General features: G+C 31.8%; 5 protein-coding genes, 1 long non-coding RNA gene and 1 pseudogene across 8 annotated transcripts; 3 read left to right on the forward strand and 4 right to left on the reverse strand.

The window, feature by feature from the left end:
• Nucleotides 1-1,856: 1,856 nt before the first annotated feature.
• Nucleotides 1,857-41,624, reverse strand: LOC139481342 (collagen alpha-1(IX) chain-like). 2 transcript variants are annotated; one of them, XM_071264600.1, is made up of 40 exons: nucleotides 41,374-41,624; nucleotides 41,061-41,218; nucleotides 40,668-40,727; nucleotides 35,942-36,004; nucleotides 34,954-35,095; nucleotides 34,316-34,544; nucleotides 33,227-33,397; nucleotides 32,589-32,666; nucleotides 31,502-31,531; nucleotides 30,468-30,536; nucleotides 29,335-29,433; nucleotides 28,719-28,826; nucleotides 28,252-28,305; nucleotides 27,876-27,947; nucleotides 27,678-27,737; nucleotides 27,456-27,500; nucleotides 25,035-25,088; nucleotides 24,774-24,827; nucleotides 23,688-23,735; nucleotides 23,260-23,313; nucleotides 22,704-22,748; nucleotides 22,217-22,270; nucleotides 21,968-22,012; nucleotides 21,650-21,703; nucleotides 18,885-18,938; nucleotides 18,432-18,491; nucleotides 18,183-18,236; nucleotides 17,907-18,005; nucleotides 15,663-15,716; nucleotides 12,378-12,431; nucleotides 9,027-9,089; nucleotides 7,636-7,707; nucleotides 7,241-7,276; nucleotides 6,622-6,681; nucleotides 6,360-6,392; nucleotides 5,823-5,969; nucleotides 5,376-5,430; nucleotides 4,966-5,067; nucleotides 4,014-4,181; nucleotides 1,857-3,504 (listed from the first exon to the last, which is right to left on the reverse strand). In XM_071264600.1, exons 3-40 carry the CDS (start codon nucleotides 40,720-40,722, stop codon nucleotides 3,296-3,298), a joined length of 3,003 nt encoding a protein of 1,000 aa, XP_071120701.1. In that variant the 5' UTR covers nucleotides 40,723-40,727; nucleotides 41,061-41,218; nucleotides 41,374-41,624; the 3' UTR covers nucleotides 1,857-3,295. The 2 variants fall into 2 exon arrangements, with proteins under 2 accessions (XP_071120701.1, XP_071120690.1); XM_071264589.1 differs by lacking the exon at nucleotides 41,374-41,624 and having other exon boundaries at nucleotides 41,061-41,312.
• A 22,535-nt stretch (nucleotides 41,625-64,159) lies between these two features.
• Nucleotides 64,160-73,416, forward strand: LOC139480964 (uncharacterized). The gene is made up of 2 exons (XR_011654542.1): nucleotides 64,160-64,257; nucleotides 71,930-73,416. It is a non-coding gene; the product is annotated as an uncharacterized lncRNA (long non-coding RNA).
• Nucleotides 73,417-80,553: 7,137 nt separating this feature from the next.
• On the forward strand, nucleotides 80,554-91,328 carry LOC139481349 (multiple epidermal growth factor-like domains protein 11). The gene is made up of 11 exons (XM_071264614.1): nucleotides 80,554-80,704; nucleotides 80,865-81,005; nucleotides 81,346-81,522; nucleotides 82,159-82,353; nucleotides 83,374-83,511; nucleotides 84,004-84,141; nucleotides 85,357-85,494; nucleotides 87,168-87,302; nucleotides 87,916-88,050; nucleotides 89,588-89,734; nucleotides 91,087-91,328. Exons 1-11 carry the CDS (start codon nucleotides 80,614-80,616, stop codon nucleotides 91,305-91,307), a joined length of 1,656 nt encoding a protein of 551 aa, XP_071120715.1. The 5' UTR covers nucleotides 80,554-80,613; the 3' UTR covers nucleotides 91,308-91,328.
• A 7,597-nt stretch (nucleotides 91,329-98,925) lies between these two features.
• LOC139481356 (epidermal growth factor receptor substrate 15-like 1) lies at nucleotides 98,926-146,438 on the reverse strand. 2 transcript variants are annotated; one of them, XM_071264661.1, is made up of 21 exons: nucleotides 146,376-146,436; nucleotides 144,847-144,891; nucleotides 144,105-144,194; nucleotides 143,189-143,332; nucleotides 142,627-142,698; nucleotides 139,399-139,482; nucleotides 138,968-139,069; nucleotides 137,102-137,317; nucleotides 136,577-136,734; nucleotides 135,737-135,908; nucleotides 135,120-135,214; nucleotides 111,754-111,925; nucleotides 110,897-111,007; nucleotides 110,042-110,191; nucleotides 108,347-108,478; nucleotides 107,097-107,247; nucleotides 106,150-106,244; nucleotides 105,318-105,434; nucleotides 102,694-102,972; nucleotides 102,324-102,367; nucleotides 101,343-101,474 (listed from the first exon to the last, which is right to left on the reverse strand). In XM_071264661.1, the coding sequence occupies exons 1-20, from the start codon at nucleotides 146,400-146,402 to the stop codon at nucleotides 102,356-102,358; spliced, it is 2,424 nt and encodes an 807-aa protein (XP_071120762.1). In that variant the 5' UTR covers nucleotides 146,403-146,436; the 3' UTR covers nucleotides 101,343-101,474; nucleotides 102,324-102,355. The 2 variants fall into 2 exon arrangements, with proteins under 2 accessions (XP_071120753.1, XP_071120762.1); XM_071264652.1 differs by lacking the exon at nucleotides 102,324-102,367 and having other exon boundaries at nucleotides 98,926-101,474; nucleotides 146,376-146,438.
• An 11,548-nt stretch (nucleotides 146,439-157,986) lies between these two features.
• On the reverse strand, nucleotides 157,987-232,500 carry LOC139511793 (apolipoprotein(a)-like). The gene is made up of 11 exons (XM_071298904.1): nucleotides 232,491-232,500; nucleotides 231,633-231,866; nucleotides 229,446-229,640; nucleotides 211,084-211,128; nucleotides 210,421-210,660; nucleotides 206,270-206,464; nucleotides 175,907-175,951; nucleotides 175,250-175,483; nucleotides 162,849-162,893; nucleotides 158,689-158,883; nucleotides 157,987-158,225 (listed from the first exon to the last, which is right to left on the reverse strand). The coding sequence occupies exons 1-11, from the start codon at nucleotides 232,498-232,500 to the stop codon at nucleotides 157,987-157,989; spliced, it is 1,677 nt and encodes a 558-aa protein (XP_071155005.1).
• Nucleotides 232,501-233,324: 824 nt separating this feature from the next.
• On the reverse strand, nucleotides 233,325-235,327 carry LOC139511859 (cuticle protein 16.5-like). The gene is made up of 2 exons (XM_071299030.1): nucleotides 235,231-235,327; nucleotides 233,325-233,794 (listed from the first exon to the last, which is right to left on the reverse strand). The coding sequence occupies exons 1-2, from the start codon at nucleotides 235,325-235,327 to the stop codon at nucleotides 233,325-233,327; spliced, it is 567 nt and encodes a 188-aa protein (XP_071155131.1).
• Nucleotides 235,328-259,276: 23,949 nt separating this feature from the next.
• On the forward strand, nucleotides 259,277-263,866 carry LOC139480970 (uncharacterized; annotated as a pseudogene).
• Nucleotides 263,867-274,185: the final 10,319 nt, after the last annotated feature.

Here is a 274,185-nt window from a genome sequence, read left to right on the forward strand (position 1 = left end):
TTAGATTCTTGATTATTGGCCCAGTTTTCAAGTTGGTCCAAATCGGGGTCCAAAATTAAACTTTGTTTGATTTCATCAAAAATTGAATAAATGGGGTTCTTTGATATACCAAATCTAACTGTGTATGTAGATTCTTCATTTTTGGTCCTGTTTTCAAATTGGTCTACACTAAAGTCCAAAGGGTCCAAAATTAAACTTAGTCTGATTTTAACAAAAATTGAAATCTTGAAGTTCTTTGATATGCTGAATTCAAAAATGTACTTAGATTTTTTATTATGGGCCCAGTTTTCAAGTTGGTCCAAATCAGGATCTAAAATTATTATATTAAGTATTGTGCAATAGCAAGTCTTTTCAATTGCACAGTATTGCGCAATGGCAAGAAATATCTAATTGCACAATAATGTGAAATATCAAAAAGAAATTTAATTAGAGTTATCTTTCTTTGTCCAGAATAGTAAGCAAGAAATATCTAATTGCAAAATATTGTGCAATAGCAAGATTTTTTTTTAATTGGAGTTATCTTTCTTTGTCCAGAATCAACTTAAATCTTTGTTATATACAATATACAATGTATATTCACTTTTTACTACCAACTGATAAATTAAAATAATCTTTACCATTCAGTGATAACAAGCAGTTTTTTTACATCTTAATATTTTATGATGTATTTAAATGAGTAGTTATTGTTGCAAACTCCATTAGAAATTTTAATTGAGATTAGTTTTGGAATAAGGGAAAGGGGGATGTGATTAAAAAAATTGGGTTCAATTTTTCTCATTTGAAATTTCATAAATAAAAAAGAAAATTTCTTCAAACATTTTTTTGAGAGGATTAATATTCAACAGCATAGTGAATTGCTCTAAGAGAAACAAAAATTTTAAGTTCATTAGAACACATTCATTCTGTGTCAGAAACCTATGCTGTGTCAACTATTTAATCACAATCCAAATTTAGAGCTGAATCCAGCTTGAATGTTGTGTCCATACTTGCCCTAACCGTTCAGGGTTCAACCTCTGCGGTCGTATAAAGCTACGCCCTGCGGAGCATCTGGTTATTTTTTATGAAAAAAACAGGTTCAACCCAGCATTTTTTTTCTGAAAATGTCCTTTACAATGACAGGAATATGGCAGTATCCATAGTCCGTTTCTATGTATGTTGGTGTTTGCTTTTATTGTTAGTTCAGTGTTTCCGTTGTTCCGTTGTTTTTCTTCTTATACTTGATGTGTTTTCTTGGTTTTAATTTGTTTCTCGGATTTGATTTTGATTACTCGAATTATGACTACTAAACAGCGATATACCTCGGTTTCCCTTTTCTTATTTGCTTAAAATAAATAAGAGAATAATCTTCACAAAAAGATCACCTCAAAATCGATGAAAGAAACATATTGTATTAAATTATTTGTTTTTCCTGGTTCGAAAAGATATGTCGCATCAACTCATGAACAAATCGTGTATGTCTAAATATGACTGAAAAGAAAGGAATATATTGCAGTTAATTTTATGGAAAAAAGTAAAATAACAAAAAAAAAACGAACTCCGATGAAAATTTCTTAATTAAATTGAAAAAATCGAAAGCTCACAGGTACATCAAACAATTGGATACAATCTGTCATATTCCTGACTTGGCAAGACACCATTTTGTTATTTTTTATAGTTCCAGTTAATGATATGGAAAAAGACACCATTTTGTTTGTTTTCTGTAGTTAATTTTTCTAAATGAAAGCCGATTTTCCATTTTGAGAGGGTTACGAATTGTCTTCTCTGTTTCATGGACTGCTTTTGAATTTTGTATTTTTTAAAAGGCTCAGCTGTGGAAAAAAAACATCTATTGCAATATTCATTTAAAAATCAACAACTGTATTTGTAAGCATTTTATTGATAAAAGTTGCTAAGATCAATTTCGTATAAAACAAATAAAAAATAACCGAAACTCGTTGTTAATTATTCACTGGCCTTGAATCATATAGACTAATTCAACAGACATAATTTAATTGCAAGCAATACATGTTATAAGTTTCAATTTTGGAATAATCAGTGTAATACTAGTATATCGTATTCGATTCTACAAACTTTAGGTTTAAAATAAGCCAACTACAGTAGAAATTGCATTATTGTTAGTAGAAAATAAGTACAAAACATCTAACAAATATATTAGAAAAATACGTAAAAAGCAATATTTTTATCTATATATACAATACAAAAATATAACAATTATAACAAGTATAACTATAGAAAAATGTCCATCTCTTTAATTAAATGACCATGGTTTATCATATGCAAAATGAAATTAATTTCTTATCTGGTAGTTTAAGTATGAGTTTTCCCCCCAAATCTTATCAATTTTTTTATTCAATAGTTTTGAACCCTTTACATACATACAAGTATTTATTTTTCTGCTCTTTTTTAAAACCTTGATTGAAACTGATAACGTTCACTTTCATTAGATAAACAACAAAACAATAGAAAGTAATAAATATAAAAAAAACATAATTCATATATTCTTAAATAATCAAACATATAAGAACATTTTACAACCACATGAATACATCACACATATAAGACATGCGCAAACAATTTGTGATGAATATGAATATTTTCATTTAGAGTCAATGCTTTTAATTTGTAAAGACGTGTGTGCCGGTGATACCCATAGGTTCCTTAAGAACATGAGAACTAATTCCTGTAGCATGTCTTTTTTAATACTAACATAGGCTTGCATCGAGAATACTGAAAATCTAGTATATGACATTTATAATTGACCTATATATTGACACTAACAGTATCAATCATAGGTTGGCCTTGTTTTCAGTATTCTGCTTTCTTTTATCCCTGAGATTTGTATGGTGAAAGCATGCATGCTGGTTTGCTGGGTATACTGGCCTGATAATGATTATAATGATATCAATCTTTTCTAGCTGTTATAATGTTCAACATGCATGCAATGAACTAATAGCTTGGGAAAACATACAAAACTGTCAAATATAAAATGAAAAAAATCATATGATAGGAAGCTACATGCAAGAGAGGTAAAATAAATATCCGATACACATATTATATTGAATAATATATATTATGTAAAAATGTAACATAACAAACTGATCTAATGCAAAACATTCAACACACAGGTTTTCTAACCATACTATATATTTCAAACATAACTACAATTTGACATTTTAGTACAGGCACTTAATAAATAGAATTCTCATGCTTCAATGGAAAAGCAGGAAAAGGGATAGTTAGTTTTGACAATGCTACAGGAGATATCACAATAATTGATCAAAATGTTCTAATGTTTTTAAGGTCTCTTGATATCATTTCTTCCAAGTTGTATATATTCTGGCGCTGGTCCTCCTGTTTGCCCCGGTGCAAAGTTACAAAATTCACAGTATCCTGGAGGACCTGATGGTCCAATTGGACCTCTTCTACCTGGAACGCCATGCACACCTGGTGCTCCCCGTTCACCTGGTCTACCCTGGATGCCTTCACCAGGCGGTCCAGCTGGACCTGCAATGCACAGAGGAAATATAAAGGTTATGTCGAATTATGCAGCGATTTAAATGGGTGTAACCAAAGGAAAGTTATCGGTCACAATTATATGAAAATAAATTAATATCTTAAAATAAAAAGTAGGTTCACTACTCAGTTTCAAAATAACAAGCTTTTCATAACACTAGTATATATTGATAGTGGAATATTAAAGGAACCAAAAGAGCAAAAATAATATAGGCCAATGTGGTTGTTTTCGAGATATTAGCCATTGATTTTTCATAGCGTTCTCATTGACAGCTTTAAGTGCTCAAAAACTATTAAAAAATAACAAGTTTTGATAAGGCTTTAACAGATGGCATATACTTATACATGTAAAAGATTTATAAAAAGAAAAATAGGGGTAAATGGGCCAATTTTTTAAGGCATTCAAATGGATAAAACCAGAGGATTCTGAAAATATGAGTAAAATTTCAAAACATGACAAGCGAACATCCTTAACATTAAACAAAATCGTGAAGGCTTACCAGGTGCACCGGATTCACCCATTCTTCCGTCTCTTCCAGCGCCTGTCTCACCCCGTTCTCCCATAGGACCCTGTTGTCCCGGAGGTCCTGCTGGTCCTGATGATCCTGGAACACCAGGTACTCCCATTGGTCCACGTTCACCAGTCATACCAGGGGGTCCTTTTTCTCCTAGAAAGAAATGAGTGTTATATTTTAACATAAGCTTAAACAACCTCATCAAACATATCGGGTTGATGATATAGTTCGTCAGACACGCTTTTCGCCATTACAAGGCACAACAGCGGCACTCAAATACAATTATTTCTGCTATAACAGGAAGTTAAAGGATTGAGATAGAAGTTCACATTTTTAAAGCGTATTTTTTGTTTTTGCTGTTACTGGATGTAAAATAAAAAGCAAAGATAGGTAATGAATACCAAAAATTATCACAGAAAAAAGCATATTTACAGTATTTGAGTTATAAATAAAATGTTGATCAAAATACAATTATATTTTTCTTCTGTGATGCACCCTTTTTATCTCGATGACTTTGTTTCATGTCAAAGAATGACCAATGTAGATTGACATTCTTTTTGACTCGATGAATAATACTTTATTAGAAAAACCCACTCATATCTTGACTCACATCTAGGAATTGACATCGAAAGTCTGTTGTGGTCACAATATGCTTACCCTTTCTGAGATCTGAGATTACCCCTTGTTTTCGGTGGGATTAATGATGTTGAATCTTTAATTTCTATGTAGTTTTTTTTTTAATTGTAATTTACTTGTGTTTTTTTTTTTGCGATTGCTTCTCTGTCTCTCCTCGATATATGTATGTTGATTGTTCTGTTGATTTCCTCCGTATCTTTTTTCATAGTCAACAACAGATGTAGACACATTGATAGGAAATGATCTTAATCTATGTTTTAATGCATCTCCTATTAGTTCTTTATGCAGTCTATTTACTAACCTGGTTCTCCAAATCTGCCTGGTGGACCTTGTTTTCCTGTCACACCAATTCCAGGAGGACCTGGTGGACCTTTTAGACCTGCAACCAACTCTTCATAGTTTTCTACAAACAAATATACAGTACCAATTGAAGAATATGTTAAACACAATTTTATTACAAAATATTGTGTGAAGTTTCAAAAATTTCATAACATGTGTACATTCTGAGACTGCTGTCGCAGTAATTAAGAACAGTATATTCGACGACAGCTTCATTCAATTCTAATTTACATAAAAATCTAACATTACCACCTATTATTATATTTAGAAAATCACTGTTTTTATCATAGCTTTCGAAACTTTTAATAAATGTTCTTTTTAATACCTTTCATGAATATCAACCGTAAATTATTAAATTGATGTGCATATTACCTCTTAATAGTTGGAAGCATAGCTCCTTTATTTCGCTTTCTGGAATGCTTTTTCCCTAAAACAGACATAGAAAAAATCACTTAAGATATGTATTGAATACATTAAGACATGTCTAGCATACTTTTTTCTTACTGCATCAAATCATTCAGGGCTATTCTTTCTTATTTCATGTTGCCAAGCATTTTATTTCCTTATTAATTTTATATCTGCATTTCATATCTTGATTTTTTTTAATAATTTAATGACTTTGCTCCACAATTAGTAAATGCATTAAATGTCTTTCACTACAGAAATATGAATACCAAACGATCGAATTTGATTACTTAAAGGACAGATGACAATACTAACACAATGACCACATGCAAAGCTAATCATGCAAACTGAGGAAATCATAAATACGACCGTGTCAGTATTGGTTTCTTCTTTTCTTTTTTATGTTCAACTTACTGGTAATCCTGGCATGCCTGGCATACCATTTTGACCCCTCAATCCTGTAGGTCCATTTTGACCGGGTGGTCCAGAAAGACCAGGTACCCCTGGAGCCCCCTGTCCTCCTGCTGGTCCACGACTTCCTGCTGGACCTCTCACACCTGGCTGCAAAAATATAAAGCGTTGAATATACAGTTGAACACAAAATAAATACTTAAATATCTTAGATTATCCGATCCAAAATATGTTTATATCCTAGTTTCATGGACGATTGTATAATCCGTAGATTGAGTTGTTTTGTAATGCTATATGATGTAGTAGTATTTACATTGATTACCAAATGTGAGATGCATTAATCACTCAATGAATGTGGATTATTGAGTGACATTACATCATCAGTACATCTGAAAGTGAAATTGAAGAACTTTGCAAGATTTTTCATTTGTCTCTGAAAAAGCTATCTCTGTATAAAAAAACCTGAATATTCAAACCATATAACCATATAACCGAGAGCCAAAACATATTGAACCTCATAAGAAATTAAAAAAAACTTACCACACCTGGAGCTCCGGCTTGACCAGATGGACCCTGTAAAATATAATGGTATGTTACTACATGGTTCAGGAGTTAAAAGGAAACACAAGATATCGTACTTTACTATATATTATTCATAAGATCACAACATGTTTATAATAAGCTGCTGCAGTTACTATTGAAATAAATTTCACAAACATATAGAGGTATTAAATTTATTGAAATGACCTCCTCTTTTTAAAAAATAATCAAAAAGGTGTTCTTGAAATCGAATACAACTTACAGGAGGTCCTAGTGGTCCACGGAACCCGACATCTTTATCCGCATGACTAATAAAAGCAGTCTGAAAAATAACAATAATGACTATAGTATTCCGTAAGGATCATCCTTTAATAAAGGAGTAGGTATCAATGAATAACATACATAAAATGTTATAAACTCATTCTTAAGATTATCAGATGACCTTAGAAATAATATATTTTCAACGATATAACATTATAAGCATCAGGCTAACCTAATAACCTATAATATATATTTTTTTAGAAAAATATTATTTGTAATGATATATGTATGACATTACTTTGACATCGTTATTGAAATTCTTGACAACATCAGATTGCAATTGAAATCCTTGACAAAGTCATACACTCTTCCTCAACGTCTCATAGATAATTTTTAGCAAGCATTCACTCTTTCAGTTGGTAATTTTCAAATACTAAAATTATATACACATAACCAGGATATAAGTTGTTTAAAGATTGTGTACACCATATCATTTTCTTATCTTCAATAATGATAATTATCACACAAAACATTCGTTCACGACTCATTTCCGAAATAGTTATATTGTAACACACTAATTTCGCACTATAATCATATAAATATTCTTAGATACTACTTACCCAATCAACCTTATCTCCAGGTGGTCCAGGAGGACCCTAAAAGTAAAAATGTGTGAAATAGGTGAAAATATGATCCGAAAAGAAAAATAAGAAAAGTACCGAATTCCGAGGAAACTTTAAAGTCCCTAGTCAAGAGGCAAAATCAAAAGCACAGACACATCCAACAAATGGATAACAACAGTCAAATCACTGACTTGGTACAGGTATTTTCTAATGTAGAAAATAATAAATTAAGTCAAGTTTTATAGCTGGCTCAACCTCTCATTTTTATGATAGTCGTAAAGCAGCAAATAAACATTTAGAACAGAAAATAGCATTGAATGTGGTACACATATATTTCTTATAAGTGATATAAAAATAACAATAAGTAGCCTATGTTGATAAGATATACATACCGGTGGACCTGAACCACCAGGCTGTCCAACAGGTCCCATAGGCCCACTCGGTCCCATTGGTCCCATTGATCCCTACAATAAAAACAGATGTAAACAATAAAAACTTTATAAATAATACATTTTAGTTGTAGAACTGGTCGTTATTATACATTTTGGTTGTGGAACAAACTTTTTTATATTGGGAGGGACTAAGTAGTCAAGCGGTTTTAGTATTTCAACTACTGTATCACTAGCATTTCATCATAGGAGTTGTGAGTTCGAACCATGCACATGGTAAGTGCGTTTGATTTCAATATTCATTGAATGAAATTGTTAATTTTCTGTGGTTCAGTCCTCGTCATGGGCACTCCGGTAAGAAAACTAGCTAGCTATCTAATAAATTACAAACTTATTAAAAAGTCAATATTTTGGCCCCTCTTATATTTTATCCCAAACTGAGAAAATCAGAATTCTTAATGAAAAAAAAAAAATAGAGAAGAATATCGTTTATAAATACCATAAAACTATTCTGTTAGCTTGTACACAATTAAAGTTATTCATTATTGACTTGAACTTTATCGGTTTCGTAAGACTTGTATAATGAGGGTAATATCATTTTTTTGTCCTTGTATTATTCGTTAATACTTCATTTACAGTTTAATATTAAACCACGGATTCTCGTTTTTTAGATAAATGATTACTGGTAACTAAAACTGTATAACCGTTCACAAAAGTATTTACAGATAAGCAAGCTGATGATATAGCCAATTGCAATTCTCAAAGAAAAAACTTTCATTTTCCTGTAAGTTTAAACATTGCTCTTTGCGAGTAATTTATTTAATTTGAAAGCAGATTTATATGATATTCATGACATATACACAGTTATCACGTCATTTCACAGTAACCATTTTGATTTTCGGTCTTTGGCATTTCGGTAATTCACGGTACCATGCAAATAAGCAGTATCAACGCAAGAAGTCAATGACGTCATTTTTGTCCAATGATAAAACCGAATGAAAAATCCCGGGAAATACGATTGCAAAATATTAACTAGAATGACAGTTCATGGTATTTTCAACTGACAATTTTTATGATAAAACAATTGCTACGATGAAAAAACCATATATATTACATCCAAACATTAATTTTAGAATAAAAGACTGGATGAGATGAACGTAACATACATATATCTATTTTAATACACAACCACTATTTATCGGCTGACCCAATGCTGTCAGAATATTGTAGAAAAATAAACTCATCATAGATACCAGGATTAAAATTTCATATTAACGCCAGACGCGCATTTCGTCTACAAAAGACTCATCAGTGACGCTCGAATCATTCAGAATATTATAGAACTTATAATTTGCAATAAGATAAGATTTATCTTTGTAGATATAATGACTTACCGGCCTTCCATCTGGTCCTGATGGTCCTCGAATCCCTGGAAGTCCTGGAGTTCCTTGATCACCCTGCATTGATAAAGACAATTCACTATCTTTCAAGTATTTTTCTAAACTTTTTTCTTTTAAAACTAATTTTTCTTCTAATTTTCCTACAGTCTGATTTAATTGCTGTTCTAACTCCTTATGCTTTTTAGCCTTTAATTCTAGTCTTTGTAGTTTCGACTTTTGTTTCCTTTCTAATCTCATCTTTTGCTTTCTTGCAATACGTTCCTCTCGTTTATGAAAACATTCACAATAGTTAAAACAGAAAATTGCTATAACAAAAACTAACGATTGTCCTCTTATACTGAACTTCATTTTCAAATTTTATAAGTCAACAAATAAAAAAAAATGGAATGCGATGTTTGTCTTAAAGATGTTATGTAAAAATGACAGTTAAGTTCCATGGTCTTTCATTATGTAAGGTCTATTTTAGCTATACGCATGTGCACCAACATTAGCAAATAATATTCGAAGACTGAAATAAATCAAAGGATTTCCTAATTGTTAGAATTACAAAGATACACCCAGACCTAGAAAAGACAAATCTTTTTAATTAGCCTTTCTCTTCACGTGTCAGATATCAACCATAAAATACTCCCCTAGTTTATATCGTGAGAAATGCTTGATACGAAACAGATATAACAGTTTTAGGCTAATTTAATTGTAATGTCTGTCCAGAACCGTCTTTGCGTTAATTTTACACTCTTTTCAAATTAATGAAATTCTTTAAAAGAAGTAGAAATAAATAATTTCAAGGAATAAACTTTATCTGTTTCGGAAGACATGCATTTTGAATTTAAGGCTTTGTATGACTACAATGACCATTTTTAAAACTTTGGCTTAATAAACAGTATTTGATAACAAAGCCTGTATAATATCAAGTTTATCACTGCGAATTTATATATTAGAAAACATAACTTCTATACCAACAAAAGAAGAACCTTATAACAACCATAAGACATCATTCAGGACCAACGAAAGATGTTGCATACCCCCAGACAAATGAGAGTGTGCATTCATATACGAGGAACTCCGAGTTGTTTCCATTTGAAATTTAGGGTTTATGAAACAGGTCATTATCAATCAAGTATGTTAAAATTTAAAAACTAAAGACAAATGTGCAAGATAAATGAAACGTGAAAACAGAAGTTTCGGACATTTTACACTTCCAACTTAGAATTGAAGGCAAATATTAACACTTGATACACTTTCCTTTTACAAACTACTTTATTGGTTAAAGAATAAAAGAACATAATATGTAAAGTCCACAGCACAAAAGAAACTGATTGATATATATATCTATATTCTATATCAAGCTAAAATTCAATCAATTATGAATTTTCAATAGTCAATAAATACAGGATGCAAATGACTTATGCAAATCAAAAAGTTGCACATATTCGTGTACATGTAGCTCAATAATTTTGGATATTTAAGAGAAAAAAAAATAACACTCTGCAATAGTACAAAACTATTTTAAAAATATCAAACTTCAAGGTGATTAAAAAAAGGGGAAGTCCATCAAACGTGAAAAAATCAAACGCTTCACTTTATCATGTACCATGGGGGGAAGGACCTTTATCGGGACTCCGGGATCGGGTGTTTTTAAGCTCGGTATTTCGGGATTGATCCTTTCGGGATCTGGGAATTCTATTTTTCGAATTTCGGGACGACGGGATTTAATTTTTTTAAATTCGGGACCTCGGGATTTCATATTTTTAAATCCGGGATTTCGGGATCAGGACCCCTTCTACCCCCTCCCCCCTAAATCATGTGTATCAACCAATGGAACGATTTTAAAATAATTGTCATACTCCAGACTTGTTACAGGTATTTCTGAAAAAAGCCGGGTTAACTAAACCTCACTTCTGTATGACAGTTGTTTACAACTCCGTTATATTGACAACATTAGGTATCATGCATTACAATTGTGGAAAAGTCCGTCCACCTTGTTGAGTTCAAAATTTTAGTGCAATGATAATATTCATTAGAAAACAAAAGATAATCGCAAAAAATTTCAATATTTCACAGTTTTTTTTATACTCCTATGGTTCCATGAAAAGATACACTTATCGGAACATCATTGCGAATAGAAAAGAAGAAAAAAACAGACAAACAAACAAAAGTTCATAAAAACCAAAAGAAAAAGATAAAGATGGAACACACAAACTCGACTTACATTTATAGGGATGGTAAGGTAAACATTTAAAAAAGTAGTGAAAACACAAATAGTACCTAATAACAAATCATGAACTGAATTAAAGTTCTGTGAAATCTTATCTTTATACATCACATACATTTTAAACTTGATTAACAATATGCATAATTAACCGTCAAATGGTACCTACATATTTCTTATTTTGTTAAAAGGGAAGTTAATTTGTAGTTATCCTATTTATTTCAAATAATCTTACTTTCAAACAGTTACATTTCAAAGGACCTCTTCACAGAGGCAAAGAAAAGATTTTTTTTCGTTGGCTTTCAAATTACAGGATGGAAAACATGATTGAATAATGCATTTCTTTTAATAGTATTATAGAAATAGTCCCTTTAAGACCAGACACAGCGTAATGTTGCACATCCTAAACTCTCCTAACAATTAACATAAAACCTAATAAAACAATTATATCTTTGTTATGTTTTCTTTTCATACAAAAGATTTCGAAACTTGTTAGAATCTGTTTTCCGGAGGAAACATATGTACTGTTTGAATTATGATCACACCTGTTAAATAAGCTCTCATTCAATTGAAGTAGAGAGAACATATCCTTTTTAATTAAGACTATAATGCAATAAATGATAACGTGGAGAAAATCTGCATTTTTTTGCAAGTTAAAAAAAATGAGCAAATGGCAAATTAGCATTGTACAGTTTCCTGCGATCAATCCGTTTTCCTATTTTGAACATCGATAAAGTTATGTTGCCACTAATTTTTATAATTACCTTTAAATGGAATCCCAAGTATACAAAACTTCACTTTAGCAAATTTAAAATGAAAATCACATGTCATAAATTTGGTGGGCCTGAAGAGATTTTTTAGAATGAACTCGACTGCTTGAGGAGATATGTGAGTAAATATACCGTGAAAAAATACTAAGATCACGGTGGTTTTTTCCTTAAGGAGCTTAGTCTTATGGGAATGCAGCGACACAGCGAAATTCATCTGGTCTGGTAAAAAGGTCCACGAGAAGGATTGATATCTGACTATGGAAACCGCATCTTCCTTTAAGATTTGTAATCAGAGCATGAACGGTGACATATTAATATCAATAGACAACATTGTTAATATCTACATTTGGTCACGTGACTAACCTTTTCTCCTTCCATTCCTGGGACACCTGGTTCACCAATATTTCCTATAGCTCCCTATAAATTATTAAAGGATACAACATTACTTAATAGTGTATTTGTTTAAAAACAATTATTTAGTATTAAATGTAACCGGCTGGATATGTGCCGGTAATTAAAATATATTGTAAGAACGTAACAATTGTATAAAGGTATAAACGTTTGTTTTGAATCTGAATAACTTTATTCATTATTTCATTCTGTTCAGACTCTCTTCTCTTTCTTTTTTAACGCAACTGCAATTCAATGATCTCGAAAGAAACGTTGTTTTTACTGATTCAATATTATACCACACACATCATATCGCATTACTTTTTTATTAATAGAACAGCAATGGATTTGTTTTTAATAAAAGACATGTAACACATTTCAATTATCAGGTTTAGATTATTTTCAACTGTATATGCAATAATTTTGCTTTAAAGAAAATAGCATTTGAAGAATAATAATAATCTGTACATTTTACTTTGATTTCAACAGTGGAATGACCTGGGTATAATTCAATAAAAACTCAAAGAATCAGACATATATATACAATATCATTGACAATAAGTTTCCGTTTACTTGAAAGAAATATGTACTTTTGTTTAGTTTAATAGTGTCCAAGTGAAACCGTGCATATATAGCTGAGAAATATGAGGCTAATGAATAATTGAGAATGGAAAAGGGAAATATGTCAAACAGACAACAACCCTTGATCAAATATCACGACGCGTATCATATGTATTTAGTTACGTTTAATCTTTACAATTTTATTTCTTCAATGTTTTGTTTTCATCGTAGACTTCTTTATGTAAAAGTACAATCTATCACTCGTATACATGTCTACTGAGTCTTTAAACTGAAGACGCTGCTCATAATTCCAAGACGTGAAATGCACTTCGCATACCGACAAAATGATTGCTGTGAGTTCTATAATCTGCGAAAGCATGTTCGCGTTACAAAACTTCTTGTTATTTTTTATCTTGTAAACTTATCGATGGTGCAGAATTTTATGCTTAATTTATTGTAAGAAATCTATTCCAGCAATGCAGCGATCTTCGAATGGTTTGCATTTAACTTTGAAGATTTGCAAGGTGAAAGTAACAGGTTCTTAAGTTCATGTTTATATGCAACCAGCAAAGGCTTTTTATCAATTTACATGAGTTTGTTTCTATAAAGGCAATCAAGTGGAATCTCGAATCGTCTGTTAATTTTAATTTAATTATCGAAAATAAGAGTAAATTAAATAGGTATTCTGTCTGGACGAATTATTCAAGGTTGATTATATGGGTAATGCTTAAAATAAATCATTAATTCTGAATTCACATGTAGGAAAATTATATTGACTGAACTAGAATGAATTTGTGAATTCCATAACCTCTGAAATTGTTGTATGTATATATAATTATTACATTGGTTGCAATGAGTTACATTGATTTCCCAGTTAAATAAAAACCGATAATTTCACCATGTGAAATAAACGTGGTTATTTCACTCTCTGACGTCATACAACAATAGGCGTTGTCAAGACGTTCATAACGGCGGATCAAAACAAATTGTGAAAGCGTAGAAAACATGTTTTACATTAATTTCTTTAAAAAAGCCAATTTGCCAATGTAATAAAAAGAATAACTAATTAAAGAATTCAAATATAGAAAAATATTCAACTCGTGACCGAACATCACTGATAATTAAATCATGCGATACGCGCATTAGTGAATTAATGTGTTGTTCGCTCACTCGTTGAATATTTTTCTCTATTTGAATTCTTCGATTAGTTATTCTATAAGTACTAATACATTTTTTTTATTCAGAACTTAATGATATTTTCTCTTAAGATTTTACTTAAAGAACAATAAGGATACCTGTAGATAAAGATTTATGGTTTATTATGTCAGTAAAATAAAAGTAATTGATACCCATTCTTATATAAGCATTTGTATGTAAAACGGAATTAGGTAAATATGAGTTTATTGATGACTTTTTACTAAAAAATGGGAATGCAGTTGAGAATCAAATAAAGGCAACAGTAGTATACCGCTGTTCGAAATTCATAAATCGATTGAGAAAAAAAACCAAATCCGGGTTACATGCCTAAACTGAGGAAAAAACATTAAATTTTCCTGACTTGGTACAGGACATTTTAAGAGAAAAATGGTGGTCAAAAAGTCATTATTCGTGGAAATTTTAGTCGACCAACTGGACAAACAATCATTTAAAAAATGAAAGCTTTTGAGTACTATGTCTTAAAGGAGTAGTGTTCAAAATTTTTAAAACGGACAGCCGAAAGATTTTTTTTTATACCTTTCTTTCTACTTCGCAGTAAAGTTGGGAACATCAACTAAATATTGTGCTACACTATTTGGAAATGAACTCATTATAGATATCAGGATTAAAAATGTGTACGCTAGTCTATAATAAATTAATCAGTGACGCTTGAATACAATATCAGTTAGATGGACAAACATGCACGAACATTGAGGACCCAAAATTCAAATACAAATTTGCCAAATACAGCTATTGTATTCTATTCCTGAGGTAGAAAATCCTATGCATTTCAAAAATTGAAAGTTTTATAAACAGTTTATGTATAAGTATGACTACATAAATGATAATACATGTCAACACAGTAGGACTGACTACTGGGTTGTGATCATGTATTTTGGCGAGATAAATATAATTGTTTATTCTGATTTTATTTCGCAATCTACTTTTCATAGATTTGTTTGACCTTTACCAGCATTTCAATTAAATTAGAAAATTTGTATAAGAAAATAAACACGAACACTAAACTATATCTTTCACTCTATCGTGTCTAAATAACCTTAAGAAAATATTTAAAAATATTATCATTAAGTATGGTCTTACATAATTACAGTTTCAATGTTACAATTTAGTATTTGTACTTTGCGTTGAGCCTTAGTTAGAACCATAACATAGACCAGGAATTCAAGCAATTATCCTCATGAGCAATTATCATTCCGATAAAGGTTAGTAGAATTGATGTCGGTAAATGATATGGTATAAGGTCAAATTAACGGCATCTTGAATCAAAATATAGCTTCGTTGGAATTTAGAAAGAAAGGTGTATCTAGGTCAGGAAACCAAACAACATCAAAGGAACATTTAAGTAACATTAATTGTTATCTTTTCTAACTATACAATTAGTACATCCCAAACATTGTTTGGATGTACAACCTTCAATACAGATAAAACATATTACTTACAGTAAAACCTTCAACACAAGATAAAAATTATTTAACTTACAGGTAAACCGCGTTCTCCTGGATCACCCATTGGTCCTCGCTCTCCTTCAAGTCCCTATTGTACAAGATAAATATCAAGATCAGTTACACAATATTCGAGAAAAATAATTATAAATTTTAAAAATATCGCAAACAATTTCGAATACACAATTAATTTCTAAAAATGATCGCAAACAATTTTTTCGATTTATATGTTTTAAGTTGTCTTAAAATGATGGCTGTAACAGTTCTGTTTAATTCGTTTGACATTAATGCTTTCAAAACGCTTTCTTTTGCTTTTCATAACCATGTGAAGCCATCCTTTTTATACCCGCAAATTTTTAAACTATCAACAAACAAAAATAGTTCTGATTGTTTACTAGAAAGGTAAATAAATCATTTATGGAAAATCAGAATCCGGATGAAAGAGAATAACAGTATGGGTATTTGAAAACGATCGATGAATTATACTGCAATGCAATAGTTTCAGATGCACTCTGTATGTTAGAGCTGATAGTCTCAATTGATACAAGTATGATTATGCATTTCATTTAATAGCCAAATCTGCATTGAATGCATTATTCATATTATTTTCAATTTATGATGTGTTATAACAGATCATAAGTAATCATTTTATAATATTGGAAATGAAATATGTATAGCTCTGTTCACTAATGCATTTACTCAGTGCTGTACGAAATATTTTAGTGAATGTTTCTTTGTAATAAGTAATTTATCAATCATTGTGTACGTACGGATCTAGAACACACAATATACGTAATAAAAACGAAAAACACGTAAATATATAATGTAGATAATGTATATGAAAGCCTTAGTCAATTTATATTTAACTCTCGCTCTGTACTTTGGCTGACGGAGAAGTTTTTTTTTACCTGAAACAATGTGAACTATTAGAGAGATTAAAATATTTTAGAATTAACTATATCGCGGTACGTATCATTATGTACCATTTTTATCCTCTATATAAAGATCATATGTTTGCAAATTAACATGCTGTAAATGTCACGCGGAAACCCAACTTTGAATTTTAAGGTAATTTGAGTATAATTGGAAATATGTTTTATACTCAACCCAAATAATCAGGAATCCAAACATTTTTTGTTACGTTGCAATTTATTATTGGCAAATTGTCAAATCGTTAAAGTGACATTTTAATAATCGGGAAAATCAAGAATATCTAATTTTGAAAGTGGAGATTTAAACAATTACATTGTCTGATGCTCAAGTATTTCTGTAAATTTAGGAGTGTGATCCAATTTTCCTTTAAGATATTGTTACTTATTTTCTTAGAACATAAAAAAAGAAGAAAAGTCTGATGTTTCCATCCCGTTCAAAATCCGTCGACTGATTCTTCTAAATAAGATTACTTACAAACCCTGTTCATAACGTCAAGAAATATTTCTATTTTGGTTATGATCATGCATTACAAGTGTGTGTACATTTACAAAAAGGTATATAAAGGATTAATGATTTGTTTAATCAAAGGAGTAGGTCCGGTAAGGCCCCTTTTTGGCCCAAAAATATAACAGTTTTACAAAATTGTTAAAATGTAAACTTTTAGTTATTTATTGGACAGATGAATGCTTCAGCTACATAAATATGGGCTGTTTTTGACAATACAATGAACTTATATCGGGTTGTAGCACCATTAAGTCATGCTAAATTACTGAAATCTTCAAAATTCTATCCTTTTAGTTAAATTTTAGACGGTTTCCGTGTAAAACGAAAGTGGCCACATTCGTGTTCATCCTTAATATTGCAATGTAAGTTGTATTTTATGATAATACATAACATATATAAAGGTTGTGGATGAACACGGATGCGGCCACTTTCATTTTTGACAAAAACAATCTGATAAGTGACGTTTTTTGGCATATTTGAGAGATTTTTCACATTTGAGCTTCAATCGGATCGTTTTTAACGACTTAATCAGTTAAAATCTTTCACATAAACTAATTGAATCAAGTGAAATAGACACTTAAGTGTTTAAAAAGTGGTCAAAATCTTTCGTCAGATGAAACTGAAATTTGAGGCCAAAATGAGTCCTTACCGGACCTACTCCTTTCTTTCACCAACAAAGGGAAAGACACAGCACTCTTTGTTCCTTCTTAAATTTGACACAGATTATACATTTTGTTTTTATTAGTTAAATGCACATTATTGCAATTTCTATTTTTAACAGTTTATTTATCTCTTTGGGTGTTGTACAACAGGCTTGTTTCTACTACTGGACATATTGACTTACAGGTGGTCCTTCTCTACCAGCTTCACCATTGGCACCTGGATGGCCTGGTTCCCCGGGTCTCCCATCTGCTCCTGCGGGTCCAGATTGACCTGGTGATCCCTGCAATTATTGTGTGTCTCATTCAATTTGTACATTATAGATTTTTCGTTCGTTTGCATTATTCATACTTAAAAATCCAATTTGATAGAACAGATTCCATGATAGGAAAAAAATTACTTCAATTGCAATATTATTAAAAGCCCTTTTATAACAATCATAAGATATGAAGACACTTACAGATTCTCCTTTAGTTCCCGGTTCTCCAGAAGGTCCTGATGGCCCTGGTGATCCCTGAAAAAAGTATTTCAAAATGGTGGTCAGTACTCAAATACATTCGGTAATTTTTTCATTTATTCATTATTACTGATTGATAATAAATCAAAATATTCTTAGTGAAGAAATTTTTGAATTTAAGATAAAAGTATTCTGTTAATGTATGTTACAGTTATGTATAAATGTTGTCTGACTAATATTTAGCATACTCACTCGTGAATCTCTTTGTGTTCTATAGAATGAGGTGGCTGGGCCAGGTGGACCTGCAGGGCCCTACAAATACAGCAGATATAAGTATGAAAAATACAAATTTACCGACATTATAATATTCTGTTGGTTTTTTTTCCTACCATTAGTTTCCGTGTAAATAATTGAGCAGCAAATACATTTTCTTTGCATCTTCCTACTTTTCTTTTTGAATGTAATCAAATGATGAACAATTGTAAAATAAAATATAATATTGAAATTAATCATCTCTCCTACAAGTTAAAGAGAGGATACACGATTGCTTGATAGACTTAGGAATAGTAACACTGAGAAAATAACTTCCAAATGAATGAAACGCGTGGAATTATTTCATATCTGTTATAAATCATGCTTCTTTTTATCTTTTATGAAATTGCCTTTCAATTAAAATGTTCATGACTACGCAATAATCATGCATACCATTGGACCAGAATCTCCTTTTTGACCTGGCTGTCCATCTCTACCTGGAAGGCCCTAAAATGATCATTTGATTTTAACGTATTAGTTATGATGTCAAAAAATGCCTGTACAATATACACTTAAATAGCACATATAAAACAAAACAAATAACAAATAATCAGGTTATAAAAAGGAAAAGTTGCGTAATATAGGAAGAGGAAAAGCTCATGAAAGCTATTTTGTAATAATTTTGCACACCAGACGTGCGGTGCGTTTCGTCTAAAAAAACATTCATCAGTGACGCTCAAAAGTTAAACGGCAAAATAATTATGCAAATTTTGTAATCAGTTAACTTATAGATATGACAATATCAATGATAATTCATGTCTACGCAGAAGTACTGACAACTGGGGTGATGATACCCTCGGGGTAGACACCTCAACCAGTAGTGATAACTCATTAAGGGTACCAAACTTTTAGTTTTGTACGCTAGTCTAGTGTTTGTCTTCGAAAGACTTATCAGTGACGCCGAATAATTTTTTTTAGTAAAAGATCAATAAAGTTGAAGAGCATTGGCGGTCTAAAATTCCAACAAGCTTTGCCAAAAACAGCTCAGGTTATATTTTCCTTCTGAAGAAGCTCAATATATCGAACAATAAAAAGTTTTGTAAACAATTATTTTTTATATGACAATATCAATTATAATTCATGTCGTGGAAGTGCTGATTAATGGGCTGGTGATACCCTCAGGGAGAGAATTTCCCGAGCAGCAGCTTCGATACAGTGAATGTTAAAATTCTCATCAAAGATACCAGGTTCATGATGTATACACTCCTTACAATAAATATTCAAATTCAAAAAGCATGTGACAAAATAATCCCGATTTGTAAAATACTTTCAATAATTTGGTTTTCAATAACAACAAATAAAAGATACAACTGATCTCAATTTGTAACGTGTATATACTTGATCTTCTTTCGTTCTACAATGAGATATTTAGCAGATACTGTTCTATAAATTAGTAAGCTAGACGCGCGTTTATTTACACGATACTCATCAGTGGCGCTCGAATAGAATTTGTCAGAATTTAAAACATTTCTTAACGTGGTGCCAAATCTGACTAAGAAAGTTTTACATAAAGGGTAAAACGCATTTGTGATTCAATGGTTAGTCTTTCACTAAATAATTCAAAATTTGGTGACTATGTCGAATGCATCTATCCCATTGAAGTAGAGATAAAGGATACAACAGATATAGTTAAGTCGGCCTCATATCTTGACTTACATCTAGAAATTGACAATGAGGGTCGATTGAAAACAAAACTTTACGACAAAAGAGATGATTTCAGCTTTCCAATTGTAACTTTCCATTTCTAAGGTGCAACAGTCCAGCAGCACCTGCATACGGTGTGTATATCTCCCAATTGATACGATATTCCCGTGCTTGCAATTCCTATCATGATTTTCTTGATAGAGGGTTGTTGCTCACAAGGAAGCTATTAAATCAAGAGTTCCAAATGGTGAAGTTGAAATCATCTCTTCGTAAATTTTAAGGACGCCATCACGAGTTGGTTGACCGTTATGGAATAACCGTCTACAAATGATATCGGATATGTTCCTTTCGTCGTAACTACAGTCTCTTTTCCTTTCATAAATGTGACCTATCGAATTAGACTATTTACCGGATTTGTTATCTCAATAGTAACACGACGGGTGACACATGTGGAGCAAAATCTGCTTATCCTTCCGGAGCACCTGAGATCAATCCTAGTTTTTGGTGGGGTTCGTGTTGTTTATCCTTTAGTTTTTTATGTTGTGTTATGTGTACTATTGTGTGTCTGTTTGTCCTTTTCATTTTTAGCCATGTTTTGTCAGTTTATTGTCGATTTTGACTGTCCCTCTGGTATTTTTCGTCCCTCTTGTATAAACTTACTTGTAAAAGATGTCAAAATATAAATTAGAAGAAAAGTGAAACTATATATTCGAAATGAAAAGCAAGAAAGAAAAACCTCAGAAAGTCTTCTACGTTAGAAGTGCAATATATAATGCACATTTACAAACTGAGATGTTACATATGACTTACATGAGATCTAACCATAAGATTAAGTTTCATACGTAATTTTATACTATGAAGTTGAAAGTAAACTTCCAAGAGATATTTACACTTTCATTGTTAAAACTTCAAAGTGAGCCTTCTATCGCTTTTAACAAATAATTGACATTAATTTATATTTGCATATAACAGGTACCGATTTAAGGTTTTAATAAATAACTTCGTATGATTAAACTTGAAACCAAAGAAGACATTAAAGAAAAGCTACATCAATGGAACTGCCTATAAAACATTCATAACCAATAATTGCAGTAGGAATGGTAGCATAAAAGTCAAACACACCTAATTTCAGCATTAATTAGTGAAGAAGTTCGGCTGACAATACGCTATAGTATACTCTTATCAACTTACAATATGTTCCTTTAGATATTTAAGATAAGTTTTTATATTTAGAAGGTAAAAATGTATGTTAATTTTCAACAAACTAGAAATAACACAATGGTTGATTGGGGAATAACACCTTGGGTAATGTGAAGTTACAACGGTGCCTCTTGTAGGTAATTTGACGTCACAATGGTGTCACGTATAATTAATGTGAAACGCTCTGTTTAACAACTCTAAAATGTTTCTTAAGTGAATTGGTTTCAGGTCAAATAATGTAACCAAAGGTTACATCATCATTAAAATTATGTACAAAACGTAAGTATGATTTTTTTTATTTTATGTTTCCTTACCGATTCACCAGGTTCTCCTGCAAGTCCATCAAACCCTGGAATGCCTTCTGGGCCCTATAAATATAAAAATTCATCATTAAATTAGTAACTTAAAAATGGATTCCAACAGTGAATCTGTTGTTAATGTTTTATGAAATTCAAAGAGATTCGAAAGATCAGTTCTATATGAATGCAATATATTTATTTAGACTCGGACAAAAATAAGTAAAATAATAAAATATTTTAGAATAAACAGCAAAAGAAAACTTCGTTGTTATTAAAAGAAAGATTTTTTTCTTATTTATAATAACAAAGTAATCGATAAATAAAGATACGTACTTGCTCTCCGTCCTTTCCAGGTAGACCATTCGCTCCAGGGCCACCCTGTTTTAATTGAAAAACAGACATAGTTTAATTATAAAACAGACATAGTTTTAATTATCAAACAATCTCATTATGTTTCATTTTAATAATAATAAATTCAAGATATTATCATTTTCCGTTTGATTTGTCAAGTTTAAAAAATTATTAAATCAATTTGTTACGATATTTAACATATCTGAGTTATTCCCCTTTCATCAATCTTACCGGTGAACCATTATTTCCTGGTATGCCGGCAATCCCTTGGTCCCCTTTATCGCCCTGCAATAAAAAAGAATAACAATGATTAAATATTTCATTTTGTTTTAAGAGAGTTTTTTTGTGATGAAACATAATTTTGCCAAAACTACTATAACCGCTGCCATTCAAACAAATTTCCCAGTGCCAACAATTTGAAAAAACCATAGAAAAAGGTAAGATGGAGCAACAAAAACAAGATCAATATACACAAAAATTCGCTCGTGATAATAGATAACTTTATATAATGCGTCTGAATCTTCGTTTAAACAAAAATGGATAAAGTGATAAACGTTTCTCCAGATGTATTATCGATACAGTTACAGTGTTCATGAACGTAAGAAATGTAAAGAGAACAAAAAAAGAAGATTGAATTAGTAATGAATTATAATACAACCATTTATTTCTAATTAAACTGTCTTATTGGAATGTAAATCTTCAACATCTAGATACATACTTTAGGTCCATATTCTCCTGGAAAGCCTTGTTCACCTTGCGGTCCCTGTTAGAAATATACAAAAGATACTGATAAACTTTTATACCACAAGCAAATGATTTTTTTTTATCCTTTATGTAGTTTTTCAAATCCGTCCCATACAGTTTTTAATAAATGTGTTATATGTTCAATCGTTTTACATAGGCTAATTTTTTTTAAATTAATGTCTTTGAATACAGATTATATAGCTTATAAATCCGTATACAATACCTGATATTATTGCAAGTTATTTTTACCTGTTCGAATTCTATGAAAGGTTAGAAGGTCACAGTATCTAAAGGAATTTGACCAAATATAAAGTTATAAAGGTTTAAGTTGATGAAGACTTTCCCGTCAGTTTTTCTAACTTTGGGTCTTTACCTTGAATAATTTTTATATTGTCTTATATTCGAATGTCTACCTTTGTCTTTTTTATTCTTTTCTTTCCTTTTTACTTCTACTTCAAATTGCAACACCCTTTCGCTACATGAGAAAAATGTTTAAGGACACATGGTCTAAATTAAAGTTGTGATCATACCTGTTTGCCTTGTTGTCCTTGGGGTCCATTCAAGCCTGGTGGACCAGCTGGGCCCTACATTAAAAGAACAATATATATTAAATTGTATATGTATTTTGTTTTTGTTTTGTATGTCTCTTTATGGAAGCGTCGGATTTTGTTGTTCGGTGGTGATATGTTATACTGCAGGGTATTTTTGTTATCCCTGTTGATGATTTACATCAATATTATAAACTCATTAGACTTAAGTTTGGTAATATTCTCAAAAAAGTAGTGAAGTACATACATAAAGTTTGTGGTACATTGCATCGTTCAACTGCATATTTAGAATAGTATAAAGAAGTTGTAAAATCTCTTTGTGTCTTGTTCAAGTAGATTCTTTTGCATTCAATTAATTTGCTTATGAATATTATTTGTTTATTCTAAGAAAAACGCTAAATAGAAGATACCTGAGCATGTTGAATTGCGTTGGACAGTTCACCCTGAACAACTGGTACCTAAAATATTCATATATAACTGTATGAAAAAGTATAGCAAAAAACTGGACTCTAAGGTAAATTAAAAAAGTTGACGTCCAAGACTGACAAAATCACACGATATACACCGACGGTACAAAAGGGAAACACTGTCATATCCCTGACTGAATGAGAACAGACACTTTCCAATAAATAAAACCATCGAATATTTATGGGTAAGTCATTACGTAATTACAACAATCATTATTTGGCATATACTTTTTTTAATATACTGTCAGATTGGTACCATGTATTGGATATCAATGACAAAAATTTCATAAATATCCAGAAAAATCTGCAGGTGCGGCTCACATAAAGATATCATTGAATGATAATCTACAAATCTTCAAATATGTCACAAAATAATAAAAGGTCTGCCGGGTGGATCCTTCAATTGTCATTCAGTGTGCACATAAACATATAATTTTGACAGATGTTAAAAGGAATCATTCAAACTTGACATAAAGGTCTAAAAGACATATTAATAATAAACGTGTGTCATGTGATAATTGTATGGTAGATATAATCAATATGAGGCATTTACACTTTATTATAATTTGACTAATAATATGCAATGTATTGCAATTGTCATGTACCCCTAAAGAGCTTATGTGATGTTAAGGGTTATCTTATCTCGTTTCATGTTGCAATCATGACAGTAATAAAATTAGAGTAACCAAATGTAGGTGGTCTAGTTCCTAATTCTTAAACATTTTTTTCATCTCATAGATTATTAACGATGAACGTAATCTTTCCAATTTTTTAAAAGTTCTATGCAGACGGTCCACGCTATATATGTGTGCATGTGTTCGAAGTCAAAATATTGGCGAACACTTCTTGTTTACCCAGAAACAGGTAGATAAAAATATATAGTTGGTAGTCAAAATGTTCTTGTTGAATATTATTGCACATGAAGAAAAAAAACAGTTACCGCATTTCTACTCGAAAATTGAATTTTCTTAAACTATATTAGGTAAATTCAGTTGTTAGTCTGAAGCAATTTTCAATATATAAACTTACCGATGGACCAGGTGGTCCTGGAGCCCCCTGTAATCCTTGTGGTCCTTCTGGTCCCTAAAGTTAAAAAAATGGTTCAATGACATTTATGAAAAAAAAGTGTTCTTTGTTTCAAACCTTGCACATCCAACCTATATATAGTCACTTAAATGGATTTATAATTGTCTCATTGACTATTACAATATATCACATCCTTTTTATTCAAACATAAATTTAAAACTAAAACTTCTTGAAACCATTTAATTTAGTGAAATAAACACATACCTCAAGTCCTCTTGGTCCTGGAGATCCATGATCTCCTTTATCACCAGTGTCGCCCTACAAAGAGGTATGATGATAAAAATTATTAAAAAAACTAGGCTTTATCAAACATGCCATGTCTGTTTAAAAATAAATAGACTTATTAGTGACAATTTGAAAACAGAAATCAACAGTTCAGATTTATTATTCGGACATTAGACCAACATGAAGACGTTGATCAATAACGTAAGTCTTTGGTTTAAACTTGATACTTGGTAATAGTTTATTTTGTGGTAGTATAAAGTCTTTAAGTTGGTCGAAAAAGAATAAGATGATTTTTTTTTCTCTCATTCCATGACTCTGCAAGTTGAAATGTAATACTTATTTAAATAAACGTTGTACCCGTTGTTAAAGTTGAAACCCGAAGACACCAATGAAAGGTATATTTAATTAGACATGAAAACAAATGGCCGATAATACGAAGAGAAATTCAATAGCAGAAAATTGGTACAAAAAATTACAGGTATGGTGTCCCCATCGACAATCAAGTCTGTAGTATGAGTTTCCAAAATTCATCAATTACAATGAAGGTGAAAAGAAAAAGAAATAGATATGTGAAAATGAAATGAAATGTTTTTATTTTCACATTATCAGGAACGTAAAATGGTAAATGTCATGTGATTTGGATCAGCAATATTATTTGTCAATTAGTATTTTTGAAATAGCTTTAAATTTAATGTTTTATTTCAATTCCAAAATACTTAACCTCTTAGATTGTAACACTCTGTAATGTTTGATTTCGAATCAATACATCGATAGCAATCACTTTCTCTTAATTCGAAATGTTATCGTTTTACAAATTAGTCTTTTATAGATAAAATCTGTGTGCAACACGAAAGTATAGTAAACTTGATGGTTTAATGGAATACATACACGAGTTTAAACACTTATTCATATATTTTATTACTGATTTGGATCTTGTAAAACTGTTAGGTTATTGTATACCCTTGGCTGTAGAATTTTGATAATAGACTCAATTTAGTATTAGTCATCCTTTGTTTTAGAAGCGAAAAAAGAACATTGGTTTTGAAGATTAAAGTGCAAGTCTTTTAAAATTTTGACAACTTACATTTTTTATTTTTAATCGTTGGTGACTTCACGATACAATAATGTAATCAAATACCAAACTTTGCTGTTAAATGCATTTGCGTGCTGCATTATATAGTTTTCAATGCAATCACCAGAGTGCGATCAAAGAATCAACTCGCTGACAGAACCAATCAACCATATTTATATTTGATTATTATGTCTGTTGATGTTATTTGATAATCACTAAACCATATACGTGTTTTATATACAATATTTTGACAGGCTAAAATTATCTATCGGTTCATCTCGACGCATAGAACTGTATAGTTAAATGGCTAACAATTCTTTGTTATGAGTGTAAAAGCTTTATACCAGCAAATCTGCAAAAACTATATTGATAAAATGATTGCTGCTAAAATTTGTGAAAAAAAATGTTATCAATATATATAATTTGCTATGGTATGTCAGAAATGAACAAAACTTCAACTAAATTATGTCTGAAATTAATTGTAAACTTTGGTAATTAGCATGACCTAAAACAAATCTGATCGTACCACGAATGTACTGGTTGGTAATTATTGAATTCACATACAAAATCATTTACATATCTCTGCTTAGTTGGAGGTCCTGGTTCTATTTCAGAAAATATATTAATGAAATGAAATTATCAAATTTAATATAAACTTCAAAGGTATACAAGTAAGTACCAGCCAGGTGTTAAAACTTTTTAAATGTCTTTCATTTATAAATTATGATCATTAACAAATTATTTCATTTTCTAAAACAGATTGGTGTATGCACATCTGTTAGAAATTGCACAAAATATCAAATGAAGTTCAGGGAACAGGAAGGGGTCTGTGTAATTATAACATCCGTTGACAAGCTGAAGGGCCATACAAAGTATTAACAAGCGTTAAACACGCGATCGTTATCAACACTCAATTGTCAAACTTTCAGTGAGCACAACTTTGGCACAGAACATGATAAATGATTAGGTTGATAAGATAGAATACAACGTTACAGGTGTGTTGATTGTATGAAAACTTAACATATCTCAAGCTTAAAGTGTGGATTTCACACTATTGAATTTGATATTGCACACATCTGTAAATTTCTTGAACGATCATCGCACTAAAGAGTTCCCCGGATGATAAATGGGTATTTGAAATGAACAAAGTTATGTAAAGGCAATATATTAGATGAAATTGACAGCCATATCCTCCATATATTCTCTTATTCCCTATCGCAATATAAAATTGTCCTATGATAATGTGTCAAAAGTGGATACATGGGTGGATCTTAAATTACCAGATAAGGATGGACAAAAAAAGTTTACACCGTTTCAATTATTATTACCTTTTCGCCTTGGTCACCTTTCATACCAGGTATACCATGTGGGCCCTGTCAAAAGAAAAGCAAAATAGCTATAATCATTATTTCGAAATGATCACAACACAAAAGTCTGAGGAAGTTTTACTTTTTCTATTTTTTTTTCTATATCTTGTATATCAATATCAGTTTTTGCTGCAATATATTTCATTAGTCAAATTTGAAAGTTGCAGAACAAATAATACATACATCTAGGCCAGAAGCTCCAGTATTACCAGCGGGTCCCTGTGGTCCTTGTGGTCCAGTAATCTAAAAATAGAATAAAAAACATTGGTCTACCTGGATACTTGATTTAACTATGTCTTGTATTCATCAATTGTTTTCTCAGACATTCAAAGTGAAAATTGAAATAAATCATTAATGCATGCCATAAAAAAATCAACATACACTTTTTCCTGGTTGACCTTGTTTTCCCGGTTTTCCTGGAATACCATTTGATCCTGTCAAACCATGTGGTCCCTACAATATAAAAACTAAAATCATAAAAATACTTAAATCCGAGGAAAATTCAAAACGGAAATTATTTAATTAACTCAATTGTTTTAAAAGTATCAATCAATGAAATATACGTTTTGTAAACAGAAAAGATTTCCGACATTTTCTGACATTTAACAGGAATCTTCAGTTTCATTCAAAATGTGTGAACAATTATTTCAAGTCGGAGATGAGCTGAGTGTTATTCGTATTGTTCTATGATAACAATACATCAGACAACTTAAAATTATAATGAGAAAAGATGTCAAGATAGAAAAGATGTTATTACCCGTTCGCCTGTAACTCCTTTAGGCCCGGCTGGTCCGGTTCTGCCATCCATTCCCTACAATAGAATAGTAATGATATATAGGATTGGTAGTCACATGAAATGTCTAGAGCAAGTAAAATAACAAAAATACCTAACTCAAGGAAAATTCTAAACGGAAAGTTCTTTAGGAAATGTTAAAATCAAACGCTTAAACACATCAAACGAATGGATTCCAACTGTCGCATTCCTGACTTGGTACAGGTATTTTCTTATGAAGAAAATGGTTGACTAAACCTGGTTTTATAGCTAGCTAAGCCTAGATCATTGTTTCTGAAAAATGTTTTCAAGCAAACCAATTAATTCTGAAAGTCATTTAAGATTAATGTGTCCTGACAAGATATGATATATGTGCAATAAGGAAGATATTAATGTTTTATCAATATGAACATATGGATACCATAAATCATTATAAATACTACGCCACTTACATCTGCACCCGGTAATCCATTCTTTCCAGCTAAGCCATCTTTTCCAGGTTCGCCTTGTGCTCCTCTTAGACCATCAATACCTGGGAGTCCCTGTGCTCCTGGCTTTCCCTAATATGTAAAATAATTTATCTTAATTTAAATATCCAAATTTCTAGATAATGAATGCAAACTAACATTTGTACATCAGTACGCAATTTTTTTTGGAAAATGTTCAGAATCTCTAAATTCACAAATATCCTTTTATTTTGTAAATTTATACATTTTAACCTTGTAACATTGCTAACTTTTTAAAATTTTTCATTTGTATTGAAAGCTTCTAGAAGATGGTCTTTATAATTTCACATCGTTTTCTCTATTCTTTAACTAATTTGACCCTTATTCTCTATTATTGATATTTTAGAACCCCCCGTTATTTTTCTTTCTTTATTTTCTTTTGCTTATTTTGGTCTTTTTCTTACTTTTTGCTCATTTATCTGCGGTATTGACCCATTATTTCCTATTCTGTAAACCCTGATCAGACATTCATATTTAGTATGGTACACTATACCATTATGATATTTTTAATGAGAAAATTTTGATTATTGGGTTATAGCAGATGAGTATTCCGTTAACTTACATCTGAGCCATCCTGTCCACGAGGTCCGCGTTGTCCATCAAGGCCTGCATCTCCTGGCAAACCTTGAATACCTGGGTGGCCTCTTGTTCCTTGAAGTCCCTACAAATTAACATATTTTTTTATTAAGCTAATAAAGATTAAAAAAATCATATTGTGCATTTAATTTCAAGTGATCTTCATTTCAATGGTCGCATAAAATACTTTATTAAACACTCAAACATTTGTTACATGATAAAAGGACGCTGAGGATACCCGAGGGTAAGGAATACAGATTAGTCAAAAACGAACTGACAATGCCATGGAAAAACTAGAAAAAAGACATGCAAAAATTCTTCATGTCAAAACATAACCTATATAAAACTAAAGACTACGCAAAACGAATACAATCAATACCGGGGATGATTTCACGTTTGTTTTCTCGAAGGGTAACAAATCCTGCACCACATAGTTTGCACCCATCATGTGTCTCATGTAAGTACAAATCCGGCTATAAGTCCTATTCAGTTGGTCCCGTTCAAGGAAAAGAGAAAGGATTGTGATTACGACATATGATAACAAAATGCCATACTCCTAGGAAAATTTAAATTTAAAACTGAAAGTCATTAATCAAATTGCAAAATCAAACGCCCTAACACATCCAAAGTATGGAAAACAAGTGTCATACTCCTGACTTGGTACAGGCATTTTCATATGTAGAAAATGGTAGATTAAGCCTGGTATTTAGCTAACTAAATCTTTCATGTATGACAATCGCATAGAATGTCATTATATTGTAAATAGTGTGTATTTCCAATGATAATTCTAATGGTGTTTAATATTCATTATCTCATTATCAAAAATGTAAAAAAAAGATTTAGATAGTAAAAAGATCGAGCATCGACAGGAAAATACTACAGTTCAGAATCAGTTTGATTCATTCAAACATCAATATGTCGAACGTTCTGATTAATTATTTTCGAGGACATTGAAACTACGATGACAAAATTGAAATTTCTCCATTGAAAATAAAAGTCAAGCGACCTCATATCATCCAAGTGCATGTGTTTAACGAAAAAAAATTAAGCTTTTTAAAATAACAAATTAACAGAATAACTTTCTCAGTACCAATACAATTTTTTTTTTTGCAAACTTACATCCATTCCGTTTTTGCCTGGTGGACCTTCAGGGCAAACTGTGTCACATCCTGGATCTGTATCCCCTCTCTGGATAAAAGGAACTGGATGTTAAAAAGAAATACAGCATAGTGTTAAAGTGGGTTAGTTGCTAGTACCGTCACCCTCGTGAGTAAATCTAGCCGCCGTGTAGTTAGTAAAGTGAATCACACATCTATAATCCGATTACATGAAGAAAAGCTTTATATACACATTTTAATTTTCACAAACTGAAGGTATGTATGAGAATTGTTATTGTATATAATGATTACATTGGAACCATTTGTTTTGGTTTTTTATAAATATTTTTTGGAATTATCCAATTCAATGAAATTTTAAAATAAAGCATTATTGAAGATCTGGATGATGTTTAAAGAAAGATGGCAAAACAAGAGAATAGATAATAAGCGTTATAAAGAATAAAGTAATACCGTATACTGATTACAGAATTGAGCGATGTACATATTAACAAAAAATTCAACAAATTACATGAAATATCAACAGTGCAATTATTTTCTATTTTTATTAAAATCGTTATTTTCGAAAGATAAAGTTAAATGTCCTAAATATTTACAGAATGCAGAAAATTCCACCATCCAGACCCTCGAATTTTTTTCCTATTATATCTTTGACTGTTAATGTCATCAATTAACATTGGATACTGAACTTAATTGCTAAATTTAAAGTTTTGTATTTTTGTGAGTAGCTATATTTGTAAGAATGAGAAGCTATATGGAACACAAAATGAACAAGAGTAGTTGTCCTTTAATAAACTTTATTTCAAAATACTGGTATAAAAAAAAATTATAAATAAAAAAAAAAAAAAAATTAAATAAAAAAAAAAATACTATAAGAATCAAAACAATTATGATTTAAGTTTACTGATTAACAGATCGACTACTCCTGTTTATTTGGTTCGGTACCTGCCAGTAGCTTGTGTAGCTTGGCTTTGCAGTGGTAGTTTCCGGTGCATTATAGAAAAAGACAAAATAAATATTAGTGCATCATTACTGTACCTTATCTGCCTGATATCCATCCCAAAAGTTCTACAGGAATAAATATAATACATGTATATATAACAATATGTATACAAAATAAAAACACAGGTACTGGAACTGATATATCAATCAATGAATATCTAAAAAGTAAAATCACAAAAGTACTGAACTCCTAGGAAAATTTATAAACAGAGAGTCCCTAATCAAATGGCAAAATCAAAAGCGCAAACACATCAAATCAATGGATAACAACTGTCATATTCCTGACTTGGCACAGGCATTTTCTTATGTAGCAAGTGATGGATTGAACCTTGTTTTATAGCTAGCTAAACCTCTCACTTGTATGAACTGATTTATCAACCAATGATTATTTACATGTTTATCATCTCACATAAGCAATATCAAACATACTCCGGAACGTAGTCCGCAAATTGTAAAAAAAATCATAAGGACATAAGAGCTACGGTTCCGCAGCTAATAGCAAACATGCTCAATTTCAAAGAGATTTAAAACTCGGAACATCTAGATTCTTGGGTATAAACAAAAATAAAAAAATACTTGTGAAACAAATGTCACTGCATAATAACTTTCACATTCAAAAGTTTTGTACATGTACTTTCAAAGGAAACAATTATGTACCCACTTGTCTTATAACTGTCTTTCACTATTTTAGCCATATAAAACATTAAAGGCAAACATTATTTAGCATGACAAATAATCAGAACACTTAAATTATGAAAAAGCTGTACAAGAACTATATCGAACCACATGCATAATTACATCTTTACTGCTTAAAAAGTTGTATATAACCTTTGTAGTGTATCCGATGAAAAGTTCACTCTCTATTGATTTTTGTACATACTCAAATTTTTTTTATCTATAAATACCAAGCAAATGTCTTTTATTTCTTTATCAGAAAAAAAATGTAATTGTTAGTCAAACAAGCTGAGTATTGAAGTAGTTTATTAAAAGTCCATGGTCTTTTTCGGCAGCAGTTTAAAAGAGAGAACAATAACTAAATAATCATTTGAACAAGACAAAATGCATTTTTGAATATATAAATTCAAAATAGTAAATGTATTTCTTCATTACTCTTCAATCTTACCACTGGATTAAGTTCATCACATGAGGCTCTGGATGGTTTAGAATAGTCACAGTGCATTACCATCCATTGTAAATCAAACTGGAAAAAACAACAGCAATTGTAATATTGTTTGGTAAACAATGAGACTATAATATATATACTCGTTTTAAAAACTATTGAATATACATGAAACCGGATAAATTTATGGAACTCAAAAGTATAGCACAGAATATGTAACTAAGCAAATTCTGTTCAAAAAGAATTATGATGGTCGGTGTATATGTAGTTTTTTTCTCTAGTAGCATATCACAACTCTATTAAGTCTATGCTTCGCTTCACGGACAGTTGGACAAACTTAATTTCATTCCAACCCTGTTTTTTTTCTTCTTTTTTTTTTATATTATTTATCTCCGAATTCAACTTTTCACTAAATTCTGAACTTGTCATGAGCAATACAACTTGTTGTCCAAGAGAAACAGAAAGAGCTTTAATTGTTATTCTGTTGCATTTTCGTTTTTATTATCTGTTTTATGTAATGTTTTGTCGACTAATTGTCAACTTGACTGTCTTGCTTTTGGCCAGTATGAGTCTGTTCTCCAATTTGTGTTTACGGATTGGCCCTTCCCTGTCATAAAAAAGTTAAATCATTATATCATTACCATAACAGTTCTTGATTTCTGTGCTTGTCCGATGACTATATTTCCTGTGATATCTATGCTTCCCATTGTACTGTCTGTAGCAAACACAAATGTATGTTCACAATCAAGAACTAAGGTTATTTTCTTCTCTGTAAAACCAATGATTAATTTGTGCCACTTTTTCTGGAAAGCCTACAAATGAAATAAAAATGTTGTACGCCTTTTACAATAAAATTCAATTGAGAATAGAAACGGAGAATGTGTCGAACTGACAACAACCTGACCAACAGAAAACAGAAAAAGGCAAACTATGGGTCTTCAACACAGCGAGACAATCCCACAACCGGAGGCGGGCTTCAGCTAAAATAAACTTCATACTTAACTATGAAAGATTTATAAATGAACCAAAAAAACAAAAAAACATACAAGACTCACAAAGGTCAAAGGTTCCTGACTTTGGAGAGGCTCTAAATTGCGACAGGGTTAAACAGTTTGGTTAACAGATTCAAAAACAAATCACAATCTTCAAAGTCTTGTATTTACAGTTATAAAAGATTGCTTATTCTGTTAAATCTATGTACAATATTCTTATCTATAGTTTATGTAATTTGTTTATTCTAATGCTGGAAGTAAGAAGCTTGCATAATATGTAACTATATCAAACATCTCTAAATGTAATCAAACCATATGGGAAAAAAGTAAGATCACAAAAATACTTAACTCCGAAGAAAACTTAAAACGAAAAGTCCCTAATCAAATGGCAAAATCAAAAGCTCAAACACATCAAACGAATGGACAAAAACTGTCATATTCCTGACTTGGTACAGGCATTTACTGTCCCCGTATACATCGTATTACGTCACCTGCACACTGTGAAACGAATTTAGTTTACTGAAGCATAATCTGAATTCTGTTATGGTTATGGCCTGTTTATATCTATTCTGAGTGAAGATTGCGAAATAGAAAATACATTATAATAATGGCAGTAAGAAGATTGCATAATTTGTACCTATAAAACAGCATGTTCATCGCTATGCAATCCTTTACACTTATAAAAAAATCTGCGTTTTTGTAATCTGTCAACATCTTATTCAAATTGTCTATACTCACGTTTCTAACATCTTTCTTGTTAAATTTGGCAATGGAAATCTTTCCATAGTTGTTTAAATAAATCACTTGAATTTCTCTCCCTTTTCCATATAAACGAACAGCAAATTGAGTTTCGCCTCTGTTATCCTGAACATCAACAAGGTCCCAAGTTTCACTTCGAGTTTTACTCGCCATTTTATAAGTCGAGATAAAAGAAAATTGCGTTGGGAATCCATCAGGAAAAACATCACTGAAATATGACAAAGGAACTGATATCTAATAAATTATTTAAGCAACAATACAAGTCTTCACAATTCCCTTTTATTATCTAAATTCAACAAGTGTGGACGCATATCAATGTGGATAAGTCATTATTTATTTGCATTAGAATGTTTGACAGTGTTTTCTCAAACAGAGTTTACACGTTCTGCGCCACCAAATTGTTTCCGGAGTTCTTTCTGGCTAAGTCTCGCTTATAGTGTTCTATATGTTAAACTGTGTTCAACTGTGACAATCATCTTCAGTAACAAAAGCTCAACATTACCATTACATTGTGCATGGTTAGACCTTATCTTTTTTAACACTTGACCTTTTGGAAAAGACCATAATTATCTAAATGCAACAAATGCAACTATAATAACTTGTAATACGATTTATACCTCGTAGAGACGGTCAGAAGATCGGCATCGGTACGACGTGATATCCGGTATGCTTTTTGTCGAGGTGAAGACCCTCTTTCTTCTCGGATACCTCGTTTTGAACTATGGTCATCGAAGTTTAAAGCAGAAATGAAATCGTAAGCTGGAATAAATGTCATATTATCAGAGCATATATACATGTATGTGAGTTGTTTACAAATAAAACATAAAGTTCGATTTGGTACAATTACTATTAGCATAACAGTAGTTTTAGACACATTTTGTGTGAAGCACGAAAATAAATTTTGTATCTAATGAGACAAGAAGCAACTTACAAATTTAAGAGAACAAACTATATGCAACATATTTTGTACATTTACTTTGAATCTAGCCTACATGTAATTTTATTTGCAACAATATAAATAAGTTATGCAACCGATTCAATTGTGAAAACATCAATGAAAAAGCCTAAACTACAAATGTAGACCGAAACATGACCCGCACAAAACTTAGTCATAGAATAAAAAAAAACATAATAAGAGTATTTGTTGTTCCAATTAAGAAACATTGATAGGCAGAGTGCAATTCACATTCAAAAACTGTGCAATATGATTTCTCAAAAACACTTTCACATTTAATGAGATATTCAAGTTAATACAATTTTAAAGTTCAAAAAGTTAATTTGCATTTTTTTTATTTACTATCTCTGTAATATAAATATCGTGTATTGTTGAATTGAAAAGTTTCGTAGTGTATTTATCTTTACGTAATACTTACCAGGGGCGAACATCAAGAAAAATTAAAAAGTTATATCTTCAAAAATGTAAGAAGTCTGACACGAAAAAGTATGTACCTTTATGTTGTGGAAATCTGGCAACTACTGTGTAAGGATAAGAGAAAACTGATATGTCCAGGACTTATTGTCAAGGGAAGAGGGCTAAACAAAGTTTAAAATCAGCATGTATTTGAGAATCATATAACTGAGAGAAAAATCCCAGATAATGCTTACCAGGAGCATCTTCATCGCCTTCGACGTTGTTAGGACATGTTCTTGCTGATATCGAAATAAAACCTAAATGAAATAATAGAACAATACAATATCTCAAAATCTAAATGGTATATATGGCATATATGCAAATGTGTAAAAAACATTTATAATTTTTCATATTGAATATCGAGCAGATTTACATTGATTACCTTAACATGCATGCAGACTTTCTGCAAGGAGATCGTTACTTTTTCACATCAATTTTTCACAACACAGAACCATCATATTACCAATATAGAATTCCAGTTGTATCGACTTGTAATATATTACTCAGCATAAAACCCATATTATGTTTCATACTAACACACTTATTTCAGTAAATCCAGAAAATCGCTAACTTAGGAATAAGGAGCTCTCAGATGCTTCAAGGACAAGTGTATCGAGATAACTTGAAATCAGTTTTACAACTCAGTGTAGCATAGGTTTATTTATTTGGAAACATTATACTGCATTTATTTTCTTTTAATTTCCCAATGGTGATTGCAAAATAAACAATAATTCTTCGTTTTCAGAATTATCTTAGTTTTGTTGTTGATACATGTATAAGTCATGGACGAAGATATTTGCACGTAAGCACCAGTGGCGGATCCCGTGGGAGGGTTCCGGGGGTTGGATCCCCCCCTTTTTTTTTGGACGATCAATGCATTTGAATAGGGACATATAGTTGGAACCCCTCCTTGGTCCTGGGTTGGGACCCCCCCTCTTTTTTTTTAAATGGCTGGATCCGCCCGTGAGCACCCACGATTTTGCTGTTCATATATTAGTCTAAAACCTAAATAATCTAATTCAAATATTTAAGTGATAATATTCATTAATCAGTGTTCAAGGTTTATATGAAAAAAGCATGCTCGCTGATGCTTGATGGCAGATAAAGCTCGTGCTAAATATACCTGCAGTTAAACACATGCATTAAAATAAAATAACTCTGTTTTGGTTGTTGCGTTGCACAACGATATTCTTTAATCTTGAATAATAGTAAAGTTTTTTAATGCTATAAATTAGAATAAATGTTATAAATAAGAATTTGATTTCTTTTAAGTTTTAAACATTTACGATAGATTTAACAGCTGCATATCTATGATTGCACAGCTCTATAAAAGATTTGCTACTATTATGTGGTTATAATAATGATCTTACTACTTAACCGCAGACAGTATTTCAAAAATAAAACTGATTTTGGAAAGGGTTCAAAAAATTCTTATCAGTGCACTTGTGTGTTTTCCATTAAATAAAATTGTCAAATCAGCAAAACTAGTAACAATGATTTGCGAAAAACTTATTTTGACTATTTAAGGAACGACTCACAAAACTGCGCACTTTAATGGCAGAGAACTTAGGGAATAAAATACCAGTTTATGAATTATTGAGGCATCGTTCTCCTTCCCCCAATCCAACTACCCACTACATTGTTGTCTGACATCGACCCAGGCATTTCATCCCCTTTTCAACGGGCGACAACACGCTGAACATGCGTAAATATTAACAAGGATGTGGAAGTCCAAGAATTTATAAACTATTACCTCATAAATTTCTTATACTATGACATTCATGTGATCGATAATTTATCATTAATATGAAATAATTTGCATGTTTGTCAAATCGTATATTAGACCTTTTCTACATTGTTAGAATAAAACCTTAAGTTAATTCCAGAAGGTTATCATATCGGTTTTTATACAACTCGAAACTTGGAAAAAGAGGTATGGGCTGACCATTTGATTTAGGGAGGGAGTTAATATTGAACAATGTGAGAGACTCAGTCAGTTTAGGTACATAATAAAGTCATTGTCCGACGTATTGATATGATGCGTAAGGTTCAATGATAGTGTCGTCCAATTTTAGTCACAATTATCACTAGTACCTTTCGTCAATTATTATTTTAATAAAACCAACTGAACCATTTTTACTTTTGGTCTTATTTTGCAGATTATCTCAAGATTTATTGGCAGAGCTATCATTCTGTTTCTGAAAACCTAAAATATTTCGGTCTTCCAGTTTTTGTCTTAATATTTGTTGTGAATTAATATACACTGATCTAATGTTCTCTAATCGAAATGCTTTGATAGTACCCAGAGAGACGGAACCCTTAATTTAGAAAGGAGGGCGTAGTTCCAGTAAAGTGTGAAGTGGACCGAGGTGAACAAAAACTTGGACGATTTAATGATAAAAATCATTCAAATCGTGAAAAACATGAGATTTTGGGGTTGGTTTTTTTTTGGGGGGGGGAGGGTGAGGACCAAATGAGGGTGGACGCCCTCTACGGCCTATCATGGTATCATACTGCACATGAAGCAGCTTTTTAATTATACTTAAACTTTGATTTAAAGGATAGGAAAACTTGCTAATACGTGTTAACACAGTGGTAATTATAATATTCACAGATAATTGAGATGTAAGGTGATCCATTTGGCCTGTTGTCTTTCAAATGATTATTGATCATAAATCGTTCTAGTATTTTCGATTAAAGACAATGAGCTTTATTAGAGTCAATGAAAGCCAATAAATTAATTTAAACACAGTAAATTCATACTTTTCAGTAGTTAAGCACCAAAAGTTTCATTATAAAGAATAGACATGTCGTCACAAGGGTATAGTGTAACATTGCTTGTCAGTCTAAATTAACCTAGGAAGACTAATAGTGTGGAAAAGTATTGTTTAACATTAATAATCAATTAACTCTTTGTTACTATCTAAATGATAGTTGTGAAATTGGGCCAAATTTTTTTTCTGAAATAAAATATAAGTATCAAACCGCGTTAATGCAAAACTTCATTATTCACTTGAAATTTTTAAAACTGTAATAATTTTGCGGTTTTTTGTTGTTGTTTTTTTTAAATATCCAAAATGTAAATGGGTGCTCAGTCAACTGCTTTGGTATAGACATCTTTTGCTAAATATAATGTACATATGCAGTCAAAAATATAAAAGAATCTTGTATGCCTTATACACATCGGCTTTAATTTGTGTCCGATTTGCTATACTTTATGTTGTTGGTTTGCTGTATTTTATCGAATTTCACCGCGCACCTCATTATCTTCATATTTCACGTTGTTTTGTCTTCACAGTTGTTTATATAGATTTTTATCTGATATAATGTCTGTATTTACACACTGAATGTGTTACACCGTATCATTATAATTGATGAAACCGAGAAGTTAGAGCCAACAGGGGAAAAAATAACGATTCATTCAAAATATTTCTGATTCTCAGACGATAATACAACAGTTATCAATTATAAGATAGAGATGGATACAAAATCATTGTGGAAAAAGTAGTGCAAACCAAAAGCAAGAGAAAAACAATTCTGCACTCTTGTGTAAAGAATTAAAACAATTGCAGCTCTCCGCTCCGAATGAGATAGAGATGGATACAAAATCATTGTTCCAAAAAGTAGTGCAAACCAAAATCGCGAAAAAAACCAATTATACACTCTTTAGTATAGCAAAAATATAAACAATTATTACAGTCCACGCCGATGTAGGTAGAGATGGATACAAAATCATTGTTCCAAAAAGAAGTGCAAATCGATAGCGCGAAAAAATAAAATTCTGCACTCTTTGATGTACATGTAGTAAAGAATTAAAACAATTGCAGCTGTCCGCGCCGAATGAGATAGAGATGAATATACAATCATATCGTTCCAAAATGTAGTGCAAACCAAAATCGCGAAAAAAAAACAATTCTGCACGCTTTATTATAGTAAAAATTTAAACTATTACAACAGTCCACGCCGATTTAGGTAGAGATGGATACAAAATCATTGTTCCAAAATGAAGTGCAAATCGAAAGTGCGGAAAAATTAAATTCTGCACTCTTTGGTATAGTAAAGAATTTAAACAATTGCAGCTGTCCACGCCGAATGAGATAGAGATGGATACACAATCATATTGTTCCAAAGAGTGCTGCAAACCAAAATCGCGAAAAAAACAACAAATTCTGCACTCTTTAGTATAGTGAAGAATTAAAACAATTGCAGCTGTCCACGCAGATTGCAGGCACACTTATCACTCTCATAAAACTAATTCCTATGTCTATTGAAAGTTCATACTGGGAGCGAGCGTATCAAATCATTCTAACAATCATATTAGACAGCGTGCATCTATGTTATCAATGTAAGCCGTCAAGCTCTAGACAAAACTCTTTGAGATTTCAATCTGTTCTACCCATCTTATTCGTGGAACATGTGTTTTTCTTGTGAATGTTATCACTCCTATGTCGAATGTTATTAAAAGAAAATATAAAAGTTTGAACTTGTATGCAAAGTTACAAATTATATCTTTTTGAAATATTAACCGAAAGAATAAAAATACTAATTTCAACACTGCGTCTAGACTGATATCAGAGGTAACAAATATTTAAGTAAAGTTTCCAACGGCAAATCATATTAAGTGACAGCGATACAATTTAACGAGAAGTAACAAGCTGTCGTTTCACATATAATGGACTATAAAATTGAAAGCTATTGACAACCTAAACGTTTTTACAAATATAATATCATTTTAACTATTATGTTTTTCGTTTCAACAGTTAAATATTTCAACAAGTGTGAAAAATCAAACTCATTGAGAAAACTAAACACCGAACAATCGGATAAAATAGATATCTTTCATGTTAAATTTTCCGCTTTTCTTAACAAGATTTTTGCTATAGTTAATTGAAATGAACACGACAAGTTAATTCTACTTACCTATACAAAGGACTAGGACTAGGAGGTGACTTCCCCTACACAGGTGGGTATCCATTTGGTCTGTAAGTGAAATAAAAACCCTTTTAACTTCTACTTGATCTCACGCAAACAATTTCCCAATTCAAAGTTACAGTTTACAAACATATAATTAGCAATGTGTTTAAAATACAAAAAAATATATATATTAATAAAGGAAACCCGTAATTAAAAACTATCAAAGTAATGTTAGAATTTATATGGATAATGTACACACTCTGATATTAAAAAGAGAAATATAAGCTTATCAAATAATTTTAACAATATTAGAGAATTCCGAATAAGAAAATGTGTCTTTTCTTCAGAAATATTTTTTCAATATATTTCTGTGTATATTTGCAATCAATTTCTTCTTACCTTTTTATTTGAATATTTAAGATTTCCCCTCAAAATAGCATGTGATTTAATCCTATGAATCAAAGTTTGATAATACCACTTTAAGCACAAGCAAACTATCTCTCCACAGTAGATCCACAACGCTCACAATTCCATGTCACAAACCCTTGTCACCTATTCTGCAAAAGAGGTAGCATTTAATTCTAATTGTACTATTTATAACTATGGGTAACATAACTTTGTACGCTGATTGGACAATATTAAATCAAAGTCAAGAAAAATCAAGCTTCAATAATTATGAAAAAAGTAACTCGAAGCAGCATGGATGACTTACTCGAAATTGAGAAGTTCAAACATTGATCCTTGTTGAAGATATTACAGATGACACAGACAACCTTTGAAATTTAAGCTTTGGCTACGTTCTATTAAAATCCATTGACTAATCGTAACATAATGTCCCCGTTTAGTATTAATATATATCGGCAGACAATGTTACAAGGATTGTATGGTAAAATACCCATCAATCTAATAAGTTTACAAGCCAAAGTTGTACACTCTTTTGAAGTTGCAGACAGTTTTATTTTTGCGTTAGATGTGTTTTTCAGTATAAATACGTAGAATAGCGTAATAACATAAACATACTTTTAGTTAGGTCAACATCTTAAGCATGTTGACTGCAGAGCTAGCCGGAAATTTTCTGTTTGATGAATGATTATTTAATTGACAAGCACTGAAACATACACTTATGTCTACGTTGTCATCAAAATGTGCACAAACCTCTTCGTATCATCTTCCTATAAACCTCAGATACATCTTAATTAACGCTTATTATCTCTAAAAACTTATTTTCCTACTCCTCCTTGTCCCAATACTATTAAGATGTTCTCGTGTTTTTATGGAATCAAAGCAATTTGCACATTTACAACAAACTATTCTTCATACATTAGGAATCAGTGAAGCAATACTCGCAGATTTAGAACCGTTATATATAGAGAAGAATGTTCGTTATTTATATGCAGTTAAGTATGCACTTAAAGCAAACATCTTTCAAACATTTTCGAGAAAGATAAGGTTTTTATGATTATATGCTTGAAACTTAATAGTAATCTTTCTTCCTTAGATATACACAAAAAGGATAACAGTGATTACAAAAAAAATCTGATCTACTGACCACCAACGCCTCCGAGAAAATTAAATAGACGTCAAACAAAGACAAATCTTGTTATACTTAAATTGTTTCGCCAAGACGTGGTAGAGATTCGTCACATTTTTAGCAAAATAAATCTCATTGCAACAACTCTGAGGGGAACAATTGTGACCTTTCACGACAGCATTTCTGGGTTTTAATAGAAAATAATCCGATTTAAGTAGTCGTCTACACGGGGTTGGGAAGAAAGCTATAGTTGTGCATGAAATTGAACCTTTGCAATACCTATTTGAGTGTCTTTTGACGACAATATTAAGGTTATTTTTTTCTGCGAGTCCCCTCAAATATGCCACTTTTCAATGAAAATCCAAAATCCGTGCCTTCCATCCCGGTCGAATTACTTTGCAGAACCCATGCACTTAATTTGTCGGTTAGACACAACCGTCAAACAATTATTAACTGTACATGAAACTATAAAACAAAATACTCGTATAAAATTTTAATTTTTCAAAACTTTACAGGCCTTAAAAACTAGACTAAAGGAAAATCAATTAATCCTCATTTTATAATAACTTTAAATCCTTTCAACATGCTTTTAAATAGTGTCGTTCTCTCCATCCTGTTCTTACTTTTTGCAGAGAGCTTGTGGGTAAATTTCCAGTCATAAAGAAAAGATGTGACTCAAAGATAATTCTTAATCAATAATGGCTCAATAATCAAAACAACAGAAAAAAATAATGACCTGGTGTCAGCAATTGATATTGAACAAAAAACACTGTAACAACGACTGCAACCAACAACAATCACTGGCCTATGCAGGTACATACAGACTGTGCAACGGCACAACATAAGAACAAATTGTAAAAATCAATAAAAAGCCATAAGACATAACTTATCAAATCGATCCTGAGCACAAATACAGCTCAAAAGAAAAAAAATGCAAAGTACCAATTTTAGAGTATTTATAAGTACCAAAAAATATTGTTCAAAGTGCAATTTTAATTATAGATATAAATTATGCTTTTTTTATAATTAAATATCAACCAGTAAGATTCGTTTGGATTAACTTAAGACATAATACCACTAAATTTTAGTACGTCACGAAAAAAGATCGAAAAAACATATTCCCTTGAATTTGACAGTTGTACGAAATTAATCCTAAATTATTTCGTTTATTATTTTTTTTTATCTGGTGCTTCTATTTTAAAGGAATATTTTGAATCTTGAGGTCACATGGTTACTAAATATAAAAAAGGAGATGTGGTATGATTGCCAATGAGACAACTCTCCACAAAAGACCAAATAACACAAATAACACAACTATAGTTTACCGTACAGCCTTTAACAATGAGCAGAACCTATACCGCATAGTCAGCTATAAAAGGCCTATTAAACACTATATATAAACATTGTACACTGTACACAGGAAAAACAAATGTGAAATGTGATTGGTTAACTTCCAGTGATGGTAATTTCTTATATGCAACGAAATGTTATGTAAAATGTTGTCTGTAGTACTGGGCATGATAAAACTTTACTCATGTCAAGTATTTCTTTATTTGAAACAAAGAATAATTCTGAACAATTTTTTGAAAAGTGCAAATTTAACAAAGACTAATAGGGGAAAATCAATGGTGGTATTACAACTTAGGAGTAAAGACAAGTATATGTATTCGTTCTCGTCTAAATGGATGGTTGCAATTTGTCAGCTTGCTCAGTCTCGTCTTATTGTTAGAATGTCGCAAGATAAAATAAAAAAAGAAATGAATTGATAATGTCAATAAAACACCAACGAGACTGAAATAACAAAACTATACCAAACGGACAGCATACATTTTACGTGAAAACAGGTGCATGTACAATACATAAAGCTCTAAAGTGTTCACAGCCTTTAAAAGTTGAGAGAATAGGCATAATATATTATATATAGTTATGCAAAATCATTGCTTTGTTTAATAGACAGTTATTTCAAAATATCGGTTATCTTGAATCTTTGATTGTCTAATTGTTCTATTCTAATTAATATTGACATACTTTTCTATTCAATTTCTTATTATCTTAGTCTATATAATTTCTTGTAGACATTGTGTCAATCAAGATAGGGGCAATGTTCGATTGTTGGTCGGTAAGACCCTTTCTAACATTAACAAAAAAATACTATCTGATGGTTTTATTTTGTTAGCTTGCTTAGTCTCTTTTGGTCGTTAGAATGGTGCAAAGAAAAATTGATAAATTGACTTACGTGCAACTTACTTCGTTGAAAATGTGCTCGCAATCTATAAACATATATAAATATATAGTAATGCAATACGGCTACCATTGCTTTGTTTTATATACAGTTATTTCGAAATATTCGTTATCTTGAATCTTTGATTTTCTAATTGTTCTATTCTAATTAATATTGACACACTTTTCTATTTCTTATTAAATAAGTCTATATAATTACGTGTAGACATTGTGTCAATCCAGATAGGGGCAATGTTTGATTGTTGGGGGGTAAGACCCTTTCTAACATTAACAAAAAAATACTATCTGATGGTTTTATTTTGTTAGCTTGCTTAGTCTCGTTTGGCCGTTAGAATGGTGCAAAGAAAAATTGATAAATTGACTTACGTGCAACTTACTTCGTTGAAAATGTGCTCGCAATCTATAAACATATATAAATATATAGTAATGCAATACGGCTACCATTGCTTTGTTTTATATACAGTTATTTTGAAATATTCGTTATCTTGAATCTTTGATTGTCTAATTGTTCTATTCTAATTAATGGTGACATACTTTTCTATTTCTTATTAAATTAGTCTATATAATTTCGTGTAGACATTGTGTCAATCAAGATAGGGGGCAATGTTTGATTGTTGGGGGGTAAGACCCTTTCTAACATTAACAAAAAATCACTATCTGATGGGTTAACTGATTTGAACATTTCTTTTTGTAACGGCCTCAAACTTGTTTGACCTATGTTATCTACATTGCTTTAAAAATGACATGTATTTTTAATCATCCGTTCCATCAAAACCCTTTTCTACAAATTTACACATTGTTAGGTTTTTGACAAGATCTGTCATATAGCACAAATAAAAATATTTTTAGATCAAGATATTGTTAAAAATTCGATTGACTGGAAATTGTCTTTTCATATCTTCATGGTCGCCCATGTTGAAATCAAATAATTTTGTATAAGCGCATAGTGCAATTCAGATTATGATTATGCTTATTTGTTTTATTATTTCCAAATTCTCATTGTTTTATATATGATAGAGTTTATGATAATTTGTGGTCGTCTCGTTTGTCTGCTAGCTATGTAAATTTACAGACATTAAAATGAAAGCAATATTTGGCCAATGACATAGATAGAATAGAAAATGGAAACGGTAAATGTTTCAAGAAGACAACAACCCGACACAAGGCTACGAAGAGGTCTTCAACACAGATAAAAAAAATCCGCTTCCGGAGCACGTGGCATTGAGGCGGGCTTCAACTATGTATATAACCATCTACAAGTATCTAAATAGTTCTTCTATCTTAAGTTCGTTTTCGTCTGACCGCTTTTTCTCTATGAGATAAAATATTATAAATATATATAACGATAAAACTGATGTTCAAAAACATGTACTAGTATTAAAATTGAAAATGGAAATGGGGAATATATCAAAGAGACAAACAACCCGACCACAGAGCAGAAACAGCCGAAGCTCACCAATGGGCCTTACCTATCTTATTGTTTGAGTGTTACCATTAAAAGACTATAAACTTTCGGAACAGTTGACACATTTATCTTAATACTACCCATCACAGGGTAACTACTTCTTTCCACAAATTAAAATGAGATGGTATTTTCCAAAAACGGTTTGAATCAGCATGATCTAAAGTCACCGAACTAACCATATAGAACAATCAAATGAAAAACAAAATAATTTAATTGTCTGATTCTAACGGTACACATTTTGGTTGTTGATAATTGTCAGTTTGTATTATAGTATCATTTAACTGAACCTCTACTTAAAATCAGGTTGTAAATGCGTCAGTAAACATGTGTTTTGAAGCGCCAAATTTTATCTGTATTCGGTTTACAAAAATTTGCCGACCTCAAGAATATCAGTCTGATAAAACATATCTTAGAAACACATGTCAGATTTAAGAACTACCAAGGATCGGTACCACCGCCGGTGAGGCATAGTTCGGTACGTGCATGATTTTAAACGATTTAATTGTGAATTGTCAGTTCATAAAATTATGTAACCGGACTCAGGTTGCAACTCTTTATGGAAAAGCTGCATTAAGTAGATCTATCATTGTTGGTATTTGGTACTATCCTAGAAGTGCGTACCTACGGTTATGTGGTAAAATGTTTCTTGCAGTTCAGTACATTTATTATAGCAATTCTCAATTTCAAATATATTAAATTACCAAAATCCACCCCTAAACAGGATTCTTTAATGTCGGCAATTTGAATTACTGTCATATTACACCGTCGCTTTGACTGCTATGCTTGAATATTCAATGCAATATATCGGTGTTCAACTGTAAATATTTTGTTCAACCAGAGAGGCTTTCTGATAGAAAATAAGAATTTTAATGATTTCATTCATCGAGATCATCATTTACTGTAAAACCATAACTCTAGCTACATTGCTGATGTGTAAAAGTCAACAACCTTCATGAACATGTATGCTTACACGTGAAGACTAGGGCAGGAATCGTAGAAAAGGATCACGGTCAGGATTACAGATCGCACATCGTTTGCCTCAATTTGCTTATTTGGTTTATTACCATTGCAATGATTTCTTGAGAACAATATTACCTACGAGGTATACCAAAACATTTTATATTGATGAAATCACAGAAAAAGTCGACATAAATGTTTAAAAATTGTTCATGTCTGTTTAATCTATTTTCTAAGAAAATAGCAATTAAATTCATAAGAAAACAGGACTTCCAAATATTTTCTATGAATTGACGCATTACTCACATAAATTATATCAGTTAAGTTATATCACTACGATCATGCTTAAACTTTTGATTTCAATTTTCTTTCAGCCAAGGCCAATTGATTCACAAGGTCCTTCCAATCACTGAACAGCAAATTACAATAAGTAAAAGTATCTAAGAATGAGAAATTATAGTTTAGTCTTCGTTTTTACAATCAGACCAATGTCTGGTGAGGAAAATGATAGAAGCATCATATTCTGGTCTTCCAGTATCAAGTTTATGTTTTTTTCCGAGATTCTCATTTTAGTTCCTATATAGACATTTGATTTAAGAGAAATACTGTCTGAGTATCACATTAAAACGATAAGTATTTATTAGCAAAAGGTGACATATATTACCCGCGAAACATGCTGCTTAGCGTGCAAAATTGCACTTTGCCTCAGAAGAAATACTTAAAATGTAACTATTTATTTATATCATTTACCAATTAATCCAGATGACTAAATATAAAAGAGTAAAGCTGAAAGTAGATGTCTAACATGAAGCCGTTCAGCCAAAATAAATGTATAATGTTTCACAAACTTTTACATGGTATCAGTATATTGTTCTTACAAATTTGGTTAAGGGTATATAGTCTTACGTTAAATGGGTTGTGCAATAGTAACAGCGAATTAAAGGGGCGGTGTAGTTACGTCTATGAACAAGGCCGTCGATAATACTATAGTACTTCAGAAGAATCCGATGTACGTTTTGTCTGGTCCAAGGTACTGTCTAATAGTTCGTCCGCAAGGGTGGAGTGGGGCTATGGTGACTAGTTATCAGTAATTCATACCATTTAGTCCTGCCATTAGATTGTTTTAAACATTAAACGATTGTAATGATATCTTCAAACGGTTTATGTTTATACTGAATACGAGACAGGACAGACTGGTATGAGTAGGTCATTAGGGTAGTATTTCATGTATTGATAACTCGACTAATTTGTTGGCCAATTTCTTATATTTCACGCTATTTGTTATGATCAATTTGACAAATTATCGCCTTTTTAAATTGATTTGTTCATTGCGTTATTTTATGTCTTGGTGACAATACTGAAGCATCTATGACCGTGTTTAAGTGTATCAAATAGACGTAATTATAGCGCGATAACATCTGATTTACCTCCTAATTATTTTATACATCCGCTAGATACATAAACCCCTATATTATAGCAATTTAGGGACATAATTCTTGTCTAACTATACAACCACTTAGTGTAAAAGTACAGTCAATTTTGATAAATTTGAATTGCAAGCCTGTATGACAAATGCATTATAGATTTCAAAATATAAATAAAGAGATGTTAGAATTACATCAGTTATCCAGCAACCGAGAGATTAAAAAAAGGTAAAAGACATCTATTTATCCATATTATGTTTTTACAGATAATGAAATTGAAAATGGAAATGGGGAATATGACAGCAACTCGACCATAGACGGCAGAAAACAGCCGAAGTTCACCAACGGGATTTCAACACAGCGAGAAAATCACAAACTTGTTAACTTAACCTTAATGCTAGTTATTTTAATCTTCGTGTATTGTACAGATTCGTTACTCGCTGTCAACAACACCAATCCAATAAAGAATTTATACTGTATGATTCTCAACAATGGCAACATAAAACAATGGAGAATTCCCGGCTACATTAATGTGCATACACCATTTTTAAAATGCAGCTTTATGCTCAATTAACCTTTTGTTCTTCGATTACTATTTTATTGAATGCATCTAATATGCCAATTTAACCAATTCGAATACTGCACCGAAGCTTGCATATTGTATCTTGTTGATAGGAACTATGACTTGTGTTTTAAGCAGACTGTTATCATATCAGCAAGTTACATATCTTCTTCTGATAAGAGTTATTTATGCTTTACTGTAATCAAAGTTTGATCTATGGACTGTAGTGGTAATGAAAAATTACATAAGAAAAATGTTTACAATCCCGGCAATTACACTAATATCACAAAGATAGAACATACTGCAAAATAAACGGAAAATTCGAGGAAAATGTGTATGTTAATGAATTACTGAACCACAATACAGTTGATTTCTCTGACGCTTTGTGACTAATGCTTCAGGCGTATGAAAACGAAAAATCATATTATCAAACTCAGATTGACCAGTACGTCAATAAAGTGTTAAAAAAAGAAAAAAGATATGAATATAATATAAATTCACCTATATTGCTCCAAACGTTGCTACGTATTTATACATTCATGGCTTTGAAATGTTTGTGTTTCTGGTGAAGGTATACCCACAAAAAAAAAGAGCGCGGCAAACGTACAAAGTTTCTTAAGTGATATTTCATTGAAAGGACTATAAGCTTGGAAGTTTTACCTCAAGATGCTGAAATCCAAATAAGCGGAATTTTGGAGAGATTTATGTGTTAGCATGCTATTTTTCTGATTAAGGTATATAAAAAAGCGCGACAAACACATGGAATTTCAAAAGTGTTATTTTCATTGAAATAGCTTAAATAAGCTATGAAGATTCGCCCTTACATGCTGAAATCCAAATAAGCGGAAGTTTGGAGAGATTTATGTGTTAGCATGAAATGTCATATGAAATTTAAGTTTGCTTCATTGATGTTTATCAGTAGATGTCTGGTCTAGAGTGAAATCGTGCTACTCGTATGGGATGATCCATTTTCAAACTTCTATCAATTTGGTAACAGATATAAAAATATCACAAATTCAAAATGTAAAACTAGATATAGGTCATTCCATGTTTTTGTCTTCTAGATATTATCATATATTGTATAGACAAAGATGTTTTGTTACAAGTTTTATGTTGACTTATTCAATTTGATGTATTTTACTTTATTATATTATATCATTGTATATCATACGAGGGATTTATTTTCTGTCTGATTATATTTTTTAAAAGATTATCTTCTTCAAATGTATGATAATTTATATTTTCTTCTCACGCAAGTAAAATTCTTGCCAATAGAGATTAAACTTTGATATATATATCACATTCGAAAGACAGGAAATATCTTATGTGCATATTTCATATTTCTCTTTAAATACTGTTAATATCTTTGCATTTATTTGAAAACAATATGTGCATATTTAGATATCAGACTATTTGGGTCTATAATTTACAAAAGGTGTGTTGATCACATGCAACACCTATTGTAACAAATATTTTATATATTGGTGACCGCAGTTTTACGGGTTGTAGGTTCTTAAGGTACGTGGTCTCCTTATGATAACATACATCTGTGAAAAAGATTTAAAATTGCGATTCCTTTTACGCCTTGTCACTTCGCATAAGAGTGAACGAATAAAAACAGATATTTTGTGACTTTTTAAACATTGAATTCAGTGATTGCCAACAATATCGATTAAGAAAGTACGTGAATTCCCAGGGACGATCTAGAAATCAAATATGGACATATCTTTATATGAAATTTAAGGTTTGTGTGCGGGAATAAAATAGTATACGAGTCAACGATATCTGGTTGGTCTGGGTTACACACGTCTGAGACCAAACTATCACGCCTGATTAATCACGTTTATCTTTTAATTATGATATGAGATAATTGAATCTAATTAACCGTTATTGAGTACCTGTAATTAATGAGCTTCTGTCTGTAATAATTAATTATTGTCGTACGGTGTTGAAATGGTTAGTTTTGCAGACATCAAAGGTTTGAGCAGAAGACATCTTCGATTTAACAAAGCAGGGTGTTTAGTTCTCTGACCTGTATTTCATTTTGGCATTTCTTATGAATTGAACATTTTAATTATTTGTCATTATCAAATGATCCACATTACATATCTAATTATGAATTTAAATTAGCATATGGATTCAATCTTTTTTAAATAGATATTAACTGAAATGATAACTATTCAATTTCTGTCAGTACATCTGTTTCAGGTTGGTCCCTTAGTTTTGGTTATGACGTCATTTGACCAAAGTCCAGTTCACTGTATTGTCAGCATCACACAGCCATTCAATGTCATTGCACTATCATGTGTAAAAAGTGTTTGGCCAAATCATCTATTACGACATTGTTCTAATACAGACCAATATTTTCAGTTTGTTAAACTATAAAAATGACAGAAGATAAGATGCCCTTCTTTGAATTGTGTTTATTTATTCTAATTATAAAAACAGATTTTGCCCAAGTTTAACGAAAGTTAGGAACTCTTAGAATAGGAGAAGACGTTTATAAATTGGAAAACTTGTATCTAATCCGTTTGTCCTTATTGAACAATAAACAAAGAAACTCTTTACTACAAAATGGTGTCGAGATGGAATAAAACTGGCAAAAAGTTTGCTTCTTTTCTATATTTTTAATTCTTTTCATCCTTTTACAGAACAAGGGACAAAAAAGATGCACAATATACCAAGGGGACAATAAAAAGTCAAATCTCCAAATGAAACTGACAACGCTATTGCAAAAAGAAAAAAACGAAGAATATGTGTATTTTTTAGAGACCTTTATATAAGGCTATAATAATATCACTCCACCCAAACCTTATCCATACCTATAACGGCTAAAGTGAGCACAAGGTCCTAAATCCTAACCAAAAACTAAAAGAAACAGACCTTTATTAGAAGATTAAAATGACTATATGTCTATATTTTACAGACAATCTTGAGAAAAACTAAAAGAAACAGACGTTATTAGACAACCAAAAAGGACTATATTTTTATATTCCACAGTCACTCTTGGGAAAAATAAAAGTTGTGCATAAGAGTACTGATGTATTGAAGTATATATTTTTAAAGTTGTATTGTCCAGAGTAGATGTGCATGTTGCCGGATTTATAATAAGTAACATTTCTTTTAGAAGCACACATGCAAAACGTGAACTTTAGATCATATTTGCAAGATAAAAGGATAATTTTTATCAGAACCAACGACCATGCACGCTTGTTATCGAACAAAACTCATTTTTATTTATAAAAAAAAAGATTTGAAAGGAAATATGAACTTAAATAACTTTCTGTATCAGATTGATTCATGTTACTAGTCAAATGCAAATTATTAAAAGAACTTGACAAAACATATAGGTTTAAAAAAAATAATGACACGCTGACATGTTTTAAAATCTTGCCAATATAAAAATAGTGTATATGACTGGCAGTTAGGTCTGCATTCTCTCTGGGTCAAATGTTTTCGAGACACAAACTCCATCACAAAAACCGGTATGCAACAGTCCCAGGTTTCATAGCTCACAGGGTACTGTCTCTTTTAAGAAATTTCCACATTAACAAAATGTTTGTGCATACTCTGTAGTATTACTACAGTATGTAAAAATGTTTTTTAAGTATACATTAGAGTGAATATTGCCAACATATATCAATTTGAAATTAAAGTTAGGAATGGCTGTGTTAATATGATTGTGTTAATCCGATGTCTCGTGTATAGGGAGAGCCTCACGCTCATTTTGTGTGGACAAACTATTGCTTTAACTCTCTGAGAGGTTTGCATTTGGCGAAATGCAATACAAAAACTCCTCTCCCGATTTAACATCCTCTATCACAGATCCCTCATGCGACCTTAGATGTGTTTGCCTATTAACGTTCGATTGTATAGCTCATTATGTTGCTGCGAATTTATAGCAAAATAGCTTTTAAAAATGTGCTATACTTATTAAAAATTGCACTGGGTCCATACAACTTCTTGTTATGATTGTTAGTCCCAGAAGGTATAATCAAATTAGTAAAGTCGCAACTGACTACATCTTTAACATGTTTTCTGAAATTTCCAGTTGGTAAATTAAAAAATATGAAACATCTAGCGTTCTAACTCCCTCAGGCAGAGTTGATCTTACGGAAATTTGGCTATTCTCTCCATGTCCCGTTTGATCACGAAGCTCATAACTTTGCTAATTTTTTTTATACACCACCAGCTTTCACATGTTTAAACATGGGCGGTCCTGTTTAAGGTGGTACCCAACACTTTAACTAAAATTAGTTTGGCTCGTTTAGTTTTCTTAAAATTTTGACAAAGTATTTACTTTGACCCTTTGACAAAAATATAAAAAATTTAAAAATTTTGAACCAACCGTTTTATCAGAAAAATTACACTGGTTATATAGCAGTTTAACAAACACTCATTTTGATCATTGAGAAGCTTAATAACCCTTTAACAACAAAACGTAATTAAAACGTTTAGCTGATTTTACAGAGTTATCTCCCTGTAGTGTTAGGTACCACCTTAATGGATATCAAAAAGAGAGCTTCGGATGCTCAAAATTTATAAAGTGTTATTTTGATTTATTTGCACCGAGCCGATACTATTGCTGCTGGACTGTAATTATTAGTCGGTGCTTCCGTAATGACATAATTTTTAAACTATTTTCTAAAATAACCCGTCGATAAATTATTTAGAAACTGGACTGGGTTGCTCAAAACGTTGGATAGTGTTAACCAGTGGTTAAATGTCTTATCCACTGGCTAACTTTTAACCAATGGATAATTTCTATTGATTTCAAACCAGACTCCCATTTTGCCATAGAGCAATGGAAAAATAGACAACGGATAGTAAGCCAGTGGATAACATAATTAGCCATTGGATATTAAGCTAACCAATTGCTAAATTTAGCCATAGTTTTGAGCAACCCAGTCAAGGGTTCTAACTCCCTCAGGCAAACTTCACCTTAAATGAAGTTAGCTATTTTTTAAGTCCCTTTTCATTCGGTTATATAATAACGTCGCTACGTGTTTGCACATCATAGCTTTCAGATGTTAAGATTGTATTTAGAAATCAATGTTCCAACTCTGTAAGGCAAACTAATCCTCAAATGAAGGTCGGTATTATTTGAAGTCGCTTTTCGGTTATATAGCTAATAACGTGGCTACGTATTTATACATCCTAGCTTTCAAGTGTTTCGTCTGGTGCACAACAGCAAAATGTTTCCGACGCACGAATTGTTTCAAAAGTGTTATTTTCATTATATATGTATCTTCCTTCTGACTAACAAACAATTGTATTTACACATAATGGCAGCTGACAGATGACGATATAGTTTTGGCGGATGTGACTATGCGACCCACCAGAAAAAATATTTCTTTCAATATACTATAATTCAGTATAGTAAATGTATGATAAATGTAGGTTGAGTATTACATGAATTCATATTTTTTCAGAAAATTAGTTCGTTATTTTCACATCTTTTGTGTTACATCTGCTGTGATGGTTAAGCTTCTGTTAATTTCTTATCTTTTATCAGAAGAAATTGAAGGTTTTTCAGATATGTTAACCGAGGTGTATCAAAACAAGAAAAATGCTGTAGGTATCTGCAATTCTGACAGCTTATATGTTGTTTTTGAAATAGGTGATCCTGAAAAACCTAGGGGGAGTTTAATAAGTCTGTCAAAATAATTTATTAATAAACTAGTACTGTCAACGTATATGTGTTCCGTTTGATAAAATTGAGAATGGAAATAAGTTCACCAAGAAACCTAGATATAAACAATGCCATACTATCTGTTCCTGTTGGGGGAAAACAGTATATCCCTTATTCAGTTAGGAACAAATATTGTACATTTCTTCCATTTGGAACTTATATCATGTAGGAACTTAAAGTGGATGTACCATTGCATTATCTAATTTGCAGGAGAGTTGTCTCATCGGCAATCATACCACATTTTCTTTTTTTGTGTATAATAAGATTTTTTTTAAATTTAAATAAGAATAAAGGTATTAAAAAGACCTGAACTTTTGTAGAACATCAGAGATTTAATATGTGTTAACTAGTTTAAGATATACAAAATGTGTTATGAATGAAACAACTGTCAATCAGAGACCAAATGACACAGATTTAAGCAACTATATAGTTCATTACAAATTAAAACAGGTTGTGTTTTCATAGCGACAAAAAATATTTGGCAATTGAAAAACATTTCGTATTGTTCTCACGGTGTCAATATGACAAGACAAATGTTACCAATTATTGTAAATCTTACTCAAATATTTATATTGTCGAAATCTATTGTCTTAAAAATGGGCCGACATAACCTAAATGCATATTGCTGCACTTGCTTCAAATTTTTATTTAGAAAAAGGTGCATTTGAAATTTATTAAAAAGTATAACAATATACACTTGCATGCATATGGCGTAATTTATATCAGGTAATTTGAAAAAAATAAAATTACAAAAATACTGAACTCCGAGGAAAATTCAATCGCAAAGTCCCTAATCACATGGCAAAATCAAACGACAAAACACATCAAAAACGAATGGACAACAACTGTCATATTCCTTACTTAGTACAGACATTTTCAAGTGTAGAAAATGGCGGATTGAACCTGGTTTTATAGCGCTAAACCTCTCAATTTTACAACAGTCTCATCAAATTCCGTTATGTTTACAACAATGTGTGAACAAAACAGACATAATAAATAAAATAGTCAAAATATGGGTACAGCAGTCATCACTGTGTTACAATCTTAAAACAAACAATTTTACAAAAAAGCACACAAGCATCTATCAATTAAAAGATTGCAATTGGTACGTATTTAAACCTGCATGCTTGCTAAATGTTTTGCATCCTCCAGTATTCTATGAAGGAACCTCGACAGTTACTGTATTATATCCATTAAAGTTGGTATCTGGAGGCATATCTTTTTCTTTTGCGTTCATGGCTATATTTGTATGGGCATTGCTGTTATTGTTGACCTCTCCCTACTTAAAACTCTTATCTGTTGAAGGTGTCTACTTTAAAAAGGAATGTGTTGACTTTTAAAATGCTGAGTTAATCGAGACGCTCTGTGGTATAAAATCAGTCTGACGTATAAACAGATACATGCTCGATTAAAAGGTATTGAATTGTTAAAAAGAATTAAGTTTAATTTATTTGCTTTGATCACTTATAAATTTTAATTTGACAATACATCCCGGTTGCTCTGACATAGCCGATATTATGGTGTACCTAATGAGGCGGATGATTAGTGTGGTGCGTTGCACTACTGTTTTTCAAAATGGTGGTCTCACATCACAGTATTGTTGTCTAGTCTTTGAAGTCTCGTTGCTAGAGGTATTTTGATTTATAAGATTACCGGGTACCAGAAACAATGAAAAACATGGACATTGAATAGGACTTGCTTGTTCATATGAAAAAGTCAAAGACTTGATCAGAATTGGTTTGTGTTTGAACGTCTGTTTGATTGTGTCCGCAACAGGGTTATCTAATGTCCATCGACTTAAACCATATAATATAATATGTTTTTGATACGATTGTTTTTAAGAAAAGCGATTATACCAAATTTACATTTAGCAATTAGAATAGATTTCAATCTTTGCACGCTTGCTCAATCGTACAGACATGTTACAAATTCTTCCTTCACTGGGTAAAGATTTCATCAATATTTATGACCATGTATGACAAGCATTGCGATATTTAAGGGTAATGTACAAAGTTTCCCACCAACAAAAGCTCTAATTATATATCTGTTTTCACAGTTAACTGCTCGACAAATATCTTTTGTGTGAAAATGGCAAATATAATGTATTGTTCTGAAACACTATTTTGACTCATTAAGTTTCACAATTACATCTAAATAATCAAAATTATTGCATTGAAGCATTCAATTTTTCAAATATCGGTTTCACATATCCGCCAAATTCATTCATAAAAGAATGCTTTAAGAAAAGGAGAATTGTTAAATGTATTTATTGAATATGAAAATTTCTGCATCAGTGAGACATGAAGATTATGTCGCCTTAAACCAGACACAAGAACATTTGATTCACGAGACAACTGAACCCATAAATAATAATTTACAATGTATTTAATGGTGTAACAGAAAAATGTTTAAAACGAATTATGGACTGGAAAAGTGCAATATTGTTGATTGAGGGTGTTACGAGAGAAATAAATATGTTTGTATCGTACTTATATGCAAACAACATCATTTTCACTGTTTTCAGAAAATTAAATCAAACATGAGTATACAGAATTGGAATAACCAATTATAGATGTGCAAAAATAATATTATCTAGTTGAATTAGGTAGTATTAAGTAACAAATTGCAAAGCTCAGGAGTGAATAATTTAATGCTTTGTATAACAAGGGTTAAGTGGAGTTTTATTTTTATTTTGAAGCTTTTTTTCGGTCTTGTTTTTTTTGTATTTTTATCCTGTTGCGTTTAAACTCAAATTTTCTTCAGGTTATTTTTCACATGAAAAACGATAGAAAATTGTCAAATGAAGCAAAATTTTATTGAAAGTCATTATAATTTTGATTCTTTACAATGAATAAATTTGTATTTATGTATTAACAGTATGAAAAAATTACATATATTTTCTAAGTAGTGATATTTCGGGGTCACGATTTCGCGTTTGTATACATAAAAACTATTGTAATATTATTTCAATGTCAGCATGGCAAGAAGACAGTATATCAACATTATTTTTCTGTCTTCACTCAGTGTTTACTCGTGAAATATAGTATAATTACTATTTGTAGTCATGTTTAAATTCAGCTCCTATCTTGAGTAAAGCCAGTTTGACATCTACTTGTGAAATTTAATTTCTAAAAGAATAATATTACTTGAAACATGCTTTTTCAAAGAGTAGCATTAAAAGATAAAATCAATTACACATTAATTGCCTTATTATGAACGTTTAGTGGTATTTATTTCTGGAGTATCATTTACTGCATTTTTTACAATAATTTTTAAATAATAATGAATAATGATATGCAATTTGTGAATTGGCACTTGATATGAGAAATGCGTAATCAAGGAATGACTGACGGTTTTTTTTCTTTCAAAAAATGTCAAGGGTAAATTACAAATACTTAAAAGAGTTCGAAAACAATTATACATCTGTTAAAGTAATTTCTTAATTTTCGATGCTGATTCACGTTTGAATGTCATATAAGACAACATTCTTAGAATAGTCCACTTTCGAGTTCATCCGTCACCGGAGAAAACTCGTCAATTATACGCGCCTTTGTGATGTCATTTACCAGACAGAGGGGCTCGCCTGTATCCATGCACTATAAACGTTCATCAAGTGTCTTAGTGATCGTCGTTGTGCAGGATAAACTAGAAATAAAGTTTGTTCAGTAGGTACTTAATCACAATTCCCTAATGACAGTGGTGCAGATTGTCAATTATGATAATTTAATTTGCCGAATAATTCGTGCAATATAGCTTTATAGTTTTTCAACCACTCGCTCAACATTGAAACAAAGTCACGACAAGTTTTTGACGGATATGCATCGAACTCGAAAGTTGTCTATTATATCTATCATTTACAGCATTATACTTAACTTAATTTTGAGCACGTATCTTTAAAATAAGCATGATCGAACGTCCAGTAAACAATTGTATATATATATAGTCATATTTGAAGCGTTTATCGTGAATTGATCATTATTAAAACTTTTCGTTAAGGAGAACATTGTTAAGAGTAAAATAAAAATTAAAAACAAGTGACTAAGGCTTGTCCCCATTCAATTGTCAAAATAAGGTTTAAAAAAAATTGAATTATTTTTTATAATTCCATATATACAGGAACATACATAGTAACGAACGAGAAGACGGCTTTCGCAAACAAACACAAAATTGTAACATAAAAATATATTATTTAAGAATCTTACCCCTTAAACCAATTACAAAGGGATGATAAATTAAATCAAACGACAGCATGACAGAATAAAAATAAACAATGCATTATTCTTGATCTTTCCATACAAGAGCAACTGATCTGTGAATTATTGTAAGTTCCATCTAGAATATACCACTATAAAATGTCAAACATAACACTATAAAATGTCAAATATAACATTGTGTTAAAAATGATATTTAAATATTTTGCAAAATTGTATACAATTTAAGAATTCAATTGCGCGAAGACACCGGTCCTCTCTATAAGGCAACTGCCCTTCATTGCTAAATGATCAAAAGAAATTAATTAAATACTTACAATATTTATCTGGAAGACAATATATAATTTCCGTCTGTTGTCTTTTATTGTTCGAAGGTCTTGCAATGTAACAAATTTGTAACATATTTTAAGCAAAAGATATGAATATAATATTGCCCTGTCCCTTTGACTTAAGCTATCTCATCTAAATGTCGAAGTTGATATCTTTGAAATGTTCAAAAACATAAGATGTCCGTTCTGATCATCTGATATGGCTTCTGAAGAACCAATGGACTAAAAAATAACGACTAAAGGAAGGCGTTAAAATTCTTATCATTCGGTGAAAGGTCAGCAGTAAATTATCAATCAATTATAACAGGACAGCTGTTCAATTATGAACTCACATACAGGCTTTTTATATTTCCGCAGCTTTAATTGCAATTTTTAATAATTCTTGTGGCGGTGGTCATTGCGTTTTGCATTTACCATCATATTCAATAAAAATCCAATGTTGATTATAAAAGGGATTTTTTACAAAAGTTATTAAAAGAAGCTTAAGTCAACTGTTTCATGTCTGTAACAGTTACTACCTAAAAAAAAAGACATTGGACTTAAAACAATTAAATTATGCAACTAGCTTGACGGCAAAGTTTCACTTTAGGAGCAACTTATAAGTAAAATTGAGAATGGAAATGGGAAATGTGTCAAAGAGACAAAAACCCAACCATAGAGCAGACAACAACCGAAGGCCAGCAGTGGGTTTTCAATGCAGCAAGAAATTCCCGCACCCCTAAACAAATATGTATACTAGTTCAGTGATAATAGACGTCCTACTAAACTCCTAATTATGTCTATATATGCTGTGAGTTAATGCTTATGCTTAATGCTTGGTATGTTACTACTAAAAAGAATTGGAGGATGACAACATCATCTAAAGTAAAATCATTGCAGTTATCATATATCCTTTATCTAAGACTTGTCTTTTTAGTATCCATTTTTCAAATGTTCATTGGAATCGGAATTTGTAAGAAATGTAACGAGTGTAGCTTTGACTAATTGATGTTCATGATTTCATATGATTTAAAAACAACCACCGTTTCACCACACGAAGCATATTTTTTCATCAGAAATCGTTTGAATGATAAAACACGTAATCGGAAACTTGACAGAGATACATATGTTTACATAAAATCTTGCTGGAAAATGATTTCTAATGTCTTACACATAAGTAAATCGTATCCACCATATAAACAGTTATTTGGTACATGAACAATTTAGACGAAATATTTTATTGTAATTGATTTGCCGTTTGAACGAAGAACATTCATTGGTATGGTATCATATATATTATATTTATTGTTTGAATGTTTATTTTTTCTTCGATTCAGCATCACTTTTCACAACAACAAAACATTGAGAAAAAAATGTAACTTATACTGAAAAGCTCGCATAATTTCTATAGTGATCAGTCTGTCCATCTGTACGTAACAAATTGTGTTCCCTCTATATCTAGAGAATGATGAATAGATTTTACGAGAAGAGCTCATGTCTTCCGCAATACTGATGAACTGAACCTTAAATAATTTATTAAGTGCGTTTTTAACTGTACTTTGTGTTCTTCCAATCATTGGGACGGAGAATAGATAAATAGTGTTGAATATTCTCACAACATTATCCCTTTCATTCATGTTTATTCATTAATCGATTGTACTTAATTTTGTGCAAAGTTCTAACTCGAGTGGCTTTAAGTGCTGTCTATTGATCTTTTTTGAAATGCTTAGTCTAGAGCGTATACTTGATGAAAGGTTGTTGAAACACTTGTGAAGTTCCCTATTATTGGTAAATTATGTCTATGTTTCTATTAAAACGTCAATGCCATGCAATGGACTTGGAAGTCACCGGGTAACCTGTGCTTTTGCTTGAATGTGTAACTTTCTGTTAAATTTCGAGAAAAAAAGTAAAGTTTACTCGTGACCGTTACTGTGTGTTTAAGTTCCTTTTCGGTACTGATGTACCAACATGTTTTGGTGTTTGATTTCCAAAACTCGCAAAACACAATAACATAGAACAGGCTTTCATAAGATAAAAAAAGGATCCTGACGTAAAATAGCCAGTGTCTAGTCTAATTAGTTTCATTAATTAAGATTTAACATTGTTTTATTCTGGTAACAATTAAAACCCTTTTTACCCTTTAATTTGTGTTGAGATTTTATGTGGTCGATGTTTGATTGAAGAACAGAAAAAACTTAAGTAGACCATTTTTAAACGAAAATAAAATGTAACAGACAAACAAAAACCAATAGAGAAAATCAATGTATTATGTGAGCCTGAAATTTTGAATACTAGCTTCATCCTCAAGTTCTATTTTCTTAAAATGAAGTTCTACGTAGATTTTTTTGCATGTGTTTTTCTCATTAATCGGGTTGTCTTACTGACATGAATATATTTTAGTCTGTTCAATTTGACTTTTCACAAGTTAAATAAATATCTCCTTTGCCAATGTAAATCATTGAGTATTTATGTATCTCTCAATCAATTTTTCTAATAAAAACAAATAACAGTAACATATGACCTTGGTGTTGTGATTTTTTTTAACAAGTGTCTGAGAGAGAACAGGATGACCGCTGTCGTATACGCGAGGATATATCAGACTTTTATCTTATCTACATCATTAAAGAGTCAGATGTTTGTGACTAAGTCGGCGGAGTTTACTCACTAATCAACACATTCATAACATATTTCTGGCTAAAATCTTATTTAACATGTACATTTTCCGTTTCCAGAGTAAAACCCTTTTTTTTTTTTGGAAAACAACAAATTTAAACACTTTATACAGTTCTACGTGAACAGTACAGACTATAACATATCCAGATATATATGAGAAGACAGATCGAAATGCACAAGCACTACATAGTCTGATGTCTATATGTTGTTCATCTCATGTTTACATATTACAGCATTTAATTCGCATGTTGGTCAAAATGGTGCAGATTATATTCTATATTTTGTATGATTTTAATGCCTAGTTCACAAGTACATTTAATTCGAATTTGGTTCGAATCGAATTCGCTAATCGCGTTCACACACTCTTCTTTTTAATTAAATTTGATTCGAATTGGCTAATTCGAATTATCCAATTCGCATTAGAAAAACGCTTTTGCTAATACGAATTAAAAGTTAATGTCGTTTGGACAGTAAAGCAAATTTGACACCATTGCAATTCGAATTAGAATTGACGTTAGTACGTACACGTTTCGAATGCAAATTAAACTAATTCGAATTAGTTAATGAGAATCGAATTCAAATTACGTGTGAACTCAGCATCACAAAAAGAGGTAGACTGCAAACTATCGTTGTTAACTGCCGATACATCATATTTTAATGATTCTATTACATTGCAATTATGAAATCTGTAAATAGATTACGTAATGATTATGAAGAAATTAAATTTATCACAAGTCATGAAACGCAAATGTTTTGCCTTTCACATTTTCAAAATTACCTAAATGAAAAAAGCAGATGTGTCATAAAACGCTTTCCGATTACAATCCAAGCTATGTAATTTGGTTCGGAATAACAAATCATTATATTTTCAGCAAAAATCGTAAATATAAAACATACATTTTATATATAAAATTTGAAAAAAAGTGGTCTAGACGGAGGATCTTTACCGGTAAGACTGAAACTCCAGTGCAAACTTTATCAACATAAACAGACGTGTTGCACTCGTAATGTTGCCTCGTGTATTATATTCGTTTGTGAATCATCTACACATGCGCCTAATATGGATTTAATCAACACACACTATTAGTCTATTAATTTATGACAATATCAACATTTTATAACAGTTTCTTTATATATAGTCAATATACCAGTACTCCTCTTTGATCCGAGCCAACTGTCCTAGAGTATAATATACAATTATGGCCCGTTGAAAAGGTGAATATCCAAAATTGTCAACACGAGAAGGTTATTTCATTGAGGGCGCAGCCCGAAGTGAAATAACTTTTAAGGGTTGACAATTTTGGATATTCATCGATTCTAAGGGTTATTCACTGCTGGTGTAAATTTCAAGGGTTATTTGTCCTTTCTTGCAATTGAATGAAAGTTAACTGAATTATTCCATGTCACGTGATAACGTTTCACCCAATAGAATTGTTTGAAATATATGTAAGGTATAATAATATGTTTTAAGTGCTCCATCTGCATCGTCTTGCATACCACACTTGCCCTAGAAAAAAAGCCGTCAAGAAACAAGGGGAGAACGTTTTTTGGTATTTATTAGGAGCAAAGAAAAATGCGACGATGGTTTCTGGAACTTAGTATGATACATCGCCTTAGTGAAGTTTCTGTAAAGTGCTCTGTCTTAAACACTATTCAGATCCCTTTCGGCCAAGCAAAAAATTGCTTCAAACGGTTCCGTATTTAGAAATGGCTAACGATGTAGATACTAGATGCAAATATTAGGGGTTGAGCGTTCCCGATTAAGGTAAATCCAGAAAAGCGCTTACAACGCATGCAATTCATTGGGTGGTTCTTTTTTGTAAAGTTCATTTCTATATTTCGATACCTCTACTGTAGGACTATCAGTCAACAAAAAAGCACCCTGTAACTACAAACGCCTGGGCCATTGGCCTGTTTCTTTTCATTTTGGGGGGGTGGGGTCAATTTTTTTTTAAAGTATATATTCTGTATTATTTTCACTTTTATTAGCGTGTTCTTGCTTTTATCGATACGATATAACAAAAACAGTTGTGTATATACATGTTACTTATCCTGTGGAAGATCGAGAAGCAGCAGATATAAAATAAGTGTATTGTACTATCGTATAAAATAGAATAAGAGCACATTGAGTAATTGAAAATAAGTTAAGACAATAAAGATGTATGCACACAAATAAATTAACACAAAATAATGGAAAAGAAAAGGGGGGTCCATGCATCAAACATGTGCTTGCAACCCTATTGTTTCCTTTCAAATGAAAGAAAGCTTTTAAACGACACCGCAATAAGACTACTGAACTTTTTGTCTTAGTGTCCTGAAAAGTGAATTGCAAAAATCACACCCCCGTAAAAAAAATAATGAGAATTTATACATAATAAATCCATAAATAGTATTATAGATAACTAACATTATAAACATTGATTGAATTTATAATGTCACCATCTGTTACGTTGTTGTGTATAACTCATATTAGTATACTTGCTTTATACAACACGTTAAAAATATTTCGAATTCAATGGCTATTAGATAGTGGTAAGTACTAATTCTGATATTATTTTTATATAAAATTTGGCTAATATGTTCTCGGTCAAAGTGCGTAAGTTCACTGACTTTGTGAGTAGACCTCCACTTGTAAAATGTCAATAGTTAAAAACAACCTTCTCAGTTATTACAATCAATGAAAGTTAAAAAGATTTTTTGGGTTTATTTGCATATGTTAAATCATGTTAGACAGATAAATGTATTGATGGTCAAAAATCATAATTCCTATTGAACATTTTAACCTTATGATCATATGTCAAAGGGTTAACATGGTCGTCATCAATGTCAACAATGGTAACATATACAGTTTATCACTAGTTCAAAAAGAAAGGTACAAGTTCAGTTTAAAAAAAAATCATGTATATTTCTTCCTGTATGTCAATTTTTAGACTACATAAGCAATCTAATACTTTAGACTTTTGAAAGTAGAATACATTTCACATTAAACAAGTGGAAGTTTAAATTATGTATGCTTAAACTAGAGGCTCGCATAAGTCAGTATGGATCAGCTGGCAACCATTTCGTACGTGGTATGGAATCTCCGTTTTCACATTTATGTACTTATTTAGTACCGTACAAGATAGACTATCAATTCAGGAGTTTGACAATACCTAGACTGGTACCGGCCGTTATGTTACTAGCATTGGTTGTAGTCTTGTAATTGACTGATCCATAGGCTTACATGCAAAACAGCTGATCTTTGAAAATAAAAAAATAAAAAATGCTACATAGGAAAAAAAAATCATGTTCATATCATGTATGTACTAATATGAAATTTTTATAAATGAACTTTATCATATACTTAATAGAAAAATGAAATTAAAGAAAATGGGGTCACCGTTCATTTAAGCTCACAATCTGCCTCCTAAAGAAGCATACATTTTTGTAATGCCCTTTTTTCTGTTGAACTAATAGGAGAAATAGAGGTAATATCGAAATAAAAAAATAACCTAATTACAGAAATCGCTTAAATTTTACAATTATTTAGTTCATGTACAGCTTGTTTGAAAACAATAATAAAAAATATAGGTCACCGATGTGTTTAAAAAGATACTCAATTTTAATGCCAAAAAAAAATGGCATTTTTGCACCAAAGGGATATAATTTGGAGCTTTTTCAATGATATAAACATTTCAAAAGTCATCTTGGGCCAAACCGAATCGATTTTTTTGGTTGATTTTTGTACCAAATCATAAAGTAATTGTTCTCCTGGTATAAACCACCCATCAATGTAGACATAAAACCAATACTTGCACCAAATAACCAAGTATAATCAATACTTGTACCAAATATCCAAGTATAACCAATACTTGTACCAAATATCCAAGTATACATATATACACTCTGAATATACACGCCATAAAAGGCTATAATAAATACCAAAGACTTTGTAAAGTGGATAGTCGCACGACAACGCCGATGCTCTATATTTAATAAGAAATAAACGCAATTCATACATATATATCTACACATATAATATATAATTCAAACATCAGTATCAAACAAAAACTCTCCAAATAAAAAGCTTAATAAACTTTAACCAGAATTAAAATTTACCAAGAAAATTCGACTGCTCAGATTGACGATGTCGTGCTGAATGATTACATAGGCAATAAAATACCGCGAAAATAATTTTGAAGCGGGAAAACATTACGCCCTCTATGCTACATATGATGAAACACCCAGGAGAAATTAATTTCATTCTAATGCACTGCCCGTTTAAACGAATGAAATTATAATTCTCCTGGTATAAACCACCCATCAATGTAGACATAAAACCAATACTTGCACCAAATAACCAAGTATAATCAATACTTGTACCAAATATCCAAGTATAACCAATACTTGTACCAAATATCCAAGTATAACCAATACTTGTACCAAATATCCAAGTATACATATATACACTCTGAATATACACGCCATAAAAGGCTATAATAAATACCAAAGACTTTGTAAAGTGGATAGTCGCACGACAACGCCGATGCTGAACCCAAAGAACGGGAAGCTATTTATTACTATGTATGGAAAATTATATAGTTCAAAATTTAAATAAACAAAAAAGATATTCATTTCCCAAATTCTGAGAAACAATCCTACGTTCTGATAAATCGTCTTTCACATAGCCATCCTTTGAAGTGTCACACTTCCAACGTCCATGACGTTTAAAAAGTCTATCTGAAAAACCAAACCTTGCAGCGGTAATAGCACCACAAGATACTATATAATCCCTATGCTTTTATATCGGGAACAAATGGAGAAATTGCATCAAAGAAAGTTCCCTCATCCTTGTATAGCTTAAAGGCTAATTTGTAGAACGAAAAACAAAAATTTCTTTCACTTGTGACAAATTCCTGAATGAATACAAATTTTAATCAGATTGAATGACACTGCATGCATATATAATTCCAAATTAGGACTGGACGCAAAGTTGTGACGTTCTTCACAATAATAAACCAGTTTCCATCTCTGTAAATATCCGGGTTTTTTTTCGATAAAAATTGAAATGTGTGTTGACTTGCAACTAATTTAATAATAACGCAAATTCAACAATTCTGATACACGCATAAAACCTAGATATCACAATATACACGAACAAATGGTACGTTGTGTAAAACGATTATATGCACAAAATAACTTGTTTATTTTACGCATCCTGTAATAACTCATCGGCTCTTCCTTCCAGATTTGTGAGCCTAATTTCTTTTTAACATCCTCAAACACATAATTCTCTAATTGAGAATCTGTTAGATAATCTTCACCAATAATCGAGTGCGCCCCTTTGTACTATAGTATGCATCACATACAGGACTAGACAAAGCAATATCGTTTCTGAACACCTGGAAAAAACATACATGTATTTAATAACATAATTTTTAATTGATATGTGGTTCCTTCCAAGTTTTGACATAGTTCATCAGTACAATACATAATATACCAATAAAATGAAAAAGAAAAAAATACAATATAGCACATGCAATAAAAATGACCCCAATACATGAAAACTATCACCAAGTTAATACTAGTTAATTTCAACATGAAAACTATCACCAAGTTAATACTAGTTAATTTAATGTCACCCTAAACTCCATTCTAATAGCCAACACCCTAAATGGTAAATCAATATACCAAAGGCCGATTTATTCCCTCTACCAGGTAAAAAAATAGCTTTGTTAGTAGGTAGGTAATGTAACCCAACACCTGATCAATAAATATAACTCCTTTGAGACATAAAAACGGCTGGTAAAACGCCGATCTCCACAAAGGTAAAATAATAGTACCATATGCCTTGTACATGTATACATAAGGACTTTCAATAATAGGCAAACTGGGGAAAATACCACCCATTTATACCTTCTGATCAATTAATCTATCTCCTTTGGTATATAAAAACGGCTAGTAATACGCCGATCTCCACAAAGGTAAAATAATAGTAAAATATGCCTTACACTGCTGCATGTATACATAAGGACTTCCAATAATAGGCAAACTGGGGGAACATACCACCCATTTAAACCTTGCCAATAGACAGTGAACGCATCACTACACATTGAATGTACATAATACCTGGAGTAAAATACAGATAATCGATGGTTACGATCACTAACAAACCAATTAATTTCATGAGGACCCAAACAGGGAATCCAAATATTCAAAAATATGTACTGCATAACGGCAGCCATCAGTATTTATGATAAGACTTATATAGTCTGCAATTTCATTATTTGCCCTAGGTATCCATTCAACCTCTAAGAACAAGTGTGCTTCAAACAAGTCACAAAAATGGCATATGCAATATCTTGCCAATAGGGCTTCATACTGCCCTTATACATGTATGAACAATGGAAACAAAGTTTTGGTTATCCGTAAACCATTAATGCGTTTATCTCTCATAAAATCTGTCAAAGAAGCCATATACATTTAACAGCCGTAAGTTCTTTCCAAGTAGAACTATGGTGTACATCGTATTCATGACACATACCATGAGTAATATTCTTAGGATTTTCTACTGAACATCCACCATATCTAGTTCCACTGGTATCACTAAAAACATAGTGTGACACGAAAAATTGGATACAAAATGTTAGAATTAACACATTTAAGATTTACCAGCCAGAGTATAAGCTGCTCTTTACTTTGAACTGAAAGTCCAATATTAGATTCGAAGAATAGGCTGATTTAACATCAATGCTAATGATTCAATCATAATATAAGCCACGTGCACATTCCTATGACATATATACGAAATGGATATAATCTGACCAAAGGAAGCTACAGTTCTCCCATAAAATAACCTAAATATCCTGAAGATACTTTGACTTGTTTGTTATGATTGACAGTCTCTCAACTAGTATGCTTAGGAGAGCTTTGTCTGTATCAATAAAGTAACCAAATATATCAATGTATAACTGGGAGACCATATGGACACAACCACTTTGATCAATAAGGTCTTGTTTGAACTCATGTGGCAATATCTGTACACACGCTAATATCAGAATTGGTGCCAAATCCATAATCTATATGTATACATGAAAATTTCTTTTCATTCACCTCAATTTAATTAGAGGTCAAGTAACTTTAGTAAATATATAATAAGCAGAACTTTATCCAAAAAGGGGGAACGAGAATAAAAATATATGAACTTTCATCCAAGGATGTGTAGTCTCAATTAACCTTGTCATATGTCCAGTAAAAACCAAGATAATCAGAATGCAGATCGTATATGCCTATATATGGTGATAATCTGAATGTCAAACTTAAAACAATAAAATTCTGTTTAATTAGATTGCATAGCTACCAAGATATCTTCAAATTATACAAAGGTGTTTACCATAGATGTCAATTGACATGACCTATATCTAAAATTAAAACTTTCATTGCCATTGTTTAGAACAGAGGTAGCAAGTGAATTAGCAAACCAATGGTTTGCCATCAGTACATTCAATAATAATGTCCCCTAAACAAAACATCTTCAATAGCTTCTAAAACAAAATCACTGTATGTTGTTTTGTAAACAAAACGCACAGCTGTGTAGTATAAAATGTATTATATAAGCGTGTAAAATGGTATCGGTAATGAAATCATGACAACCAATGTTATACCAAAAATCAATATGTCTCTATAATCTATCTCTGACGATAATTTTAGACTGACCTTGTTCACATTCAAAATAGTCGTGTGTGAGAGAGTGTGCACTCGATTGACTACCAATAGAAATATTTAAATACTCATCTTTATAAATAATTCCGTATTTGGCCTATCGACTGCTTTCCGGTTGAATATCTATTCCTCAAATATTGGTTATCCATAACCATAGCAGGCTCCTTCCTGAAACTTAGACTGACTTCGTTCCGCTCGTGTTGGACATGTTGCAATAAAACGATAAAAGGCATATACAACCGGGATGAGGTTCTCGAAAGGGCTGCTGTTGAAATTTTAATTGTTGTTAACTTGTGCTGAAAATTTCCTGTTGTGAAACACCATGCAGGAGATTCCTCAAGTAATGGAGAATTTGGGTCCATTATCAAATTCAAGATAGGCAGCGTACCAAGAAAATTCGACTGCTCAGATTGACGATGTCGTGCTGAATGATTACATAGGCATTAAAATACCGCGAAAATAATTTTGAAGCGGGAAAACATTACGCCCTCTATGCTACATATGATGAAACACCCAGGAGAAATTAATTTCATTCTAATGCACTGCCCGTTTAAACGAATGAAATTATAAATAGTGTAATAAATAAAATTTGTAATGAAAAAACAAATGTTTAATATTTTGCTGAAATTTTTGTACTTTCTGTTTGCTGTTTTTACTAGGCCGCACCTCTTCCAGTAAACATCATATCCTTCCACTTTCCTGGATTGATATCCCCAAAAAGATGCAAGATTTGTTTTCAATCTATATATATGTTTCAATTCAGCATAAACCTATAATCAAACAGAAAAAAATGAATCCAGAAAAAAAAATGAGAAAAAATGGACTATTTTGTTTCCCTCCATGTACCGGAAACTGGAGTTGTAATACAAGACTGGTACCTAAAAATATTTGTATATTCCGAAGGCAGACTGGATACTTTACCGGGTAACCAAACATCTACAATATAAATATAAGTAGATGTGGTATGGTTGCTAATGAACCAACAATCCATCGGCATCCTCCATCCATTTGGTTATCATCGGGTTCTGTTGTTAGATAATTTATCTCCTGGCGGCCGGATTTGCTGGCCGATCTTCCTATAACAGTATTTAGCTATAGTGAACCCTCATGATCCTTGATTACCTTATACATAAATATGATATTTGTATATGTTTTCGCTAAGTTATAGTGTAAAGCCAAATCGATTGTCAAACTTGCATATTCGGTGCATTATGACTACGACAGTAGAACATATATCCGCGGTCATATGTGACACAGATATTCCATAACAGTCACCCAAATCATGTTGGCGTCCATGAAAACTTTCGAAAGAATATCATCAAGTTAACTTTAACAACAATTTTATCAATAGCTTGTGTGTCTGCAGAAACGTACACGAAAGAAGAATTTATGATAGAAACGATATTTGTTGGTAATAATTTCAAATGCCGTGAAAATTATTCACTATCTTAAAGTTTAGAATAAGGATTCTTGGGTAGATGGAAGAGTAGTCATATATTTTAATGTTATTTGACGAGAGGGCTTAGCACTAGTGTTCTCAAAGATACCTTTTATCCACTTCTAATATACCCCACCCCGAAAGTAGGTTATTCATAAAATACACTGAAAGTTTTTGTTGCTTTATATTAGATACAAGTTCTTAGTTCGTAGCATGCAGTAGACCCATTTGAAAACTTTCTTAAACGTCCCAAGGAAGTTCGGTCAAATTTTGTCTCATTTGTTTTGCAGTTTTTGAGAAAAGTGTAAAAAAATCATAAGAACTCTTGCTATGTGATTTAAGGGGATTAATTGGTTGACAAATATTCCATGCATAATCTGGACAAGAACAATTTAAACAATTCATTCATAAACAGGTACCGCTTAATAGTTAGAGAGCGGGACATTTCTATTGGCGCTGTCAAACAAGAAAATATACGATAGGGACAGAAAAGGGCATGTTTGAGCTTTATATGTTTTAAGCAAGATCACACGAAATATCAGACGGAAACATCAGTCATTTGTGTGGGTACTTCATGTTGAAAGAAACACCATCATGCTGGCTCAGCAATCTCAAATAGAGGATTTGACATCATTTACAGTAGCAATACTTTCGTTTGTTGTGGCAAATGTCAGAAATAAAAATGTCTTAATCTGTATTACTTTTAGCATATATTGTTTGATATATTATAAAGAAAAATATTTTCTTAAATCATAGTGAAATATTATTCTGTAAAGATGCTATTATGATTAAGACAATTTCCTTATGATTAGAAAATTGCATAATCTTAAAAGAAAATAAACCATTAGAAACTGGATCAAAGTATAAATAAATGAAGTTACATAAAGACTGGAAGGATACCAAAGCCCCTGCTACTAAACTAACATTAGGTGTAAGATTTTATCATTTTTGATTTACTATTACAAAACACGAATGAAATATGGTTTGACATTGAAAGTACAATAAACATGAGTAGATAAATTATGTATATCATTTCAGATTATCTAAATTACATAATAATTGTAGATATTATGTTTTGTGTCGATGTTACCGCAGCAAATAGATGAAACACCAGACGAAACATCGATCGTCTGCTGCTATACTGCACGTGATGAACGTTGTACACTCGTACCGATGCTGATAATGATTGTTGGTTTGGTTTTCATGGTTGTGGGATTTGCAGTACCACGTGGCTATGACTTCGATCCAAATAAACCAGCCCGTGAAATGGAAGCAACTGAGAATTTTTACATAACATTAGGATATCATTTAGACATTTGTATTACGGTGGGTATGGGGTTCATCGCATTAGGAGGAATGATTGTTTCAACTTTGATGTTACAAGAAGCGTTCTGCAACAACGAAGATGACGAATCGTACACTGAATATTTAAATATGGCGAACTATTCTAGTTATGGTACCTCTGTGACAAATGACCACGCACCGAATACACGGTGAATTAGGACACAACACTGAATAAATTAAGACATCCCTTGAGCAGTAACTTCATTTTGCTTTATAAACGGTACAAACAACTTTGAAGTATTTAAAGAAATCTGAATTGTGAACATCTATCTGCATTATCGGACTATTACATAAACCTGTACAGTGTAGAGGAATGCAGAATTGCAACATATTTACCGTTAACAAATTAAACAGCTACACCCTTCAAAAGTACCAGACATACAGATGTTCTTCTTACGTTTTTCTGCTCATCACTTCACAATACTCTAACGTCAATATTTAGTTTAGAATTACTGCAAAAAGTGATATGGAAGCTCTTATATAAATCGTATCGATTCAAAACGAAGTAAAAACATTAAAGATAATCTTCCAAATCTCATGAGCTGTATGCAATTTGCATTATTGTCAAAAATTAAACTAAAACAAAAACAAAACATAAAAAACAATATTTTAAAAACGTTGAGTTGACCCTAAAAAAGCAAGTATTTCAGTTTCTGAAGTAAAACATAAAAGAGAATCTTGGCAAATCTATATGCACTTTGTTTTATTGTCAAAAATTGAAAAAAAAAAGAAAAAAAAAACAGATAAAAAAAACCCAATATTTTAAGAAGACGAAAAGATTTATTTCTAAAGGTGCAAGAAGTTTCGTATCTGTAACGTTGAAATTAAGTTTCTCCATATCTATAACCTTGACATTAAGTATTTCCGTATCTATAACCTTGACATTAAGTATTTCCATATCTGTAACCTTGACATTAAGTATTTCCGTATATGTAACCCTGACATTAAGTATTTCCGTATCTATAACCTTGACATTAAGTATTTCCGTATCTGTAACCTTGATATTACATTAGTTTTAGTTACGTCAGCTTCAACATTTTTTTCTCTTGAATAATCTAATTTGACTTTAAGTAGGAAGCATAATCATGAAAATTACACAACCTAATAACAATTACATAACTTTAGTATAAATCTTAATGTATCATTTATTTTTAGAGATGTTCAATTTGCTTTTAATGAAAGTAAACCAAAATAAACTATGAACTATGTGCTTTCTTATTACTAATTAATCATTTCCCTAGTGCAGCCGAGTCAAGGATAAACGTATCATTATTTTATATTCTAGTATGCTCATATGATTCTGGTCGTAGTTAGGTCCTCATTGATAATCATATGACATTTCTTTATCTTTATTTTGATATTTATTTCGAGAAATAAGTTGTGCTTCATTTTGTTCAAAACATTACTATGCCTACCATCTAAATTTCAAATATTGATAATTTATTTTAAAAAATTGTTACAGGAACAATGCACACAGTAAGACCTGTCGTATACCGATATTATCCCATAAATCCTGTAACGTTTTTCTTTTTTGACAAGTAACCATATTTCAACAGAAGAACAGGTTAGGTCTTTATTTACTGAGACGATGCAGAGACAAACAAAAATATAGATCTGCTTGAATTGGTGATTATAGGCGATACAAAACGGGTATAATATGACATTTTTTTTTTATTTCTGAATATCATCTTCTCATTTTTAGTAGCAATAGTGAACAAAGGTACCAGGATTATAATTTAATAGGCCAGACGCGCGTTTCGTCTGCTTAAGACTCATCAGTGACGCTCAGATCAAAATAGTTATAAAGCCAAACAAGTACAAAGTTGAAGAGCATTGAAGACCCAAAATTCCAAAACGTTGTGCCAAGTACGACTAAGGTAATCTATGCCGGGGATAAGAAAATCCTTAGTTTTTCGAAAAATTCGTAGTTTTGTAAACTAGAAATTTATAAAAACATATCATCTGCCTGTGCTTTTGTTGTTTACATATCTAAGCTGATACCATATTGTGTATGCAAGAACATGTTTACATAACGACAATTTCACTAACAGAGGTATAACTACAAACATGCATTCATAGAATGAGATACTTATCCTTGGGATATGATCATCTGCATTATTAGCAGGAAATACCTATCCATATAACGGGTGATACATTCTTAGCAGGATTGTCCATGTTACGGGGAAACATTATGTATTTATCCTATACATTTCGTATATCATAGAAAACAATTTTTTTTCGGTATTATTTTTGGCAGTGTAGTTGCAAAGCTTTCAGACAAGTCGGATAATCCATGGTCATAAACCCCTTGAATTAAATAGCATTTCGGGGCGACATGGGTGAAAATGATAAATAAAATAATCATTTAAAAAAAAGACATTCAGAAGTACTACATTGTTTTATCCATCAACAAATGAAACCAAACAGTCAAACGGATATTGTCACTTTTGCCTTGGTCTAACAGAGTTTCAAAAGGAACAATTTTTTTTAGAAATCACGTTTAGACTAAATAGCTATCTTAGAATCATCTTATTATCATTTTTGTATTCATACTTAAACCAACAGTATTCAAAATAGTATTTAATAATATTAGACATTTATTAATTCATTTTACTTTTTTGAAAAGTTTGCAAGCAAACATTTTCTTACTATTGCAATTTCTAATCTGTATATAAAAGTGGATTTAAACAAGATAATTAGATGTAGAAATACAATTGCAAGTTTAAAAGAAGGATTCAAACTTTAACCTTTTAAATGGGTCTAAGCTCCGCTTGAGTATCATTAAAGCACATCAAAAGACTTTTAAGGGTAGATTTTTCTATGTGAATTTATAAACAAAGAAATACTTGATAGTTTTCTTTTACCTTGTTGATACAGTTTATATTGAATAATTTTATATCAAAGTAAATAAGATACAAAAGTCAAGATGATGTTCACGTCACTCAAATTATTTAAAAATTACTTTTACCGGCGGACTTCAAAAGAATTTTATAGGACACTCCTACAAATTTCTTAATCAGAATAAAATCAATCTGTTAATTTGTTTAAATATGCTGATTGATAAAATATATGCAAGTCATTTTATTTTTAACTTCAGACGCTTTTGTTTATATTACATTGATCTGTCTTGCAGCTCTAAAATTATTTTGAAGCATAACAATGATTTGTGCAGACAGTACAGAGGTATCGTGTTTATCTTATTGTTTCAGAAATAGATTTAAGACAATTAGCTTTTAATAAACGTTACTAAAATTACTGGATAATAGTGTGCTTCATGAATAAATGATATATGCTCAATTCTTAAAGACTTTCTTGCACAAAAACATCACACTCTTATCCCAGGAATAGATTACCTTAGCCGTATTTGGCACAACTTTTTTTGAAATTTTGGGTCCTCAATACTCTTCAACTTTGTACTTGTTTGGCATTATAACTATTTTGATCTGAGCGTCACTGATGAGTTTCATGTAGACGAAACGCGTGTCTGGTGTATTAAAGTATAACCCTGGTACCTTTGATAACTATTTACACCACTGGGTCGATGTTTACTGCTGGTGGTACCTTTGATAACTTTTTTTACATTTTTCAAATCATCTCTCATACGATTTGAAAAATAGTTGTTTTCTTTATTCTCGCAAAAATGAAAGGGACTAACCATGAAGAACTCCTAAAGATCTTTCTTAAAAGTGAAATAGTATCGAAATATTCTTTTCTTTAATATGCGACAACGAACCATATTTATATCGAATTAGAAGCATTAACAGTAGACAGATCTTATAGCTAAATAGCTTCGAAATATGAACAACAGGCAAATGCTGTTAATCCAGTCTTCAACATTTCCAGGGGCACTCGTCTTGACCGGGAGTGGACATTTATGAGATATGTATAAAGATAATTTGCAAACTCTTGTATGAATAATACTATATAGATTTATCTTTGAAGAAAACCAGACACATTGTACATGTATCATTCTATTCTTGTATTCCGTCTTGGGCTTTAATATAATGACAAAAGCCACCCGGGTACATATTTATATGCACTTTTAGTGCACTGTAGGTATTGCATGGTCGTAAATTAAGTTAAGATTTTTATGAATGACAGTAGTAGCACTGTGATCTATTGTAATAAAAACAATAGTATTGTATGTCATAAACTTAGATGACTTATTACCTGCCACCCTTATTATTGTGCAGATAAAGTTATTAATTACCTTAGTATATTTATGAATGTACTTGGCAGCGAGCGGCGATTCCTGATTTTGTAGATAGTGCACATAAAAGAATAGACATCTCTTTTTAGAACATTTTCGTTATTACGTTACCTTTAGTCATGCAGGGGTCAGCTAAAATTGTCTTTTTCACACCTGGTGCATGTAAAGTATATGTGATGTGCTTGTCAGAAGTACCAGATTCTGTAAGATAAAAAATCAATTATGGACCTCTAACATATGTTTTGTGGTTTACCATTGCATTTTAATGACTATGTAGAACAAACAACAAAATATATTTTGTCTTACCTGCTCTTCTTATGTAATACATACATCAAGTATGGTAATTGGATGCGCCTTCAAACGTTAGATGTGACAATGTGATTGAACAAAAGACAGAGTTAAGTATTTCGACACTTTTTGAAATGTAACATGCACCTTTATGAGTATTTGCAACGTGATGTATGTAAGTGACAATTGATGGAGACAGAAGCTCATTATGAAGTAGAATAATTAAATTTTAAAAGGCGGAATGAAGATGGACAAATTGAAACAACGTAAATTATGACACACTTTGATCATTGAAAATTCTTTACTGAGAAGAAACATCTTCATAGATAAAATCTTTCGGAACACAAACTATATGTTTAATGTATTGTTTTAATAATGCACTTCAAGTACAGTTGAATGGTAAATAATTAGAGCCAAATTACTAGTTGCACATAGTTTAATAGATCAAACGGTTGCACCAATACAGTATATTTTTGATAGTTTTGTAACAGTGGTACAAGGAGCCGACAATTAATGTTATCTTTACAGCACGAGTTAATTTTAAGATCTTCAGATGAAAGCGAATTTATTGGTGTAGCTTTATTATGTTTCATAGATTATATACATACATGTCATTTTAGGTAATTAAGTATTGCATCAAAGTAAACCGAGTTCCATATTTTCAGGTCAAAACAGAATTTATTTGGATATGCGTGTTTTATTATTCATAAATGTGATCTAGTTACTTAAGAGAGGTACAATTTCAAAAGAATGATGAAAATACTTAAAGCAGGCTAAAATTATGCACTTGCTTATTAAGAACTGAGTTTAGCTAATCATTTGGTTTAGCATGCAATCCATGTCCTGTTCGTTAAGTATATAACGGAAAAAAGTACTAAAGAAAAAAAAGAAAAGAAAAAAAACACTTTATAAATTGTTTGTTTTCCTGAATTGACCGTTCAACACTCAAAACCAAATATATGAAAGCCAAAGATGGAATAGATCCGAAACATATGAGTTAAATGACCAAAAGAGAACAACAATAATAGCTAGCCAGATAACATCATATCATAGAATAATGCTTAAATCTTTGAATACGCGAATTAATAGTATATATATATATAAAAAGCATAGACAATTTGGAAGGATAATTTCTCAAACTACTTATTATTTTAATAGTGCAACCGTAAACAAAGGGGTGTGAACTTTTTTTTTTTATAGATTGCTACCGTAATTTGGATTAATATACTTCCACAATAAATATCTATTTTTTGCGATAAAGGTTCATAAAGTGTTTGCAAGTTGACGATTTATGTAATTTTTCACCATCGTAAGGTTTCGTTCCTTGAAATATAGGACGTTACTACCAACACGCGCATGTTGAATGACTTGGAAACTCTTCATCTCATTCGAATATTAAAACTGAACGTGTCAAATTGTCAAATGTTCTTGTAAAAAACTTACAACGATTTAGAATATTTCTTTTTTAATTATTTTTGTTTGCTTATATTTTGAAACAGAATCAATTTGCGCTAATTATTATTTTGAAATTTTATCAATTCGCCACTCTTTATTTTACGGATGATATCAATAGCGCCAATAAATGAAATCAAATGGCGCCACATTTACCTGTATATTTGTTTCACCTATAGCGTATACATGTAACATGTACTATGAAGACCTATCAACTTTAGAATAAACTCAACACTCATCAAAATTGAGAAACATCACCAATACATAGATTGTTCAGTAACCGAATAGTTTCTTACATGTAATGATGTCTGATATATCGTTCAAGAAAATAAAGTTTGATAGAGGAAAATCTCTCATCGTCTTCGAATACACAAATTTTGTCAAGCACTGGCTTTAAGAAAACACAGAAATTATATTGAGATATACAGTTAAGTCCAAACAAACGAAAAGCAAATGATATGTTAATAATTAATTTTGAGCTCTTCAAAATTGACGGAGAAGATTAAGAAAAGATTTTTTAAAGAAATGTAAGTTGTGAAAGAAGGAAACTGCACCCATCTCAACCAAAAAATCAAGCCTATTTCACAGAATTATTGATAATATTGGTGTTGCAACAAACGAAGATGATGACTATATATATATTATATTCTTTAAACATGATTAAAAATAAATAAAATTCATAAAATTGTCGCAAATGATACCTATGGTTTTTAAAATGAAGTGGCACAGAAGTAGCTTTGGCGCAAATAAGTTGTGGCGCAAATGATTTCATTTTTGGCGCAAAAAGATATCGCCCATTTTTGAGGCCTTTCGAATACCCTTAATTATTAAGTTTAATAGTAATTAAAACAAAAACACAACTCGTTTGTTTTTATTTACGTGCAATAGATCAATATTCATACTTGTGGACCGTTAGGCCCGGTGGTATCATCTGCTCTGGTATTTGATCGTTACTCAAGCTGGTAGATAGAAGTCCAATGCAACAACATTTGTTTAAACTTTCTCATAGGCGAATGGTTGCTGTTCTTAAACATATTATAGCGCAATTCTAATCCGAACGCAATAGTTATCGTGCGTAACGTCAGTTTCGTTCATTCTAGAACTGGATCGATACTCATGCTTGTAGACTTGTAGATACCGGCGTTATCATCTGATACTTGGTCGTTACCCATGCTAGTGAAGTATTTGTCCAATGGGGTATTGCTCGCTCTAAAACTGGATCGATACCCATGTTTTGTAGACATTTAGATATCCGATGTATCACCCACTCAAGTTAGTGGTCAAAGGCAGCATTGTGCGCCCTAGAAAAGGAACGATAATTATGCAAGTATCGTCCGCTGAAGCATTGAATCGATACATATGATGGGAGACTCTTAGTCCCGATTTCATTCGCAGTGAGTCAATATTTCGGAATAAGCAATATAGTTCACTATGTCTATTTAATAAATTCGCCGCCACTAACATTTTTTCACAATGCATGACAAGGGTTGCAAATCGCTCATGCAGGATTTAATTAGTATGTTTGTTTTATTTTTAGCGCAGGTGGATTAATTTAAAACCCTGAACGTTCTTGGCAAAATCTGAAACCTCATAGTTTAAGAAATGTAAATTTAATGCAACAAAAACTGTACCTTTTTTTCTCTAAAAAAGATTAAATTTACGCTTACTAATAACATTGATTGATTAAGTATGATAGTTTCCTCATTTTCCGTTTGGTGAACTTGTGATGAAATTGAAGGGAAAAAAATCGGATTTATATTATACTGTCAATGTACGGTAAACCACCCACAGACGTAACGGTATAATAGAATAAAAAGATATATAAACATAAATAATCGTATAAAACAGATAGAATTATCAAGATGTTTTACCTTCTTTTTCTTCAAATAAAAAAGTCGGTAGCTTTTATCTTTCATTGATGACATAGATATTTAAGAATTCAGATTGTCTTTTAAAGACAAAAGTTGAGATGTTCCTCTTGTTAAAATAAAACTATGGAGAATCTTCAATCTTATAATGTTTAAATATTTTAATATGTAGTTATTCTCAATTAGTTTTGTATAAATAGAAATTATTCATTGAATCTTTTTCAGAAATATTCCAATGTACATATGCTGGTCGCCCCTAAAACATCTTATGCTGACCTTTATCACTTGACTTAAATAGCAGACGAGACTAAAGGAGACCTCATGTTGAGTTAGCTACATATACACAACGGTCATGATATCCCTTTGCATTCATGGTTTACGATATTAAACATTTATATATTTTACTTTCACCGTTTGTCAGTCTTTGTCAGTCAAGTATTTTGATGTAAACCATTTATATGATCATATTTTAAAAGAAATTTCTTTACACCTCACAGATAAAGGTATAGATTCACGCTTGTATTGTTACTTTTAATAGGATTATCTGTGCCAAAAGAATGTTTTGAACATCGACATTTTATCATCACATGTTTATGAATAATAAAATAAAAATGTCTGTAAACATTCATCGAACACTACTCTGTTTATTTGGAGTTGTAATGTTTTCTTTAATAACAGGTAAACATTTGGTTTCAAAGTCTTCTTTTTTCTGCTATGCCGAACCACTTCTATAGTCAATGTACATTTTGAAAGGTGTCTGCTTTATCTGCGTTAAATACTTAATAACTGCTGTTTTTTTAATTTCTAATATTGAACTGTAAAAACTATTATCTTTCAGAAAGTGCGTGTCCCTTTGGTACTTTCGGAACAATGTGTCAGTTTCGTTGTCATTGTAAGGAGCCTCTAGATTGTGATAAAAATACTGGTAACTGTGAGTCTGGTTGTACTGGACAATGGTCAGGTAGAAACTGTCAGCAAGGTGAGCACACTTACACACTAAATAGGCCAGAACCCGTATATCAAAATTGTACTGAAATGATATCGACAAGGATGTAGAGATGTAATGAGACAACATGTGTACATTTGATGCATAAAGCAACAAGGAAACATTCAACAACCATCATTTTGATACTAATTAGAACTTCTATAATTTCTTTTTATTTGTCATGTTTGTAGAGTGCTTGTTTTAGCAAGTAACGGAATTGTGTTCATGGCCGAATATCGTACAATGGCCTTGCTATATTCACTTTTGTTTTTGTTGCGATGGAAAATATTGCATTAATCCTGATTTGCAAGATTAGCATGTTAATTTTTTTCAGAGAATGTGTCGTTTAATGCATCTACATCACACAAAGTAGGAACAGGATCAACACAATCTTGGTATGGTGTTGATGGTAATATTAGTACCTGTGCTATAACTACGGCTGGTGTCAATGGTTGGTGGATGGTCAAGTTTGATAAACCACACACAATCCATACAATATATCTGAACGCAGGTATGATAGTTTTTGAAGAAAATACTCAGACGTTTGCAAATAAACAGAGGCGGATTTATGGGGGGGGGGGGGGGCAGGGGGCCTGGGCCCCCCTTTTTGGGAAAAAAATTGGTTGCTTATATAGGGAATCCCTGAAGCGTGACTGAGCGGCCCCCCACTTAGGTCAGTCAGTGGGCCCCCACTTAAGAAAATTTCTGGATCCGCCACTGATAAATGTATATAAACTAGCATAATACGTAAGCTTTTATGAAAAGTCAATGCAACATTACTCTTAGTGAAAATTACTCTGTTGAGGAGCTGGTGTAGTGGTTAGCGCATGCTGTTTGACGGATATAAAAAATGGCTGTTGTTCGTCTCTCGAGCAAATGTTTGTGTACAGACGATTTGAGGGTGGACATTTTTAATGCATTGTTTGGTTAAACTATTCGGCTTTTATGTATATAATATATGAAATGGTATTTAAAAGACAAAATGCATATGTTTGTGGTTAAAGAACCTTTGCAGAAGTCATTAGCAAATAATTCATTTTATTGCTGTACACCAGTATGAAATATAATTAAAATGGCTGCAAGAATTCCTGCAATTCAAAAAATATCGTCTGAAAGAATTTCTCGTTATTTCTATTTTTAACATTAGGTACAAACACTACGTTATATGATTGGCAGATCAAGGTCGGAGATGACGGTAACCTATTTACCATGGTGATATGCAGTGAGATCGAGTCTCACGGGTCTTCAGCCTCTGTGTTTTGTGACAAACCACAGAGAGGACAATATTTATCTGTGTTAAATAGACACGGTCCTGTTGTTATTTGCGATCTTTCAGTTTATAGTAAGTTGTAAACTTATCCATTTCTTTGGGGTTTTTTTTCAATCAAGAATCATATTACAGATACAATAGTAATACAGGGGATCCAAATCCCCCTCCCTAATGCAATTAAAAATTGGAATTCCAAATTTCAACTGAAATTCTAATTGACGGTACTAAATCTAGATTCCAATGAACTTCCAGTAAAAAAACGGTTATTCGGAACTGTACCTGGTATGATTCAAGATATTGCTAAAACTATAGTCCGTTTTATTTTGTACTGTACTCGGATTTTGTTCATTATGTTTACTCTGAATTGTACTAGATAAGAAGGAAAACAAAATCAATGTAATAAAATGCATGTCTCAATAATTTGTTGTAGACGAGATCAAATGGAAAGTTTGAATCATTTTTTTTTAGTTTGGGGAGGTTATAGAGGTTACTCCAGTAAGGTGTTTCGGAAGCACCTATAACATTGTGACACAATGATGATTACAGGGGTAGCTCACAAAGTTTAGATTCGCAAGACCAATAGTTCCTCTTTTACCCAAATTATATATGTTTGGCGCAGAAGCAGCTTATTCAAAGTCTTTTTGTTTAGATCAAATTTATTCAGTCGAGCTTGTGTGCTTTAGAAAAGGCATGATTACAGACTAAAATGATAAATGCGGTGTGAATTCAGAAAGTTATTTCAAATAAAAGTTCATGTTAAATTGTTCGACCCTTTAGTGAGTCTTTACTATCGACTATTGGGGAATCGGAATTAAAGCTGTATACGAAAGAAAGACAACAACAAGAAAAAGAAAAAAGGGAAAGACACAGTATTCCTCAAAACATAAAAGATTAAAATAAAAATAAAAATGTACGAATCCATCCAGGGAATCTGGAGATTACTTAGATGCTTTGGATTGGTAAGCAGTTTCGGGATCGAGGCTTCGACGAATGTGGTCATTTGTTACAGTTATTCTGTAACCAAGTCGAGATATCAAGCTCTTTTCGTCCTGTAATCAAGTCGAATCATTCTGATGATTTTTCCCTTTCTAGTTTGTAGTAAATATAGCTTTGGACCAGGATGTGAGCGACAGTGTTCATGTAAAGAGCCAAACGAACAGTGTGATATACAGACTGGGGCATGTTCGTCCGGGTGTCAGACTGGTCGCCAAGGAGTAGACTGTCAGATAGGTCTGTATAGAATAGCAATACCATCTGGGTGTCAGACTGGTCGTTTAGGAATAGAATGTCAGAAAGGTTCTATATTGATTAGATATAAAATCAGTGTGTCAGACATGTTTTCTTGGTCAGATGGGAACTTGGAATTTAAATGTTCAACGAATTACTAATTTTCTGTAGGATTTTATGCAGACTTTTGCAAATTGAGGAAATTAAATATCCACGAAAATACAAGTTTTCTTCAATCCTCGAAAATTAGTACCCAGAAAATTAAATGAATCCACAGTAAATGGTAATTGAACACTGGTCATTTGTACATCTGGTAATGGAGTATATTGCTTTGCTGCATATTTTTTTAAAGCGCATGTTGGTAATGCAGTATTAAGCAAAAACATGAGCGTACAATTGGACGCTAGTTTCATTGAGTTTGAATATATATCTAGACGTACAACAAAGTATGTTAGATCTACAAATAGTGCTGAATAACTTTGGTTTAATTTACAGAATGTCTTGGGTCTTATGGTCCAGGTTGTTCCTATAGCTGCGGTCATTGTTTAAATGGAACTAGCTGTGATTCTATGTCTGGATTCTGTCCAATGAACAAATGTGATCCAGGCTGGGAAGGCAGAACATGTCATAGAGGTAAAGTAAGAATCATAAGCCCATGGCTATGATAATGAAAAGCATTAAAGTAGCATATCGATGTTAGTTCGTATATGATACGTCGCGGTATACATTTAAAAACTTGGGAATGTAAATAAATCAGAATCGCATGAACTCGTAACAGGCTCTGTGTTTAAGATCGTACTTTGATGGTTTACTTTTTTCAAATTGTGACTTGGACGGATAGTTGTCTCATTGGCCCTCATTATCAAACATGCCAGTAGAGCGTTCATTAAAACAGAATATAGCAACACATGACCATACCAATTACATAGAATGTAATATGTATTTGTAAGATAACCTTTCATTGGTTGAAATAAATTAGTACATTTAATCTCCAGAGAATAGCTCTTACGATCTTATCATACAAAAAACTAACTTGTTTTTATAATGACATGGCCCCTCTGAAATATCTATTGCTGCAACTCATATAAAGCTTTCTACTGCGGAGAAAAGGGAAATATGATAGACATACTTACTGGAATTGTGATAAGATGTTTAAATAGTCATCAAAGGTACCAGGATTATAATTGAATACGTCAGACGCGCGTTTCGTCTCCATAAGACTCAGCACTGACGCTCAGATCAAAATAGTTATAAAGCCAAACAAGTACAAAGTTAAAGAGCATTGAAGACCCCAAATTGTTTTTAAAAAAAATGCTCTTTTTCTTGGTAAACACTTATGTACGTTTCAGAAATAAAGTTTATCGTCTGGTTAAAGGTTTTTCATTTGGCACACATTGTGCCCTTTTTAAAAATAACAGACTTGTTTTATCATTGATTTTGATTTTGAAAAATTAAAACAAATATACAGTTATGAAAACTTATGGTGAAACATTTTGTTGATACTTTATACTTGTTTTTGCATTGCAGAAGGTCAGCTTTTGATTTTTTTAATATTTTGCTATGCCGGGTCCTTTTACGAAAAGCTCAATCCTATATGGTACATGTGTTGTTTATCGTTTAAGATCGTACTGTAACTGTTAGACATGCCGTTGATTGCGTACTCGTCCCTTGGTCTCTGGTAGATGATGTCTTATAGGAATTCTTATTTTAGTGCAAGTGCTTTCAATTCCTACAATGACTCTAGACAAAATTACGGTCGTTTTATCCATGTGTACTGTAAGTGGATGAAAAACAGTTTACCATTGAAACGATTTTATAATACTGTTATATTTTTATTTACTACACCAGAATGTAAGGTCGGTTTCTATGGATACAAGTGTTATAACAGATGTGGGCACTGCAGCGATAATTTGATGTGTCATCATGTCAATGGAAGTTGTCCTAATGGATGCCAAGCTGGATGGAATGGAAAAACCTGTATGGAAAGTATGAAATACAGCTTGGTTGTAGAACTGTGTGATAAAACCGTTACTATGTCGTTCTTATAAAAGTCGTTTAAAATTTTCCGCCAACGAAAATATTTGTTTTTCAAGACAATAAAGGACTCATTGGATGTCGTATCGTACGTTCTTCTGACTGTATTTGCTTAACCAACGAAATTACCCCCATTAACCTTTTATTAGTTATTCAGTGGTTGATATTTTATTGTTTCATATAGAAAACGTGGCTGTTTGGAATTTTTATCAATTTGAAATGTGCACGTTCTACCTCATCTCTTAAAAAAGGCCACACCAGCATACCGCTATTCAAAAGTTTTAAATCACTTGAGTGAAAACAAACCCGAGTTACAAACAAAAACCGAGGGAAATTATAAGAGGTAACCAAAAGAATAACAGAAAAACTGAAGTCCAATAAAAATAGACGCCAACATACATAGAAACAAACTATTTAATTAAAGCTGCCATAAGGTAGCACAATACAAAGATTTTATAACTCCAACTCCCAAGTTTTAAAATGCTGTAACTTTCTTAATAATGCTTGAAAATTTATAAAAGTGGTAGTTTTGGATAGCTAACAGATTACTCTTTCAATTTAATGCAATGTTAGTATTATGCAACAATTATGTTACCAATTATAATGTTAACTGAGTCTAAAATATTTTTCACCAAATTTCCACTTTCAAATGAAATTAACTTCTGCATATGTATCCCTAGAGAGTTGATTTTATTATATGTTGTTCCCATGGCCATTATCTACAAAAGGGTGTCTCAGATTTCAGATAGAATGTATAGAACAAATTTTACACCTAATTAAACATTATCTTCTTTTATGTGGTTAGGATGTTTACACTAATTAGAGATTTATGAGAGAATGGAGCACCAAAGAGACAATCTGAGACATCCTTTTGAAGCCCATGATGTGTTGATTAAGATTTCGTTAAAATTTTCTGTATAGTTAAAGAGATGATAGAGCTAAATTCATTCAAGTGAACTTACCCAGATTTTGCCACTAATTACATAATAATTGATTGCATAATGATTGCATAATAAAAATATTGCATTCATTTAAAAGATTAATCTTTTATCTATCCATATATACCTCTTTTATTATTTTCTATGCATTCATAAGAAAGTTACAGCATTTCAAAGTTTAATGATTGGAAGTAAAAAAATCTTTGTATTGTGCTACCATAATCCTGACTTGGTACAGGTAATTTTAAGAAACAAAATTGGGTTGAATTTGAGTTTTTTTGTCTAGCTTAAACCTCCTGCTTATATGGCAATGTTAAAAAATATGTCTAAAATGACAACACTACATGACATAGATACAGCACAAACTCACGCAAGAACACCCATCACAGAGAAACGCACATGTCATCACAAACAGAGACCTATTTTTGGGACGAATACTAGTATGTGATCTTAAAATTCATACAATTATTCTCACTTTACTAGTTCAAACAATCATCATGTTAGGGACAGTATTGAAAGGCTATTTTATAATTATTTGGACTACAAACGATAAGACATAACACATTATTTAACAAAATAAAAATAAGTACACGTTGATGAGACAGCAAGACAACATACTAAATGTCAAACAACATCTGTAGGTATACTAACATAAAATAAATTTTAAAAATTTAAATGGAATTTCAGAATGCAATACGACTCATTTTGGTAAAGATTGTTTACAGCCGTGTGGAAACTGTTTTGACGGATCATGTGACAAAGAGACTGGAGAATGTACATCTGGGTGTAAGCCTGGGTTACAAGGGGACAGATGTGATACAGGTATCGATAGATAAATATTTAGCGTATTACTAGTTGTTTACATTAATGTAATCATTTATTATAGTTTTGCATGCAAATATCTTAAATACTGGTATATTCTACAGTACTCTATTTATGAAAGTATTATGATTCTGCAATTTTTCACCTGATAGTATTACAAATTTAACATTATGACTACAGCCTTAGTCATCTTTTCGTAAACTCGATCCTTCACAAATTATTAAATAATGTTTAATACCATGAGACAGGCTGTACACTTTCAAAGAACAGACAAAACCATGAAAAAATACAAACAGAAAAACAACCAATCGTTCAATTTGATATAAAAAAAACCGAAGATTAATGAAAATGATCTAAAAAAAACTTGAGTAAAGGCAGATAAATATCAGTACCAATAGCTGAACAGTCATATTCTAGTATCTTCACTTCCCAAGAATCGAAACTTGTAGGCTTAGTTGAGAACCATCTTATTCTATAGATTCAATACCTTTTCAGATTTAAATGTTCAGTTGTTCTAGACAAAAGTTTAAGGCGAAACAATGATAGTAGTGTAAATGACCATTTTATTAGGAATAACAAATCAGTAGAAACAAACATATATTTTTTTCTATAGAATGTTCTCCTGGTAGATGGGGATTAAGGTGTGGGGAATTATGTGGACACTGTCGTAAGAAAGGTTGTGGTCTAGTCAATGGTTCATGCAATAGTGGATGTGCATCGGGGTGGACAGGTGTTAAATGCTTGGAAGGTAATTAAAAAATATCAAAGGAAAGCTCAAGTTTTAGTATAAAAACAACAAAGAAGAGCCAAAAGATACCAAAGGGACATCCAAAGCCATAAGTCGGAAAACAAACTTACAACGTAATGACAAAAAAGAGACTTAAAGACAAAAAACAGTACCCAAAACACAAAATAGAAAACCAAAAATTGAGCAACACGAACCCAACTGATCTCAGATGCTCCGGAAGGGTAAGCAGATCATTTTAAAGTGTACCATGAGTGTACATGAAGCCTGGATATCCCTCAGACATATAAGTCTATTTGTCATGAGTTTCTCCACAAAATGACGGGATTGACGATGTATATGCATAGCACCATCCAATCATACCATTATTCCATTTCAAAAATTAAGATGGAAAACATGATAACAGAATATTTTGATAAGGTTCAGAGTGAAATCAGATCCGATACTAAATGATGAAAAAGTAACTATTATCTAATCAACCTTAAGACATAACAATTAATAACGCCATGTTTGCAGTGATGTATGTCATGCTGATATCAAAATTAAACACACAGTTGGAAGTATTATCAGCATGTATTAAACTACTGTATGCCTCTCTTTCCTGTAGGATCTTATTTTAGATAAATCAAAGCATTATAATAACCCAATTCACAAATTCATACAAAACCTGTATATAATTGACAACTACATTGTATTACAGAAGTTGTAATCTCTGATTTAAGGTAGCACAATACAAAGATGTTTTTACTTCCAATCACTAACCTTTGAAATGCTGTAACTTTCTTATGAATTCATAGAAAATAATAAAAGAGGTGTATATATAGATAGATAAAAGATTAATCTTTTAAATGAATGCAATATTTTTATTATGCGATCACTATGTAATCAATTATTATGTAATTAGTGGCAAAATCCGGGTAAGTTCACTTGATCATCTCTTTAACTATGCAGAAAATTTTAACGAAATCTCAATCAACACATCATGGGCTTCAAAAGGGTGTCTCAGATTGTCTCTATGGTATTCCATTCTCTCATAAATCTCTAATTAGAGTAAACATCCTAACCACATAAAAGAATATAATGTTTAATTAGGTGTAAAATTTGTTCTATACATTCTATCTGAAATCTGAGACATCCAATTGTAGATAATGGCCATAGGAACAACATATAATAAAATCAACCTTCTAGGGATACCTAAGCAGAAGCTGATTTCATTTGAAAGTCGAAATTAAATATTTTAGACACAGTTAACATTATAATTGGTTACATAGTTGTTGTATAATACTAGCATTGCATTAATTTGAAAGAGTAATCTGTTAGCTATCCAAAACTACCACTTTTATAAATTTTCAAGCATTATCAAGAAAATTACAGCATTTTAAAACTTGGGAGTTGGAGTTATAAAATCTTTGTATTGTGCTACCCTAAATGTAGGTTTCAGTTTTATACAATATTGTTAAAATAACATCCTCTCGTTTGTTACCCAACATGCATTTTTAATCACAAGGTGGTTATTTGAATAAAACATTGTTTTCTATAGAATGTCCGAGCGGAATGTTTGGAATGAATTGTACAGAGATGTGTGGGAAATGTAAAGGAGCTGTGTGTAATGCTACTGATGGGAGATGTCTTCATGGGTGTATGGATGGATTTACAGGCGAAAATTGTACACCATTGATATCTGCAGGTATATATTTAAGCGTTACAATTTTAGGCATACCACAATTATATATAGCTCGCCATAAGTTAAGCACCACCTTAATATAACTTGCAATACTTGTTTAACTATTGTGAAAAAATATGAATGTTTGGTGTTATGAATTGCCTTCACTATACTCCGATAAACCTGCCAAGCAACTTTTTATTAAAGGTCATCTGCACTTTTACAAATACACTATTTCGAAACCTTTATATCAACTTTCTACTGTCACGCGTACAGGTGAAATGTGACCTTCATCAAGTCATTCTGTAATAGGACAAGGCGTAAGTTATCTGTGTCTAAAAGATGGCAAGCAATTGGCGTGTCAAATGCCGGTAAGAGTACTAGGGGCATAGTTAATCATTTCAATGTTAATGACACCGTCATTGTCAGACGTTTACAACGTCATGCAAGTGACACAGGAACTGTAAATGATAGACCAAGGTAAAAGACCTCGTTTTACTCCCCGTCGTGATGACAGACTGCTTATTCGTCATTCTAAAGCAAGGCCATTTGCTCCTGCCACGCAGCTTAGACACAACTGGCCTTAAGGTGGTCGTGACAGTGTTCTCTCATTGATCCGTAGATCATTGAGGCAACCTATGAGAACGTCTTGTTGTCAGGAGACCTGCCCTAACAGCCAGGCACCATATAATCAGATTTCAATGGGCTCATGACCATCGACGCCGGAATACGAGAAGCTGGCAAAAATTTCATTGGTCAGATGGGAGTTTGTTTCTGCTACGATCAGAAGACGGCAGAATACGGGATGGCGGGAAAATAAAACTGCCAAAACAACATATTCTTCATGACTGCATTCGGTGATGTATGGGGTTGCTTTTCCATGTTTTCATACTGTTTTAATAGGGTATGCATAATTTGCAAGGTAACAAGAACTGACAGATATACAGGGATTTGGTGCTTAGTCTCTCATTTTGACAATCTTCTACTTGCGTTAAGACCCTTGTACATGGACGTCAACGCTGGACCATACAGGGCAAGTATTGTAACCGAGAATAAAGAGCAAGAAGCCGTTGACACTATTTTTTTGGGCTTATATGTCTCCAGACATGGACCCTATCGAACATGTCTAGGATGACATTGGCAGAAATCTCAATCGAAGAGATCCACCACTGCTATATCTTGGCGATTTAAGTGTAGCAGTTGTTGATAAATGGGATAGTTTTCCTCAACTTAAGTACAGAAGACTTGTTCAGAGTATGAGACTCCGTTTTAATAACTGTACCGGAAGAGAGGTGGTGACAAATCATATTGAATAAAATGAATGTAACCCTTATGTATTTCCCTCTAGTTAAATAACCTATCTCTTTTTTTTACAGCCCCTGTATTCGAAGAAGAAACCACAAACACGTTACAAGTATTTCTTGGTGTTAGTGTAACCGTAGTGATCTCCGTAATGGTCTGTCTAATATTTTGTCTTGTTTCCAACTGGAGAAGAGAAGATATTTCTAAATATGATAGACAACTTGTAGTACACGATAAAGACATCAGACTGGAAGAAACAAGACATTTGAACTGTAATGGAGATGTTCGAAGTTAATAAAGTAACATCTAAACTTTCTGTTATGATTTGTGATGATTCTTTTGATTCCAGTTATTGCACACATTTTTATATTATCTTTTATTGATTGGTAGCGATGTGATGGCTATGATCACTTATCAACTATCACAACCAACATAATCTTTTATTGATTGGTGGGGATACCGGTATTAGTGAGTAAGATGCATAATCAAATATCAATACCAACACATATAAAAGCTAAGATACATTATCATCATAACATAATATACTATCACAACTAATATAATTCTCCACTGAGTGGTAGTAATGTAAAGACGAGGATACACTAATCAAGTATCACAACAAAAATAATCCCCTACTGATTGGTAGTGATAGATGGATATGATACACTAATTATATACAACTATTACAAGCAACCATTACCAACATAATCTCTTATTGAATGTCAGTGACACGATGGGTATCTCTTTCTGAATGACAGTGATACCGGTATAATGAGTATTTTTATGGAATACTCACTTACTTATTCTCTTCAACTTTAGTGGGACACAAGACCACAACAAACTGCCTACACTTCTCTCTGTCCTTAACCATGTACTGGGATTGACCTCAGGTGTAAATAAACTCATCATAGATACTAGGATTAAAATTTTGTAATTGTGCCATACGCGCATTTCGTCTACAAAAGACTAACCAGTGACGCTCGAATAAAACAAAGTTAAAAAGGCAAAATAAAGTACGGAGTTGAAGGGTATTGAGGACCTATTTCTTCCAATTTTGCGATTACTGTTCTACGCCAGGTGATTTTTGGTATTCCTGGTTTCCTTTTTCTTGGTGGAGTCAATTAAGAGCTGTTTTAGGAGTGCGGTGTTGTGGAATTCTCAGCACATAGTATAACCATGTAAATCGTCGTTGTTTGAAACCTGCTGAAACGCTCTTTGCATTACATTTTTTCCAAAAGGCTCTTGTTGCTGATCTCATTTGGCCAGAATATTCTATTGAACTTTCCTAGGCAGCTAGTATGGTATGCATGTATCTAAAAGTCTGCCTTAACACCTCAGCGTAGATGGAATCAATGCATTGTTCATTGCCTGTTTTCAATTATTAAGGTGGTATGGGAGGCTAAAATAAAAATGATAAAATTTGTTCATACTTTGCCAAAACGTAGTATCTATTGATATATGTTGAAATATAATTAAAAATGATAGGTCACCGTGCATTTTCTCAAGCTACAGAACGTGACAAAATGACACATTTTGTATGGATTATACAGGTAAAAACACCATTTTGTCATTAGAAACTAAACAAAATGATAGAATTGTTAAATACTTCAGACAATGCTTTACATATCAAAAGAAAAGAAAGGGTCACCGTACTTTTTTTGCGGGTAAAATACAAAATAGGAAAATTTCATGAAGAATCCTTCAGAAAATGCACTGTTTTAGAGTTACCTCACCTTGAAATGCCTATTTAAATTTTTTTTTTTAAAACAACCAAAACTAATCAACATTTGCAAAAATATTAATATTTGTAAGTTATATTCTTATAAATTGGTTCTTTTAAATGCAAATTCACATTAAATATCTGCATTCCGGCATCACATTTTGCTAACTTGATAGAAAGGATGGACCTTTGGTTCTCTGTTTTTTACAATCAAAGATGGAGGAAGACACCCATACCACCTTAAATGATATTGCTTACTTATTCTATAGTTGGTGGTTCTGTATGGTAATTAAAGCATCTTCTGGTGGTTCGGGGTTAGCTATGACATCAAGCTCAGGGCAGTTTAATGCCTCTTTGAAATGTTGAATCCACCTTTCTGCTTGTTCCCCTACTGTTTCAACGATTTGCCAATTTTTTTTGTCGTTCACAACAGCTGTCTGGGCTTTTTATGTTCTACAAAGATGAATTGTTGATTTTGTAAACTGTACTTATCAGCAAGAATGGCTGCTTTTTCTGCCTGTTTTGTAAGTCATCCACACATTGTCTTATCTTTTCTAGCACTTCTTTTAACTTCTTTGTATTATGTTTTGTATGTTACTTGTAGTTGATCTTGTAATCTGTTGACTTTAACATTTACTTATTTGCAGTTTTTCTTTTTTTTTTTAATTTCGAGACCAACTGTCTCTTCTGCAAATCTTTACATTAACATCTTTGTTGTTATCCCATTACTCTTGTAAAGGAGGAGCCAAAGATTCCAGATAAGTCAAATTCATCAATCGAAAATAAACTGACAACGCCATGGCTAAAAAAGAAAAACACAAACAGACAAATAACATTACACAAGACATAACATAGAAAACTAAAGACAAAGCAACACGAACCTCGCCAAAATCTGGTGTGATCTCGGGTGCTCCGGAAGGGTAGGTAGATCCGTCTCAATCCGCAGAGATGTTTAGCACACTAAACACATTTTTCAGTTCTAAGCAAAATGCTTTCTTGACATTGGTGACTTTATCCCTATGTGTCTATTCACTTTCTGCTCTTATTTTCAGTTGGTCCTTTTTCAAGCTTTAGATAACAGGGAGCTTCAGTAAAACTGTTTACGTCTGCATCCTATAGTACTCGTCCAAATGATATAAACTACTTGTTATACACCAATATGTAGTCAATATGGTTTACTGTCCTTCCAATCTGTGATTTCCATGTTAGCTTATAGATGTTTTTTATGGAGAAAGATGGTTCCTCCTATCAACGATTTATTGCAAAGACAAAGATCGAAAACACTTTCCCCATTTTCGTTTCCATCATGCCTTCGAATGCCATTTTCCGTATCAGTGTTGTCTGTCTCTACTTTTGCATAAAGAACTCCCATTATTGCCAGCATGTCTTGTTGAAGTACTTTAGCAATGGCAGTCTTCAGCTGTTCGTAAAAATCATCTTTTGTTTCAACTTGGGCATCGTTTGTTAGTGCGTAACACTGTATGGTAGAAAGCTTCCAACATTCTAAATTAATCCTGGTTGTTACTTATCTTTCACTGATTGGTTCCCGTTCTAACAATGTTTTCGATTTTCTTTGCTTTTAATGATTGCTCTACAACAATATGACTGTCTTTCTGTCCAAAATGTAGTATACTGTTTCAACTATTTGTTCTGGTCTTTCCTGAGCCAGTCTAATACATTCGCTCACGTAAAGAATGACCATCATGTAGAGCTGCATTTCTTCGATGACCTATGTAGTCTTTGATGTTTCATACATGGTTTGAACATTCCAGGATCCTATATTTATTTGTGCTTTGAGCCCCAGATGACTCTAGATTGTAATGTTGGGCATGGGTTTAACTCGCCATCCTTTTAAAACTAATACAAAAATACGACTAATGAAATTAGATTACCCACTGTTACAGGTTCAACAGGGGAGTCAAACGACAGCAAAATTATTTCTCCTAGTGAAAGCCCTATTGTGAAAATAGGAAAATGAATATCGGTCTTCTTACTGAATGGTAGTGACATATAGAATAAATGCAACAGTAGTATATCGCTGTTCAAATGTCATAAATCGTTTGAGAGAAAACAAATCCGGGTTACAAACTAACACCGAGGAAAACACATCTACTATAAGAGGAAAACAACGAAACAACAGAACACTGAAGTACAACAATAAAAAACGACAATTCAACATACATAGAAACGAACTTTGAGATAACACCTGCCTTATTCCTGACTTGGTACAAGACATTTTAAGAAAACTAGTTGTGGCTAGCCAAACCTTGAAGACACTTTTCTTCTATCAATGCCAGCCAAAATCAAATATGGTAATGGTATAATGGCAAAAGATCACCAAAAGGTACAATGTTAAGATGAATCTTCTGAAAATTGTGAACATCTAGGAATGTTGTATACAGACCACTTTCTTTCTTAATGTAAACAATATCTTATCTCAAATTAGAAAAGAAAAGATACAAGGTTAATATTTACGACTCAACAACGTCATAAAATACTAAGAAATAGCCAAAACATTTATAAAAAACAAAACAACGCTATTGTTATTCTTCATCTTATCAATGACTGGAAAAAAGTTTTCAATGATAAACTAAAGAACCTACTATATAATACACATTAACGATAGTCCTGACCTTTTAAATGATTTTCCTAGAAAACTGCTGCATAAATCATGTTACTTGCTAAATAAATTTTATTTACAAACTTATTTTTATAAATAAAGTTGTTCGTGTTTGTAAGAGTTGAGTCTTCCAATATATGCAAATGAGTTTCACAATTTTAAACCAATCTGATTCGAATAGAGATTCTGTATCCATATTTTGCTAACCAGGATCTGACAATGATCCAATTAAAGTACTGTAAATTCAGAAATTATTGCGTGCATTTATTATTGTGATTTTGTCATTTTAGACTTTAATGCGATTTTTATTTTTACGATTTTGAGAAAAATTCTGTTTAATTCATATAAATATTCATATTCACTTGGTTTATATCAGGTTAATTAGTGTAAATGTGTATTCATGTGGTTTTTTGTTTAAATGTACTTTAATCATTCTTATCATTTTCTGTGCTTTATTTTGTAATTCATTTGATTGCATAGCTCAAATTTTGGGCACCATGATTGGTTAAAAAAATTATCTATCTATCTATCTATCTATCTATCTATCTATTTATAAAACATTTCAAAATGCGAGTTTAAATTATTGCGTTTACAAAAGAGGGACGAAAGATACCAAAGGGACAGCCAAACTCATAAATCGAAAATAAACTGAGAACGCCATGGCTAAAAATGAAAAAGACAGACTGACAAACAATAGTACACATGACACAACATAGAAAACCAAAGAATAAGCAACACGAACCCCACCAAAAACTAGGGGTGATCTCAGATGCTCCGGAAGGGTAGGCAGATCCTGCTCCACATGTGACACCCGTCGTGTTGCTCATTTGATAACAAATCCGGTAAATAGTCTAATTCGGTAGGTCACATTCATGAAAGGGAAGGGGATTGTAGTTACGACGTAATGATCATATCCGATATCATTTGTGAAACGGTTATTCGATAACGGTCAACCAACTCGTGATAGCGTCCGTAAAATTTACGAAGGGGTGATTTCAACTTCACCATTTGGAACTCTTGGTTAAATAGCTTCCTTGTGAGCAGCAACCCTCTATCAAGAAAATGATGATACGAAATGCAAGCACGGGAATATCGTATCAATTTAGAGATATATACCCCGTATGCAGGTGCTGCTGGAATGTTGCTACTTAGAAATGGAAAGTTCACAATTGGAAAGCTGAAATCATCTGTTTTGTCGGAAAGTTTTGTTTTCAATCGACCCTCATTGTCAATTTCTAGATGTAAGTCAAGATTAGAGGCCTACTAAACTGTATCTGTAGTATCCTTTATCTCTAGATAGATGCGTTCCACATAGTCACCAAATTTTGAATTATTTAGTGAAAGAACATCATCTTTATAGCGGAAAGTAGAGTTAAAGGATATCGTTAACTTCTTATGTTTCTTCCTAAGAAGATCCCGCATTAAGTCAGCCTCATAATAATAAAGAAACAAGTCGGCAAGTAGAGGGGCACAATTTGTTCCCATTGGAATGCCGACAGTCTGTTGAAAAACACGTCCTCCGAACGTAACAAATATGGTGTCATTCAAGAAATCAAGCATTTTGATAATGTCAGTTTCAGAGAATTTTTTGTTTGAATCAGAGTGATCCTTTACAAAGTAGGATTTATCCCTCCCTAAGACAAGATACTTGTATCTACGTTGGCCATTCTTTTTATGAAGCAAGCAATACCAACTCTTTCAGTTTGTCTTTTAGTTTGGACTGTGGAATACTTGTGTAAAGTGTAGAAAAGTCAAATGTTTTAATACTATTACAAGATGAAAGAGAGTTAGATTATATGTACTCTGAAAGATCTTTGGAATTTTTTAGTATCCACATCTGATTCACGCCACCTCTTAAATAGGCAGTTTCACAATAACTCTGAAGCCCAGTTTTGATTGCTGATAAAATAGATGTTAATAATTTAGAAAGAGGTTTCGTGGAGCACTTGGAAGACCCAGCAATATACCATTGTTTGTAAGGACACTTATGTAGTTTAGGTATCCAATACAGTGATGGGACATCCAGTTCTTCATCTTCGGTTGAAATTCCAAAGGAACATAGAACAGACCTATGCTTAACAAGGATTTCCTCTTTTGTAAGTGTTGTGAGGGTATATATTGAGTTTCCAAGTGAATTGTCAAAACTTATTAATTTATCAAGCAGTTTATGTAATGAGATTTCCACACAAAGACTATGTTGTTTGGGGCTTTATCTGCGGGACAAAAACATATTTGTCATGGAGGTAGGATAAGTGTTTTGCAATATTTGGGTCTTTAAAGATTGACGTAGCATGGGTATTGATAGACCCATTCAGTTTCTTAATTTTGATTTGTATCAACGAACTCAATGCTTAATCTATTCTGAAAGAGTGTCTACGTCTTCCTACTTGCGCTTAGCACTTTGCCTGGCATAATCCTCGACTGAATCCATCAAAATTTTAAAGTTGTATTTCCAATTGATGGATTTAGGCTCATGATATTTCGGACCTTTTGATAACACATTTCGTAGGGAAGTGTTAATGTTGAGATCATCGGTAATAACGTGGCAAGCCGGATTATATATGAATTGGGAACTAGAACAAGTGCAATCAGGAGGTTTAGACTTGAAGTCGTCAATATTGAGATCCTGCAAAACCTGTTTGTAATTGAAAATGTTAGTTGCAATAGGTTTAGTATAGGGATAAGAAATAAACTCATCATAGATACAAAGGACTAAATTTTTTATATACGTCAGACACGCGTTTCATCTACAAAAGACTCATCAGTGACACTGGAATCCAAAAAAGTTAAAAAGGCCAAATAAAGTACGAAGTTGAAGAGCATTGAGGACCAAAATTCCTAAAAGTTTTGCCAAATCCAGGTAAGGTAATCTATGCCTGAGGTAGAAAAGCCTTATTATTTCAAAAATTCTAAATTTTGTAAACAGTTAATTTATATAAATATAACCATATCAATGATAATTCATGTCAGCACAAAAAGTGCTGACTACTGGGTTGGTGATACCCTCGGCGAAATAAATCTCCACCAGCAGTGGCATCGACACAGTGGTTGTAAATAAACTCATCATAGATACCAGGACTAAATTTGTATATACGCCAGACACGCATTTCGTCTACAAAAGACTCATCAGTGACGCTCGAATCCAAAAAAGTTGAAATTTCTGCTTCCACATTTTTAAATGCATTATTGGAAAACCTGAGGGCTATGTTTAACAATTTTTTTGAACATGACCTTCAATCTACATGTTTCTTCTATGGAACAACTGACAAGATGTAGTGTGAAATGTCATAATTTTGGATTCGAAGAGATTTTTATAAGAGAGTGCTGATACTGTTTGGATCAATGTTAAGACAGTAGGTAAATATTATAATATGATTTCAATCATTGTTTTGAAAGCAACCTTGTACCTTGTATATTTCACTGTTTCTAAACTTATAATTTAAGATAAGAAAAGATTGATTGTTCTTGTTTTAGGCTACTTTAACACTATTGTATTATTTCTTGGCAGTCAGTTTTTATTGGTTGAGGAAGCAAGAGTGCCAGAAAAAATTAAAGAGATGATAAAAGAATACATTAATGATTGATATAATTTATTGCTAATATTTACAAATGAAATTCATACTAGGATGTACATTTATTAAAATTAGAACCTAAGATAAAACTGGAATACAGATATCACAATAAAAATAGTTCATGAATGAAAGCACAGCTCTCATGTAAATAAAAAAATCTCAACTTATAAAACAGAAGTTGTGACAATGAATAATGAATATTTATGTGTTTCAACGCAATCAAACATGACACAGCCATTATGGAATAACATCTTTCAATAAAACAGGAAACTACGATGTGTGTATATATCTATATATGCTTAAGATAAAAGAAACACAACTCTATTTCATTGTTTAACACTGGTATTATGAAAACTTAAAATATGACTGTTGGTACGATATTGATCGTTCAATAAATAAAAAATATAATGAGAATTTGATCACAAGACATTGCTTATAATAAAAATTTATTGACCAGATTTGTTAACTGAACAAAAAACAAAACAAAATATTGAGGAAAAGAAATAGCAATGCACTGGGATTTCAGAACTGTCAATGTTTGAAAAATAATTAAAGCATTAAAATTCTGAATATAACCAAAAAAATAAACATGTCATAATACTCAACTGTTGTATCTTTCAAATACTTTATATGAGAGTGTTGTATTCTACTTGCTGATCATAATACTGAAAACATTAATTATAAGAACTGAAATATGCTCTGTTTGAAACTTTTCCAACACATTCATGAAACTAGGTTAATTTGAGCTAGAGGAGAGGTAAGGCAGACACAAAAAGACACAAAACACATTTTGAGGTTGTCTTTTTTCCCAATTAACCATGAAACTCTGGTTAAGTATACATTTTTAAAAGAAAATGTTTAATGAATCTTTGTGATCATTATAACTTGTTTTCTATGCCATTATCAAACTTGATAAATATTGCAAACATTTTGTCATTTAGCCATTACTTTATACATGGTTGGCCATTTTATCCAGCATCTCTTATATTTAAGTGTAGTTCACTCTCAAATATTCAGTTCCTGAACTTGACACATTTTCTGTTGACAGCATTTGGGGCTTTTCCATTTTACATAGATTTTCTGTATTTTCTTTTGATGAATAACTCATATGCTTGTATATGAGAACAGATTTCAGAGAATTTGTTTACTGAGTCTTCATTTCACAATATCATGGACTTCACTTTTCTATAAGAACAATTTTTGGGATATCCCAAATAAAAATTCCATTCAAATCATGTCTTTTTAATGGATGAACTGTCATATAACAGCTATTTTAGTCATAAATGAGAATACTTCTATGTCAATAAATAGTTATGAGTCAAACTTAAACAACGTACCAAATACCTAAAGATGAATGGCTATATAAAAGGAATTTATATTTTAAAGATTGTTATGTGCAAATACATAAGGAATAGGTGAGTGGCATCATCATGAGATTATACAAAAATTTGGATGAAAAATAGTTAATGAATTGTGCTCCCCAGTCTCCCATTTCTAGTGTCTAACAATAAGATACTAAGTCACAAGACTAATTTTAAAAACTTCCAACTTTTGTTTTCTAATTGTCATGACAATACATGTATTTCAAATAACCAGGATGTAAACAACATTACAATGTTCTTACTACATCTAAAGACAATAAAACACTTAATACATTGATACTTCAACACTACTTTATAATTAATGTAACAGATTTATCAGTTATTTTCATTAATATCAAACAAGAAGAAAATGTTTAATATTCTTACTTTTTGTCAACCACTGATAAAAGATTAACAGTAATTTATTGTGACAAATGCCAGACACAACACATTTATATGTTAACTACACATAAGGGTTGAAAGTAGTATCTTTTTAAAGTACCAGTTTTACTTGATATTAAAGTCGATGAATATCAGATTAAAAGCCAATCTACCATTGACTTGACCTGCGTTGAGTATATAACCTTGAATGAAGATATAACCTTGAATTCAATTATCAGGAATCAACTGACTACACATATGTTATACATAGTATAATAAAAGATTTATAATTCAATTGAACACAATGTTTTATATATTACTGATAGGGTTAAAACCCATAACTTTCTATGACTTTTAGTAATAATTCATGGTATTTTTAAAACATTTGCATAATAAACAGTTTGGCACATTAATACACAACATCTCTACAAAAAATGGTATACAACATGTTCGGTTTCAAAAAGCTGTGCAGGAAAAAAACTATTTTTGTTCAAAAAAGCATTGCTTCGTTCTTCACTGAAAATTCAAACAGTCTTTGTCACTGTTACTTTAATTCCTTTATGAATATTTTGGATAAATTATATAATCAACGACTGATAATTACTGTTTTTGGTATTCAACACTTGTTGTTGAAATGTACTGGTTGAAATGTAAACAAGCTCACTGATAACAAAAACAACACACATCCTAACCTTGTATACAACAATTAATAATCAATATTGCACATGTGGCAGCACGGGTGGGAGTTAATTGGTCCACTTATTATAAGATACAGATTTCAGCTTCCCCAAGCATTTGTATCATCAAACTGAAAAACAGATTAAGAAATCAAGATTAAAATACAGTATCAAAGATATCCTTATTGCACTAAATAAATATCTTTCAGTTTCCAATCGTTATGAGCAAAACTTTTCAATAATTTGTCAATTTTTACAATGTGAATACTTTTAAGCAGCAAAATTCCCATCACTCTTTTGTAGATATGCAGTAACCTTTGTAGCATTGAATTGTATGTGAACTTGTGACCCTAAATGTAATACATGAAGTTTTATCATGTCTGTTTTTTTTATTTTCTGCCATTTGAAAATTTCCATACAAGCAAATACTTTTTTATAATCAATTTATATTATGGTTATTCTCAGATCTACATTGGTCAGCATTGGAATATGACATCAAATTTCTTCTTTTTTCTTGAAATTTATTATTGTAAAAAATTGGACAAAGGTGACTTTGTCTGATAATGTCACAGATAGAACATAGTTTTTTGCATATTATCAGAAAAGAACATCAAAGTTTGCTTATATAATCATATTGTCAAATACATAAGAGAAACATAACATAACATATTGGATGAATGTGGATTCGTATGGCAGGTTATGCATGCATAGCAGGAGGACCTGGCCTTGAAGTCATAAAACTCTCGAGTCAGTTTTTTGTACTCGTAATCCAAAATCAACCAATCAAAATGCTGGATTTCATGTTTCAAGCATGATTTATGTGCTCCAAGCACTGAGCAAAGTTTTATGACTTCAACCCCTGGTCTCAATGTGTGTTGGAGTTCATGTCATATCCTTATATGGTTATAGTGCTACTTTTTTATTTTTATTTATATATTCTTATGGAATAATAAAATTTGAATTCTGTTAACTACTGTTACCTTCATTCTACCACAGCATTTTGTACAATACTTTAGTTTTCCTCCTTTAAGAGATAAAAAAACTTTGCATGCCTTGAAGTTGAATTGAAAATTGAATTTAAAATCAAATTGTCTGTATTATAGACATATTATTTCTTCCTTCATACAGTAAAAGTATCAATACTTAATTTGGGATTTTAATTCAGTTGTGTCTGATGGGATAATAATACTCATACCAATTCTAAATGCATCGCTTCATTTAGTCTGGTACTTGTTTTATAACTAATTTACCTTCTATATTTAACATTATTTATTCCCAATACGTTAAATAGAAGAGATGATGCATGGGCAATTATTTTTTTAAAACAAACTATAATTGTTTAGTACTTACTTTTCCAGGACTAAAATCAGCAAAATTAGCAAACGCATCATTTCCTGTTGCCTTTGGTGCCCCTGATCCAGAAAATGGATCGGACCCAGCAAATGGATCATTCCATGCAGCAGATGCTGCTTTAATTGGATTAGGACTGGTTCCTCTAGGAGGTGCAGGTCGAGGGGGTGGTTTCTTTTTATCTTTGGATGATGGAGCAGGCGATGGGGAACTTTTTTTAGATGGGGATGATGACTTTAGTGCAAATGGGTCAGCATCTGCAAACAGTGAGCCTGGTTTCTAAAAATAAATAGAAAACAGAAAATATGAATCAACAAAGTCTTTTATTCATAATAAAATCTTGATTTTTTATCACAACAAACATTTTATATCTAAACAAGAATGTGTCCAAAGTACATGGGTGCCCCACTCACACTATCATTTTCCATATTCAGTGGACCGTGAAATTGGGGTCAAAACTTAAAATTTGGAATTAAGTTTCAAGTTGATGTGACTTCAAGTTCATCAAAAACTACCTTGACCAAAAACTTTAACCAAAACTTTAACATGAACTTCGCACTATCATTTTTTATGTTCAGTGGACTGTTAATAAAATTAACGGTACTAATTTTCTTGCACCAGATGCGCATTTCGACAATACATGTCTCTTCAGTGATGCTCGTGGCCAAAATATTTGAAATCCAAAGCTTATATAAAAGATGAAGAGCTATTATAAATTGAGGTCAAAATTTAATTTGACATTAAAATTAGAAAGATCATATCATGGGGAACATGTGTACTAAGTTTCAAGTTGATTGGACTTCAACTTCATCAAAAACTACCTTGACCCAGTGATCGGGAAGGTCGTGCGCCCTGCGCCTATAGCGCATATCGACCAGAAATGGCGCATAGAGTGACTTATGTAAGCGCCCACGTGGCGCACGATATTTTTCACTTCGTTTCGATACGTTTAGATATCGTCAAATGGATTTCTGATCGTGTTCCGTGCCGCCATGTGTGTGTACACAACTGTGTAATGTTCCTCCAATGATAGGAGCACCTATATATTTTTGGGACGTCTCGGGTGTTTTCCTATGGAAATAATAGAACCATGGGGTGTAACTGATTACCCAAAAAACGTAATTAATTTATCCATCATTCATGATATGATTTTTTACAACCTTAAATTTGTAAAATTTGGCTAGTACAGACGAGATTTGTCTCTAATTATTATCTTTTAACTTAGTTCAGTTGCTACTATTTCGATTGAAAAAAACCAAAGCCTTTTTATGAATATAGTTTTTGTCTCCATAAAAGGCGACTAACTGTCCATGTCACTTTTTGGTCTTTGGCTTGTTTTGACATTTTGTAAACATGCCTTCAGCGAATTGTTGTTTTGTTTTATCAATTAATGATACTCTCTACTGTTATTGTTGTCATCATGATGAAGTAATAATAATACAAAAAGTGCAGAGGAAATGCCAAATACGTCCTCTAATACGGAACGTCGGGAATAAGTATGGTATCGACGAAGACCCAAATTTAATGTAAAAAAAACCCATGCACATGAACAAGACAACAGTAGCAGTAGAAACATTATAAATAAAGGATATCTTAAATATTATCTGGTTTGGAAGAAATTATTTTACATTCTTTGTTGAATTGAAATAACAAAATCACAGGCACAATATCTATAATATTATTTAAAATCATAAAGGTAAGTACCACCATCTCTTTGCCGAGATATACACTTTTTTACTTTTTTCACTGTAGTCAATTCAAATGGCCCATTCATTTGACAACATGGCCCATTATTTTTTTTAAATGGCCCCTTGAATTTAATTTTGAGGGGCCCTGGGCCCATTGAGAAAAAATCCTTCCAGATCACTGTTGACCAAAAACTTTAACCTGAAGCTTCTTCTCTGGATATTAACACCCTTTATAGGGTAACCATACTTTTGTATGTCGAACAGTTCAACCACCAAAAAAATAAATTAACAATAAATTAACAATCATAACACAACAACATTATATACAATAATTACATTTTTTAAAAAGTTTTTATGTGTTTTTACAAGGGTGGTTTACAGGTTTTATTTTAACTTTTACATGGGAAGCAGGAAGAACGGACGGATGAACAAACGGACTAACAGACAGACGGACGCACAGACCAGAAAACATAATGCCGCTCTATCGTAGGTGGGGCATAAAAACATTCTCTAAAACTGCTCATTAACTTTACAGAAATGTTTTTAAAATTTTCATACTAATCAGTTCACGAACAATAAGTTTGTATTATATTTGTAACAAATTGTAAGTTTTAAAAAAAATTGACACCTGGAATCAATTTGGAATAGTTTATAATATCTGTAGACCAAATTTGACAATACATGAGCACCAAAAAAATGTTTCTCAAAGTTTTTTTTTGGTTTTTTTTTATCAAAAACATGTTGTTCAAATTTGACAAAATTCTTATTGACCTACTTTCCTCTTATAGGTATTAACAATGTACATATATGTTTTGAAAATCAGTTGGGGGAAGCCAGAAGGATTTTTATATAAGACACTGCCATCTAGTGCACAGAAAGTTTTAGTCTTATGGTAGAAGAACTACTTTGGAAATTAACATGTTGACGAAAACTTACTGATGGTTTTCCGCTTCCTCCAAAAGGATCAAAAGAATCATTAGCTTTTTTACTACTAGACGATGATGTTGATGAAAAAGAACCGCTAAATGGGTCCGCATTACCAAATGGATCACTCTGAAAAAGATTAAAGATAACCATAATATTAAATATGAAAGTGTTTCAAAATCTAAATCTGTTAGAGATACCCATGAAGTAAACATGAAAAAAAGAAACTGAACAGAGCCTGTATTTCTCACTTTACATCTGTACCCAATGTTGAGAAAACCCAAAATAGACTCTTTACTTTCCATAATTTTAACAAGTTTATACAGTAGAATTATTTAACATTGTTAAAATATTTAAGAGCATGATTTAATTATACCACTTTCACAATTTGAACATGTCATACATGAGTCTTCTTTAATAACAAAGTTACAATCATAAAATAAATCATTGCACAACCAGATAGAAAAGTCTAAACACCCATAAAAAGCATCAATGAAAAAAAATTTGGTTTAATGTTTCTCAAATAATTGTGTGTTCACGTTGTCAGTGATCATATTTTATTGTCATTTCATTTTTCTTTTTTTTCGAGACATAACACATGTTGAGTTGTGTTTGTTAACATGGTAAAATAAAATGACTCCAATAAAAAGAAAGATTATGAGTGTCTCCTTTCAGTAATGAATTATTGCTACAAACCTTTTTATTATAAACCATAACTTATATACTGTCTTAGCATTGGCTGAAGAAATAAAAAAAAAATGATAAAGTCATATGTTGTCTATGTTGACTGACTAATTTAGATCTGATAAAATATTCTCTTTAAAACTAATTAACCAATATTTACCTTACTGGAAGTTGAAGTATCACCAAATGAACTTTTAAAAGGATCTTCAGCTCCAAAGGGATCTGAAGAAAATCCATTACCTTTAAATGGATCACCTGAAAAATAGATAGAGTTGTGATGGACATGCTTTCTTATAGTAAAATACATAATTGAAATACCGGTACTGAAATATGTATGCATTTTACAAGAACTATCTAACCGGTATGGCTCATCAGGCGTTTGGCATTTAATTAATACAAATCAATGGAAATTTATCAAATTGTTTCAGAGAAATTTCATATTTTAAAGGCAATAACTACTATAAAGAGTCAAATGAAGATTTTCAGCCATGTGATTTTTTTTTCTAGATCATGTCCAGCTTGTAAGTTTTGCTTTGTACAGTTTCTCTCTTATCAACTATACTTTCTGAAAAAAAATAAAAATAAAAATGGGTAAACAAAAATTGTCATCCAAGGGAGATAAAAACCATAAGATATGATAGATTATTACACCCAGGTGAGCTCAAAAAGGGGTAACAAAAAAGGGAAAACATCATTTAACCAGACACCAAAACTTTTAACATCTCACATATTTACATTTATATGTCCATCACCCTTTGTCTTACCTAGTAAGTTGATATGACTTATACCATATTCTTCAATATAGAATTTTAAATCTATTTCAATATTTTTTTCAGCAGTGATTTTTATCTGCATAAAAAGTATGATAGCCATTTCATTTTCCATATGGAAACTTTTAAACTCATAGTTACAAATTTTTGTCTTATATCCTCTATACACCATTCAACTTATTTAGTTTTCCTTTCTTCCATAAGACTTCTGATAAACTTTCTTCTAAATAAAAGATTTGATCTTTTGCTTAATTGCAATTATGTGAATGTGATTCATATTTTTGATGCTTTTAAAATAGTGTGCCTGAAAATAAATTTAAAGAAAGATCACACTTACTTTCTTTAAATGGATCTTCACTTTGGAATGGGTCAGCTTGACCTGCACTTCCTCCACCAAAAGGATCTTTATGTTTAAATGGATCATCTTTGAAATCGTCTAATCCTGATGCTGCACTAAAACTACTTATCATACTATGTGGACTTCCAAGCTAAAATAATAAAAAGTTCTGAAAAGCTGCTGATGGCTGATTTAAAGATGAAAATTTTGGTACCAGTATTCAAAGATTAAAGCAGAAATGTAAACTATGAAAACATGCAATTTATTGTTAAATAATTTCTCTTATCCGACAAACATTTTAATTAGAACTGGAATAATACTTCATTTTTTAAGTAAAAGCATTTTGCTTTTGCTTTGTTTTAGTTTTTAAATAGGAAGTGAATTGTCTTTGCTATCTTATACAAGGATATATTTGGTTTCACTGGTCATGATATTGAATTTATATGTATGAAGCAGAAACAGGTTATATATAACTTTGTAAATAATAATTGAATGGATAAAGAGAAGAATTGACTAGTGGTAACAAAATCATATCACATGTTAATTCAAGCAAATGAAGGACAGATTTTTCTGGATGTACAATCAAACAGATAAAGGACAGATTTTTCTGGATGTACAATCAAACAGATAAAGGACAGATTTTTCTGGATGTACAATCAAACAGATAAAGGATAGATTTTTCTGAATGTACAATCAAACAGATAAAGGACAGATTTTTCTGGATGTACAATCAAATAGATAAAGGACAGATTTTTCTGGATGTACAATCAAACAGATAAAGGACAGATTTTTCTGGATGTACAATCAAACAGATATAGGACAGATTTTTCTGGATGTACAATCAAACAGATAAAGGACAGATTTGTCTTTATATGCAACATACAAACAGATGATTAAGTTTGATGTTTCTAGCACAGGATAAAACTTATAACAATAATATCATCACATGTTGGAAAAAAAGACTTTTACTGTATGTGGGTTTGCTCATTGGTAAATGCTGTAGGTTGACATATAACTGCTATGTTCTATCTTATTTGGTCTCTGGTAAAGAGTTGTCTCATTGGCAATCATACCAGTCTGCACCCACCGTTAGCCACTAGTCAGATGCCCCACACTAGTAAATATTGCTTCGGACTAGTGAAAATTTTCCAAAATTTTTTTTGGACTAGAAGATAAAAAGTTTTTGGCGCAGACTGTCATACCAAATCTTCTTATTTCTATATAATATAACAGAAGGTATGTAAACTTACTGTAGCTTGAGTACTCATGTTATCATCCGTTATCTGTGAAGCAAATATTCCTGACACTTCACCATTAACACCTCGAGATCCTGTTTGGGCACCTCTGAGTTTATCTTCTAAATGTTGTACTTTTATTTTTTCCTGATTTAATACAATAGAAATCACCATGAATATTTAGTTACAATGGTCATAGAAAAAAACTTGCTGTCTTTTAACTACATTTTCTACTCAACACCTAACTATAGCTGTTATTATTAAACATGAGATATTACTGGCTTGGAATAAACTATTTTTGTTCACAAATACATTTTGATAATAGAAACAACAATATTTTGTCAATGTCTGTAAAGGATTGTCATTGCTAAAGGGAGATAACTGATATTCATAAAATCCCTGCAAAATTGGATGCAAACTATTTCAAGTAATTGTTTAAAAAGAATTTAAATGTCAGTATATACGACTGGGGTGGATGTGGACATATAATCTGCATGCTTATAAGATATGCCAACACTTATTACAACTATACACCAAATATCATTGACTTATCATGAGTGGTTTCACTTAACGTAAAGGTTTATCATGTAAACTATGCAAAGGATCTAAATCAGTGGACCATGACTGATAGTGAAAATCAAATTTCTATGGAATAACAAGAGCCAATGCTAAAACAACTGTATACCAAATATCATTGACTTGCTAATCATTCTTTTCTAAAAAAATATATTAAATAATTAATTAAACAAATTGTTTATCCCATTTGTTGTATATATTGTCTTGGTTTTAGATTATCTCCCTTACCTGTGTGGCAGTTGGTTCTGAATAAAATGGCTAGCTGATTCTCCTCCCAAAATATGAGCTCAATATAATATTCTATTCCAATATTAGGAACTATAATCCAATACTATAATTCATTTTTCATTATTTCTTGAGATTTATAAATAGTGAATTAAAATCAAAGTTTGAATCAAATTTGAAGACTTTAAAAAAAAAATGCATGAAATTGATAAACAGATTGTCTCCCTTACCTGATTACTTTGTTGATGTATTTCAGAATGTCTCTCTTACCTAATTACTTAGTTGTTGTAATTCAGAATGTCTCCCTTACCTGATTACTTTGTTGTTGTATTTCAGATTATCTCCCTTATCTGATTTACTTTTTTTTGTTTTTGTCTGATTGTCTCCCTTTAACTTAATTACTTGTAGCCTGGGTGCCTGGTTAATCTTGTCAGTATAGCCAGGCGTGTATCAATATACTGCCTGTTAATGATTGGTTAGTACTAATTTTGTCGCGCAAAGTTTGTTTAACATCTGTATCCAATCAATTCTTGTTTAACATCAATTAGTAAAAATTAGACTGTAATCATTTTTCTTTATGAATTGATGTATAGTGTTATCATATCTAATTATTAGTATGATGATAATTAGTAAGCAGAAAAGGGTTCATTCTTATCAGCAATCGCCTGGTGAGAAAGTTAAAAGTTTAAGATTTCACATAACCAAGGTGTGAATTGGATTTCAATTTTGCTGGTTTACATCAAACATCAAATTTATGCAAATATTTATTCAGCCTCACTTTAGATTCAGAGTCAACTGGCACTGAATCGATCACATGGTATTTGTTCCACGCCTGGGCCTTGCGATGCGCAGCTAGATTGGGTCGGGATTCCAGGCTAAATGACTTGTATTGCAGATTGTCTCCCTTACCTGATTAACTTGCTGTTGTATTTCCTGTTTTGATTTAGCAAACAATGCTATCTGTTGTTTCCCGCCATCAATGTTTTGTTCTAATTTCTTTTCTTCATCTCTTAAGGAATTTAATTCTATTTTTAATTTATTAAGTTCTTCTTCTTGATTCTAAAAGAAAGCATTCATTTTAAAAAAAATTACATATTTCAACATTTGAAAAACAAAAAAAAACATTTTATGTATTTTAATGATTATTTCTTATCTGTTTTGAAGAATCAATCCTAGTTTATTCTAATCAATGCTTTGACAAACTGAATAAAGGTGTACATATAAACTCATTAAAGTACACGGTTGACAATGGTTTTTTTTCAATGGTTACATTTTTTTTATGATCCCCTCAGTTATGTGTTATTCAGTGGCGGATCCAGAAATTTTCATAAGTGGGGGCCTACTGACTGACCTAAGAGGGGGCCCGCTCCAGTCACGCTTCAGTGATTCCCTATATAAGCAACCAATTTTTTTCCCAAAAAGGGGGGGCCCGGGCCCCCTCCCTAAATCCGCCTCTGTTATTTATTTAATGGCTTTATGCCATTCAGTACCTAAAAACTGACAAGCAGTTGGAGCATAAAAAAAAACCACAATATTATGTAAATGTTCTGCTTATATCAAATGCATTTAAACTTGCTTTGAAATAGGTAAGAAAAGCCTTCAACCAGATTTGTTCTACCATTTTTCTTTATCTTGAAGTTTTCATATTTGCTAACAATGTTAAATGTATATAAGGTAAATAAATAAATTGTCTGTAAATATGGGTATTTCATGTAAAGTCATAATACATTAAATGGGAAGCAACTCAAATATAAATATAAATACCTTCACGAAAAGATCTTGATTGTCAATCTGTGATTTTAGATTAAATATTTCTTTTTCTTCTTTTTCACATTTTTCCTTCATATCTGATACATTTGCCATTAAATCTGATTTCTGAAATTGATACACATAATTCTCAAATTACAAATAAAGTAAATCTGTTTATATCGCAAATCTTAATTAAAAGACAATTGTATCTTTATAATTATAAAAAAATCATATATTCATATATTGTGCAGGATACTGATATTATATATGCTTTCATCAATTTTGAAAAAATATATAGGTTCCATAAAAAAAAACATCTTTTCAAAAATGTAAGCAAGATTTTGTTGTTCGAGTTGTGTCCTAAGACCTACCTCCCAAACGACAATAGATTTGACCCTACACCTGCCAAACTCAAGTAAAAAAGGTCATAACAAATAAAGCAATTATGCATGCCTCAATTACAAAATCTGGACTATCTGGATTTTGTTGATACATAAATATATAATATTTTTTTCTTTCAAATCAATTTTTGACACATTGTTGCCAGAGGCAAGAATACATACAGAGATATATATTTGTGATGGCCTAATTCAAATGTGGCTAAATTGTAGATCAATTGTGCTGATTTTTTTTTCTTGATATAAAAATAAAAGATGTGGTATGACTGCATAAGACTCTATATCCATGGCATGTTTCAATAAACTGATAAGAATTGTATATGACTGAGAATAAGTTCTATTTATTTTGAAAGGAAGAAAAATAAGTTTGAATGATCAGAAACTTCATATGTAATGCTTTATATATTTCATATTTTAATGCTCATTAACAACAATCTTATAAAAGCAAAGTTTGCCTAAGTATAAAAGACAGACCTTTTCATCTAATTCATCAAGACATTTCTGAGCATCTTTCTTTTGATTTTCTAGTTGACATAGTGTTGCTGTAATACTGTCTAATTCTTTCTGTAACATCTGAACTTCTCCATTACTTATCTTTATATCAGCCTCAGTCTGTAAGTCATCTCTTTCTAAGTTTAACTTCTCCCTGAAGATAGATATGATAAATGTTTAAGATAAATGTTTATTTTCTCCCTGTATAATAGATATGATAAATGTTTAGGAACTCTGTTATTACAACTGAATACTTTACATAGCAAAGAAAAATGGCATTTCTCTTCCACGCATAAGTCTTTGGTAAGAGAAATAATTCTGTAAAATAACTTGTATGATTTGGGTCAATCTCTTTCTAGACTGATACTTGTCCCTTATTTGACAGTATGTCAGTCTTGGATAAGGGACATAGCCCTTTAAAATCATTGGTATTTTTGGGAACATCTCTTTCTTGAAAAGTACCTGTCCTTTATTTGACAATTTTGAAGGTATACTGTATCTTTTTGAGGAGGGTGCCAACCTTATCTCTTTTATGTTGTGAATTTAGAAATGTGTGTGCCTTTATTTTTGTGATTGCTGAATAATTACAATGGAAAAAAACAACAGATTTGTTATTGTCATTTCAGACTTTGTTAAATTAAAATGTTGCTATTAAATTTAAAATGCAAGGTTTTATTTTTGCTAATTCAAATCCGTTGCAATTTTTGCATAAACCAAATATAGGATTCCTTGTTAAAATGTAATACAAATATGGCTCAAATCAATTGTGGATTAAAGAATCATAAAGACAAACAGAGAAACACAACAAATGCACAGAAATTATTGTTGTAGGGTTGCTGTCTATGACATTTGTAACCCACATCTCTTTTTATCATATGTTGAAAAAATATAATAAATGAATAAATAAGTAAATTCTTTTAATAAAGTGTAAATGGCAAAATGTATCCACAATCATAAATACAAAATGCTGCTAGGTACTAACAACTTTAAAACGTTTTATTGAAATCACGGACTTTTTTAAGAGAGTTAGCAGGTAAAAAGTTCAGAAAAAGGCATTTCTAGACTATATACCAAAATTTACTGACCCAAAGAGTAATAAAAGAAGAAACACTAAATTATTTTAAGCAAAAGGATAGGTCAAATTGTGAGCTGGGAGTATGTATAGAGATATCTTAGGTAACCCAACTCTTCCGGACCTAACATACAAATGTAATAATCTGAATTCTTTATATATCTATCATTCATTTCAACTTTACTTTGTTGGTTTGATATATTTGCATATTTCATTTTTCAAAGGGAAATAATTTTGCTGATACTACACTTATCTATTTTTAGGTTAGGGGCTTTCTACATACTTACTATAAAGAAGGAAACAATTGGGGACTTAAACAATACTGTAACCTGTCAACAATGAATTATAGTTAAATCAGCAATGAGTTAAAAAAAAAAGTTTAGTGAAAGCAACCTTATCAATAATGCATTTGATATGGAAACTGTGAATTTTATTTTTTCGTGGTTCAAGTTTCAGGGTGACAATTCAATAAATATTGATTAATGGAAAATCCCTTATCTATCTAAATTAGCTGTTTCAAAGATAAAATTCCCCTTATCTAAAAATTGAAGTTGGAGAATTATGTCCCTTGAACCACAGAATTTATATGCAAATATCTTGTACCAATGATTTTAAACTTAAGTAGAAATGAGATATATATAGCACTCCACATAATTTCCTTGTAAGTCAGGTCTGGAAGAGATAGGTTAACCAATATCAAATAAACAATGCTATATTCCCAACTCACCATTAGACCAGACTTCCATTTTTGTTTTTGTTTTTAAGTGTGATAGAGAGACTAAAAACACAAATATAAAAAAGCTAACTCAAAAGTATCATTGATGCATTGGCACATTGGCAGATCCAGGGGGTAGTTCTGGGGGTTGGAACCCCCCCTTTTTTTGGCCGATCAATGCATTTGAATGGGGACATATAGTTGTAACCCCCCCCCCCCCCCCCCTTTGTCCTGGGTTGGGAACCCCCCCTTTTAAAATGGCTGGATCCGCCACTGATTGGCATAGCAACAGTCATTAGATTTACAAACACAATACATGCTTAAATATTTTATTGATAAATCAATGTTGTCTTTCTTTTAATGTATTTTAAAAATATATAACTGCAATAAAATATTTTATCAGATAAAAATACTCAAATCCTAATCCTATTTGTATTCAAAATTATGCAGTCTGTTTAAAAAAAAAAGCAAGACATATCCACCGCAGTAGCTCTCAACAGGCTTTAGCTTATCAACTGAAATGACTTGTAAAAAAAAAATTGTTGAAAGAGAAGCATTAATTTCAATTGTTTTAAATATTTAAATGGTTATTAGTTGATAGATTCTTTGTGAAAGTTTTATTGAAATCCACAGATTAAGGAGGGATAGCAGGTATATAGTTCATAAAGTGGATTTTTAGACTTTAAACCAATGTTTTATACTGGAAATCTTTCCAAAAAAAGAAGAAAATCTTTCCAAAAATAAATCAAAAGGAAAGGTCAAATTGTGAGTTGGAAGTTTGTAGTTTGTATAGAGATATCTTAGATAACCCAACTCTTCCGGACCTAACATACAAGTTTAATTATCTGAATACTATATATATCTAACATTTCATGTCAACTTTACTTTGTTGGTATGATATATTTGCATACTTAATTTTTTCAAAGGGAAATAATTTTGTTAATACTACATTGATTATCTATTCTAAGGTCAGGGACTTACTACATACTTTCTAAGAAGGAACAATTGGGGATTTAAACAATACTGAAACCTACCAAAAATGAAATATAGTTGCTTAAACCAACACCCTTGCGAAAATAGTGCAGGATATCACAAGATTTCCCCAGGATATCTCAGGATAATCTTGAGAAAAATCACAGGGCAATCTTGAGATATCCTGATCCTGAGATAGGGTCAAACATGGGACGGTATTGGAACAAGGATATTCCAGGGATATCCAGGGACCATCCAGACCATAAATTTCCTAGTAGAAAATCCTGTGATAATCCTGTTCTCAGGATTCTCAGGTCCTGGTCTCAGGAAATTATCCTGATGTCAGGATTTACAGATTTGCTTGCATTGAGTTGGCCCTGGGATAATCCTGGTATATCCTGTGAATATCCTGAGAATGTCCTTAGTTCAGGACCAATAAATGTCTTACATTAATTCTATAAGAAATTACAAAATTTGAGTAAAGTCCTTTTTTTAATTTTTCTATTGCAAATATTTTCTTAAATTAGTTTAAATCCATATTCCTCATTCTATTCTAAGCAAGGGCGGATCCAGCCATTTCAAAAAGGGTGGTTCCCAACCCAGGATAAATGGGGGTCCAACTATATGTCCCTTTTCAAATGCAATGATTGTCCAAAAAAACAACAAGACCCCTCCCTTAAATACGCCACTGAATGACTGATAAGGTATGTTTGCCCTGGTACACAGGGGCTCGTTAGTGAGTCGCATGAGATCTTACTGTCAATGGCGGTATCTTATGATTTTTTTTTGTAGGTTACAACCGCCATTGACTGTTTGAATTACATTACATGTAGTTAGGCAGCAACCATTTAATTTTTGCAGGGTGGGGGGCTATGGATTTTTTGGAAAATAAAGTTTGTTTCTAGTTTTTGGAGAAAAAAATAATTTGTTTTTGACCCTGAGAAAAAAAATATGTTTGTTTCACCCTCAGCTGCAACTACATGTAATGCTAAAATTGAAAGAAAAATTGTTTTTTCGACCTGCTCGATACATTGTTTAAATGCAAAAAAAAAAGGTTTTTCCGAAAAGCAAACTTGTTGGCCAATTTTATTAATGGCTGTTCATATTGTTAAATTACCAGTAAAAATGGTACACCAATGGCGTATCAAAGGGGGTTCCCTTTTTTTAGAACATAAAGTATGACCCCCCCCCCCCTTTTTCAAAATGGCTGGATCCGCCCCTGTACCTACCCAATATTAAAAATTAAATTATGCGTCAGATATATAAAAGGATACATGTAAAGTTCTGCTTCTTTCTGTAATATGTTGTTGTCTGTTCTTCCAAGTAGTATTGCTGAATAAATAACTGAAATCTGCATGGAATCATTCAATCCCCTAAAAGTATAAAAAAATCCACAAAGAATCAATTGTTCTAAGACGTTTAATCAATACTTATAATCAATAGAAATGTTGTTGCCTGTTTATACAGTACATCGGAAGCTGTTAACCTAAGGAATCGAATTCATTTACAGCCCCCCCTTTTTATTCCCTGAACTTTAAAAATATTTAAAAAAAAACTAGCTCAGGGTTGACTTTGGCAATACACCTTATCGCTATTCCCGGCTGACCCGTCCGCTTGAACTTTTGACGTCAACAACAATCACTTTTCCATTGTGGCGTCAGACATTTTGTTTTATGACGTCAAAATTTTACGGGAACCTGTGTGATTTCCAGCAATGGCGGACAAATAGCGATAAGGTGTATGGTAGCCCACAGATTATTTTTTTTAGCCTACATACATAGTCCTATACAAAAAAAGTAGAAATTTAAGTAGCCCACACTAGATTTTAGGGGCCAATGGCCCGTGGGCCACTGCTAATTTCATACCCTGCTAGCTACTTATTATTCACTAAAGAACCATTCACACAATTCAATATTTATAAAGTTTACGTATCTACCAGTTATACCCGTTATCATATGTGAAAACAATTATTCATTTTGTTTAATCTAATACGTAAAAATTATTTTTCAAATATGCTTTCAGACTTTCTGATGTTGCTTTGCTCAAATAAAAACCAAAAAAGAATAATAGTTCTTCAATAAATTATATTTTATAATAATATACACATGTCTGTCATGTTAAATTAAATTTGTAATGCACTTATCTGAAATCTTTCTGTCTGGAAATGTCTTTTCCGGGTTTCCATCAGCGTAGTCTCCATTTTGGTGACGTATTAATCAAGAGTGCACTTACGCTCACATTGAGGTGACAATCTCGTCCCAAATTAGATCGGCCAAAAGTTGATCCGTCACCGTACCGGTATTATGAAAATAAATCAAGGATGTCGCAAACAAATATTTTTTAATATGCAGTTTTTTATGAAGTATAATAAAAATAATCTTTAGTTCGAACGGAACATGGTACATGCGAATGAACAAGTGCCGAAGTTGAGTCACCATCGAGGACGGTATATTTAGGGCCGAACTGTTCAGACCTGTTCAGTACAATTACGAAAAACCGCGAGGTCCTACAATTTGTTTACATTTTGCATACGTTGAGAAATCTATCATTGCTGTTCATCTGATATTTTTTCTAAGTTATTTATATGCCGGACGACAATTAATAGAAAGGCACATATATAAACTTGGAGAAAATCAGAATTTACATCTGTAGGGAAAGCTAGGAAGGGTCAAAAGATACCAGTTACAAAAAATGTACCACCGCCACCGTAAGTTCAAAGTTCAAAGTTTTTTATTTTCCAATTAAGGGCCCCTATTGGGACATAATGACAAGTTACAACTCTGATTCTAAACACACATATAATGAAGATAAAATTAAAATTTAGCTGTACGATAAATAAAACCAAACAACTCTGCATATCCGGCAATGCCAAAATTATGTGTTTCAACACTTCCAAAATAGCTCGGAATGAACAGAACAGAACATATTTTATATCCAATTAAGGGCCCACAAGGGGCATACAGAGCATACATGAATAAGGAAAAAGACTATTGATTTGCATAGATACAAATGCGATTTATTATTGATGTCATTTAAATTATGATCTTAACCTGCTAAGGCTTAGTCCAAGATTACTCTGAAGTACAGACAACAGTGGCGGATCTAGAAATTTTCATAAGTGGGGGCCCACTGACTGCCTAAGAGGGGGCCCGCTTCGGTCATGCCTCAGTGATTCCCTAAATAATCAACCAAATTTTTCCCAGAAAAGGGGGTCCCTTACCACCTGGGCTCTCCCTTAATCCGCCTCTGGACAAGCTGGGGCATAGCCCCAACTTGTGGCCCCGTCTTGCAAAACTGCCATTGGACATCAGAATAATCATCACTATGCCAGACAAGCTTTCTTGGACACCCTGCTGTTTTTATCACAAAATCTCTGACTTTGAAATACTGTAAAACTGAAACTCGTTATGCTTCCTGAACAGGGAGATCAGCAGTAACTGTGTAAATAAGTTAACTGTCAAAATATGTTTAATATTTTTAATTAACACCATAATTTGGGTATTTTAAAAATGTTTGACAAAATACTTTTTGTTTCTTTCCCTTATTCTATCACCCTTCACAAATCTTTGCCAAAAAAACTTATTTAATTTAACAAACAACAGTTAATTTCAGTCCCAAAGATATTTTTTATTTGAATTTGTGATACAGATTATATTATTTCTTAAGTCCCAATACCAGGAATCATTAAGGACTTTATTTCAGTTTATTCATTCAGGAAGAAAGTGTAAAGTTTCTGAAAGTAGGATGAATGTTGAAGGAAAAGTCCTGACATATCCTGGTCTATATTATATTTATTTTTGAAAGTCTTGAGATATCCTCAGAATTCCCCTAGTTTACAGCTGCTTGATTTGAAAGTCCTGACATTTCCTGAAATTCTCCCATCAACTTTTTCCCTAAAATAAGGGCTAAATGTTTTACAGGATATTTTCAGGATTTCCCAGGATAATCTTGAGATATCCTGGTTAAAAAAAATGTCAGGATTTATTTCTGCAAGGGCAATGAGTTTAAAGATTTAATTGTTTTGTGACAGCAATCTTATCAAAAATGCTTTAAATATGGAAACTGTTAATTCTATTTATCAACTTTTTCATTATTCAAGTTCCTATGTTGACATTTACATAAACATTCATGAATGAAAAATCCTATCTATCTATATCAGCTGTTTAAAAGTTGAAATTCCCCTAATCTAAAAATAGAAGTTGGAGAATTAAGTCCCTTTACAAACAGAATTAATATGCAAATACCCTATACCAATGATTTAAAACTAAAGTAGAAATGAGATATATATATAGCACTCAACACATTCACCTTATATGTCAGGTCCGGAAGAGTTGGTTTACCCAATATCAAATAAACAACACTATATTCCCAACTCACCATTTGACCAGGCTCACATTTTGTTTTGTTTTTAAGTGCGATATAAGTTAAAACACAAATAAAAGAAAGCTAACTTAAAAGTATGATAAAGCATGGGAAGGATAAAACATTCTTTAGATTTACAAAAACCATTACATGCTAAAATATTTGGGTCAATATCTTTCTAGACTGGTACCCATTCCTTACTTGACAAGTTAAGAGTATACTGAATATTTTAAGAAGGGAACCTACCTTATCTTTTTTTATGTTGTAAATTCAGTGTTCACCCAAAGAACCGGTTTGGCAACAACATAACAATTTCAAGTTTATTAACAATTTACACTGTGTGTATATATTAAGTATGTTTAAAGGAAGATATGTTCCCCTAGTTTAGGACTTTATTCATTATAGGTTGAAAAATATAGGCAAAGATAAGATTTTTTTGAAGTGTCCTATATTTTGACTTTAGTGGAACCTTAATACATGTAATGGCATTATGAATAAACCAAATACAGGATACCTTGTTAAAAATGTAACAAATCTGACTAAAATCAACTGTAGATAAAAGAATCTTTAAAGAGAGACAGACAAATGCAACAAATGTTTTAAAAGGGAAAATTACAAAATGTTTATGAAGTAAAATATACTGAGTGTTAATAGGTACTTTGAACTCTGTTGAGATCAACTGACTGATTAAAGAAGGTAAGTACGTAATTATCAGAAGTTCAGAAAAAGCAATTCCAAGACTTTATATCCAACACTGGAAATAAGGGCCCCAAAAAAATTTTTTTTTAAAAGCAAAAGGATAGGTCAAACTGTGAGCTTAGGTAACCCAACTCTTCCGGACCTAACATATAACTATAATAATCTGAATACTATATATATCTAACATTTGATGTCAACTTTACTTTGTTGGTATGATATATTTGCATATTTAATTTTTTTTTAAAGGGAAATAATTTTGCTGATACTACATTGATTATCTATTCTAAGGTCAGGGACTTACTACATACTTACTAAGAAGGAACAATTGGGGGCTTAAACAATACTGAAACCTGCCAAAAATGAAATATAGTTGCTTAAACCAACAATGATTTTAAAGATTTAATTGTTTCGTGACAGCAACCTTATCAAAAATGCTTTTTATATGGAAACTGTTAATTCTATTTATCAACTTTTTCACAGTTTGAGTTCCTGTGAGACATTTACATAAACATTGATAAATGGAAAATTCAATATCTATTTATATCACCTGTTTAAAAGTTGAAATTCCCCTCATCTAAAAATAGACTTTGGAGAATTAAGTCCCTTTAGAAACTGAATTTATATGCAAATATCCTTTACCAATGATTTTAAACTAAAGTAAAGATAGAAGTGTATATAGCACTTCACACATTATCCTTATATGTCAGGTCCGGAAGAGATGGGTTACCCAATATCAAATAAGCAACACTATACCCCCAACTCATCAATTTTTGTTGTTTTTAAGTGTGATATAAATATATAATGAAATCACAAATAAAAATAAAACATTCTTTAGATTTGTATCAACATTACATGCTTAAATATTCCATTGATAGATAAATATTGTCTTTTCTAGGTTACTGCAATATTTAACTGCAATAGAATGTTTTTTTTTTATTGAAATACAGTTACCACTTCTGATGGTGTAGGATCAGCTAAAAATACTCAAGTCCTAATTTTGTTCTTATTCAAAGTTATAATATCTGTTAAATTCAAGATAAAATCAGCCACAGAAGCTCTCAATAGCCTGTGTAGCTCATCTACTGAAATCACTTGTAAAAAAAAATTAAAAAAAATTAAAATTTAATTTAAAAACCTTATTTTGAAAGAGTAGTATTAATGAAATGTAAGTTAATAGCAACTTTGTGAAAGTTTTATTTAAATCTGCTAATTAAGGATGGATAGCAGGTAGAAGTACAAAAAAGGGATTTGAAGACTTTTAACACAAATTTGCTGATGTTAAGGACCAAAAAATTAAAACAATTAAAAACAAAGAAATCAAAAGGATAGGTCAAATTGTGAGTTGGAAGTTTTGTATAGAGATATCTTAGGTAACCCAACTCTTCCGGACCTAACATACAAGTATAATAATCTGGATACATAATATATCTATCATTTCATTTCAACTATACTTTTTTGGTTTGCTAAATTTGCATATTAAATTGTTCAAAGGGAAATAATTTTGCTGATACTACACTTATCTATTTCAAGGTCAGGGGCTTTCTACATACTTACTAAGAAGGAAACAATTGGGGGCTTAAACAATACTATAACCTACCAAAAATGAATTATAGTTGTTAAAATCAACAATGAGTTAACAGATTTAATTTGTTTGGTAAAAGCAATCTATCAATAATGCTTTTAATATGGAAACTGTGAATTTTATTTTTTCTTGTTCAAGTTCCTGTGTGACATTTACATAAATATTGATAAATAGAAAATCCCTAATCTATCTGAAATTCCCCTCATCTAAAAATAGATGTTGGAGAATTATGTCCCTTTACAAACAGAATTAATATGCAAATATCCTATACCAATGATTTAAAACTAAAGTAGAAATGAGATATATATATAGCACTCAACACAATATATTTATATGTCAGGTCCGGAAGAGATGGGTTACCCAATATCATATAAACATTGCTATATCCCCAACTCACCATTTGACCAGACTCCCATTTTTTGTTTTTTCAAGTGTGATATAGTGAATATAAACACAAATAAAAAGATGATCACTCAAAGTATGATTAAAGCATAGCCATGGGACTGATTCTTTATATTTACATACACATTACATGCTTAAATATTCTATTGATAAATAAATGTTGTCTTTCTTTTACTGTAGTATATAACTGCAATAAAATATTTTATAGCAATATAATATTTCCCACAGAAAGTAACCAAAAGTTAGCATGCAATAAGTTCCAATAATGCACTAGTGCAATAAATCTTCAAAGTTTATGACATCATCAACGACAAAATTTTAGTTTAAAACAATTTTTACTTTAAAATATTATATTGCTATACAATAAAAGGGTTACTGCATGAATATTGGGGGAATATTGTCCCTCGTAGAACATATATTGCACTCGCAAGCTTGTGCAATATAAAATTTCTACTCGGGACAATATTCCCCAATATTCATGCAATAACCCTATAGTATTCATCAAAATACAGTTACCACTTCTTATGGTCTATGATTAGAGAAAAATACTAATGAATTTAATGAGTTTAAAGATTTAATTGTTTTGTGACAGCAACCTTATCAAAAATGCTTTTTTATATGGAAACCAGGCATGGGGTAATCGTAATCAGTAATCGTAATCAGCTGTAATCGATTACATTTTGCAGTGTAATCCTATGTAATCAGTAATCATGCCATTTCTGATTACAAGTAATCGTAATGTAATCGATTACATGGCAAAAAACAGGTGTAATCATGATTACTTTAGATTACTTTAAGATTACATTCATAAGATTACTTGATGATTACAAATCTTGTATAAATATGAAAATAGTTTTTGATAGACAAGATGAAAATAAGAAATGTAAAGCTTGAATGAAAAATCATGAAACTAGTAATCACAATGATGGGACCTTGTTTAATGTGATCATCAAGTGTTTTATTTTGTTTTAACAGTTTACAAAAAGAAATTTACTGTCCAATATTTCTTTGTGAAATTGAGCTCAAATGATAAAAGAATATGCCTTGAAAGCATTTGTTTTCCTTGATTGAAAACTTCTGATATTAACTCCAATTTCATATTAGTTTACCCAATATTTTTACATAAATACATTGAAATTCAAATGCAGAAAACATTTAGTTCCTATTTGACTTTGACGGTCGGCATAAATATATAAGCCCACTTAATTCAAAATGGAAGTTAAAACCAGGTTTCATTTATTGACAAAATTGAATGAATTTTATTTTCCATAAATTCGGGTATAATATGTGCTTTCTTATTTTTATTCTTTATTAACTTTATTAGCCTTAAGGCTCACCAGTATAAACAAGTACATTTTGTACATGTACAGTGTATACATATGGCATAAATTTTGCAAACAATATGCATAGTAAACAATAGGTGACGTCAGAAGTTTCATCAATACAATAAACTGTTGCTTAATATAAAGAGAAATGTATAAGCTTTCCTAAGTTACATAACTGTTTTGTGTTTTCACCTGGCAATAATTCTATTAATTTCAATTAGATCAAGTATTAAAAATTTTCAAACAAATAATAACAATCAACCACTTTTAACTTTATTTATATCATTATTAAGACAATGAAATTTTAATACCCAAGCCCACCCATTGTTTGTTTTAAAAAATGGAAGTAGTGATTAACGCCTGTAAAAACATTAATGGATGTGTCAATTATGTCCCAACAGACAATAAAACTATACTTAATTAATTTTTCCTTATTGTCAGTTTTTTTTGTTAATTAGGTAGTTGGTTACAATTTGTAGTTAAAAATAAAGTTGCATCTTTTACATAGAGAAAGGACACTTGTCTATAGCTATATTATCAAATTACACATGTTACACTGTAACTGTAACTGTCTTGTCTATAAATTCTTTTAAAAGATGAATAAATTAAGGCTTTTAAAAAATGTCACCAAAATAAGCGGATAAAAAGTTATAAAAAAACTTTGATATAGCAATATACAATGTAATCATTAGTAATCTAAAGTAATCATGATTACAATAAAGAAAAGTAATCTAATGTAATCGATTACATATGAAATAGGGTGTAATTGTAATGTAATCGATTACATTTTATAAGCAAAGTAATTGTAATTTAATCGATTACATTTTAAAGTAATCAACCCCATCCCTGATGGAAACTGTTAATTCTATTTATCAACCTTTTCACAGTTTGAGTTCCTGTGAGACATTTACATAAACATTGATAAATGGAAAATTCAATATCTATTTATATCACCTGTTTAAAAGTTGAAATTCCCCTCATCTAAAAATAGACTTTGGAGAATTAAGTCCCTTTAGAAACTGAATTTATATGCAAATATCCTTTACCAATGATTTTAAACTCAAGTAAAGATAGAAGTGTATATAGCACTTAACACATTATCCTTATATGTCAGGTCCGGAAGAGATGGGTTACCCAATATCAAATAATCAACGCTATACCCCCAACTCACCATTCGACCAGACTCTCAGTTTTTGTTGTTTTTAAGTGTGATATAAATATATAATGAAATCACAAATAAAAATAAAACTTTTTTAGATTTATATCAACATTAAATGCTTAAATATTCCATTGATAAATAAATATTGTCTTTTCTAGGTTACTGCAATATTTAACTGCAATAGAATATGTTTTTTTTTTTAATGAAATACAGTTACCACTTCTGATGGTGTAGGATCAGCTAAAAATACTCAAGTCCTAATTTTGTTCTTATTCAAAGTTATAATATCTGTTAAATTCAAGATAAAATCAGCCACAGAAGCTCTCAATAGCCTGTGTAGCTCATCTACTGAAATCACTTGTAAAGGAAAAAAAAAAAAAAAAAATTAATTTAAAAATCTGATTTTGAAAGAGTAGTATTAATGAAATGTAAGTTAATAGCAACTTTTAAAGTTTTATTTAAATCTGCAAATTAAGGATGGATAGCAGGTAGAAGGACAAAAAAGGGATTTTAAGACTTTTAACACAAATTTGCTGATGTTAAGGACCAAAAAATTAAAACAATTAAAAACAAAGAAATCAAAAGGATAGGTCAAATTGTGAGATGGAAGTTTTGTATAGAGATATCTTAGGTAACCCAACTCTTCCGGACCTAACATACAAGTATAATAATCTGGATACATTATATATCTATCATTTCATTTCAACTATACTTTTTTGGTTTGCTAAATTTGCATATTTAATTGTTCAAAGGGAAATAATTTTGCTGATACTACACTTATCTATTTCAAGGTCAGGGGCTTTCTACATACTTACTAAGAAGGAAACAATTGGGGGCTTAAACAATACTATAACCTACCAAAAATGAATTATAGTTGTTAAAATAAACAATGAGTTAAAAGATTTAATTTGTTTGGTAAAAGCAATCTATCAATAATGCTTTTAATATGGAAACTGTGAATTTTATTTTTTCTTGTTCAAGTTCCTGTGTGACATTTACATAAATATTGATAAATAGAAAATCCCTAATCTATCTGAAATTCCCCTCATCTAAAAATAGATGTTGGAGAATTATGTCCCTTTACAAACAGAATTAATATGCAAATATCCTATACCAATGATTTAAAACTAAAGTAGAAATGAGATATATATATAGCACTCAACACAATATATTTATATGTCAGGTCCGGAAGAGATGGGTTACCCAATATCATATAAACATCGCTATATCCCCAACTCACCATTTGACCAGACTCCCATTTTTTGGTTTTTCAAGTGTGATATAGTGAATATAAACACAAATAAAAAGATGATCACTCAAAGTATGATTAAAGCATAGCCATGGGACTGATTCTTTATATTTACATACACATTACATGCTTAAATATTCTATTGATAAATAAATGTTGTCTTTCTTTTACTGTAGTATATAACTGCAATAAAATATTTTATAGCAATATAATATTTCCCACAGAAAGTAACCAAAAGTTAGCATGCAATAAGTTCCAATAATGCACTAGTGCAATAAATCTTCAAAGTTTATGACATCATCAACGACAAAATTTTAGTTTAAAACAAATTTTACTTTAAAATATTATATTTCTATACAATAAAAGGGTTACTGCATGAATATTGGGGGAATATTGTCCCTCGTAGAACATATATTGCACTCGCAAGCTTGTGCAATATAAAATTTCTACTCGGGACAATATTCCCCAATATTCATGCAATAACCCTATAGTATTCATCAAAATACAGTTACCACTTATTATGGTCTATGATCAGATAAAAATACTCAAATCATTATTCTATTCTTATTCAAAGTTATAAAGTCTGTTGAAATCAAAGTGATGGAAATCACTCATGGAAAGATTGGAAGAGTAGTTTGAATAATTTCATATACCGTATGGTGGGGACAACAGAACATTAATAAAGCACTAATGCTGGAAATTGCATTAACAGCAGGTCTTTAGAAGGAAAGTGCTTTTCCAGTATAAAGATAAAATGAGCTCAAATTAAATAATATGGGTATCTTAATTTGTACAATTTAAAAAAAAGTTTATATCTTAACCAAATACTGTTGCCTGTTTTAAACATGTTTCAAAAAAACAAAAAATTGCAAATCCAAAATTTTTCTAGTAAATTCTACTAACTATCCTTGTAAGACATAAGACCAACAGATAAACTTGAAGCGAAGAACTTTAAAGTGTCAACAAAAATAATCTAAAAATGTTGTTTTGGGCCATTTTGTAAGTTGAAACATAGGTTATATGACATTAAAGATTAAAATTTATAACGTATTTTTCAGCACAGGGCATTGAAAATGTACTTTTTCAAAGTAAACAAATTAAAAAACTTATTTAATTGAAATGTGGATTCTTTCGTGCTGGCAAAAATATATATTCATTTCTTCTAAATATTCAACCAACTAAAATTGTTAATATACATTTGATTGGGCGTACACTTAAAAAAAAAATGGTTTGATATAATTAAAAGTTTTAAAATTTTACTAACTGTTTCAAGCCAATTACTGATAAAAAAATTAAGTGAACTAACATAAATTGTTGATATAAAATTACAGATGATTATTGGAAATTTAATTAGTAAATTATAGACCTTACTTGAATACCTTTTATACATTCATATCTATATTTATATTTCATTTTTTTAAAAGATCTTGTTATTATCCTTAATTAATCATTTATTTTTCTGACATACTTTACAGAATCACTTTATGTAGTGTAGATCAAAAGTAATAGGCAATGAATAAATCTATCATCCTTATATATCTAACATCTAATATGCACAATTACTTAATCAAAATGATTAAAAAAAAAAAGCCTGCACATCAACACCCCTTAATGAATGAACTGCTCCAAAAATATACCCATTTTTTCAGTTTATATGTGTATTATGTGCACATACATTAGAACTATAGGGAACCAATTTCATTGTGAATACATTTAGTAGCTAACATGTCATGTTGTTAGGGAGGCCAGTGCCTTAACATGCTTAAGAAAGATTTAAAACAAGTTCCAATCTTTCAAAAAAAATAAAGAAAAATCTGCAACAGTAGCTCTCAATTAAAAAGTTCACAAAAGGGGTTTCAAAACTTTAAACACAAATGTACTAGAGATAAGGACAAAAAGAGAAGAAAAATCAAAAAAATATCAAAAGGATAGGTCAAATAGTGAGTTGGAAATTTTGTATAGAGATATCTTAGATAACCCAACTCTTCCGGACCTAACATACAAGAGTTATAATCTGAATACTCTATATATCTAACAATTCATGTAAACTTCACTTTATTGGTTTGATATATTTGCATATAGTATTTTTTCAAAGGGAAATAATTTTGTTTCTTTACTACATTCACCTATTTTAAGATTGGGGGATTTCAAAAGACCTACTACTGATAAACAATGACTAATTTTGCAATTGCAAAAAAGGAGGAAGTAATTGGGGACTTCAACAATTATGTAGCTTGCTAACAATAAACTACAATCAATTTATCAATAATGATTGAAAAGTTTTTTTCACAAAAGGTAATTAATTAAAAAAAAACATTTTAGAAATTGTGAAAATTTATTCTCTAAGTTTTCCTAGTTCTTGTTCCTGTGTGACATTTGAATAAATCTTAAAAAATGGAAAATTTTAAACCTAAGTATACAAGCTGTTTGAAAGTTAAAATTCCCCTTATCTAAAAATAGAACTGGGAGAATTATGTCCCTTTTCAAACAGAATTTATATGCAAATATCCTATACCAATGATTTAAAACTAAAGTAAAGTTGAAATATATATATGGCACTCAACACATACACCTTGTATGTCAGGTCCGGAAGAGTTGAGTTATCCAATATCAAATAAACATCTCTATATCCCCAACTCAACATTAGACCAGACTCATTTTTTTATATATTTTATAAATCTATTTTGATGTAGTCAATAAAAGCATAAAAATGCTTCATTAAAAGTCTTATTGAGGAGCATTGATAGGATAAATACAATCAAATGTAGAAAAAAACATATTGTCCTTTTTTTACTGTAATAACTACAATAAAATAATGCTCATGTATTCATTAATTACAGCTATCATATTTGATGGATTATGATTCAACAACTATACTCTAATTCCTATTCAATTTATATTTAGATTTATGCTGTCTGTTATAAAAAAAAAATCGAAATATAACTGCCATTGTGACTGAACTTATAAGGTGTAAAACTAAAAGTAAAAAATATGGAAATTTTTCAAAGTAAAGTTGAAATGATAAAAAGTACACAAATGTATTAAATTAAGATTAATTTACTAAGATATCTCATAATTTTACCTACCACAAGAGCACCGATGTGGTTATTATGCTTCAGAATGCCAATTTATTGTTGCTTTTTTGATACTATAGATTCATCTCATGGTCATGCAAAGAACAATTTACAAACTGGTGCCTGATGTTTACTTGACAACAATTTATCAAATAGGGGTAGTTATGGCATTGACAACAGCTAGAAGAGTTGAGAATGCATAGTTCATGGTCATTAGATTCTCCTTTCTGAGGATTGGGCTTTTGAACTCATCCAATTTACAGATGAATTTGGTTTTTAATTGTTTTATTGTGTTGTCAACTTACTCGCAAATGCACTGCTTATATTGAGCTCTGTGGTTTCATTATACTTTGAAGGAAGCTTTTTTATGTTTGAATTGTCAAAATATGTATTATTATATCAAAATAAACAAAAATAAACAAAAGGAGAGTCTAATCTAATGGCCAGTTGGAGGTATTATATATAGCATTTATCTAATATTGGATAACCAAACTCACTCCTTTGGACCTAACTATAACTGAAAAGTTTTAAGTGCTACATGTATAACTATCTCATTGTTTTCATTTATCAATATTCATTACATGGCAGCCCGGAATATCAACAAAGAGAAGATGGTGAATAACATTTTATAATCTTATATCTTATATACTTTACTGTTCTGTGCTGCACACAACACTTTCTATCACAAAGAAGATAGTACATTTTTAATAGAAATTACTGTGCCGTGCACAACACTATCTTTACAAAATAAATTGTATGGAAAGTGTTGTGAAATTCTTAAAACATTACAATACCAAATAAAAATGGAAATTGATAAAAATTTCAAGCACAAGAAATTATGCAAATTCCATAATTAAAAATAATTCCAAGTTCAAATAATAGCCTGTTATAAGACCTTTTTAAATCAGACTCTTTTTTTGGGGAAAACTGAGTGTACTTTATTGTTGGAAGGTTAAGGGCGACATCAAAAGATCGATGTAGGATAAAAAACTTAAATCAAATAGTTTGGGGGTGGGGGGTCAACGTTGCTGCAAGTTTTGTTATCTAAAAATCGATTTTACATATATCCCTATTGGTCAATCAATTTATCCCAAATTAAGTTAAGAGGGGGGGTGTGGGGGTCAGTGAAAAAACTATGTGAATTCAGTCTTTTATCCTTCATTGAACTTTTGATGTCGTCCCTAACATGATTGTTAATGTCCCCAATTGTTTCATACTTTTGAGTAAAAGTTATTATTGATCAGTAGTAAGCCTTGAGAAAACCCTTAACCTAAAAATAGATGAGTGTAGTTATTTCCCTTTCAAAGATAAAATATGCAAATATCTAAAACCAACAAAGTGAAGTTGACAGGAAATGTTAGATATATAAAATTTTGAGATTAATTAACTTGTATGTTAGGTCCGGAAGAGTTGGGTTACCTAAGATATCTCTATACAAAACTTCCAACTCACAATTTGACCTATCTTTTTCAATTTCAATTTTCTGATTTGAATATAGCCAGGATTTGCATATTTGTATACTTCTTACTATCTTCCATCCTCCAAAATCAGTAAGTGGATGTCAACAATAACATCACACAGCTGCTATAACCAAATGTCATTTAAGACTTTAAAGTGATTCATTAAAAATGCTCTTACAACAAAGACTATTTTTCATATATTTTTACAAGTTATTTCAGCCACTATGGCAGCATTATCTTTTATCTTCCTTAACCAGACTGCATGTTTTTAGATATGAATTAGATAATAATTTTGTTTATTTCATATGCATATACCATTGAATCAATTTGAATGTGATAACTGTCTTTTAATGAATACAGGAAAAAGTGTAACAATATAGCAAACTCAATACTAAATTTAAAAAGTTTATAACAAGAATGTGTCCATAGTACATGGATGCCCCACTTGCACTATCATTTTACATGTTCAGTGCACCGTGAAATTGGGGTCAATACTTTTAATTTGGCATTAAAATTAGAAAGGGAACATGTGTACTAAGTTTTTTAAGTTGATTGGACTTCAACTTCACCAAAAACTACCTTGACCAAAAACTTTAACCTGAGCTTCACACTATCTTTTTCTTTGTTCAGTGGACCGTGAAATTGGGGTAAAAACTTTCATTTGGCATTAAAATAAGAAAGATCATATCATGGGGAACATGTGAACTAAGTTTCAAGTTGATTGGACTTCAACTTCATCAAAAACTACCTTGACCAAAAACTTTAACCTGAAGCAGGACGAACGGATGAACGAACAAACGAACGGAGGCACAGACCAGAAAAACATAATGCCTCTCTACTATCGTAGATGGGGCATAAAAACTGACAAAATAAAACCGTATCATTTATCAATTTATTGCTATTATTATTGTCAAGGAAAAAGACAATAATTCAACAAATAAGTAGTTTAAATCCAAATATTTTTTGCTATGGATATGGTTCAGAAATTTTTATAGGAGGAGGCCTGCTCCAGTCAAACTTCAGTGATTTCCTATATATAATCAACCAAATTTTTCACACAAAAAGACTCTCCCCCCTCCCCCCTTTATAACCAAGACTTCAATTCACTATAGCATACTTAACAAGAATGTGTCCAAAGTACACAGATGCCCCACTTGCACTATCCTTTTCCATGTTCCATGAACTGTACAAATTGGGTAATAATCTTAATTTGGCATTAAAATTAGAAAGATTATACTATAGGGAACATATGTACTAAGTTTCAAGTTGATTGGACTTCAATTTCATCAAAAACTACCTTGACCAAAAACTTTAACCTGAAACTCCCACTTTCATTTTCTATGTTAAGTGAACCGTGAAATTGGGGTCAAAAGTCTAATTTGGCTTTAAAAGTAGAAAGATCATATCATAAGCAACAAGTGTACTAAGTTTCAAGTTGATTGGACTTCAGCTTCATCAAAAAATACCTTGACCAAAAACTTTAACCTGAAACTCCCCCTTTCATTTTCTATGTTCAGTGGACCGTGAAATGGGGGTCAAAAGTCTAATTTGGCTTTAAAATTAGAAAGATCATGTCATAAGCAACAAGTGTACTAAGTTTCAAGTTGATTGGACTTCAGCTTCATCAAAAACTACCTTGACCAAAAACTTTAACCTGAACGGACGCACAGACGGACGGACGAACGGAGGCACAGACGGACGGACGAACAGACGGATGGACGAACGGATGCACAGACCAGAAAACATAATGCCCCTCTACTAAAGTAGGTGGGGCATAAAAATGCAAAAGTGAGAGCCTGGTCTAATGATGAGTTGGAGTAGGTATTGCTTTGACTTAATATTAGATAACCCAACTCTTCCAGACCTGACATACAAGTTCAGTGTATTTATATATCTCAATAATAAATTAATCTCATCTTTAAATTCATTGGTATAGGATATTTGCAGAAAAATCTTTGTAAAAGGCTATAGTTCTCTATTTTTTTAATAGGGGAATTCTAACTTTTAAACAGCTTTTATACCAAGACAAGGGATTTTCCTATCATCATTATTTTAACTGAATGTCACTCATAACATGAACATGAACTTGAACAAAGTTACACATTAAAGATGATGCTCATTTTGGACAAATAAATCTACTAAATTAATGTTAATAAACTGCTTGCAATTAGTTATTTGCAGGTTACATTATTTTTTAAGTCTCCAATTGTTTCCTTCTTTACTGTAAAAGTTATTTATTAATGTTGTGAAAGCCCTAAATCTATAAAAAAGATGAGTTTAGTATCAGCAAAATTATTTCAAAAATATAATATGCAGGTGGATTTCAACAAAATCGTCGTTTGAGATGTATTATAGTACCTAACAGCATTCAGTAACTTTTATTTTGTATACATTTTGCTATTTCCCCTGAGACCAAATAAAAACTGTATGTATGTTAATGGTTACATCTGTAAAAAAAAAAAGGCAATGAGGCTTAAATTAAAATATTATTTGTTTGCCCTTTACTGACCAACCCTATAAATTCGTTCCGCCTGAAAATCTTTTATTTGTATTTACCAGCAAGATTTTATTTTATCTAATTTTTTCGTTCCTACCAAAAATCTTTTATTTGTATTTCCCGCTCAAAACTTTTTTAACGGAATCCTCAGGTTTTATCTTTTCTGTATACGGTCTAGTCCGTTTGGTATCACTTGAGCATTTGGCATGAACACTTGTATTTGGAGTTTCAAAGCATTTGTTTGAAATCGATGTTGAAAGCTTTGAAATCATGATATGACGAACATTAATCTGTGTCTTTATACTCGTCCAACACAAATTTATTAACATGTGTACAAAATATTTTGTTAACAAACGTTGTATCCTATGTAGAGATGGCCTTTGGTGATCCGTAAATCAGGATGATTATGTTAACGATGCCTTCAACCAGCATTGATATATTATTTATATCTGACATGTACCAAACTGCAAAGGTCTGTAAAGTGGACAATATTTGGCAATAAAATAAAAAAGTTTTTCCATACAGATCATTTATAAATGCGATGTAAAATACGCGACAATTGAGTTATGAGTCTTGTACATGTAGCATTTTTATTTGAAACACAAGCACACACGATAATTTAAACACTCTCAATGATAGGGACTTTTTCTACAAGTAATGTGTCTGACAGGACATATTTTACCAGGACAAAGTTTTATACTGCAACTAGTTGTGTTTATTTCCTAAAAATAGTAACACAGCTATTTTTTGTGCAATGTCAATTTCATCATGGAACACTTTTTCCACAGTCAGAGGTTCATTAAGGGATGAAAATAAGTTTAAAATTTGAGTTACAATTTAAATAGCTATGAATTTATTTATTTGAGATGCATTAGAAAAACAATATTAGGTCAATGTCAGACAAATATCAACTTTTTTGTACTCGCCATTCCCCAGTTTCTCAGCCTCATACAAAAAAGTTGATATTTTTCTGACATTGACCTAATATTGTATATATCTCTTTCAGAAAACCTTTAGGTCGAGGTAAGCGTACACGGTACGTAGTACAGAATATTAGTGTAAGTTAAAACTCTTAAAAGTTCCAGGCATATAAAAGTTGAAAATATGCCGCACAGCCCTATATTTTGATATTTGAAAACAAAATAGTAGTGCATATGAAATTATGAATTAAGGTGGCTCGGGCGTATTCGAAGTTTCTATCAGAAGTGCCGTATTTTTGGTTATTTTATTCTTTAAAGAAAATGAATCAAATTGGTCGAAAAAAAATAGGGGGTCACGGACCATTTAAGCTCAAAATTTTACTTTTAAACAGGTATGTAAAAGGGACCATTTTTCAATGAAATGATAAGGGAAATAGAGGTGTTGACATATTTTTTTCGGAATATCAAAAAAACGTTCTATGACAATTGTTCCAAATCTGTAATATGAAAAGCTGGAATACAGCTTCAAAGAATGAGCCAATAAAAAACATAGGTCACCGATAAGGGAAAAAAATTATTTTGCCTTACAACCCAAATTTTGGCGGGAAAATGGTAAAAATGGGTGAAATGTCATTTTGACCCTTAAAAAAATACCGATAATAACGAAAATATTCTATTAGTCACATAACTACAATGATTTAATATTTCTAATCAATCAAAATATGAAAAAAATTTACGACAAATAGTTTTGTAATTCATGCGTGAAATTATGCGCAGTCGAATAGTCCCGAGCCACCTTAACTTCACATTCTACGTGACAATATTTATTCAAAACTTCCTGGGACTATTATACTAATAGTCGCAGAAACTTATTAGTATATTAGCAAAAGCATACTTAAACAAAAGCAATACTAACCAAAATGAAATCATGCAGATTTTGTATCTATAAAATAAAATATTATACCTACCTGCCTACCCATGACAAAAAATGTAATGAGCTAAGTTATTTTTTGGGAAAGAAAAATAAAATATTTTACCTACCTACCTACCCGTTTCAAAACATAGGGTAGGAAAAGGGCAAACAAACAATATTTTAATTTAGGCCTGAGGTTGGAATTTCCATTATATTTTTTGTGCCATGATTTTGAGCCATGATTTTGAGTCTTGCAGTCAGTCTTTGGAGCCCATTAACCTGTAGTCGTGTTTCTAATGATTGGATTAAATCTAAGGTTGGTAAGGTCAGAGTAAACAGACTATATTTTTTGGCCTTATAAAAAGATTTACTTTTTGATTTTTCAATAATCAGTCTTATATAGTTCTATCATAAAGCAGGGTATCTTCTTATCTCAATATCAATATGCATGTAATATTTGTGACTGGAGGTTAGGCTTCAAACAAACAATTACTCAATCAATCTTTGAGTATTAAACCATTTCATATTTATCTTACTTTCATGATTTTGTATTGATCTGTAAATGCAATTCCTGAATACAAATACAAAATGTACTTCCATACATATATTTTCCATTGCACTTTGGTCTGCAATCATTTGTCATGAAGAATTTGCCCATAACACCAAAAATCTGTTCAACTCAAGCAGAAGTAGCAGGTATAGTGAGATATATTGAAATATTTCTTTTATGTTTTTGGTAGATCCCACTGTGATCCCTCCAGTTCTGAAATGCATTGTAATGGATCACATGCATCATCATATGGCTGAGGCTCAAGAAGATTCATTTCAACTATATTAACCAATGCATGTTTTTTTTCTTAACTCTGGGTCAAAGATTTAAATGGCTCTGTTGCAGTGGTCCAATTTATCTGCACACAATACCTTTTTGTATAGAAGTATATATTTACCTTTTCATGTCTTCAATATCTTTTTGAATGATATCCAATTCTTTGATAGCAGAGAAATCAGCCACATGACTAAATGGGCCTGCATTGGTAGCATCCTGCAAAAAAAACCAATTAAGTCATTTCACTATTCCTGAAAAACTGACATGAGTAATAACCATGTACATAGATTAGAGATTTGATGTAATGTGTAAAACTGTACCACATAAGAATTTCTAAAAATTTATTTATTTTACCTACATAAAACTGCTTCTAAAAATATGCCCAAATAGCTATATCGTAGATACTAAATATTCATGGTATTTTCAAATGCTAAACACAGGATTCAGTGTGAATAAACTTTGTAAATAAATTCGTGATTGAACTCAACTGAAAAGAGCAGAAGCTAATGAATAACAGCACTGTATTTGAAGAGATTTCACTAGAATTGTTATCTTTTTCTTATTCAATACTGGAAAACTTCTTTTAAAAGAAAACATTTAAAAACCTTGGAAAGTCAATTGAAAATGCAAAACATTGTTGCAAATGACTCCAGTTGGCACAGTTGAATAGACTACAAATGTCAACCAATCAAAAGTGGTGTAACATGTAAAAGAAAGGATTCTGTTATTGATACTTACTGTGATGCCAAAGGCTGCAGTATCTGTGCCACTTCTCATGGAAGGGGGGATCATCTCAGGTGTTAACTGTGTTGGTGGATCTACACCTTTCATCTTCAGGTTGATTAGATACATTGCTAAAGCAAACTGTTCAGAATTCAACTTTCCTAACCCTTTAATATCACATAAAGACCTGAAAAAATAATAATAATAATTATGCCATCAAAAAATATTATTAAAATAACTCTTTATGTAAAATGCCTATACCCAATTCAAGTGAAGTGACATAGCATGATTTTAAACACATATAGTAATTTTAATCAATGGAAATTAATTCTTATCTGCATTTTAAACCTTATACAGATAAGTTTATAAATATTCATAATTTTGGTAATGGGAGACAACTCTAAGATGAAATTAATTATGAATTAGAATTATTCCCAGCTGGCAAGTCTGAAATATACTTTTCTCAATATTTTCTTGATATTTTATGGACATTTTTAAAAGATGTATATGACCCAAAAAAATGGTATATTCACTACAAGAGATAATTCTAATCAAAATCATAAAAATTGTATCTATTATCATATACTGTAAATTCAGAAATTATTGCATGCATTTATTATTGCAATTTGTCATTTTAGCCTAAAATGCGATTGTAATTTTTGCTATATTCAGAAACATCCTGTTTGATTCATATAAAAAAAAATATGCAAGTTTTAATTATTGTGAATATGACCCTGTCGCATTTTCGCAATAATAAAAACATCGCAATAATTTCTAAATTTACAGTATTGCCATCTTGTCAATGTGAAAGACTAAAATACTTGGAAGTTGACATCACAAATCATTTTTCCTTACCATATATGAGCAAGAACATTATTTGGAACTCCACTCTGTACAAATATATCTCTGGTTTCTTGTCCTGTTACATAACCATCCATATCTAAATCAGCTGTTTTAAACATGGCATCAAATCGACTTTTGTCAGCAGCGTTAACAACCCACTGTCCACTCATCTGTAAAAAAAAAATCATTGGCACTTATTAGTTTTCTTTTAGAACATCTAATCATATTTTCAACCCTTTTACACAATTTGTTTAGCTATATTTACATCCACTACTACATACTAAGAAATTGTTAATCTTAATAAAATAAATTTGAAAAACATAAGTAATACATTAGCTTACATTAGCTTACTTATTTTCCCCATGTTGACTTGATAACACATAAAAAAAAATATCAGTTGTATATCTCTTACTAAACATGTTAAATGACATTTTTGTACATTTCAACTTATAACTGATCAACCAAACAGATTGATTTTCAACCATGACCAATACAAAAAGAAATTTTAGGAAAATTAAACAAATAAGCAGTACTTACCGAGGGAGAATCGGACCTCATTGTTGGTGTTGACCTCCCACCCATCACGCCTGGGAGAACAGGAACAGATCCTGGTAGTGTAGGTATTGCCCCTGGTAGAACTTGAACACCACCTGGTACAGGATTATGCTTTCTTTTTGAGGGAGGTATAAGGGCTATTGGTAATATTGAAGGAACAGGTTCTTTTTCTATAGCTCTGTATACTAGATGCATTGACTGTAAAACAAAATAACATCATTCGTTGATGCAATACATTCTCATAAACATAAAATTTACCAACATAAATAGTTTTCTTTAATAATAACATACAATGGCTGTTTCATAACAAACCAATAAGTTTGATTCATATGGTGTTTACACTGATGGTTTATGTCCAAATACAAACAATGTTCATATCAGCATGTGCTGTTCATATTATAACAACAGTGTTTGGATTATTTAAAAAAAAAAAGAAGCTTGATTTAAGGTGGCTCGTGGGTACAAAATTTTCAGCAAGAAATTAAACCTTTATTTTTTCATTACAAATTTTATTTCTTACATTATTAGTTATAACTTTATGATATGGTACAAAAATCAACCCAAAAAAACGATTCGGTTTGGCCCCAGATGACTTTTAAAATGTTTATATCATTGAAAAAGCTCCAAATTATCTCCCTTTGGTGCAAAATACGCCATTTTTTGGCATATCTTTTTTTACTCATCAGTGACTTATATTTTTTTATTATTGTTTTCAAATAAGCTGTACATAAACTAAATAATTGTAAAATTTAAGCAATTTCTATAATTAGGTTATTTTTTTATTTCGATATTACCTCTATTTCTCCTATTAGCTCAACAGAAAAAAAGGACATTAACAAAAATGTATGCTTCTTCCGGAGGCAGATTGTGAGCTTAAATGAACGGTCACCACATTTTTTTATTTCAATTTGTTTTTTAAGTATATGATAAAGTTCATTTATAAAAAAATAAAGTGAAATCCTACATAAAGAAAAAAATATTGATTTATACCCAGGAGCCCCCTTAACTCCCTGGTTTTAGCATTAAAATGAAACTATAACTGAAAACTTTGATCAAGTACGGCTGTTTAATGTACAGCAAATTAATGCATATTCAGGAGAAGAACATGTTAATGCAATATGAATATTAATTCTGCTTTTTATTTATATATGGACATATTGAGCTGGATTTTTAAGGTGCTAATTCAAAAGGTGCTAGTCTACAGGAAGACATGTCAGCCTATCCAGACACATTAATCTGATTCCCAGCTAATCAGTCTCTCCTCTTAATCCATGATGCTGCTTGCTTAGAGAACACCAGGTACTCAAGGTGCATACAATACCACAAGACCACAGAAGCATTTAATTGAAAATGAAAATAACACTTTATAATTACATTAGATGTACCGTATGTTTCATTATAATACGTTATTCTGATTGGCCAACTGCACATCTCGTGCTATTCCTGAAACAATTGTATTAGACAATAACATTTATCATTCATGATGACACGAGGTCCCACAATAAAGTGCACAGGTAAATTAAATGAAAACTTGATAAAAATCGTGTTTTCATGATTCTAGCTGAAAAAATGTAATTATAAGTATTGAATGCTTCTTTTTGTAACTTTATAGGGTTGCTTCCGCGCTTCATACAAAATGTACTTCGGTCAACGCTTTTACACCCCAATAAATTTACAAAAAGCAGCATTCAATTCTTAAATAAATTTTGTGTGTCAGAATTGCTTTTCTGGATTAACTATCAGTAGGAAGGCCTAAAAAAACATTTGAAAGACAAGAATGTTAGCCTCTTTGTAGTTATAAACAAGTGTTAAATATTTGTTCTGTCTTTTTGATTGTGTACTACTAACCACACAAAATTCATCTCTGTCAAGGTAGCCATCTTTGTCTACATCACTTAACTCCCAAATATTTTTTAAAACATCTACAGGTAACTTGGAATTCATTAACATCTGAAAAATAGAATAATAACATACTAGTCTATCATACTCAGAACAAAAAGTTACTCTATATATACTACTAGTTTACATGAAGCATCATCTAATCATTACATTTTATTGCAAATAATTTTAAATTATATTTTAAATTTATGCTTATCAGGTTATATTTTTTTCAGTTTTTGAAAACAGTACATTTAATAATGCCAACACAAGAAAACTTATGAAGTTGATGGAAATTAACTGATTCAAAATTATCAGGATAACAATTTTAATATTTTATATTATCTACAAGTCTAACTTTGTCTCCATTAACACTGAGCTTATTCTCTGTGAATACTTACGGGTCTAACTTTATCTCCTGACAACAGTCCATTAACAGGAACCAAACTATCAAACAACTGATCATATTTGGTTTTCTCTACAGCCTACAAAATAACCAAACACAAATTATTCTCATAATATTGTTTAGAACTACATGTTTATTATTTTCAATATCTAAATTCATTTCGTTATCTTTTTAATCTAAATGATCATATTTTGAATTGAAATATGTATTAAGGTTTATGACCCCTTCTGTAGCCATTTTTGTACGAACTTTTCAAACTTCAATTGTATAACCAGATGCTCCGCAGGGCGTAGCTTTATACGACCGCAGAGGTTGAACCCTGAACGGTTGGGGCAAGTATGGACACAACATTCAAGCTGGATTCAGCTCTAAATTTGGATTGTGATTAAATAGTTGACACAGCATAGGTTTCTGACACAGAATGAATGTGTGTTCTAATGACCTTAAAATTTTTGTTTTCTCTTAGAGCAATTCACTATGCTGTTGAATATTAATCCTCTCAAAAAAATGTTTGAAGAAATTTTCTTTTTTATTTATGAAATTTCAAATGAGAAAAATTGAACCCAATTTTTTTAATCACATCCCCCTTTCCCTTATTCCAAAACTAATCTCAATTAAAATTTCTAATGGAGTTTGCAACAATAACTACTCATTTAAATACATCATAAAATATTAAGATGTAAAAAAAACTGCTTGTTATCACTGAATGGTAAAGATTATTTCAATTTATCAGTTGGTAGTAAAAAGTGAATATACATTGTATATTGTATATAACAAAGATTTAAGTTGATTCTGGACAAAGAAAGATAACTCCAATTAAAAAAAAATCTTGCTATTGCACAATATTTTGCAATTAGATATTTCTTGCTTACTATTCTGGACAAAGAAAGATAACTCTAATTAAAAAAAAATTTGCTATTTCACAATATTGTGCAATTAGATATTTCTTGCCATTGCGCAATACTGTGCAATTGAAAAGACTTGCTATTGCACAATACTTAATATAATAATTTTAGATCCTGATTTGGACCAACTTGAAAACTGGGCCCATAATAAAAAATCTAAGTACATTTTTGGATTCAGCATATCAAAGAACCCCAAGAATTCAATTTTTGTTAAAATCAGACTAAGTTTAATTTTGGACCCTTTGGACTTTAGTGTAGACCAATTTGAAAACAGGACCAAAAATGAAGAATCTACATACACAGTTAGATTTGGTATATCAAAGAACCCCATTTATTCAATTTTTGATGAAATCAAACAAAGTTTAATGTTGGACCCCGATTTGGACCAACTTGAAAACTGGGCCAATAATCAAGAATCTAAGTACATTTTTAGATTCAGCATATCAAAGAACCTAACTGATTCATTTTTTGTCAAAATCAAACTAAGTTTAATTTTGGACCCTTTGGACCTTAATGTAGACCAATTTGAAAACGGGACCAAAAGTTAAGAATCTACATACACAGTCATGACAGTTAGATTCGGCATATCAAAGAACCCCAATTATTCAATTTTGATGAAATCAAACAAAGTTTAATTTTGGACCCTTTGGGCCCCTTATTATGTTGGGACAAAAACTCCCAAAATCAATACCAACCTTCCTTTTATGGTCATAAACCTTGTGTTTAAATTTCATAGATTTCTATTTACTTATACTAACGTTATGGTGCGAAAACCAAGAAAAATGCTTATTTGGGTCCCTTTTTGGCCCCTAATTCCTAAACTGTTGGGACCTTAACTCCCAAAATCAATACCAACCTTCCTTTTGTAGTCATTAACATTGTGTTTAAATTTCATTGATTTCTATTTACTTAAACTAAAGTTATTGTGCGAAAACCAAGAATAATGCTTATTTGGGCCCTTTTTTGGCCCCTAATTCCTAAACTGTTGAAACCAAAACTCCCAAAATCAATCCCAACCGTTCTTTTGTGGTCATAAACCTTGTGTCAAAATTTCATAGATTTCTATTAACTTAAACTAAAGTTATAGTGCGAAAACCAAGAAAATGCTTATTTGGGCCCTTTTTGGCCCCTAATTCCTAAAATGTTGGGACCAAAACTCCCAAAATCAATACCAACCTTCCTTTTGTGGTCATAAACCTTGTGTTAAAATTTCATAGATTTCCATTCACTTTTACTAAAGTTAGAGTGCGAAAACTAAAAGTATTCGGACGACGACGACGACGCCAACGTGATAGCAATATACGACGAAAAATTTTTCAAATTTTGCGGTCGTATAAAAACTACAGATATAATGAAAAATAGAGATAGGCCATTTTGTATATATACCAAGGGGAAACTTGATGCAAAGCATTATTATTTACTGTTTCATTGAATTTAATAGAAAAAGAGTACTTTGTTGCAAATAAACCAAGATTTTTATAGAAAATCCACAGCCTTTAATACAGAGATTTTTGTTATAAAATTTGAAACAGATTACTCATTTGCTTTTCTATGATGTGATAGTGTTTATTTTTTACAGAAAATTCTAACCAACCTGTAAATTCCAAAATACCTCATGCTGTTTTACTAAAGTGGAGTGCACCCTGAAAGGTGTACTTGATTTGTTCCATATTTTTATTTGTTTTAACCAATAAATACATCAATAAACTTGTATTAAGGAAATCAATGCTAGCACTGCATGCAATAATCCTATATCAATCAGTCATCAAATTGACAAAGGTTAAAAAAAATAAATATGAAGTTCAGTTGAATAATAAATTGAATAATAGCACTGTAAAACTCCATCAACTAGTCAGGCTGCTATGAACCAAGAAACTGATTATACAAAGACCATGCAATTGGCTTTACACACAGATTGGGTAAATGTAACATCCAGGGGGAGGAGACTGACCTACTGACCCTCAAATAACATACTAATTAATGTGTAAAAGTATTAAAGAGATCTGGTATCATATTCTGCTTTCTCTCTCCTACAGTGATTGTTTATGACATGTATCTGATTAAGAAAAGATTAGTGTGCCTCCTAGTGAGATTCCAGTTGTAACTTCAAAGTGTCAAATATGTATAATTAACCTCAAGATATAACAAGTGGTCCGTGTATGTTAATTAATTGCATCCATGATGTCAGCATCTTTATTATAAAATTAATTACTTGTAAACTGAAATGCTTTTCTGTTTGTATAAACAATACTTAAATTACATATAAGTAAATAATGTGTTCCTTTGGTTTTCATAATTTGATACAAAGAAATACTAACTGAAACTTTCCATGGTACACTGGTAGCATTCTGTACAGCTGGCTCAGGCTTTGGAGTCAAATCAACTGGTCCCTGAAAATGAAAATCATAAAATACAAGCCATTGTCCTTATTATATTGTGTTAAAATGTTATTGTAAGATGTGTGTTTATGTTATTTTTTATTTGTTTCAAATTCTTTTAGTGAAAAAGATTCATTGTATTGAAAAATCCAAATAATAGCAGAATAATTATCTACTGCAATCACAAATATAAGTATTTCTTTACCCAAGCAAACAAGATAACAGCAATGACTTAAAAAAAACCTGAGTTTTAAGATAAACTGGTAACTCTACTAAAGAGATACTCCTGTAAAAAGTAAAGATCACCATACCATATAATAAGCTATGAAAGGCATTCACATATTGTGCCATTATGGAGTCAGGCTATCTTAACAATGTACATGTGTTATTCATTGATGTTTGTCCTTGTTTGTGCTTCTTTTTTTCATAGAGTTGTGTGTCAACTGTACATGTATGTATAAGCAATGAAAATTCAAAATTAAATGAGTAATTTTATACATACAACATTAGGTTGTGGTGCATCAATTATCAGATTCTGTAAATTTAAGTCCTGGTTGCTCTGTGATAGTGCAACCAACTTTAAAGCAACATAAAAGCCTGGTTTCTCTAAGTATCCTTTTCCGGTTGGATCTGACAAATCCCATATCTGCAAAAGCATAAAATTTATTCTTATCATACAAACTTCATCAAATACTTGCAAATGATTTCTTATCAAATGAGCTTCATAGCTTGCTGTTTGGTGTGAGCCAAGTCTCCATGTTGAAGGCCGTTTTTTTTTTTTAACCTAAAATGGTTTTCTTTTACAAAATGTGACTTGGATGGAGAATTGGAAGTCATACCATATCTTTTTTATATCTATTTACCAATTTTGTACTCATTGCATGTCATCTATAATGGCTCACATTTTGATTGAACAACATTTTCTACCAGGTACATGTATACCACCAATCACAACTATCCCCAATCTCATAAATAAATGTACTCAGAAAACTATATAACCATATTGCTAGTCTGTTCGGCTTGAACCTGTTAAGGTTCTGTAATGTTTTCTTCTAAAGCTCTGTGGCTAGTTGCATATTGATGTGCAGTAATTAGCAGTTTCATTCTCTCTTTTATAAACTATTCAGAATTATAGCAAACCATCAAATCCTATATTTCTACAGGAGGAAATTAGAGGTTGAGTGTCTTATTGTTCTTTGTGGTCATTACTAAAATGCATTTTTTTGTTTTTTTCCCTTTACACACAAAATTCAATAACAGCCATTTTATCTAATTTTCTAAAATCTAAAAGCTGCAAGAAATACTACAATATATAAGATAAATCAGCTAATTTTTATACCAAAAGACAGTTAAATTGTATTGAGCATGATGGATTTAAAGAACAATCATTTACTTTTTGCAGATAAAAATTACAATACCTGTCCCAAAACTGAGTCTTTGAGTCCAGATTTCTTCAAGAAATTTGCAGCATCTAAAGCTCCTATGCTCCCTGTTCCTTTTGGATCAGCCTATAAATACATAAAAATATATAATTATTTACAAATATACTTTCAAGAGCGAGTCTTTTTAAAAACGAGGCAATTCAAATAAATATCAAAACATGGTCAGAAAAAAATGACCAACCTTACCATGCTATTCTGAACAAACCATCATCCTGAGCTAGAAATAGTATGTCTTTTGTTTCTGTATGTCTGATAATTCAAAAGAACTACAGACATGACAGATAAGTTTTGGTTAGAATGAAGCAAATTACAGAGTTATCACCCCTTAATTGTTTATTCATAGTGCATTTCAAACAAACTGTATCTTCTATTACCAGAACAGGAAACGAAAAAGAAAGTTATTTTCGCACATTTCTTCCTTTTATGAACTGAAATATTAATCAATGTCAATTTATGTAGGTCTCTATTTGTCAAGTTTTTAACACTGCCTGATTAAGTTACGTGTTGTACAGCACATGCATACATATGTATAATCTTATGTTTTTATCTTTAATTCTGATAACCCACCATGCAAGAGCTGTATAGCCAGTCAAGGTCTTTTACACTCCCATTTATATAATTCTGTTGCTTAGCTACATTTGTATACATCACTTTAAAATAGTGCTTTGCTAAGTAATAGTACATGTATCTGATGTAGTGATCTAACATTAAACAATACCTGATTATAATATGCTTCATAAACTAATGCATGGTTACCAGCAATCTGAAATTTTTAAAAATACACAGTATCAATAAATGAAATTCAAACTATAAATTGTGTTATCAATTTTTTTTTTCTTACATATGTAGAGTACTAGAAGTTTCAAAAGAGCCTGTATTGCTCATTCAGCATCAAGATCTTTGTCTTATGAACGGTCATCTTCATCTAACAAACCTTCATAAATTTTTGTTATCTTGCTTACATACTTCTTACCTTTTTTTTTTACATGTTAGAATTAAAAAACATGAATATACATGTACATGTAAAAATTATAATATGATGTGAGTAAAATTAACATCCTTTGGACAGATAAAAAAACAGCTGATCTGCAAGGTATACGATCTGGCAGTACTTGACTATACAATGTATCTCATATTCAGTGTTACAACCCAACATAAAGCCGACAAGGAAAGGTAATACTTGACTAATGAAAGCTGTATTTTTATATAGCCAAGTTAGTTAAGTGGTGTTTGGTGCTGGAAACAGTAATACCACAATGTATCAGATATGCAGAGGTTCAAATGAGTATAAGCTGGTTCATTCGGCTAGATAACCATGATAACAAGTTTACCCATAGAGTCAGTTAGACCTGGGTTCATTTGCCATGTACTTTTACGAAGAAAAAATAATTAAATATTGATTGTAGAAAGGTTTATAAACTTATTCAGATATTTGTATGGTAAATATTAAAAAACAAAATGAAGAATATATACATTTTTTTGAAAATCAAAAAGGTTTTTTCAAATGAACTAATCATATTAGTCACCTTGTGACGGAAAACATAATTTATATCTGGTAGCAGCATTACAATCATGACAATATTTTCATCAAACTTCAACATATATTTTTTTTTAAATATTTTAAATTAAACAACAAGACATCCATGAAATCTAAATAATATAAATACGATATTCAGGCAAACAGAACCAAGGGCAAACGGGTATGTGGTGGAATAGGCACAAGGGAGAACAAACATTGAATCGTTCAAATCCTGCTTTATGCTAATCATGCAAATGCAAATTTGCACATCTAGCTTTGTTGGACTAAAATTTGAGAAAAGCAAACAAAGATGTACTATATGAACTTATTCTTCTTCTTTGTTACAAGTCGAACTCTGTACTAAAGTGTAAAATATGTGTTAAGTGATCAAACTAGAAGGGGACATGATCAAATAATAGTACAATGTAGTATCAGAAAAAAATTGTGTGTTGGGATATAATGTATGGCAGCTAAGTTTGTTTTAGTAAGATTCTTTAACAATTAAACTTATTTAGAAAGAATCAAATACACAAGAAGAAAGAACAATTATATCTTACGCCCAGAAGGAGTTATAATTTGCGTGTACTTGAGGTCAATTGTCTAGTGCAAAATATGATAAACGACTCGACCATTGAAATACATTTTCTTACTATTTGCTTAATTGTTTACGACAAAGTGTGCATAATGGCGAAAAGTATCGCCTTTTAATGAATAACAGAGTTTCAAACCTGTGGAAGTGGTGGAAAATTTGACATCCTTAACCGGAAATGTTCGTGTGCTGTCTAATTTTTATGTGAAAAAACAGTATCGGTCCAACTGGAATTTCCGGGTGAATTAGATTCAAATTCGTGTTCCTAGTAAACTGTAAATCTTAGCAAGACCGATTGATACAATTAGAGAATTTGTGTTCTTGGCAATCTCAGTTATTCGAGGATTTACTGTAACATTTATTTTCTATCTATGAAAAAGTTACCTAAAACTGTGGTACACACCGAATAACAGCGTAGCACTAATAGTCCAGTCTAAACTAAAAGTTAGGTTAATTAACAGTTTGCACCACTTCTTTTATATTATTTTGAGAATAAAAAAATAATTTTACAGTTATTGCTTACTACGTAATTCTCAATTACATTTTAGGGGAGTAAATCATGAAAAAACGTTGATGATGTCATGATCACATGACCAAAATTATGTCAGTTTATAAAAGAAGTGTTACGTCCAAAATGTAATTATTTAATGTCAGAAATTAAAACAAAAGCAAACTTTTGAGAGTCAGATAGACTATATGCCAGGCAGCAGTTTGATTTAATTATAGTACAGCATGTACAGAATGTGGTCCACAATGGCGGATTTAAGGAGCAGAGCCGGCCCAGGTCCTCAAGATATTGAGCTACATCATGATTATATACTTTAATGCAAAGACTTTTTACAACTTGCACTCCAAATGTTGCCAGTTGTCGCCGGTCCCCTTTATTTTAAATTCTCGATCTGCATCTGGTTCATTGAAACTATTTTTTACTGATTATTTTTTTCAAGTTAAACTGTGGTTAATTGGTATTTTTAATTGGTCACAGAGACGTAGATTTCATTCAGGCAGCGATGGCAACCATCGGCCGCTCACCAAACGGCTTGTCAAAGAAATAGGAAGGTATAAGAGAGATACGATCAGTGGCGGGTCCAGGGGGGGGGGGTTCCGGGGGTTGGAACCCCTTTTTTTGGACGATCAATGCATTTGGATGGGAGCTCATAGTTGGAACCCCCCTTTTTACTCTAGATTGGGACCCCCTTTTTGAAATGGCTGGATCCGCCCCTGAAGATGTGCAAAGTTCATGTATATCACATATCTACTGTATAAACTTAAGATGGTTAAACAAATTGACCTCAATACCTTTACACACGTGTTACTCGTTTTTGACTGAAAGACAGAGTAAATAAAATAGTTCATTTTTGTTTTATAAAAGTGACAAATGTATACTTAAATAGCATGCTTTAAGAACGAATAATTTATATAATTTAAAAAAATCATTGATTGTTCCAAGATGTTAGAAATTAAAATTTTTGGCATTATACCTATTATGGTTGTTTGTTTTTGTTCCCACATTGGTGTCAATATAATGGAATTTGTATACGACTGTCAAACAAGTGTGAGGTTTAGCTTGTCATGACACCAGGTTTAATCCACCATTTTCTATATTAGAATATACCTGTACCAAGTCAGGAATGTGACAGTTGTTATCCATTCGTTTGATGTGTTTGAGATTTTGATTTAGTCAATTTGATTAGGAACTCCCCATTTTTGAATTTTCAGTTTTTTTTAATTTTAATTTTATGTGCTCTGCATTTGAACTTTTATACGATCATATTACTCACAGGCGTTTAAACCAAGCAATATAAAAAAGAAGATGTGGTATGATTGCCAATGAGACAACTATCCACAAAAGACCAAAATGACACAGACATTAACAACTATAGGTCACCGTACGGCCTTCAACAATGAACAAAGCCCATACCGCATAGTCAGCTATAATAGGCCCCGATAAGACAATGTAAAACAATTCAAACGAGAAAACTAACGGCCTTATTTATGTAAAAAAAATGAACGAAAAACAAATATGTAACACATAAACAAACGACAACCACTGAATTACAGGCTCCTGAGCCTACATGACCCACCGCTTTGAATGCGGTTATACAATTGTTTGCATGTAAATGGTATAATTCAACAATTATGCATTTTTGATGTTCTGTTTTTTCCTTCTTATATATTTGATGTCTTTCCCTCAGTATTAGTGTGTGACCCGGATTGTTTTAGTTGAATCGATTCATGACTATTAAATAGTGGTATTCTACTATGGCTTTGTTAAATATTACTAATTTAAAAAATCTATACTACAAAAAAACCAAACGACAATCTAATATGTGAGGTTTTTTGGTATTTTTTCATGATGAAACATGTGAAATTACAGACTGCAGTATTAGACAAAATAAAAGGAAACCCTTGTCCATTCGTTTGGTGTGCCGTATGAGCTTTTGATTTTGTCATTTGATAAGGGATTTCCGTGTTGAAGCTTCCTCAAAGTTCAGTATTTTTGTGAGTTTATTTTTTTTGTTAGATTGATCGAGTCAATACAAATATAATACGATATATCAAAATTGATTTGGTTAGTTAAATGCTGCTCTCACAATTACCGCTTCAAACCTACCAGTATTTTAACTTTTTTCACAGGGGTAATGTTTTTCTATAATGATCCCAATATTTCATATATTCTATCTCACCCGATTATGCGGTTGATAAATGACTTCTTTTGACTTCCTTAGCTTATGTAAGTAATCTATCTTGAGCTAAATTGTAAAATATTTATTCGTTCATTGTATGTTAACTTGTTTTTGTAAATATGTCTTTTATTTTTAGTTAATCCATTTCAATCTAATTTTTTTAGGTATTTTATAGTGTGTCTTTTTATGTTATTTTGTTACACTTCTTCCTCAGGCTAGTGTGAAGGTTAGTGCCTGTTATAACCTTTAAACCTGCTGCATTTGTTTGCACATGGTTGTCGTTTGTTGATGTGGTTCACAAGTGTTTCTCATTTCTCGTTCTTTAAATATATTAAACCGTTGGTTTTCCTGTTTTAATTGTTTTACACTAGTCATTGTGGGGCTTTGTTGCTGCTGTTCGGTGTGAGCCAAGGCTCCGTGTTGAAGGCCGTACTCTGACCTATTGTGGTTTAATTTTACCAATTGTTTCTTGGATGGAGAGTTGTTTCATTAGCACACATACCACATCTTCTCATATCTATCTTAATAAAAATAAGAAACTAGCTTTCATAGATCTGCCTACTCGAATACTAACCATTTTATAACATGATGACGATTGCATGAAGTGTAGTATGCTCTGGTGTTTCTCTTTATATAATATTTACAAGTATTAAACAAGTGTAGATAAGTGTGGATAATATGTTAAGATGTCTGACAGTGTTTTCTGACAAAAATATTTAAATAAGGTTCTATGTTTAACTGTGTTGCACAGTGAAAGTCAAACAGATTCGTTTATTCAGTATCTAATTTTATGTTCAAGACTGTCATGAAGGAAACATTCATCTGATGGATTACCAGATTCTCAACTTTGATTTTGGAAAGAAGCAAAAACTCTAGTTTAGGGAAAAAAAACATATTAGATGCATTTCTGCATGATGTGCTTTTATATATGAGATGGTATTTATGTGATTGCATCTCCCTATCGTTTACGACTGATAATTTAGCTAGTCTGCAATCAATTCCATTGTCATGCCTAATATACTATACTGTGTTACAACTCTAGATTCTACTAACGAGGAAAGGTAACACTAAGCCACCGAAAGCTGAATTGTTAGTTAAGTCTACGTGGTCGATCGGTCTTGAATGCAGACGGTGTTGTCTCGATATACCCATGAACAAATTTGCGGATATACTATTGTTGTGCTGATAATTAGAGTAATTATGAATATAATATGTGTTTGAAGCCGTGTATCCCCTTCACTGGTCATCCAATGGATCTTTAGTAGAGTTGTCACTTGTTTGGACGTACTAAGACCCCTCTACAACGAAATTTGTTTTACATGCACACTATATAAAAATTGCGGTTTTTATAAGTGTTGTCAACGGTTAACCGTTTGAACGACCGAATACCAAATACGCTAACCGGTTAACCGGATATTTTTTCACTTTTGATAGATTTTAACTTATTTGTATTGAAATCATCAATTATGTTTTCTTTAAAAATTGTCGTCTTGGTAATTAAGTTGACAGATCAATTGTCCAGTATATTGATTGCTATTGCTTATCCAAAAATAAACAATTAATTAGAACTTGTCTCTCAGCTCGGGGCAATTTCTTAAAGAAACATAATTAGTATATAAATGTTTTTTTAACAGAAACTTTAAATCAGTAATACGATTAAATTTTACGATTTACTTCATTATTTCGTTTTTGATCTAATATTGTGTAGACCTACATCTGAATTTGCAATCTCCTAGTCTTACTTTAAACGGAATGCTAACTCAAAAATTGTGATATGCAAACCAGTGTGAATGTAATCGATGTATACTTGATAGTACGAGTAACATGCTAAATCATTTTAAATTGAAGCATTATTTTCGGAGACAACAAGCCAAAGTGAAAGAAACATCAGTTTCAGACAATATTAAATTCTACGAGATCAAGAAGGTTTTTTTTCAATCTGAAGTTAGTACAAACGCCATAGTTGATACAGTGTATTTGATTATTAAAAGTCAAACTTCGCCAGGAATCTTCATAGAAAATCCTTACAACACCAAAGGACAAACTTCAGTTCATCGTATTATAAAAGCGTAAATGTATGACTTGGATAGAAGGTTGCCACATTGACACTCATACCACATCTTCTTATATCTATGTGTAGGGTACTATAGATAAGGCTATCAAACATCAACTTAAACTACCGGTTAATCGGTCGAACGATTATCCGAGTAACCGGTTAGGCAAAAGTGTACGATTTGACAACACTAGTTTTTATCCAACGCAATCATTATCATAGGTTTGAACATTGTTTTTAATTTAGACTTGTTTATATATACTAGTATATATGTATATATATTGGTGTTTAACGTTAAGTATAATCAGAAGACTATCAAAAAGTAATAACCGTTGACCAGTTGTTTCAACCCGTTTGATAATTAGGCCAATATATATTTATAAATACAGCTGTACTAACATTTGGACATTTCTTACAGAGGCTAAGTTATTTAGCTGATATATGTTTTACTTTTTTACCAAACAATATAACTGCTTTGGTATTTTATCATAGTACTTGTGTAGGACTGTACAAGTTATCATTTGTTTTCCCCATTTATATTTAATTGATAACGGAATACAATATTGAAAGGACACTTCGAACATTCCTGACTGAATGAGAAATTAGAAATTACGGAAGCATAATAAGCTCCTGATTTTTTTTTTTATTGATATGGGATACTAGTATTTAAAAAGATATGTTTCACGATAAGTATAACCAGTATATCACCTGAATCAAGGCAAGAACCAAACACTGAGGTAATCGCATGAGCTCCAAAAGAGAGGCGAAAGATACCAAAGGAACATTCAAACTCATACGTCGAAAACGAACTAACAACGTCATGGCGCCAAAAGGAGCGAAACAGGTAGCGTCTCGGAGTAAACATCTCCTGTTATGCATGCATTATCCGCAATGGGTATCCTCACTCAGTCAAAATGTCACTATTGGGGAATAGGTGTGGTTGCTTTTTAGCCTTTCTTTCCTTACGAAAAAGTTTAATAAAGACCATAAGGCAGGCCACATACCAAAGACATATGAAGTCCATATAACAGATATGCGGCCTATTGGAGTAATTACTATCCTTGGACCGATGTTTAGGTTGCGACATGGAAAATTATATATTCTGTCCATTAATTTTTAGGTTGGGTTTGATTTATAGACTATCCTGAATAACCAGGTCATTTTGGAACCTCGGTATTTCTCTGGATAGTTGTTTGTGGTGTTCATTGAAATAAATCATTTACTTTTTGTAGTCAATGTTGTACCTCCTTTGTGGGTGCGTTTTTGAATTCACTACCTCCTGGAAGGGTGATTGAAGGATACAGCAAGCTATAAAGGGCCCCAAAAATTACTAGTGTAAAACCATTCAAAAGGGAAAACCAACAGTTTAATCTATATAAAAGCGAGAAACGAGAAACACTTATGAACCACATCAACAAACGACAACTACTGAACATCAGGTTCCTGACTTAGGATAGGTGCAAACATAGAAAGACACACTATAAAATATCAATTGAAATGGCTTAACTCAATCAAAAGACATATAAAGGTCAAGTTACAGCAAATTGGCTCTGTCACAGATTTCAGTAAAATTTTGCATACAACTTTGAAAACTACAACCGAAAATCGAATTCTACTCCATAGATTGTTCTTAAAAAACTATATCTTGTTGATACATGAATTTCCGTTTTAATGGTGCAAAATAAAGATAGGGTCACCGACTTTGTTTTTACGGTATACATCATTCACAGTCGTGTTCTTTGTGAAAAAATCCCACGTCGGTGACCATAAGATTATTTTATATCATTAAAACAGAATTTTATGTGTCAACAACAAATAGTTTTTAAGAAAAATCTATGGAGTAGAATTAGAGATTTGATGTTTTTAAGCCAAAATTTTATGTGCTATCTATACAAATAATAACTTCTATTGAAAGAAATCAATCTGTAATATTTCAGGTAATAAAAGAGATAAACGCATTATTTTTTCGATTTTCATTTTTAGTTCATCGAGTCAAGGTTGCATGCAAAATTTTAGAAAAATCTGCCACATAGCCCATTTACTGTTCCTTGACCGTAACACAAGTGAACATACACTGAACGAATATTATTGATATATGGTACAATGTAAATACAAAATCAATAGAATATGGGATGAATAATTAAAGTAACAGTATTATACCGCTGTGAAATGTTAACGATTTCAGAAAAACAACAATAACCTTGAACAAAAATCCGCCATTTACAATAATATCATACACCGGTAAATGAAAATAATTTTGTTGTTAGGTATACAGTATAAAAAGAGAAAGGAAATATTTTTACAAATAATTTTGATGTTCATAGTACGAAGAAGTGAAAGTTTATAGTAACACCAAACACGTATCAAAGCTGGTATATAGACCAGATATAACCCTGAATAAGAAAACATTAAATAACAAAAAAAGATAATTACAAATAGTATCAACAGGTCAAATTAACAAGAAAGTACGATTTGAGAGTACTCGCAGTTACTGACAGCTAGTTAAAAGCCAAAACAATTAATGATTAAAATCATGCACCAGAGACTAAAAGCAACTAAAACACATCCCAGGTATTTAGTATTTTAACGTCATGGACAGTCAAAGAAGACAGGATTTGTGCAATGCCAAAAATTAATGTATCGACAGGTAGTAGAATAACCTCTTAATAGATAAAAATGAACGTGGGTGTGTCTTTATATATCCCGTTTGAAAAGAATACAAATTTAGTTATGTTTTAATTTGCTGATGACAAAATCGATATTAGTGCCAATGTAAACTATATTCAAAGATCTAATTACAACATTGGTAAGAAAACCTTTACTAATATGTTTGTGTAATGGTTCATTGAGTTTACACGGATCACATATAAGCCTGTACCTTTGCTAACTATTTACTTTTTTTTATATAGATTATTTGCCTCTTACGGTATGTCTTACTGAAGGGTTATTAGAAAACAAACTTTACAAATGCTTTTTCGTTAATTGCTACTGTGTAATTTAAGTTATGGCTTAAGTCGTTTCCATTTACAAAAATTCAGAAAAAACAATTTAACCTGATAATTTGTTCGAATAATTTCTTAACATCTTATTTTATGACATACGTATAACTTTCTGAATCATAATCGTTCAAAAGGAGGCGAAAGATATCAGAGGGACATTCGAACTCATATGTCGAAAATAAAAAGACAACGCCATGGCTTAAAAAGATAAAAAAAAAAAACCAAACCAATAGACAAACAATAGTACACAAAACACAACAAGGAAAACATGAGTTTAGGAAAGTATTCTCATACTGCTAACATATTTTTATTTATGAAAAATGTCATTAAATGGCATTCGTAGGTCACCAATATTAGTGTCTATAGGTAAGTGAATAATTGTAATGATAAAAAGACGTTAAATCAATAGAAAATAAATAAGAGAAATGAGATCTTTTGACGAACCAACGCTTATCCATTGTATCTCCGTTATATAGGCAACTGTTCGACTAGGAACGAGGAAAAGTGTTTATTAATCGTGAGGTCGACGTGTTCATCCAAATGGTGAAGTTGAAATCATCCCTTCGTAAATTTTACGGACGTCATCACTTGTTGGTTGGCCGTTATGGAATAACCGTTTCACAGATGATATCTGATATGTTCCTTATGTCGTAACTACAATCCACTTCCCTTTTCAACACGGATGTGACCTACCGAATTAGACTATTTACTGGGTTTGTAATAACATGAGCAACACGACGGATGCCACATGTGGAGCAGGATCTGCCTACCCTTCTGGAGCACCTGATATCACCCCCAGTTTTTTGGTGGGTTCGTGTTGCTTAGTCTTTAGTTTTCTATGTTGTGTCTTTTGTATTATTATTTGTCTGTTTGTCTTTTTATTTTTAGCCATGGCGTTGTCAGTTTATTTTCGATCTATGAGTTTGACTGTCCCTTTGGTATCTTTCGCCCCTCTTTTACAGTAACCTGAGACTACTATTACTGTTACAGTAGTCTCTACAGTTACAATGTAGAAAATAAATGTGTTTAACTGTTAGTTTTGCGCACACATTGTTGTCATTTTTTTTGGAATTGCATACGACTGTCATTCAATTGAGAGGTTTAGCTAGCTATAAAACAAGGTTTAATCCAACAGTTTCTACACATGGAATTGCATGTACCATGTCAGGAATATGAAAGTTGTTTTCATTATGCTTGATGTATTCAAGCTTTTGATTTTGTCATTTAAAAAGGGACTTTCCGTTTTGAATTTTCCATGAAGTTCAGTATTTTTGTTATTTTGCTTTTTCATCGGCGGATAAATGGGGAAGCCCACAATATTTGTGTACTATACTGGTACTGTGACTAACAATTAGAAAAACAACATACTCCGCCTACTTTTTAGGCTTATACCTCGAATTTGGCATAAGCGGTCATCTTAGTACCAGAATCTATGACAAACGAGACAAGTTGTAAATTTTCCTCCACCTTAACAGCAATTACCATCTTCACCTGCATATGAAATATACATGTCCCAACTCATTCGGCATTCTAGAGATTGCAGCTGCTACTCAGACTTTATAAAACATCACCAGTGGTTGATCAAAAGGTTGATAAACTAGGGTTATTTCAGAGACATCTCGTCTTTTTTTCTAAAAAGAATGTTCCTCGGAAGATATCACGACCTTGTTGATAAATATTTCGTATCAACTTCACAAATGATACACGATGGTCTTGAAGTATAAATTCTTTGTACTGACGTTGTAACCATCTTATTATTTTTCTTTGTTTATTTCTAAATTTTACTGTTTGGTCATTTTTTTTTTGTAATATCCTTTTGGTGTTGCTAAGTATTTTTACCTCTCGCTATTGTGTAATATTGTACGATGGTCATTTTGTGTATTCTTGTCTTTCTAATGCTAATGTGCTTTGACTTTATGCCATTTGGTTTTTCTTTGTTGACATAGTTGTTTTATTTTATAGTGAATAAGACTACAATGCAATGTTGAGTGATGTACCCTATCGTTAGACATATTTACTTAGTATGTCTGTTTTACTCGCACATTGTTGTCAATACATGTACAATAAAATTCTATGCAACTGGCATACACGTGAGAGGCTAACTATTAAACCAGTTTAATTTTCTGCATAAGGAAATGCATGTACCATGTCAAGAATATGACAGTTGTTTTCAATTTATTTGATGCGTTTGAGCTTTTGATTTTGGCATTTGATAGTAAAGGGACTTTCTGCTTTGAACTTTATTTGGAGTTCACTATATTTGTTATTCTACTTTTTATTCATTTGGAGATATTTGAATTATTTCGAATAATTTTTTTTATTTAAGAATAAAATAATTAAATAATACTTGATCTGATACCCTTCTGGAGCACCTGCGTTTTTGGTTCGGTTCGTGTTGCTAAGTCTTTAGTTTTCTATGTTGTGTTTTGTGTACTATTGTTTTTCTGTTTGTCTTTTTCTTTTTTAGCCATGGCCTTGTCAGTTTATATTTGATCTATAAGTTTGAATGTCCATCTGGTATCTTTCGCCCCTCTTTTAGCTGACGTGACTCAGTATAGTAATTTATCTCTTTAATCAAGAGATAACTAATATCGATATAAGGATTGTAGGATAACTCGGTCCGTGCAATGTTTTTGAATAAATAACACTATTGTTATAACCAATATTTGTATATTAGAATGTAAGAAAATATATTTAGGCTTAACCTGCTATATTACCCAAGAATATAACTTGAAAATAAATAATAATTTCAAGACGTTTTGAAAGAAGACATTTTTTCTGACAGATATTGTACTATATAACTGGTACCTCACCAGTTATATAATTAAAATTGAGAATGGAACTTAAAATGTTTATTTTCATTAGCTATATTCAGACCCTTCCCTAAATATTAGATTATAATAAAAAAAAAAGGAGTTTATTCTTTCAATAAACTGTTTTGTTTATCATAGTCACCAGACGTTCGGATGATATCCTTTAACTGTCAAAGGTTTTCCTTTTTAATTCTGTTGATTATTGAACAAATACATACTTTCAGGGCACTGACGTTGTTTGTCGTTTTAATAACGTGTTATATTATTCCTATATTTGTCTTTATGAATATTACTTTTACTGTTTAATCTGTATTTGGTGATATTCATTAGACGTGATTCTTTACTTATTTATCTCTTATTGTGTTATTGTTCTAATAATTTTTGTATTTTTGTCTTTCATTTTAGCTAACGTGCTTTGTCTATATGCCATTTTGTGTTTCTTTGATACATATGGCGTGGCTCTGTACTCATACATCTCGTCATTATGTTATTGTGCTATTGTATATTTTTGTATTCTTGCATGTTTTTCATTTTTGCTAATGTGCTTTGTCTATAAGACTTTTTGTGCTTCTTTGTTACATATTTGTTTTGTTTTTTTAGTGATTAAGATTATACATATACAATATTAGGTATATGTCAGAAAAAATATATGAGGCTGAGAAACTCGAAAAGGACGAGATTTTACCGAGCCCTTCCCCAGTTTTGTGCCGAATACAAAAAAATGATATTTTTCTGACATTGACCTAATATTGCTTTTATACTGCAACTTAAATTAATACATTGATAGCTATTTAAATAGTAAATTTTATTTCAAACTTATCATCATTCCTTAATAAACAGCTGATTTTGAATTTTCCTCTGAGTGATTTTACTTTTACAGTTAGAATGACCTAAAAACTTTTTAATTCTATTCATTATTAAACAAAAACTAATTAACAGTTAAAATGACCTACAATATTAAATATAAATTACAGTTTTGCCAGCCATATTATGATAATATAAGTCCATATTCTGACGGGACGTGGCTGCAAACTTGTTCATCCCGCACAACCAAGAGGACGCCCTACTTTGTCAAGCCTTAACACTCAAAACCAACAAAAATAACAACAAAATTAATCATCTCTTTCAAACACAAAGTAAAGATAAAGTATTAATTCAAATTCGGTATTTTTCTTTAGGTTTATATAATCATTCCTCACTATGGGCAACGTGGAACCGGGCAGAATTCCCATCTAAAATCTGGGTTTGTTGTATAGCACCACGGACGACCATCCGATGATGGATCTCTGCAATAGTTAGAAGCCAAATCTTCTGGAACCGTGGGACGGTAGTAAGACCTGTGAGGTGTATTCTTGTTCCAAAATTGACACGTTATACCAGACACAGTGCAGTGTACTTTTCCTTTGTATTCATCGCTTTTCGTGTAACAGTCTTCGCCTGATATAAACAAAGTGATTATATTTATTCTGTGTTCATATTAAAATGAGCTGATAATATATCCTGAAAATTCTTTTTATTTGAAAGAAACATGAAAAATGAGTTGAAGATTTAAAATTCAAAGACTATTTTTGTTGAATATATTTCTTTTATTCCCTATATTTCAAAGTTGATAATCCGGCGTATTTGTATTTCATATAGACATATGTTTTAATCAATTACTATGATATATAAAAGTATGGTGTTACCTAATTAAAGCCACTGCGATTTGACATCATAAATCTTATGCAGTTCTATTTCTCGGTATTGTGTATATGATGGAAATTGACATAACATTCCGCTATCATATATCATCGATGTGTTATTAAAACAAACTTCTACAATAATATTCATGATAACATGTTTATATAACTTAATTAATGCTAACATGACAACTTGTTGTGCTTTCAACACTGATACTCACTTGTACACGAGATATTATACATCGTTGACCACTGGTCATCGCTTCCACATGAGGACACTGGACAGTGTTCAACAGACTTTCCAAGTGTAACGAACAAACACTGAAATGTTACCACTACAACATGGGTAAATGAAACGGCCCAAGTTGTATTTGGAAGTTCAGATGGTGGCGACTTTAGAACACCACATGCAAAACCTATTGAAATGAACTTATTTATCATTAATAGTTTCAGTGTCCGTCTTCAAATTATACATGATTGCAAATGAATCTAAAAAATATGTAACAGAAATTTAGATATTGATATAAACTGAATAGTAAAAAAAACACATAACGTCGAAAAGTTAATTTAGTCCCAGAATTAATTTTATTTTGCTATACACTTATTTCTAAACTTTGTACACATCCAGCAGTAGTTTTGATTCTTTACAAGTATCGAACGTTTCTGTGTCAACATTGTCATTATTGGTGAGAGAGAAACATTTAACGGTTTTAATTATGACCTTATAAGACCTTTGTTCTGACTTAAGTTACCCTTTGTCCTTATAGTTTACTTATATTCGGCCCTTAACCGTACATTTAAAAAAAAATATATTAGGTATCAACGACAACATGCAGCATTGTTTCATTTCGTAACGTAATCATAAAGACTGTGTGACTGTCATACAAGTGAGAGGTTTAACTTGATGTGTTTGAGCTTTTGATTTTGTCTTTTGATTAGGGACTTTCCGTTTTGAATTTTCCTCGGAGTTCAGTGATACAAATCAGTAGCAAAGAATAGATATCATTCAACAAATGGTCCCATAATTTTATACAATATCGCTTACAAAGAGAACATTTCTGAATTGTATATGCAACACATCTGTTCGACGCTATAACAACAGCAACAACAACAACAATTTGTATTCAAGACGCCCCGAGGAGCAAAACATTTACAATTTAAATTAAAGTGTACAAATAATTGGGATGATTATTTTAATCGGAAAATTTCAATAAAACTCAAACTATAGGAGTCACGGTCATCGAAACTATACCTGGAATTCACTATGCATGAAACAAATTGTTTTCATACCATTACCAATGTTCAAATTAACTATTTATTTCAGAGGCCCAAAGTCTCGCCCAAAGTACTTTTGTAAGTGAAAACCTGCAGATTGGTTGCCATAGATATGGACGTTGCTGATTATATGCTATTTAAACTTGTGACAACTACTTAAAAAGATAATGTAAAACGTAATTTCTTTCAAGTATAATCCGCTAACGAAAGTTTTGATGTCATCCTTATAAACAAGATTCTTAAAAAAAAAATGTGCAGAAATGAATTCAACATTTACCCGACATCTTTTACAAAAAGAGGATTTAAGAAAATCACAAATCTATCCTTTTCTCTTTTGGTATACACATTAATAAAGACGATGAATATATCCACTCTTAAACCTGAAAAACCTTTACAAAAATCCTCATAAAGAAAAAAATAAAGCCGGATATTCAAGATAAATGATTTAGCATCTTTCTAAAGTTCTTACCGCCTATCTGTCTACAGTAAAACAATCTTTTCAATTTTGTAGTATATCAAACAAAAAAAAAGAAGATATTGTATTAGTGCCAATAAGACAAACTTCATCCAGGTTAAAATGTGTAAAAAGTAAACAATTATAGGTAAAAGTAAGGCCTTCAACACGGAGCCCTGGCTCTCACTAAACAACAAGCTATAATCTTCATACTAGTTATTTTGAAGCCCTTTAAAAGGGCTTCAAATTAACTAGTGTAAAACAATTCAAACAGGAAAACCAAAGATGTCAACTATATAAAAAACGAGAAACGATCGAGAAACATTTATCAACCACACCAAAATACGACAACCACTGATCAGGCTCCTGACTCACCTATTGGCAATCATACAGTATCATAGTTTTGATTAAGACAAAACGATAAAAAAAAAAACGGTTTTATAGTCAACTGCATTAATAAAAAAAATCAAAGTCATTTATAATCATTTCTCTAATTCTTCGTATATTTATCCCTTTCTGCACCCATTGTATAAAAAAAATGTAATCAACGTGTGGTTCGTTTGATCTCAGTACTTCATTGTTTAACATCCGATTATGACGTCGAATTTTCTTGCTTTCCTCTGAAATTGCTATTGTGACGGCATGAGAAAAGTCGACCATGCCTGATGACGTCACATAGAAAGAACACATCTTTTTGCAGATTTTAATATAGTTTTAAATACCGGTATGATAAATATAGATTCTACCACTGAATATAATTCGGGCAAGCCTCACGTTTTAAATTTGAAAATTTAACTGTCTCGAGTGGATAAATATCGTATTACACTCGATGCAGTGGTAGAATCTATATTTAGCATACCGGTATTTAAAACTATGACATTGTTAAAATAAAATTAAGAAGATATGTTATATATAGATCAACGTACTGCTTTCAAAAATAAGAAAACAAAACCATACCGTATAGTCGGCTATAAAAGGCTTCGACATGAACAATTGGAAACAATTCAATTGAGAAAACTAACGGCCTAATTTATAACAAAACAATTTACGAAAAACAAATATTACAGACATGGAACAATGACGACAACCATTTAACTACAGGCTCCTGAACTGGGACAGGCATTTAAAGAATGTTTAGGGTTAAACATGTTTGTGCGCTTTTAACCCTTCACTAACCGTAGACAATGGTGTTACAGGACAACATTAGAACAAACTATCAAAATCAGTTGAAAAGGGCTTAAGACATCAGATCGATTCAAAGCAGATAAGATAAACATATTAATATAACAAAACACAGATCAGACGTGGCAGGGTATTTATACATCCCTAAAGATAAAAAAAGACGAACTAATGATCTGAGAGTACTCGAAGTTACTGACAGCTAGTTCAAAGCCAATAACAGCTGATAAAAAAATCATGAATCTATAGCTAAATTATCTATCATTACACATCCATCTTCCAATAAAATACAGTGTGAAGACGTCATAAACAGTCAGAGAAAAATATGACCATATGCAATGCCAAAATCTTGGTATCGGCAGATTGCATTGCCGTAAATTCCATATGTGAGTAACATTTATATTAAGTATGGTTTTAGTTTACTGAAAACAAAATCAATATTTACCAATACAAAAAAAAAAAAAAAAACCAAAGATATAATTACAGTGTTGAATTGGTAACTTTTTAGATTAAGTTTGTTTAAAGTTTATCCGGATCGTATCTAAACTTCCAGTTTGTTTTCGACTTATGAGCTTGAGTATCTATTTTGTATCTTGCGCTTCCCTTTTAAAACCTGTATATTCTAACTACTCACATGGAATAATAGGACAATATTCATATCGAAAAACTATGTCTGTGTCCGTTGTGTAACACCACAATAGGCCCTTGAACGACGAGGCACGACAGTAATTTGTGGAGTGGTCATCTTTATTCAATGGCTTAACGCTGACGGTATGTGGGTAATTTTTGTTCCATCCTTGACAATCTCTGTTGGAAACGGTTTTGCTGTAGTTTCCTGTGTAGTTATGGCTACTTCCAATATAACAATCTGGTGCTTTATGATTAAAAAACAAGCTTTTGAGAATAAAGATAAAAACATTTAAAAAAAAATGAAAATTTGGATATATTTTCTATAGTGAGTACTGATTTGCAGATCTAATGGAACCTTACTATAGAGCATAAAATTTTAATAAACCATGTGGAACATATCATTTGAAATCATTTTATATTATCGTTGCACATATTCTTTATTCATATATAATCTGCTTCTTCTTGTGCAGCATATTGCCAATCACTGCCGACCCGATATCTTTTCAGTGTGTTTGATGGCTCATGAGATTTTTGATACATATTATGTTGTTCAAATCAGCTATCAATTTATATCAGGTGTGGATAAAAAAAAGAACATAAATGTCTTTTTGACGATCTAAGCAAAAAAAAAAAAAAAAGGAAATAAGAAAGCGAATTTTATCATTGTTTAGTTCCCGTTTAAGTATGCAAGACTTCCCTATTCCTCAACAGTTCCCAATTTACATGTTTATTGATGAATCATTCACAACAAAGAAAACATAAATGACGAAAAAGATCTCTTTCGCATCTCAAAAGGAATTTACCACCATACGCCTTATTAAATTTCTTTCGATTGTAATATACCTCCATACTTCATCCAGCTACCACTAAAGTCTTCAGTATGTAAATCTGAAAAAAAATAGGATTAATTATCATAGTTCACATTATTCTACCAATCTATTAGAAGAAATACAAAATCTTGAATTTAAAAGATTTTACTCGATTTTTATTATTCTGAGACAAATAATCAAATTAATCACAACACCTATAGGGAGCTTCTAACACTTTAAAACATAAAGAAAATGTTTGATATAAGATTGCATCTTATGTAAGTAGATTGCATCTTATGTGTAATAAGATGCAATCTATAATGGTTTACTTTTTTTAAAATTGTTATTTGGATGGAGAGTTGTCTCATTGGCACTCACCCCACATCTTCCTATATCTAATAAGATTGAAACATCTTTTTTTTTCAATTAGTATACATACTCTGGAATAACTTTTGGAAAAGAAAAAAAATCAAGACGTTATAAGTTTAAGCATGGAAAACTGTTAACTATCATGTTTTAAAATATTATGAATATTTTTTTCCCAATCCAAATACATTGATGATGTCTTACCCCCCCCTAAATTGCAAGACAAATATAATTCACAAAAGGAAAGATCTGTTATAAAGAGAACAGTACTACAATGTCAAAAGTGTATATAAAAAATTATGAAGTGTATTTCTTCTTCAGATAATGTCAAGTAAATTTAATCAGAGTTTGTTATGGAATATATTTAAAGCAATTGGTTCTAAATTTTACTATTTTGAGTTCAACTGAAAAATGTTGACATTACCCGTAGCTTGTAGTATTATAATAATATTATATAGTATCATAACTGAAAAACATAAACTAGTATGTACTACCTAAAGTATAAACCTTACTTTTATTATTGGCGTGAAGGAATAGCTATTGGACGGCATTACTGACCTAGCTAAGGCATGGTACATCTACTTCTTATTCAGATCCTCGGTATTTAAAATTGACTACAAAACGCAACATATTCAGGCAAATACCCAGTCACAATTAGACAAAAGAAATTGAACACTTTGTTAGAGAAGGTAAAAAAAAATTTGGTATATTTGAATTGTTTACATCTGTTTTTATTGGCTTTAAAAGTCTAACAAACGGGCATAATTCAGAATTGTATGCAGTTGTTTTGACTTAAATTATAGTATGGAGCTTCAATTATATTTGTGAACTTTAAGATAAAAGAAAAATAAAACAGTCGACTGTGGTAGGTGCAAATGCAAGTGGGTCTTTTTTTTAGCAGTAAACATAAATTCCACCGAAAAAACCCACACAAAGCTGATAGATGGATCTTTTTTAAAGCATTTATTTGCATCTGCAACACCGGCCACATATTTGTTCTTAGAAAAAGACAAATAGTGGGCGTTTCGCTCGTGTATGTAACAATGTTTTAAATTTTAACGAGAGAAATTTATGTATTACTGAAAAATTATTACACCAGGGATATCACAAACTAGTCAAAACATTTACTAAATTTTATCATTGGTATAAGGACATCATTCGTAAATATAGCTTAACATGCAGACTTCTTATACGTTTAGGTATTTCACATCCAATTTTTTATGGAAATATTCTTTATCAAGCCCAAAGGTGTCAGTATTCACCTCAAAAACTAACAAAACCTTTGAATAGACTTATTAAGAAGGGATATAGTTACGATACTGTTGTCAGGTCATTAAAGATTGCATATTTTGGCGTTAATATTGATTCACTTATAGGGTCTTTGCATCGGAACTAAACACATTTATTCAAAAATCAGTTGTTGTCATGATACGGGTTATGTTCTTCTCATATGTGTTATGATGGTATTATACTTAATCCCTAACGGGAAGGATTGTGCCTGATGTTCATATGATGAAATCATAATCTTTCAGTCAATTAAATTGAAGTCTGGAGCTGGCATGTCAGTTAACTGCTAGTAGTCTGTTGTTATTTATGTATTATTGTCATTTTGTTTATTATCTTTGGTTACATCTGCTAACCTTCATAAAATATTCATTACTCAACCAATTTTCAAAAATAAAAGGCCATTTTACTCGTATTAGCAAGCAGAACAATAAGTTAAAAGGGAGAATTTGAAATTTTTTTTACTATTAAGGTAGCAATACGCAGTTAGGAGTTTAGTTTCGCATTTTGGCCCCTGTGGATTTTTCAAATAGGAAAGATATTGTGTAATAAAATTCATTTTTAGATAGATTAGTGCTAATTTAGCCTTCAAAGATGGTTTATAAGAGCATCAAGATTATTTTTTACATGTTTTATGGGCTGTTTTCTGTTTGACAATCCGTATTTTCATAGCTAGACCGGCTACTTCCGGTTTACACACGGTCACTTTCGGTTGATTTTTTCAAGGTTAAATGGTTTGATACCTTTTTGCCAAAAGTCTCATGGCTCTATCATGTATACATATGAGGTAAAAGCAAAGGTCAAAATCGAGAACGTCAAATTAAGCTATGACCTTGAGATCAATTTCAAGTTCATACACCAAGGAACTCATATCAAAACCCCTTAGGTCCTAATTATATTTGGTTAATGAGTTATATCACCATACACGTATTTTTAGATACAAGAGGGGAGAAAACTCCCTTTTCATTCAACGTACCATTGCAATCAAAATGTACGTGTTACGACATGTCGCAACTATCAATTAAGTAAAAATAATTTGTTGATATCTTATACGGTTTTTGGGGAAAAGTGAAAATAAGCCAAATTTAAAAATTAGAATATGACCTTGACTTTTGACCCTGACCTAATTTTAATTTTTTTTAACCAAGGACCTAAATTCAAAAGATCCTAGGTTTCTATCACTTATGGTTCACAAGATAGAAATGCATATCACTTATATCAAATGTATAAGGGGAAATAACTCTCATATGGAACGTTCATATTGATTCGGTCAAAATAAGACAAATCATGCGAAGGATATAACGAGCAATTTTATAAAATGAATTTGTCGTAATCTTTTACGGTTGCTCAGGGGTCGTGGACATAAGGAAAACAGTGTTTGGAGAGATAACTCTTACAAAGAAAAGTATTCGGAAACGCAGGGTAAATTTTAAAATCGCATAAACTGTTCAATATCATATACCAAATATCTAAGCGACAGATTGTGAAACAAATATATATCGCAAGAACAAAATTAGGCGGAATAAAAAAAAAATAATCAGAAGAAAAACAATAGGTGTTTCCACAGAAAAGTGGAAACACCTAAATATATAGGTCAATTGGAGTATCTGACAATGAGTCATAACAATAGGGTAGGTGTGTTCGAATAACAATTTTTTACTAAAAGTACTTGACGACAGACTTTACAAGTGGATCTTAAGAATGCAAAACTTCCAAAAACCTCTATTTTGTGTGTGTATTATCTAAGGTTATTAGTCGTCAACATCATAAGTTTTTAGTCTGCCCTTTTACGGAGTATTTAATTATAATGTTTTTGAATGTTTTTGAACTTTCGAAAATTCCAACTGAAAACCAATAAGACATCAGTTTTGTGTTTACTATATGCAAAAGAGTACATTAAATGATGCTCAATAGTTCATGTAGGTAGTTGATACATTTGTATCTAAGAAAACAACCGGCATATACGGATCGTTATGGTGCTATGTAGAAAAAATTGTCGGTTTTTGTTAAGAGATAAATGGGCAGCGCGTCATCCTTAAAATAGCTTCCTTTTTTTACGATTGTAAAAATTAGTTGGTGTAATGGGTAGATAGTTTTGATAAAGTAACATCCTTGGTGATTAAAAGCTTTTTATCACTTACCACTCTTTACAATGACTACACTGCTGTTTTCAGTCACCACCATAATTGGTGTATGCACATTCAATATTTGGTGTAATTCACAATCCGCCTTTGTTGCGTCAAATTTCGCTGCAACACATGCAGGTGTTACAAGGCATTTCATCGAACAACGCACTGCCGAAAAGGAAGTAACCTTTCTAATTGGCCTTGTATTACTGTGAAACTTATAACCCTTCCATTCTGTATAATAGTCATCTCTCACAGAATCGGCAAATAACACCCTGATACAAACAAAAACTATCTTTATCGTCTCAACTTTATTCATTTTATGTTGATTTATCAATATTGTTCAGAAACAACGTTGATTCTAAATTATGCTACAAACCCACTTTACAAACAACTAAAAAGTATATCAATAAATATTTTAATTAAGTCCTGTAGGTCTGTCTTTATGATAGGTTAATTTAGTTGAATTTAATCAATTTACAGAATACGCCATAATGTTAAAAGCGAATAAAATTGAACCCAATGTTATTAAGAACTAGGCCAGTGTCCATTAACTTAAACCAATGTCCAACAATTAAACTGTCAAATTGGATGACGTAGATTTTTTTGTTCTATCCCGATCATTAATCCGTCGACGTGATTCGTCGACGTTACAGGTTTAAACGACAATTTTGGAAATTAACAGATTCAATTTTACTGTACCATTAAAATAAAGTTTATTATATATTCATTTTTACCTAAAAATCACACAGAAAACATCATAGAATATTTCATTACAACACGACGGGTGCCACATGTTGAGTAGGATCTGCTTACCCTTTCGGAGCACCTGAGATCACCCGTAGTTTTTGGAAGGGGTTCGTGTTGCTTAGTCTTTAGTTTTCTATGTTGTGTGTTGTGTACTATTATTTGTCTGTTGGTCTTTTTATTTTTTAGCCATGGCGTTGTCAGTTTATTTTTGATCTATGAGTTTGACTGTCCCTCTGGTATCGTTCGCCCCTCTTTTATTACTTTTTGACATGGTGCAATGAAGAAAAGTATGTATTTTTCGTACTGTACACAATTCTTCAACTTTAAACTTATCAACTTGAAACAAAGAACAAATTGCGAATTGAGATTTAAAAAAAACCAAAACACTGATATAAAAAAAGCCCATTATTTTTACTCATTTAGAATAAAAAATTGCACACTGAGAATTATTTTTTCGGTCGCTTTGTATAATTTCAAAATGAGTTCAAGAGAAGTCTTTAATAAACATTTAGAAGATGTTGGTGAAATCATCTTTCGAGATGGGTCTGTCAGTGCTAAACAAGTCTTCGAAAAAAGATATAAGTCATTGTCATAAGATAAAAATGGAAAATGTGAATTGATGGAGTTAACGCCGTTAAGTTGTCTTCTTCCGGCCAGCAAAAAGGGCAACCTCGAACATGTGACCTTGATTTCGCTAAAGTAAAAACAAATATGATTACCATTGATATTATAAAATCCCCAACATTTGTAATAAGTCGTAAATTAGGAGCAAAATTGCGATATTACCTACAACTTTAGTTCAAATATTGTAAATAAGGGATAACTTACTGAATCATTATCATTAAACATGAATTTAGGGAAGTATTCTCATACTGTGAATGTACTACTTTATAGTTAGTGTATCATTAAATAATTTTTAGTGATTATTTTAGTCCTCCGATTTAAATGTCTTGTAAAGTAAATAATCGTACTATGAATATACTTTAACGCAATAGTTCAAATAAGAGACATGATTTATTTTAACGAACTTTTGTAGCTTTTGTAAACCTCTGATGACCGAACGAATCAATTGAATTTACTGAAACGCAAACACTTGACGCTGTTGTTAGTAAAAACTATATATCGGTATACAAAACTAATTCTCATTTTCACAAAATTGAAATATATATTATTTATTTGTGTTTGATCCTTTTGTATTGAAATTAAATAAAAACTTACTTTAACCAATTAAACCAGCTGACTTTGATTGAATTAGCACAGATCAAAGGCTTCGACATTGATTTCATATATTTGCTTGACATGATATCATTGAGACAATTTTTACAATAATTGATATTAGATAGACTGATCTCCCATTGGACACAATATTTCTGTATTAACAATTTGAACTTGAGTTGGATATGTTACTCTTCATCACAATACATGTATAAAAAAATCATTTTCATCAATAATCGAATTAGTCTTGTTATAACTGTGATCTCATATTTTCTTCTATTATTTTTATGTCTATTTTCCAATATTGGCACAAAAATACCTTTTTTTCAGCAATTTTAATGCATTTAGAAACAACTTGAAATAAAGGTAGACAAAAGAAAGGAGGTCAGATATTGCACGGTCATTTTAACATTTATTTATAGATATTTCATTTCTTTTGGATAGTTGTGCGACGTTTCTTAAATTATACCATAGCTATTGTTGAAACCCTCACAGGACGAAGTCGTGTGAGGTTGCCGAGGGATTTCAACAAAAGATTTGGTATAATTTACGATACAACGAAAAATTATTCAAAAATATTGAATATCTGTTTTAACCTTTAGCGCCATCTTTTGCAGTTTAAAATTTCGTTGTTCCTATAGTTATTGTTTGTTTACTTTTAAAATATTTTATTTAAGAATCAGTTAAATTATCCTTTTTGTGACATACACATAAAGCTCAACCTACTTTCTAGAAGAAGCACGTGCCTCTGAAATAACGGGAATATCAGTCATAACAAACATGCATAAGCCGAATATATAGGACTGTAAGGCTACAAGATAGATTAAGGGGTAAACACGAATTTCATAGCCGAAAAAAACTACAGATCTAAACAGCATGTTTCCTAGTCTAGATACTAGCAGTGTAATACAACTTATTTTAAAACCTATAGCTGTAAAATATAGCCTATGGGCTATACATCTGTATAAATGAAAATCAACTTATATTTTTAGTACAATATATAACACATATTTTATATTTCTTTAATGTGTTTTTGTTTGTTCTTGTAACGAATTCTTGTTCATTTAAATGTACAAAAATGTATAGGACATTGGAGTTGGCTTACGTTGGTTCAATTCCCACTCTAGGTATTCATTTATATCGGCTGGTGCAAAGCTGGCAATTTAGCTTGGGGTCCCCGAAATGACTCTCTTGTTCCTAGAGATTCTATGTCAAAAGATTCAACAGACCACGGTCAGGTTTTGCTTGCTTTCCTTACTTTCTTTCGAAGTCACGATACAACAAAAGCTATTATATAAAAAATAAATTATTGAGATTTATACTGTTGTTGCATTCCCGTATGCTTCATTGTACAGCTGTAGGTTAACACTTGCTTATAAATAAAGGCAACAGTAGTATACCGCTGTTTGAAAGTCATAAATTGATTGAGAGAAACAAATCTTTGTTACAAACTAAAACTGAGGTAAACTATAAGATGAAAACAACGAAACAACAGAAACACCTGACTTAGTACAGGACATTTTAAGGAAAAATGGTGGGTTGAACCGGGTTTTGTGGCTAGCCAAACCTCGCGTTTTTATGTCAATGTTAAATATAACGCTTTAATGACAACATTACATGACAGGACTACAGTACAAATGAAATGTAAGAACATTCAGGACATTGAAATACACAAATAAACATTTCAATAGGACATTTCGACATGTTAATAGTTATGTTAATAATCTTTCAAACTGGAAAAAAGTAAAATCACAAAAATACTGAACTCATAAAATCAAAAAGGAAATTCCCTAATCAAATGGCAAAATCAAAAGCACAAACACATCAAACGAATGGATAACAACTGTCATATCCCTGTAAACACAAAAAGGCATATAGGCAAAGCATATTAGCAAAAATGAAAGACAACACTACAGAAACTATAATAGAACAATAACACAATGACAGGATGTATAAGTACAGAGCCACGTCATATTTAACAAAGAATAACAAAAAGGCATATATTGAAATACCTCTGTTTCGTCAACTTTCTGCTGAGACACCGGTAATGTTTGACAAGTTCTGAGTAGTTGCAGCATGCTCTTGAATACCGAATTGGTTAGGAAATGTATATCCCATAATGCAGGTGAAGTATATTTTGATCCTAAATTTGATGGAAAAAAAATATGCTGGTCAGGTAGATGACAAAAAAAGTATTCTAAATGCTAATTCCCCCCATACCTTCTACTGTTAGATTATGAAAACCTAAATATTTTTCTTCGCGTTTGCGAAAAAAAACCACCATAATCCCCCCTTGAAGTTAAATGGTTACTCCCTTATAAACGAATTAGGTATAGACAATTCACTTGGAAACTCAACATATACCCTCACGACACTTACCAAAGAGGAAATCCTGGATAATCATAGGTCTGTTCTTTGTTCCTTTGGTATTTCAACCAAAGATGAAGAACTGGATCTTCCATCACTATATTGGATACCTAAACTACATAAGTGTCCTTACAAACAACGGTATATTACTGGGTCTTCCAAGTGCTCCACGAAACCTCTTTCTAAATTATTAACATCTATTTTATCAGCAATCAAAGACGGGCTTCAAAGTTATTGTTTTCTCTATTCTAGAGGTGGCGTGAATCAGATGTGGATACTTAAAAATTCCAAAGATCTTTTAGAGTACATACAATCTAACTCTGTTTCATCTTGTAGCAGTATTTAAACATTTGACTTTTCTACTCTGTACACAAGTATTCCACATTCCAAACTAAAAGACAAATTGAAAGAGTTGGTATTACTTTGCTTCATAAAAAAGAATGGCCAACGTAGATACAAGTATCTTGTCTTAGGGAGGGATAAATTATACTTTGTAAAGAATCACTCTGATTCAAACAAAAAATTCTCTGAAACTGATATTATCAAGATGCTTGATTTCTTGATTGACAACATATTTGTAACGTTCGGAGGACGTGTTTTTCAACAGACTGTCGGCATCCCAATGGGAACAAACTGTGCCCCTCTACTTGCCGACTTGTTTCTTTATTATTATGAGGCTGGCTTCATGCAGGAACTTCTTAGGAAGAAAGATAAGAAGTTAGCAATATCCTTTAACTCTACTTTCCGCTATATAGATGACGTTCTTTCACTAAATAATTCAAAATTTGGTGACTATGTAGAACGCATCTATCCTATCGAATTGGAGATAAAGGATACTACAGATACAGTTAAGTCGGCTTCATATCTTGACTTACATCTAGAAATTGACAATGAGGGTCGGTTGAAAACAAAACTTTACGACAAAAGAGATGATTTCAGCTTTCCAATTGTGAACTTTCCATTTCTAAGTAGCAACATTCCTGCAGCACCTGCATACGGGGTATATATTTCCCAATTGATACGATATTCCCGTGCTTGCATTTCCTATCATGATTTTCTTGAGAGAGGGTTACTGCTCACAAGGAAGCTATTAAACCAAGAGTTCCAAATGGTGAAGTTGAAATCATCCCTTCGTAAATTTTACGGACGCCATCACGAGTTGGTTGACCGTTATGGAATAACCGTTTCACAAATGATATCGGATATGTTCCTTATGTCGTAACTACAATCCCCTTCCCTTTCATGAATGTGACGTACCGAATTAGACTATTTAATGGATTTGTAATCACATAAGCAACACGACGGGTGCCACATGTGGAGCAGGATCTGCTTACCCTTCCGGAGCACCTGAGATCACCCCTAGTTTTTGGTGGGGTTCGTGTTGTTTATTCTTTAGTTTTCTATGTTGTGTCATGTGTACTATTGTTTTTCTGTTTGTCATTTTCATTTTTAGCCATGGCGTTGTCAGTTTGTTTTAGATTTATGAGTTTGACTGTCCCTTTGGTATCTTTCGTCCCTCTTTTATACATTTATTTTGATTGGAAAAAAGCTCAAAACTTCTTTTGATCCAATAAATAAAAATACACAGAATCATTGGCACAAATGAAAATTATTGATAAATATAAATATATATAGAACTCGTCTATACATCAACCCAGCAATGTTAGATCTGTAAATTTGCTTTCTCAACTTTTTTGTTCTTAAGATCTGAGATATCGTTGCACCAAATCGCATTGCACTGTGACCGACGCGCTAGAACACTCGACCACCTAGTCTCTAAGTAGGCTTTATTTTTGTTAGAGCCAAGGTGGTCGAGTGGTCTATATATATTAGTCGGAAAATTACACCCGACCGTGTTAGAGTTAGATTTATATATATATATATTGTTCTTCCCTCCCAGGGATTCGAACTCATGCTACTGAGATATCGTGGCACCAAATCGCCTGCACTTTGCCCGACGCACTGGACCACTCGACCACCTATATATATGTATGTGTTATATTGTATGTGGATACATTATAATTAAGAAATGTTAATATTTCAGAATTAAGAATTTTAATAAATGCTAACCAAATTGAATTATTATATACTATTGATGTTTAACGCAGACGGGATAAGGTACCGGTATATTTTGTATCCTACAAACAAATGTCAAAACTTTCAATAAAGTATGATAAAACAAAAATGATTTATTGATGTTAACATCAATCCGTATAACTTTATGAAGATTTATACTTAAAAACCCTTCTAAATAAGTACACAATATAAAAAATTGATAGTGATCTCTCTCATGTTAACATTAGTTGCAAAACTATTTCTTGCTTTTACCATTATCTATGTTTATACAAGAATGTACATAGATTTTCCTAATGTTTTACTTCTCAAATTTAAACCGTTTCTTTTAAAAAAAATCATTTTGTTTTTTTGTTTTTATATAAATAAAAAAAGGACGTTGTATTGGTGTTAGAAATCTCCATCAAAAGAGTCTTTATTATCAACTCATTATATATAAACTCATTCAAGATACTTGCTTTTACAATTTGTACGCAAGACATGTCAAAAGTGTACTGTTACCTTTATTTAAAAAATATGACAAAACTATGACTTCAATTAATCAACTGATCCTAACACAAAACCATCAAATATAACACAAAAAAAAGACATCCATAACATCTCCAATCTAGACCTGTAATATCAATTCAATTTTAGTATTTTTCTTCAGCCTTATAAAATCATTCTTCATTCTGGGCAGCGTGGAACGGGACAGAATTCCCATATCACATCTGGGTGTGTTGTATAGCACCATGGACGACCAGTCGATGATAGATCTCTGCAATAGTTAGATGCCAAATCATTCGGATCTGTGGGACGGTAGTTAGACTTATGAGGTATATCCGTGTTCCAATGTTGACACGTTATACCAGACACCGTGCAGTGTACTTTCCCAACGTATTCAGTGCTGTTTGTGTAACAGTCCTTACCTAATATAAACAAGATGATAATATTTATTTTGTGTTCATATTAAAATGAGCTGATTATATATCTTGAAAATTCATTTTATTTGATAGAAATAATGTGAAGATTTAGAATTACAAAAATATTTATGAAGAATTTATTTAATTTATTCCCTATATGTTAAAGTTGATATTCTGACATGCGTGTATTTCATATAAGCACATGTTTTAATCAACTAGTATATAACCGTATGGTGTAACCTGAACAAAGCCACTTCGATTTGACATCATAAATTTATGCAGCTCTAATTTTCGGTAGTGTGTATATGATAAACATTGACATAATATTTCGCAATCATATTTTATCGATGAGACAGCAATTAGATTACTTTATAGAGTTCAAACTTGATAACTAGGTGTTCTTTAAAATACTGATACTAACTTGTACACGAGATATTATACATCGAAGACCACTGGTCATCGCTTCCACATAAGGACGCTGGACAGTGTTCAACAGACTTTCCAAGTGTAACTGACACACACTGAAATGTTACCACTAAAACATGGGTAATAGAAACAGCCCAAGTTGTATTTGGAAGTTCAGATGGCAGCGACTCAAAAACACCACATGCAAAACCTATTGAAATGAACATATTTTAACATCTATTATTGAAGAGTTCGTTTTCAAATATATCTTTAAAATTGTAACGGAAATCTAGATATAGATATAAAATGCAAAGTCGAAACAAGTTTACTTATATTCGGTCCAGTACCGTACAACTTTCAGATATATTAGATATCAGCGACAACTTGCAGCATTGTTCCATTTCAAAATGTGATCGGAAAACAGAAAACAGTTCAACTTACGGTTTAATCATAACTCTTACCTGTATTTAGTAAACAGGCATTCGAATGTTATAAAACACGTGTTCATAAAGATCTGTCAGTGAGTGGTACTGTTTCTAATCGTGTGTTCTATATACAATAGTTGCCTGTATGAGGTCAATACAGTGATATATTGACATGAAAGAAGTATATTGACTGCGGACGAAGTCCAATGTTGGTATACTTCTTTGGATCAATATATCCTGTATTAACCTCATACAAAGGCTATATTTTTTTAAAGTTATTACCACTGATCTTCCAAAGTAAAAGATGACCTGTTGGAAATATTGTGATGAAGTGTATAGTCTCCCAGCGTTGTTCGTCAGATGTGGATTCATAAAATCAATTTTGCAGCATCAACAAAACCTTTCATGTTTAGTTTCACCTGCGTTGAAAGTCGCAGAAGGCAAGAATAATCTTTGGCTTTTCAAGTGTCTTTATCCATTTATCGTATAGAATATTAAAACATGTATATTCAAGCTACTCACATGGAATAATCGGACAATATTCCCATCGAAAGGCTGGGTCTGTTGTGTAACACCATAACAGGCCATCAGATGACGAGGCACGACAGTAATTTGTAGAGTGGTCATCTTGATTTATTGGCTTATCGTTGACGGTATGTGTGTAATTTTTGTTCCATCCTTGACATTCTCTATTAGAAATTGTTTTGCTGTGTGTTCCTGTGTAGTCATGACTACTCCCTATATAACAATCTAGTGCTAAACGAAACATAAACTGTTTTTATTTTATTCAGAATAAAGTTAAAACATCTCATTTAAATATAAAAAAAAATCATTATTTTGATAATTTTTTTTTAATTAGTCGTAGTGTTAACTGATTAAATAAGCAACGGTACTGATACAGACAATTCATATGAATTGATATCTTACTGAAAGAAAATATTTCGTGAAGTACTAGTATATCGTTGTGCATAATTTTCCCATTGCTCTCCAAGTTCGTTTTTTATTTGGCCTATTTATTTTTTTTGAGCGTCACTGATGAGACTTTTATAGACAAAACGGGCGTCTACAATCCTTGAATCTATGAAGAGTTTAATCGCAATAAAAGAACATTTTTGATGAAAGTTGTTTTTTACATTTATCAACAAACGCCCGATTAAATATCTTTTCACGTTATTATACCTCCATACTTCATCCAGCTGTCAATCAAAACATCAACTTGTAATTCTGAAAATAATAAGAATATCAATAATCATGAACAAAAAGTGGTAAAAATCTTCCTGGAAAGTCAAGTACTCATGTCAGGAGTCAACTGACAGTTTATGTCACGTTGTCCTATTTGTAAATCTTGTTCCGTTGATTTTCAAGAAAACAGACAAAGAGAAAACATTTGGTACAAATCGGGATAATAACTTAAATTAAAAGTCGACTGACTATTGTTTCGGCCGTGGAACTATTTACAGATCTTGTATTGCTAGTGTTTTGCTACCCAAGTTTCTCTTCATCTACTAGTATCGTACTTAACAAGATGATAGGAAAAAATGGAGAGAAAAAAAAGAAGAAATTCATCATTTAAAGTCAATAACTCCTATAAGAAGTCGTCTGCCAGTTTTGACAAAATGGATAGAAGAAATACATGTATTTCATTATTCTGTACATATTTTATCCTGTCTGATTTTTTCTCTCTACTGCGGTATCTAGTTTAACAAATGTGTCCGATGACACTGAATCAAACAACATGACTGACATGACTAAAATAGAATGTAGGGGTAAAATGAAAAGTGTTTCTTTTATTTTAAAAAACGATGTAGATAGAGAATATCTGACAGGAGTAATATTGTTTTCAATGGTGAGATATACCTGCTGTCTACTAAAATACTAAACTGCAATATGACTCCTTTTACGATTAATTACCCTTAAAGTCATAAGAAACCTCAAATCAAAAAAAATAATGCATATGTTTTTTTTATAACTCAATGGATAGTTTTCATTATAAAACTTATGTACATATACTTTTTTCTGCAGAAAATTATTTAATTTGTTCATATTTAGAAGAAGTTTACTTTTTTTATTTTTTATTTTATCTCCTTATGGACTCATTATTATTATTAAAGATATACTTCATGGGGGCTTGAATTTAAACTGATTATTTACCACGGGTTGGTTGTTTGTGCCTAATGTTTAACACGAGCGACAGCAAGGGGTAACATATCGGCATATATAATGGGGGAAACCCGTGGTAAAATCAGTATAAATTCAAGACCCCATGAATTATTTCTTTTGTAAAAGGACAAATACGGCAATTCGTTTGAATCGAAGCGCTCTAGGTGGAGGCAAATATTTGCCGAAACCATAAATAAACGGACTATATAAAAAATATATGACGTGAGTGTACGATCGGAACAGCACAAACAATATATTCATATTTTTTTTTTACCACGGATGTCTACTCAAAGAGAGGCGAAAGATACCAAAGGGACAGTCAAACTCACAGATCAAAAACAACCGACAATTCAAAGCGTTTGAATAACGTCATGTTAGAATAGTCATTTTCTCCTTGATAAATTCTGCCTCTTTACAAATAGACGTAATAACATTATTTGGAACTATTTGAGTTTTTTTGGAAAGCGCAACAGCAGAAATATATGTGAATATTGTGAAAATATCTATGATCTGGCAGCTGATCAAGTATACTTTTTTTCCACTATTTTAATGTTTTCTATGAATGCATAAGAACGCGTTTCAAAACAATTATAAAATCGTGCACAGAAGACTTAGTTTATGATGTTTGTATGCATTGGTTCAAGAATTGGAATAACATTATTTTTCACCGGTCACTCGTTTCTTATGACTTAAACACAAAATTTTACATTCTAATTTTATTTTTCATCTTGAAAACCATAACAGACATATGGCGAAAAAGATCAGCAAAAATGTAAAGACAAGATCTACAAATTAGTTATCACATTGTCTGTCGGCTTCTTATTGGAGGTATTGGCCTTTAATTATGATTTTATCATATTTTTTTCTCTTAGTTTTGCCTATATTTTGGAAACTTAATATAAGTATTGAAACTTCAAATAGCAAACATTATAGCACGATAAGATTTACAATTTTTTTTCAAACATTACTGAAATCGTTAGTCAACATCGTATTTGTTCAATGACGACCCCTATTGGCTTTTCCGAATACTTAAAAAAAGTTTGATACCTGAGTATATTGAATTTTATGTTCAATAACGAAGAATGAAATATAATCGTTATGTTTTTCAATTATTAAATATACTCGTAAGTAGTAAATGTTATAAAAAAAGGAAATTAGTACATATAAACGTGTAATAATATTATGTTTTAGTCATGGAAAAAGCTTGAATTTATTCATTTGTTCCCTCCCAGCTCAAATATATCTCCCATATGGATGGATTGTATAGTGTGAATGTGTTTCATTTTGTTCTCCACTTGAATTGTTAAATAATTAAAAGTCATAAAAAAACCAAAAAGATTTAGAAAAGTTTTACAATGTCATCAGTGTAAAAAAGGGGATTTCCTGTAATGTTTTTTGACTCATTATTATTATTAAAGATATAATTGATGGGGGCTTGAATTTAAACTGATTGTTTACCAAGGTTGGTTGTTTGTGCCTAATGTTTTAACACGGGCGACAGCAAGGGGTTAAATATCGGAATAATGGGAGAAACCCGTGGTAAAATCAGTAAAAATTCAAGCCCCCATGAACTAGTTGATTTGTAAAAGGACAAATACGGCAATTCTTTTGAATCTAAGCGATCTAGTTGGAGGCAAATATTAGCCGAAACCATAAATAAACGGACTGTATATAAAAAAAATATGACGTGGGTGTGCGATCGGAATAGCACAAACAATATATTCATATTTTATTTTATCACGGATGTATACTCAAAGAGAGGCGAAAGATACCAGAGAGACAGTCAAACTCGCTGATTGAAAACAACCGACAACGCAAAGCGTTTGAATAACGGCATGTTAGAATAGTCATGTTCTCCTTTGATGAATTCTGCCTGTTTACAATGAAAGACGGAAATAACATTATTTGGAACTGCTTGAGTTTTTCTTGGAAAGCGCAACAGCAGAAATATATGTGAATATTGTGAAAATATCTATGATCTGGCAACTGATCAAGTATACTTTTTTTCTACTATTTTAAACGATCAACGTTAGATTTGCGAATTGGGGTGGCATGGACATTCTGTTAATTTTATAATAATGTACTACTCTTTTCTATGGCTTAACTCAAATAAGGCGACGCAAAATTAACAATTTCAAAACAACGATTATGAAAGCAGACAGTCATTATAGTAACCTCTTCTTAATTGAATAGATTCCAATAGGCTTCACGAAAGCATGAACTTTGAAACTTGTTTTCTCAACAAATCATTATACCCTAATTGCATTTTATTTTGTAATAGATTTTTATTTCGGGCAATTAAGTGTTTTATTTAAATTTACTAATTAGCAACATTTTACTGCGCAATTTTACAATAAATTTCTATTGTGATATTCAACGTTGTTGAGAATATACAGGGGGGCAATATTAAACAAGCGTTAAAGAGTTGATAAAGTCTAACAAAAAGGCAATCAGAGCTTTTCCATGAGGAAGATACATGTACATTATTCATAAGAATAATTTCTAAAACTGTTAAACAAAATGCATTTCAATTCAACAGCAACCGTGTTTTCGTGCCAGTACCAAAGTATTTGCTTCTGGACCTGGTAGCCTCGAGGACTTAAAGTGTACCTGGATAATTAACGACTCAGTAGTAGTAATACAAACAGTTCAAATTGTAATGCAATTTTCCTGCAGCAGATGTGCATCCCTCTTTATTTTATTGGATCGGATTATGTGTGTTTTTGGACTTTTATATCAGTTCCCGTGGTTATATATACTTGTTATATTGTTTTGGTATGAAGATGAAACAGATACGTCATAGAAATTTAAGGTTTTAGTTTGTAGAGCAATATTTCTTTTTAAACCTCATTCGAATAAAATAAGGTTATGTACAAAAACGCTAAGCATGCAAAAGAAACAAAAATCCAAAAACAGTTACAGCTGTGTTCCTCTGATTTCATTGGCTGATAATGTTTGATATTGTCAGTTTTTCTTGACTTCCCCTTTTTCTAATTTACCTTTAAATTCTGTATTTTTTATACTTTTTTAAACAAATGTATTTCTAGCCTACTTATGATATATTGCATCTACGACCTATTGTAGATATTTGATATTTCAAATTGAGTCAAAAACTTTTAATATTAATAAATTTTACCGACTTACCACTTTTAACAACGACAACACTGCTGTTTTCAGTCACCACCCTAATTGGTGTTTGTACGTTATATACTTGGTGAAATTCACAATCTCCATTTGTTGTGTCAAATTTTGCTGCAACACATGCAGGTGTTACAAGGCATTTCATCGAGCAACGCACTGCCGAAAAGGAAGTAACCTTTCTAATTGGCCTTGTATTACTGTGAAACTTATAACCCTTCCATTTTGTATAATAGTCATCTCTCACTGAATTTGCAAATAAAAATCTGATACAGACATAAACTATGATTATTGTCTCAACTTTGTTCATTTTATGTTGATGTATCAGAACTGTTTTTAACAAGAAAATACCAACATAGATTCTAAATGATGGTCTCGGTGAGTAAATAATATGCTGCAAACCCGTTTTTATAACAACTGAATAAGTATATAAATCAATATTTTCAATTTTGTTTTATGGTTATGTCCTGCAAAATAGATAAAGCGTGGAATTTTAATCATTTTACAGAATACTCCCTAACTACTATAGGTTTTCCCCAATGTAACAAACCACTCCAATTTCATAAGTACTGTTCAAGCATCAATGCACTTCAAACATTGTCTAACAAAACTGTTGATTGATATATCCTACTTCGGTCAAAAAGCATTAACAGTATCAATTTTAAAAGTTAAAGATTAATACATTTTTATTTCTTTCATAATACAAAACACAATTGAAGACAAACTATTTTAAAATTACTTGTTAATATTGTGTAATGACGTTACCGTAATGCGAGATATTTAGATATGTATTATCTTTGCATGCTGCACAATTTTTTTCTGATTCAACCTCTCAAATTAAAAAATATTTTGCTATTTTTTTAAAATAGAAAATGCGTACCGAGATTTAAAAACTAAATATACACTGAGGTTAAACAACTTAAAACACACTGAGGTTAAACAACTTAAAACACACTGAGGTTAAACAACTTAATATACACTGAGGTTAAACAACTTAAAACAGACTGAGGTTAACCAAATTAAAACACACTGAGGTTAAACAACTTAAAACACACTGAGGTTAAACAACTTAATATACACTAATGTTAAGCAACTTAATATACACTGAGGTTAAGCAACTTAATATACACTGAGGTTAAACAACTTAAAACACACTAAGGTTAAACACTTTAAAACACACCGAGGTTAAACAACTTAAAACACACTGACGTTAAGCAACTTAATATACACTGAGTTTAAACAACTTAAAGATTAAGCAACTTAAAACACACTGAGGTTAAACAACTTGAAGATTAAGCAACTTAAAACACACTGAGGTTAAACAACTTAACACACACCGATATTTAAAAGCTTAAAATAAACACGACGATTAAACACCTAAAAACAATGACATACATAACTTAAAACACACTGAGGTTTACAACTTAAAATACACACCGAGATTTAACAGCTTAAAACAAATCTGACTATTAAACAGCTAAAAGTAATTACATAAACATCTTAAAACATAAACTGAGAATTAGAAATTGCGCATTGAGATTAAAAAAAGACACACACCTAGATGAAATAATAAAGAATACATGCTGAGCATTAAAAATGACGCATTGAGAATAAAAAATTACAAATCGAGAATTAAAATTACATACTGACATAACGATAATAACAGGTTAGAGCTTTGACACTATTATACTGAGTATGATAGTCCTAGCTGAGATTAAACATCATACACGGAAACAAGGAAGTCTGATAAGACAACCAATGTGACCATATATTTAATAGCAACGGCGATTTTATTTCATCGGTCGATTTGGTTTCAAAATGGGAAAAATGTACCATGATGATAGAGAAGTTCAGAGTATTGGAATTTCTAATGCCTTGAAAGCTTTTATTCTCTCTCTTAAAGAGATTCATAACACCGTACTTGTTGAGCATAACTCCAAAGTTTTTGATGTTCCAATTTTAATTACTGCACTTGAAAAAAATGGTCTACTTAATAACTTTATGTCATCAGTAAAAGGAGTCTTGACACACTTCCTCTTTTCAAAAGAGTGAATTCTTAATAACGTGTTATAGTATTCTTTTATTTGTCTTTATTAATATTACTTGTACTGTTAAGTCAGTTTTTTTAGATATTCTTTTGAAGTGACTCTGTGGTTATGTAAAACATCATACTTTGAACGACAAAATTATTTCATTTATTAATATTACTTTTACTTATGGATCTTGACATACTATGAATGACAAAACTATTTTATTCAATCATACTATTTTTTGTTAAGTCTGTTTTTTATGATATACATTTGACGTGAAACTGTTATTATGTATCCCGTCATACTTTGAACCACACAATTATTTTATTTATTATTATTACTTCTACTGTTAAGTCTGTTTTTTGCTATATCTACTTAACGTGACTCTGCATTTATGTATGCCGTCAATCGAACGACAAAATTATTTTTTTGTCTTCCTGTGCGAATTTCAAACGCGCAATTTTACGCCAGTATTGAAAACCTTCTATCCTTTACGGATAGACTTTACATAGATAAATTAAGTCGTATAAGAAAAGCAATATGAGTATGTTAAATTTGATGTATGCCTTTTTGTGCTTCTTCGTTACATTTGTTGTTTTTAAAGTGATATTAAGATGATAACACAATATTGATTGCTGTACCCTTATTTTTGACATTTTTACTCTTTGAGTATGTTTGTTTTGTTCATGCATCGTTGACAATGTAATGGAATTTGATACGACTGTCATACAAGTGAGAGGTTTAGCTAGCTATATAACCAGGTTCAATCTACCATTTTCTACATTAGAAAATGCCTGTACCAAGTCAGGAATATGACAGTTGTTATCCATTCGTTTGATGTGTTTGGACTTTTGATTTTGCCTTTTGATTTTTGATTTTCCTTTTTGAATTTTCCTCGGAGTTCATTATTTTTGTGTTTTTACTTTTTCCTAATCAACCATCATATTCACAGCCAAACATTTACAACACTTTCTTTGGTGAACTGTATAGTGCTCATGATTCAATGGAAGATGTTGTTGCTCTACGTCGCTTATTTGAAAAAAAATATCACCCAGTCTAGTATTGAAATCCAAATTCTCTGGCACTAATGAATCTGTTATGCAGTTGTATCTTCACAGAAACTGTACAAAAGAATTGCTTACAACACTGAGACCTCTTACAAATAGCAAAACTATCACGAACTGTATGGCTACGAAAATTGCAAGCAGTGGATTAATATATTTACTGAAATATGTGGACATACATCAAAAGCTCGTGTCACAAATTCAGGCAATATCAACCTATCTGAATGATTTGGAGGAATGAATTATAATGGACATGTAGATGTAGTTTTATCGACAAAATAGACTAGCTTGATTTTATTTGTAGTTAGATTTTTTTTTACTATATATCAACATTTAGATGAAAAAAGAAATTGTAATTGAGTAAGGGCTATTTAGTAAAGAAATAACCTCCTAAAGGCAGAAAAATAATATTCTATCATATGGGTGATAAGGGTACTTGTTTATGTTCATTATTCGATTGACGTAGGGTAATTGGATGTTTCATGAAACTTTACAAAGTTACTGTACACTGCTTATGATGTACATAAAAGAATATGATTGCAGACCAAAAGTTTAAAGCAAAGATAACCAAACTTATATTTTTAAAAGGGGATTATACTCTGTCTCATTCCTAATTTCTATAGTTAGAGTAAGGGGGGGGGGGGTCTTTTTTTTACAACAGCATCTTAGGCGAAAACCATTCAAATACCAAGGAAGGTCCTGGATCTTTCTTGCCAAACATATACTTTTTTTTTCTGTCTTTAGAAAATAGCAAAAAAAATCATACATCAAGTAAAGCAGAATATTTTTTTTTAATGCAAGCATAAGGAAACGTGGAATATTCAGATTTAAAATTATTTCCTTTGGACAAAGATGGAAATGGAATATTTTATCCCCAATAACTTGGACACAAACTTTCTGAAATTTTTTTAAAAGATAAAATAATGAAAAGTACGGGAAAAATTTCCCTCCAAATTTCCGTGATATAACCAGTCAAAAATTTCCCGCCATCTTTTGGCTTGAGTTGAAATTTTAATTCTACAAACTTTGTCTTTGGGGCAAAATGACAACATCTTACAGGTAAAATCATTTTATACTTTTATTATGTACTGTCTACTGCACCATTATTAGGTGGACAAGCTCATCATAATTTGAGAAGCTAAAGTTGTATTTTTCCTGTTGTTGTAACTTTTTTTCAAAACCATGTACCCATACTTTTTTTCTGTAATAATTTAGCTTGCTGTAAATGCTTTAGGATAATAACAAAAAAAAGAAAATTAATTTTTGCAAATTATATTTTATGTCATTTATATAGGCCATAGTTGTTATAAAATCAGTGAAAATTTAGAAAATTTGGAAATTCTGGAATATCTTATTTAAACAAGTTTGTGTAATCTCAGATTTTTTTGTCGTTTACTGAATGCTGATGCCATTGACATGTGAATACTGCCAATAAATCAATTTCCAACGAATGCATTTTCTCTTTTTTGTTGATTTTTACCCTTATATCGTTCATCTTAGAATATACACAAATATGGTATATTCAGAGGTCGTTGCCATGGAAACGGTGTCATGTACATGTACATGTCAATTTTATTTTATTTTTCTGACAATGGATATTGTCCCTTTGAGTACATACCCTTTTTATGTTACTTTAATTATTTTTGTGTCAGGTTCATATCACCTTAAGTTGAAAGGTATATTTAATTGCCATTTAGAAGTTGTTAGTGAATTGTTTTACAAAACCATTTTGTATTTGAGTCACTCATTGTTGTCAGCGAAATAAAAGCAGCTATGATCTTAAGATCAAAAGGGAAAATATTACTTTACGGGTAGTAACCTCGTCATATCGAGAAGCGTTTATAGCAATTTTGTCATAGTTTGGTTAAGATGAATATGGTTATGTTAAGTTACTTCCCCGAACGGTTACCTCAGTTCTATTCCAAAGAGCAAATAAAAAGCAAATAATATGTTTTAATCTGCTTTGTTACTCAAACGATCTACATTAGAATTGTTGTTTTCAAAAAACTAACGCAGAATAAGCAAACTATCGAAATTGATATGGCTTGATTAAGGTATGACATGGTTTGGTTAAGTGTCTAGAAATTCGTCATGAATTTGATGAAGTTTGTCATGAATTAGATCCAAATTAATATGTATATGTTTCAGCTCAATATTGATACTAAAAAGTAGTTTGATTAAAAACGCTAATAATTAAATGAAGTTATACAATCTACCAACTGACTAAGAAGAAGAAAAAAAAAGCCTTTTAAACCTAACTGACATGGTGCAGTTGACAAAGCGTACACTAAACAATTTGACTATTCGTGACTTGTCTTTGTATGCAAATCGTACAACAACGAGTGTCTTGTAAAAGAATTAGGATTAAATGAGCACTCATGTAATCCCACATACAAAAACATCATTTGAAAAGGATGAGAGTTGGGTGATTCATAAGTACGTCATAGCTCAAATTAACATTACTTTGAGCAGCAAATCGGAAGTACTTACATTGTTTGTATTGAATACCTAAGCTTCAAACAATTCCATTCAGCCGTACATTGCCAATTATCTGCATGTTCGACGACATAATTGTTCCTTAGATCAGGAACATATATATTAACTTAGATATACTGTTCCCAGCTTAGATTGACAAAGTTTCTTTCCTGGAGTGAAAGAGGTTTTTTTTACGATTTCAGACTCAAATCATGCCAATGCCAATGCTAAATATAAGGTAAATGTTTCAGTCAGCCTTTTCCTGCTATTACTCAAGTATAGCAAAAAGAGTGTAATAACCTATCAATATTTTAAGCTTAGTCTTAGCTTAGATTGAATTGCAACCATCTTGTCCATCCGTCTGTCCGTCAAACAAATATTTTTGTTATATGTCTATGACACCAGATACATCCTGTGTTACTCCGATACAAATGAATCCGGACGTTGACGCGTTCAAAGCGATAATCAGGACAACATTTGGGATGACAACAATTTTGAATGTCTCTCAGTGACTAATTTGAGAATATATAAATATGTCAATGTGCAAGTTAGTTGATTTATTCAATAAAACAGTTGTTGTAAGTTTTAGATATTGGATAGAATGTTTGATAAAACTTCTAGATGCAAAAAGCACAGACATGGTGCAATTTCCTACGTTTTATGAGATAAACAATGCTGAATATCTTTTCGTACAAAAACCTTTGCGTATTTATACCTTAAGCAATAATAAATAACTATATATAAACGTTGAATTACTACGTGCCTTCAAATGTCCCTTACAACTTAAAATAAGCACAGTATCATACTAAATAAGTTTTCTCTAACTGTACCGTTCGTTCCACCAAATATATCGAGTTCGTTGCTGGTTTGAAATTATCACTGTACAATTCGTTGACAAAAACCGACACAATTTATTTTCTCATTAAGGTATTCGAGATGGCATCGGCGGCCCTATTTTTGTATTTTATTGTAAATTTGTATCTGTAAACTTAGTCAAAGTAGTTGAAATCAGATATCAATCATCCAAAGCCAAAATTGCAATGTTTAACCAGCTTACATCTGACAGGATTTTTTTCTATTGAAAATTTGGAATTTCAACGTTATTCCCAATGAAATAAACAGTTAATTAAATATCCAGATGAAATAAATTTTCAAAAAATATAATACAGCCAATGCATTTTCAATGACTCTTATTTTTCATAATTTGAGGCTCTTCCAAATGTCGATGTTGGTCCAAACTCGCCTAAACGAAAGCTTACATAGGAGCTCTTTGAACTCAGTTTTCCGAATGCCTTAAATGGCATTTCAACCGGTTTTTTTTGGGTTTTTTTTTACATATACAAATTTGTATGGCCAATGAGATTACTTTTCCCCAAAGAAGAAATGAAGGGGGTGTATTAAGTAATAATTATAGACCAAAGTACGACATTCAACAATAAGCAAAACATATACCGGGTAGTCGGCTATAAAAGGCCCCGATATATATAAAAAATGTCTGTACCAAGTTAGGAATATAATACTTGGTATTCATTCGTTTGATGTGTTTCAATTTTTGATTTTTCCATTTGATTTGGGACTGTACGTTTAGAATTGTCCTCGAGGTCCCGTATTTTTGTTATTTTGTTTTTATAATTTAAAAGTTCACTGCACTTTTAAACTATCTTTTGAGATAATAATTACAAAAACAGAAAGCACAGCTTCTGTTTCAGTTTCACATAGATTATTTCCCGTATGTCCATGGTGAACTCTGTCGGGGATATCGTGAGCGGCATCACTTGTTAAATAGCTAAAGACGTCTACTTAAAGTTGCAAAAGGTATCAGCTAATCAAAACATTACTTTTGTTTTACTTTTTTTCTATCAAACTATTTTTCTGTTCTTTTATTTTGAATAAAAGGATAAGTGGTGTTATACGCCAATGCCATAGTATCCCAACTACGAAACTAACCAAACGAAATTAAGGGTACACAATAAGTCTTCAGCCATCCACGAAACAAAATGTTACTGTGTGACAACAGTTAAAACTTATTTTTATATAAACTATTAGTAAAATTGAAATTAAAATAAATTAAACACTTTTTATAGCTTGCTAAGAGGTATGGCCTTTTTCATTGTTAAAGGCAGTACAGCGACATGTCGTTGCTAACATCTACGATATTTTGGTCTCAGGTGGATAGTTTTACTCATTGACAATCAGACAGCATGTACTTAATATATACTAGTATACAATAATACTACATTGAATGTTGGTATATATATATATATATATGTCCTTTTGTAATAAAAATAAAACAATAAAAAAAAATAACAATCAAAACCAAGGAATAAACAAAGATTCATAAAACAAAAAGACATTTACATCAACAGTTACTAATAATAAATAAGAAACAACACGAACTCCACTAAAAACCCGGAGTGAAATCAGGTGCTCCGGAAGGGTAAGCATTTCCTGTACCGTATGCGGCACCCGTCGTGTTATTTCTTTGTTCAGTTCGGTAATGATTGAAGGTTATAATGACTGAGGGAGAATATCAGATACGATTTCTGAAACACTTTTGTCATAATGGCCAATCAGCTCATAAAGGCGACCGTAAACTTTCTTGAGTTATGACCTTAATTTGATTGATTCATAGCCCTGTCTTAGCAACTTTTAAGAAAGCAGTATTCCTCGTTCAACAAAATCAATGTACTTTGAGCTAGCTGTAGAGTAACGTATCAGTTGAGACTCATATACACCATATGCTGGTGCCGCTGGGATGTTGCTACACAGAAATGGATAGTTGACTACAGGAAAAATTAAATCATCGCGTTTGTCATAAATTTTGGTATTTAACTTACCATCAGTAGGCATTTCGAGAAAAAGGTCTAAATATGAAGCAGATTTAACTGTGTCGGAAGTATCTTGAATATAAAGTTCACTTGAATGTATTAAATGTAAGTGATCACTGAATCTATTGTTATTAAGGGACAGTACATAATCAATATACCGAAAGGTGAAATTAAAAGACTGGCCTTATTTCTTTTCTCCTTTCTGTACAAGCCCTTCGATAAATTCTGCTTCATAGGAATACAAAAACAAATCTGTAAGTAGAGGAATAATGAAAAGAGTATTTCAATAGTTGTATAATGTATGTTTATTTTGATCGTTTCTTTTCCTTCATTCACGATTTAGAATCACATAACTGAACCATGTTCAACATGAAATAAGCCATGACACGGTTCAACCAAACCATGCAAAACTTATTTCCCAATCCACTATAAATAAATATGTTTAAACCAAACCATGACACCGAATAACTGTAATCTCAAATTGTGTGCAGTAGGGGCTTTTTTGTTGTTGGGATAACACTACATGTGATGTAGCAGACAGTAAGAAAACCACTATTCTTTATGCGTAGGAAACGAATAATATCTTTTAAATTTTGACATACGCAAGCATTATTCTGTGTCAAATTATTAACTATATGATACAAATATTGATGTACTGAGAGATTAGCTATAAACAAAGATACCTACCATCTTGATTTTGTTGTCATTAGTTCATTTAACAACATATTTGAATATTTGGTACTGTTTGTCATCAAAAACACTTAACGCAACCGTGTTCATCTTAACCAAACTATATCAAAATCACTGTATGACGCATAATAAGAAGAAATATACATCATAACAATTAATGTAATACGATTCGCATACATTATAATAGTATATTTGTTAATAAATATGATTTATCGCTATTTTAAAAATTTCTTCTTTGATCTTTCTGACTGATAATTTCCTTTCTCAGCTGAGTCCAGTGATATGAAAATTATCGCTAGAAACTAATGGAACACGTGCCGTTGTCAAGGAAATTAAAAACGTCTTTATGATTAAAATAGCGATAAACAGATTATCATTGTTCATCTCAACTCAATTGCTTTTCTCACTTTCACCATACAGGCTCAAGCGAGAAAATCACTCTCGTTGAGATAACCAACGACAATCTATCAATTTATTGATTAAATTTTCGTGTTTATCTTTTAATTGGTTCCTCGTCATTTAGATAATAGATAACATTTCTCAATTTATACAGATTTAATATGGCATTCCTTAAACTCATCACATAAAGCAACCCTGTGTTGACAAAATGATGTTGTTGTATAAAATATGAATTATTGATAAAGTATTTATTCAACGGCCAAAAGTAGAAACAAAATATAAGTTGGCTATAGGCATAATGCCACAAAATAATATGAATTTCAAATCCCAATCACAAAGCACTACTATAAAGTTAATAATTAATGTACAGTAGATGGGCTTTAAAGATATAATTATTCTTGATATAGTATTTCAACACTAATTCTTATAAAGTGTCATGTTGATTTGAAATGGTAGTTTAATCATGAAATGTTTGATTGCTATTTTGTTGAAATGTAATTATTAGTATTCATGGAATCGAAAAAAAAAGAAAGAGAAGGTATACCAAAAGTCTAATGAAATAGACAACAAAATAGCAGAAACAAAACTAAACCAACGAAAATACAAACAACAAACACAAAACATATTACTGACCCCAGTTACTTAATCTGTCAAACTAGTTTTCCGTTTGTTTTAATCATGGGTGTAACAAAACAAATATGAAACAAAATTTCATTTTAATTCTAATTTTTTTTCACGGAGTTCAAGTTATAGAATGTAAAATTTTAAAATATTGTCCATTTTGCTTTATTAGCTTTTCTAAGCTTCCACATGTAGTGCAAGAAATGCTTACCCTTCCAGAACGCCTGAGTTCAACCCCTGTTTATGGTTTAGTTAGTGTTGTCGGTTTTGCAAAGAATTAGAAATTTAAAGTATCCATTTGTATCCTCCTTGTCTTAAACGTTTGTATTTGGTTTAAAATACGAATTGATTGGCTAGATGGTAGAATTTTTGCAAAGTAATTTATCAAATGTGAATTAAAAAACCGCAATATTGTCAACTGGTTTGTCAAAATAAACTCCATCAATTATGAAAATTCAAAACTGGCTATAAAGCCAAACTATCATTATTTTCTACATAAGAAAATGCCTGTACCAAGTCAGGAATATGACATTTGTTATCTATTCGTTTGATGTGTTTTAGGTTGTAATTTTGCCATTTGATTAGGGACTTTCCGTTTGGAATTTCCTCGGAATGCAGTATTTTTTAATTTTACTTTTTTTTTTAAACATGTGTTAAAATTATTACTGATACCTGTTTTCAGTAAATCGATCACAAAATATTACGTTTCCGATACGGTATCGATGAGGATCTTACTTGATTCTCATTTGAATATTGTGTACGGTATTGAATTTTCTCTCTCATTTATGTCGAAAAAATAAAGATATAGTAATTACGAAAGAATGAGTGCTCACCAGTCTTAGGTTAATGTTCATAATCAGATTATAAATATCACAATAAACACTTTAACATTTCTAACCATTCCTTATAGGTTTCTATACAAATCAGTAGCAAAGAATAGATATCATTAAACAAACGGTCCCATAATTTTATACCATATCGCTTACAAAGAGAAGATTTCTGAATTGTATATGCAACACATCTGTTCGACGCAATAACAACAGCAACAACAACAACAATTTGTATTTGTCAGTCAAGACGCCCCGAGGAGCAAAACATTTACAATTTAAATTAAAGTGTACAAATAATTGGGATGACTATTTTTATCGGAAAATTTCAATAAAACTCAAACTATAGGAGCGTGACATCGAAACTATACCTGCACTTCATGGAATTCACTATGCATGAAATAAATTATTTTCATACCATTACCAATGTTCAAATTAACTATTTATTTAAGAGGCCCAAAGTACTTTTGTAAGTGAAAACCTGCAGATTGGTTGCCATAGATATGGACGTTGCTGATTATATGCTATTTAAACTTGTGACAACTACTTAAAAAGATAATGTAAAACGTAATGTCTTTCAAGTATAATCCGCTAACGAAGGTTTTGATGTCATCCTTATAAACAAGATTCATAAAAAATGTGCAGAAATGAATTCAACATCTACCCCACATCTTTTACAAAGAGAGGATTTAAGAAAATCACAAATCTATCCTTTTCTCTTTTGGTATACACATTAATAAAGACGATGAATATATCCACTCTTAAACCTGAAAAACCTTTACAAAAATCCTCATAAAGAACAAAATAAAGCCGTATGTTCAAGATAATAGACCACTTTCGAGTTCATCCGTGACCGGAAAAAAAAACTCGTCAATTATACGCGCCTTTTATGACGTCATTTACCAGATAGAGGGGTCGCCTGTATCCCTGCACTATTTACGTTCATCAAGCGTCTTAGTGATCGTCATTGTGCAGGATAAACTAGAAATAATGATTGTTCTTTAGGTACTTAATGACAATTCCCTAATGACAGCAATGCTGATTGTCAATTTTGAGAATTCAATTTGCCGAATAATTCGTACAATATAGAATTATAGTTTTCAAACCACTCGCTCAACATTGGAATGGAAGTGACGACGCCCTTTAACCCACAAATGACGTTCACTAAAACCAGAGTTTTTGACGGAAATGCATCGAACTCGAAAGTTGTCTATTGTTTTAACATCTTTCTAAGTTCTTACCGCCTATCTGTCTACAGTAAAACAATCTTTTCAATTTTGCAGTATATCAAACAGAAAAAAGAAGGTATTGTATTAGTGCCAATAAGACAAACTTCATCCAAGTCAAAATGTGTAAAAAGTGAACAATTATAGGTAAAAGTAAGGCCTTCAACACGGAGCCCTGGCTCTCACTAAACAACAAGCTATAATTTTAGACTTTTTATTTTGAAGCCCTTTTAAAGGGCTTAAATTGACTAGTGTAAAACAATTCAAACAGGAAAACCAAAGATGTCATCTATATAAAAAACGAGAAACGATCGAGAAACACTTATCAACCACACCAAAATACGACAACCACTGATCAGGCTCCTGACTCACCTATTGGCAATCATACAGTATCATAGTTTTGAATAAGACAAAACGAAAAAAAAAAACTGTTTTATAATCAACTGCATTAATAAAAAAAATCCAAGTCATTTATAATCATTTAGCATACCGGTATTTAAAACTTTAAAAGAAGATATGTTATATATAGATCAACGTACTGCTTTCAAAAATAAGAAAACAAAACCATACCGTATAGTCGACATGAACAATTAGAAACAATTCAATTGAGAAAACTAACGGCCTAATTTATAACAAAACAATTTACGAAAAACAAATATTACAGACATGGAACAATGACGACAACCATTTAACTACAGGCTCCTGAACTTAGATAGGCATTTAAAGAATGTTTAGGGTTAAACATGTTTGTGCGCTTTCAACCCTTCACTAACCGTAGACAATGATGTTACAGCACAACATTAGAACAAACTATCAAAATCAGTTGAAAAGGGCTTAAGACATCAGATCGATTCAAAGCAGATAAGATAAACATATTAATATAACAAAACACAGATCGGACGTGGCAGGGTATTTATACATCCCTAAAGATAAAAAAAAAAAAGACACGAACTAATAATCTGAAAGTACTTGAAGTTACTGACAGCTAGTTCAAAGCCAATAACAGCTGATAAAAAAGTCATGAATCTATAGCTAAATTATCTATCATTACACATCCATCTTCCAATAAAATACAGTGTGAAGACAGTCAGAGAAAAATATGACCATATGCAATGCCAAAATCTTGGTATCGGCAGATTGCATTGCCGTAAATTCCATATGTGAGTAACATTTATAATAAGTATGGTTTTAGTTTACTGAAAACAAAATCAATATTTACCAATACAAAAAAAAACCAAAGATATAATTACAGTGTTGAATTGGTAACTATTTAGATTAAGTTTGTTTAAAGTTTATCCGGATCGTATCTAAACTTCCAGTTTGTTTTCGACTTTTGAGCTTGAGTATCTATTTGGTATCTTGCGCTTCACTTTTAAAACCTGTATATTCTATATACTCACATGGAATAATTGGACAATATTCATATCGAAAAACTATGTCTGTGTCCGTTGTGTAACACCACAATAGGCCATTTAAAGACGAGGCACGACAGTAATTTGTGGAGTGGTCATCTTGATTCAATGGCTTAACGCTGACGGTATGTGGGTAATTTTTGTTCCATCTTTGACAATCTTTGTTGGAAACGGTTTTCCTGTAGTTTCCTGTGTAGTTATGGCTACTTCCAATATAAAAATCTGGTGCTTTATGATTAAAAAATATGCTTTTGAGAATAAAGATAAAAACATTTTAAAAAAATGGAAATTTGGATATATTTTCTATAGTGAGTACTGATTTGCAGATCTAATGGAACCTTACTATAGAGCAAAGAATTTTAATAAACCATGTGGAACAATATTATCGAACCGTTATGGGTATATGACCGTACTTTGACCTATAATGGTTTACTTTTACAAACTATAACTTGGATAAAGAGTTGTCTCATTGATACTCATACCACATCTTCTTATATCTATATATGATGAAAACAGTAACCTGTTCCTTTATGAAAATTTTAAACTTAGCATAAATAGGGAATTTTATTAAGCTTCAAATAACTTTTTTAAAGAAAATTCTTCACTAAGTTGAGAGTCAGCGACCATAATTTAGAAATAGGAAAAGGTTGTATTGTAAAATTCCATGAAAGGATAGAATTCGTAGACAGTGTAAACTGTGTATGAAGTTGAAAGCTATTGATTTGCGTAACTGATTTGTGCTACTGTCCAAACCATATCATTTGAAATCGTTTTTCATTACCGTTGCACAAATGTTTTTTCATACATAATCTGTTTCTTCTTCTTCTTGATATCGTCAATCACTGCCGACCCGATATCTTTTCAGTGTGTTTGATGGCTCATGAGATTTTTGATACATATTATGTTGTTCAAATCAGCTATCAATTTATATCGGGTGTGCATAAAAAAAAGAACATAAATGTTTTTTTGACGACATAAGCAAAAAAATAGGACACAAGAAAGCGCATTTTATCACTGTTTAGTTCCCGTTTAAGTATGTAAGACTTCCCTATTCCTCAACAGTTCTTAATTTACATGTTAATTAATGAATCATTCACAACAAAGAAAACATAAATGACGAAAAGATCTCATTCGCATTTATCTCAAAAGGAATTTACCACCATACGCCTTATTAAATTTCTTTCGATTGTAATATACCTCCATACTTTATCCAGCTACCACTAAAGTCTTCAGTATGTAAATCTGATTTTTTTTTATCATAGTTCACATTATACTACCAATCTATTAGAAGAAGAACTCGATTTATTATTCGGGGACAAATAACTCAAAATAATCACTACCCCTATAGGATTTTTGATTAACACAAAGAATGAAAATGTTTGATACCCGAGTAGATTGCATCGTATGTGTAATTCGGAAGAATGAACCATTTCCTTAATTTTTCAATTAGTAACAATACTGTAGAATAACTTTTGGAAAAGAAGAAAAATCAAGACGTTATATTTTTAAACATGGAAAACTGTAAACTACCAATAAATGTTTTAAAAATATTATGGGTATTTTTTCCAGCTCATAATCATTGATGATGTCTTAGCCCAATTTGTGTTCTACTCGTGAATTGTAAGAAAATTATAATTCACAAAAAAATAAAGATTCGATAAATTTACTACTGTATTACTACTTTTATTATGGACGAGAATGAATAGATATTGTACGACATTACCTAGCTAATACATGTACTTCCTTTTTTTAGATCCTTGATATTTCAAGTTGACTACAAAACGCAACATATTAAGACAGAAACCCAGTAACAATTAAACAAAAAGAAGAAACTCTTTGTTTGAGAAGGTGTCTTTTAAAATATAGCAGACATATGAGGATCGTAATGGTGCTATAAGGATAATTACTATACCTCAGTTATCATTTTCTATATAAAATAAGTACACTATATTTTGACTATTTTTCAAATGCAAGCGTTGAACTATTTGACCAGTCAATAGTTTGCAACCCTTGGACCTCGATGAAACTATTTGACCGTAAACGTCATTATATTTCGCGGAATTTCAAATGCAGCTATGCGATTGGAGGATTTTGAAAATATCGCGTGAGTTACGACGTTGCGTTTTACCTATTGTATTAGGGTTGACGTCAGTGAAGGACGTAGCCTTAGCATTTCATAATATTTATGAAGTAAATGTTAAACTGTAAGGTTAAGTTTCTGCTTTTTATATTACGATAGTTGAGTTATACCCCCCCCCCCCCCCCGATACAACTATTGCCCTCGGCTACGCCTCAGGGCAATAGTTGCACATCGGGGACAATAAACTTACTACTATTCCACTCTTATCCAGTCAAAAACTATACAATGTATAGGTTTTTAACAGCATCCTTGGAATGAATTCCTATTTAGCGAGGGTATAAAAATTAGGTGGCGTAATGATGGTGGCGTAATGGGGAGAACATTTTTGTTGAAAGTGAATCCTTACTGATTAAAAGCTTTTGACCACTTACCACTTTTAACACTGACTACACTGCTGTTTTCAGTCACCAACATGATTGGTGTATGTACGTTCAATATTTGGTGTAATTCACAATCCGCCTTTGTGGCGTCAAATTTTGCTGCAACACATTCAGGTGTAACAAGGCATTTCATCGAGCAACGCACTGCCGAAAAGGAAGTATGGTGTCCAATTGGTGTTGTATTTCTGTGAAACTTATATCCCTTCCATTCTGTATAATAGTCATCTCTCACTGAATTGGCAAATAAAACTCTCATACAGATAAGAACTATTGTTATCATTTCAACTTTGTTCATTTTATGTTGATTTTTCAATATTGTTAAGAAACAACCAACGTTAATTCTAAATTATCTACTAACCCGTTTTACAAACAAATAAGAAAGTATATCAATCAATATTTCAATTAAGTCAGTCTTTATGATAGGTTAAAATCCGTTGAATTCAATCAATTTAAAGAATAGGCCATAATTATGAGAATAAAAATGAACCAAATGTTACTGACTAGGACAGTGTCCATTAACTTAAACCATTGTCCAACAATTAAACTGTCAAATTGGATGACGAAGAATTTATGTTCTACCTCGATCATATATCTAAATCGTTTAAGTAATCCGTCGACGTTACAGGTTTAACGACAATTATTGTAATTAACGGTACCAATTTTACTGTACCATTGAAATAAAGTTTATTTATATATATTTATTTTTTTCCAAAAATAATTGAGAAAACCTATTGACTTTGTGCAATGAAGAAACGAGATATTTTCAAATGTAGGTTTTTTTCATGCTGCACAAAATGTCTGCTTTAACTTTAACCTTAACAACTTCAAACATAAACTGACAAGTACAATTTGCGAATTTAGATTAAAAAAAGGCCAAAAAAAAAACCCAATGATATATAAAAATAAACAATATAGAATACAGAATTGAAAACTACACATTGAGATTAAAAAAAAAATCACACACTGAGAATTTAAAAAATCCCACATAAATCAAAAATAGTACCAACACTGAGAAAGGCTATTTTATTTTTTCGTCTCTTTTTATAATTTTAAGTTGAGTTCAATAAAAAATCTTTGATCAACACTTAGAAGATGTTAGTGCACTCATCTTTCTATATGGATCACTCAGTGTTAAGTCTTCCAAGTAGGATGAGTCATAAAAACAAAAGGGAAAATATGAATTTTGGCTGTTAAGTTGTCTTCTTCCGACCATGGAAAAAGGCAACCCTTGAAAATGTGTCCATGTTTTCGCAAAAAGTAAGAATAAATATGATTGATATTATAAAATCCACAAAATTCATAATAAGTCGTAAATTAGGAGCAAAATTCCGATAATACCTATACCTTCGGTGCAAAAATGCGATATTACTTATACCTCTGGTGCTAAAAAAAAATCATAAAAAATACTATGCTTAAATTTTTGTACGCTGGACGTGCATATTGTCTTTTTAAGACTCTTCAGTAGCGGTCGTTTATAAAACAGTTGAAAGTCAAATCCAAAACGAAGTTATAGACTTTTAAAAACCACATTTTTATAAAAGTTGTGCCACACACTAAAATGACACTTTGGTAAAAAAAGTCTATGGTGGGACAGGTCATTTGTTTTGTTTAAGTATACACATATATCTGTTAATACATCGGGTTTATTGATTTAATTTTTATGTCAATATTTGAATTGTTTCTTTTTAAAAAATACATGTTAATTTATCATTTCTTCATCTCAATAAACAGAACAAGTGTGTGTTTAGAAATAGTAAATAAATCATTACAAAGTGTGAATTTAACGGTCTGTTTATTTAACATTTTAACAAACTCAAGATATTTAATGTAACCACTATCTCGTCCTTTATTCATCGAATTATACGTATTAGACCATTACCAGGTTTGTACTTACATGAGCAAACGAATAGATTTTTTCATGGAGTTCGTGTTGCTCAGTCTTTATTTTACTTTGTTGTGTTTTGTGTGTTGTTGTTTTTCTTTTAATCTCTTTCTTCTATATTTTTGCTATGGCTTTCACAGTTTATTTTGGACATACGTTTGAATTACCCTTTGGTATCATTTGCCCCTCCTTTGGTACCTCAGTATTTTGCCGATAAGATAGGAACTTTTTTAAATGGGATCCGCTCATTTTTTCTTATTAAAAAATCATTACAATAATTATTGATAAAAAAATACACACGACGGGTGCCACATGTGGAGCAGGATCTGCTTACCCTTCCGGAGCACCTGAGATCACCCCTAGTTTTTGTTGGGGTTCGTGTTGTTTTTTCTTTAGTTTTCTATGTTGTGTCATGTGTACTATTGTTTTTCTGTTTGTCTTTTTCATTTTTAGCCATGGCGTTGTCAGTTTGTTTTAGATTTATGAGTGTGACTGTCCCTTTTGTATCTTTCGTCCCTCTTTAAGTTAAATACCAAATAATGAGGAAAAAATACTTCCATCGACTACCAAGTCGGCAAGGAACAACCAACTACTACGAGTTAAGTCGGTAAACTATATTAAAACTGAATATTAAGAGGAAAATGTTTGGAAATCTGTATTTAAAACCAAATGTTCGGAAACCGTCTCGAGAGTTATTCTTTTGACAATATAATATAAAAAAGTATTTTATAAAAACAAATAAATATACGATCTATTTAATCAAATCAAAATACATGGTCATATGCAAAAATATGAATTCAATAAAATCATATTACATATCTTAAATAAGTGTAAACTATAGCATAGCATAGCATAAACAATAGATAACTTCGGATGACAGAAGTAATCAATTGATTTTACTGAAACGCAAACATCTGATGCTGTTGTAATTAAAACCTATATACCGGTATACACAATTGGTTCTCATTTTCACAAAATGAAACTATACATCAATTCGTTTTATTATACTTCATGTTGAAATGCCATATTTTGATTGCCTAATACCAGGGTGTTAATTTACTCTATCACATGTCTGAGCGGGTGACATTAAAAAAAAAGTCACCCTCTCGTCCTGATCAATCAAAAATCGATAATTTAAAGGACAATTAATTGAATTTACATCAAGTAATTAAATACAATGCTTACGTTCTACGTTTTGGGAAATATTTTATTATTTGACTGTCAAAATAAAAAAAATAAAACATCTTGCCTCACTTAAATTGTTGTTTTGTTATAATACCCTTAACGTTGTAATATACGTGACGTCATATAACATACTTTTAAAATAAAATTAGTCTGTGAAAGACAATAATTATAGGTCATTCAGTATAATAAATTAAATAACACATAGCTGAGAGGGTGATAGAGCAGATTGGTACCCTTCGAAAAAGCATTGTCAACCTTTGCTTCGCCGCGGTTGCCAATGTTTTCTCGGGGTAAAAATCTGCTCTATCACACTCTCAGCTATGTGTTCTTTTATATAGTGTTTGCTCCTTTTGTATTGAAATTAAATAAAAACTTACTTTTACCAATTAAACCAGTTGACATTTGATTGAACTAATACAGATCAAAGGTTTCGACATTGATTTCAGGTATTTGCTGAACATTATATCATTGAGACAATTTGTACAATAATTATATTAGATTGACTGATCTCCCATTGGACACAATATTTCTGTATTAATAATTTGAACTTCAGTAGATATATTACTCTTCATCACAATAATATATATATTTTTTTATCAATAATTGAATTTTTCTTGTTTAAACTATGATCTCAAATTTTCTTCTATTATTTTTATGTCTTTTTTTCCATATTGGCCCAATATTATCTATTGTTCAGCAATTATGATGTATTAAGAAACCACTTGAACTTAATGTAGACAAGGAAAGGAGGTCAGACATTGCAGGGTCATTTTAACACTTAGTTATAGATATTTCATATCATTTGGATAGTTTTGCCGCGTTTTGTAAATATTCCCAAAGTTTTTGTTGAAACCCTTAACAGACGAAGTCAAGTGAGGTTGCTGACCGGGTTCAACAAAAACTATGGTATAATTTACGATACTGCGACTGGGAATATCAGTAATAACAAACAGACATAAGCCGAATATGTAGGACTGTAACGCAACAGTAAAAATTCAGGGGTAAGCATGAATTTCATTGCCGCAAGAGACTACAGATTTCTGATATTTGAAAGATATCTGCATAATCTGTAATCCCAGTTTAAAGGGTTAGTTTTTTATTTGATTTTATCCAAACGTTCGTTTTTTTTTATTTTTAAAAATTTATTTTTCTTTCTAAGAAATTACTTCCCCAAGAATCTCTTTCAGATTTTGAATAAATCATACCAGGTTTTAATTTGTATCAAAAGTCCAATTGTTAGTCGTATATTTAAAAGTTTATTCCGAATGTTCACGATTAAAATAGCACGTTTCCTAGTCTAGATGTTAATTTTTCTGCTTTAAAAGTAAATATCTTTATAAATGAGTGTTCATGGTATACACAATTAACCCATACAAGTGTCAATGTTTAAATACAAAGGAGATAAACAGAGATGTTTTCGATTATCTTAAATAAAAATCTTGCCACATATACTGTTTAAAAGATGCAGGTATGTCAGACAAATGGGGAGGAGATTGTATTGTCAATTCTTTTACCACAAACCAAAGAAGGGTATCAACTGGAGATAAACCAAAACAGTTCATGACAAAAATGGCGACCAGTAGGCTTACTAAATACCACATATCATTAACTAGGTGGTTTTTAACAAACTTGACTGACTGGTAAGCACTCGCACGGTCGGCTCGGTGACTGAAGCCGTTTTGTTAGCATTTAATAATTTGTTGTTGTTAAGCTGGATAAAGGCGACCATTTTTGTTTTACGTAGATGGATTTTTGTTTGTTTACTATTGTTGTTTGGTTTGAAGTTTTTGTTCACAACGGCTATTTTCAGGGCCAGGTAGGTCAGCTGTGCAGCCCACTAACCATAATGATGCAGCATTGGTTGGAAAGTTTCTGACTTAGTGATGCAACATTATTGGAACCAAAATTGTAAGACAGTGAAATGGAGGTCCATTATATAACACCACGGAAAAAAGCTCAAAGACGTCAGACGGCATAGCACTCCCCTATTCATAAGGTGTTTTTGAGTATATGCTTACAAATATTTACACAAAGCAAATTGTAGGCTGTACATCGTTGAATTGATTTCTGTCATCCAAAGTAGTACGTCGTTGAGTCATTCATCTGTAAACCGACATCTTAAATAGCAGGTAAAAAGGATATGACCAAGCACGTCCGTTCAGCTGTAAATTATGACTGAGATGTGACTGGAATGTGCCACATATAAATTAGCATCGAGGTGCATAGCAGAGCGTATAAATTCAGTTTTACCCCACTTAAAAACAGTGATCAGACACGTTTGAATCCTGGTATGTTTTAGGCGAAAATACTCGTCAAATATATGATATTTTATATTATACAGAAATAAATGATTTACCAGGACTGCTTCTTCTCGTTGATTTGTTAAAAAGCTATTTCCATTCCAGGCTTGGGATCCCGCTTACACGTTCAACCCCGCCACATTCTGTATGAATGTACCTGTCCCAAGTCAGGAGCCTGTAATTCAGTGGTTGTCGTAGGTTAATGTGTTACATATTTGTTTTTCGTTTATTTTTTTATACATAAATAAGGTCGTTAGTTTTGATGTTTAAATTGTTTAACATTGTCATTTCGGGGCCTTTTATAGCCGATTATGCATTATGGGCTTTGATCATTGTTGAAGGCAGTAAGGTGACTTGTAGTTGTTAATTTCTGTGTCATTTGGTCTCTTGTGGAGAGTTGTCTCATTGGCAATCATACCACATCTTCTTTTTTAGCTCACCTGGCCCGAAGGGCCAAGTGAGCTTTTCTCATTACTTGGCGTCCGTCGTCCGTCGTCGTCGTCAACTTTTTACATTTTGAACTTCTTCTAGAGAACCACTGAATGGAATAAAACCAAACATGGCATGAATGTTCCTTATGAGGTACTGATCAAGTGTTGTTAATTTGTAGCCGATCCATCATCCAAGATGGCCGCCAGCGGGGGACTTAGTTTAACATAGGACCCTATGGGAAATGCATACAAAAGACTTCTTTTAGAGAACCACTGAATGGAATGAAACCAAACATAGCATGAATGTTTCTTATGAGGTGCTGACCAAGTGTTGTAACTTTGTAGCCGATCCATCACCCAGCGGGGACCTTAGTTTAACATAGGACCCTATGGGAAATGCATACAAATGACTTCTTTTAGAGAACCACTGAATGGAATGAAAGCAAACATGACATGAATGTTCCTTATAAGGTGCTGACCAAAGGTTGTTACTTTGTAGCCGATCCATTTTCCAAAATGGCCGCCAGCGGGGACATAGTCTAACATAGGACGCTATGGGAAATGCATATAAATGACTTCTTTTAGAGAACCACTGAATGGAATGAAACCAAACATGACATGAATGTTCCTTATGAGGTGCTGACCAAGTGTTGTTACTTTGTAGTGGATCCATCATCCAAGATGGCCCCAAGCGGTGGACTTAGTTTAACATAGAACCCTATGGGAAATGCATACAAATGACTTCTTTTAGAGAACCACTGAATGGAATGAAACCAAACATGACATGAATGTTCCTTATGAGGTGCTGACCAAGTGTTGTTACTTTGTAGCGGATCCATCATCAAAGATGGCCCCAAGCGGGGGACTTAGTTTAACATAGAACCCTATGGGAAATGCATACAAATGACTTCTTTTAGAGAACCACTGAATGGAATGAAACCAAACATGGCATGAATGTTTCTTATGAGATTTTGACCAAGTGTTGTAAATTTATAGCCGATCCATCATCCAAGATGGCCCCCAGCGGGGGACTTAGTTTAACATGGGACCCTATGGGAAATGCATACAAATGACTTCTTTTGGAGAATCACTGAATGGAATGAACAAAACATAGTATGAATGTTCCTTATGAGGTGCTGACCAAGTGTTGTTACTTTGTAGCCGATCCATCATCCAAGATGGCCGCCAGCGGGGTTCTTAGTTTAACATAGGACCCTATGGGAAATGCATACAAATAACTTCTTTAAGAGAACCACTGAATGGAATGAAGTCAAACATAGTATGAATGTTCCTAATTTATGAGGCGCTGACCAAGTGTTGTAACTTTGTAGCCGATTGATCATCCAAAATGGCCGCCAGCGGGGGACTTTGCTTAACATAGGACCCGATGGGAAATACATACAAATGTCTTCTTTTAGAGAACCACTGAATGGAATGAAGTCAAACATAGCATGAATGTTCCTTATGACAATCTGACCAAGTGTTGTTACTTTGTAGCCAATCTAGCCAATCCATCATCCAAGATGGCTTCCAGCAGGGGACTTGGTTTAACATAGAACTACTGAATTGAATGAAAGCAAACATAGCATAAATGTTCCTTTCTTAATGAGGTGCAGGCCAAGTGTTGTTACTTTGTAGCCAAATTTTAAATTTTATATGATTTCAAAATCCAAGTAGAATCAGGTGAGCGATACAAGCTCTTGAGAGCCTCTAGTTACATTTGTATCATGGAATTTCAAAGAAATCATTTTATCAATTTTGACCCCTCTATAGAACACTTTTACACAAACATAAGATCTGCAGTATCTTAAAAAAAAATTCATTCTTAGAAATACAAAGAGATTATCGACAAGGGAATCCTTTATCACACTTTATGTTTCTTTAATGTACAGACATACTTGAATTATAAATAAGAAAAAAAGAAATAAAGGGAATCAAAATAAATGATACAGAACATTTGACGTTTCAATATGCAGATGACACTTCGATTAAACTTGGCGTTACATCTTGTTGCATCTCTAAATATGCTGAAATGTCTGATCTCAATATGAACTTGGTCAAGACGAACGTGGAGTGGATAGGTTTAAAAATACAGTCAAGACACAATGTGTGTAAAGTGGGGGTTGGAATCTGGTTCAAGTAGGTTTACACACTTAGGTATAGACTATTCAGCAAAACGTTTATGAGAAATTAAAAGAATTTGAAAATATAATAAAAATCTGGTCTACACAAACACTAACTCCAGTTGGAAAGATAACAATAATCAAGAAACTAATTATTTCAAAATTAAACATCTGGTTGAAAAATGTATTAAAGGACTTAAACTAACACGAGTTCGACGGTACTTACAGAATAATACAAACATAAAAACCTTAAATTAAACATATTGAAAGCCAAGTATTTTAAGGACATCAAACAAATGTAAGAGATTTTTTAAAACATACAAAATAAACTTATATAAAAAAAAAGAAAAAAAAAAGAGGCAAATTTGTAGCAGACTCACTTTGGAATAATACAAATGAAAACAAAATACATCTATTTCCTTTAAAGTCTGGGTTGATGAAGGGACTTTGTTGATACATAATCTGCTAGATACTGAGGGTAAAACTAATGTCTTTTGAACAATTTGAAAATGTTAATAAATTTAAATCTAACATTCTTGACTACAATGGGATAGTATTAGTAATACAATCATATACAAAATCTTTCAAAAGTAATATCCACGAGACAGTCTTTGTAAAATTCATGGACCAATTCTTCCAAAAAATATAAGAACATTTTTTTGTCAAACAAAGGCTCAAAAGATTGTATAATGTTTGACTAGAAAAAAAAATCCCACTAGACTTAACTGTGAAGATGCATGGTCCTTAGGATTAGACAATAATTTTGATTGGAAAAAGTGGAATGTCATTTTACACCACGAAAAGCTGAAATCTTCTGATGATCCAATAAATAACAATACACAGAATCATAGGAAAATATGAATTTTATTGATATACATATATGTTAAACTGTACATGGATACATTATAATATAGAAATGTATATATTTCAGAAATAAGATAATTAATAAGTGCTAACCAAATTAAATTATTATATACAACTAATGTTTAACGAGGACGGGATAAGTTACTGGCATTGTTTGTATCCTACTAACAAATCTCAAAACTATCAATAAAAGTATGATAAAAAAATAGAAAAAAACAAATAATTTAATGACATAAACAACAATCCGTCGAACATTATGAATATTACTAAAAACATCTTTCTAAGTAAGTTCACAATATAAAGAATTGAAAGTGATCTCTCTCATGTAAAAATTAGTTGAAAAACTATTTCTTGCTTTTCCATTAGGAATTTAATCATTGTATGTTTATACAAGAGTGTACATAGATTTTTCTAATGTTTTACCTTTCAAGTTTAAACTGTTTCTTTAAAAACATTCTTTTTGAGTTATGTTTCCCCCCCCCCCAAAAAAGGACGTTGTATTAGTGTTAGAAATCTCCATCATAAGAGTCTTTATTATTAACTTTTTATATATAAACTTATCAAAGATACTAGACTTAAAAATGTGTACGCTAAACGTGTCCAAAGTGTACTGTTACGTTCATTTAAAAAATATGATAAAATTGAGACATCAATAAGTCAATCGATCCTCACACTAAACAAACAAAACCAATCTAGACCTGCAGCATCAATTCATTTTTTTTTAATTTTTCTCTATACCTTTATAAAATCACTGCTAAAACTGAGCAATGCGGAACAGGACAGAATTCCCAGCTCACATCTGGTTCTGTTGTATAGCACCATGGACGGCCAGTCGATGTCGGATCTCTACAATAGTTAGATGCCAAATCTTTCAGATCTGTGGGACGGTAGTTTACCTTCTGAGGTTCATCTTTGTTCCAATGTTGACATGTTATACCAGACACAGTGCAGTGTACTTTCCCGTCGTATTCAATGCTTTTTGTGTAACAGTCTTCGCCTAATATAAACAAGATGATAATATAAATTCAATGTTCTGGTCGAAAACAGCTGATAATCTTTCCTGAAAATTCTTTTGTTTGATAGAAGTAATTTGAAGATTTAAAATTTCAAATATTTTGTGGAATATTTCTTTTTATTCCTTACATTATAGAGTTGATAGTCTGACGTGATTGTATTTTATATAGCAAATGTTTAAATCGACTAATATATAAAAGTATGATGTAACCAAACTAAAGCCACTTCGATTTTACATCATGAATTTAATGTAGATCTACTTCTTGGTAGTGCGTATATGATGAAAATTGTCATAACATTACTAATTACAGTTAAACTTGATAACTGGGTATGCTTTCAATACTGATACTAACTTGTACACGAGATATTATACTTCGTTGACCACTGGCCATCGCTTCCACATGAGGACACTGGACAGTGTTCAACAGACTTTCCAAGTGTAACTGACAAACACTGATATGTTACCACTACAACATGGGTAAATGAAACAGCCCAAGTTGTATTTGGAAGTTCAGATGGTGGCGACTCTAAAACACCACATGCAAAACCTATTGAAATGAACATATTCAACAATTATAATTTAAGTGTCCGTCTTCAAATTATACATGATTTCAAATGAATCTTAAAAAATGTAACGGAAATCTAGATATAGGTATTACCTTAACTTCTTTCCCATAAATACATAGGCTTTAATAAAACAAAACAATATATTCATATTGCCGATAACCCAGACAGGTTGAAGGACACCAGATTTTAATAAATTAAAAATAGAATTCATAAGCAGAAATACTTAAATAAATCATTACAATTATAAATGATGACTGAATGCTGATATGCTGTACATATAAGTTAAATACCAAATAATAACAAAGTCTCTTTCATCGACGATCCCGTCGGCCAGGAATGACCAAATGAAACGAGTTAACTCGGCCAAACTACATTAAATACTAAATATGTAGAGGAAAAAAAGTTGAAAACCTGTGTCCAAACCCTATGCTCGGAAGACCGTCTCAAGAGGTATACTTGGACAGTATATAAAAAAAAATGAAATATAGATAATTATTCGAAACAAAACACAACAAATCATGTGCAAAAACATGAATTAAAACTAAAAAGTGTTACATATCTGAAATGTGTAAAAAAAATAAACTTGACACTACGACTGTTGGGTGGAAAGTGAAGGCTTTCAAAATATTTTCCCGCACATGAAAATTTTCACGTGACCAAATTAGAAAATTCATACGCATCGTTAATACAAATGTTTCCCGCTATTCCTTGAAAAACCGGAAAATGTAAATACAAACTGAATAAAAAAAAAACAACATTATAAAGTCGGAAAGTAAATGAAGTCTCAGAATTAATTGAATTTTGCACTACACTAATTTCTAAACTTTGTACACATCCGGTAATACTTCTGATTTCTGTATCGAAAGTTTCTGGACAGTCATTGTATATAGGATGCGAGAGAATTTTGGGTCCTCTATGCTCTTCAACTTTATACTTGTTTGGCATTTTAACTATTTTGATCCGAACGTCATTGATGAGTTATATGTGGACGAAACGCGCGTCTGGCGTATCAAATTATAAATCTGGTACTTTGATAACTATTAACGGTTTTAAGGATGCTTTGTTCTGTCTTCAGCTTCCTCATTTTACTACGAATTCCAAAACAAGTTTACTTATATTCGGTCCTGTATCATACAACTTTCAGATATATTAGATATCACCGAGAACTTGCAGCATTGTTCTATTTCTGAATGCAATCGTTATGACTGTAAATCTTGCATAATCATAACTTATACATATTTTCAGTAAATGGGCATTTAAATGTAAAAAAACACGTTTTCATGAAGATCAGAATTGTACTGTTTCTAATATTGTGTACTATATCGAATATACTCTTTGTGGACATGAATTAAACTTGAAATACAACCGATATAGTTCAGATTGTCTCATATCTTGACTCACATCTTGAATATGACAATGAGAGTCGGTTGAAACAAACTTTTACGGCAAAAGAGATGATTTCGCTACCTAATCCTGAAGTTTTCATTCTATGTAGCAACATTCCAGCAGCGCCTGCATATGGAGTTTTTATCTCCCAGTTGATACGAAATTTAAGGGCATGCATTTCCTGTCCTCAAGAAAGCTACTAAAACAACAGGTCTAAGTGGAGCAGTTAAAATCATCGTTTTGGAAATTTTACAAACGCAATCCCGAGCTGGTTGACCGTTATTGAATATCTGTTTCACACATGACGACGAATATGGTCCAATGCCCAAATGTGACTTATCGATTTAGGTTATCATCAAGTTTTTACTTACACAAGCAACACGACGCGTCCCACATGTGGAGCAGGATTTACTTACCCTTCCAGAACAACTCGTTTTTTTGTGGGATTCATGTTGCTCAGTCCTTAGTTTTCCATGTTTTGTACTGTTGTATGTCTATATTTTTTTTATTTTTCGTTTATTGGCATGCATTTGACAGTTTATATCCTACTAATGAGTTTGTATGTCCCTTTCGTATATTTTGCATATCTCTAAAGTTGGTAAGCACACGAAAAGGATACGAGGAAAGAATGAATGACCACCGGTATAATGTTAAAATGATCTAGATACCAATAAAATTCACCATAACCACTTTCACATGCCTAAACATCCCATAGTGCCTATAAAAGTCAAAGTTATAGAGAAATTACTAGTATATCATTCCTCAAATGACTTCATGTTTGGTAAACCATATCGCTTAGAAAAGTAAGAATTTCTGAATTCGACAGCTATCTCTTACGTGTGCAACGACAAAATTGATGGTGAAGGTATTTTGTCTAGTTATACGATTATGTGATCATTTTTAAACCGATATCGCTTAGAAAAGTAAGATTTCTTAATTCGACAGCTATCTCTTACGTGTGCAACGACAAAATTAATGGTGAAGGTATTTTGTCTAGTCCGAGGTGTAGTAATATCAAGAAATGATAATTATGTAAACACCTCTGTTTGATGTAATAAATGTCATGATCATCAAAAGTAGACACCGTCTCCAGTTATTGGAATTCATTATATTTGAACTAAACTGTTTTTGTACAATTATCAATGCTCAATTCACTATTATTTCGAGAGGCCCAAAGCACTTTCGTTATTGATACAAATTCAGCAGATTGGTTTGCAGTTATATATGGACCTAAGTCCTTGCTAACCATAAGTTATTAAAACCTGTACGTTACTATTACTTCTAAAGATGATGCAAAAATCATTATTTTTATATTCTCATTTATTCACAAAAAAACTGGGAATCGAACATATTCCTTACACAATTCACTAAAGAGGAGATTTTAGGAAATCATAATTCCATCATTCTCCTTTTTCTCCCTTTGGGTATAAACATCAATAAAGACGATGGAAATCTCCAATCTTAAACCCCGAATACCTAAATTTCACATAAAACCATTTACAGTACGATATCTAGCCGAGTCGTCAATATGATCGACTAGATGTATAGTTAAAGTTCCTACCACCGATCTTTTAAAGTAAAAGATGGCCTCTTGGAAATATTGTGATGAGGTATATTCAATCAATGTTGTCTATCAGATGTGGATTCATAAAAATCTCCAAACACAATCATTTCACGTTTGCAGTATCATCAAGATATTTCATATTTTGTCTCGCCAGCGTTGAAACTTGCGGGATGCGAGACTAATGTGTCGTCGTCGTCGTGTTGAATACGTCCACAATTGTTACATTTTCTGCTTAAGTCAGTTTGATAGGAACTACTTGTGATAGATCATTGATATGTTGTAGAATGTTGCATTACAATCAGTTCATAAATGTTTTACTACTATTTCGAGGGCCTGCACATTAGGTCAAGCGACTTTTAAATAATAAGAAATTTTCAATGTTTAGTTTTTGCTTATGTACGTGTGATAAGAAATTCATGTGAAAGATCATAGATAATGATATAGTTTTACAGTCATCATAACGAATTGGTTGACGGATAGGATGTGTCGGTGTCTCAACTCACTACCGACGTGTTTTTAATGTCTTAAAATGTCAGGTATAAATATAATCGTCTGGTCTAGTTTCAATTGTGTCCTGTTCTAGATTGTGAAATTTTGACTTGAGGATTGTCATAGTGGGTGGTGCATAGTAGGAGACGCGTGAACTTGTTATGCATCCGGTCTAGCTTTTTTTGGAGTTCAATGGAATGCCTTATTCTTTGTGTGTTACCTTGATTTGTTTATTTCTAATCAATTTATAAGATTCGATCATCGGCTACCTTCTTTTGTACTAATTTAAGAATGAATAGTCACTCAGAAATGTGTAGGATTTCATAATAGTATATTTTATCCATTTTTTAGTTGTTGTTTGTTTTGGACAATCATACAATATCATCATTTGTGTGAGACAGTAACCCTGTTAATATTCAACTAATTTAGATAAGGACAATAAACAAAGTGATTTATAATTGGGGAGCATATTAAAACATGTATATTCGAACTACTCACATGGAATAATTGGACAGTGGTCCCATGGATAGTCTTTGTCTGTGTCTGTTGTGTAACACCACAACAGGCCATCGGATGACGATGCACGACAGTAATTTGTGGAGTGGTCATCTGGATTTATTGGTTTAGAGTTGACGGTATGTGGTTCATTTTTGTTCCATCCTTGACAATCTCGGTTAGAAATGGTTTTGCTGTGAGTTCCTGTGTAGTCATGCCTACTTCCAATATAACAATCTGGTGCTGTATGAACAAACATGCTTTTTAGAATGAAGTTAGAACATCTCAATTAAATATAAAAAAAAAGTTTCATCATTTTCTTTTTCATTTTAATTCATTGTAGTATTGAATAAGGCAACTGATTAAATAAACAAAGGTACTGATAAAGATAATTCATATGAATTGATATCTTATTGAAAGCTAATATTTAGTGAAGTATATCGTAGCGCATTATTTTCTCATTGATCATCAACTTCGCTCTTTATTTGGCCTATTGTACTTTTTTTTTCGAGCGTCACTGTTGAGTATTTTGTTGACGGACGTATACATTTTAATCCTGGTATATATGACGAATTTTTTTCACAATGAATAAAAACTTATTGATGAAAGGGGTCTTTCACATTTATCAAAATACGCCTATTTAAATGTCTGTCGACGTTAATATACCTCCATACTTCATCCAGCTGTCAGTTAAATCTTCAACATGTAATTCTGAAAATAGTAATAATATTAATTATCAAAGTCCACATTATATAACCAGTCAATGAGAAGAAGAACCAAATCTTGGATAAAAAGATTTACTCGATTTATTATTTTCAGATAAATTACTCAAAACAATGACGACCCCTATTAGCTTTCCCGAATACTTTTTAAAAAAAAATTTTGATAGCCGAGTAGATTGAATTTTATGTGTAATAAGAAAGAATGAATAATTGTCGGTATGTTTTTCAATTAGTAAATGTATTCTAAACTAAACCGTAAAACAAAAGGAAGTCAGTACGTATAAAATATTATTATGTTTTAGTCATGGCAAACTAACTTATAACAAATGCTTTAAATTATTCTGTTTTTCTCCCAGCCCAAATACAGTTATATAAAATATTTTTACTCTTATATAGTTGGACTTTTGTTCTTCACTCCAATTGTTACACAATTGAAATTCACAAAAAAAATAAAGATGCTCTAAATTTAGAACCGTTTTACAATGTCGTCTGTGTAAATGAGGGAAGAAAATTTATAATTATTTGTGAAGTAATTCTTCTTCAGATAACATAGTAATTCTGATCTGAGCTTATGTTACGGAACATCATTTATACAGACTTTATTAAAGTAGGTTCGAAATTTTACTCTTTCGAGTTGATAAATCTGACAAATGCTCACAAGAAGTGTAGCTGGCAGTATTATTAGAAAAGACAGCAAAGAACGAAGAACAAAACAGTTCCATGATAACATTTGACGACTTAGACAGCAGTTAAAGATGAATTGGCAAGAAATTGTTTTATGATAATCTGGAACTTTGAAAATTAAGCGTCTTACTAGATTTTTAAGACTTCTTTATCGGTTTAAAATGATCACATAGTCGTATAACGTATACAAAGATCATTATATTAAGACAGTATTCTCGTGCTTTGAATTCTTTGAAATAAAAATGAAAACATAATAATACGGAATCATGGGTTAATGCCCCTAACTTGGCTGTGAACTTTCAGTGTTCTGGGTTGAAAATTGTTAGAGAATTTGTTAACTAAAACCAGTTTATAGCAGTTTCTACCTACTTTTGGGGTGTCGTAAATCATATATAATATGTTTTATTTACAATATCCAAAGATCTGTAGTCTATTTTGTCCTAAACAGATATTTGACTTTTCTACCTTTTACATTAGTTTTTTTCTTCTTAATTTGTAAATATATTGACGAAATTGTTCCAACTTTTTGTCGTACTAATTAAATGTCAATGCACGAAACTATTTTAGGAACATACTTTGTAAAAAATAAAACACTATGATTCAAACAAAAGAGTTATTTAAACTGACATCAACATTGATTTTTGTACTGAAGACATTTTTATAACGTTTGGATGAAGCTTTTTAATAGACAATTCGAAATCCTATTGGAACGAACTGTGTCTTTTTGGTGACTTTTACCTTAATCTCATGAGGAAGGTTTCAGACAAGAGATTTTCAGAAAGAATAAAAAGAAGCTAGCATTATCGTGTAATTTCACGTTCTACTATAAAGGTGATGTCCTCTGATGACTAATGTTACATGTCTTGATTGTTTGGTCATCTGATGTAGGTAAAATAAAATGCGTTTGACGTACTAAATTATAATCCTGGTATATTTGTTGAGGTTTCTTTTAGTTTTCTTCTAGATTTACCGTTATGGTCTAACTGATTCATCGAAACAATTTTTTACCCGAAGTCTTAGTCATAATCGGCAAAACGTTTTGTACTTTCTGGTATTCTCCCAAACATTTAACTTATTTGGACGCCAGACTATTCTGATATGAACGCTGTTGGTGAATCGCACGCGTTTTGTTTTCCAAAGCGTCTTTCGCTGCATTGAAGACCTGTTGGTGACCTTCTGCTGTTGTCTGTTCTTCTATGGTCGGGTTGTTGTCTCTTTGACACATTTCCCATTTCCATTCTCGATTTGATCTGATGAGTTTATTATTGTTGATACCACAAATATGTTCTTATACCACAACCACATCCTCTTTTATTCGATTAATACATCATCGAATGCGTCTGTTTACTTGCCATGAGATAGACGACGGGTGTCACTAATGGAGTAGAATCTGCGACTCCTGTGGAGCACCTAACATCACAGCTGGTTATTATTTTGGTTTGTTTTGCTCATCTGTTAATTTTCTGTGAAGTTTTTTGTAACTTTTCTATCTTTGCATCGTTCTTCTTTCTGACTATGATATCCCCTTATCGGACCCATACTTTGTCATTCTCTCCTTTGTATATTCTGCCTCTCTCCAATGAAAGACAGACATAACATTAATTTGAACTGTTAACTTTTCTTGTAAAGAGCAATAGCAAAGTAATATGTGAACATATTGTTGATATCTAAGATCTGGCCATTCTTACTTTTTTATTCTTCTATCTCATTTGTAAAACAAACAAATAAGAAACTCTCGAGTAATATCTGCTTTGACTCGTGAAAAAATCTACTTTTATTGCACTATTTTATTGTTTTGCATGTACTCATTATATAGCGGGTGCGATCAGGGTTATAATGGGTTATAATGGCATGGACATCGTTTGAATTTGATTAACAAATTTTCAGTTGTAATATATGTTACGGTGTAACAGAATGCTCCATCAATAATGTATTCCTTCTTCCTATTGCTGAACTTTAATAAGGCGAAGCAAAATTAACTATTTCAAAACAACGATGTTAAAAGCAGATCCCTCTTCTTATTTAATAAACTTGACGATTGGACATACTTTTAATCTTATATTCTCCACATAATAAAGAACATTTTAAAGTTAATGTTTTAATTGATTTTAGTTTCCTTTAGTGCACTTTGATAATTTATTCAAATATACTAATTTATAGCAACTTTTACTGCATCAACTGCGCATTTTGGCTATAAATGTCTCTTCAGTAATGCTCAAAGTTAAAATATACAGGATTAGAACATCAAACAAGCGTTAAAGAGTTAATAAAACCTAAAAAAAAAAAAAAAGAAGACAACAACGGCAAAGCAATCAGAGTATTCCATTAGATAGATGCATTCTTTATATCAGAATAAATTCCGAGATCGTTTAACAGCAAAATGTATTTCAATTTAACAATATTTGTGTACCAAAGTATGTGCTTCTGGACCTGGGACAGCCTCAAAGAGTAACAGAGAAGTAATGACTCAGAGGTAGCAATAGATTTAACGGTTTCAAATTGTAATGCAAGAGGGGATGAAGATACCAGAGGGACATTCAAACTCATAGATCGGAAATAAACTGACTACGCCATGGCTAAAAAAGAAAAAGACAAACAAACAAATAATAGTACACACGACACAACATAGAAAACTAAAGACTAAGCAACACGAACCCCACCAAAACTGGGGGTGATTTCAGATGCTCCGGAAAGATAAGCAGATCCTACTGCACATGTTGCACCCGTCGGGTTGCTCATGTTATTACAAACCCGGTAATATATTCTAATTCGGTAGGTCTCATTCGTGAAAAGGGAACGGGATTGTAGTTACGACATAATGAACATATCCGATACCATCTGTGAAACGGATATTTCATAACGGTCAACCAACTCGTGATGGCGTCCGTAAATTTACGAAGGGATTATTTCAACTTCACCATTTGGAACTCTTGGTTTTAATAGCTTCCTAGTGAGCAGCAACCCTCTATCAAGAAAATAATGATATGAAATACAAGCCCGGGAATATCGTATCAATTTAGAGATATATACTCCATATGCAGGCGCTGCTGGAATGTTGCTACATAAAAATGGAAAGTTTTTTAATGTTCCTGCACCAGATATGCATCCCTCTTTATTTTATTGGATGGCGTTATATGAGTTTCTAGATTTATTTATCAGTGTAAGTGGTAGTATATATTTGTAATTGCAGTTATTATTAAGCCGACAATTCTAATGTCGATTTTTCTATTTTGGCATTGATTTTGTTATGTGAAAATGAAAACAGATACGACCTACAATTTTAAGATTTTAGATGGATGAGAAATATTCCTTGAGTAAGCCTTGTTCGAATAAAACAATGCTATGTATAAAAGGCTAGGCATGCATAAGAAAAAAACTCCTAAAACAGTTATATCTGTTTTCCTCTGGTTCCTTTGGCTGATAATGTTTGTTATGGTCAGTGTTTATGGACTTCCCCTTTTTCTAATTTACCTTTGAATTCGGTATCTTTTTTTATTCTTATTTTGAATTTTTTTATTATAAAGCAATTTAACGCACGGTATTACTGACCTACCTATGGCATAGTGCATGAACTGCTTATTGTAGATGTTTGATATTTCAAATTGAGTACAAAACTACAAATATTAATAGATTTTACTGACTTACCACTTTTAACAACGACAACACTGCTGTTTTTAGGCACCATCATAATTGGTGTTTGTACGTTATATACGTGGTGAAATTCACAATCTCCATTTGTTGTGTCAAATTTTGCTGCAACACATGCAGGTGTTACGACGCATTTCATCGAGCAAAGCACTGTCGAAAAGGAAGTATCGTGTCCAATTAGCCTTGTATTACTATGAAACTTATAACCCTTCCATTTTGTATAATAGTCATCTCTCACTGAATTGGCAAATAAAGATCTGATACAGACATAAACTATGATTATTGTCTCAACTTTGTTCATTTTATGTTGATGTATCAGAACTGTTTTTTACACAAGAAAAAAACAACATAAATTCAAAATGATGGCCTTGATGTGTAAGGAATATGCTGCAAAACTGCTTTAAACGCAACTGAATAAGTATATCAATCAATTTTTTAATATTAGATTTGGATAAATAGAATCTAATCACTTTACATAATACTCCATAACTAATGAGAATAAAGCTGTACAGACAGTTTTTCCCCAATGTAACAAACTATGACAATTTCATTACTACTGTTCAAGCAACATTGCACTTCAAACCTTGTCAAACAAAACTGTGGATTGATATATTCTACTTCGATCATAAATCTAAATCGCGTAAGTGGTCTCTCGACGTAACAGCTTTTTTGACAATTATCAGCATTAACGGTACCAATTTTACTGAAACAATCAAAAGTTAAAGATTATTACATTGTTATTTCTTCCATAATATAAAACAAAATTGAAGACAAAATTGACATGGTGTATGATTTTTTTCATGCTGCACATACTTTCTGCTTTAACCTCTAAAATCATAAAATATTTTGCTATGGCTTTTTTTTAAATAAAAAAATGCATACCGAGATTAAACAACTAAATACACACACACTGGGATAAAACAACTGACTTACTTGAGATTAAAAAAACGCGCCTAGATAAAATAATAAAGAATACATACTGAAAATTAAAAATTACACATTGAGAATATAAAATTGCACACTGAGAATTAAGATTACACACTGGCATAAAAAAAAACCAACAGCACAGAGTTTTGGGACTATTATAGTAAGCTTGATAGTCCTAGCTGAGATTAAACATCATACACGGAGACAAGGACATCAGATAAGACAACCAATGTGACCATATATTTGATAGCAATGGCGATTTTATTTAATCGGTCGATTTTGTTGATTTAAGTTGAAAGATATCTTTAATAGCAAATTAGAAGCTGTTGTGAATTGTTTATGAAATCATATTTTTATATGAGTCACTCATTGTTGTCTGCGAAATAAGAGCAATTATGATCATAAGACCAAAGGGGAAAATATTACTTTATGGAGTTAATGTTTAAATTTATGATCTTCTTCCGAACATGAAAGATAACAATATCGATATTTCTCTCTTCTCGCCAGCCATAATAAGAACAAATATGATAACAATTAATGTAATGCGATCCACAAAATTCGCATTAATCGTAAATTAAGAGAACACAGCCAAATCAAATAAGAAGTTGAAGATTTTTTTAAAACTAAAATTTCCGAAAAGTTGTGCCAAATACGGGTAAGGCAAAATGACACTTTGATAAAAAAAAAAACATGGACTGTAGATACTGTTTAAAAGTAACAATACCCGTCTAACCCCATATTTGATTGGATATGTCATTAAGTTTTTTATATATACATTATAGAAATATATTTGTGAATGAATATGATTTCATGATTTTAAAAACCTTATGTATTCTTTTAAAGGGAAACTTCGCAAAAAAATCAAAAATTGATATTATGTTCATTCTGTATAAAAATGCTCAAATTCATAGATATTAAAATTTTATTCCGCTAGATAAGCGATCACCATAGATTTTAAATTTAGAGTATCAATTCTCTGCGTTCGGCCATTTTGTCTTCTTTCCCGATTTATAACAACGATATGTCTATAAACCACAAAGGAACAAAACTACAGTAACCGATGTAGTCGTAATTGCGTGTCGATATCTTGTCAATCATCCGACTCACTTACTTGATACGGAGAATATTCTTATTTTTTAAATTACCATGGTCTGTTTTAAACTGTAAATATTGGAATTAAGTAAAAAGTCAAAGTTGAAATCATATATAAGTGTTCCGTGAAAATTGTTTTCGAAAATCTAATTTGATAATAATTCTTTAAAGTAATAAACTGTTCATCTGATCACCAGCATGGCTAAAGGTATTACTTCCAAAGGTATTGCGAGGGGTGTGAGGTGACACGTCCAGGTATTCAAGCGATTTCCTGTCGGGCTTGCAAGTTCATGCATCGTTTCACTTCTGCAGGTATTAATCAGTATACACGGCCGATAACTTCTAACTTTCCATTTTGAACTATCAGATGCATAATAAACAACTCTGTCTTACTTGTCATTACTAAACTCATACGCTTGTTTATAAATAACATGTCTGGTGTAAAGAATATTATTCATAAAAATATAAATAATACCCAAAAAATAAGATTTGATGAAATTAAAATCTATTTAAATATTTTTTCCAAGGGTGAATTTGGGAAAATGTAAAATATACTCATTGTCAATAGTGAAGGACAGATTGGAACATACCAGAAATATTGATTTACAAAAATGTACGCACTTGTCGACGATTCGTTTATACGACTGGGTAGAAAGTTACGGAACTATAGCGCAATTTAAAATATAAACATGTATAATACATTGAACATAAGAAAAAAACATATATTTTGAATAAATTGGGGTAAAAGTTTTGTAAATAGACTAGTCCACGTATGCCAACAGTATGTAATCATCGAATGTCGATAGACTATTGTATACCAGAAGAAAAAGAAAACCAATTTGATTTAAATACAGGTTGATGTATAACTTGCTTTTGTTCCTCGAAGTTGTGGACATAGTAAAATCACAGATTTATTTTTCAATAAGATTGTTCTCGAACAAAGGAAGGAATTCGTCATCACAATTGTTATATATGCCACTGGACGAACACTAATCATCCCCAAGGGATGTGAATATTTTACTGGAAAACTATTGAGTATCAAAGTTTCAAAAAAATTAACTTAATTTCGGGATTTATTTTCTTTCTTGGTATTCAATAACAGAAAAAAGAATAAATTACTTGTCCGCGCTAAATAGGGGTATTCTTGTCAGATAAAAGACTTTTAGTCATATTTAAAAAAAAATAGGGAAATATGACATTAAATTGATTCTGTCTTTTTTTTAAACATCGTTAAAAAGTTGTGTGTCAAAGGTGAACGCCACAAGAACCCTGTAATACTAGTACGAGACGGTATAGCATGTAAATATTCCTTCTCAATAATATGGTTGTATTGGTAATCTTTTCATACAAATTGACAACTCATAGTCCGATATGCATGTAATATTTGCCACATGACGCCCATAAGTCTTTCTACCATCATCATCTTATTCTTTGATATTGATGTAAACATCGATGGTTCACACCCAAACAAAATGGGAGTAATGTACCTTCAGAGCTTCTCCGTGTTATACACTTGTGAAACTTAATATATAGACGAAATTTTTGTATAGAAATGAATCTACATCTCACAAACAAGATTTTCAAATAACGATTTTGAGTTATCACCTTACAAACGAATGTAGGACAGAAAGTCACAAGACAAAAAGTCAAAGACAAAAAGTCACGGACAAAAAGTCACAATTCATTTTTTTCTGAATATTTTCTTTGAATAAAAAACTCTTATTTCTACAAAAATATTTTTGTATTTTTCTGGAACTATTGTATATAAACCAACTTTGTAAACAAAGTTTATTCAAAAAATATCAAAGATGATCAAATAGTTGTAAAAAAAACAAAATGCCAACGTGGCTTTGGACTTAAATGGCTTCATGGTGCCAAGAAATATACCCTTTGCATGATGAAAATTAAATACATCCTCATTTTTCAAGTATAATGACACATTTCCTAAACTTAAATATGAACATTTGTATAAAAAAGCAAATATTTCAAGATATTTCTCTTATATATTCAAATAATTGTCAACAAACTTTTCTGACTTTTTGTCCTGTGACTTTTTGTACTACCATTTGTGACTATGTCCTGCGACGTTTTGTCCAGTGACTTTCTGTCCGTTTACCTTACAAACCAATATAAACGTATAGCAAGATATAACCATGAAGGAATTTAGTTTTTGTCAAACGCAAGAACTCACTATCATAAACGTATACGTATATATGCATGCAGTTTCAAATATGAAGAACAAGCGGTCGATGTCGATAGTCCGTTTTCTAACTTGTCAGAGTTAGACATGTCACTTGTCCATTCTTGGAAGCCTTCATATTCCCCGTCCAACGATGGGAACTCTTTCTGGTTGTGTTGACTATAAATGCTTGTATGGTAATTCTGTCGTTTATCTGTACAAGTGGTTGCATTTCCTCTCCTTTCCCAACAAACAAACCAACGAAACGCTTCTAGTCTGCTTTCACTGGAGCTCATCCTCAATGGCGCTTATACGTCAGGAAACTTATTTACAAGTATACTAATAATGATTGTTTCAAGAACAACGATGCAGGGACGAACTATTCTAAATTCGTCAATATCAGTTATGCATAACTAAAATATAAGTTTTATTACAACTACTGTATTACTTATTTGATTATTAATGACGGCTATCATGTTCAACATTGCACAAATATTATCATAGAATCTTTTTAAAAAATGTACAAAAATCCTCAAAAAAAATAATGCCTAGAAGTAGCTTAGATAATTGGTATTTTTTTCACAAAAAGTTCGTGTAAATAATTGTCAAATGAATTTAATTATGTAAGAATGGAATATTAAAAAGAAACTAAAAAAAAAATCATGCATGTATGTTGTATTTTTTTTCAATTAAAAGCTTCAAAATTGAGATAGGTTTATGAGCATTTAAACACAGCCAGATTTGAATGCAAGTAAAGAAATTCCGGTAGAGTCAATGATATCAAACAGATGTACAATGGTATATCAAATTGGGTAATATGGCATTTAGTTTTTATTAAAGATTAAAACTACTATTTTTTACTTCATATTTGAATCTTTACGCCAATTGTCGCTAAGAAAGTAACCAAAAATTGTTTCCTTTTATTTTATACACTTTCGAAATTACGAATCTGAATTTTATTTTCAATTAATTTACACAATTTAATTATTGTATCTTTATTCTCATCGTGTATTAAATCTTAGTGTATTAAATATCAGCATACTCTTTCTAATCCTTTCTGTTTATCCTTTCCAAATAACAACATTCATACCTGTGTACGCTTGAACTCACACCTGCGGCTAAATAGCTACAAGGTAAACGAATTGACCTCAAGCCGAGAAATATACAGTGACCTTTACAAAATAATATACACACTCTGCTCACACATTAGTTGCATTGAAATGATTATTAAAACAATAACGGTAAATAGAACTGAAATATTTTCAGTTCAATATCAGTAAAAATGTTCAATAAATATTTTATGAAAAAAATCTCAACAATAATTAATGAAATTTATTCAAAAACATTTACTAAAGATAATTTTTTAGGAGTTTAATTCAAACAATACAAAACGGTATATGTATATTCATTTTCGTTCATTCTTATATTGTGGTTAATAACTACGACCATTCGTCAGCTGTGCGCTTTTAATTACGTATATTGTCGATAAGCTATAAGAGTTAAACAGATTTTATTTTTTCCCAGAATTCAACAAATCGGGCTAAAACGTCACGACCCACTCGAGAATTCAATCAAAAAATTTACAAATACTTGATTTTCTCCGTTATTAGAAGGAATATAAATTTAAAACTTTGCAAATGTGTTTTTTATGTTAAGATGAACATAATTAGATGATAAGTAAAAAATCGCGGAATTTCCCTTTAATTGTTTTATCGTCATTTTAATAATAAATGACTGACAGTTTTCAATTTATACATATGTTGTATCGTTGTTCCCCTCTTATATTTAATGCGTTTTCCTCAGTTTTAGTTTGTTACCCCGATTTTGTTTTTTGTCCATGGATTTATGAGTTTTGAACAGCGGTATACTACTGTTGCCTTTATTGATATGTCATTCCTTAAACTCATCAAATAGAGCAGCCCTGTGTTGACAAAATGATGTTGTTGGATAAAATTTGAATTATTGATAAAGAGTTAATCAAATGGGCAAATGTAAAAACAAAATATCATTTGAAGTTTTAAAGAACCCCTAGACTATCGGCATAATTCAGCAAAAATCAAATGAAATTTAAATCCCAATCGCAAGGCATCAATATGAAATTAATATTTAATGTACAGTAGATTGACTTTATAGATAAAATACATTAATGATATAGTAATGCAACATTAATTCTTATGACGTATCATGTTGATTTGAAACGGAAGTTTAATAATGAAATTTTGATTGCTATTTTGTTAGCATGTACTTCGTTCAGAATCAAATTTTACATACTGACTTAAACGCGTCGTTTTTGTGCATTACTCTTAAAAACATCGATAAATGCTACGAAAATACATGCTACAAAAAAGTGATTAACGCGAGATATGTTGGTAGGTAACATCAAATGTAACCCGAATAAGGCAGCCAGTTTTTTTTTCTGGAATCTAACTTTGTCAATACTAATAAATCGGAACAGAAATTAAAAAAAATAATAAACGTTATCAGATAGCAATACCAAAATTATAGATAATGAGGTGAACAAGACATGGACAGCATAACCCATAACCAGCTGACGAGGTTTTCATTATACATAGTTGATCTTGTTGAAGTTGAGGGATAAATGTTTTGTTAAGAAGACAATAAGTTTGTTGCAATGGTGTCCCCTTAAGAATAAGTACATTTTATTGTTTTTTAGTTTAGAGTATTCATATAAATGTAGTATAAGAAAAGAGAGAGAGAGAGAGAGAGAAAAACCAAGATTGCAATCGAAATAAACAATTCTAATAAAACAGACATCACAATGGTCTGAAATTAAAACGACGAAAACACTTACAAAATAACAAAACATTACACAGAAAACCGGAAATTGAGCAACACGAACCCAAGTTATAGGTAAAGTTTAGATTTGTTTGGAAGTCAAAGTTTTTAGGATGAACTAAAAAGAGAAAGAGAGGGATACCAAAAGTCTAATAAAACAACCAAATGACTAAACCGCCGAAAAAACAAACAACAAAAACAAAAACATTACACAAACCCCAGTTACTTAATCTGGCATTCAAACTTTTTGCAAACAAGTTTTTTTTTTAGTGTGTTCCAATAATGGGTGTAATAAAAAAAAACATTATGAAACATAATCTCATTTTGATTCTAATTCTAATCACACAGTTCAATTCATAGACTGTAATGTTTTAAACTATTGGTCATTATGCTCTGATAGGTTTTTTAGCTGCCACATGTGGAGCAAGAAATGCTTACCCTTCCGGAACACGTTAGTTCAACCCCGGAACAGGGTTTCGGCTAGTGTTGCTCAATCGTTATTTTCTGGACTTCCTGGTTCTTTTGTTGTTTTTCGTTTTGTGCAATAGCGTTGTCGGTTTTCCAAAGAGTTAGAAATTTTAAGTATTCCATTTGTATCTTCTGTCTCTTTTTGAACGTTTGTATAAGGTTTAAAATACGAATTGATTGCTTAGAGTGTAGACTTTTGGCAAAGTGATTACTCAAATACGATCAGCAAGATTGTCAGCAAGTTTGTTTTAAAAATGCTAAATTTATAATGAAAATTCTAAATTGGCTTTTGTTTCTTCTAAGTATGTTCTATTTATAACTGTCTTTTACGTTTTTTCACCTTATAAACCATACTTTTTGATAATTCAAGCTTTCTTTATTAGTATGGACAAGGAGTAAAGTAGGAAATGCTTTTCAGTGACTGTATTATCCCATAATTTTACATAAACTAAAGCTCTCTCGCTTTGCCAGTTAAACAGATAGCTGCACAATGATTTTACTTTTGCATGTCCTTTTAAGCTTTTCTCATCACTTTGCGTACGTCATCCGTCATCGTCCTCAGTTCAACTGTTACAAAAATCTTCTCCTCCGTGGACATTGGTCTAATTTTACCAAAATTTGCCATAATTATCATTGAGGTATCTAGCTTAATGAAAAATATCTGATGATCCCACCTGCCCACCAGGATTGATTAATTAATGTCTATTATTTTGAAAACCGCTATAAATAGAGAAAATATGACAGGAATATTTCCAATATTTTGCCTATTATCTTGATAACTGTAATAGATAGAAAAAAACACCAAAATGATCAACAAGAAAATATCTACAAATAAGTCAAATCACCAAAATCGTCAGAAGACTCTATATTAGAATTATTGCTCTTTATTGAAATCATTCACCATACTATAGAAGTTCTTACTCTTTTTTGACAATTTTTACCAATGTTACAATCTTTACAATCTTTGTAATTTTGCAGCAACATAAAAACTTTTGATTTTTCTACGCTATATACTTCTATTCCCCATGCTCAGTTGAAAGATCGACTTCGCCATCTCATAAAACAGAGCTTTTTCTATAAAAATGGGAATCGTAGATACAAATTTCTTGTTTTGGGTTACAATAATTCATATTTTGTGAAGAATCACACTAAATCTTCAAGAAAATATACTGAAGATGATATTATCAAAATGCTGGACTTTTTGATCGACAATATATTTGTTGAGTTTGGAGGATTTATATTTCAACAGACAGTCGGTATTCCAATGGGTACTAATTGTGCACCCCTGCTCGCTGATTTGTTTTTGTACTCGTATGAAGCAGAATTCATTCAGAACCTTCTAAGAGACAAAAAGAAAAAGCACCTTGCGAAATTCTTTAATTTTACTTTCCGATATATTGATGATGTTCTATCATTGAATAATCCATATTTCAGCCAATACCTACATCTCATATATCCCAGTGAACTTGAAATTAAGGATACTACTGATACTAGAAGGACTGCTTCATACCTTGATCTTTTCCTCAATATTGACGTAGATGGACGACTTCACACGAAAATCTATGATAAACGGGACGATTTCAACTTTCCAATTATCAATTTCCAATTTCTTTTTTCATTTTTTTACAATTTCAAATATGACGTCACTTGGCGTTGAGGTTTAAACTTATTCGGATGTGTCTACATTTTGTGTTGCAAATGTCTGGTTATGTAATGAATTTCAGTTGTTTCCTGTAATTAGTTAATACTTCAGTTTCATCATGTAAATCTTTTGTATAGTAATTTTATAAATTTACTGTTTGCAAAAGTATAAATTATTCTAAATAATAGGGATGCTCCGGTAACTAACAGAAAACCCTGGCCGGTTTTGGCACAACTTTTTTTATCTTTTGGTCCTCGATGCTGTTCGACTTTGGGCTTGTTTCGGCTTTCAAACTTTTGTATCTGGGCGTCACTATAAGATCTTGTGTGGACTAAATGCACTTCTGGCGTATTAAAATTTTGAACTTGTTGCCTTTTGTTGGCTGTTGTTCGTGTGTTTCTTTGTCAATTGTGTTCTCCAATTTATTTATATTGTAGTCCTGTGGTGTTGAGTTGTCATTATAATGTTATATTTCACATGGCTATAAAAGGGGAGGTTTGGCATGCCACAAAACCAGGTTCAACCCACCATTTTTTCCTTTAAAAATGTCCTGTACCAAGTCAGGAATATAGCCATTGTTATATTATAGTTCGTTTCTGTGTGTGTTACAATTGAACTTTGCGTCGTTTTTTTTTCTCTTATTTTTGAGTGTAAATTGACATTGCGATAAGACGTGTCACGGTACTTGTCTATCCCAAATTAATGTATTTGGTTTCGATGTTATATTTGTTATTCTCGTGGGATTTTGTCTGATGCTTGGTCCGTTCCTGTGTGTGTTACATTGTAGTGTTGTGTCGTTGTTCTCCTCTTATATTTAATGCGCTTCCCTCAGTTTTAGTTTGTTACCCCGATTTTGTTTTTGTCCATGGATTTATGAGTTTCAACAGCGGTATACTACTGTTGCCTTTATTTAAGTGTGTTTGCCTATTAATTTGAAAACTATGATAAATGGATAGACATTTTATTAGCAAACTTTATCAGTTAGACAAGATCTACAAATAAATCAACAAGGCCGAAATCTTCTGTCGACTCCTTATTTACTACTATAATTACGATTTTTACGATGTTTTGCTTATTATTTTTAAGCGATTAAAGATAGATAGACACTTTAAACAACAACAATTATCATCATAAAAAGATGTACAAAAAAAGTTAAAATTTCGAAAATAGTAGACTCCTTAAAAGAGAGCTTGCCCTTAGATGACGATATGTTTTACCCTCTCTGGTGTTTTAGGCAAAACAAAAGAGGTTGAACAACAAAAAAGATTTTATTATAAATTCTATTCTAGTCTACAATGTTGGAGAGTGTATATTGTTTGATTATGGACTTTCCGTTTTGGATTTTCCTCGGAGTTCAGTATTTTTGTGATTTTTGTTACAGATGTACATGCTTAGACTTAGGTGAGCACCACATGCTTGTTAGATCCTCTAGTTCAACTTGCGACTATTGTTCTCTCCTTCGAACCAGAAAAGACCACTGTTAATAGTATATAAACACATTCTTTCAATATACGTAAGATAAGACTGGCAAGAACACTATGAACTTCTTTTCACAAATTTGAACAAATTCTTATAAAGACATAATCAAAGTTAACTTGCCGATTTCATTTGGATTTTCTTTATTTACTAATTTCGTTCTGGAGTCTTTGTTTTACTTATCGCTTACATTTCTAATATTAAATTGATTTGGAAATTGGGAATAGTACAATAAATGAAATGTCTAGATTTTACTTTTTTCACTTAATGCAATTTTACATTTTACAGACCTTTCTCTCAATGTCATTTCACTCCAGCATCATTTGCAAATAATTGCTACTTCAGACAGAAGATTCATTTTCTATCATTAGACAATCGGGAAAATATACACAGTATGTAAATTACAACTAACATGACAACATTATTTGCCTATTGTTTTGAAATGAAAGATTACTGGTTCACAGTGTAAATTGCATGGATGTCATATGTATATGCTAATCCTTCCAGAGTAACTGAGATCACTTCTTGGTGGGATTGGTGTTGCTAAGTCTTTAGTTTTCTATGTTGTGTTTGTATACTGTTGTTCGTCTTTTGATCATTTTTTTTTAATTTTTGTCATGGCTTTGTCAGTTTGTTTTCGACATATGATTTTGAATATCCATTTGTTATCTCTCGCCTATATTGTAAAAAGTAAAATAAAAAAAATATAGAATTCCAAGGAAAATTCAAATCGGAAAGTTCCTTATCAAATGAAAAAATCAAAAGCTCAAACACATCAAACGAATGGAAAACAAATGTCACATTCTCGACTTGGTACATGCATTTTCTTATGTAGAAAATGGTGTATTAAACCTGGTTTTATAACTAGCTAAGATTCCTACTTGTAGTACGGCGGCTACAAGCATATTTCAGACGAATTGTGCTCATCCTGCTACAAGCATGAAATTTGACATAGACCTAACTCAACTATTACTCTTTTATTTCAGATAGGGAGGCATTTGAAAAAAATGTCTCACTTCCGGTAAAATCCAAAATGGCGGACATTATTCTTAAATCAGCCCTATATGGAAGGCTAGTATGTGAAAGGTGTTATTATCATTCTACTAACATAATATTTGGTACCAACCTTTGTTATATACTACTTTTGGATATATGATAAAGATAAGATGTCTTCAAAAACCCTACGTCCGGTAAAATCCAACATGGCAGATATAGTACTAGAATAAACTTATTTTTAGGGAGAGTAATTGAAATGTGTTTTCATATATTGCTACTATCATTACATTGGGCACGAACCTTTCTTTTGTGCTTCTCATGGATACAATGTATAAGACATATCTCTTTAAAAATTTTACTTCCGGTAATATCCAGAATGGCGGACATAGAAATATCAATTTTCTATTTTAATATTTAACTTTTTTTCAAAATGTAAAGAAAATGTTTTTTGTTTGTTATTTTTTTTTGCTTGTCATTTTTTTTTCTCTAGATACTAGCTTTTGATCATAAACAAGCTTTTGTTCAAGTTTGTTACAAATCCAGGATAGTTTAAATCTATGCATCTAATAAACTGCAGACTGACTGTGTATGTTATGTATCCTGGCAGGAAAACTAAGTCCATTTATAAGTAAAATACGAAAAAATCGGAATTCGTTTTTTTACAAAATTAACTTCTGGATACTATCTTGTGATCAGGTTAATTTAAGAAAGTTATTAAAATTTCAAAAACTTTAACCACAGAGTGAATATTTGTGGATACCGCCGACGACGACGAAGACGACGCTGACGACGAAGACGACACTGGTGACGAAGACGGCGGAATGCAGGATTACTTTGTCTCGCTTTTACGACATAAGTCGAAGGCTTGACAAAAATGGCACTATACTTAACTGTGAAGATAAATGATAATAAGAAATTTGATTGCAAAAAACAGGACTGTATTTTTTAACCACAAAAGAGGGGTTAAAGATAACAGAGGGACACCCAAACTCGTACAACGAAATTAAACTGACAACGCCATGACTTATAACAAAGAAAAAGACAAACAGACAAATAATAGTACACATGATACAACATAGAAAATTTAGAAATGCATATTTTTCAGAATTAAGATAACTACTAAGTCCTAGCCAAATCAAATTATTATATACTTCTAATTGTCAACGAGGACGGGATAAGAACTGGTATTTCTTTTATCCTATTAACAAATGTCACAATTATCAATGAAATATGATAAAAAAAAATCAAATGATATAAACATTAATCCGTATAACATTATGAATATTTATATTAAAAAACCTTCTACATAAGTACAATTAGAAGCTCATAGCAGTCTCTCTCGTGTAAACATTAGTTTCAAAACTATTTCTTGCTTTTCCCTTAGGAATGAATTAATTGTATGTTTAAAAGAATGTAAATAAGATTTTACTATTGTTTTACATTTCAAGTTTGAACTGCTTCTATTTCATTTTGTGCTATATTTTTTTTTCAAAAAAAGACGTTGCATTGGTGTTATTAGTCTCCATTAAAAGAGCAGTTATGATTAACTTATTACATATAAATCTCCATCAAAAGAAACCGGACTTAAAAAATTTTACGCCAGACATGTCCAAAGTGTCCTGTTACCTTTATTTAAAAAAATAACAAAATTGAGACATCAGTAAGTCTATCGATCCTCACACAAAACAAACAAAATCAATCTAGACCTGTAGAATCAATTCAATTTAAGTATTTTCTCTAATTTCATAAAACCATTCCTCATTCCGTGCAGCGTGGAACGGGGCAGAATTCCCATCTCACATCTGGGTGTGTTGTATAGCACCATGGACGGCCATCCGATGATGGATCTCTGCAATAGTTAGATGCCAAATCTGTCGGATCTGTGGGACGGTAGTTAGATTGATGATGTATATCCGTGTTCCAATGTTGACACGTTATACCAGACACAGTGCAGTGCACTTTCCCAACGTATTCAGTGCTTTTTGTGTAACAGTCTTCACCTAATATAAACAAGATGATATTTATGTTGTGCTCATATTAAAATGAGCTGATTATATGTCTTGAAAATTCGTTTTATTTGATAGGAATTATTGGAAGATTTAAAATTACAAGAATATTTTAGAAGAATTTATTTCATTTGTTCCCTTTATGTAAAAGTTGATAATCTGACGTATTTCATAAAAGCACATGTTTTAACCAACTAGTATATAACCGTATGGTGTAACCTGACCAAAGCCACTTTAATATAAATGTGTGCCGCTCTAATTTTCGGTAGTGTGTATATGATGAACATTGACATAATATTTTGCAATCATATGTTATCCATGCGTTAGCAATTTAATTACTTTATAGATTTCAAACTTGATATCTATGTGTTCTTTAAAATACTGATACTAACTTGTACATGAGATATTATACATCGAAGACCACTGGTCATCGCTTCCACATGAGGACACTGGACAGTGTTCAACAGACTTTCCAAGTGTAACTGACAAACACTGAAATGTTACCAATACAACATTGGTAATAGAAACAGCCGAAGTTGTATTTGGAAGTTCAGATGGCGGTGACTCAAAAACACCACATGCAAAACCTATTGAAATGAATATATTTAACATTTATAATTTAAGTGTCGTCTTCAAATAAAACATAATTTCAAATAAATCTTTAAAAATGTAACGGAAATCTAGATATAGATATAAACAGCAAAGTCGAAACATGTTTACTTATATTCTGTCCAGAACCGTACAACTTTAAGATATATTAGATATCAGCGACATTATTGCAGCACTGTTCCATTTCTAAATGTGATCGGAAAACAGTTGAAATTATGGTTTATTCTAATAAGACGTGCTTCTTTCGCTTGATGAATAAACTCATGCTTTAATCCAATAATATTTTTTTGCACATGCGTATTTTGACTACTGCAGAATAATGAATTTATCAAATTGGCATGCATTTAATATATTGCATTAAAGTAAAACACTTCCAAACTCTTAAATGATGCACATGTTGTTACTAATTGATTTATTATGACTGTAATGTGTTGCATTCCGAAATTGACATATTTGACCTAGATAAGACAACCGTTCATGCTGGCTGTTCAAAAACTCATCCCTCTGAAAAATCACAGTGCCAGCTGTGTGCTCCCTCACAAACAAAAAAGGGAGGTTTATGGAAGAGCCTACACAATCGCTTTACCCTTATACACATCGGACATAGAAATAACCTTAATTGTCCTAATTAGAATCGAAATAATTGATGCAAGATATACCTTATTGTAGTTTAAACATGGGCAGGCATTATATTTGTGTTATTTTAGCCCTCATTATCGCTCGGGCAAAAATAATCACGAATATAATGCCTACCCATGTTAAAACTACAATAAAGTGTAGCTTGCATCAATTATTTTAAATCATAACTCGTACCTGTATTAAGTAAACAGGCATTCGAATGTTATAAAACACGTTTTCATGAAGACCTGTCAGTGAGTGGTACTGTTTCTAATCGTGTTTTCTAGATACAATAATTGCCTGTATGAGGTCAAAACAATGATATATTGACCTGAAAGAAGTATATTGACAGCGGACGAAGTCCAATGTTGGTATACTTCTTTGTGTCAATATATCTTGTATAAAGGCTATCTTTTTTTAATTTCTTACCACCGATCTTCCAAAGTAAGCGATGGCCCTTTGGAAATATTGTGATGAGGTATATATTTTTCCAACGTTGTCCATCAGATGAGGATTCTTAAAAATCTCCAAACACAATCTTTTCAATTTTGCAGATTGATCAAAACCTTTCATATTTTGTTTCACCTGCGTTGAAAGTCGCGTGAGGCAAGAATAATCGGTGGCGTTTGCAACGGCGTCGTCGTATTTACGCCGTCCACAACTTTTTTAATATGATATAAAGTCATTTTTATAGGAACTACTTGTGATATATCACAATGATATTTTTATTATGTTGTATTTCTATCATGTCAGGCCCTGCTCGTTAGTTCATGGTCAAGCGACTTTCATGTAATATACAAGTTCGATTTAAAATTCTCTGCTTATTTTAGTTTGATATGAAATCCATGTGATAAACCAATGATATAGTTCTACGGTCACCATAATGAAATAGTTGACGGATAGGATGTGTCGGTTTCTCAACTCACTACCGACATGTGTTCGATGTCTTAGATCGTTTGGTACCAGTAAAGTTGTCTGCTCTGTCATTTCATTTATGTCCTGGTCCGGATTGTGACACTATGGCTGACTATGGATTTTCATAGTGGGTGGTGCATAGTAGGAGTTATTCAACCGGTGTAGCTACTTTTAGAGTTTTGTGTTAACTTCATTTATCTATTTTTAATCGATTTATAAGAATCGATCATTGGCTACCTTCTTTTGCAATAATTCAAAGATGAATAGTCACTCAGAAATGTGTAGGATTTCATATAGTATATTATATCCATTTGTTAGTTGCTTTTTTGGCAATCATATCTTCATTTGTGTGAGACATAAGATACTGTTTATATTCGAAAAAAAAAGTAATTTATAATCGTATAGCATATTGAAACATGTATATTCAAACTACTTACATGGAATAATCGGACAGTATTCCCATCGATATTCGTTGTCTGTTGTGTAACACCATAACAGGCCATCGGATGACGTGGCACGACAGTAATTTGTGGAGTGGTCATCTTGATTCACTGGCTTTTCGTTGACGGTATGTGGGTAGTTTGTGTTCCATCCTTGACATTCTCTGTTAGAAACTGTTTTGCTGTGTGTTCCTGTGTAGTCATGACTACTCCCTATATAACAATCTAGTGCTAAACGAAACAAAAATACGGTTTTTTCAGAATAAAGTTAAAACATCTCATTTAGATATAAAAAATAAATCATTATTTTTTTTTTTAAATTAATCGTAGTGTTGACAAGACAACTGATTTAATAAGCAACGGTACTAATACAGATAATTCATATGAATCGATATCTTATTGAAAGCAAATATTTCGTGAAGTACTTATATATCGTTGTGCATAATTTTCCCATTGCTCTCCATCTTCGTTCTTTATTTGGCCTATTGTACTTTTTTTTAGCGTCACTGATGAGTCTTTTGTAGACAAAACGCGTGTCCGGCCTACACAATCCTTTAATTAATGACGAATTTAATCACAATAAAAGAACATTATAAATGAAAGCTGTTTTTTATAAAATAAAAAAAAAACGCCCTATTAAATTCCTGTTCACGTTATTATACCTCCATACTTCGAAAATTGAAAATTAAGTCCAGCTTACAAACTTCTGTCAAGCATATTCTATAGATAAGTCTAGTCAATTTTACTGCTATTTATTCAATTTTTGTCTGAAATTCAGGCCAAGTGTTATCCTTCTTTTGCTTATTTATTTTGCTTTTGTTTTATTTTGTTTTCTACATTTCACATTACAATTACTGCCACACATCTTTGTATTCAAAAACAAAGATTATTGCATGAACACAGACCTTGATAATTTGTTCAATTGTATTACAGTATCACAAGATATGTGATATCTGTTATCGTCAACATCTATTATTTATTTATGTTTCCCTTTTGTATATATGTTATGTACATGTTCATGTATGTTTTGATTTGTACTTTATCTCGTCTATTTTTGAGTGTCCTGTTAATCAATGTATACGTCAGATTTCGGTTTCAACGATCTGTCCAAAGTGTACATCATGTGCTTATGTTTCACTTTATATTCATTATAAGTTTTGATAGTTTTGACTGATCAATATTTTTAACATTAATCTGTAAATTTGTAAACTATAATATTATTCACAACATAATCCTCCCTATAATCATAAAAAATGTTTTTATCCTCAGTAGTATTATACAGTTTTTATTACTGGTTGCTTGAATTGAGCAAAAGCCAGGTCAAGATCAGAGTAACAAAAAGAATTTGAAAATAGTACACAATAATTTGTGTAGTTTACTTCCTAAGTTGGATCTCATTAACAATGTACGGAGCCCTGTTGGTCTCACACATATTATAAAGTGTCTTTTAAAGTTCTGCGCTGAAGATGTGTAAAGTCTAGTGCTGGAGATGTAAAGTCTAGCGCTAGAGATGTAAAGTCTAGCGCTGGAGATGTAAAGTCCAGCGCTGAAGATGTAAAGTCTAGCGCTGGAGATGTAAAGTCAAGCGCTGGAGATCTAAAGTCTAGCGCTGGAGATGTAAAGTCAAGCGCTGAAGATGTAAAGTCTAGCGCTGGGAATGTAAAGTCTAGCGCTGGAGATGTGTAAAATCTAGCGCTGGAAATATGCAAAGTCTAGCGCTGGAGATGTAAAGTCAAGCGCTGCAGATGTAAAATCCAGCGCTTGAGATGTAAAGTCTAGCGCTGAAGATGTAAAATCAAGCGCTGGAGATGTAAAGTCTGGCGCTGAAGATGTAAAGTCAAGCGCTAGAGATGCAAAATCAAGCGTTGGAGATGTAAAGTCTAGCGCCGGAGATGTAAAGTCTAGCGCTGGAGATCTAAAGTCAAGCGCTGGAGATGTAAAATCAAGCGCTGGAGATGTAAAGTCTGGCGCTGGATACGTAAAGTCAAGCGCTGGAGATGTAAAGTCAAGCGCTGGAGATGTAAAGTCAAGCGCTGGAGATGTAAAGTCTAGCGCTGAAGATGTAAAGTCTAGCGCTGGAGATGTAAAGTCAAGCGCTGGAGATGTAAAGTCAAGCGCTGGACATGTAAAGTTCAGCGCTGAAGATGTAAAATCAAGCGCTAAAGATATAAAGATAGCGCTGGAGATGTTAAATCAAGCGCTGGAGATGTTTAATCAAGCGTTGGAGATGTAAAGATGTATGAATTTAGTGCCGATCGGAAATCTAAGATGGCCGCCACTGTCGAACATAGTTGAGCATTGAACCCTATGGGAAAAAATGCAAACTATTTCTACTGAGAAAACCGTTTTCTTTTAAACCAAGTGAACGATTACATGCTCTCTAGAGCCTCTGGTTTAGAAACCATATTACAAAATGAATCCAATATATGCATGAATGATCAAATGAAGGTTCTTGATAAATTTTATGATTTTGGTGTCGACTGTAAATCCAAGAGGGCTTCCATGGTCAAATACAATTTTACAAAAAACCATATAGGAAAAAAAATGTACAAACAATTTTTACAAAGAAACTTTGACATATCGATTTCAGTTTATGGATAAATGATCAGATAATAGTCCTTAATAATTTTAATGAATTCGGTGCTGATTGGAGAACCAAGATGGTCGCCACAGGCCGAGACAGTTTAACAAAGAACCATAAGGGAAAACATGTGAACTGCTCTCTTTGAACATCCGTATGGTACAATGAATCTACTTTATGCAGGAATGATCAAATGATGGTCTTGAATTTGACAATGTTATGATTTTTATGGCAACTGCAAATCCAACATGGATTCCATGGCCAAATATAGTTTAACATTGAACCCTATAAGAAAAACATACTAACTACTTCTTTAACCAGGCTCGCTTGAGCCTCTGGTTTAAATGCATATATCTCACGAAATTTTTGACCTGGGACCACCAAATTTGGTGCCAATGTAACTTAAGGAATAAGATTGTCAGTCGGTCACATATCGGCTGACCTTCACTTCATTGTCATGGTCCAGTGACCAGAGTCAAGTTATCATGATTAGGTCAGTTTCTCAGTAACAAGGTATGGTAGGCCAATAATATTTGGAGTGTGATATTCATTGTTAGGTGTACATGTCAGTCTGACATATGTCAACTGACCTTGACCTCACAATCAAGTTTTTGTGATTATGTCAGTTTTATCGGGAGTAACTAGGTATGGTAGGTCAATATTTGCTGTATGAATTTGTCATAAGGTGTACATGTCTGTCTAACATGTGTCGACTAGGTCAGTTTGACCTCATTGTCGGTGACCAGGGTCAAGTTTTCGTGGTAAGGTTAGACTCTTAGTAACTAGATATGATAGGTCCATAATATGTAGTTTGCGAATTTGTTGTAAGGTACTGACCTTAAGGTCATTGTCACCGTCCAGTGACCAGGATCAAGTGTCCGTGAATAAGTCAGTTTCTCAGTAATTAGGTATGGTAGGTCAATAATATTTGGTGTGTTAATTCCTTGTAAGGTGTACATGTCGCAGTTTAACAGGTGTCAACTGATAATGACCTCATTCTCACAATCCATTTACTTTGGTCAAGTTTTCTTATTTTGATGCATTTAATGATCCAGTTTTGGATTTCTGATAGGTTTACATCTGTGTCCACGTCCATATGAAGGCGAGACATCTTCGTAAGTCTGTAAAAGTCAAATCCCCAATTCTTTGTGTAAAATGGAGGATTAAATTCCTGTTTTATGATTTTGTCTCGCCTGGATCAAAGTCACGTAAGGCGAGGCAAAGGGATTGTTTTTTTTTATTGTCCCAGTATTTTATTGATCTAATAGGCAATAACATGCGTCTGTCCGCCATCCCTTTCTGTGTTTCTCCTCTGAAATCCTTTGGCGATTGGTAAATTTGGTATGGAAGATTTCTCAATGAACAGAAGAATATATTGCATTTGCGTCGTGATTCTTGTTTTTTTCTGGCCAAATATCAAACTTTGTCTTTTTATTGACAAACAAACCGTTTCCGTGCATGATTCTTCTTTGTAGTCCTTTGATGGATTGGTCTGATATTTGGTATGCAAGTTTGCCCTGATGAACAGAAAAGAAACTGCTGCAATTTTTTTTGTGATCATCGGACTTTACTCAGACTTATCAGACATTGTCCATTTCAAAAACCTTTTCCGTATCTTTTGACCAATAGGTCTGATATTTGGTATGCAAGTTTAAGCTCGTGAATAGAACATTTTCAGAGTAATTGTATAATTGATGCATTTATGTAGGTTATATCAATTTTCCTACTGTTGTTGGATTAATTAAACCAACATTTTTAACCCCCTAATGATAAGTATCACCCTTCCCTACGGCTATACAGTTTTATATTAATAAGAATTAAAATGTGCTTTGTTATTAAATGCAATATCAGTATTTAGTTCAAATATATAATCTTAAATTAATCCTAATTCTATCTTATTCATTCTTATGTGACGTCATTTTTCATTTTTTGATGCTCTGTTTTACTAATTCAAATGACGTCATTTTTTCGTCATTTTTCAGTTTCAAATAGGACGTCACTTGGCGTAGAGGTTTAAACGTATTCTGATGTGTCTACTTTTGTGTTTCAAATGTCTGGTTATGTAAATGTATTTCAGTTGTTTCCTGTAATTAGTTAATACTTCAGCTTTATCATGTACATCTTTTGTATATTCATTTTATTAAATTTACTGTTTGCAAAAGTATAAATTACTCTAAATTATAGGGATTTTCTGGTAACTTAACAGAAAACCCTTGCCGTTTTTGGCACAACCTTTTTGATCTTTTGGTCCTCGATGCTGTTCAACTTTGTACTCGTTTCGGTTTTCAAACTTTTGTATCTGTGCGTCACACATAGGTCTTGTGTGGACAAAATACACTTCTGGCGTATTAAAATTTTGAACTTGTTGCCTTTTGTTGGCTGTTGTTCGTGTGATTCTTTGTCAATTGCGTTCTCCAATTTATTTATATTGTAGTCCTGTGTTGTCATTTTGATGTTATATTTCACATGGCCATAAAAGTGCGAGGTTTGGCATGCCACAAAACCAGGTTCAACCCACCATTTTTTCCTTTAAAAATGCCCTGTACCAAGTCAGGAATATGGTCATTGTTATATTATAGTTCGTTTCTGTATGTATTACATTATAACGTTGTGTCGTTTGTTTTCTCTTATTTTTGAGTGTAAATTCACATTACGATATGACGTGTCACGGTACTTGTCTATCCCAAATTCATGTATTTGGTTTTGATGTTATATATATATGTTATATTTGTTATTCTCGTGGGATTTTGTCTATGTGTGTTACATTTTAGTGTTATGTCGTTGTTCTCCTCTTATATTTAATGCGTTTCCCTCGGTTTTAGTTTGTTATCCCGATTTTGTTTTTTGTCCATGGATTTATGAGTTTTGAACAGCGGTATACTACTGTTGCCTTTATCTATATCTACTTGCTGAGAGCAACCGTAAAAGTTGTCTCGAAATGACACGTGCAGAGAGCAGAACTTATCAAGCGAGAGCAGAACTTATCAAGCTAATCTCAAAACATTTAAACAGTAATTACTACGCTTGATTTTACATCTCCAGCGCTTGACTTTACATCTCCAGCGCTTGACTTTACATCTCCAGCGCTAGACTTTGCATATCTCCAGCGCTAGATTTTATACATCACCAGCGCTAGACTTTACATCCCCAGCGCTTGACTTTACATCTTCAGCGCTTGACTTTACATCTCCAGTGCTAGACTTTAGATCTCCAGCGCTAGACTTTACATCTTCAGCGCTGGACTTTACATCTCCAGCGCTAGACTTTACATCTCTAGCGCTAGACTTTACACATCTTCAGCGCAGGACTTTAAAAGACACTTTATAATCTGTGTGAGACCAACAGGGCTCCGTAACAATGAACTACATGAGTATGACATTATTTGTATATCAGAATCTCATCTTGACAAGTCAATTACTGATGACCAAATTAAATTAAATGGGTTTTATAAACCTACTAGGTTAATTAGAAATAGGCATGGTGGAGGTGTGACCATTTATGTGAAAAATAGTCTACATTTTATTATACGGAATGATATATCTGTAAGCAATCTTGAATTACTTTGGGTTGAAGTGAGGAATTGTAGTAATGAGAAATTTTAAGTTGGTCTTTTATACCGTCCTCCAAACTCAGTCAGTAGATAAAGCACTTGATTGTTAATTGCCAATTTTCCTTTGTGGTGATTTCAATTGCGATATGTTGTCAAACTCAAGTAACTCTGTTAAAAAGTAACTTAACCGGTTAAACTTGGAAAATGTTGTTTGGGAGTCTACCAACTTTACAACCCAAACTGAAACTTGTATTGTTTTATGTGTGACCAATCGCAAAAACTTAATTAAATCAGTAACTGTATTTACACCGATATGCAGTTCTCATTCTCCTGTTTCGGTCGAAATTTCATTTAAAACTTTTTAACAACACTCTTTTAAAAGACAAATTCGAGATTTTAAGCATGCAGATTATGAAGGTCTTAAAAACCAGTTGATTGATACTGACTGGGATGATGTTGTTTTTAATTCAAATAATATAAATGATGTTTATATGAACTTTGTCAAAACATTAAAAGTACTGTCAATAGATGTATACCTACTAAAACTATTACAGTTAGACCAAATGATAAACCATTTATGAACAACTTGATAAGAAACAAGATAAGACATCGTAATAGAACTCCACCACAAAGCGAAAACTTCAAATAATCGAGATCATTGGAAAAAAATTAGAGAAATTCATAATGAAATTATCAGTTTAGTTAGAAAGGCAAAAGATGTTTATAAGTGCAAACTGACATCACAACTTATTGACAAAGATATTCCTCCTGGTTAATGGTGGCGCATTGCCAAGACTGTTTCAAATTTTACTAAAAACAGAGATTCCCCTCCTTTTTTGGAACATGATTGCCAAATTTTTGTTCATCCGTTGGACAAATCAGATATCCTGAACAATCATTTTGCTGATATAGCTAATATTGATATGGAACCAGATATTCCTGCTAATAATGAGCCTCCTCCATGTCATTTAAACAAATCTGTCATCACTGAGAAAGACATTTTAGACCAGTTAAAAATCTTGAATGTTAACAAACCAGCTGGACCTGACGGTATCAGTCCTATAATTTTAACAGAGGTTACAAGCTTTATTTTTAAACCATTACTAAGTTATTTAATATGTGTCTATCAGTTAAACAGGTTCCGCTGTTATGGAAAATTGCACATGTTAATCCTATTTTTAAAGGGAAAGGTAGTCCACATTCAGCTCTAAACTATCGTCCAATCTCTGTTACTAGTATTGTTTGTAAGATTATGGAAAAAGTTTTATTTAAACATTTGTATAATTATATGAGGAGTAATAACCTTTTGTCAAAGTTTCAATCTGGATTCCATTCAAGTGACTCTACTGTTAATCAGTTAATCGAAATATATCATAAAATTATTAGTAATATGGATAGTGGTAGGGATGTAAGGTTTGTATTTTGTGATGTATCTAGAGCTTTCGATAAAGTTTGGCATAAAAGACTTTTATTTAAACTTAATCAATCTGGCGTAAATGACCAGCTCTTATCTTGGATAGAAAGTTATCTTTCGGATCGTCAACAAAAGGTAGTTTCAGAAGGCTTTTCGTCAACTCTCAGAAGTATACATGCAGGGGTCCCCAAAGGATCTGTTTTGGGACCCTTTCTATTTCTTATTTATATAAATGATATAGTAAATGACATTGCTAATGATATTAGACTTTTTTGCAGATGACACCTCTTTATTTGTCATAGTAGATGATGATCACGCTGTAGCGGCTGCTTCTTTGACTGATGACTTGGATGTTATCTCAAATTGGGCAAAATCATAGGCTGTTCAATTTAGCTCTAAGAAAACCAAAAGTATTGTATTTACTAGAAGGGAAAGGGAGCATCCACCTGTATTTTGTGGGATAAATGGGGAAGAGGTTGAGAAAAAACAATATTCACTGTCATCTTGGAATAACATTTCAGTCATCAGCTTCATGGAACACGCATATTGATATTATTTATAAAAAAACATGCTCTCGTCTATCTGTGCTTCGTCAAGGGAAACATTTATTAGATAGGAGTTCTCTTATACGTATTTATTATGTTTTTATTAAACCTATATAAGAATATGGTGATGTTGTTTGGGGCCATTGCTCCCAGCATGAGACTGAGCTTCTTGAAAATATTCAGATAGAAGCTGCTAGAATTATTACAGGATTACGACGTAATTCCTCCAGACAAACACTTTATATTGAATTAGGTTTAGAAACTTTGGAGAATAGACGTAATAAACATAAGCTTATACTATTCTTTAAAATACTAAATGATATGACACCTGCATACTTATATGAGTTAGTCTATCCATATCTTCCCAGACAAACCCCTTATACTTTGAGGAATGAAAATAACACTTTTCACCCACCTCTTGCTAGAGCTAGCCCTTATTTTAATAGTTTCATCCCTTCCACTATAAGACTTGGAAATAGTCTTCCTTTGAGTTTACAAAAATCACCAAGTTTGGGTATTTTTAGAAGTGAACTGGATAAGTTAAATAGGACTGATGATATATTTAAACCTTTCAACTATGAGATAAGGAAACTTAATATAAGTCATTGTCAACTCAAAAATAATGCTAGCAACCTTAAATCTCATTTGTTTAATCAGTTCTTATCCGAGTACACTTTTCGTGCAAACTGTAACCATCTTGTTGCAGATAACCAACATTTCTTTTTTATTTGCCCTAGGTATAATGATGTAAGACAAATCCTTCTTGATTCCATTTACTCTATAGTTGATAATGCTGACATAAATATTGAATTACTACTTTTTGGAAACAGATGATTTTCATATGATATGAATATTGCTATTTTTTAATCTGTTCAGAAATATATCAGTGACACTCAACGTTTTGTATGAAACTTACTTAATTTTTGTTTCATTTTGTTTCATTTTTTATTTTTTTTCTCCTACACTCCAACATTAAATTCATTTATTTCACAAAGCATGCTAAGTGTCTCTTTCAAGCCATATATATATTTCTAATGACTTATAAAGGATATTTGCATGTTTCAAGGTACTTTAAAATAACTGATGATTACTTGCCTATATATTTAATTATTATACTTCCTGTAAGAATGTCCTTCTATAGAAAAATTGCTCTATTTTTGCATAGTTTTTTTTTAAAGAAATATATAGCGTTAACTGCACTATGCGAAAATAGTATGCCTTGCTGTTGCAACAGACTATTGATTTTCATGTCAATCATTGTCAATTTCACGTGCAAAGGCGGAGTTTTGCTTTGACAGACAAGTGGGTTGGATTTATAAGCATGGCAATTAATAAACTATTACAATTGAACAATCAGGGGAAAATAGAATATAATATTCATTTAACTTTCTCTGACATTTTAAGAGATTTAAAATACCGTAGTTTCTGTTGGAACGTTTTTGTTATTTGTTTACTTCTGCTCACTGCCGTTGAAGCTAAAATTGTTTGAATACTTTAGAAGTAATTTGTTTACAGATAAATAGTTCTGATCCGCTATCATTATTTTTTTTGTGTAAGTTATTGAATTATATGAGGATTGTTTTTATACTGCAACTTAAATTAATAAAATCATAACTTTTTTAATCGTAAAAAAAACCTTTTTTATCCCTTAATGGACCTCTGATTGTGGAGAAAGTGTTCCATGATAAAATTGACATTATACAATAAACTCATCATAGATACCAGGATTAAATTTAGTATATACGCCAGACGCGCGTTTCGTCTACAAAAGACTCATCAGTGACGCTCAAATCCAAAAAAGTTAAAAAGATCAAATAAAGTACGAAGTTGACGAGCATTGAGAACAAAAATTCCTAAAAGTTTTGCCAAATACACCTAAGGTAATCTATGCCTAAGGTAGAAAAGCCTTAGTACTTCAAAAAAAAATCAAAATATAGCTATGCTTCTATATTTAGGAAATAAACACAACTAGTTGCAGTATAAATACATCTATATGCAGAGTTACATAAAGCGCATTTTATTTTACACTGAAACACACTTCTGTCACTATTCAAAATAGTAAACAGTCAGTATAATAATGATATTGATGTTATGTTTAACATTGACTATGGAACCCTGCGGGTCGTGCACTATTGTCTCTCACCCTGGCTACTATTTTCGCATAGTCAATGTTAAACACAACATCATTATATAAATATGCCTTGCATTTAGTAAGTAACACTGTTAACAAATATTTGCTCGTGTGTGCTCACAAGTAGCATGCATGTTCCGCTATATTACATTATTTTAAATACAGTTGTTATATTTAAATTATACCTTGTACATGTATTATGGAGAGAGCTTTTATAGGTTGTGCCTGTTGCTCAATCCTTTTCATATCTTAATGAATACAATATGTTTAAAATAAAAAAAATACCTCCATACTTCATCCAGCTGCCATTCAAAACATCAACATGTAATTCTGAAAATAATTATAATATCAATTACCATAGTTCAAATTATATTATAAGTCGATTAGAAGAAGAAAAGTAGCTTGGATAAAAAAGATGTACTCGTTTTATTTTTTAGAAATATAACTTAAAAAAATGACGACCCCGATTGGCTTTTTTTGAATACTTAAAAAAAAAGTTTGATACTAGACTTTATTGAATTAAGGAAGAATGAAATATAGTCGTTATGTTTTTCAATTATTAAATATACTGAAACGTAAATGTTATAAAGAATGGAAAATAGTACATATAAACGTTTCTCTAATTCTTCGTCAATTTATCCCTTTCTGCACCATTGTATAAAAAAAATTAATTAACGTGTGGTTCGTTTGATCTCAGTACTTCCTTGGTTAAAATCCGATTATGACGTCGAATTGTCTTGCTTTCCTCTGAATTTCCTATTGTGACGACATGAAAAAAGGCGACCATGCCTGATGACGTCACATAGATAGAACACATCTTTTTGAATATCATTCGAAAACAAGGAATACGTTTGCCTGCATAATGTTAGAAAATCATTAGAGAAACAGATCTCACCACCAAATCTCGTGTTATCCCAGCTCAAATATATCTCCAATATAGATGGATTGACATCTCCTTTTTGAACTCATTGTTTTTATTTAAGAAATAGTTCATTGGGGCTTGAATTTATACTGATTTGACCAGGGGTTGGCCATTTATGCCTAATATTTTACCACGATCGACAGCAAGGGGTAAAATTTCGACAAAAAGGGCATACCTGGTAAAATCAGTATAAATTCAAGCCCCTATGAATAATTTCCATAGTAATAGGACAAATACGGCAATTCTTTTGGATCGAAGCGCTCTAGGTGAAGGCAAATATTTGCCGTTCCCTTAAATGAACGCACTATTAAATTGGCGTAACAGACCGGGGGAAATTGAATTAGTGACATTCTTAAACTCTTTACAATAACGTATTTGGATTGCTGTGGATGAATTTAAATGATAATTTTACTTCTATGCCTTATGTATAAAAGAAAATGGTTAATAACAGATTTTAGCATTGGTTGTTTACGTTTCCTTGTTGTGATGATTTTTGGTTTTACAAGCATGTTTTTTTCCGGTAAAAATGCATATATTCTTACGTCATCGTTCTATGACGTCGGGTAGCTCATTCATAAAAAAAATATATGTCATGTGGGAGTTCGATCAGAACAGCCAAAACAATATCTTCATATTTTACCACGTGTGTGTTATCAAAGCGTTTAAAGAACGTCATGTTAGAATAGTTATTTTCACCTTGATATATTCTGCCTCTTTCTAATGAAAGACAGAAATAACATTATTTTGAACTTTTAAGTTTCATTGGAAAGCGCAATATCAGAATCATATGTGAATATTTTCGAAATATTTATGATCTGGCAACTAATCAAGTATACTTTTTTCTCTCACTATTTTAATGTTTTGTATGTACGCATAAGAACGAGTTTCCAATCAACGTCAAACTGACGTATAGGGGTGGCATGGACATGGTGGACATTCTGTGAATTTGATAACAATGTATTACTCTTTTTTATGGCTTAACACAAATAAGACGATGCAAAATTAAAATGTCAAAACAACAGTATTGAAAGCAGACAAGTCAATATAGTAACCTCTGCTTAATTGAATGAATTCCAATAGACTTTACGAATGCATGAACTTTGAAACTTGTTTTCTCAACAAATCTTTATGTCTTAATAGCATTTTATTTTGTAATATACAGTTAACTCTCGTTGTCTCGAACTCGGATGACTCGAAATTTCGGATGAGTCGAAGTTTTCACGTGGTCCCGAACTTGGTTCCATATAAATGTATGTAATTCGACTCCTGATGAGTCGCAATTGGATGAGTCGAAATTTCGGTTGAGTCGAACTAAATTTACGGTCCCAAGGTTAACAAAAGCATTAAAATTTAATTCTTTATCTCGAACTAATACAAATATGTCAAAACATAACCTCCGGCATTTAAATGGGTTGAAGAGTTAATCTGACAATACACGTGTAATTAAATTTGTATTTTTATTTCAGGCAAATTAAGTGTTTTATTTAAATTTACTAATAAGTAACATTTTATTGCGCATTTTTACAATACATTTCTCTTGTGATGTTCAACGTTATTGAGAATATACAGGGGGTATCAAACAAGCGTTAAAAAGTTTATAAAATCTAAGAAAATCTAATAAAAAAAAAGGCAATCAGAGCTTTTCCATGAGGTAGAACATGTACATTCTTCATACCAGAATAATTTCCAAAACTGTAAAACAGCAAAATGTATTTAAATTCAACAATATCCGTGATTTCGTGCCAGTAACAAAGTGTTAGCTTCTGGACCTGGTAGCCACGGGGAGTTACAGTGTTCATAAAGAAGTAACGACTCAGTGTAGCAATACAAACAGTTTCAAATTGAAATCCAATTTTCCTGCACCAGATGTGCATCCCTCATTAATTCATTGGACGGAGATATATGAGTTTTTGGACTTTTCAATCAGTGCAAGTGGTTATACATGTATATATTTGTAATTGCAATTCTTTGAAAGCGGACAGTTCTACTTCTGATTTTTTCTATGTTGGATTTGATTTTGTTATGTGAAGATGAAAACAGATACGACATACATATTTAAGGTTTTATATGGACGAGCAATATTCCTTGTTTAAGCCTTATTCAAAATAAAACAAGGTTTGCTGTAAAAAAGGCTAAGCATGCAAAACAGTTACCGCTATGAATGACCTACCTTTGGCATAGTACTTGTACGACCTATTGTAGATGTTTGATATTTCAAATTAAGTCAAAAACTTAAAATATTAGTAGATTTTACCGACTTACCACTTTTAACAACGACAACACTGCTGTTTTCATGCACCATCATAATTGGTGTATGTACGTTATATACTTGGTGAAATTCACAATCTCCATTTGTTGGGTCAAATTTCGCTGCAACACATGCAGGTGTTACACTGCATTTCACCATGCAATGCACTATCGAATGGGAGTTATCGTGTCCTATCGCCCTTGTGTTACTGTGAAACAAATATTGCTTCCATTGTATGTAATGGTTTTCCTTCAGAGAATAGGCAAATAAAACTCTGATACAGAAATAAACTGTGATAATTGTCTCCACTTTGTTCATTTTATGTTGATGTATCAGAACTGTTTTTTGTTCACAAAAAACAAACAAATTAAATTCAAAATGATGGTCTTGGTGAGTAAGGAATATGCTGCCTGAATAGATCTATCAATCAATATTATTAATTTTGTTTTGAGGTTATGTCCTTAGTGTTAGGTTTAGATCCATAGCATTTAATCACTTTACAGAATACTCCATAACTAGATGAATAAAGCTGAACTACTAACAGACAGATTTTCCCCAATGTAACAAACTACTGTTCAAGCATCGTTGCACTTCAAATCTTGTCCAACAAAACTATTGATTGATATGTCCTTCTTCGATCATAAATCCAAGGCGCAACAGTGGTCTGTCAGCTTTTATGATAATTATCAGCATTAACGGTACTAATTTTATATAATACAAAACAAAATTGAAGACAACCAATTGAATTAATTGTTGACATTTGTAATGACTTCCCGTAGTACGAGATATTTAGAGTTGTATGATGTTTTTCATGCTGCACAAACGTTCTGCTTTAAACTCTCAAATAAAATATTTTGCTGGGTTTTTTTTAAATTAAAAAAAATGCATATGGAGATTAAAGAACTAAATACACATCCTGAGATAAAACAACTTAAGTAAAATACACTTAGGTTCAGTGTTTCTGTTATTTCGTTGTTTTCCTCTTATAGTTGATGTGTTCCTTTTATTTTAGTTTGTAACCCTAATTGATTTTTTCTCAATCGTTTTACGACTTTTAAACAGCGGTATACTACTGTTGCCTTTATATATAAAAAAAATCTTTAAATACAAACTGAGATTTAACAGCTTGAAACAATGAAATAAACAACTTGAAACATACACTGAGAATTAGAAATTGCGCATAGGGATTAAAAAAATCCTAGATGAAATAATAAAGATTACATACTGAGACCTAGATAAAAAAATAAAGATTACATACTGAGTTTTGAAAATAAGGCATTGATAATATAGAATTGCACAATGAGAATTAAAGTTACACACTGACATTAAAAAACAACACAAAGATTTGGGATTATAATACTAAGTATGATAGTCCTATCTGAGATTTATTAAACACCATACACGGAGACGAGGTCGTCTACCAATGTAACCATTTATCTAATACCAATGGTGATTTTATTTAATCGGTTGATTTTGTGGATTTAAGTTGAAAGATATCTGTAATAGCCATTTAGAAGCTGTTAGTGAATTGTTTATGTAATCATCTTTCTGTGTGAATCGCTCAGTGTTGTTTGCGAAATACGCGCAAAGATCAAAAGGGAAAATATTACAATTTTCTACATTTGAAAATGCCTGTACCAAGTCAGGAATATGACAGTTCTTGTCCATTCATTGTTGAAGATTTTTAAAACCCAAATTTCCGAAAAATTGTGCCAGATACAGATCCGGAAAATGACACTGATAATAATAATAAAAATACATGGATTGTGAATACTGTTAACATTTAACAATTATTAAACGACCTGTGTAACACAATCTTTGATTGGATTGATCATTAAGTTTTTTTTAATATACATTACAATAGTATATTTGTTTATAAATATGATCTATTGATCTAATTTTCATGTTAATCTTTTAACTTCTTCTCTTTTTTAGGAAGAAAGATAAGAAGTTAGCAATATCCTTTAACTCTACTTCTCGCTATATAGATGATGTTCTTTCACTAAATAATTCAAAATTTGGAGACAATGTGGAACGCATCTCTCCAATCGAGCTAGAGATAAAGGATACTACAGATACAGTTACGTCGGCCTCATATATTGACTTACATCTAGAAATTGACAATGAAGGTCGGTTGAAAACAAAACTTTACGACAAAAGAGATGATTTCAGCTTTCCAATTGTAAACTTTCCATTTCTAAGTAGCAACATTCCAGCAGCACCTGCATACGGGGTATATATCTCCCAGTTGATACAATATTCCAGTGCTTGCATTTCCTATCATGATTTCTTTGATAGAGGGTTGCTGCTCACAAGGAAGCTATTAAACCAAGAGTTCCACATGGTGAAGTTGAAATCATCCCTTCATAAATTTTACGGACGCCATCACGAGTTGGTTGACCGTTATGGAATAACCGTTTCACAAATGATATCGTATATGTTCCTTACATCGTAACTACAATCCCCTTCCGTTTCATGAATGTGACCTACCGAATTAGACCATTTACCGGATTTGTTATCACATAAGCAACACGACGGTGCCGCATGTGGAGCAGGATCTGCTTACCCTTCCAGAGCACCTGAGATCACTCCTAGTTTTTTGGTGGGATTTGTGTTGTTTATTCTTTAGTTTTCTATGCTGTGTCGTGTGTGCTGTTGTTTGTTTGTCTTTTTTCATTTTTAGCCATGGCGTTGTCAGTTTGTTTTAGATTTATGAGTTTGACTGTCCCTTTGGTATCGTTCGTCCCTCTTTTAATTGTTTCGTCGTCATTTAGATAAAATATGATAGTTTTCAATTCATACAGATTGTATTGTTTTATGTCGTTCCTTAAAGGGAAATTCCGCGATTTTTTACTTATCATCTAATTATGTTCATCTTAACATAAAAAACACATTTGCAAAGTTTTAAATTTATATTCTTTCTAATAACGGAGAAAATCAAGTATTTGTAACTTTTTTGGTTGAATTCTCGAGTGGGTCGTGACGTTTTAGCCCGATGTGTTGAATTCTGGGAAAAAATAAAATCTGTTTAAATCTTATAGCTTATCGACAATATACGTAATTAAAAGCGCACAGCTGACGAATGGTCGTAGTTATTAACCACAATAAAAGAATGAACGAAAATGCATATACCGTTTTGTATTCATTGAATTAAACTCCTATATCTCTAGTAAATGTTTTCGAATAAATTTCATTAATTATTGTTGAGATTTTTTCATAAAATATTTATTGAACATTTTTACTGATATTGAACTGAAAATATTTCAGTTCTATTTACCTTTATTGTTTTGATAATCATTTAAATGCAACTAATGTGTGAGCAGAGTGTGTATATTATTTTGTAATGGTCACTGTATATTTCTCGGCTTGAGGTCAATTCGTTTACCTTGTAGCTATTTAGCCGCAGGTGTGAGTTCAAGCGTACACAGGTATGAATGTTGTTATTTGGAAAGGATAACTTGACAGAAAGGATTAGAAAGAGTATGCTGTATTTAATACACTAAGATTTAATACACGATGAGAATAAAGATACAATAATTAAATTGTGTAAATTAATTGAAAATAAAATTCAGATTCGTAATTCCGAAAGTGTATAAAAATAAAAGGAAACAATTTTTTATAACTTTCTTAGCAGCAATTGGCGTAAAGATTCAAATATGAAGTAAAAATTGTAGTTTTAATCTTTAATAAAAACTAAATGCAATATTACCCGATTTGATATACCATTGCACATCTGTTTGATATCCTTGACTTTACCGGAATTTCTTAACTCGTATTCAAATCTGGCTGTGTTTAAATGCTCATAAAACTATCGCAATTTTAAAGTTTTTAATTGAAAAAAATACAACATACAACATGCATGATTTTTTTTTAGTTTCTTTTTAACATTTCATTCTTACATAATTAAATTCATTTGACAATCATTTACACGAACTTTTTGTGAAAAGAATACCAATTATCTAAGCTAAGGCATTATTTTTTTTGAGGATTTTTGTACATTTTTATTTTAAATTCTATGATAATATTTGTGCAATGTTGAACATCATTAATCCAAATAAGTAATACAGTAGTTGTAATGAAACTTATATTTTAGTCATGCATAACTGATATTGACGAATTTAGAATAGTTCGTCCATACATCGTTGTTCTTCAAACAATCATTATTAGAATACATGTAAGTTTCCTGACGTATAGGCGCCATTGAGGATGAGCTCCAGAGAAAGCAGACTGGTAGCGTTTCGTTAGTTTGTTTGTTGGGAAAGGAGAGGAAATGCAACCACTTGCACAGATAAACGACAGAATTACCATACAAGCATTTATAGTCAGCACAACCAGAAAGAGTTCCCATCGTTGGACGGGGAATATGAAGGCTTCCAAGAATGAACAAGTGACATGTCTAACTCTGAACAGTTAGAAAACGGACTATCGACATCGACCGCTTGTTCTTGATATTTGAAACTGCATGCATATATACGTATACGTGTATGATAGTGATGAGTTCTTGCGTCTGACAAAAACTAAATTCCTTCATGGTTATATCTTGCCATACGTTTATATTGGTTTGTAAGGTGATTACTCAAAATCGTTATTTGAAAATCCTGTTTGTGAGATGTAGATTCATTTCAATACAGAAATTTCGTCTATATATTAAGTTTCACAAGTGTATAACATGGAGAAGCTCTGAAGGTACATTACTCCCATTGTGTTTGGGTGTGAACCATCGATGTTTACAGCAATATCAAAGAATAAGATGATGATGGTAGAAAGAAATATGGGCGTCATGTGGCAAATATTACATGCATATCGGACCATGAGTTGTCAATCTGTATGAAAAACTTTCCAATACAACCATATTATTGAGAAGGAATGTTTACATGTTATACTCCCGTATTAGTATTACAGGGTTCTTGTAGCGTTCACCTTAGACACACATCTTTTAAACGATGTTTAAAAAAAAGACAGAACCAATTTAATGTCAAATGTCATATTTCCCTATTTTTTTAAATATAACTAAAAGTCTTTTATCTGACAAGAATACCCCTATTTAGCGGACAAGTAATTTATTCTTTTTTCTGTTAGTGAATACCAAGAAAGAAAATAAATCCCGAAATTAATTTGAAACTTTGATACTCAATAGTTTCCCAGCAAAATATTCACATCCTTTGGGGATAATCAGTGTTCGTCCAGTGGCATATATAACAATTGTGATGACGAATTCCTTCCTTTGTTCGTGAACAATCTTATTGAAATATAAATCTGTGATTTTACTATGTCCACAACTTCCATGAACCAAAGCAAATTATACATCGACCTGTATTTAAATCAAATTGGTTCTCTTCTTCTTCTTCTTCTTCTTCTTCTTCTTCTGGTATACAATAGTCTATCGACATTCGATGATTACATACTGTTGGCATACGTGGACTAGTCTATTTACAAATCTTTTACTCAAATTTATTCAAAATATATGTTTTTTTCTTATGTTCAATGTATACATGTATACATTTTAAATTGCGCTATAGTTCCGTAACTTTCTACCCAGTCGTATAAACGAATCGTCGACAAGTGCGTACATTTTTTTAAATCAATATTTCTGGTATGTTCCAATCTGTCCTTCACTATTGACAATGAGTATATATTACATTTTCCCAAATTCACCCTTGGAAAAAATATTTAAATAGAGTTTAATTTCATCAAATCTTATTTTTTGGGTATTATTTATATTTTTATGAATAATATTCTTTACACCAGAAATGTTATTTATAAACAAGCGTATGAGTTTAGTAATGACAAGTAAGACAGAGTTGTATATTATACATCTGATAGTTCAAAATGGAAAGTTATAAGTTATCGGCCGTGTACACTGATCAATACCTGCAGAAGTGAAACGATGCATGAACTTGCAAGCCCGACAGGAAATCGCTTGAATACCTGGACGTGTCACCTCGCACCCCTCACAGTACCTTTGGAAGTAATACCTTTAGCCATGCTGGTGATCAGATGAGGGAAGATCAGAATTTATTTGAAAAAAGTTTATTACTTTAAAGAATTATGAACAAATTAGATTTTCGAAAACAATTTTCACGGAACACTTATTTATGATTTCAACTTTGACTTTTTACCTAGGTAATTCCAATATCAACAGTTTAAAAACAACAGACCATGGTAATTTAAAAAATAAGAATATTTTCCGTATCAAGTTAGTTAGTCGGATAAAACAACCGTACGATTGACAAGATATCGACACGCAATTACGACTACATCGGTTACTGTAGTTTTGTTCCTTTGTGGTTTATAGACATATCGGTGTTATTGATCGGGAAAGAAGACAAAATGGCCGAACGCAGAGAATTGATGCTCTCAATTTAAAATCGATGGTGATCGCTTATCTAGCGGAATAAAACTTTAATATCTATGAATTTGAGCATTTTTATACAGAATGAACAGAATATCAATTTTTGATATTTTTGCGAAGTTTCCCTTTAAAATCATCAAATAGAACAACCCTGTAATAGCAAAATTATATTGTTGTATAAAAATACGAATTAATGATAAAGTGTTCATTTAACGGCCAAAGGTATAAACAAAATATTAGTTGACTTTAGGCATAATGAAACAAAATAAAATGAATTTCCAATACCAATCGCAAGGCATTAACTATGAAGTTTATAATTAATGTACATTAGATGGGCTATAAAGATATACTACATTATTGATATAATAATGCAAGATTAATTCTTATAACGTGTATATTGGTATGAAACGGAAATTTAAAGTCATAAGAAACGAGAGACCGGTGAAAAATAATGTTCTTCCAATTCTTTAACCAATGCATACAAACATCATAAACTTAGTCTTCTCTGCACGAATTTATCAATTTTTTTCGCATAAATTTCGTATAATAGTCAATTTTTTTTCAATCGGTCAGTGTTGTTGTGAAAATATGGCAGGTAATTAAAGTTCGTGTTTTGAAGCCGAAGTTTAACGATTGTCACCTGTTTGTCGACAATCAACAAAAAATCAACAAAAAGCATGGAAATTGAGCACGTGTTTAACATGTAAATTCAGATAATAGTTTATTTTAAGGACATCCATGCGTATTGCGATCACCGGATTTTTACGAGATGGGTCACACTGAGGTCACTTTGCATACGGAAAATATGTCGGGGGAATTGCTTCTTGGAAGGAATCAATTAAAATAAAGTAAACTTCTTCTAAATATGAATATATTAAAGAATTTTCTTCAGAAAAAAGTATATGTACATAAGTTTTATAATGAAAAATAGCCATTGAGTTATAAAAAAACATATGCATTAAATTTTTTTATTTGAGGTTTCTTAATGAAATCTTTGATTGCTATTTTGTTAGAATGTACTCACGCAGAAGCAAATTTTACATTTAAACGCGTTCAATTTTTGTGCATTTCTTTTTGTAGGCATTGATAATTACCATGAAAATGCGTGCTTCGCAAAAGTGCCGAACGCGCGGTTAGTTGGAAGGTAACATCAAATATAACCCTATAAGGCAGCCAATTTGTTCGGCAATCTAACTTTGTCAATTCTAATAAATCGTAACAGTTTAAAAAAAAGTAATCAGTAGTACTACCGAAATTCTACATAAGATGAACAAGACAAAGACAACATAACCACCTGACTAGGTTCAATCATTATACACAGTTATGTGTATCATGTTGAAGTTGAGGGATTACTGTTTTGGTAAGATTGCTGTGGTCTCGCCATAAGAATAAGTAAATATTAATAGGGTTTTTATTTTAGAGTATTCATGATGTAGTAAAGAGAGAGAGAGAACAATAGCGCGATACCAAGATGCAATCGAAAATCAAAAAAAATAAAAATCTTATCAAACAGACATCACAATTGGTCTGAAATTAAAACGACGAAAACACAAACTAAATAACAAAACATAACCAAAAAAAAACAGAAATTCATCAACATGAACCCCAGTTATAAGTACATTTATTTAAAAGAAAAAGTGTTCAGGAACGAGAAAGAGACGATACAAAACGTCTAATAAAACAGACAACCAAATAGTCCGACGGCTACAAGCATATTTCAGACGAATTGTGCACATCCTGCTACAAGCATGAAATTTGGCATAGACCTTCCTCAACTATTACTCTTTTATTTCAGATAGGGAGGCATTTGAAAAAAATGTTTCACTTCCGGTAAAATCCAAAATGGCGGACGTCATGCTTGAATTAGCCTAAGGGTGCTATAAACAGTTTCGTATAAAAAAAACTAGGGGTTATTCCCCAACTAAATATAGACATGGAGGGAAGTCCCTTTTTATCAACAAAATTGGTGAAAAAGTATCATGTTTTTTGTATTTGGTTGTAAAGATATGTTAATTAACTTCAATTAAAACAGGTTAGATGATTAAAATAATTTAAAAAATTAGATTAAATATTCATGTTTTGAGGGGAGACAACACTGTAAACAGTCTGTTTTTTTGGCAGTGAAAATTCAAAACTTATTTGCAGCCACTGTAGCTCTTTTCGGAGCAGGCGATCGTACCCTGAAGCATGAATTTTTTGAAAGACCAGGTAAAAATCTATGAAATTCATACAACTTTGATAATGAAAAATGTGCAGGTATCATGTCTTCAGGGGTGTGCACATGACCTGATTTCAGGTTTTTTAAGCTTAAATTAGGCAATGTTTTTCCCAGTTTCTCTGGATAAAACTTTTTTATACTATTAAAAGTACACTTTTTTTTATTCCATTATAAACTAGAGAACATTCTGATTCCAGTGATATCTAGTTTTATACAGGTATCTTTATTAATCAGTCCACCACTAAGGGTCACTTATACATGGTCCCTCAAAATATGACGTCATAGAAAAAAACTGTTGATTGCACCCTAATATCGAAGGCTAGTTTTTGAAAAGGTGTTATTATCATGCTACTAGCATAGTATTTGGTACAAACCTTTGTTATGTACTACTTTTGGTATATTTTATAGATTAGATGTCTTCAAAAACCCTACTTCCGGTTAAAATCCAACATGGCGGACATTATGAATGTACTTAAATAAGCTTATTTTTAGGGAGCGTAATTGAAATGTGTTTTAACGTATTGCTACTATCATTACATTGTGAAGGAACCTTTCTTTGGTGCTTCTGATGGTTATACTGTATAAGGCATATGTCTTATAATTCCTTACTTCCGGCAATATCCAAAATGGTGGACATAGAAATATCAATTAATTATTCAAATATTCAACTTTTTTTTAAATGTAAAGACAATGATTTTTTTTGTGCTGGTCATTAAACTTTTGGCTTTAAGTTATCCCCAAAACCACTAATTCTATCATGTTGTAAATGTTTAAATATAAAGTTGACACTTCCGGTAAAAATACAACGTAAATTTCAAAGATGAGTCCTCAATCCATTTCTTCACTGTAGAGTTTTGGATAGATTGGTTAAAACAAAATAAAATCACTATAGTACTGAAACATATTTAAAATTACTACAATTTTCGGCCAAATATAACGATCACCACGACATGCACACATCGCATTGCACGGGAGACTCGATTTTCCACATTAAAAATGACCGCGGCATCCTTTCTTACATCCACAATGTACAAGCTTCTGACAAAATGATGAGGCTTAAAAAAGATTTTTTTTTAAAGTTATCCTCTTTGTCCCCGCATGGAGTAGGTAGCATAAGAGCCAATCCCAAGCTCGTCTCCCTAAACACCTACCTAAGTATATTGCATGATTTACATGCTGGAAAAGACTAGACCAATTTGAGGGAATAGCCTCAAAAAGCCTTCCCTTTGGCGCAAATAGTTATTTTCTTGCTTCGTTAACCATGATATACCCATCTGTTAAGTTTGTGCGATCTTACAGTAAAACACCGGTGATTTAGTCTGATCAATCATCATTCTTTATGTCACATCTTCAAATGCAATCAATGTCTCCCACATAGTTTTTTTTCTTCCTTTCAAGCAAAGAGAGAACCATATCACAACAGGTAAAGGCATGGATAACAATAAGTGTGTCAAATCACTCATTGCCTAGTGCATTTGAAAGGCCATTGATAGATATTAATCCAAAGTTTTTTGCCTTCCCAAAAACAATCCATAGTTCGTCTACCCCTATGTCACGAAATAGCGAAACAGTAGTGACAGCATCATCATTACGACTGTTCGAATCATGACTCGTTTAAGTTTGTGTTTCACTGCATCAGACACATGCACCATGATTGTAGTGTCTGCCTCTAAATGTGAACTTGGTGCTAAACTTGAAATACATCATGTGGTGGATAAGACAGAATGTCCTGACCATTTGTTGCTATAACTACCATACGCATCCAAGACTTCATCCACTCGTATTACAGTTTCAAGGTATTTTATTAAGGTAAGGACATAATACTCAATCAGCATACTCGTTAGGCCGCAATTCACAATCGGAGAGCTGATTTCCCACATTTACAAAGACTGTGGTATTGGTCCTCACATTCATAAATTCCAAAAACACATATTTTCTTGCTTTGTTAACCCAATCTCATAAGTTTTTTTCAATCTTACAACAAAACCACGTATCGTTTTCAATGACATTAAATTTATCAAATCCATATGGTGGTGTTGGCTGGTCAATCATCATTCTAAATGCTAAAGTCACATCTTCAAACGCCATTAATGTCACCAACGCAGTTCCTTTTCCAGCAAACGTGTTATCTTTTAATGCCTAGTGCATTTTAAAGGTCATGGATAGATATATATCTTAAGCTTTTTCCCCTTCCAAATGCAAACCAAAGTTTGTCTGCCCCTATGTCACGGAATAGCGAAACAGCAATGACATCAGTATCGACTGTTCGAGTCATGACTCAGTTAAGTCTGTGTTTCACTTAGTGTTGTCAAATCGTACACTTTTTCCTAACCGGTTACTCGGATAATCGTTCGACCGATTAACCGGTTAACCGGTAGTTTAAGTTGGTGTTTGAAAGCTTTATCAATAGTACCCTACACATAGATAAGATGATGTATGAGTGTCAATTTGACAACCTTTCATCCAAGACATAAATTTACGCTTATGGAATTAAAGTTTGTCCTTTGGCATTATAAGACTTGTCTGTGAGGATTCCTAGCGAAGTTTGACTTTTAATAATCGAATACACCGTATCAACTATATAGCGGTTGTACCAACTTCAGATTGAAAAATAAAAAAAAACTTCTTGATCTCGTAGAATTGAATATGTCTGAAACCGATTATTCTTTCCTTTTCTCTTGTTGTCTCCGAAAGAAATGTGGAGCGTTTCAATTTGAAATGATTAATCATTAAAAAAAGAAGATGTGGTATGATTGCCAATGAAACAATTCTCCACAAGAGACCAATATGATACAGAAATGAACAACTATAGGTGACCGTACAACATGTTTCTTTACTTTGTTTGCTTGTTTCTTTAAGTATGTTACTCGTACTATCATGTATACATTGAGAACATTCACATTGATTTGCATTTCTTAATTTTTGAGTTAGCATTTCGTTTAAAATAAGACTAGGCCTAGCACTACGAAGGTTGCACATTTAGATGTAGGTTTTACACAATATTAGATCAAAAACGAAATAATGAAGTAATTAGTAAAATTTAATCGCATCACTGATTTAAAGTTACTGCTTAAAAAACATGTAATACTAATTATGTTTCTTTAAGATCCTGCCCGAGCTCTAATTAATTTTATTTTTTTAGGATTAACAATAGCAATCAATATACTGGACAATTGATCTGTCAAATTAATTACCACGACGACATTTTTTAAAATAAAGCATAACTATTTATTGATTTCAATACAAATTTATATCAAATCTATCAAAATTGAAAAAAAAGTCCGGTTAACCGGTTAGCGTTTTTGGTATTCGGTATTTGGTCGTTTGACCGGTTAACCGGTTAACCGGTTAATCGTTGACAACACTAGTTTCACTGCATCAGACACATCGATCTTGATTCTAGTGTCAGTCTCTTCGTGTAAACATGGTGCTAAACTTGAAACATCATTAAGTGGTGGATAATATTGATCATCCTGATCATTTGTTGCTACAACTACCTTGTACTCAAAATTGTATTGAGCAAGCTTCTGTGAATGAAAACTTAAAAGTTCTTTCTTATTGTCGTCATCTCTCAGAAAACTTTGCCAATTTTGAGGATGTTTTTCAACCCTGGATTCGTCTGTGTATTCCCTTTCCCCTAAATGTTGCTCTTGCTTCTTTTAGCAGCTTTTAAACTACCAATATTGTCTATGTTTGAATCCGACACTAAATCCACTGTTGTTACAGTTTCAAGGTGTTTCCTAACGAGTATGATGATTGGGTATTATGTCCTTACCTTAATAAAATACCTTGAAACTGTAACAAGAGTGGATGAAGTCTTTGATGAGTATGGTATTTGTAGCAACAAATGCTCAGGATATTCTATTTTATCCACCACTTGATGTATTTCAAGTGTAGCACCATGTTCACATAAAGAAATAGACACTAAAATCATGGTGCATGTGTCTGATGCAGTGAAACACGAACTTAAACGATTCATGATTAACAGTCACTGATGATGCTGTCAATACTATTTCGCTATACCGTGAGATAGTGGCAGACGAACTATGGATTGTGTTTGGGAAGGCAAAAGACTTTGGATTAATATCTATCAATGGCTTTTCAAATGCACTAGGCAAAGAGTGATCACACACACTTATTTCTGACCCATACCTTTACCGGTTGTGATACGGTTCTCTCTTTGCTTGAAAAGGAAAAAATGACTGCGTGGGAGACATTGATGGTAATTGAAGATGTGACTTTAACATAAAGAATGATGATTGATCAGCCTAAATCACCGGGGTTTTACTGTAAGATTGCACAAACTTATCAGATGGAGCTAACATGATTAACGAAGCAAGAAAATCATTTTTTGCACAAAAGGGAAGGCTAGTTATAAGTGAGGCTATTCCCACAACTTGATCTAGTCTTTTCAAGCATGTAAAACGTGCAATATACTAATGCAGTCGTTTAGTGAGACGAGCTTGGGGTTGGCTCTTATGCTACCCAGTCCAGGCACTAATAGATTGCGAAGGGACAAAAAGGGTACCTTTTAAAAAAACTCTTTCTGAGGCCTCATCATTTTGTCAGAAGCTTGTACATTGTGGATGTAAGAAAGGATGCCGCGGTCATTTTCAATGTGGCAAATCGGGTCTCCCGTGAACTGCGATGTGTGCATGTCGTGGTCGAAAATTGTAGTAATTTTAAATATGTTTTAGTACTATAGTGATATTATTTTCTTTTAACCAATCTATCCAAAACTCTACATCGAAGAAATGGATTGAGGACTCATCTTTGAAATTAACGTCATATTTTTACCGGAAGTGTCAACTTTATATTTAAACATTTACAATATGATAGAATTAGTAGTTTTGGGGATAACTTACAGCCAAAAGTTTAATGACCAGCATAAAAAAAAATCATTTTCTTTTCATTTTAAAACAAGTTGAAAATTTGAATAATAAATTGATATTTCTATGTCCGCCATTTCGGATATTACCGGAAGTAAGGGTTTTTAAGACATATGTCTGATACATTGTATCCATTAGAAGCACCAAAGAAAGATTCCTGCACAATGTAATGATAGTAGCAGTACGTTAAAACACATTTCAATTACGCTCCCTAAAAATAAGCTTATTTAAGTACAATGTCCGCCATGTTGGATTGTAACCGGAAGTAGGGTTTCTGAAAACATCTAATCTATTTCATTTATCCAAAAGTAGTGAAAAACAAAGGTTTGTACCAAATATTATGATAGTAGCATGATAATAACACTTTTTTACACACTAGCCTTCGATATTGGGCTGATTTAAGTATGACGTCCGCCATTTTGGATTTTACCGGAAGTGAGACATTTTTTTTCAAATGCCTTCCTATCTAAAAAAAAAGAGTAATAGTGGAGGAAGGTCTATGCCAAATTTCATGCTTGTAGCAGGATGTGCACAATTTTTCACAAAGCCGCCGTACTAAAACGGCAAAAATTTAAACCGACAAAAATACAACAAAGTAAAAGCATTACACGAAGCCCAGCTACTTAATCTGTCTTCAACTTTTCTGTTTGTTTTAACCATGACTGCAACAAAATAAAATTATGAAACATAATCTCATTTTAATTCTTATTCTAATCACGGAGTTCAAGTTATACAATGTAAAAAATTGTGCCAGATACAGATCCGGAAAATGACACTGATAATAATAATATTTTCTCGCGGTTCGAAGTAAAGCGGGAAAATATTGTATTGACGTTATGGGTAATATGCGTATGGTCCAATCAGAGGGGTTGATTTAGATCCGGTTATGTAGGTATGTTTGATTTGTTTGTCACTTTCTAGCCGTCGTTCGTACGTGCATGACTTAAAATGGACGCCAACATCAGAGATATTATCCAAGCCGAAGTACAAAGTGCCATAATAGGAACTCAAGATAAACTGTTAAACAGCTTTACTTCACTGCTCGACACACGTTTAAATGGTTTCCAGCAAAACATCCAGGATAACCAGAAGGCATTGTCCGACTCACAGTTGGCCAAAATCGACGAGACCATGACAGAGACCTTCAAGTTCCGTAAAAGGGGAAATGAAGAACAGTATAAGCATAACAAGAAGGTTTTCGTGAAGGTTCTCGAAGCTAGCAGCCAGTTAGAATAAGAAAATTTGAACAATGACAACATTCAGACCGCAAAAAGAAAGATTTATGAAGGTATGGAAATGATAAAGTCAAGACAAAAGCTCATAAAGTTAGCAGATTCGTCAGACGCGGGATGGCGAGTTGTCGACGAATATACCACAAATCCTTTGGCAGAGGATTCCGAAGATGAAAAAAGAATATACAAGGCACAGAGTAGAGCCGATTCAAAGATTAAAGAAGGAGAAGGCAAAACGCAAGACCGATACTAGGCCAGCACCTTATAAGACTAAATCACTGGCTCCAGAGAATCCGATTCCAGTCAACACAAACAAGATGTTTCGCCCTGGGAGATGTTTCAATTGTAGTGAAACTGGTCATTGGAGGAGAGAGTGTCCTCATGCTACAGTGCAGCATACAAACAAGATAAGTACTAATATGTTTTTATGTAACGTTAGTAGTAGTTCGAGTACACCTTTGTATACAAAACAAACGTTACGCAACACAACATTCCTTAGCAATACACATACTACGATTAATAATAATCGTGTTCACTCAGGTATATCACCTGTAGGTAGTCTATTAGAAAATGTCAATAACTGGACTAAGATAGGCGCTAACGAACACGTTATTAGATTTATACAGAAGGGGTATGTGATTCCTTTTTTAACAATTCCAGAGAGTGTGGTATTAGAAAATAATAAGTCGGCGTGCAACAATAAGATTTTTGTTGCGTAAGAAATAGAAAAGTTGTTGAAAAAAGGGTGCATAAGCAAAGTTTATGAACAACCTCATGTTATAAACCCTCTAACAGTAGCTAATAATGGGTCAAAACTAAGATTGGTATTAGACGCCAGACATATAAATCCACATTTATTTAAATTTCGTCACAAATACGAAGACGCGGTCACAGCTAGACAAATGTTTAACAAAAAGGATTACATTTTTTCATATGATTTGAAAAGTGCATATCATCATATTAGAATTGCACATTCCGACACTACATACCTTGGTTTCAAATGGGGGGATGCATTGTACGTTTACAATGTGTTACCATTTGGCTTGGCAACAAGTGGTTATATTTTCAGTAAAGTAGTTCGAGAAGTCGTAAAACACTGGAGAAGTAAAGGGTTAAAAATAGTTATGTATTTAGACGATGGATTAGGGGGAGGTTCTTCTTATTCGGAGGCACTAACCGCTAGTGATGCGATTAGGAATGATTTAGACCATTTTGGTTTCGAAATAGCACATGAAAAGTGTAATTGGTCTCCAGTACAAAAACTGGAGTGGTTAGGTTTTAGTTGGTGTTTAGAACAGGGTGTACTGAAAATCACTGAAAAAAGATTGAACAAGTTAAAAAGAGCTTTGAGTGATCTGTTACAGCAATATGGAAAGGGAATGAAATATTTCAAAGTAAGGTCACTTGCTTGTATTGTTGGACAGATCATTTCAACTCAGGCGGTTTCAGGGGATCTTGCACGTTTAAGATCTAGATTTATGTATGATTGCATACTTGCAAGAGAATGCTGAAATTCCAGCGTAGTTTTTAGTCTCGAAGCTGTAAATGAATGCAGGTATTGGTTAGATAATATAGAAAAAATAAACGAGATAGGATCTCAGTTATGTCAGTTGACATACAATGAAGTACAAGACTTTCACGTCTTTTGTGACGCTTCAGAAACAGGTTTCGGGGGTCATTTGACCACAGGTTCAGAGGACGAACCGATAGAGATATACGGAAGTTGGTCTTCCACTGAAAGAGTAAAAAGCTCTACATGGAGAGAACTTGAATCAGTAAAAAGGGTTTTAAGAAATCTTGTGATCAAGTTGCACGGTGCGACTATTAGAGTTTACACAGACAATAAAAATGTACCACACATTATGAAAGTCGGTAGTAAGAAAAAAGAATTACACAGAAGCGTTATGTCTGTTCATAAAATTTGTCAAGATAACAAGATCAAACTAAATTTAGTATGGATACCACGCGAGCATAACGATAAAGCAGACAGTCTTAGTAGGAAATCAGATTGTGATGATTGGGAAATCGATGATTGGATTTTTACGTATCTGAATAAGTTATGGGGTCCATATACTTTTGACCGCTTTGCACAAGATTACAATGCAAAATGCAACAAATTCAATTCGAAATTCTGGTGCACAGGAACATCAGGCATTAATGCTTTTTCTGTGTCATGGGATGGCGAGAATAATTGGTTAGTTCCACCACCTCGTTTGGTCCCACATACAATTAACAAAATGATACAGGATAAAGGTAGTCATACTTTGATTGTTCCTGAGTGGACATCTGCCGCTTATTGGCCAATGTTAGTAGACCAAGAAGGTCGGTTTAAATCTTTCATAAGAGATTACAGGTTTTTTCAAGGTGAGAGTCTCGCAAAACGAGGAAGGGGTCAAAACGGTATATTTGGCTCGCAGTTCTTAAAATTCAGATTAGTTGCTATAAATGTTAAATGAAAAACATAGATATTTATAATTTTTATTTTATTAACAGGCATCAGTTTAGATCGTCATGTAAAAGTCGCAATAGAGGATAGTGGAGTAGAAACAGGAAGCCATTTGTATAGTTTATATCCGAAGATGTGTGAGTTATTATTGAACAGTAAAATTGACAATACAGTAAAGTCTTATTTCTACGCTTTTAGAAGGTGGGAAAATTTTATTACAAAACATGGACAAGATGCTTTACCTGCACAACCGGTACACGTTGCTTTATATTTGACAAATTTATTGAACAATGGATCTACTAGTCATCCCGTTTCCAATGCTTTATACGGTATAAAATGGGCCCATGAAGTGAGTGGGTTACCAGATCCTACTATAAACTCTTTCGTTACTTCCATAGTTGAAGCTTCCAAAAGAACCACAACAAAAACCGCCAACAAAAAAGATCCGGTTTCAGCAGAGATACTAATCGAACTATGTACGCACTTTAAAGATTCAGATGATTTACTCATTATTAGAGATTTGACAATGATATTACTAAGTTTTTCTGGTTTTCTAAGATATGATGAAATAAGTTCGTTAAGATTTAAAGATGTAGTTATACATGACAATTATTTGATTTTGTATATTAACAAAAGTAAAACCGATCAGTATCGTCAAGGAAACGAAATTCTCATTTCGAAAGGTTTATCCATAGCTTGTCCATATGTTATGTTCAGAAGATATTTAGAATTAGCCAATTTCGATTTTGACTCCAATAAATATTTATTCAGACAGATTTGCAGATCAGACAATAATTGTAAACTTATAGATAAAGATAAAAAGCTAAGCTATACGGCGGCTAGGGAGGCTTTATTAGGTAGAATTAGATTAGTTTCACCAAATTGTAATATAGGCCTACATTCATTTAGAGCCGGTGGTGCAACGGCTGCTGCAAATGCAAACGTAAACGAGAGGTGTTTGAAAAAACACGGCCGGTGGAAGTCAGACTCTAGCAAAGATCGTTACATTGTTGACTCCACAGAGAAACGTTTGCAGGTTTCGAAGAAATTGGGTTTATAATATTTGTTTATCTCTTATAATTTATTCTGGCCCCCGTTCTTTGTGTAATTTCTATCAAATACGGCGGGCTGTCGACAAATTGATATTTGTGTTTGTCTTGTTTTATGTATAGGCATATGAAGTATAGATAATACTAATATTTTCTCGCGGTTCGAAGTAAAGCGGGAAAATATTGTATTGACGTTATGGGTAATATGCGTATGGTCCAATCAGAGGGGTTGATTTAGATCCGGTTATGTAGGTATGTTTGATTTGTTTGTCACTTTCTAGCCGTCGTTCGTACGTGCATGACTTAAACTTAAGTCATAATGTATATATATATATATATTTTGAAGTATTTTATTTTTGTTCAAAATTGTTTGTTTGTCATCTCTCTCGTTATATAAGGTAAGGTCTGACTACCTTTTTCCTGAGATAGGCGTGTGCATTGTTGTCGGATACAGGTTTCCATTTTAAAAATTTTGGTTTTTACTGGACGGCCTCGACTATCCGTGAGGGAAATGTTGGGAAAAATTTAAGAGAGAGTGTATAGAAGCATGGAGTTGTGACATGTTTCTTATTTGTTGTTTGAAACAATATTGTATGTGTTATAATAAAATTACATCCGGCGTCCATCAAATACGGCGGGCTGTCGACAAATTGATATTTGTGTTTGTCTTGTTTTATGTATAGGCATATGAAGTATAGATAATACTAATAAAAATACATGGATTGTGAATACTGTTTACATTTAACAATTAAACGACGTGAGTAACACAATCTTTGATTGGATTGATCATTAAGTTTTTTTTAATATACATTATAATAGTATATTTGTTTATAAATATGATCTATTGATCTAATTTTCATGTTTATCTTTTAATAGTTGCGTCGTCATTTAGATAAAAGATGATAGTTTTCAATTCATACAGATTGTATTGTGATATGTCGTTCCTTAAAATCATCAAATATAACAACCCTGTAATACCAAAATGATATTGTTGTATAAAATACGAATTAATGATTAGGTGTTCATTTAACGGCCAAATGTATACTCAAAATATTAGTTGACTTTAGGCATAATGAAACAAAATAAAATGAATTTCAAATCCCAATCGCAAGGCATTAACTATGAAGTTGACAATTAATGTACATTAGATGGGCTATAAGGATATACTACTTTATTGATATAGTAATGCAAGATTAATTCTTATAACGTGTCATATTGGTATGAAACGGCAGTTTAAAGTCATAAGAAACGAGTGACCGGTGAAAAATAATGTTCTTCCAATTCTTGAACCAATGCATACAAACATCATAAACTTAGTCTTCTCTGCACGAATTTATCATTTTTTTTCGCATAAATTTCGTATAATAGTCATTTTGTTTCAATCGGTCTGTGTTGTTGTGAAAATATGGCAGGTAATTAAAGTTCGTGTTTTGAAGCCGAGGTTTAACGATTGTCACCTGTTTGTCAACAATCAACAAAAAGTCAACAAAAAGCTTGGAAATTGAGCACGTGTTTAACATGTAAATTCAGATAATGGTTTATTTTAAGGACATCCATGCGTATTGCGATCACCGGATTTTTAAGGGATGGGTCACACTGAGGTCACTTTGCATACGGAAAATATGTCGGGGGAATTGCTTCTTGGAAGGAATCAATTAAAATAAAGTAAACTTCTTCTAAATATGAATATATTAAAGAATTTTCTTCAGAAAAAAGTATATGTACATAAGTTTTATAATGAAAAATATCCATTGAGTTATAAAAAAACATATATGCATTAATTTTTTTTATTTGAGGTTTCTTAATGAAATCTTTGATTGCTATTTTGTTAGAATGTACTCACGCGGAAGCAAATTTTACATTTAAACGCGTTCAGTTTTTGTGCATTTCTTTTTGTAGGCATTGATAAATACCATGAAAATGCGTGCTTCGCAAAAGTGCCGAACGCGCGGTAAGTTGGAATGTAACATCAAATATTACCCTATAAGGCAGCCAATTTGTTCGGCAATCTAACTTTGTCAATTCTGATGAATCGTAACAGTTTTAAAAAAAGTAATCAGTAGTACTACCGAAATTCTACATAAGATGAACAAGACAAATACAACATAACCACCTGACTAGGTTCAATCATTATACACAGTTATGTGTATCATGTTGAAGTTGAGGGATTACTGTTTTGGTAAGATTGCTGTGGTCTCCCCATAAGAATAAGTAAATATTAATAGGGTTTTTATTTTAGAGTATTCATGATGTAGTAAAGAGAGAGAGAGAACAATAGCGCGATACCAAGATGCAATCGAAAATCAAAAAAAATAAAAATCTTATCAAACAGACATCACAATTGGTCTGAAATTAAAACGACGAAAACACAAACTAAATAACAAAAAATAACCAAAAAAAAAACAGAAATTCATCAACACGAACCCCAGTTATAAGTACATTTATTTAAAAGAAAAAGTGTTCAGGAACGAGAAAGAGACGATACAAAACGTCTAATAAAACAGACAACCAAACGGCAAAAAATTAAACCGACAAAAATACAACAAACACATATTAAGCATTACACGAAGCCAAGCTACTTAAGCTGTCTTCAACTTTTCAAACAAGTTTTCTGTTTGTTTCAATCATGACTGTAACAAAATAAAATTATGAAACATAATCTCATTTTAATTCTTATTCTAATCACGGAGTTCAAGTTATACAATGTAATATTTTAAAATATAGGTCATTTTGCTCTATTAACCTTGACACATGTGGTGCAAAAAATGCTCACCCTTCAATAACACTTGAGATCAGTAATTTTTTATGTAAAGTTTTCTGGACTTCTTCGTCTTTTTGACGTTTTGCCATAGCGTTGTCGGATTTCCAAAGAATTAGAAATTTTAAGCGTTCCATTTGTATCCTCCATCTCGTTTTAAACGTTTGTATTTTTATAATACGAATTGATTGGTTACAGGATAAACATGAGGCAAATTAATTAATCTAATATGCATTAAAAAATTTGTAAGGGTTCCGCGGAACCCAGTGTTTCGCCTACAGTTGCTGTTAATCGCAGGCGCAACAAAAATGAGGAAAAAAATCAATAAAAATATTCTTAACGATACTATCTTTTGATTGTAAAAAGTTTCTGTCCAAGTTTGGAAAAAATCCAGGATAGTTTATGAATCAAATAAATGTTTTAAACTTTAACTGTAGACTGTATGTAATGTAAACTGGGAGAAAAACTAAGTCCATTTAAAAGTAAAATACAGATAAACAGGTACAAAATGTTAAAGCTTCTGTCCAAGTTTGGTAAAAATCCAGGATAGTTTATTTATCCAAGGGCTTGTACAGAAAGGAGAAAAGAAATTAGCCCAGTCTTTTAATTTTACCTTTCGGTATATTGATGATGTACTGTCTCTTAATAATAATAGATTCAGTGATCACTTACATTTAATATATCCAAGTGAACTTAAAATTAAAGATACTACCGACACAGATAAATCTGCTTCATATTTAGACCTTTTTCTCGAAATGACTACTGATGGTAGGTTGAATACCAAAATTTATGACAAACGCGATGATTTTAATTTTCCTATAGTCAACTTTCCATTTCTGTGTAGCAACATCCCAGCGGCACCAGCATATGGAGTATATGTGTCTCAATTGATACGTTACTCTAGAGCTAGCTTAAAGTACGTTGATTTTGTTGAACGAGGAATACTGCTTTCTCAAAAGTTGCTAAGGCAGGGCTATGAATCAAATTAAGGTCATCACTCAAGAAATTTTACGGTCGCCATCATGAGCTGATTGGCCATTATGACAAAAGTGTGTCAGAAATCATATCTGATATTCTTCCTCAGTCATAATTACTTCCAACATTACCGAACTGAACAAAGAAATAACACGACGGGTGCCATATACGGTGCAGGAAATGCTTACCCTTCCGGGGCACCTGATTTCACTCCCGGTTTTTAGTGGAGTTCGTGTTGTTTCTTAATTATTATTTATAACTGTTGATGTAAATGTCCTTTGGTTTTGTGAGTCTTTGTTTACTCTTTGGTTTTGATTGTTATTGTCTTATGAATCAAATAAATTTTTTAAACTTTAACTGCAGACTGTATGTAATGTAAACTGGAAGAAAAACTAAGTCCATTTAAAAGTAAAATACAGATAAACAGGTACAAAATTTTAACAAAATTCCTTCTAGATAATAGCTTTTGATCATACACAAGTTTCTTCAAGTTTGGTAGAAATCCAGGATAGTATAAGAAAGTTATTGAAATTTTAAAAACTTTAACCTCAGAGTGAATGAATTGTTTCCTGGCAGAAAAACTAAGTCCATTTATAAGTAAAATACAGAAAAAAGGGACTTATTATTACAAAATTTATTTCTGGATACTATCTTATGATCATAAACAAGCTTCCGTCCAAGTTCGGTACAAATCAAGGATAGTAAAGAAAGTCATTGAAGTTTTAAAAACTTTAACCACAGAGTGAATGTAATTTTTTCCAGCAGAAAAACTTAGTCCATTTATAAGTAAAATACGGAAAAAATGGAATTGTATTTTCACAAAATTTACTTCTGGATACTGTCTTATGATCATAAACAAGCTTCAGTCCAAGTTTTAGGAAATCCAGGATAGTTTACGAAAGTTATTCAAATTTCAAAATTTTTAACCACAGAGTGAATATTTGTGGACGCCGCAGACGTCGACGGAAATGTAGGATCGCTATGTCTCGCTGTTTCGACTTAAGTCGAAGGCTTGACAAAAAATATTCAATTATGAAAAATAAAAATTGGCATTTAATTTAAAGGGATAGTAGCTACGATTTTGATAAAATTATGAACAAGTTTTAAAGCTGCTAAAATCAAAGATATGTACTAAATATAAGCAATAAGATCGCTAGAATGTTTTCATAAACTACAGAAGTGTTAATAACTCGTTAATAATTGATAATTCATATCGTGTTGTGTGTCTATTCATCTCATTAATTATGCATCGGGTTTACTTCTCGAACTTTGCCGACATAGCGAGTGACCTAATCTATTTTTCCAGACCATAATGTATTATTTGTGAAGTTGACATGGAATATTAATAAAGGTCTTGATATCGTCAAAAGCGAATAACTGTTCGATATCATATTTCATTTATCTAAGCGTCATCTTTCGAAACAAAAAAACAGCGAAGGAAAAACATTAGGCGGAAGAAAGAAAATAAAATGATACTAATAATAATCAGAACAAAAGCAATAGGTCTTTCACCTGAAAGGTTGAAAGACCTAATTAATCTAAAGTTTAATAAAGAAGACATAACACATTTATTTAAACAACATTAGTTCCTGCACGTAACGGTTATCATCACTCATCAAAGCTACTAATCTCGGAAATTTTAAATCACACTCGGAGGGTATTAGGAACGATGAAACAAAAAAGAAATTTTCATAACTTTCCTTTGCAATTACAGATGATATTGATACAGTATGGTCATATGAATTTATGGTATATACTTCGTCATAAATCAAGTCATCTCTGAAACACCTCCTGACTTGAACGATCAGTCTAACAATTATATAACATTGTTATACCACACCTATAAATAACTTTTTACCTGAAAAAATTAAAGGATCTCGACATTGCAACTTCTTGTCTAAACCACCTGAATGTACAAATGCAATTTCCCTATTCACAAACCTGACTGGTCATTTTATAAACTGTGACCTAAACATTGTTAATTTCATTTCTCTACTAAATGAAAATAACGCTTTATAAATTGTGTGCGTCCAAAACGTTTTCTGGATTTAATTCAACAGGAACTTACAAACCTATACATATGAAAGAAAATCCCATCAAAGATTCAAAGTTTGTATATTGGATTGCATGATGTGTGTTTGGTCTATATAAGACCCATCAGTGTCGCTTTTTCATAATAACAGCTTAAGAAGAAACCTGCACATTTTCTGGCCAAACAAAATATCTATTGAAGACCTTAATTCTAAGACAGTGTCATCAAGATAGCATGGGTATAATATTAATGAGAAAGCGTTGGAAATGGATTTAGCATGTAATTAGAAGAGATAGAAATTCTATCACTAGAACAGCCATTACATTAGACTCCACAAGGGAGGTATAAGCGAGGAAGACCAAAAAAAAAAAACACACTGATGCCTTTATTGTCGTTTAATCTGTATTTTTACCAACTGTGTCCTATTTCCGATTTACTCCTTAAAATTGAGTTAACCTAAGTACAACCTGGAATGATTCAAATAATGAACCTCAAAAATTTAGTGCCTACTTTTTAACAACATACTTCTCAGTTTATTCAGTGTGAGTCACATTTTTTATGTAACTTCTTCATAGACAGTTTAATATATTTGTCATTTCCAAAATAACATAGTTTTCTGACTATATTGAGTGCATCTAAGCACATGAATTTGAAAAAAGTTTACTTGTACCACAGATACAAACTTCCTCAATTCTCCAGGGTATAACAATATACCAGGGCTTGTAATTCCTGTCCTGATTTCCTTGATATAGGATGATGTTGAAACAAGTGTCCAAGAGGTAACGTAGTAATTTGGTCAAATGCTTCTTAAGAACTCCATCTTGATTTTGTTGAGTGTTACTGAATATATGATACAAATTACAATGGAAATGTCCCATTTGTTGTAGCCAATATTATGACTTTTTTTCAGGATTGTGATATTTCTGATGGCGATATCCCGTGTTTACCTGCCATAAGCTGCATGAAGAGAGTATCTAGAAGAGCAGAAACAGCTTACCTTTCAAGAGGACTTGAGTTCAGTCAGCAAGTTATTATTTTTGGTACAATCATTGGTGCTGCCTGATCTTTAGTTTTCTGTTTAGTGTATTGTAGACTCATGTTTGTCAACCAAGTTTTATAATTGTATGTCATATAGTATTCAACTCTGAATTTTTCTAAAATAAGTATTCAAGTGATTAAACAAAAATTCAAATAAAATTTGAGATATTTGATTCGTCCTAATCTGAATTGAACTTCACCAGGAATGCTTGAACCCCTAATTTTAAAGCCAAGGATGTATAAGTTCTTAATCATTAGAAGCTAAATGACCAATAAACCTTTAGAAAAAAGTCAAATTCATCTAGGGTCATTCCTAACAGAGGTGAAACCATAGTTCCTTAATCATTTCTACATTTATCAAATGATCATTCAAGAGAGGGTTATGAATCATGACATATGCCAAATCTGATGGTATCAATTTTATAAAAAATAGTTTTTGTTGGTACCAATTTGTTGTGGGATATTTAAGATATAACATATAAATAAATATGATATAAACATTACCCACAAAAATATATCAACATGGTTTGATTTTTTACAAGGAAAGAGTTTTATGGATTTATTTATAAAGACACATATATCTGTAGGGAGAAGCATAAGAAATAATAAATTCCAAAATAGATGATAAGTAATTTATTGATGCACATTGTATTGCCATCCATTGCATGAAGTGTTATAACAATTTTGAAGATTGGAAACATAAAATATAAATTGGTTAACACATCCAACCCGAATAACTTGTAAGTTATGGCAAGTACTTAAATATATGATTGGGAATTTAGTTATGTTATGTATCTTTAAAGCTAAATAGTATAACAATTCAAAGACTAAACAAGAATAGTTGTCCATAGGACACCATGCACAGCTCACACTGTAACATTTCAATGTTCAGTGAACCACAAAACTAATTTGGAATACATTTTAAAAGTTTATATCATAATGAAAATGTGTACAGAGATTCATTCAGGTATACGCCAACTTCCAGGTAAAATACCTCAAACTAAAACTTAAATCGGATACTGAACTGAAAAAACAACAGATCACAAAATATGACTATCATAAGTAGTGCATAATAATTGTTCAGTAAAATTTATTAACAACACTATAAATAGAGTAGAATATTCATTCAGAAATAAAAAGGAAACTTTTAAAACAATACCTCACTTAATTTTCAAAAGTAGGATATATCAAAATCCAAATATTAAAATTTAGATGTTTATAGACCTTACAAATAAAGTAATATACATGTATAAGATATAATGCATAAATATATATATTGATATAAACGTTACCTACAAAAAAATATATATAATTTGTTTGAAGGAGATATGTTACAATAAATAAAACAATAATACAAATTTACATTAACTACAATCCTGTGGATGCTGTTAATCATCCCATATGTACTTTAAGTTCAACATGTTCAAAAAATACTTTGAGGATGTACTTCGGTGAAATTGATATGAAGTCCCAAGATCATTAATAATTCAAAATAAGCTAAAAATATTGATAGGTTATTGAACTCCTATCTAATATATTTGATTTTTAACAAATGACAGGAAAAGTCTGACTTAGACTTCCAGCTTATTTTTAGCATTGGAATTATTTGAGCCTTAAATCATAAGAAAAGAAATCTAGAATCTGATTAAATTGTGGAAATGACCTTAAATGAACCATTGGAGTCTTATATAAAAAAATGTCTTGCATAGAAATGTGGCTGGGTGATGTGGGACAAACTGTTTTACCCTATATTGCAGGAAAAAAGTCAGGTCAAACCTAATCTAAGTACAACCTTAAATAACAAGAGTGCACACACTGAAATGTCTCGCCTTCTTTACTAATTGATATTATGTTGATAGTCCTAAGTATAAAGCTTTATTACAACTGTCACATAAACTTAACATTACCCAAGATAGCTAAACAAAGACCAATGAACCATGAAAATGAGGTCAAGGTCAGATGAACCATGCCAGGCAGACATGTACAGCTAACAAAGCTTCCATACAACAAATATAGTTGACCTACTACTTATAGTTGAAGAAAAATAGACCAAAACACAAAAACTTAACACTGTGCAATGAACCGTGCAATTGAGGTCATGGTCAAATAAAACCTGCGGGACTGACATATAGATCATAATATATTTCCATACACCAAATATAGTTGAACTTTGGCATATAATATTAGATAAAAAGACCAAAACTTAAAAACTTAACTTTGACCACTGAACCATGAAAATGAGGTCAAGGTCAGATGACATCTGCCCGCTAGACATGTACACCTTACAATCATTCCATACAACAAATATAGTAGACCTATTGCATAAAGTATGAGAAAAACAGACCAAAACACAAAAACTTAACTATAACCACTGAACCATGAAAATGAGGTCAAGGTCAGATGACACCTGTCAGTTGGACATGTACACCTTCCAGTCCTTCCATACACCAAATATACTAGCCCTATTGCTTATAGTATCTGAGATATGGACTTGACCACCAAAACTTAACCTTGTTCACTGATCCATGAAATGAGGTCGAGGTCAAGTGAAAACTGTCTGACGGGCATGAGGACCTTGCAAGGTATGCACATACCAAATATAGCTATCCTATTACTTATAATAAGAGAGAATTCAACATTACAAAAATTCTGAACTTTTTTTTCAAGTGGTCACTGAACCATGAAAATGAGGTCAAGGACATTGGACATGTGACTGACGGAAACTTCGTAACATGAGGCATCTATATACAAAGTATGAAGCATCCAGGTCTTTCACCTTCTAAAATATAAACCTTTTAAGAAGTTAGCTAACGCCGCCGCCGCCGGATCACTATCCCTATGTCGAGCTTTCTGCAACAAAAGTTGCAGGCTCGACAATTAAACTATAAGTAACCCCTTTTACCAAAATGTTCGTTACGAAAACTTTAATTTCAAGATAATGACAAAACTTAACTACCAAGAGAGACAAAAAATTATCTGAATATCTATAAAGCAAGGGACAGAGTGTATTCATTTTCAAGGTCTGAATACTTTTACGGAAATGATACCTTAACCATTTTAAAGACAAATGTTTAGAACTTATTCATTTGAAAAGATATCTTTGACAATTTGTATAACAAATACAACACTGTCCCACTCTTTATAAAAATAAGAAGATATGGAATGATTGCTAATGAGAGGAAATGATGCTGATGGTTAGAAGCTATAAATCTTTTCATATGGCCTTCAACAATGAGCAAAACCCATACTGCATAACAAGCTATAAAGTTTCAACAAATGAGAAATGTAAAACAATTCAAACAAGAAAACTACTGACCTGATCTTTTTTGGTATCAAATTTTATAATTCTAAAGCATTATGGTTCAAGAACAATAAAAACAGATTGTGTGTTAGTAATTTGTTAAATTGAAATTAGTTCAATTAAATGTATTACATGACTATCAAAAATAAATCCTATAAAAAACAAGAGTGCACACACTGAAATGTCTCGCCTTCTTTACTAATCATTGATTTTATGTTGATAGTCCTAAATGTAAAGCTTTATTACAACTGTCACATAAAATAAACATTAACCAAGAAAACCAAACATTGATCAATGAACCATGAAAATGATGTCAAGGTCAGATAAACATGATAAACCATGTCAGGTAGACATGTACAGCTAACAGTCAGGGGTGCTACTTAAACAAGTGATTTCATTATCACCTATTTCAGTGATTTTTTATATTCAGTTATCACCTATGTAAGTGGTTTTGGTGTTTTCTTTGATCTTCAAATGCTATTTTCATTGATTTTCCATATTTTCAAAAACTTTTCTAAAATTTTCCTACATAAATCAATTATCCCTTTATCTTTGGATATCAATTTCACCAGTGCGCTTGGGCAGTAAGTTAGTGGCTAAAGCTTTTAAAAGTACCCTTGGGAATTGTTCTGTTATCAAATATTCATTAACTACTCTTACTATCAGACAAAGGTCAACAATATAAGTTGACCTGATTGGTTTTCTTTAGAATTAGAATGATTTATTTTAAGGTTATGTCCTGATCTACAAATTATTCCAGTTTTTGCATATTCAAATAAACTGTAACAACTGGCAGGCTTATCAAGCAAATGACAATTTCTGCCTGTACATAGTTGTTTTTCTAATGGAATTCTGGTCTTTTTACCAAT

Source organism: Mytilus edulis, chromosome 1 (genome assembly GCF_963676685.1).
Source record: "Mytilus edulis chromosome 1, xbMytEdul2.2, whole genome shotgun sequence".
In the NCBI taxonomy this organism is placed as follows: Eukaryota; Metazoa; Mollusca; class Bivalvia; order Mytilida; family Mytilidae; genus Mytilus; species Mytilus edulis.

What these genes read in the sequence shown, in the direction of transcription:
- LOC139511793 (XM_071298904.1), bottom strand. An exon ending in GTATAATATCTCATGTACAA is followed by an intron (nt 211,129 to 229,445) that starts GTTAGTATCAGT and finishes TACTATTTTCAG; the next exon opens with AATTACATGTTGAAGATTTA. An exon ending in GTATAATATCTCGTGTACAA is followed by an intron (nt 175,952 to 206,269) that starts GTTAGTATCAGT and finishes TATTATTTTCAG; the next exon opens with AATTACAAGTTGATGTTTTG.
- LOC139481342 (XM_071264600.1), bottom strand. Translation starts at nt 40,722, where the DNA reads ATGGATACCCACCTGTGTAGGGGAAGTCACCTCCTAGTCCTAGTCCTT. An exon ending in ACGCAATTCAACATGCTCAG is followed by an intron (nt 23,314 to 23,687) that starts GTATCTTCTATT and finishes CTTTTAATGTAG; the next exon opens with GGCCCAGCTGGTCCACCAGG. An exon ending in CAGGACCAGATGGAAGGCCG is followed by an intron (nt 7,708 to 9,026) that starts GTAAGTCATTAT and finishes TTTTTATTGTAG; the next exon opens with GGATCAATGGGACCAATGGG.
- LOC139511859 (XM_071299030.1), bottom strand. Translation starts at nt 235,327, where the DNA reads ATGTCTCGCCTTCATATGGACGTGGACACAGATGTAAACCTATCAGAA. An exon ending in AATAAGAAAACTTGACCAAA is followed by an intron (nt 233,795 to 235,230) that starts GTAAATGGATTG and finishes TTATATCTTTAG; the next exon opens with CGCTTGATTTTACATCTTCA.
- LOC139481356 (XM_071264652.1), bottom strand. Translation starts at nt 146,402, where the DNA reads ATGTCAAATTTTCCACCACTTCCACAG. An exon ending in GATATTGAAGACATGAAAAG is followed by an intron (nt 111,926 to 135,119) that starts GTAAATATATAC and finishes ATCTATCTTCAG; the next exon opens with GGAGAAGTTAAACTTAGAAA. An exon ending in ATACTTCAACTTCCAGTAAG is followed by an intron (nt 105,435 to 106,149) that starts GTAAATATTGGT and finishes AATCTTTTTCAG; the next exon opens with AGTGATCCATTTGGTAATGC.
- LOC139481349 (XM_071264614.1), top strand. Translation starts at nt 80,614, where the DNA reads ATGTTTATGAATAATAAAATAAAAATGTCTGTAAACATTCATCGAACA. An exon ending in AGGTGTTAAATGCTTGGAAG is followed by an intron (nt 88,051 to 89,587) that starts GTAATTAAAAAA and finishes TGTTTTCTATAG; the next exon opens with AATGTCCGAGCGGAATGTTT. An exon ending in TACACCATTGATATCTGCAG is followed by an intron (nt 89,735 to 91,086) that starts GTATATATTTAA and finishes TTTTTTTTACAG; the next exon opens with CCCCTGTATTCGAAGAAGAA.